This window comes from Gymnodraco acuticeps, unplaced genomic scaffold, assembly GCF_902827175.1.
Source record: "Gymnodraco acuticeps unplaced genomic scaffold, fGymAcu1.1, whole genome shotgun sequence".
Taxonomy (NCBI): Eukaryota; Metazoa; Chordata; class Actinopteri; order Perciformes; family Bathydraconidae; genus Gymnodraco; species Gymnodraco acuticeps.
In genome coordinates, this window is record NW_022990622.1 from 4,724 (window position 1) to 290,116 (window position 285,393).

General features: G+C 42.9%; 11 protein-coding genes across 16 annotated transcripts; 6 read left to right on the forward strand and 5 right to left on the reverse strand.

Moving 5' to 3' along the window:
* Positions 1 to 24,422: 24,422 nt before the first annotated feature.
* Positions 24,423 to 39,836, forward strand: bnc1 (basonuclin 1). 2 transcript variants are annotated; one of them, XM_034229121.1, is made up of 5 exons: positions 24,423 to 24,820; positions 32,080 to 32,182; positions 33,109 to 33,344; positions 34,810 to 36,866; positions 37,519 to 39,836. In XM_034229121.1, exons 1-5 carry the CDS (start codon positions 24,806 to 24,808, stop codon positions 38,285 to 38,287), a joined length of 3,180 nt encoding a protein of 1,059 aa, XP_034085012.1. In that variant the 5' UTR covers positions 24,423 to 24,805; the 3' UTR covers positions 38,288 to 39,836. The 2 variants fall into 2 exon arrangements, with proteins under 2 accessions (XP_034085012.1, XP_034085013.1); XM_034229122.1 differs by lacking the exon at positions 32,080 to 32,182.
* A 10,453-nt stretch (positions 39,837 to 50,289) lies between these two features.
* Positions 50,290 to 97,592, forward strand: sh3gl3a (SH3-domain GRB2-like 3a). 2 transcript variants are annotated; one of them, XM_034229144.1, is made up of 10 exons: positions 50,290 to 50,448; positions 83,948 to 84,016; positions 84,634 to 84,706; positions 84,798 to 84,941; positions 85,065 to 85,198; positions 86,055 to 86,213; positions 89,873 to 89,976; positions 90,323 to 90,423; positions 90,877 to 90,939; positions 94,395 to 97,592. In XM_034229144.1, exons 1-10 carry the CDS (start codon positions 50,404 to 50,406, stop codon positions 94,595 to 94,597), a joined length of 1,095 nt encoding a protein of 364 aa, XP_034085035.1. In that variant the 5' UTR covers positions 50,290 to 50,403; the 3' UTR covers positions 94,598 to 97,592. The 2 variants fall into 2 exon arrangements, with proteins under 2 accessions (XP_034085035.1, XP_034085033.1); XM_034229142.1 differs by lacking the exon at positions 50,290 to 50,448 and having other exon boundaries at positions 82,928 to 84,016.
* A 9,141-nt stretch (positions 97,593 to 106,733) lies between these two features.
* Positions 106,734 to 107,936, reverse strand: cx36.7 (connexin 36.7). The gene has a single exon (XM_034229141.1). The coding sequence runs from the start codon at positions 107,934 to 107,936 to the stop codon at positions 106,734 to 106,736; it is 1,203 nt and encodes a 400-aa protein (XP_034085032.1).
* Positions 107,937 to 109,382: 1,446 nt separating this feature from the next.
* On the reverse strand, positions 109,383 to 110,949 carry tssc4 (tumor suppressing subtransferable candidate 4). Its single transcript, XM_034229132.1, has 2 exons — positions 110,941 to 110,949; positions 109,383 to 110,845 (listed from the first exon to the last, which is right to left on the reverse strand). The coding sequence occupies exons 1-2, from the start codon at positions 110,947 to 110,949 to the stop codon at positions 109,859 to 109,861; spliced, it is 996 nt and encodes a 331-aa protein (XP_034085023.1). The 3' UTR covers positions 109,383 to 109,858.
* A 9,857-nt stretch (positions 110,950 to 120,806) lies between these two features.
* Positions 120,807 to 137,142, forward strand: LOC117554643 (SHC SH2 domain-binding protein 1 homolog B-like). Of its 2 annotated transcripts, none has more exons than XM_034229100.1 (13): positions 120,807 to 120,995; positions 123,066 to 123,266; positions 123,362 to 123,477; positions 123,856 to 124,064; positions 124,180 to 124,272; positions 124,353 to 124,583; positions 128,551 to 128,728; positions 129,142 to 129,262; positions 129,491 to 129,622; positions 129,838 to 129,956; positions 133,672 to 133,758; positions 135,671 to 135,809; positions 136,353 to 137,142. In XM_034229100.1, exons 1-13 carry the CDS (start codon positions 120,827 to 120,829, stop codon positions 136,646 to 136,648), a joined length of 2,091 nt encoding a protein of 696 aa, XP_034084991.1. In that variant the 5' UTR covers positions 120,807 to 120,826; the 3' UTR covers positions 136,649 to 137,142. The 2 variants fall into 2 exon arrangements, with proteins under 2 accessions (XP_034084991.1, XP_034084992.1); XM_034229101.1 differs by having other exon boundaries at positions 136,356 to 137,142.
* Positions 137,143 to 141,849: 4,707 nt separating this feature from the next.
* spg21 (SPG21 abhydrolase domain containing, maspardin) lies at positions 141,850 to 164,562 on the reverse strand. Its single transcript, XM_034229103.1, is given in 9 exon segments — positions 141,850 to 142,562; positions 144,780 to 144,920; positions 145,011 to 145,121; positions 148,184 to 148,292; positions 148,370 to 148,515; positions 149,157 to 149,237; positions 149,927 to 150,088; positions 152,070 to 152,132; positions 164,491 to 164,562. Coding segments are annotated over 8 exon segments (963 nt in total). The 5' UTR covers positions 164,491 to 164,562; the 3' UTR covers positions 141,850 to 142,412.
* A 6,321-nt stretch (positions 164,563 to 170,883) lies between these two features.
* Positions 170,884 to 191,407, forward strand: LOC117554645 (SHC SH2 domain-binding protein 1 homolog B-like). Of its 2 annotated transcripts, none has more exons than XM_034229105.1 (13): positions 170,884 to 171,292; positions 173,436 to 173,636; positions 173,732 to 173,847; positions 174,228 to 174,436; positions 174,552 to 174,644; positions 174,725 to 174,955; positions 177,822 to 177,999; positions 178,449 to 178,569; positions 178,798 to 178,929; positions 179,145 to 179,263; positions 188,701 to 188,787; positions 189,935 to 190,073; positions 190,620 to 191,407. In XM_034229105.1, the coding sequence occupies exons 1-13, from the start codon at positions 171,124 to 171,126 to the stop codon at positions 190,910 to 190,912; spliced, it is 2,088 nt and encodes a 695-aa protein (XP_034084996.1). In that variant the 5' UTR covers positions 170,884 to 171,123; the 3' UTR covers positions 190,913 to 191,407. The 2 variants fall into 2 exon arrangements, with proteins under 2 accessions (XP_034084996.1, XP_034084995.1); XM_034229104.1 differs by having other exon boundaries at positions 170,886 to 171,292; positions 190,617 to 191,407.
* A 2,734-nt stretch (positions 191,408 to 194,141) lies between these two features.
* pdcd7 (programmed cell death 7) lies at positions 194,142 to 199,993 on the forward strand. Its single transcript, XM_034229106.1, is given in 6 exon segments — positions 194,142 to 195,742; positions 197,013 to 197,151; positions 197,372 to 197,472; positions 197,474 to 197,603; positions 197,703 to 197,790; positions 199,658 to 199,993. Coding segments are annotated over 6 exon segments (1,599 nt in total). The 5' UTR covers positions 194,142 to 194,728; the 3' UTR covers positions 199,785 to 199,993.
* Positions 199,994 to 210,544: 10,551 nt separating this feature from the next.
* ubap1lb (ubiquitin associated protein 1-like b) lies at positions 210,545 to 222,369 on the forward strand. Of its 2 annotated transcripts, none has more exons than XM_034229140.1 (6): positions 210,545 to 210,588; positions 214,781 to 214,886; positions 215,408 to 215,959; positions 218,320 to 218,496; positions 221,758 to 221,859; positions 221,948 to 222,369. In XM_034229140.1, exons 2-6 carry the CDS (start codon positions 214,782 to 214,784, stop codon positions 222,080 to 222,082), a joined length of 1,071 nt encoding a protein of 356 aa, XP_034085031.1. In that variant the 5' UTR covers positions 210,545 to 210,588; position 214,781; the 3' UTR covers positions 222,083 to 222,369. The 2 variants fall into 2 exon arrangements, with proteins under 2 accessions (XP_034085031.1, XP_034085030.1); XM_034229139.1 differs by lacking the exon at positions 210,545 to 210,588 and adding an exon at positions 211,657 to 211,715.
* Positions 222,370 to 222,733: 364 nt separating this feature from the next.
* On the reverse strand, positions 222,734 to 224,194 carry kbtbd13 (kelch repeat and BTB (POZ) domain containing 13). Its single transcript, XM_034229133.1, has one exon. The coding sequence runs from the start codon at positions 224,192 to 224,194 to the stop codon at positions 222,734 to 222,736; it is 1,461 nt and encodes a 486-aa protein (XP_034085024.1).
* A 12,722-nt stretch (positions 224,195 to 236,916) lies between these two features.
* Positions 236,917 to 241,616, reverse strand: si:cabz01068815.1. Its single transcript, XM_034229099.1, has 7 exons — positions 241,526 to 241,616; positions 241,314 to 241,424; positions 240,077 to 240,118; positions 239,604 to 239,993; positions 238,822 to 238,938; positions 237,570 to 237,660; positions 236,917 to 237,456 (listed from the first exon to the last, which is right to left on the reverse strand). Exons 3-7 carry the CDS (start codon positions 240,114 to 240,116, stop codon positions 237,102 to 237,104), a joined length of 993 nt encoding a protein of 330 aa, XP_034084990.1. The 5' UTR covers positions 240,117 to 240,118; positions 241,314 to 241,424; positions 241,526 to 241,616; the 3' UTR covers positions 236,917 to 237,101.
* Positions 241,617 to 285,393: the final 43,777 nt, after the last annotated feature.

Genomic DNA, 285,393 nt, shown 5'->3' on the forward strand with positions numbered 1-285,393 from the left:
GACACAGTAACAAGTAAAATATCTGCTTCCAAATTGTAGTGAAGTAATAGTATCTAGAGCCAAGTCTGCTCTTATTAGCTAGGTGGCTGGCTCTGTTGTGATCGGTCAACCACTTAGAAGTGTCCTGCCTCTTAGCCTATCACACACAATGTGTTGGAGCCCTAGCCAATAGGATCACAAGTGATACATAGCTATGGCACAAAGACGTTGATCAAATATTTTGTCCCTGTCTGCCTCTACTACTGTCCCCATCAAGCCATGTGTAGGTCTCTTTCTGTAAAAGTACAAATATGTTCAAACAGCTTACACAGACCCACCTTCATAATATTCATGTTTATCCAGCAGTAAATATGGCGGACCCCTGGGCTTCCAGCTGTGCCTTAACCCCTCAACTTCCCTTACACATGAAATATTGTCATTACACACACCTTAGTTACTAGTGACTTCCCAATTCTAGTTTTCAGTTCAAATTGACTTCCTCTGTTTCTTATCTGAGGTGATTCAAGATTCAACAAATGTTTCTTAGTTAAGTCAGATTTTTGTATAGGCCACATGAACCTGAGGAGTGGGGGTCCTTTATTTATGTCTTTGTGTAAACTTCCATAAGGGGTAGAAAGGGAAATGCTGGAAACTGAGAGGATCAGTCCAATCTATTTGTGCTCTTTGCACATGTGTGCTCCTCTTGTTTTTCTCCTTGAAGAGGCACAGGTTGGGTCTTGCATGGTGGACCTGCGACCGTAAAGCACTATCCTTTATCCCTGACTTTTGGGCGGTGCAATATATCTGTGTCCCCCGTCCCCCTGCTGAGAGATTCCAGAGGCTCCTCTCTTGGCCTCTTAGGGCTCCTGGGTCACTCGTTTGTCATCACGACCTTTGACCCCTTCAGGCCAGTGTGCCGGGAGGAATGTGGGAGATGTTTACTTCGCTGAGACTGATGGTGTCCAGGTGGTGCTTCATTCTCTCTTTTTTTCTCGATCTTGTGTTTTTTCCCTGAACCAGGCATCTTGAAAGCCCTACCACTGCTGCATGCAGCCAGCATGGTGAATAATGCATCTGTAGAGCAATAGTGCTCACACTATTCCTGGTAGCACCAGTGCTTCCCAACACCAGAGTCCTACCTGGGTCTTTAGTTTCAGCTCTGTTTGTGTCAGTAAGGATCTGGACTGTTTTGACTGGAAGGTACTGAGAGAGAGAGTTATTGATTGGCCATCTGTCTGGGTCTGGTCAGAGAACACACTCATCCAGAGCTCCACTTCCCAGAGTGTGTCAGCCCTCAGCCTGGCTAGACAGAGAGGGCATTCAGTAATAGGTAATGGACCCCCACTTCAACATGGTGCCATCTATCACTCTCTCACCGGACCTTCCCAGTGGCTCCTCGCTGGGTCCTTCATCTACTGGAAACTCTTGGAAAGTTTCCTGCCCTCCTCGGCCCCCCTCCCCCTCGCCCCTCTAAAGAGCCCATTAAACAGTGTTGTAATGCAAACAGTAAGTCCAAAGAGAGCGAGGGCCAGGTGTCGGGTGCGGAGGGGATGAGCGTCTAATGCAGCCATTACGAGTGGCGGGGAGGGTGGGTGGATTATCATAAAAGCATCTCCCCTCCCTCTAATGTGGACATGTCTGATCAATACCAGACTCCAGGGAGGGGATGGAGGGATGCAGGATGGAGGCAGAGGGAACCGATTTATATTTCTCTCTGCCGTGAACGCAATGTCGCCTCGGCATGGCAGCGACACAAAGCCAAATGTTTTTGTTGTCCGATGCAATATATTAGTTATAATTAGTTATTATTTGACTTATTATTATTTTTGCTACATATTCTTCTTTCTGTGCACAACATATACCAAAGCAAATTCCTCGTATGTGTAAACCTACTTGGTAATAAAACCGATTCTGATTCTGACTTGGAATTTAATATGCTACCACACAGCTGCTCACAAAAGCAGTGTGTCTGTGTGTATGTGGGGGGGGGCTGTTTTTGTTTCTGTTAATGCCTTCCCCTGCAGGTGTGTTCAGCATGTCCTCTGAAGGGCAGATTGTATTCTCACCATCAGTGACAGGCAGCTGCTTCTCATCGGTTTCTGTCATATGCCCCCCTCTCACTCTGCTCTAGACTGAAAACAGTGAGATGACACATATTGGAGAACACCCTCATCACATGGGACACTCTGTTGACCCACAGAAAGTAAGTGTGACGGATAGATGGCAGTCACAGTTGAAGTGGGAGAGCAGTCTGTCTTCAGTGTGGCTGATATTGTCAGTATAGTTTTATAACAATACACTTATTACATTTCCCACAGAGGATCAATCCCAGATAGAGTTTAAAGCAGTCCTGTCTGCGACGCTCATTCTGTGTTTACCTTCAGGGATTTTATCTTTATACTGTAGTTCCCTGCACAGCTAAACACTGCTATCTAGCCAGTATGTATAAATGCTGAAATAACATTACTGTATGTTCTGTGATTTACTCCATACATGTATATAATACAATAAAACAAACCATTGTCTTGGAGGGGCGCTGCGCCCTGCCAACGGAGCCCCGCCCCCTCCCTGAAATTTAATAATTTTTTATATATATATATATAGCACCAACTTGCAGCTAATCTATATCTACTGTCACTTTTCACATTGAACATGTGCTCTTTTATTAAATAAACTAAACGCTTTCATTTTAAGTTGTAAGTTTAGTGTTTTTGACCCTAAGAAACACTGATCAATAACAATAATCCACAAATGGAATGGAACCACGGCAGACTCCCCCCCCCCCCCCCAGAACTACACATGCTGGCTATTGTGTGTTTCGCAACATGTTCTATGGCACGTCTCTTTATAAGACGTTTTAGTATTTCCCACAATTAGAAGTTGCCAGTATTAAAAGTATTAAACTGTGCACACCCTGGAGGTTTAGGGGATACGAAACACAGTGGTGTTATCACATTTAAAACATATAATTAATAAATGGGTGAATTAATATACCCACATGCCAGCTAAGGTCAGAAGAGCTTTATTTAACAGCTGGTCTTATGTCTGTGACTCCTCCTGCTGTTCATTGATAAGCCTGAAACATGTACTTGTCAAGGTTCAGAGGCACATTTTGCAAATATGGCAGTAGCCATCGATCATCTTAAGATAAGATATACTTTATTGATCCCAAGCTGGGAAATGTTTTTGTTACAGCAGCATACTACTTTGTTCTACTCCACTACAATTCAGAGGTTAACCTGGTCTTTTTACTCCACTACATTTATTTTAGTTACTTTGCAGATTCTGATTAATGATGTGAAATATAAACAACTCTTAAATCAGACTTTAGTTACACCTGACTCAAATTCAGGGAAGGTGATTGTCAAGTGCCAAAATAAACTATGCAATATATTGGACGTTAAGTACTTTGTCAGACTTCATATTTATCTGTGGATAACCCCAACGTTTTTTTCTTACTCAAAAGAAGACCTTAACTTAAAGTATTCTTTAATGTTTAAATAAAGCCTTATTAGTTTGTCTGTTTTGTACGGAGCCCCTAAAGGGACATAAAAAAACAGAGAGAGAAAAAAAAAAGTCAGGATAACGAGTTAGTATCTCGTGCGCACGAGAACGTTTCTCGTGCGCACGAGAACGTTTCTTGTGCGCACGAGATACTAACTCGTTATCCTGACTTTTTTTTTACTAACTCGTGCGCACTTTTTTTTGTTGAGAAAGTTACCGGTGCGCCAAGGAGGAAGTGAAGCGCACAGGAGACAACCATTTCATTGCAGACTGTTATGTTTACGTGGGGAAATTACAGTGCATACATTATTTGAGATATATATCGTACTTAGACGGCTAGTGACGGGCGGCCCACTTTGGTATCGGCCCAATGGGATTCGTCCCGAACGTCCCGATGGCCAGTCCGCCACTGGCTCTGTGTGTGTGTGTGTGTGTGTGTGTGTGTGTGTGTGTGTGTGTGTGTGTGTGTGTGTGTGTGTGTGTGTGGTGTGTGTGTGTGTGTGTGTGTGTGTGTGTGTGTGTGTGTGTGTGTGTGTGTGTGTGGTGTGTGTGTGTGTGTGTGTGTGTGTTCTGAGTGTGTGTGTTCTGAGTGTTTGTTTCCCTATAAAACAGCTGCGGGCAGCAGGTACTCTGAGAGTCACGGACATTAATTCATAGATCAAAGCAGACTGGTTTACAGACTCGCCAGTGTTTTGCCAATCCGGTGCTTAAACCAATAGCTCTACACCCCTGGCCGAAATGTCCATAAAATTAAGTCTGACTTCAAAATATATCTCAAATAATGTATGCACTGTCATTTCCCCACGTAAACATAACAGTCTGCAATGAAATGGGTTGTCTCGTGTTCCACTTCCTCCTTGGTGCATCGGTAACTTTCTAAAAAATAAATAAAGTCAGGAAAACGGATTTGTTTCTCGTGCGCACGAGAAACAAATCCGTTTTCCTGTTTTTTTTTTTTCTCTGTTTTTTTTTTTTTTTTTTCCATGTCCCTTTAGTGCATGGGTCGGCAACAGGCGGTCCGCGGGCCATTGTTGGCCCGCCAGCAATAATATTTGGCCCGTAATTTTGAGAATCACTAATAAAATATTATTTTGAGATTTTTTTTTTTTTTTTTTTTTTTCCAACATAAAAGCCGCTGATTGATCGGCCGCCGGTCACTATCGGCCGATATTCACTATTAATAGTTTGACTTTCGACTGATTTCGATAGAGCGGGTCACATATGGCAAATTGGGGGGAACCAGGTCAATTAAAGTACTTATTTAACTATATATTAAATACATTGAGTTTGAGTAAAATACTTGGTTACTGATTAATTTAGGTTATAATATATTAAATTGATTTATTTTGTCCTTTGGTATTTTTTAAAGGTTTTCAATCTGAAAGAATATAATGTGTCCTTGAAAAGTTTAAATAAAGAAAAGGAAAAAGGATTCCAGTTGTCCATGCGTCCTCTGTTGCCCCTCAAGCCTCTCAAATGTGCAAACACTCAAATAAATGCCAAAAACCCAGAGAACTTGACAATACTTATCAGAATAAAATGTTAAATAACACTGCTACCTAGTTAATAACTCTACTTTACTCAGTGGAGGCTCGTCCATTGAGGAAAGGGAGGACCATCCTCCCTAAAATTTCAGAGAAAAATAAACTTTGAAGAGAACAATAAATACACCTCAATTTAAAAGATAAGTCTGTTAAAATACAGATAATAGCCCTGGCTTTGGGGCTGAAATGGGGCTAGAGAGGACGAGCCTCCCTTTGGGCGGGTCTAGCCAGAGGCTCTGGATTGGGCGCTTATATCATCAGTGAACCAATCAGCGGATCTGACTGCGCATCAGAGTGTTGATGGGGAGGGTCATCAGCGATAGAGTTTTTTCTGAACCGGGGAACAGGGGCGCTGCGCCCTCTTACCAAAATCATTTCCTTGAATTAGGCTTTGATTATGTTCTGGCCCGCCATCTTGCGGCTCAGCAAAAAATGGGCCCACGGCCAAACTTACTTGCCTACCCCTGCTTTAGGGGCTCCGTAGTTTTGCACATCCTCCTGTTAATATCTTTGGACGTCCTGCACTAAACTGTTTTAGAGATCACTACAGTATCTTCTTGATCTTTTCTATTTTGTATGTAGGCTACTGTTAATATTTAAATGTTTTCATCAAATAAAACTTATTCAACAACAAAATTCAATAACGTGCTTTAACCACTAGGCGGTGCGGGTTAAAAAACCAGTGGTGTAGTTAATGAAACATAATAATATCAAACATAATATGACTATTAACTTTATTGTGAAATGAAAACAGAACGGTAAAGGAAAATACAGTTTCAGTCTCTCGATGTGAAGCTTATGCATTGTACCATGAACCTGTATATACCTGTAACAGTCAACTGCATGAGGAGTTGGAAAGGTAGTAAATAATATCTTTAAAAACTACAAAAAAGTCCCTTTCTATCAGCTGTGCACCGTTATGGGGTAAATATAACCAAGCCCGCCTTAACCTGCCATCAGGCCCTGGGGCTGATAGGTTTTGTAGGCCCCCTATTTAAACAACAAATCAAAGTCATTTATAGCCTCGGCAGGCTCTGTGATCGCACTTCTCCACTCAGCTCTACGCCCGCCTGGTCCTCTCCTCCAGATGAGTGACGTATCGGGCCTCCCTCATGTATTTGTCCAGTTGCCGCTGGCTCCCCTCCACGTAGCAAGTCCTCGTCGTCCTCTCCATCTCCTCCAACATCCCTCCTGTCTGTTTTTCCTCTCCCTACTCCATCGCTATCAGAACCAGGCGGCCTACTTGGCTCCGAGGCCCCGCGTCCGGCACCGCTGCCGCTCGGTACAGAACTCATCTGTCCTTCCTCCTCATCCTGGCCTACAGGTTTAAAATAACCTGTAAGCTTCGGCATGTTTTGTAATAGCTGCTTGTCTCAAACTCCTTTTCCCTCAACAATTTCCTTTTCCGAGCGCCACTCTCAAACTGTTTCTTCTCAAACTTTTTCTCCTAAACAACCTTCATATGTCACTCAATCACTCACAATTTGAATAAGTCACATGTGAAACATATTCTCATTCTGATTGGCTGTTAAGTGGTGCCCACTGACTGTTACGGAGTCATCATTTTTGAGAAAAATCTCTGGAATCCATCGATCTGATTGATTAGCGGAGCAAATGATCAAAATACTACGGAGGGAAGATATTTTCGTTTGGATTACTGGTCTGGGGGAAGCTCACGAGTGTGTGTGTATAGTATACGTGTGTGTTTGTGTATTTTTGCGTTTGTGTTTCTCGTGAGTGTTTCCCGGGGAAAACACTCACGAGAAACCCCGGCTGTTGTTACGCCTGCTGTGACGTCAAGTTACTCCGTTCTCCGCTTGTAATTATGCCGTCACAAGCTTCAACGTTGTATTTATCATCTGAATTTGCCGAAACAAGTTTAATATTCTGAAAGCCAAGACTTTGTTTATTTGAAACCAGATGAAAACAAACTGTAACGGACCCTGCCGTGTTATCTATGATTACTATACTCTTACATTCATAATTTCAGCGGAGGGAGGGGAACAGCAGAACAGCAGAGTGGCGAGGGGGAGTCTTCTTCCCTTTACAAGCTTCAAAAATGTATTTATCGTGTGATTTTGGAAATAAAAGTTTCATATTCTGAAAGCCAAGACTTTGTTTACTTAAAAAAAAATGTAAAACATCCGAAATAAAAAACTTTTTATTTTTTATTTTAATTAAAAAATAATAATAATAATTTTATTGGCTCATGATAGGCCCCTGATTTCCGTAGGCCCCTGGGCTTCAGCCCAGGTCAGCCCGTGCATTAAGGCGGCCCATATAACCTATCTACCAATTGGATCAAATATAAAAGTCAGCCGAATTAGTGTTGATACTGCAAGGAGACGTATTGTGTGAAAAGAAATGTAAGATGTTGTTTAATTGTTAATATATTTATGATCCACGTCACGTATTCAGTTTTGGCGGCATTTGTTACAGTTTGTACAAAGGTCTTCTGATCAGGGCTCTATAAATAAAGAACTACGGCAGATGTGTAATATTTAATGCAGCCGAACCGTGTATTACAATGCCGTTATGTGATGACTTCCAAAGAGAAAAGCAAGAACACTCGGAATAAAGTATTATTTTATTTAAAAAAAAAAAAAAATCCGATTTAATATCGCATAAACACCATATCCCGGCATGCATTGCGGCTAAAACAATCTATGTTTTAGCCTATCAAAACCTCTGAAAAAAGAAAGGTGTCTCTCAGAATCGAAAGAGAAAAACCTATGGGAAAAACACAAAAGCATTGTACACAATTTAAACCAATTAATGTCGTATAATTAACTAGGATAAACTGATGTTTTTTAGTTGATGAGTTCTGCAGATATCACTGTTAAATCCTTTGATCATTGGTTTTATTATGAAAACGTCGAGACCGGAAATACTGTTTTCAACCCGTAACTTTACATGGAGGCTGCCGCATACCTCAAATCATCTTCGTAATATCTATCAAACTATAGATCCTACATATCGACTGGACGTGGATTCTAAAAGTACAATATACACTTCTCGCTAGAAATCTAATCAAAAAGCGTTTTAATGGCCAAACTATCCTACAATTTAGGATTTTACAGAGAGGGTTATTTGTGAAAAAACGACCATCTGTAACGTTTGCATTCAACGGGAGCACTAGAGGGCGAAAACTTTAAAACGTAATTATAGGACGTATTAAGCACTTGAACAAACAACATATTTGGTTGTAATAAGGGCCTGAATAATCGGCCCATTTGGTCATATGACTTGGAGGACTTGTTGATATACAGAGTAGGTTTCAGTTATTTCATGAAAAAATGCTACTGCTCCTCAAGACCCACTGTGGTCACTGGGCAGCCCTTTAATGACAGGGGTCGGCAACAGGCGGACCGCGGTCCGGATCCGGGCCCAGACGCCGACCTATACGGACCCGGAGCTATAATCAATACATTAATAGGGGATTTTTCGGCACCTCCCGCTTTTTTTACGCTGATTTGGGTGACTTGTGTAATTCGTGGAGAACCGAAGAGTTTTCGTTTTGGGGGTGGGGAGTCCGTCCGTCAGTCCGACTGACGGACAACTTCTCACTTCAAAAAAGAAGAAGAAATCTAGACCGCAAAAATAATTAAACAAGCGAGTACCTGTTTTTCCTAGCCAAGGACAGGTTACTTGAACACAACACGAGCGTAACGTGTCTTCACGTGCTATACGTATGGGCATAGATATGTCTCATAATTATTTGTGTGAACATAAAAATAATTTGTGTGTAAATATGTGATTTGTAAATGTAAAACACCATCCACAAATGCATTTAAAAGATTTGCAAACTCACAAATAAATTTGAAAATGTAAAACGGATCTGCAAATACGCTGAATACACAACAAACAATGAAGAAAGAGTTGTATCTGGGCTGCTTCGCTGCCAGCTGCTCCCCCGGGACCCGAAAGTGGCGTATAGCCTGTACTTCAACATCAACGAAAGTGCTCGATATATGCTGTATTGAACCAATAAACTAACACAAACTAACTGTATCACTATAACATGATGATGATGATGATGATGATGATGATGATGATGATGATGATGATGATGATGATGATGATGATGATGATGATGATGATGATGATGATGATGATGATGATGATGATGATGATAAAGAATGCATCTAACGTTCCGCTGTTCATTCTTTCACACACACATACGGGTTTTGGGCCGAGGGCGACACCGTACTTCCGGTATCCGCCATTTCACACGAGGTGCAAGCAGAATATCATAGTCTATTGCCTTAATCAATATCTAGTCAACTCTAAAATACCACATATATGCAATGGCATGATAATATTATTGTGACAAGTGGGGTATTCACCTGGTGTTTCCAGAAGATAGACGTAGATGCTGCCAAAATCGACGAAGGCCACTTTCGAGAGTCGTTTTTCCATCCGTAAGGGCAATCGGACAACCCACACAGCTCTAGTTTACGCTGGTAACGACCTAGAGCACACCCCTCAAGTCCAGAGATGTAATCCGAAGACATCCAGCGATTTCTTCGGTCGTTAATTCAGAAAAAAAACCTAGTGCGCTCTGCCTGGCTACGTTACCTAGATGTTTATATTAGCACCTCCAGGATATTAGCACCTCCAGGAAAATGGCGTATTTATATATATATATATGGCGCGCGTTGCATTGTGGGTAGCTCGTGACGTCACTGTCTGTGAAAGAATTATAATAAAAAAACAGAGCATTAAACAAACCATCATGCTCTTACTTTGAAATCATGCGGAAATGTCGTCATCAGCGGGCCATCACGTGGTTTCCGAAAATCACCGAGTGACATGAGTAGATTTTAGAAAAGACCGGCGGAAAATATGTCTCAAAATTCCGTGTGTGTAAAAAGACGATCCACAAGCAGAAATGTGAGATCCACGAGCAGAAATTTGAGATCCGCAAGCGCATTTTTGGTCGACAAATACAAAATGGATTCACAAATGCCTGATCGAAAGTTGTCAATGTTAAAGAGATATTCACAGATCTTTTTTTTATTTGTGAAAAATATTTTGCGTATTTGCAGATCCGTTTTACACTTGCACATTTATTTGTGAGTTTGCAAATCTTTTAAATGCATTTGTGGATGGTGTTTTACATTTACAAATCACATATTTACACACAAATTATTTTTATGTTCACACAAATAATTATGAGACATATCTATGCCCATATATATGTCTCGTCTGAAAGGAGTGCTGACCTGGTGCTGACAGAGACCACCGGAATGCCGCTCCAGCCCTTCAAATATTGCAGTACCCATAAGGAGCCGTACACATGCCGCAGTGTTTGCGTGGCTGTGTCTTTAGTTGTAAGCACAGCCACAGTGTTGTTATTAGCATCTGGTTAGCTAGCTATGCTAACGAATTTAAAGAGCTTTTCTACAACTAGGTGGAAGAGAGCTCTCTCCTGAGAGGCTCAAATAACCTCAGCTCAGTGAGGTTAAGGCACACCTTGATATGATCAATATAGTTATTAATGAGACTAAATGAAAAACAGGTATAAAATACTATATGACAGTAACAAAAAAGTTGTTAAAAACAACAAGAATAGAGTTTAAAAGGGGAGTGATTTGTAAAATATCCAAAAAGAAAAATCTGCTTACAGTTCTGTTTCAAATGGGTGTTGAGAGATGTATCCATAGATCTCTTCATGTTGCTCTCAAAGTGCACCAGATTGATGCTTTTAACTTCAATATTTAAAAAAAAAATCTTCCCGGACCCCTATAGGAGGTTAGGTCTCCCCCCCCCCCCCACTTAAATCATGTTCACATGGATACTAAATACATTTGCACACATCTTGTGTCCATATCTTTCTGTTTTGGTGGTCATGCCACACCGTGCACATGCATGCATACGTGAGTCATGGTGAGATATCTGGATTGGTTGCTTTTTATTTGCACAGCATGAAAGAAAGGCCAAATGAATGGGCTGTGAGTTTAGTTTTTTTAAGCAGAGGTTGAGTTCAATAATTTGTACGACCCTCGGAGGATGTTGTAAAAATTGAAAGGAAAAAGGTTCCCACCCCTTTCTGTAAATAATAATAAAAACCCTTGATTTATAACTTAACATCTCTGTCTCCTATTGATCTGAGTATATTATAAAGAATAGCAGTTAATTGAAGCATTATAGCACAGGCCTTTGTCAGATGGTATATTACGCTGTTTTTTTTCTGCTTCGAATAGTTCTCTCTTTTTTCACCATACCTGTGTTTGCATCACTGTAACCAATGAGCACCTGCATGTGTGTGAGAATGGCCCTGACACCATGTCAGCCCAGATTTACAAACTCCTGGCAGGACAAGCTCCAGCTCGATTCTCACACTGAATTAAAAAAAAGTGAGTGAGGGACTGCAATATAAGAGGGAAAGAAAGAGAAACTTTAAAACTGTTCAATTGTTATGATGTGTAAAGACTGATATTGTTCTATAATCGTCTGAAACTGTTAAGTCATGATGTGAAACGGTTAACAAAGAAAAAGGGAAACTCAAGCTGCTGCTACACTTTATTTTATTTATCTAAAATTAAGCACTTTTAAGATGCACATATTTTCAAAAGCTATATATTTTCTCTATTTTATTTGTAAATGCAGCCCGAGAGGAACATTACACATATCCACAGAATTTACTGTATATCTGTATAGTTCAATGTTAATAGACAATAAATATTGTTGTTTTTGAATTGTACTTTCTTTATTTGATTGGCAGTCAGTTGTTGATTACATGCAGACGTTGATAAAGCTACAGCTACTTCAATATATATCACACTAATTCATAAAGCAAGTTAGACATTTTGAAGATCCGGACCTTTGCATGGGGAGATTCTCTCTAACTGGACCTCGCTGGATTTTAGTTGAATACCCCTAGTCTATGACAACACTGTGGTTGAAGCAGACATGTGGTTAACGTTGAGAATTCTAACAAAACAACGTTCATGAAAATACTGTCGTTTGACACGTCCTAAAACCCGGACGTAAGTTAGCATTTTACCACTTCCGGTTCATTCGACAAAAAGCAATGCAATCTCTCCATAGGGTTTTGGAAAATAGCTCCAAATAAGGTCTGTGTTTGACACAAATTAAAGAGACAGATCACGTTTTGTTCTACGACATTAAATACATCAGCAGTGACCCCACTAGTGATTTTTGAAGAGTTTACGTGTCTGAAAAACGATGGTTGTTAACATGTGGCTGAATAGGACTACAGAAGTTGTCGAGGCCGTTTTACGTCATTACGCCGAACACGTAAAACACTCCTCTAAGTTTGTTTTCCCCGTGTTCAGCTTGAAAGCAAGTACCTGCGCTCTGGCAAACTGTTCAAACAAACGCTTCAACTGGTACCATTTTGAATCTGTAGTTTTGAATATGGATCTTAAGTTGGCGTGACGTTGAAGCAGCGACCCTTATAACGTTAGCATTTTGCTTCTGGCGACTAGATTTATGATTCAAAAATGATAAAAGTAGGGTAGACCAGGGTTTCCGTTAGCCGGTAATTACCGGTTTTTAGCTGGTAAAAAGTATTAAAAACCGGTAAATTCAAAACCTGCCGGTCAAAATGTCCGGTAATAATTAGGGATGCTCCGATCGGCCGCCGATCATTATAGGCCGATATTCCCCTTTTAATAGTTGGATCGGTGCTCTCTATAAAGGCCGATCAGGAGAGCTGGATCTGATCGATATGGACACAAACGCGAGGGAATTATAACCGGACACGAGACAGAGATCAGAGATCAGCTGCTGAGTCTGACCGAGACACGGGCCGTTTCTCAATGTCGAGTATACCTGCTGCAGAGCCACTATTTCAAGTATACTACGTCATAGAGTGGCGCAGAATGCTGGGCATTTAACCAAGCCCCCAGGAAGTGCGCCGGAGTCTGATGAGAATATTCGTGCTGGTCAAACGGCGGTACTACACTTCCTTTAGGTTGCTGGGCCCGGAAACACTTTTTCCCATTGACTTACATGGGGAAAGAGTGGTCTGTAACTCGTTGGATAATTTTTTTTAAACTAAATAAACTACCCAGTATGAACGTTTGTATAGCCCTTATTAAAAACATTCGGTCCTCAAGTTGTAAAAATGTGCTAATAACGTTATTCTGAGAGTTATTTCCCTCGGCATTATGAACGCGCATCTAACCCACGGGACCGCGCCGCCCAGCACGTTCATGTTCATGTTTCTCTTTACCCATGGATGCACAATAACAACAGACCCATATCGCCTTACTGCCAGCCCACAGAGCTGTAATAATGGATATATTGCACATGTTTGCTGTAATTCATCATTTGTAAAATATTATACTACATGGGCTGTATGATGTAAATCTTGTACCATAAATGTTGTATTAAATAAAGTTAATATTACCGACGTAGATTAACGTTCCTGTAGCTTCTTATTGCACTTGCAATTGTTTTAGTTACTTGTGGGCTACTTAACATGAATAATCACAGTTACTATCCTTTTACTCCATCACATTTCAAAAAGAAATAGGCTATTGTTATTTTAACTCCACCACAGTAATCCATCATCAGCTTTACTTTTTAGATAAAGTTTTAACTCACAATTGATCATAACAGGCTTCAACATATACATTTTTATATATTACCAAGTGGTTTCATACAACCCACACAAGTATCATGCTAAATGAAGCTCTATTGCTTGGATATCACTAGATCCTGATGTCAGCGTAATATAAAAGTACATAACGATTGATGTGTAACTTAGCATAATTTACTAGCTAGCTGCTAACTGCCGCCTCGTTAATATAAATCCAGTACCATGCTGTCATGAACGTGCGGTGCTGTTACGTGTACGCAAATTCACGTGCTTAATGTGAACGAGCCTTTTGGGCGGCGTGGTTAAAGTTGCGCATGCTCTATGAGCAGTGTTGGGACTAACGCGTTACAAGTAACACGTTACTGTAACGCCGTTATTTTTGGCAGTAACTAGTACTCTAACGCATTACTTTTTAAATTCAGTAACTCAGTTACCGTTACTACATGGTGCGTTACTCCGTTAGTTTTATTTATATAGTCAACAGCCAGGCGAACAGAGATGAGAACTGTACTTAAGTACAGTACTTGAGTAAATGTACTTAGATACTTCCTGTGTCACATGCGGAGACGGGCTGTGGGCGTGTTTGTGTTGTTTACTAACAAGACTATCATGGCGGCGGCGGAGCTCAAGTCTAGTTTCTCCACCTGGAGATATTCTCACTATTTCACTTTTGTCGAGCACAAAGAAAAGAACGTTTTAGTTAAATGTAAGTTGTGTCTTGGCGGGTCAAAGATATTATCTACTGCCCAAACCAGTAATTCAAATCTCTTAAAACATCTGCAAAAACAACATGCTGGGACGAAGCTAGTAGCTAAGACCACAGAGACTCAGCCGACGCCACTCCACCTCCACCTAAGCAACAGCGGCTGGATTTTAACCGAGGGACTGCTAGCCAGGGAAAAGTCGATAAAGCCATTGCACGGTATGTTGTAGAACACATGCAGGCTATTGCTACAGTGGAGTCACCCGCTTTCAGGGAGCTAGTTAGCATGATAGCATATCCGGGCGGCACACGGCAGATGGGACGGAAAACTTTTTCCAACTACCTGGAGAAAGAATATACAAAAATGGAAAGCCAGCTAATATCGATGCAATCCAGATTGCATATAATGCATGTCAAGTTGATCAACAGATTGTATTATTCTCCAATGCAATAACAGTACTGAAATGAAGGCTATAAGGGCATTAATGGGAGCCCTTTTTTCAAGTAACTAAAACGTTACTTTTCACAGTAACGCATTACTTTTGGGTTTAAGTAACTAGTAAAGTAACTGAGTTACTTTTGAAATGAAGTAACTAGTAATGGTAACTAGTTACTGGTTTTCAGTAACTAGCACAACACTGTCATGCGCTAATGAGCAACTCTCATAGGAATGAATGAGGCCCCGCCTCCCACGCTGTATCCAGTTCTTATTATACATCCATGCATTTAACATGCATTTAAACAGTCCTTCGGCGCCACTCAATTACGTAGTATACTTGAAATAGTTGCTCTGCAGCAGTTTTACTCGCGATTGAGGCCCAATCCCAAACCGCCCCCTACCCCTACACACTCCCCCTCCGTTTGTGCGTTCGCACGGAGGGTCCGCCATATTAAGTGCTGTTCCAAACCAACGAGTGTGGAGCGGTGTGGAGGGGGAGTGGGCTATCAAGCCCTCAAACAGCAAGTCTGCATCGGTGCTGACTTGAGACCGGTCTCTACCTGACCGGAGTCACGCTGTGTGTGTCCGTCAGGAAACAAGCTGTTTACAATTAGTTCCAGCAAACACAATTAAAGATGTTTGGAGTTTTATTTGAGTTATTAATTTACATTTTTTGTCAAAGAGATGCTGATTTGTAACCGTTGTTACATACAGTTACGGCATTTCCTGTTTCTGCCGGAGAGAGGGGAGTTTGTCCAAAAGTTTGCCGCTGTATTTATACCCTTAACCCTTAATGGAGGGAACTTCATTGAGCTGCGAGTGTGGCTACAGACGGAGTTCACTCCGTCACGAAGGGGTAGGGTCGAGGGGGTGATTTGGGATTGGGCCTGAGAAACGACCACGCAGCTCTGCATGATCACCTGAAGCCCCGCCCACTGTTTAGCGAGCTGCATGAGAAACTGACGGGCTGTCAGGAGAGAGAGGGGGGGGAGAGGAAAAGATATGGAGTCAGATTTGGGTCAATATTCTCGCGCGTAAAACAAGCTACTCACGAGCGGAAAATGTGCTTTTACACGCGCATAAAATGACCCTCGCGCATAGATTAAACCCCCGCGAGCGGCTCTGCGCCCGCGAGCGGCTCTGCGCCCGCGAGCGGCTCTGCGCCCGCGATCGGCTCTGCGCTCGCTCGCGAGAGAGACAGCCCTCTTGCTTGCTCGCGGGAGTGTCAGCCTCGCGGAGTCTGTCTACGTGCGCGTGAAAAGTTTCTGGCACTTTGGGGCGGAGCCACTGGACTTTGATTGACAGCTGCCAGGAAACCCCGGGTTGCCAGGTTTGATAAATGCCTGAACTGCCAAGAGCCGAGCAGTGACGGCAGCAAAATCAGTTGGACGAGATTGAATGGTAAAGTTGTCCATAAAAAACTATTATATTCGTAAAGTGTACAGCTAATATATATTAGGGGTGCACCGAATGGGAAATTCTTGGCCGAAACCGATACCGAAAATAGGAAACAGTTGGCCGAAAACCGAATGCCGAAAGGCCGAAAATGATTAATAGAAATATATATATATAATGTATACATTTTTTACCAATGTTGTTCAGCTACCTGATTATGGAAATAAACATGATTATGGCAAAACTTAACTTAAATAATAATCACTATTATGGGTCCATAAAACATTTATTCAGCACTTTTGAATGCATACAGTACATTTATATATGTCATGTATTATTGCTAAAAAACATGATATCGCAGTCTTAGTGTCGCCAACTCGTTTCTAATATGCAAAGACAACAAATGCGTCTTTCGATCAGACCAGATCTCTCTCCCCCGTCTGTGTGCGAGGGGGCGGGGCAGTTTACACACACGCAGCTGCTACATGCAGCGGAGCACACTGCGGAGATGGCGAAGAGAACGCGCTCCGAGGTGTGGTTAAACTTTACCCGTCTCGATGTGGAGAATACTTGTTACCATAAGTGCAATAAGAGTTTAGCATGTAAGCACGAGCAATTTGTCTAAACATTTAGCAAAAGTGCACCGCATGCAGACGGAGGAATGCACCGGGTTCGACTGTCTTTCTAGCAGCTCTGTAGCCCCATCCACGAGTAACGTTTCCACGTCAGGTGTTATGTATGCTAGCAGCAACACACGGAGTTAACTACATGATACAAATATGGGTTAATGATTAGAGGTAACTGAGTTATTTAGTTTGTTAAAATTTCAGCTATTCTGTTTACAGTCTGTCATCAGATTATTTAATACGATTTGTTAAAAGCTCAGGGCAATCTCGATGACAAAGGTCAATGTTCCCCCCCCCCCTGTGAGCCAGCCGCGAGCATGGTCGCCGCGTCTTTATTACGTCATCACAACAACAAGTTAGATTACCAACGTAAGCCTGTTCTGACATTCGGTGATATTATCCGAAAGGGCCTTTTTAACCATTTTCGGCCGATAATTTTCGGTGGCCGAATATTCGGTGCATCCCTAATATATATATATATATATATATATATATATATATATATATATATATATATATATATATATATATATGATTCTGTTTTCTTCAAGGTTGTGTCTTCCTGGTCGAATGTACTTATTGTAAGTCGCTTTGGATAAAAGCGTCAGCTAAATGCAATGTAATGTAATGTAATATACATTAATTTGATATAAAACAATATATTTTTCAGTGGGCTGTGTCCGTCGAAAACTGCTAGCTACTGTCTGCTGTACGCACCTAGATTTTGCTGCCGTCACTGCTCGGCTCTTGGTAGTTCAGGCATTTATCAAACCTGGCAACCCCGGGTTTCCTGGCAGCTGTCAATCAAAGTCCAGTGGCTCCGCCCCAAAGTGCCAGAAACTTTTCACGCGCGCGTAGATAGACTCCGCGAGGCTGACACTCCCGCGAGCGCAGAGCTGCTCGCGGGGGTTTAATCTGCGCGCGAGGGTCATTTTATGCGCGTGTAAAAGCACATTTTCCGCTCGTGAGTAGCTTGTTTTACGTGCTAGAATATTGACCCAAATCTGACTCCATAAAAAGAGAGGATCCGTTTCTCCCGTGTTATTATCCAAACGTAAACTTTTGAATAATGTACTTTATCTACTACAATTAGTTTGTTTGAATGTAATAATGATGTTGTTTGTTGTTTGTGGAAGCGCATCATTTATTGAAAAATGAATCTGAACTTTTCGATTTGTTACGATTACGTTTTTTTCGACGGAAGAGGTGGGGGTAAGAGGGCCTAGGTATTGGACACATTGATATCAACATTGTAAACTATAAATATTCTGACGTAAGTTTACATTTAATTAACATTCTGGGTATTTGACACATTTAAAACCTACTTTTAAAATGATAAATATCGACTGAAATGAAATACCTCTCAAAAAGGTTCATTCACTTAATATCACCTAGCCCTGGTTTTTAAACGACATCATCCAATGTCATACTCCTGCTGAAGTGTGCCTTGTGCACTGGTCTTAGATGTCCAGGGTTGTGACAAAATGCCATGGTTTTTTGAAAGGTAATGCAAACCTGGGCCTGGTTTCTCTCAAGAGACATTAATAAACACTGCAACAGTGTGACATTTTTCTTTTTCCTATGCTTAGTATTTTGTATACATTCAGATGTATTGATCATATATTTGTGCATGCATTTGTTTGTATATACGCACATGTGTACCGTACCCTCCCACCCTCTAAACTAGGGATTCCCCAAATGCCACTGTGTAATTTGAACACTGGCTAGCACTGAATATTCTCAAGAGACAATTAAGAGCTTGATTCAGTCATCTCTTTAAAGTTGATGTCCACAATAACCACATGTTGCCTGTCTTTGTGCACTGTTTGCCACGTGTGCACTGAGCTTGCTACAATCAGAATCGCCCCATTTACTTCTATGTCCATTTCACTTTACCCACTGACTAAAGAGCGAAGAATATATTCATAGTAAGCACTAATATGCTGTGGTCTTCTTTTAACATTTGAAGTGCACTCAGTGGCCAGCTCTGCTTTCACTAACGCTGTTTTATATAAACCCAATCTCTATGAAAGCCCTGCGCCTCCCACACAGGAGCAGGCTGACCTCTCCTCATGCTGCATTGTGAAAGTGCTCTCCTCACTTTTTTCTTGTTACATCGTTTTCTATCTCCTTCAAACATAATCACATACATACTGTTGCATGATTGAAATACTTCGGCCCACATATCCGCATGGGCAGGAATGAACAAACTCTAGTCCTTACTGTTATAAAAACCCGGTCTATCATCCATATCTTTCACCAGCTCAGATTCCTCTCGTTTCAATTTAGAGCAGTCTTTTGTGCTCTCTGATTTTCAGTGACCAAATGACAGTGTCTGTATTGAGTAATACCTCAGTGCTGGAGCCTGGTACGGAGCGTGTGCACAACGGGAGGTGATAGCCCCCCTTTTTGCCTTTTTAACTGTCATCTAAAGTGAGAAAAGGCAGGCGGATACTTGGATGACACACGTGGCATGTACACACACTCACACACTCACACACACTCACACTCAACTACAATTTCAACTGGCCTTGGAGTTAGGCTTCGTTGGGGCAGGTTCTGCATGATACAGTAGTCAGCAGAGAGAAGTAATAGGCGGTATAAAAAAGTGTTTCAAGCTCACTTTAAAGTTGAACCACAAATGGATCGTAAGTAATTATATTTTGTATTTATGAGATGTATTTATATGGAAATACAAGCAAAGGCATTTTCTTTATATTGTTGAAAAATCACCAGTGGCAGTTTTTCCTTTTATGAAAATATGGCTGTCAACAAAATCTATTAGATAATTAACAATTTAATCTTTATGAAAAAACATGGTTCCAGCTTCTTGGTCGCTTGTCTTAGTTTGTTATCAATGTAATGTTTTAAGGTTTTAGACTGAAGGTTGGACAAAACTAATAATGTAAAGATATGAGCGTTGGCTTAGAGTAATAGCTATTCTTCACATTGCTGTTTTTTTAACATGATTTAGCAATTAATAAGTGATTGTGCAAATAAGCCATTAGGGGTTTTTGTATAAGGCTTTTAACAGCATAAAGGTTTAACAGCATTTTGACCATCATGGTAACAATCATGAAATATAAGCCACTAATTCTCTAACATGCGCCTTACATCATCTGATCTGACAGAGGCCCAGGCAGTCACTAAGCCAACAGTGACAGATGTGTGCAGGTGTAGAATGTTGCTCTGCTTCATCAAATAAAGGAAGGGTTGAGGAGTGTGTAATGCTCTCCCAAAGCTGCTCATCTGCTCCAGTAGTCCACTCTCTTCCCTGCAGGACAGCTAATGACAGACATGTAAGTAGGCAGCGTGACTGTTGTGCTGCACATGGAGGTTGTTGCCGTGGTTTCTCCGCTCAGCCTCGGGGCGCAGATACAGCCGAGCTCCAGCAATCTGACAGCAGCCCTAATCCAGGCCAGGTCTGCGGCTGTTTGCTATGCATCCCTCAGGTATGGAATAAATACAAGGCCGGTAAGCAGATCTGCTAGCCGGGCGGCCGCAGGGGGGTGGAGGGCTTTCCAACCGTTGCCTTACAAGCCTTGACGGGATGTCTCTCATCCATATATGAAACTTCATAACATTTAGGCTTTTCACAAATAAGAACAGCTTTGATCTCCTGTGGAAAGTAATGCAGTTTTAAGGTCCAACTTCAAGGGCCATTAGCTGCATTTTGATCAGTTAGCGAAGCAGCTTGGCAAATTTCTGAATGTCAAGTCAGGGTGTGAGGCTAGCCTGGAGATCAGAGACGTCGCTTTGTGATTGGAGGGTTGGCCCGTTGAGTTGGGAGAATGTGGTTGAGGGAAGAGGATGAGTAATACCCTCCCTCCCACTTCAGCTGAGTTACCTTTTAGCAAGGCACTGAACGTCCCACTGGGTAAAGTAGAAACATTAGATTATACGAAAAGCTGTTCAATTATACTGTTCTCTGGGCCTATAAGAAGAGCAAAACATGAAGGAAAGTTCATTTTGCACTTTCTAATTACGGAACCTTTTAAAGTGTGTCTCAACATGGTTGCACCCCCACTCCTTCCCTCCATTCCTCCCTGAAGCTGCCACAGGTAGAGCACCAGGTGTGCCTGTTTAAACCTGCTGTGTAATTTGTGGATTAGTAGAAACCTCTAATGGCTCAAATCTTCAGAGCTCAGCCACAGAGGGGAGAGAGGAGTGAGAAGAAGACAGGCAGAAAAGAGAAAGAACTGGGTAAGACAGCCATGATCGTAAACTGATCAATCTTGAATGGGCAATCCAGCTGTTTGAATGTACAATAGGTGATATATACAATATAATAATAAGACATAAGGAAATGAGTGGCAGTTCTCTTTTATTCTATTCACATTGCAGCCGTGTAAATGCTCACAGGGACTTTTACTTTGCATCAACATAAATAATGTGTGGTTATGAATGATATGGAAACATAGTATTATTAAATGATTATAACATTTAGAGCTGAGATGATTGGCTAATAAACTGGCAGAAAATAAATGGGTACTATCAATGAATCAGTAAATACAATCATATGTCATTTTTCAAGCAACAATCCCATCACAGGAACATGCCATATGCCATGGGTCGGCAACAGGCGGCCCGCGGGCCATTGTTGGCCCGCCAGCAATAATATTTGGCCCGTAATTTTGAGAATCACTAATAAAATATTATTTTGAGATTTTTTTTTTAAAATTTTTTTTTACAACATAAAAGCCGCTGATTGATCGGCCGCCGGTCACTATCGGCCGATATTCACTATTAAGAGTTTGACTTTCGACTGATTTCGATAGAGTCACATATGGCAAATTGGGGGGAACCAGGTCAATTAAAGTACTTATTTAACTATATATTAAATACATTGAGTTTGAGTAAAATACTTGGTTACTGATTAATTTAGGTTATAATATATTAAATTGATTTATTTTGTCTTTTGGTATTTTTTAAAGGTTTTCAACCTGAAAGAATATAATGTGTCCTTGAAACGTTTAAATAAAGAGAAGGAAAAAGGATTCCAGTTGCCCCTCAAGCCTCTCAAATGTGCAAACACTCAAATAAATGCCAAAAACCCAGAGAACTTGACAATACTTATCAGAATAAAATGTTAAATAACACTGCTCGTTAATAACTCTACTTTACTCAGTGGAGGCTCGTCCATTGAGGAAAGGGAGGACCATCCTCCCTACAATTTCAGAGAAAAATAAACTTTGAAGAGAACAATAAATACACCTCAATTTAAAAGATAAGTCTGTTAAAATACAGATAATAGCCCTGGCTTTGGGACTGAAATGGGGCTAGAGAGGACGAGCCTCCCTTTGGGCGGGTCTAGCCAGAGGCTCTGGATTGGGCGCTTATATCATCAGTGAACCAATCAGCGGATCTGACTGCGCATCAGAGTGTTGATGGGGAGGCTTATCAGTGATATCAGAGTTTTTTCTGAACCGGGGAACAGGGGCGCTGCGCCCTCTTACCAAAATCAATTCCTTGAATTAGGCTTTGATTATGTTCTGGCCCGCCATCTTGCGGCTCAGCAAAAAATTGGCCCACGGCCAAACTTACTTGCCTACCCCTGCCATATGCCCTTGTGTTTTGATATACTTTCGATAAGTTAAATATCTATATATTTATATTTCTTACTTCCTCTGCAGCAGTGACTATCAACTGGTGGCCTGCGGGCCACATTTGGCCCGCCAGACATGCTCATACGGCCCGCACGGCAGTGGTGACTGTGGCGTTGGCGGAGAGGTTAGTGCAGTGGTTCCCAAAGTGGGGGAGGCATTATTAAAAATAAAAAATCATAATTTGAAAAATTATTGATTCGAAAATAATGTGATACATATGTGTGTGTGGGGAGTGTTGCAGTAGAACATTCCACTGTAGCGCCAGTACCTTAATGGGAAACCCTACATGTTTGAGCACCCTCTATGAAACGTCAAGCTACCCCACAGCACCCCCAAAACAAATCTCTGGCGCCGCAGCTGAGCCTGACTATTTGTGTTGGGGGGGCCCAACTTTTTTTTTTCTCCAAAGAAAAGTTTGAGAACCACTGGGTTAGTGCGTTCGCCCCCCACTCATGTCACCTCGAGTTACACGGGTTCGAGCCCCACGCTCCTTGATCAAGACACTGCATTCCCAAAGGTGCTGTATAGGTGATATATATATATATATATATATATAAAGATGATGATTACTTTTATAAAAAAATGAGGAGAAGTTTATGTTTATGGTTCGTTCTTTGGTTTTTCCGTTTCAAAAGCGAATAGGACAAACTAAAGACTAAAAACCGGTGTTGTTTTTTTGTTTTTCTGTTTTAAAACCAAAACGGGTTAACAAGAAAGTTACCGATTCGATAAATATAATTATATATACAGATCTCTGGCCCCCGAAAGTGAAAGTGTTTTGGCCCTTGGACAGATGTAGTTGGTGACCCTGCTCTACAGGATTCTCTGGAGCTCAAACTGCCCACACATGCATGATGTCTTTATCCTCATCAGTGTCTCTGTATGTAACCTCAGACATTTCAACCACTGTTGTCTTTTTAATGTCTTCTGTTTTGCTCTTATCATTGCTGTTCTGATGACACCTGCATTTCCACACAGGGCTTAACAACAGGTTACCTTATGTTACTTGTTACTGTGTGTAATGTGGTTACCCCCCCCCCACACACACACACACACACACACACACACACACACACACCACACACACACACACACACACACACACACACACACACACACACACACACACACACACACCACACACACACATTATTTATTTTACTGACAAACCTTAAGTCTGAGAAACCTGTGATTCAAAACTAGAAGCATTTTATAAAAAGTAAACCGAGTTACAGATAAGAGCTGACCCATGATGTTTTCTGAATTGTTATTGCTGTGAACAGAACCTGAGGTGTAGAGGTTTGATACCCGACTCTTCAGGTACACATATTCCTAAAGATAACTAACTCAGATTCTTTTTTTGTCATGTGCGAAGTCCCTCTTCCCGAGAAGCACTCATACTGACACATTCCTGGCGGCACAAGGAATAACTTGTTATGGAGGGTAGTTCACAGAGCTGTGTTAAGGTGAACCCAGACACACACACTGGGCTGTGTGCACCGAGAGGGGCTACGTTGATTTAGGGCATTACTCAGACAGAGAGAGTGTTGGGGGGGGAGTCTCCCCTGACTGCATTAAGAGAGCCTCCAGCCTTTGTGATTCCTTTTGATCAAATCTCTGTGAAAGATGAGTGTCATGCCCTCTTCCAGCCAGCTGTGAGGGGACTGCCCTGTGACTCTGAGGGGGTAGCGTGTGTGTGTGTGTGTGTGTGTGTGTGTGTGTGTGTGTGTGTGTGTGTGTGTGTGTGTGTGTGTGTGTGTGTGTGTGTGTGTGTGTGTGTGTGTGTGTGCGTGAGAGAGCATGCACACCTCCATGCATACACCTGTGTGTGTGTGTGTGTGTGTGTGTGTGTGTGTGTGTGTGTGTGTGTGTGTGTGTGTGTGTGTGTGTGTGTGTGTGTGTGTGTGTGTTGTGTGTTTGTGTGTGTGTGTGGTGTGTGTGTGTGGTGTGTGTGTGTGTGTGTGTGGTGTTGTTGTGTGTGCAGGATGGGGAGGGAGCAGGCAGCTCCTGAGGTGAGAATGCCGAGTGGGAGGATCTCATTCCAATCCCCTGTGCCCAGTTTCAACACACACTCTGAACATCTTGAGTAGTTTAGAGCCACGGCAACATTAGAGGAGAGAAAGCAGAGGAGGAGTGTGTGTGTGTGTGAGTGAGAGTAAAAGCACAGTGACTTATCTTTTGTTGTAGTGTTCCGTGTGCGTGTGTGTGTGTGTGTGTGTGTGTTTGTGCGTGTGTGTGTGTGTGTGTGTGTGTGTTTGTGTGTGTGTGTGTGAAGACAGAGTACATGTGTGTGTGTGTGTGTGTTGAAGGAGATGCTGCTGGGTGTGATGGCTCTTTTGCGTTAGTATCTGTGTGGACAGGAGAGTTGGAGCCAGTTGTTTTGTTGGACTCGCGGGGAATGGCAAACTCCACGGTATCCTTGGAAACATCCGCCTAAATGACAATGGCCGAGGTAAGAGAGAGAGCTTTTCACTGCAGCGCTCACCTCCTCACACACACACACACACACACACACACACACACACACACACACACACACACACACACACATCAGCAGGACATGTTCAACAAAGACAAAGTGAAGGAGTTTGGATCAGAGTGACACGCGGGAGGACTTTGCTGAGAGCTAGATGTTTTATATTTGAGGATGAGTGCTTTGTAGTGACGTGAGGAACATGGCTGTGCTGTGCTGTGATTCCAGAGCTGATGGTACAAGTTGTGACACGGTGACTAAAGAGCGGGCAGCTTTGGAAATCTTCCGAGTGCCGAAACTAAGCTTGCGATTAGTTTCAGTATGATGACAAAGAGTTACTTTGTTAACACTTTACTTTTGACAAATACATTTCTTTTTATCATTTCACAAATGTTAAAACAAGCACAAGCTGCTCTTCAAAAACGTTCTCTAAATACAATTGTATGAAAAAGGCTGTTTTTGTTTCCATTAGGAACTGTTGAAAGTGAACATGATTCTACATCTGAGTGCTGTGGCAGCTTTTTGAAGCTCTCTTGAAAGGTTTCAAACTCATTGATTACATTTCTGTAGCTTTGAGTGGCTCTCGTGCTCCAGTCATTGTGACTGTCCTTACATGCCTTCTAAGACATCCACAAACCACTCGTCAACAACGTTGTGTGTGTGTGTGTGTGTGTGTGTGGTGTGTGTGTGTGTGTGTGTGTGTGTGTGTGTGTGTGGTGTGTGTGTGTGTGTGTGTGTGTGTGTGTGTGTGTGTGTGTGTGTGTGTGTGTGTGTGTGTGTGCATCAAGACGAGCTGGAGTCTAATTCATCACAAACATGTAAATATATGTATTGAACTTACAGCTGAGACAAAAACACATTTCAACCGTTTTATGTTTCTGCTAATTAGCTTAAAAGTATATATTTATTTTGCTTATGTTTGTTTTTATTTAACCAGTTTTTAAATATATATCTTGGAGACTTTTCTCGTCATTTATCATCTTAACTATTGAAAGCATAACAAATCAATAGAATATTAAAACTAAATGAAGTGTTATGATAATAAAATGTATCAGATCTTTATTTGTTATAAATGTGGGTGATCTGAATTCATTGTATTAGTTGTTAAATATCAAATAATAAAACATTAAAAAATGAAAATGTAAATACTAAAACAGGATTGTAAAGCAAAGAGAATCTTTAAAATGCACTTAAAATATGATGAAATCCAGCCGTCATGTTGGCATGTGGTGTGTGTTATTCCTCACACAGTTCATGTTCCTCTCACAGGTTGCCTTTTTCGTGTGTGTGTGTGTGTGTGTGTGTGTGTGTGTGTGTGTGTGTGTGTGTGTGTGAGTGTGTGTGTGTGTGTGTGTGTGTGTGTGTGTGTGTGTGTGTGTGTGTCTGTGTGTGTGTGTGTGTGTGTGCGTGCGTGCGTGCGTGCGTGCGTGAGTGTGTGTGTGTGTGTGTGTGTGTGTGTGTGTATATACTGGCCCTCAGTGGCTTTTCTGTGACACACTCATGTCCGTCTCTTTATTCAAGCTGCTCTCTCTCTCTCTTTCTTTACCGTGTTTCCTCATTCTACCTCCAACTCTGGGGCTCTCTGTTCTTCTTTAGTTCTGCATGGCCCCGGGGCACACACACACACACACACACATACACACACACACACACACACACACACACAAGCACACACACACACATGTTTGTAACAGAAAACAACTCATTGGGTCCTGCTTGTCTTAACAGAGTTGCACTTGGCTGTGTGTGCGTATATCGGTGTGTGTGTGTGTGTGTGTGTGTGTGTGTGTGTGTGTGTGTGTGTGTGTGTGTGTGTGTGTGTGTGTGTGTGTGTGTGTGTGTGTGTGTGTGTGTGTGTGCTCCAGCCTTGTACCCCCTTCAGCGTCTCCTCAAGCTGTGATCTGGTCCCGGCATACCCCCTTAACACCCCCAAACTCCACACACACACACACACACACACACACACACACACACACACACACACACACACACACAGCAGCCACCCCTTGCATCTGCCACAAAAAGGCTTGTGAGGATTTGTCAGCCAGATGTGACAAGATTGTCAGGAGGCAGCGAGTGGAGAGGCAGATCTGATATGAATCAGAGCGTAGCTGGGAGCCAAAGTCTCTCACACTCAGTGTACTAACATGTTCCCCTCAGTTACTCCCTCTCCGAGTCAAACACTCCCTGCGAGTTCCTAACGGGGAGCCTCACACACCAGGAAGCCAACTAAACTTTGCTTCGCCTCCTTCTCCCCCCACTTTGTCTTGACTTTTTTTCCTTTAAAGGAGCTTTCCTCATGGATACTCAGGTAACGATCTGCTACCTTTTTGTTTGCTGTAGTGTTGGAACATGTAGTGTGTGTGTGTGTGTGTGTGTGTGTGTGTGTGTGTGTGTGTGTGTGTGTGTGTGTGTGTGTGTGTGTGTGTGTGTGTGTGTGTGTGTGTGTGTGTGTGTGTGTGTGTGTGTGTGTGTGTGTGAGTGTGTGTGTGTGTGCTTTCTTGTGATTGACTGCTGGATGAGTATGAAATAATGAGTTGTTCACGCTGTCGTTGGGCTGTATGGACTCTTAATAGGCTCAAACTCAGCCTGTCACTACTTGCACTCGCTCAGCTCCTCCTGGGGTTGTCTTCACCTTTTCAGGACAATGTGGTGTTAAAGGAGCGCTCGCCTTATTACATTTAAATGTCTTTTTAAAGCTATTACTAACATGGAGTTGTATGAAGCAAACAGTAAAGCTGGATGGCTCTACAGCTGGTGGTTTCTGGATAAAACGAGTCACGCAGAACTCCATGTGTTTGTATCTGGTGTGTTTAAGTGCTTCCTCTCTCTCAACATTAAATCATAATGTGAGCAGGATCGTGTTGCCTGCTGAGCGGCTCATGTATCGTAACCTCACTTTAACTAACACTTGTCATCAATTCACATTTTACTGCCTCGCTGTCACATAGGCAGTGATTTATGCATGGCACTGTTCTTTACTACGGCACTCACCCGCAGAGAGAGTGGCGTGGAGGGGCCGGCCGGGGTCTCCATGCAGCCCAAAGTTTTGGTGCTGAGGTTCTTACGGAGCTGGGGTCTGCGCAGGATATCTGAGTGGTACCAGGAACACCGTCCTCCCACTCCATTCCTCAGGGTTTTCTGCGTGTTCTTGCCCAGATAACATATTTATTTTCTGTGTGAGTGTGTGTGAATGATCCGCTTCTCTTGATCGCTGTGCTGTAGTGTGTTTGTTTTTAAGCAGCCATAAAAACAAATAGTTTTTATCATACTTGTTCTGTCAGTTTCTCAACCTCCTGTTTGAACTGCTATCATATATAAAACCTTTAAGACTTGACATTTTAATGGATAAAAAGTGACTTTCATAAATATTTCATGCAACTTTCAAAGCAGAAACATTTGATGTCATGCTTGTGTTGGTTATGATGAATCTGTTGAAATTGAGGAAATGTCCATTGAACGTTTAATATTCCAAAACTAGTTTTTTCTGATCAGTGAGTGTTAAGCTAATCGATGAATGAACTTTCATAAAGGGTGTTCACTCATTGCTTGATTCAGGCTCAATAAATAATAGTTATGCTTCAATCATTTCAACCTGGAAATCTGAACGTTTTGTAGAAATGATTAAAGCATTAGTAAATCATTTGTTCATCTAAAATCCATGAGTTTTATTTTCTGAACTTTTGGCCTGCATAGGAATCTTATTTATGAATTGTACGTATATGTCATCCTCATCTCACGGCTGTTATACACACGAGTGAGAAAATGTTTTGCAGGGAGGAAAGATTGAGTCCAAAATACAGCCTTGAGTGTGTAACATGTGTGCTGTAAATCTATCAGGAAAACACTCACCTCCCTTAATCCCCTCGTGCCATTATTCTCTTGTGAACTGATTAATGTCCGATAGTAACCCCCCCCCCGTGTGGCAGTCAGTGTGTGCCAGGCTGTGCTAATTGATTAGCTTTGTAATGCATTAGGCCATAAAACCATCCAAACCGTCTTCATCTGAGCGCTGCTCACTGACGTACGGCAGGGTTTATTTTAACAGCCCGAAAGGACCATTTCAGTGTGTGTGTGTGTGTGTGTGTGTGTGTGTGTGTGTGTGTGTGTGTGTGTGTGTGTCTGACAGGTGGGATGATGAAGAACACGCTCCCTTACCAGACAGACCATAGCTTTTTTTTTTATTAAATGTATGCTTTTTTTTAAGTTGATATATATTTATTTTTTTGTATGGTTCAATTATTATTATTATTATTATTATTATTATTATTATTATTATTATTATTATTATTATTATTATTATAATAAATTCCAATCTAATCCATCAATATTTATTAAAGGCAAATTTGCTATTGAAATATTGTGTACGGAAAGGTTTAGCCATGGCACGATCTCTTATCCAAAGCGCCTTATCTGAAACGCACACACACTCTAGGTGCTAACACATACATGTACACAGGGAGAACTCATGTTTCAATTTACAGAAAAAGACAAGATCTATTTTCCTTACAAAATCAAGGTTAGGTTTTTCTCCAGATTATTGAAAATCCGTTTTTTTCCATTAGTCCTCAAATGAAACTCGATCATTCTAAGGCTTTCTGAGTCCATCTCGACAACAGCAGATAGAGCATCTGTATTCTCTGTTTCAAAAGGAGGAGGGCTGTTCTGCCCCGGGTCCTGCCTTTCAGGCTTAACGCAAGTTTCCCACTTCCATAGTTTCTACCAATTCATATGATATATTGTGCTCACAGTGGAAAAGAGGCAACATTTGTTATAGTTCAAAATGGAATTATGCAGAATAAAAAATACTTACAAAGCATTTGAACAAAAAAGGTTGGATAACGATTATTGCCAAAAGCATATTTTTATGTTTTACATGAAGGACCCCTGATTTAAATGTCCTTCTAAAAAAAAAAATGTATTTAAATAATTTATTCAACTACATGTAGGACAGAAATGCTCATTGAGGCGGCATGTGCAATGTATTCAGGGTGTGTGTATAGGTGGTTGGTTGGTGTTTCATTACACTGATGTAAAGGGAAACACTGACCCGGACATCATTCTGTGCAATTAGCCTCTCATCGTCGACTTCAGAGAGGCACCGAACAGCTGGGTCTCACTGGTGACACCAGAAAGGAAAAGCAAGGGTCACCAAAAGTCACTGTTTTAGTCTTCTTCTTCTTCTTCTTCTTCTTCTTCTTCTTCTTCTTCTTCTTCTTCTTCTTCTTCTTCTTCTTCTTCTTCTTCTTCTTCTTCTTCTTCTTCTTCTTCTTCTTCTTCTTCTTCTTCTTCTTCTTCTTCTTCTTCTTCTTCTTCTTCTTCTTCTTCTTCTTTAGAACTCATGATATGACTCTCTAATTGAGATAAACGACCTGGAGCACACTGTGCGATGGAATGTGTGTGTGGTGTGTGTGTGTGTGTGTGTGGTGTGTGTGTGTGTGTGTGTGTGTGTGTGTGTGTGTGTGTGTGTGTGTGTGTGTGTGTGAGCGTGTGTTACAGGCTGGTGAGCAGGCAGGGGGAACCTGATTGAGATGTATATTAGGGGGGGCAGCAGCAGGAGGTGTGTATGCCCCCACAGTGGGATGGGATTAGCCTAATTGGGCCGTGTTGGTTCTTGGTGCTCTGTAATGATGGGATTATGTCCCTGAGAGATGAGCAAAGGGCTTTTTGCACCTCACCACTGTCTGGGCCAGATAAAGAGAAAAGCAGAGCCAGCGGATGTCATGGGACCGAAGGCCGGAGCCACGCTGAGTTTCAGGGCCAGGTAGCTGCCGCCACCTTCATAGGGTCAGTGTATGCGCCTAATGATGAGAGGTTAGGGTAAGGGGAAATAACATGGTCTCCAATCTGAAGGACGAGTCCAGCCCGGAGCGGCTGACTAAAGGAGGGGGGGGGGAGCAGCGAGGAGCTCAGCATGCCGCTCATGTAGACTCAAACCCCGCTGATCATGCATTATAGATGCAGAGGAGAGAGGTGGCAGAGCTCTTCAGCATGTAGCGCTAACATCACAGCTTTGATCAGAAATCTGATGATGCTTTTCCCTCAGTTCCTGGTGGGTCAATCTTTTCTTTTCTTGGTCTAAGGCAGTGGGAAGCGATTTTTAGTGTGAGTCTTCTCCGGGTCGCTGCCAAGTCAGCAGCTACCCAGGAAACTTGACTCATTACTGCCGTCCACTCTCTCCACGAGTCTGTCCACTCAATACATGTTCAGCCTGAAAGATAAAACCCATTAGCAGATGATCTAATGGAGGTAGTACTCTGACCTGTGTGTGTGTGTGTGTGTGTGTGTGTGTGTGTGTGTGTGTGTGTGTGTGTGTGTGTGTGTGTGTGTGTGTGTGTGTGTGTGTGGTGTGTGTGTGTGTGTGTGTGTGTGTGTGTGTGTGTGTGTGGGTGTGTTGTGTGGGTGTGTGTGTGGGTGTGTGCGTGTGTGTGTGTGCCTCAGGCATTGATTGATTGAGATGGTTTAGGTGGTCCAGGTGTGTCCAAGACCTTTAGTTACTGTAGTTAGGACGTGCCCTGCAGTACCACTGACACACACACACACTCACACACACACACACACACACACACACACACACACACACACACACACACACACACACACACACACACACACTGCTCTCACAAGGGAAATGAGTGACACATAAAGATAACGTCAATCGACTTAAGGAAAGTGTGCTGTTTTCTTTTCTATTCCTTCCATGCATGATTGTCATGTGTAGCTTATGAGATGAGTTACGGACACATTTGAACATGCTGCTCAGTCAAAGAGCGACGGGATGACGGGCTATATTCTGTATAGCATTATTATGTTGCATTCCTGGTTATAAACAAATGTTATCAAATATTATACAATTGGAATGATACAAAATATAAAAAGTATTTGTCCGAACGGAACTCTAGCGTCTACGCTTTGCTCGAGACCTCAAGGTTTCCAGCAATAGCTAATACGTCTGGATGAATTTGGCCCACTGTGAACACATCCAGAAGATTTCCCTCTTATGAGCTGCTGCTGCTGAAACACAATTGGGTGTCTTGGGGTTTGAATCATTTGGTAATCCACTGCTGCTGAATATTTGTTTTAGACGAATGCAAATGTTATTTTTACACGAGAAACACGGGGTATTTTAAAGATGATAATCAAGTCCTGAGGAGGTCAGCAATTCCAAATGTATCGCGTACTATCTTGTTTTGAAAAAACAATCGTCATCAAAAGGCCAAATTGTGTGTTTTTCACAGGCTATCTGCTGCACTCTGGTGAACTGTAACTGTGACAGCTTCAAGCCGGGGAAGCTGAAGAGGAGGCAGTGTGAAAACTGCAAGCATGGCTGGGTAGCACATGGTGAGAGCACAATGCTAACACTTTAATGAGGCTTTATTTCAGAAAACCATAATTATAGTTAAAGATTCATTTGTACCCATTCCACTGAGAACAGTGCCTTCCAAATGAAAAAGCAACCTTTCTTTAGAAAAACGGAATTCCCATTAAACAGAAACACGTCACATTTTCTACGACTTTCCAAATGTAGTGTTTCCTTCCTGTAAGCACGAGAAGTGCATTCCCCTTTCTAGAGTTGTGGTGAGACATAAATGTTTCATCTGAAAATCTAAGAAAAACAAATGCACAATATCTGCGTGCAAAGACACGTATTTTAGAGAACCACCACGGTTTAAAATGTGCCGTTATAACTGCTGGTGTGTATTATATCATATTAAAATAGGCTTATTAGGTCTCTCGGCAACAGCTTCTATCTCATTGTTCTAAATTATGATTATCTTTATTTTTCTAACTACCTTCTAAAAACCTGAATGTCTTAAAATACTGAATCATGGACTTGTTTCTCCATACACTCAGACTCAAATGATCTTCTCTATTTTTCGTTTGCACTTAGGCAATACACCTGCATTTATAGTAGATATAATGATTGTTTGTGTTAAAAAAAGAGTTCATCTATTGATATAGAATGTGCCTGTAGAAAAAGTATTACACATTGTTTTTTATTTTAAATAATGTTATTATATTATTTCAACAATTTTGAGAGATATGATTTAATGCCATCTCTTACCTGCCAGCTTTTCAGCACACAACAAAACAGAGTTCTTTCTATTAAAGGAATTTGAGTTTTGCAAACAAACCATGACAATGGTGAAATATAGATTTCTCCATATACCGCTTCTTTTTACATGTGTTACTGTTGTTTCTCTTCACTCAGGTCCAGTGTAGTTTCACAAAATCTAATCCAGTCAATCTGATGTGATTTATTCCAGCCCTGAGTAAACTGAAGGTGCACCACATATACCAGAGCAGCCAGGTGGAGATCGTGCACTCCAACGTGGTGTTCGATATCTGCAGCCTGATGCTGTACGGCACCCAGGCCATCCCGATCCGTCTCAAGATCCTCCTGGACCGCCTGTTCTCCGTCCTCAAGCAGGAGGAGGTCGTCCAGATCCTCAATGCGCTGGACTGGACGCTGCAGGACTACATACGAGGATACGTGCTCCAGGTGGGATTTGTTTGGTGTCTGTGTGGTTTTGTAAAAAAAGCATTATGCCAGTATGGCTTTCTGAACAATCGTGACTTTTTGAAGCAAAAAGCGTCTGGGTGGCCCGACCGCTGTGCAGAGAAGAGAACCAAAGCTCTGTTTGCCAGCTGTGTCTGTAATGCAGCTGAAGATGCTGCTAAAACATGCTGAGACCCAGGGAGACTGAAAATCACTAATAGTTCTTTTCACATTTTTGTTTGTGTGCATGGATTTTGATATACACCATGTGGCCTGTTCGTGGACTGCAGAGGCTGCTTCCCCATGCCTCCGTACACCCGTCCTCATATTATGTTGTGAGATTATTTTCAGGCAGGAAGCTTCTAAAAACAGCCGAGACACTGACATGTAACTCTTACATTTAGTGAGCCAGAGTATGTTAAGAAAGAGACAGAGAGAATTTCTGAGGAGGACAAGGGAGGGTCAGGCAACATGATGACAGGGGAGAGAGCCATGAACTCTCCTGGTAGCCTGCTGATGCGGCCGGCTTGTTGCCGTGGTACCGCCAGCTCGGGGAGGTCTCCGAACTGTGCTGGGTAGATTTGTAAATATTATGTCTTTTGCTTCAGATTTCCTCTAAAGCCGGAGCCAAGCCGGAGCCAAGCCGGCCCCGGCTGCAGGCTCTCTGTCAGAGCAGGCTCTCACTTCGATTAGTACATCATCAAGTATTCAAGATGGGCTGCGTTTAATTCATGATAGCTCATCTAATGGCAAACGTAGAGTCAGAATCCTCGACAGGCGCCCAATGAATGCTCTGTGATGAAATATTAATCACAGTTACGGCACTAGGCCGCTCTTCACTTTCAAAGACACCCGAACTCACATGTGATTACTGCTGGGCTGAGCGAGAGCCGGCCTCTGATCACGCCTCCCTGACTCGTGTGTTGTTACATGTGTGTGTGTGTGGTACGTTGGTGCGTGTATTTGTTTGTGCATGCCTTTGGGAGTGTGTTTATAAGTATACATGTCTGATAGTATGTTCTTGGCAGGATGTGTGTGTGTGTGTGTGTATACGTGTGTGTGTGTGTGTGTGTGTGTGTGTATACGTGCGTGTGTGTGCGTGTGCGTGCGTGTGTGTGCGTGTGTGTGTGTGTGTGTGTGTGATGCAGAGTGAGTCAATCTTCTTGATTTAAATGAAGAGAAATGACCTGTAAGATGAAACAGTGTGTGTGTGTAATGAGGGTTCTCAGGGTTCTGCCCTGCCGCATGTATTAACACTCCATACGAGTCCTCTATTTAGCTGCCCTGCCACTCGGCTGTACAGGGTGTGTCGTCTACCCACTGTGCGAATATGTATGAGCAACCCAACAGACATTTATAATGCTAATGATCAAATTGCTCTCTTTTCTTCATTTCGCCTCCTTCTCGATCTACTTCATACCTCCTTCCTCTCCTGTACTGTACGCTCTGCCCTTCCTCCCGGCTGCAGGATGTAGCAGGGAAGGTGCTGGACCGCTGGGCCATCATGACGTTCGAGGAGGAGATCGCCACACTGCAGCAGTTCCTGCGTTTTGGCGAGACCAAGTCCATTGTGGAGCTGATGGCTCTGCAGGATAAGGAGGGCCAGGCCGTGTTGGTACCCAGCACCCGCACCAACTCAGATATCCGCACTTTCATCGAGCGCCACACCCCACGCACTGCTGCCAACCTCGCCACATCCAAAGCGGATAAGCTGAGCAGCAACAGCATGCACCACTTTGAAAACTTTGTCAACAGCATGGCCTTCATGCTGCCCTTCCAGCTGTTAGGATCTGTTCCCGCTCCGTTTCTGGGCTCACCCACAGGGGCACAGCCGCACCAGCAGCAACAGCAGCCAGGCCGAGGGTCGATGGAGCAGAGTCAGAGACAAGATGATCCAGGTCGGGACGGTCTAGGGAGGGACAACCCACTCCCTCTTCTACACCCTTCAGAGAGCAGCCTGCTCGGTTCCACCGCTGGCTCATTCAACGCTGATCTGGATCGAAGTGTAGACCAACACATGGAGGGGCTCTCCACCACTACAAAGATTGAGGCAGAGGATTTCTCAACTAGTGACAACTACTCAGACGGACCCTCCACACCATGCACGCCCTCCATGAGCTCTGATGTAACCCAGATGTCGCCCGAGGGCAAGCTGCGCTGCATGGACAGGAATGGGGCTAGCAGTGGAGCGGGGTCAGGAGGGGGAGGATGCTCTCTGAAGAAAGGTCGAGTGTATTGCAACGCCTGTGAGAAGACGTTCTACGACAAAGGCACACTAAAAATCCACTACAACGCAGTGCACCTGAAGATTAAGCACAAGTGTACCATTGATGGCTGCAACATGGTGTTCAGCTCCCTACGCAGTCGCAACCGCCATAGTGCCAACCCAAATCCACGACTGCACATGCCTATGAACCGTAACAACCGGGACAAAGACATACGGGGCAGCATGTCCGGTGATGAGAGCTCTCAAGGAGAGAATAGGCATGAATATGGAACCCCCATCCCGGTTTGCTCTGCAGAAAGCCATAAATCAGTGCCCAGCTACATGGTGAGCCATGTGGACGCTGGTTCTAAACTCCACAGCAGCTCGTTCCCCAGCATGGGCCAGAGTGGCATACTCTTCCCCAACTTAAAAACAGTACAGCCAGTCCTTCCTTTCTACCGCAGCCTGGTCACCCCGGCAGAGCTTGCCAACACCCCAGGAACACTGCCTTCCCTTCCTCTGTTCTCCTCTTCTGTACCCATGAAACCTATCTCAGTCCAAGAATCCTGCATAACAGACCCCATACCAAAGAAAAAGTCTAGGAAGTCAAGTATGCCAATAAAGATAGAGAAGGAGTTGGTGGAACGAGATGAGCAAATGGATAAGGCGAGCAGCTCCGAGGACGAGGCTCCGTCACAAAGCACGGAGAAACAAGAGTGTGACGAAAGTCAAGAAGAAGGTCACATGTGCACAACACAAGCTGGGAAGGAGAGAGAGGGGTGTGGGGTTTACATTGGTGAAGAGAAGGAAAGGGAGGGCACCAAGCATCTTCTGGACCAAACTTTAGGGAGAGAAATGACTGTGAGGGAGGACAAAGGTGATCGGACAAGGCAAGCTAAGACCGGAGCCATCACCTGTGCACCCTCCCCCTCTGAACATAAACTGATGGAGGATCAGTGTGACAACGACCTACACCGTCAGGAACCCAATGGCAATGAACAAATTGAGAATGGGGACCAAGTCAACTCAGAGCTGAAATGGGATGAGGGTGAGCACAGGCTGAGCAATGGAGGCGCTCTCCAGCTCTTAGACCACGAGAAGGGAGAATCCGACGGCTGTGTCGACGACTACGGTGACTCACGTTTCTCTCACCTCAACCACAACGCTGATCTGCCACACAACTGTGAGATCTGCAGGAAGACCTTCAAGAACCCCTACTCCGTGAAGATGCACTACCAAAATGTCCACCTGAAGGAGATGCACATGTGCACGGTGGACGGCTGCAACGCTGCCTTCCCCTCCCGCAGGAGCAGAGACCGGTGAGAGGCCATGCTTTGTCATTGCTAAAGAGCAGGTTATACATGCGCTTTACATTCTGCTGTTTCCCACCAATCAGAATCAGAAGTCCTTCACTTGTGTTGCAACGAGGAAATGAACGGTATTACAACAGCAAGAGTGCAGATTCATAAAAAAGTAGACTTACATATTATACAAAAAAGTAGGTACACAATAAAACCACAATAAGTAAACCATGGTAAAAATCAAACCAATAGGTAGCAGTATACAGTAGTTGAAGAAATGACCATAAAAACAGCTGATATCTCAACAGGTTTCTGTTTAGCTCATTCAGTTAGCAGTTTCCTTCCTTAGCAGACAGCCTGTGTATCCGCAGCATCAGATCAGTGGTTCTCTAATGTGCAGGCAGGGAGGATGTACTGAAATCAGCTGATCAATGTTCAGTTCAAACTACAGAATGCAGATGACAAATACAACTGTGGTCTCAATCATAATTAGGATGTCCAAAAACAAACATTATGCATTATACATACTTTGTCAGGTTTTCTGCTTTGGCTTATCAAGGTTTACACGCCAGTTATTATGGAACAAAGAATGGATCTTTGTGTGGCATTTGAAGGTTTAATGCAGAAAGTAGATTAACCATGTGGTGATATTTTCTTTTTTCATCTACAGACATAGTGCAAATTTGAATCTTCACAACAAGCTGCTGACCAAAGACTCCTTCAGCCCAGCCAACACCCTGTACCTGCCCTCCTCTCACTGCAGGGACAGAGACTCTGCTGACTTCTACCAGGACCAGCGGGACAGGGACCCGAGCAGCCAGAACTCCGTCATCTTCCGAGGGCACAATCGCATGGGCCTGGTTTTCCCCATGAGCAAAATGTCTACCGCACCAAACAGTGCTGAGGCGTCTCCCATAGGAGAGAGGGCGGAGGGAGGAGGAGTGGAGGAGGGGGCAGTCCTCGACCTGAGCACCTCCTCCTCTGCCCCACCTCGAGGCAGTGCTGGGGCTCCATCTACCTGGGACTCAGATGGTGCCGGTAGTGAGGCAGAGGAAGGGATTGAAGAGGATGAGGAGGCGCTCCCCATGGAGGACAGTGATGAAAGCTGCGATGGGATTGACGTGGGGAGGCCTGGGGGCGAGGAGTTGGCACTGGGGGGAGAGAGAACCCTGGGCTGCGTTGGGGGAGGGCAAGCCGGGCTTCAGGGGGGTGGGGGTGGATCTCCGATAACCTGCCACGTCTGCCAAAAGGTCTACAGCAACAAGGGCACGTTCAGAGCTCATTACAAAACTGTCCATCTGCGGCTGCTGCACAAGTGCAAAGTCCCCGGCTGCGACACGTCCTTCTCCTCGGTGCGGAGCAGGAACCGGCACAGCCAGAACCCAAACCTTCACAGGAACCTGGCTGTGAGCTCAGGGGCCCCCGTGGACCAGGAGTAGGGATCTGAGCTCTAATGCTAACATGACTGATTTCCTTGGTTCTTATTGTCTTTTTATTGTTGTATTGTTGTTGCTGTTGTTGTTGTTGTTGTTGTTGTTGTTGTTGTTGTTGTTTTGGGGCACTTAAAGAAGGCTCACCAATTAGCACTTTTTAAATTCCATACCGTGTCCATCCTGTCATCATTTGGCAAAAAGGAGAGAAAAAGTCCAATAAGGCGAATGCTTTCATTACCAATGGCTTTTTCAGACATTTTACACACAAATGTCAACATATCAAGAATATCAAAGCACATACTCTTCTTAGTGAATTCATTCCGAAGAATCATAAATGCCACCTTAATGAAGCTCAGTCGTTGTTGTAAAGCAGAGCTGATTGATTTGCATTGGTTTGCCTGACAGCCCAGTTTAGACCTCAAAATGTGTTTGTATGAACTGAATCTGTCCACGTGTTGAGCCGTGAAACTGTTTCATGCTAATTATTTGTCTGGTGTTTTTGTCGTCAGATGTTCACACTGCCCTGAGGGTGTGCATAATGTATTGATGGACGGCAGTAATGAACTAGATTTGAGTCATTTCTTTCATTTGGACAATGGTCTACAAAAATAGTCTTTGTTGAAAAGCTATCGTGTTGTGAGCTTGACAAATAAGTTATTCAATGGTGTTCAATATGATCTGTCTTTACTGTTCTGGTTGTTGCATAATGCTAATGTTGACCAAAGATTTTTTCAGTCCACAGGTGAGTATAGAAAGCCCTTCATCATGTGTGAGGGCTATGCAGTATTAAAGGCCCACCCAGGCTTCTCTCATCTACTTGGTGATTAACAGCAGTATTCAGGGGAGGGCTCTGTTGTACAATCCAATCAAATTCACCAAAACAAAAGACAAAGATGGCTTCTGACTGATGGAGGTGAAAAAGATCTTGACTTTGGTGTTATTGTAGAGAAGTGTGCTCATGGGACTAGACTTGATAAAGGCATTGCTCTTGTACTGTTGTGTGGTGTCTTGCAGTGTCCTGACTGACTGGACGATCTACAGGAATATATGCTGTGTCTGGAGGCTCGAAGCATGTACTGTGAATGAGTCAAACACTGAGAAATAAGAAGAAGAAATGCAATTTATAATAATGGCCCCACATGAGAGCACCCCTTAAAAAACAACTGGTAAACAAAATGTTTATTGTACTGTATATTCTGTGAATAGAGTAATTTGTTATCTGAAAGAAACCAAAAAAGATACCTTATAAAATAGGCTTATTTCACCACTAACATGTTTTTCTTTCTTTCTTTTTTATCAAAAAGAATGAACAAGAAAATGGTGTTGTATATGTTTAATTATTTCACCATGGTCTACTGTTCTGGTTTTGCTCTGCATTCTGCATATGTGTTCAGTTTGAATAGAATCGCAGTGGGCCACATTTAAGATCCCATTTCTGTGTTGTATGGATGTGTTCAAAAAAAGAGCAAAACCAATATGTTGATAGGTGTTCATGTTTCCTTTGATTTCATGTTAAAATATTCATTCCAATTCAATAAAAGCCATATCTTTGCAAGCCTCATTTCATTCAATGTTCTATCCATTAAACAAATACAAATCAGCACATTAGTTGTATCTTTGTGACTGAAATGTGTTTTTCTGTAATGTTAGCCAAGTTCCGCAGAAATGTGCAAATTGCGTATAGATACATATGAAAGGTTTTAGTAGACCATTGCAAACAAAGACATCAGCAGGTTGGTAGGCGCTCCTCTGCAGCGGTGTCATCTGATCCGACTCCCCTGAGATCTTGTAATACTCCGTGTTAGGCGGAGCAACACTGATGAGCCTCTGAAAGACACGAGGCCACGGGGCTGCTGGGAGGATAACATACAGGCTCCACTGCAGAACAGATATTTATAACAACGATTCTTTGAAATAAATATCATATTTTCTCAATGAACCTATTGCAGCACCTCAACCATCATAAACATTCAATCTTAGCTGTGCTATGTCTCACAGATTGCTGATATCCAGTTGAACGGAATTGAATGAAGTTTCCTGCAACACATCTCCTTCTGGAAAACGTGTCCTGACTCTTGAAGTGAATTTGTATTTAAATGATGTTCTTCTGAAGAAAACTGGCTACTGTGCACGGGTTGGCAGGGGTTAGTAAGAAAAGATGCTTTTATGTCATTTGGGGGAATTGACTCTGAAGTCATGAGCAAACCTGCTTTGAAAAATGGTTTGTGTCAATCATGGCTCATTGTCTTAGTTTAAATTGAGCGACTTGCCTTGTTTCAACTCCTTCAAAACACAATGACGGATTCACAAACTCAGAACAATACTTTCCCAGATTAAAATAACCAAAAAATAAAGATTTAATAGGAGGCCTAAAAGGGTCATTCAGCAGGACTCAGAGGTTATCTTGCCATCTAGCCTTGTTGCCCGGGGGGGGGGGGGGGGTCGGTCCACAGAATAACTGCGTTCAGGTAAACCTCAGTTTGAACCCTTCACTGCTCTCTGATAGGGAAAGCAAACAGAACAGTCTCATTGTGCCGGAGACACAGACACAAGCATGTGGTTTTCCTGTCAACAACACACACACACACACACACACACACACACACACACACACACACACACACACACACACACACACACACACACACACACACACACACACACACACACACACACACACACACACACACACACACACACACACAGTGTTACCGCGCTGAAACACTTCCACCTGCCAAAGGATGTTTTGTTGTAGCTTAATACTTGGTAAATAGTTTATTGATTGTATTTTGATTTTGCAATCCTTTCCTTTGGCACATCAAATGGAAGAGCAACTGAGATCGTAGTCACATTCAGCAGTCATTTCAATTTGCATTCCAGCAAAATGGCATACTCTACACTCACAGAAAAAGCTCTTACAGTTACTGAAGAGGTGAATTAATCGCTGTAATCCTGCTGTGCAAAGTTAAAGGGCACGGATGGAAATGGACCAGGGACAGTGGAAGTATCGTTGGGCTCTCTTTTAAAGAGCGAGGAGGACAAATCTGTTATGCAACGGGCCTAAGTATTGCACTATTACAGAGGGCTGAAAGCCTTGCATAACTCAACAACTCAACCCACCCATCACATCTACTGTACATTAGTGGGCCTGCAGAGCTGTTCCTCATCACTTCGGAGCTGAAAAACCCCGTTTCTGACAAGTGGCCCCCATCTTTTTTCTCTGGCACGTTGCAGAAATCTAGTAGCACTCAGAGATGGCACAGCGGTTATTTCCGTCCCTCCTGTGTGCTGTATGTAGGCGACAACATGCAGCACAGAACTTGGTTGATCTGTAGAGGTGGAGCACTTGCTCAGCTTCCTCCACAGAGCTGTATCCAGAACAACCTGCATCTTTATGGCTATTTTTAAGAAGCTGTGTATCATTTTCAGAAAGTGTTCAGTGGTAAATATGGAACATATTGAAACTGAGGCTGAGCCATCACACTGGAACATAGGGAGCTAACTTACAGGCTCTCCACAGAATTCACTGAAAGTGTTACACAGATAAACTGTACAACATGTATATATATAGCTGATAGAGGGGCACGATGAACAAAATGATGTTCTATGCTGAACATCTTTAGACCATCCCTCACAAACTTGTTTGGACCACATTTTAGGTAGGGTTAAATGAATCAAGAATGAATAAAAACATGTTGCCTTGGAAAAAGGGGAACATTTAGATAATACGATGTTCATACAAACACAACATGAACATATCTTCACCTCATATTATTGTGCTAGCAAACTATTAATTATTTACACATCCTGCACACATGGAGTCATGTTTCTCTCTCCTTTGGTCTGTGTAGGCCTCCACCAACTCCTGAGAAAGATATATTGCACTTCAGCTGCTAAATGTTTAACAATGTTCACCAGCTACTCACTACTTGGCGCGGAGTGTTGCCAGATCTCAGCTTCTGTGCAGTATTATGTATCATGACTGTTTACAATGGTGAATATAGGAAAGAGTTGAACATTAATAAATGATCCTTCTTACCAGTGTCACGCTGTTTAGTGTTATGTAAGCCATTCATCTTACACCAGAAAATGGCCATGCTTTCCTTGAAAAATCAGCTGATTTAAAAGTTACATTTTGTGTGAGCCAGCACCTGGGAGGCAGAGAATACGTGCAGGCCACTGTGAGAATCCCAAACAGTGAAACTGAGCCTTCTGAACAACACGGCTCCTGATCCCCCATGTGTTCCAGAGAGAGGGGTCTTTCTGGGGCACTGACACCGGATCCCACCTCTCCATCCTGGGATGTGGATCAGGGCTGGCGGGAGGGTTGGGGGTGGGAGAGAGAATGGATTGTCCACGGGTGCTTGGGAAGCAGAGGAATATGAGGGGGTATTACCGCCCAGCACAGCTTCCAGATGGACAGCAGATGACTTTTATTCTTCCAAATACTGTGCAGGCCAAGGGAGGAGGAGGAGGAGGGAGGAGGAGGAGGAGGAGGAGGAGGAGGAGGAGGAGGAGGAGGAGGAGGAGGAGGAGGAGGAGGAGGAGGAGGAGGAGGAGGAGGAGGAGGAGGAGGAGGAGGAGGAGGAGGAGGAGGAGGAGGAGGGACAGAGGAGACAAGTGAAAGTTTGAGTTTCACTGGTTGTTTTTTTACTGAGTGTATGTGCTCAAAGCCATTTGGGTCCAGGTCCCTATAATTAATCCACCACTATTTTAACTGTGAAGTTTTATGCAATAACGAAAGACAATCAGAACTCCCTTAGATTAAATAAAATCAATAACATTTCCAGTGACTCACAATCCTTGGGATAAGAACCAGAGTTAGGTTAACTGCCAAAAAGGTTTACACCACAAGGAATTAGCTTTTGGTGTATAATGTTGCATACACAAAGAGGAATTAAGGTGCCAAAAGGAGTACATTAAGAACTATTTTTTAAACTTTTATAGAATAAAATATATATATATATATATATATATATTTATACACATGTTACAATAAGGAAATTGCATTTACTCTGAGAATTGAATATGTGCAGTATATCAGAAGTTAAAGTGACAGAGTAATGTAATATACAGCCTAATTGAACTGTGTACAGAGATTAGAATCCAATCATGATCCAGCTTCACCAAAGTTTATATAGCACAGGAGAGGAAGCTGCAGCTGGTCTGACCTCTGACCTCTGACCTCTGACCTCTGACCCCTGCAGCTGGTCTGACCTCTGACCCCTGCTGCTGGTCTGACCTCTGACCCCTGCAGCTGGTCTGACCCCTGACCCCTGCTGCTGGTCTGACCCCTGAGCCCTGCTGCTGGTCTGACCCCTGAGCTCTGCTGCTGTGCATCCCTCCTCTAGGTTCTGATGTGTTCTCCTCTGCGGGCAGGTACTGCCCCCTGGTGGTGTGTAGAGAACCAGTCACAGCAACAGTCCCTGCACCACACCTCAAGAGATATTCATTACATGATGATCCTGGTCATCAACTTTGGAGTGAGGGAATGTCATGTACAAATTGAAGATAGCACTATGTGTCTATGTGTGCAAAATGTCTGCAAAAACATTTAAACACAATTTTGAATGAACAGGTTAGTCAAGAATGCACTGCTATGTTGAAACACATGCACCTGCAGACTGTCCTTATGTTCACTCTTCCATCCTGCCAGGGTTGGGAGGGTTAATTTAAAAATATATTTCGTTACAATTTCTAATTACCTGTAAAAAAAAAATGGTATAGTAAGCAGTAACCTAATCTTAGCATCACAATATTGAAGTAATGTACATTGGTTACTTACTTTTACTTTTGGATGAAATACAATGCAAATAAAAGAGAAAAAAAATAAACGTATCAAGCATTCATAGTTATTTTTGTTTGATAAATCAGGTGTCCACCTGCTGCATTTAGAAAAGGAAGGTGTTTTGAAAATAATGATAGTAGCCTGAATTAAAAACAAACAACATCCTCTGCTTGAGTCCAGCCCATGGATATATAATAAGAACTGGGTTGCGGTCCAATAGTCCATTTAGCTTAGGAACCTTCCTAACGGAGTGAAATGACCCGGAAGTCCCTCAGTGGCAGCCATGATAAGTGTTGTTCGAATTCTCTAGAATGATAGGAAAGGAGGTTTCAAACTTCCTTTATAACCTCCTTTAGCTTAGGAACCACTGGACCTCCCTTGACGAAAGGAGAGGAGAAAATGCTGCCCCACAATGCCTTGCGGTCACAGCATTTGGCGTCACACAACAGTCGGCCGTTCACGGAAACAACCGATTATGACGGAGAAATGATATCATGAAAGTTACGGTGCTTATTAAGCATTTTAAAACGTGTGTGTAAGTTGCCAAAGTGCTTTGTTCTGAACGTTCATCAGTATTATAATCAAAAAGAGAAATATGAACGTTAGTTTTTACTGAAATGATCAAATAAAGTCAACATTTTACAGTCTTTACTGAGCTGTGTGGAGTTTGTTCAACTTTTAAAAGATGTTTGAATGGTGATATACACAGTGATAGATGTTAAGGACTAACGTTTATAATAAATACATTTGTATTGATTTTAAGATCTTTTCATAGTTCATACAATCATACGTATTGGGATCATTTGTATTAATGTGGACCGGAGGGAGAGGGTGACGAGCATAAGTTTCACTTTCCTTTTTTATTTCAATTCCAACTTTGGTCATGAAGAATATGTTTCTCTGTTGTCCCCGTTCATAAAGCATAAAGCAACAGCATCAGAGCACGGTGCAGAGTCTCTAGATGAGTTTACAGTAGTCCCTCGTTCTTATTAAACATCCATGTTGTAGTCTAAATGGACTATTGGAATGCAACCCTGTAGTTTCCATAGTTTCCACACAGCAGCAGCAGACGCACATTTATGATGTCCACTGGCGCATCATAAACACGTCGGATAGTGGAAGTGCAGTCGGATTCTCTAAAGTACCGCAGTCTCTTCTCCTAAATCCTTTTGAATTATCCTATTGTAGTGCCGAGAGAAGGGAGTCGGAGGCGGTACATCGAAGGTGCAAAGTAGGTTTTATTGAGTAGAAGAAAACCACATGTTGCTGGCTTGAAGCCCGGGAAGCAAAGAGGAAGATGCAAGGAGGGCACCCAATAAGTACAGTCAACAACATATATGTCCGTGCGGAAACAATACCACCAACCTGTAGTTCCATGAGTGAATTATGTTAACTAGTTAATTAGTGATCACTACACAAGCCCCCCCAGAATTCAACCATAGACACAATCTTCGCGTCCGGGAGAAAGCACCACAGGGGCCGAGGAGGGTGGTACCGCAGGCGAGGGCCAGGCCACGGAACGGGGTAGGGGCCATAACGAGGGCGAGGGCATCCCCACCGGGGGGTGGGGGGCGGGCCAAGGAACGGGCCGTCGTAAGGGGGCAGGCGAACGAAGAAAACATCTGCCAGCCGCAGAAAGCTGGGTCGCTGTGCTGCGACGTGGGGACGGGCGTGAACGTCCCGGTGGTCCCCAGCAGGGAGGAGCGCAGCCCGGCCGTAGGCGAGCACGCAGCGGCGGCGGGCACGAAGTCCTCGGGAGGAATGAGCGGTATCCCCGGGAGGCAGGAGCCGTGGACAGGGGAGAGGCCAAACAGGGTCCAGAAGTGCGCCACCCATGCGTCGATGACAGCGTGGGCGACGTCCGAAGGCGCCGTCGAGGCGAACCGTGAGCCGCGGTTAGAGGAGAGGCCAGGCAGGGTCCAGAAGTGCGCCACCCACGGGCCGATGAAGGCGTGGGCGACGTCCGAAGCTGTTGCCGAGGCGAGGGAAGAGGCCAGACAGGGTCACGAAGCGCGGCACCCATGGGCCGATGAAAACGTGGGCGACGTCCGAAACCGCAGTCGAGGTGGTGAAAAAGCGAGTGTCCACACAAGGTCGACCGTCTAATCGAAACTCCTCTCAGGCACTGGAAAAAGCTCAAAAGGGTTGTCCTGTCCACGATCAAAAACAGATGGGCGAAATTGTGAGAGGATCCACATGAGGTCAACCAGGCTTGGTCGAACCTCCTCTCCGGCACCACTAAAAAGGGTTAACAGTCAGATGTTAACATATGGAAGCAGTCAGCCGTTAGCTGCTAGCCGTTAGCCATCAGTCGTGGTTAGCTGTTAGCCGTTAGCTGTTAGCCGTTGACGACGTCCGTTAGCTGCAAGCCGGTAGCCGTTATTCGATGTCGTCGGCCCCGGAGTCTCTGCTAGGCGGCGTGCCTCTGCCAGGGAAGGTGCCGCTGCGTGTAGGGGCCAGCACCTCAGGGGTAAATCGCCGGGTGGCCTAGCTTCTTCGGCTAGAGCGCGGGACTACACACTAGCCGTGTTAGCGAGTGCAGTCTGGACATGCAGCCGCATGTCCCGAAGAAACAGTCCCATGAAAAAGAAGTCAGGCTCTTCCGTACCTAGCAGGTCGTGTATCGTCTCCAGGCTTGCTGTCTCCCAGTGCCGAAACGATGTGGGAATGGCGAGCGACGTCCTCAGCCATTCCGCGGAGGGCGCACCGAGCCTCAGTCCGTGTGCACGAGGCAGCCACAGACGTCTCCAAAAATCTCCGGCAGTTTGCGAAAAACTGCGTTTCTAGCCATGTTCGGTCCAGTCTCGGAAACTTCTGCGAGACTTATGTCAGGGTCACCAGTGTAGTGCCGAGAGAAGGGAGTCGGAGGCGGTGCATCGAAGGTGCAAAGTAGGTTTTATTGAGCAGCAGAAAACCACATGTTGCTGGCTTGAAGCCCGGGAAGCAAAGAGGAAGATGCAAGGAGGGCAACCAATAAGTACAGTCAACAACATATATGTCCGTGCGGAAACAATACCACCAACCTGTAGTTCCATGAGTGAATTATGTTAACTAGTTAATTAATGATCACTACACTATCCACTATCCCTTTACCCTGTGACGTTTCACACAGAGGTCAAGGGATAGACGATAGGGATAGACGTTAGGAGATGATTTTTGGACTATTCGACGACTGCAACCCAGGTTTGCAGTCGTTGAATAGTCCAAAAAAGAACTATTCGACTGCAACCCCGGATACAGCGTGGGAGGTGGAGCCTCATTCATTCTTATGAGAGTTGCTAATTGGCGCATGAAGACAAAATGGCCCAACTTTTGAGAGATGCGCTCATAGAGCATGCGCAACTTTAACCACGTCCCCCAAAAGGCTCGTTCACACCAAGCATGTCAATTTGCGTACACGTAACAGCACCACTGCAAGGCTCCACTAGCACCCCCCCCCAGCGCGTCACAGTTTCGCCGCTGAGAGAAGCCGTTTCTCAAGGGCCCTTTCTCATTTCACTAATTTCCCCTCCTCGACTCCTCGAAGACTCGGTCCTCCGGTAGTGACCCGGAAATGAATTTCAGCACGCCATGTTGAAGGACATCTCATTTCTCTAAATGCACTTCGAGGATCGAGTGTCGAGGAGGCTCTCTGGAGGAGCTATAATCGAGGATACACTGATGGGTCCTCCACGGTCCTCCACGGCTCCTCCGCGGATGCATTTCCGGCAACAGAGATGTTTAAAAGAGTCGTGACGCACGGCCGGACTTATCTCAGCCAATGACAGCTCTGCATGTATCCCCTGGATATTATTTTATTAACTGCTTTCATCGCGATGCGATGTTTACAGAGAGAACAGCTGTGAGGTCCGAAAAGCAGAGCAGTGTGTATAATATATATCACTCAGTATAAGAGGCCTACATTACTCTCTTTATTTGCTTTAGTTAAGTAGATATCTACAAACAAAGAATCGATATTTTTCTAAGACCATTTAGTGCTTCACATAATAAAATACACAACGGCTGTATCCTGATATCATATGCTTTAGGAGCTGTAGGTGTGTGTGGTGTTAGTGTGTGTTGTACAGTGTGCGGTAGGCCTACAGTGTGTAGGTGCGTGTTGTCCAGTGTGTGTCTGTGTGTGTGTGCGTAGATGCGGCGGACAGACAAGTCTCAGTTGGTTTGGTGTCCTCTGCTTACTTTTAATACCTGTAAATAAAACTTTTGGCCCGTAATTTATTTTCCTCATTGTAGCGACCAGAGAGAGGGGGGGGGGATATATCTCTGACAGTGTTACGTTATTATGAGAGTGCTCTCATACTTGTATATTGTATATATTTATATATACAATATATATATACATATATATGTGTGTGTGTGTGTGTGTGTCCACATCTGTAGCCTGTTATTGTCTCATTATACCGCACTGTGAATGAATTCAAAGTAAATATATAAGTCGTCATGAACACAGTTCTGTCCATCAGACTGAGGGCTGCTGTGCCTCCTGTCATCATTAATGGACGTCTCTTTAAAATTACCGCTCAGAGGAGAGGAGTTCTCATTTCTCTAACCGCCTGCTGCTTCAACTCCTCTCTCCTCGGTTCTCCTCCTCGACTCCTCCGCTCGCATCTCCTGTGGCCGGGACTACGACACGAGGATAGGAGTCGAGGAGGGGAGTTAAGAGAAATGAGAAAGGGCCAATGTCGAGTACACATGCTGCAGAGCCACTATTTCAAGTAAACCACGTCATAGAGTGGCACAGAATGCTGGGCATTTAACATACATTTAAACAGTCCTTCGGCGCCACTCGATTACGTAGTATACTTGAAATAGTGGCTCTGCAGCAGGTTTACTCGACATTGAGAAACGGCCAGAGTGTGTGTGTGTGTGTGAGGAGCTCCACGGATTGGTCCATTTAGACCAATGGGTCCATTTGGGTATGGTCACATCACTGTACCCAGGAAGAAAAAGAGAAATGTCCAACGAGGCGTTCTGGGGCAGCATACACAGGTCTTTTCTGTGTTAGAGATTTACTCACTACAGGGTGTACTTTGAGGGTTTGTGACTCTGCAGACCGTTCACATGCAGAAAAAGCGACATAACACACAAGGGGACGGGTAATAACCGGAAAAGGGATGGGACCATGGGACCTTTAACATAACGTTACGCAGAATTGTTTTTTTCTAAATAGGAAGGGAAAGAAAATCAGTCTTTGTTCTGCAGTAGAACATATGTTTATAGGCCTACTACTGCAATTAAATCTGGCAAATTAGTTTTATTCTCACCACAAATAAGCAGAGGTGGTAAGTCTACACAGGTGTATTTAAGTAGCTACAATTTTGAGGTACTTCAACTTGTACTTTACTTGAGCATGTTCATTTTATGCTACTAAATTGTGTACTTCTACTCCACTACAGTTCAGAGGTAAATGGTGTACTTTTCCTCCACTACATGTATTTAATCCCTTTAGTTACTTCACAGATCTGGATGAATGATGTGAAATCTAATCAAGTGTTGAATCAGACTTTAGTTCCACCTGGAGTAAATCCACAAGCTACCCTGCAGTATACAAAGTCATTCAAACTAGCTGCACCTTTACCAGCTTTGAGAACACTTTCATGATCAATCATTATAAAACATATCATATATATTATTCTGAAATGGACCAATCTGCACAATGACTACTTTTACTGTCGCTACTTTAACTATATTCTGATAATATTTGTCTACTTTTACTTGAGAAACATTTTGAATGCAGGACTTTTACTGTAACAGAGTATTCCTACACTCTGGTACTTCTACTTTTAATCAAGGCAAACAGATTAAACCAGTGTACAGCAGAGGACTCAGGATATAGCCTATTTGACTTTGCAAAAAGGTGTCAAGAAATGTGTCTGTCATTTATGACAATTGTGACTGAGAACTGTAATTAAACCTCCCAAACATAGTTTGAGTATTCAACTTAATGAGATTAATGAAAAAAGTAGACAGGTCAAAACATTTATCACAATGTAAATTTACAACTGAAAACTGTTCTATTCTACCAAACTGACTAAAGTAACGTTGTTCCGGTTGTTGTGTAATACTGTACAAGTAAAGAAATGAGAGGCGTCGATTCTCAATATACAATGTGACGCTTAACATGTTGTGACCATAGACTGTATAAGGTTGTGACACTGATACTGTTTCCGGTTGTGGCGGCCCATCTTGCTGCCCTGCTGTGATGGAGGTGTAGTGACAGATGAGGGCGGTGTGAGGACTCGCGGGCTTTTTCTTCAGCAGACATTTCCCCGGGTTTATTCGGGGCTTCACGGAACACTTCCTCCAGGAGGGACGTCTCACACGGCTGGAGAAGATGTCTGTGGCCGGGCTTAAGAAGCAGTTCCACAAAGCCAGTCAGGTGAGCCGTCCTCCTCCAGAACACAACCACTGTTCAGTCCGGACCCAGTGTGCAGCTGCGGTAACGGAACCGTGATCAGACAGAATTACTGGTACCAAACTTCAGATTACTACAGGTAGCTGAGGGGGGTGTGACATGGTCCTCTGGAGGTAAAGCTGTCTGTGGAACGTCACTTTTCTATTTAGTTAAATCTGGTTGGTACGGAGACAACGCACCGAACTCTGTTAAAATAATAGAGAACGAAATGTATTCTTGAATAGGTAACACACATTGTTTGATTGAGTTTATTTGAGAGCGTTTACGAAACACTGATATCCATGAAACATCCGGCAGAGTTATTACCTCTCAACACACTAATTTAACACCATGTGCTGACGTTAGACACCGTCCACGAAAACATATTATACAATTCTTATGGAATATTTCTATTGAAACAATCTTTGTCTGTTTGATTATAACCAATAATTGATAAGTGTTACCTGACTAATTTACTTAATACTTAAAACTGTTGTAGAGGGTTCTTATTGACAGATGCAGTGTGCTATCCCTAACACCTGCTTACTTTTTAAGGCAGTGCAGCCCGCTGATTTGACCAGGGCCGGCCCTAGACTTTTGGGGGCCCTAAGCGAGCTTTGGCTTGGGGGCCCCCCTCACTCTAGCGCGTTCTCACTACACACAACACGGAACCAACTTTTCTCTTATGATGTTAGCATAAGCACACATATTGTATAAATAAGCATGTAAACCGCGTGGACCTAACCTCCTCTAGGGGGGTCCGGGGGTAGGCTCCCCGGTAAGATTTATTTTTAAAAGTTAAAAGCATCAATCTGGTGCACTTTGAGAGCAAAATTAAGAGATCTATGGATACATCTCTCAACACCCATATGAAACAGAACTGTAAACAGATTTTTCTTTATGGATATTTTACAAATCACTCTCCTTTTAAACTGTATTCTTGTTTTGTCATATAGTATTTCATAACTGTTTTTCATTTATTCTCTCTGGCTGTCCATCTCCTAATGTTCACATAGAAACTAGCTGTCAATAGGAATATCAATCATAAGAATTATAATTTAATGCAAAAATCTGTCACAAAAAGAGGTTGCACATTTAAATTCAGGTGTTGTTATGGCAACGTCAGTGGCCAAACAGCCACATTTACAAATACGCTCAAACATGCTGTCGACACGTAAAGTAGTGGCAACTATGCCACCATTTCAGCTGACTTTTTCTCAGAAATACTGTCACATAACATCCATATATTTCAGTGCTAGGTTGATGCTTAGCTAAGCTAACTATGAAACACTTTATCTGACAGGACTCAGGATCAACTGTGTACTGTACTGTAAGGTAGCTTCTAGCTTCATGTCGAACAGTAAGTCAACATTTCCCAGAGTGCTTTCTTTGAAATCACTAGGTAACGCTAAAAAACATAACATTTAGATTGTATGACAAAGTGTTTACTTGCTAACGGTTTAGCTTACCCCCGCGATTCAAATTAACATCAACGTAGCTGTAATTTATGCTTTGCTTACATGTTCGCATAACTTGGAAGTTTACTGACATTTACATACCTTGTTTACCTGGCGCAAGTGGTGGCTCTGGGGTTGTTGTGTGAGCCACCACTTGAGAATTGTCGTCTTTTTTAAGAAATGTTTTTCTTATGTCCATCTTCAAAAACTCAGTTTATTTTAGACATTGTCACAGCTCATAGGATAGGTACCTGTCAGCCAATAAGACAGATGTTAATGTCCATTCAACTCTCAGGTTGGTCTGGTGCAGGGCTTCTCAAACTCCGGACCAAGGTCCGGATCCGGACCGAACTGCAAATCAATCCGGACCAAACCCTGTGTCCCATTCTAAAAAAATTATTAAGAAAAAATCTGATTCTGATGTAAATTAAAGTGGACCTATTATGCTATATTGGAAAATATATATTGTAGGGCCATACCTATACAAATATAGGTCTGTGAAGTTTTTTGCTTAACATACCAAACAGTTCACCCATTGTAGCCATGCCTCATACTGCTCATACCCCTCTTGTGCAGCCCTGTTAGAGAAACGCGGATTTTGGGTCCTTAACTTGAAAAAAAAAAAAGAGGAGGCGGAGCTAATGCCTGATCAGAATTCTACCGGAGATAAAGTTAAATTCTGTTGTGATAAAACGCCATCCTGTTCTAAACCACATCAAGGATTATTTCTGAAACAGTATGGAGCTCAAATGCTTTTTCTCTTGCAGGTTTATCACAAGGTGAGTTCCTTTTTATTTCCTGCTTTTTAAACACATGTGCTCTACAGTACAGGTTAGCTCTGAGTGTTAGCGAGGCTTGCTAATGTAAACAAAGACGAGATTACGTCCAAAACACGTTCAAAACGCGTCAGGCATTGTTTCTGATAGCAATTTTCTGTGGGTCCGCTGCCGATTTGACGTCAGATTGGCAGCAAATCTGTATCCGCTCGTTGTACCCCCGTTTTTAAAAGATTTGGATACGAGGAAAAGAGAGCGGGTTTTATTTTCTGACGCTGCATGAGTTCCCTGACGCACCGGGGACACATATTTATGTATAAAAGACATCACAAAGTGCATTTTGCATGATAGGTCCCCTTTAATGTATATTGTCTTGTGTCTGACGCGTTCTGAGAATGAACGTGCATATATTTACTTGTGAGCGTGACACACATTTAAGTTAACCACAAGTTTACCTTGACTTTCTAATGCTTCTAATGCCATTTTTGCCGAGGTTTAAGGCATTGGCTACAGACAAACAGTGCCATTTCTCCCACTAGTTCAAGCCATGATACTGTATGTATGTATGTATGTATGTATGTATTGAATGTCTGTGTGTATACAGGGGCGCCGTTTACCGACAGGCAAGTGCTTGGACCAGAAGGGGGGCCCCCAAATAAGGTAGATTAATCCAATCCAATCCAATCCAACTTTATTTATATAGCACTTTAAAACCTCCTGACCAAAGTACATGCATCGCGTGCCGAAACTGCTTCTTAATTTCAGTTTCGTTGCTCCGCTCCGGGGGTGTGGGGGGGGGGGGGGGGGACTTTACTGGCATTGATCCGGACCATTGACCTTGTATAAAATTCACAAGTGGACCTCTAACAAAAAAGTTTGAGTACCCCTGGTCTGGTGTCTTGCCTCTGTTGCATTCACTGAACACGGGAAATTACAATCCTGCCGTCCTCTCATGATGAGGTTAAGGTAAAGCACGGTTAATGTATTATATTATTGACTCAATAATATAATACATGACTTTGAGAGTAGGCAATCTAGGCATATTAACAAAATTAATTAAACATACTTATCACGGTGACGGTGTACTGAGATTGTTATTATTATTTTTTCATTTTTTGGCTAACCCTTGGCTCTGGATTTGACCATTTTGCATATGTGACCTGCTCTATCGAGCAAATTATCAAAATACTACGGAGGGAAGATATTTTCGTTTGGAGGGGAAGCTCGCGAGTGTGTGTGTGTATACGTGTGTGTGTGTGTGTGTGTGTTTGTGTAATTTTGCGTTTGTGTGTATTGTGTTTGTTTCCCGGGGAAAACACTCACGAGAAACACCGGCTGTTGTTATGCCTGCTGTGACGTTAAGTTACTCCGTTCTCCGCTTGTAATTATGCCGTTACAAGCTTCAAAGTTGTATTTATCATCTGAATTTGCCGAAACAAGTTTAATATTCTGAAAGCCAAGACTTTGTTTAATTGAAATCAGATGAAAACAAACTAACGGACCCTGCCGTGTTATCTATGATTACTATACTCTTACATTCATAATTTCAGCCGGAGGGAGGGGGGGCGGCGCTGCGGAAGAGCAGATTGCCTGTCTTAGTCCCTTTTACAAGCTTCAAAAATGTATTTATCGTGTGATTTTGGAAATAAAAGTTTCATATTCTGAAAGCCAAGACTTTGTTTGTTTAAAATCAAACAAAACACCCGAACCCCGAAAAAATAGTTTTTTACGTAAATCCACGTTTATTTTGAAATGAGCCGTTGCGACTTCCGACTGATTTCGATAGAGCGGGTCACATATATGAATTATTCTACCAGACCAGAAAGAGCTGGGTTTGACAGTTGGGCCCACTTGTTTTGTAGAGCTTCAATCATTAGTATAAGTTTTGTTATTATCTTATTAAAATGTTCTATTTCTCTCTCTGTCAATAAGATGCATCTACATGTGACACGTGTCCCAATCAGACGCAATGCTCAGTGGGAATAGAAATAGGAAAAGGGCAGCCGACTGGTTGCATTAGCTCGGTGGATCTTTAGCTCTTGTGATGGCTTCATGGCTTCCAGCCTCACTGTTGGTTTTAAAGCCAGCTGCTTACTAGATGTTTGAGTAGATGAATGAAGCCAGAGTTTTCTGTATAACAAAGATAGCTCTCCTTTACCCTGACTAGTACATCACCATGACAACTTAAGCTGCAGACATAACCTAGTCCAGATTTATGTTAAAAGTTTTGTATTGAAATCCACTACAACACAACTTTCACCAACTAGTAATTTTGAAAAAAGTGTCACCTAATAATCAACAGTGGCTCTGTGAGAGATACAGATCGTCAGCGGAGGGAATACTATATAATACTTTAAACGGAAATCTTGTTGAGCTGTAACACTACCCTATGTTAGCAATACATTATTAGAGTCACATTAATGACACGGGACAAAGCCCTGGAGTTACAGAAGCACTGTGATGCAGAACATGTGAGGAAGTTGGACGTCACTGTTGTCCACTGTTTTCTCGTTGTCTCTGGTCATTTGCCTACTCCTGCTCTAAAATGAGCCTTCTATAAATGGGCAGGGTGTATACATTAATAGTTAGTTAGTTTTACACTTACTTGCATGTAATATCCAGTATATCCCTCAAATCATAACGTCAGCACTTTGGATTATGTTTTTATACTGGTCTGTTTTAAAATGAGCTAGTAAAGGTCCATAGACTTTGTATCTAAAGGAACATTGCATCTAATGGAACCGATAATATTCAATCAAAACACTTCATCTCAACTTTAGTTCGCCAAAAACTAAAGTGATTGACTCGTCTCTGTCATTATGGGACAGTGTCAGACCTAAGTGCAGTTCGTATTGTTTAAATCTGCTTCATCAAGTTCAAAATCTAAGAACTGCAGAATAGGCAGCTGTCCAGTAGAAAAATAGATGTATTACTTGTGCATTTACACAGTTAGTAATTCTCTGCCAGCACACCTCTCTTATTTGCAGCAAAAGGTTGCCGTAATCTTTTTTTAAATATTCGTATAATTAAAAAATAACCGGTAATCTATCGATTTTGTGGTTGTGTATCTATGGTTTTAGGCGTTTAGGTAATAAGGAGAGAAACCCGGCTCTGAAATAGTTGAATGCAGCAGGAGGGACTGACACTGGGCTGGCTCCGGCATATCAGAACTCCTCCATCGCTACACCCCAGCCAGAGCTTTAAGGTCGGCTGACCAGCTGCTGCTGGTAGTGCCCAAGACCAGGCTCAAAACCCGAGGGCACCGAGCCTTCGCAGCAGCTGGCCTGGCTCTGGAACACTCTGCCCCTCCATGTGAGATTGGCCCAGACACTAGGGGTTTTTAAATCCTCACTAAAGACTCACTTCTTCTCACTGGCCTTCTAGTCGGAGCGGAGTACGACTCCTGAAATTTCCCTGTGTTTGATTTTTATATTTGCTGTTGTAATTTATTGTCTTCTGTCTTCTTTGGCTCGAACAAAAATTGTTTTTAAAGTGTGCTATATAAATAAAACTTTATTTGATTTGACACGACCTCTCATTAACAGATAAATAGTTAATGGAACCAGGGAAAAAGGCATGTGCTGTATATTGTAAGAAATTAAAATCAATGTTTAATGATGTAATTTAGTTTAAACATACAGTAATCTTAAAACTGTTTTTATTGTGAAAACATTTCCGGTTAGCATTCACCTGTGGCTAACGTTGATGCTAAAGTTTATTTTGAAAAGCTATTCCGGAAAAAGTCTCCAGAATACCAACAGTAAGCTTGACTTCCGGTTTTACGTAAATAATTATTAGAGCCGTTAAAATGCATTAAATAAAAAGTCATGAGTGTATAAGGAGAAAAGGCGTGTGGAGTTATGCAATGAATATTCAACGTCTAAATCCTCTGTTATGTGCGATATCGGACATTGGTGAAAGGAGGGCGGAAGCGTCACAGCCCCCAGAGAGGAGGAGCGAAGGGGAGATGCAAGCGGGAAGAACTAACGTGCCTCAGCCTCTTCTCCACGGCCGCCACTGCGAGAGCACAGCTGCAGCTGCGCTCCCTCCACCACCTACTGTTTGTTTCATTACCGCGCCATTTAATTAAAGTAACCCACTTGAACCATTGAGAGACTCCATTAGTCTCTTTATTTGAAGCGTCTCTCCTGGGACGCGAGAACAACGAATACTTCTAATAATATGTAAAATAAAGAATCTAATAAATGGCGAAGTCACGCCCATTATTTATAGAGACAGTGGGTGAAACTGGTAGGTTTTCGCCTGTTTGGGGAGTTTATATCCAGTGTACTTCGTTTGAATGGACAGCTAGCAGACATACAGTATTTAGCCAGCATGGAATGTTGCGTAAAATAGCACCATAGGCATTAATGTCATAAATGTTCATCATATAAAGTGTGACATGTAAAACCTTTTATGCAATTGACAGGAGAGATTCATGTGATTGGTTGTTGGTCGCGTTGCTCGCGTAAACTCCCCAAACTCAAGACACGCCCACCGCCAAGCGGCAACGCACGCCGCCGTGTGTAGGGGCCGTTACAGTAATCAAGCCTGCTAAAAACAAAGGCGTGAACTAGTGAACTAGTCAAGGTCTTGTTGAGACTTGAATGTTCTAAGTCTGGCTATGTTTTTCAGGTGATAGTATGCTGATTTAGTAATTGTGTTGATATGGGATTTGAAATTGAGGTCGGGGTCCAGAACTACGCCTAGATTTCTCACCTTTTCCTATGTATTTAGCAGTAGGGCTTCTACACTGAACAAAAATATAAACGCAACACTTTTGTTTTTGCTCCCATTTTTCATGAGATGAACTCAAAGATCTAAAACATTTTTTTATACACAAAATAACCATTTCTCTCAAATATTGTTCACAAATCTGAAAGAATCTGTGATAGTGAGCACTTCTCCTTTGCCGAGATAATCCATCCCACCTCACAGGTGTGGCATATCAAGATGCTGATTAGACAGCATGATTATTGCACAGGTGTGCCTTAGGCTGGCCACAATAAAAGGCCACTCTAAAATGTGCATTTTTGCTTTATGGGGGGGGTCTGGGGGGGTCCGAAAACCTGTCAGTATCTGGTGTTAGGGTTAGGGTAATGTTGGGAATCGAGTGGCCCATGGTGGTGGTGGGGTTATGGTATGGGCAGGCGTATGTTATGGACGACGAACACAGGCCACTCGATTCACAACATTACCCTAACCCTAACCCTAACCCTAACTCATGAAAAATGGGAGCAAAAACAAAAGTGTTGCGTTTATATTTTTGTTCAGTGTAGTTTAGCGCTTACTTAAGCCTGTTGCTTCCTTTTGGCACCAAAGATAATTGTCTCCGTTTTGTTTTTGTTTAATTGTAGGAAATTGTTGCTCATCCAGCTACTGATTTGTTCCATGCAGTTGGTGAGGGATTGTAATGGTCCATAGTCACCAGGCTTTATTGTAATGTATAACTGAGTGTCATCTGCATAATTGTGGTACGGCATTTTGTTTACTTTTAGGATCTGGGCTAGGGGAAGCATGTATATGTTAAATAGAATTGGACCAAGAATCGACCCTTGGGGAACTCCACAAGTCATTGCAGTTTGTTGCGATTTAAAAGAACCAACAGACACAATGAAGTCCCTGTCCTGCAGATACGATTTGAACCAATTAAGTGCTTTGCCAGATAAACCAACACAGTTTTCTAGTCTGTCCAGTAATATTTTGTGGTCCACTGTATCAAAAGCAGCACTGAGGTCCAGCAGTACCAAAATAGTGATTTGTCCCTTGTCTGTGTTTAAATATATATCGTTTAAGACCCTTATAAGTGCGGTCTCAGTGCTGTGATGGGCTCTAAATCCAGACTGGAGAGCATCAAAGCAGTTATTTTGTGCCAAAAAAAAGTTGAGTTGATGGAAAACAGCTTTTTCTATCATTTTACCCAAGAAGGGTAGGTTTGAAATTGGCCTATAATTCTGCATGATTGAGCTGTCTAGGTTTTGTTTTTTTTAAAAGGCTTGATTACTGCTGTTTTTAGTGCTTTTGGGAACTGTCCCGAGCTGAGGGAGGTGTTGACTATCTCTAGTATCTCTGATGCCATGCAGTTAAAAAAAAAAATCAGGAAGCTTGTGGGAATACTATCTAAGCAGCAGGAGGAAGACATAGCAACACTATGTCTTCAAGGGCATTATGGCTGATGGGATCAAACTGTGTCTTGCGGATTAAGTGTATTTTAAGAGGATGAATGGTTGCCATAGACCCCTTTCCCGAACTGGAGGCACTCACCATTAATCTTATATTTTCAATTTTGGTTGTAAAAAATGATGCAAATTTGTTGCATGACTCAGTAGAGAGGAGTTCAGGGGCAATTGGTATGCGGGGGTTTGATAGCCGGTCAACAGTTGAAAATAACGCACAGGTGTTATTGCTGTTTTTGCTGATTATATCAGAGAAAAAGGAGCGTCTTGCGTTCTGTAGTTCATGATTATAACTATGAAGACTGTCCTTAAATATCTCAAAATGAATGAGAAGATGTGATTTGCGCCACCTGCGTTCCGCTTTTCTACAATGTTGTTTGCGCAGCCTCACTAGTGTGGCATTTCTGCATGGTGCTTTATTACCAGAGGTTGGTTTTGCTTTAGCAAGGGCAAGAGCATCAATCAGACATGTAGTTTTTGACCTGAAATTATCCACCATATCATCAACACTGTTGGATGGAAGTCTGATAGTGGAGGAGAAAGCCTCAATAAACAACTTGTTTGTGTCTTCAGTTATGTGTCGTTTTGTGAGAATCTGTGTTGTCCCTTTATTAGAAATGCTGATATTCATTTTGAAAAAGATGCAGGAGTGATCCGAGAGGCCAACATCAGTGACCATGAGGTTAGAAATATTGAGACCTTTGGATATAACTAGGTCAAGAGGAGGGTTGGGTATCGTTTGAATTTCCACGATTCTGATTCCGATTCTACTTTTCGATTCCGGTTCTTAACGGTTCTCAATCCCGATTCTTTGAGGGGCAGGGTAAAAAAATGATACATGCTTCTTCCACCAAAAAAATTACATTTATTCGAGAAACTTTTACACAGGTTAGTTTACAGTAATATTCACATTAATCAGTCTGTTTATATTCACTGCTATGTAACTGTAACCTGAGAACCACTGAAGCTACAACAGTGCCAACAGTCCAACTTTTAAAGGACCCCCCCCCCCCCCCCCATTTAAAAACAGTTCTTGTTGAGAAAAACAAGCATATCTGCCTTCTCAGGCATACCGGGAAGGAATGTTTGAACATTTTAAAGTAAAATGCTTCAATCTGGTGCACTTTAAGCAGAATTACTAGAGACTAGATCTAGGGGGTACAACTCCAAACACCCATATGAAAAAGATCGGTTTACATTTTAATAATTAAATAAGTATGTGAACATAACCAATAACCTACCATAGCCAATAACAAATACATGTAACGTATTCTATTTTTGTTGTTCATTCATATCTTATTTTATTAATGCATATTTTTTTATCTCTCCAGTTTAAAACGATATGTCTGGTTTACTGTCCTATAGTATACATTGGAATGATTTCAAACCTGTTTTATCCCAATAATTATAAAGGAGTGCCTTGGAAATATGTGTTTACATAAATTGTGATCAAACCGTTTGAGACCCACTGAGATAACTTAGACTAAAGTGAACTATCTAAACACTCAAGAGTCCTTTATCTCACTGAGCTGTAGTTATCAGCCACTCAGTCTGACTGGAGAGGACTCTCCCTCCACATCATTGTAGAAACATCTTCTTCTTCCGTTAGAGCAGCTAGCACCAGATTCTAATAACAACAGCGCTGGTACCGGTGCACCGTCCCTTTCTCCCTCGCTCGCTCCCACGCTCACTCGCACTTTGGCTGTGAGCTGCGGTTGCCAGATAAGCCAACATCCCCCATTTTCATCACTTACAGCGCCCATCGTACAGGGCAAATGAAAAGTGTAACCGGGATGAAAAGGGTGTTACATTTACTTAATTATGAATGTTGTTACATCAAGGCCGAACATTAGCATGAGCACCAACGGTCAAAACATTTTGTTTCCTCCCAGAGCTGTCAGCGCAGCGCCTCCACAGATCTGGCGCCCAAGGCGAACATCTATAACGCCAGTGCGACGGGCCGGCCCTGGTCTCAGGTTACGCTGTAGGAAGTGTAGGTACAACCATAGATATATATAGACATGTGTTTATATATATCTATGGGTACAACGCTACATTTCCCGCCCCTTCGCAGTCATACAGTAGGCTACGGAGAGCGGCGAGAAACATTTCCTCAGGCATCGAAAAGCGGAACCGAAATTCACATGTCTAAATGATGCCGTTGGAATCGAAATGTTGGAACCGGTTCTCGGTACCCAACCCTAGTCAATAGTGTGGCCCACTTTGTGAGTGGGCCCTGTCACATGCTGGGTTAGTACATAGCTGTCCAGAATATTATTAAATTCGATAGCTCTACTGTCCTTGGGGTTGTCAACATGAATGTTGAAGTCACCAACCATGAGTATACAGTCAAAATCTATGCAAATAATCAACAATAGTTCAGACAAATCATCACAAAATTGTACAGAATATTTTGGTGGTCTGTAGATAGTTACAAACAGTGCTCGACAGAAGGAATTACATTGAACGGCTAGGTATTCAAAAGAGGGAAATTATTGAATTGCTATTTTCTTGCATTGAAAAGCATTATTAAATATAGTAACAACACCTCCTCCTTTTCTGTGTGCTCTGTTTTCACCCAAAAAATAAAAATTTGGTGGGGCTGTTTCAATGAGAACAGCGCCACTGTTGTTCTCGTCTAGCCAGGTTTCTGTTAAAAACATGAAGTTAAGGCTATAATTGTTAATACAATCATTAATTAAAAGTGACTTTCCTGACAAGGACCTGACGTTTAAAACAGCCAAGTGCACTACATTCTCTTGAACTGAGTGGGGTGATATGGGGACAGTTATCAGGTGTGCACTGTTTCTTGTACGTAGAGGGCAAGGTGGGTACCTTTTGTTGATGCTTCTGAGCACAGGGATAGGGAGTTGTATAGGCTTTGAGTTCCCTGGCTCCTCATCATGTCCATCAGAGAAGACACATGAATAACCGGGTAGACAGTCTGTGTGAAACATCGTTGTGAAGAGAAGGTTTCCTTATGGGCCGCTGGGTGGCGTCAGTGAGCAGGATGGGGTGTGTATGTTGCAGTGAAAAAGAGTTACCATCAGTGACCGGTGTTGTGTGTCATGTGCGTTTGGCAGAGGAGACAACGTGAAAAATATGTGCAGCTATGACACGTGTGCCCCGTGGAGTGGGGTGAATGCCATCTCTAATGAGAAAGGAATCACGCTGCCAAAACAGATTGAAATTGTCAATGAATCCCAAGTTGTGTCAAGAGCATACTGGCTGTAGCCATGTATTAAGACTGAGCAGCCTACTAAAACGCTCCACCCCTCGACGAATAGAGGGGATCGGCCCGGAAATAAAAACAGATTTATTGCATTCCTTAAGTACTTTAAAGAGACTGGCAAAATCTTGCTTCAACACCTCAGACTGTCTGTATGCAGTGCCGATGTGGATGACAACGTTTCTGGCAAGAGGATGCTTACCTAGAAGTGACGGAACTTGTGCGACCAGGTCCAAAACTCTTGCACCCGGGAAACAATATGTTGCAGCAGTTTGTGATGAGATATTCCTGACAATGGAGTCACCAATAATCAGTGAAGCAGGAGGCAATGGCATGGGGGTCTTGGTCGGACGAGCAGATGAGGTTATGCAGTTGTATCGTGGTGAGGGGGCGTGTCGTATGGAGCCTTTTCTCTCCAGCCCGGATGTCTGGACCCGGTCGCCTGTTGTAGCGGGGCGAGGGGTAAACTGGACGGAGCCTGGACGTGAGAAGGGGGTGTGTCACCGAGAGCGGCGGTCAGCAGGACGCTCGGAGGCTCTGGACGCAGCCGTGCAGAGTGGGGACGGCATAGGAACACCGGACCTCGGCGACGTAGAAGGAGGGCGAAGACCGGCGAGTGGAGGGAAGTCCTCTTCATCAAGGATGGAGAATTGATTTGTCAGCTGGAGGGCCTGTGGTGGAGTGGGACGGCATGTGAGTTTCCCACGGTGTTTTCTCCGGCGGGCATCCTGGCTCGGAGTGGAGCTAACCGGGGCCTTGGGCTTAGCTCCCAGCACGGTCCAGTGGTCCGATCGGGCCGCGACGCCCATCCATGGGACAGTGGAGTCCAGTTCCCCGGCAGTTGTTGTGGCAATGGGGCCCATGGTGATCAGCGAGTCCAGCGAGGCAGTTGTTGTGGCAGCGGGGCCCATGGTGATCAGCGAGTCCAGCATCTCTTCGTCGTCTCGGATGTGGTGCAACACGGATATTCTACCCTCCAACTCAGAGATCTTCTGGCTTAGGCGGAGGCAGCCGTTGCATCCCGCGGTTGAGGTGAGTGGAGGCATGGTGGTAGCATGTAGCATGTAGCCTCAGGTACTGAACTATTGCTAATTGTTGCTTCAGTTAAAAAGAAAGTCAGATGTTTAGCTAAGAGTATGAAAGTCCGATGTTTAGCTAAGAGTATACTTTTACATTACATTACATTGCATTTAGCTGACGCTTTTATCCAAAGCGACTTACAATAAGTACATTCGACCAGGAAGACACAACCTTGAAGAAAACAGAATCATATAAGTACATCAGGTTTCATAGAGCCAAAACATTTCAAGTGCTACTCAACTGGCTTTAGATAAGCCAGTCCTTTATTAGTATAAAAGTGCTTTGTTAATAGTTCTATCGCTCGAAGTGGAGTCGAAAGAGATGAGTTTTCAGTCTGCGCCGGAAGATGTGCAAGCTATCTGCTGTCCTGATGTCAATGGGGAGCTCATTCCACCATCTTGGAGCCAGGATAGCAAACCCACGTGTTTTTGCCGATGGGAACTTGGGTCCCCCTCGCAGCGAGGGCGCAGCGAGTCGTTTGGCTGATGCAGAGCGTAGTGCACGCGCTGGGGTGTACGGTTTAACCATGTCCTGGATGTACGAAGAGCCAGATCCATTCGCAGCATGGTAAGCAAGTACCAGTGTCTTGAAGTGGATTCTAGCAGTTACCGGAATAACTTAAAGGTATCAGCTAGACATTTCTCCAGTTAATTACTTACAATAAGGCAATTGTTTTTTGTATTACAAGTTTTTCTGAAATAGCATGTTTAAATATGCAAATTATCCATTATCTCATTAAATATGCACATATTTTAACACATTTCCGGAATCGAAATCTGAACTTTGGATAAAGCCAGGTTCAAAATTCTCGTTTCATTTTGTAGTCATATTAGAATCTAAGGCTTTTACAGAAGGGATATTGGATATCTCTTTTTATCACTCCATAAATCAGAAAATACTGTCAACAGCCCTAAAATATCCATTTTCGCCATGTTTTTAGGTATACAATGTTGTATAATTCAGGCTATGAATGATATATGAACAAACCCTTCTGTAAAAGCCTTCAGAATATTGATAGGAATATAACTGGAAGGTTTGGTGTATGTACGTGCTACTGAAGTTGACATTTCGAACTCGGAGTAGGAGAAAAAACTCATTTTGAGAAAACGACCTTTAAAGATTGCAGTGAGGCGCTAGCTAAACCCTCCTGTTCTTTGGATGACAGCTTGCGCATCGACGCACTCCGTGGAGGCATTTCATGTTCGGGGTCATTTGTTTTTTGTATAACCTTGCTTGTGCAAGTGACAATTGTTGTCGTCTTCTCTGTGAACGTTTTTTTCGCCGTTCTTTTGCCATTTTGAGATTTCAATTTCTAGCGGAAAGCTAACCAGGAAGTGTTTTAGCACACCACGTGACGCATCTGAACAAATCACGTTGTCAAAAATTGACACCAGCCAATGAGATTTTGTTTCTTGGTTTAAGACCCCTTTGTGCTTTCACGATTGGTTGCTGATACAAAGGAAATGACCATATTTGGATCTGATGAGATTGTGCAGGAGAGACACAGCTTTCCAACGATATCTCTGTTGACATGGTGCACACAGCGGTCGCGGTACTTTATGTTACGTTAGAATGCTAACTTTTGGTGAATTTAGGAGAAATCTACAGACGCAAATAGACAAACTATAGTCAAATAAACACTTAAATGTGTATTTTGTACGTTTTCCTTCCAAAAGCCTGAAAGAAAACATGTTATGGAATCAAAATAGCACAAAATCTCAAAATTGACCAGTACTTGAAAAACGATGTTTTTGCCTGCCGTGTCTCGCCTTAACTTGTGAAACCAGCACAAGACGCAAAACTACTGCACCAAAGTCCTGCTCTTCCTACAGCAAACACAGGAGCAAACGCTGGACCACCAACTACACTGGTAGTAATAAGCTGTATAATAGTAATTGAATATTATTGTATTCTCTTTTTTCGGAGTTGCACTTTGCAGACGGTCCCTGAGCACTCGTTTCTTCTCCGGCTGCGAATAGAGACCAATGTAATGTGTCCAGCTCGGAGGACGGCGCGTATTGGCTTTTTTTGATCAAAATGTGATTGTAGTTCGTTGTCAACCTTACCACGGTACTTAGGAGACGTCATTTGTGTCTGAATAACGTTTTGTTCATGAATTATTGATCCGTGAAATCGGAATCTCCCAATATCGTTCCAACTTTACTGAACTAAGCCAGAAGACCGTCTCATTTCGTAGACCGCTCGGTTTGCTGTTCCTTCACTTTATTTTTATATACACATTTATTTTGGACGAAAACGTAGCGTGAGGAAAGGCAAGTGTGGCATGAGTGCGTGAGATATGGGTTAATTGCGTGACTCACGCTCAATGCGTGAGTGTTGGCAGCCCTGTGAAAGGACCAGGAGTGGCTGGATCAAGTTAGCTACCTAGCTAGTAGCAAGCACGTTAGTTAGCATTACAGTCTTAGCCTTGTCATTTTTATTAGCCTTAAGATGAAGTAACATGAAGTACCCAAAATGTTAAACAGTAAGAGTAGTAGTCATATTTCGTGAACCCTTTGAAGAGTACTGTCACACCGGTGTGATCATTCTATAAAACACCATTTAAGCCCGGGGAGAAATGCTAATGCTACATTAGCATCGGCGATCTTTTCTACTTCATGCTATCTGCACAAATGGTTGACATTAAACATTAAAAAGACCAGGCAGTTCAGAGAGCAAGGAAGGCAGGCAGGCAGGCAGCTTTGCATGACATTCTTCTGGACGTGTTTCATTGTGGTGATAGTGAGGGTAGTCAATCCCTTTTTTGACAAGACAGTAGTGACGGCTATCTTGGTGACGTGTGTTGTTGTGCGAGACCAGAGATGTAGTTCATTAAGCGTTTCACACACAAAAAATGTGTTACTTCACAGTTTTACGACACATTTTTATTTTTTTGACTTGCAAAATTATCTTTTAAATTGACAAACATCATAATTCGTGGCACAATTCAAACGGGATCAAAAGATAATCTTTCTCTCTCCATTGACTTCAATACATAATTTTTCCGAAATAAGGTCACATGGAGCTCCCCCGGAAGGGGAGGGACTTCGCCACTCTATAAACACATTCCTTCCACCCCATTAGATTAGAACTGACATCTTGTGTCTTGTGTGACATTGATAGATAACTGGATAGAGTGCTGACCTTGGACCAGCCTCTGTGGGGAAACTCACAGCTGGATGGGAATCTCAGGGTGGATATCTGGGCTCCATGCAGGGGATCCACCTGTGTACAAGCTGGTTGTGTGTTCACACTCTCACTTATTTTTATTACAAAAATAATCATATACAGAATTTCCGTTAGTGAGCAGTGATTTCACATGTCATTGTGTGAACCGTATTTTATACCAGATGTTCCATGCAACTTTAAGATCTCTGTTGTCCTGTGAGTCCTGCAGTGAGGAGCAGGGGCTTCCTGCTGATGAAACATAGGGAGAATTATTTTGGAAACCAGACTGTATCGATAAGAATGATCACCCACGGGGGGAAAAAAGCAAACAAAATATCATTTTTAGAGGTGTATGAGATGTCATGTACAAATATTGTGTGGAATTTCACCTGCTTCCTTAAGGTGAAATGCATAGGAGACTGAGAGCAGATGCATCAATCTCTCCAAATCAGCCAATGATAAGTGGACAGGAAACCACTCTCACTTCCTGTTTATTTCAACCATATCTGAAACTATTTCCACAATGAAGAACCGCTCAGTGGGCATTGTTCATTTCCTCTTCAGTCAATACTGATCACTGAGCTGTAGGAAGCAGAGCTGCTGTTTTCTGAGGCTTGGAAATATAACTAATAATGAAAAACTGTGTAGAAAATATCTGAAGTTTGAAAAACTTAAAAAGTATTAAGCATCAATAATCATTTAAGTACAGTAGAAGAAAATATGAGGCTCCAATCTCCCCTCCTCTATCAAAGCCTTGATAACAGCGCTGTTGTTTCAGTGTACTGCTCAGTGTTCTGTGCAAAGTCCATAGTACAGTTGGAGTTTCATGGCTAATAGACCTGACGTCTTATACACAGAAATTAGTCGACAAGACCTGCCGTACCTAGGGTTGGGTACAGAGAACAACATTTCGATTCCAACGGCATCATTTAGAAATGTGAATTTCGGTTCCGCTTTTTGATGCCTGAGGAAATGTTTCTCGCCGCTCTCAGTCTCCGTAGCCTACTGTATGACTGCGGCGGGGCGGGAAATGTAGCGTTGTACGGTACCTACACTTCCTACAGCGCTGCTACAGCGTAACCATGTTCGCCTAGGGCACCAGATCTGTGGAGGCGCTGCGCTGACAGCTCTGGGAGGGAGAAAAAAATGTTTTGACCGTTGGGGCTCATCCTAATTTTCGTCCTTGATGTAGCAACATTCATAATTAAGTAAATATAACACCCTTTTCTTCCCGGTTACACTTTTCATTTGCCCTGTACGATGGGCGCTGCAAGTGATGAAAATGGGGGATGTTGGCTTATCTGGCACCCGCAGCTCACAGCCAAAGTGCGAGTGAGCGTGGGAGCGAGCGAGGGAGAAAGGGAGGGTGCACCGGTACCAGCGCTGTTGTTATTAGAATCTGGTGCTAGCTGCTCTAACGGATATTAGAAGAAGATGTTTCTACAATAATGTGGAGGGAGAGGCCTCTCCAGTCAAACTGAGAGGCTGATAACTACAGCTCAGTGAGATAAAGGACTCTGAGTGTTTAGATAGTTCACTTTAGTCTAAGTTATCTCAGTGGGTCTCAAACGTTTTGATCACAATTTATGTAAACACATATTTCCTACACTTTACTCTAATGTGCTGTTTACACAAGAACGCAAACGTTTGTATCCGCTACTTTTCTCTTTCGTATAGCCCGTTCGTTCACACGAGGCCGTAACGGAAACGCAGAAACGGACCCCGCAAACGATAACAGGTCCCAAGGTGGATAGATCTGCAAACGGAACGCTCTGGGGGGGCAAACGGCTCCGTGTGTACGCCCTATACGATAATTTCCTGATAACGATGAAGCCATAGCCCACCTCCGCTGCTCACTGCTGTAGCATGGTCAGTAGCTACTGTCAGTAGCTACTGACCATGCTACAGATGTTAGTGCAAAATCTACAGCTCCTCTACCACAACCATCAGCAACAAGTGGACATGGAGAATTACATGAACTACATGTTGCTAAATCCACCACGGGGCATAAACAGAAGGGAAACCATGGCAACCATGCTCGGGGGTCTTCTTCGCTGCTTTTGGTGTATTTTGTGGCGGAAGTACAGCGCCACTTACAGGCCCGGCATATGTACTACAGCGTCTCCAGCGCTCCCGAGCGGTCTCGTGTGAACGGAATACTTTTTTGATATCGTATTTGGTTCGTTTGCGTTTCGTATGCCTTTTAGCGGCAGTGAGTGTCAGTACATTTTGAAAGGCCGATCCGTTTTGATCTGATCTGGGCTCCTCACAGTGGGTCTGATTGGTTGGTAACATGTGTTAGCAGTATTCTGATCTGACTGTTGTTTGAGGAGAATGGATTAACAATTCCATTTCATAACATTTATTTCTTTACAAAAACGTAGGTTTTTTGTTGTTGTTATTGGCATTTATCCTTCGAACAGCTGAAGGTAGAGGTGGGGAGAAAGAGGGTCCTCGGGTCAGATGGAACGGTGTCAGTGTTACAGCTACAGCAGAGGAGAGCAGTGGAATTTAAAAATCTCAAGTTGCACCAATCAGAATCAACATACGTATTTACTATATGCATTAGTGTAATTTACACGTTAACCTTATGAAGTGACTTGCATGTATTGCTCAGGGTTGGTGAGCCTCAGGGTCAGATCTGCATCACGTCTTCATCACAGGTCAGGGTACACACATTGTGTCATGCATGCCTGCAACTGTCTTTACTGTGCAGCAGCAACATGTTATCAGTATGACCTATGCACGGTAAACACACTTACTCCAGATAGAGATACAGCTGACACCTTGGTGAAAGGAATGCTGTTATTTCAACAACTTTTAATTGTAGCTGAACTTTATATCAGAAAAAATGCTGTCATTTGATTTTCAAGCTCTCAAATATTGATTTTGGTATTGTCCTCAGGGTTTGACAATGATGTCTCAAGGCCACCATTCTTCTTTCACAGTGGCAGTTTTTCCTGTTCTCTCTGAATGACTCTTAACAGAGAAACTTGGTAGGAAGAAAATGAAACATGAGTGGCGCTGTTAATATGATTTTCTGTTCCACATGTGGCCTGAGTGAAGGGAAAATAATGACGTTAGACTGACGGGGCTCTCCAGCTGACCTCACTGCTGACGCCAGCAGACAGATGTGTCCGGCCTCTAATGAGGACATTACAGGCATGACGAGGAGGAGTTGATCCAATAACGTGGCCCCTGTCTAATCGTGGGCCTTTTTCTCTAATAGTAGTTTCATAGCAACACAGTCTCACTCCCTAAACGTCCAGGAGCGACGCTTGGTCAGGGTCCCGTGGCGTGCAGTTGGGACGCGGCGAGGCTCCTTCAGCTTCATAAACGGACGCAAAGAGCTTTCAACTGATTGCAATGTATTCCCATCGGCGGCGGTATTTGACGCTCAGGGAAGCACCGCATCCATTTATGTCAGCAGCTCTTAAAGGCAATGTGAGCGTCCATTCCCATTGGATAACGGAGAATTGTACACCCGGAAGTAAGTATTCTCCTTACTGTCGATTGATTTTACAGTGATATCTCCACTACTCATCAACTCAAAAACACCAGATTATCCTTGTTAATTAAACGACATTGATAGGTTTAAATTGTGTACAATGCTTTTGTGTTTTTCCCCTTCAATTCTGAGAAACAACTTGTTTTCTCTGAAATGTGGAGCGCCAAAGAGACTACACTACCCACAATCCCCAGCTATTGTTGTGACAACGCCTGTCCGCTTTGACAAACCTCGTGATAAGTCAACAAGCTCTGTGATTGGATGAAACATAAATTCATACAAAAAAGTCCAACCCATGTCTCCTAAAAATTACGTTCCCACAGAACTAAACTGCATTCTCAATTACGTTCAGCTAGAAACATATTTTCTCCCACGTTACGTTTGTTATGTACGACGGAGTATTAGGGCCACACTTAGGAAAAAAACCCAGAGATTTCGAGAATAAAGTCGTAATAATACGAGAATAAAGTCATAGTTACGAGAATAAAGTCGTAATATTACGAGAATAAAGTCATAATTACGAGAATAAAGTCGTAATGTTACGAGAATAAAGTCATAATTACGAGAATAAAGTCGTAATATTACGAGAATAAAGTGGTAATGTTACGAGAATAAAGTAATAATTACGAGATTAAAGTTGTAGTTTCATAAGTGACTTGAGAAGCGGACTTGGAGAAGATTGTCTCCTTTCTGCAGGAGGAAATGGCTGGTTCTGGCCAACTACATTACATTGCATTTAGCTGACGCTTTTATCCAAAGCGACTTACAATAAGTGCGTTCGACCAACAAGATACAAACTTGAAGAAAACAGAATCATATAAGTACATCAGGTTTCATAGAGCTAAAACATTTCAAGTGCTACTCAACTGGCTTTAGGTAAGCCAGTCCTTTATTAGTATATGAGTGCTTTGTTAGCAATTCTTTGTTAGTAATTCTATCGCTCGAAGTGCAGTCGAAAGAGATGAGTTTTCAGTCTGCGCCGGAAGATGTGTAAGCTTTCTGCTGTCCTGATTTCAATGGGGAGCTCATTCCGATTCCACTACCAGGCTATCGTTCGACTCCTTCTGGATTCAAAGCCTTGATTACAAGTCTCATCGTTTCTTGTGAAACAACAAATCCCCTTTGAACAGCTCGTAGATGTAACCAACTATAGCCTTGTAGTCGGCCAGAACCAGCCATTTCCTCCTGCAGAAAGGAGACAATCTCCTCCAAGTCCGTTTGGTTCTTTCTTCCAAATAATAGACAGTTTCTTGCACAACCTTTTCAAAGTTCTAATACTTATGATAATCTGATGCTGATGTGCCAAAAGATTAAGTATTTCGTTATTTGAGAAACCTAAACTAAAGTTCACAAGATGCTCCACATTCCTCATTTTATTGCAGGACGCTGCTGTTGTCTCCTTCTCAAGTCACTTATGAAACTACGACTTTAATCTCGTAATTATGACTTTATTCTCGTAACATTACGACTTTATTCTCGTAATATTACGACTTTATTCTCGTAACTACGACTTTATTCTCGTAATATTACGACTTTATTCTCGTATCTATGACTTTATTCTCGTAATATTACGACTTTATTCTCGTAACTATGACTTTATTCTCGTATTATTACGACTTTATTCTCGAAATCTCTCTGTTTTTTTTTTCTAAGTGTGGCCCTAATACTCCGTCGTAGTTATGAACGTATCTTAAATACATTTATTTTCTACATATCTTTGCCATGTATTGTCTTGCTTATAATAATGATAATAGTCATTTATAAATATCATTTTAGAGCACACATTTGAAATCGAGAATTGGTCTCGATATATGGTTGAATTAAAATCAGTAGGCGAGGCTGTAATTTTGCCAGCTGTTACTCTCATGAGCGAGGCAGAAAATAATAGTTTAGACATGCCAAAAATCTGCTGTGCCGTTTATTGCACCTCAAACATTAAAACAAATTCAGAGTTACGTGTTTCTGTACTTACTCTAAGAAGAAAGGACAGTAACGGCCCGTCTACACTACAAGCATCGAAAAATGCTTTCAACGCTTCGCCCATTCACTTGAATGGGGTGACGTAGAAGATTTTGAATCTTCGCCGAACTGCATTGTGGGGAGCGGAGCATAGCTTTGCAAGCATCGTGAGCATCAAAAGTTGAGCAATGTTCAACTTTTGATGCTCCCGATGCTTTCGAAGCTGGCATCAGCCAATCAAATCCCGTTTATGCAAATCCCGCCAGTACAAGCGCTAGCCAATCAAACCGCGTGCAAGCTGGGAGAGCCAGACCGCAGTTAATTTCCTTATATTCCAAACGAGAAATTACGTTAGCAAATCACCCGGTTCTTTCCGACCATAACTATTTACTGGGATACAAACCGGAGGAACCAGGCATGGAGGGAGGTGGCAGAGACAGTGGGTGAAACTGGTAGGTTTTCGCCTGTTTGGGGAGTTTATATCCAGTTTACTTCGTTTTAACATTGCTATTGCTTTGTATGTCGGGGGCGGGAGATTCATGTGATTGGTTGTTGGTCGCGTTGCTCGCAAAAAATCGCTAAGCTTCAGACACGCCCAGCTTGAAGATTTGTTGATGCCTGTAGTGTAGACGGGCCGTAACAGAAGATCTCTGTGGCTTCAGGCTTGATCGCCGTTCAAAGGACAGCGTTGGTTTCCCCAAAAGTGGGCGGGGCTGTAAAGTGACGTAGATTTTACTCTCATCTATTATTCAAAACCATTCTATTTATTCTAACGTAAATTACATGCCAGTGTTTTATCTTTTTATTACTTATATTTTTATACTTTATTTGCTATGAGTTATATCTGAAGCAAATTATGTTTCTGAAGATGTGTAGTCAATTCCACCCTTCATTGTAGCATAAATGTGAACTCTCATTACAGGAACAATACCGGAAACAGACGTAGGAAAGGTCCTCAGCTCGCTGATTGGATGTTTTAGCAGCAATGCACGTTTTTAAAGATATTACTGATTTTCTTTGAATATAACAATGTAAATACTGAGTTGAGAGAATAGTCAGGGGGTTTGGGTGATGGGAAACATATCTATGGAATCACAATTTCAATAGCTTACCATTAAATGACGGATATACCTTTCTGTCTGTGATGTTTTACAAATCAGATATTAACAGTGTTGTGCTAGTTACTGAAAACCAGTAACTAGTTACCATTACTAGATACTTCATTTCAAAAGTAACTCAGTTACTTTACTAGTTACTTAAACCCAAAAGTAATGCGTTACTGTGAAAAGTAACGTTTTAGTTAGTTGAAAAAAGGGCTCCCATTAATGCCCTTATAGCCTTCATTTCAGTACTGTTATTGCATTGGAGAATAATACAATCTGTTGATCAACTTGACATGCATTATATGCAATCTGGATTGCATCGATATTAGCTGGCTTTCCATTTTTGTATATTCTTTCTCCAGGTAGTTGGAAAAAGTGTTCCGTCCCATATGCCGTGTGCCGCCCGGACATGCTATCATGCTAACTAGCTCCCTGAAAGCGGGTGACTCCACTGTAGCAATAGCCTGCATGTGTTCTACAACATACCGTGCAATGGCTTTATCGACTTTTCCCTGGCTAGCAGTCCCTTGGTTAAAATCCAGCCGCTGTTGCTTAGGTGGAGGTGGAGTGGCGTCGGCTGAGTCTCTGTGGTCTTAGCTACTAGCTTCGTCCCAGCATGTTGTTTTTGCATTTGTTTTAAGAGATTTGAATTACTGGTTTGGGCAGTAGATAAGATCTTTGACCCGCCAAGACACAACTTACATTTAACAGAAACTTTCTTTTCTTTGTGCTCGACAAAAGTGAAATAGTGAGAATATCTCCAGGTGGAGAAACTAGACTTGAGCTCCGCCGCCGCCATGATAGTCTTGTTAGTAAACAACACAAACACGCCCACAGCCCGTCTCCGCATGTTACACAGGAAGTATCTAAGTACATTTACTCAAGTACTGTACTTAAGTACAGTTATCATCTCTGTTCGCCTGGCTGTTGACTATATAAAAAAAACTAACGGAGTAACGCACCATGTAGTAACGGTAACTGAGTTACTGAATGTAAAAAGTAATGCGTTAGAGTACTAGTTACTGCCAAAAATAACGGCGTTACAGTAACGCGTTACTTGTAACGCGTTAGTCCCAACACTGGATATTAAAGTATAGAAGTAAAACATGAGAAATAGTATAGCAATATCCTGTAAAATTATGTAAAAACATGAATAAAACTAAATATCTTCAGATGTTGTACATACATAAGTGTCCTACACTAATAATACAACGTTATTATTAGTATGTTGTGTGTACCTTGTGTGCACCGCCTAATGGTTAAAGCACGTTATTGAATTATTGTTTTAATATGTTATATTTGATGAAAAAAATATTAAGAGTACATACTTTCATAGGGGGAAAGTAGAAGGTCAATGATAGAAATATAGAATATAAAAAATCAAGAAGATACTGTAAGTGATCTCTACAATAAAACAGTTTATTGCAGGATGTACAAAGATATTAATATGAGGATGTGCAAAACAGACAAACTAATTAACCTTTATTAAACATTAAAGAATACTTTAGGTTAAGGTCTTCTTTTAAATAAGAAAAAAGCTTTGGGGGTATCTATCTACAGATAAATATTAAGCCTGACAAAGTACTTAACGTCTAACATATTGCTTTCCTGCAATGTTAACTATGTTGAAGCACTTATTTTAACTGATATTATACATATGAATTATACTCTTATGTATGTAGATCGTATAAGAAATGTGCAGAATATGACAGTTTAATGCTGGAGGTATACACACATATTGATAGATGTCTTGTAATGCACTGTTGAGGAACCTGTGACCCAAGTTTTTCATGCATTGCATAACTACACCGTAGTTGTGTATATGATATGTCAATAAACCTTTGAAAATCTTGAAATCTTGAAAGGGATGTGCAAAACAGCCATTATACAGTCTTTAATGAACTATTAGTAGAGAATAACGAGTAATGAATTTACTTTATAGAGATCTGCAGATAAATGTTTAGTCTTCTCAAGCACCAACTATCAAATATCTCTCCTGATTGTTGGCACTTGACAATCACCTTCCCTGAATTTTACTCAGGTGTAACTAAAGTCTGATTTAAGGGCGGTTTATATTTCACATCATTAATCAGAATCTGCAAAGTAACTCAAATAAATGTAGTGGAGTAAAAATACCAGGTTAACCTCTGAATTGAAGTGGAGTAGAATTACAAAGTAACAATGAGCTATTATGTGGGTATATATTAATGCTGCCCATTATGGATACAAGCGATTTTCACCCATTTAGTAATTACATGTTTTAAATTAGTACACACCAATGTGTTTCCTATCGCCTAAACCTCCAGGGCTGTACACAGTTTAATACTGTCAACTTCTGATTTTTGGGAAAAACGAAAACGTCTTTTAAAACTACAATTCCCAGTAGAGACGTGCCATAGAGAACATGTTGCGAAACACAATAGCCAGCATGTGTAGTTCTGGGGGGGCATTGGAGTCCAGTTTTGAATAGACTGCCGTGGTTTCGTTCCATTTCAAAGAGCTTGACGCTCGGCGTAACCTTGGCGCACTGCCACTCCAACATCCAATCCCAGAGCTTGAAGATTAATCACGGGGTGTGTCGCAAAGCGGACAGGCGTCGTCACAACAATAGCTGGGGATTGTGGGTAGTATAGTTTCTTTGGCGCTCCACATTTCAGAGAAAATAAGTTGTTTCTCAGAATTGAAGGGGAAAAACACAAAAGCTATGTACACAATTTAAACCTATCAATGTCGTTTATTTAACAAAGGTAATCTGGTGTTTTTGAGTTGATGAGTAGTGGAGATATCACTGTCAAATCAATCGACATTAAGGAGAATACTTACTTCCGGGTGTACAATCCTCCGTTATCCAATGGGAATGGACGCTCACATTGCCTTTTTAAAGAGCTGCCGACATAAATGGATGCGGTGCTTCCATGAGCGTCAAATACCGCCGCCGATGGGAATACATTGCAATCAGTTGAAAGCTCTTTGTGTCCGTTTATGAAGCTGAAGGAGCCTCGCCGCGTCCCAACTGCACGCCACGGGACCCTGATCAAGCGTCGCTCCTGGACGCTTAGGGAGTGAGACTGTGTTGCTATGAAACTACTATTGTGTTGTTCATAGAGGTTCATGGAAATCTAGTGAGGGTCTATTTTCAGTTCACAACCTTGTTAACACAAGTACAGTTTATCAGGAGATGCTGTGATGATGTTAGGCTGCTGATATATCTGCCCGTCCGTCTGAAAGAAAACATGAACAATATGGCTGCTGCCTCTTCCTCCTCACACTGAAACTCGGACACGTTAACAGTTCCACCCACAGTCCAACAACCCTGATCCCCCTACACACACACACACACACACACGCACACGCGCACACACACACACACACACCTGTACACTGAAAAACAGAAATGCTGACTTTAAAGAAAAGGTATTATGTTAACAAATTTAACTGATTAGGTTAGTTGAAAGCAGTCATTTTTTAAAAATGGTTTAGGTTCAACTTAATATTATTGCTTTCTACTAACCTAATACAGTTATGTGAAATGTGTTGACATAGTAATATTTAATTAGGGTCAACGTTTCATTCACACACACACACACACACACACACACACACACACACACACACACACACACACACAGAACACTGAATAAAGGCTCTTTTCACTGTGTTATCTAGCCAAGGACATATCAAGCTTTTCAACCCACACACCTGACAAATGCACACACATGACACACTAAACACACAACAACACATGCCTGTATGGAGGCATACCTTATACCTTTGCTTTACATGGTTTGGTATTTGAGTATATCTGTAGACACGTAGACTCATAGTAATATTAACTTGGTGAAGGGGTTTATGGCAGCTTTGGAATGTGTTCCTGCATGGTGTAATCTGTGTGTGTCCTCCCCGGGGAGGTTTCTGCTACTCTAAAAATAAGTGCAATCTTCACCACTCATTGTTTAATCAAAGGTATGGCTTTCCAGGGATGAACACTACTGAGGTTTTACCTAGTTTAACTCATTCTGTGCAATTGGTTATTTCAATGTATGTATGTATTTATACACATAGTCAGTGGTGGAATTTAATTAAATTAGGTCAAGTACTGTACTTAAGTACAATTATTAGATACTTTCCTTGAGTATTTCCATGTTATGCAACTTTATACTTCTACTCTACTTCATTTGTTTGAGCGCTTGAGTTACTAGAATCTTTTCAGATTTCGATTATAAGCTAACACAAATCAACTAATTAATAAACATATTGATATATTAATATAGGTTAAGATATTTAGTAGCCGTATACAAAGTCATTTAAATAAGCTCTACATTTACGAGCTGTTATAAACACATTAATGCATCAATAATCAAAATCTGTTATTAAATGTATATGATTCTCAAATGGGCCACTATAGGTAAAACTACACTACTAAAGTGCTTTTCATTCTGGTACTTCACTATATTTCTCTTGTGTACTTTTACTTAAGTTACATTTTGAATTGAAAACGTTTACTTGTATCTGAGTAGTTTTACATTAAGTATTGCTACTTTTACTTAAGTAAAGAATATGAGTACTTTACCATCCATCACTGTATGTATGCTTGTAATCCCCTGTCACCATAGAATTGTGTAAATTGTAAAAATTGTCTAAAAAAGAACATTGCGAACAAAACGCTGTACAGTGGTTTGATCAGACTGACAGTGGATGGATGTTCTCTTTTTTGCTTGTTCCTGCTCTCATCATAGCTGCAGGCTCCAACTCACTCCCACACCATTGAACACACACTTTCCCTCAGCATTAGAACTCCTTTGGGAGACACAGTGAAACAATATGGTTCTGCTAACCAGGGCCGGCCCTGGCCAATTTGCTGCCCTAGGCAACATTTTAGCTAGCACCCCCCCCCCCCCCCCCCCCCCCGCCCCCCCACGTGCACGGTTGTGGCATGACCACCAAAACAGAAAGATATGGACACAAGATGTGTGCAAATGTATTTAGTATCCTATCCATTTGAACATGATTTAAGTGGGGGGTGGACCTAACATCCTCTAGGGCAGAGGTGCCCAGTATGTCGACCGCGGTCGACCGCGGGGGCAATGCTGGTAGATCGCGAGTCATTCATAAAAATAAAAAATCCAGCTCCGTTAAAATAGACAAAACAGGTTTTGATCCTATCGCTTTCCAGTCTGTTAACCCAGAATGCAAAGCGATACAAAATCAGTCAAGTGCCGGGAAAACTCAAATTAAGTTAAAGAGACAAACAACAAAATGAGTGCGGGACCGAGCAAGAAGCTAAAGACAAACCACTTCCACCCAGAATGGGAGGAAGAATATTTTGTTGTGATGTCACATTCAAAGGTTATTTGCCTTATTTGTAAAGCAAGCGTCGCTCTGCCAAAGAAAGGTAACGTGGAGAGGCATTATCGGAGTGTTCACAAGGCATAGCAGCGACTACCCTCCGAGTAGCGAGTTGAGAAAGAGAAAGGTCATGTATTATTGCTACACAAACATTATCTCACAGTCTTAGTGTCGCCAACTCGTTTCTAACATGCAAAAAGACAAACAAATGTCGGTGTATTTTCGACCTTTCCAATCGAGACGAGATCTCTCTCCCGTCTGTGCGCGAGGGGGCGGGGCAGTTTACACACACGCGGCTGCTACAAGCAGCAACACACGGAGGAGATGGCGGAGAGAAGCGCTCCAAGGTGTGGTTAAATGTTACCCGTCTTGAGGTGGACAATGCTCCTTGCCAAGAGAGTTTAGCATGTAAGGGCGGTAACACGAGCAGTGTGTCTAAACATTTAGCAAAAGTGCTCCACATCCAGACGGAGGAATGCACAGACTGTCTTTCTAGTAGCTCTGTAGCCCCATCCACGAGTAACGTTTCCACATCAGGTGTTATGTATGCTAGCAGCAACACACGGAGTTAACACAATTATACAAACATGGGTTAATGATTAGAGGAAACTGAGTTACTCTTTATTTTGTTAAAGTTTCAGCTATTCTCTTTACAGTTCTGTCATCAGATTATTTAATACGATTTTGACATTGTTGTTTCTTTTGATGTGAAATATTATTTATTTAATTTAAATAAAAAGCTATGTTAATTTAATAATATATGTATTTTTGAATCAAGTATTCATCTTTATTGTCTTCATTGTTAGTTTCCACATGCCTAAAACAACCTCAAGCTACATCTAAAAGTTGATGGCTAAATAAGAGCGTTTGAGAAATTGTGCAAGGCATAATAGTTCGAATAGTCGATTAATCGTTTCATTAATCGATAGATTAATCGATTATCAAATTAGTCGTTTGTTGCAGCCCTATTGTAGTTATCCCATGTATAAATAAAACGTGTTATTCAGCAACCCTTGCAATTTGGGATTTTATTTTTGGTTGGTAGACCTCGATGAGCTGGTCATTTCAAAAGTAGCTCACCAGCCAAAAAAGTGTGGGCACCCCTGCTCTAGGGGGGTCTGGGGGAATGCTCCCCCGGGAAGATTATTTCTTAATATTGAAGTTAAAAGCATCAATCTGGTGTACTTTGAGAGCAAAATTAAGATATTAAGATGATTAATTAAGATAATTGTAAGCAGATTTTCTTTTTCTTTTATATATTTTACAAATCACTCTCCTTTTAAATTGTATTCTTGTTTATTAATAACAACTTTTTTTTACTGTATTTTATACCTGTTTTTCATCTCTTATTTTTTTATAACTATAATGATGATATAAAGGTGTGCCTTTACCTCACTGAGCTGAGGTTATCAGAGCCTCTCAGTCTTTCAGGAGAGAGCTCTCTAAAGCTCTCCCCCCGCGGCCGCTTACACAGTAAATTCCAATGTTAATAAAAGCACACAGAAGCTGTGTACGTCTTTTGGGAGTTTGATTTATTTTGAATGAACACAAATACAAAATTAAAACCTATAAGTACACACTAAAACCATTATTTCAAAAAAAGAACTATTTCACACAAACCTCTGGGTTTTACTGGGGCTGGGGCAGTTCAACTTGATTTTGGGGGGGGGGGGGGTGCGCCATACAGTAGTTTATGGGCGCCGTACGCAGTATAGGTGTAGTTATGTTAGTGTAAGATAATAAGATGTACTTTGTTGATCCAAAATCGGGAAATTGTGTTATGACATTTTTAAAAATATATTTTTTAAATTTCTAACTTTAAAAAAAAAAAAAATCTCCCCAATTTTTGGCGCCCCCGGTGGGTTGATGCACCCTTAGCATTCGCCTATACTGCCTATGCCGAGAGCCAGCCCTGCTGCTAACACACACAAACAGATAAACCAACCAGATACGTTGGAGGCTGTGCGAGATTAACCTGACCAAGAACACTTCATGGTGAAGACAATAAAGTTGTAACAAGCAGTAGCGCTAAGCAAAGTGACTAGAGCACACACTTATATAAACACACAGCGTGCATTGGTGAACAAAGAGCCACAGCTCTCTGGAGAAGAGGACAGAGTTGGAGAAGTAGTTTTTTTATTTAATCTGGCTTCGTAGGATTAAAAGCAACACGAGCATCTACCCCACGCAGTCCGCCGTTGTTGTTGTTGTGAGCGACGTTGCCGAGAAAATGTGTGTCATTAACGATTATGTCATGATGTAGCACCACTTGGGCTCCGGGCGGTGGAAAACAAAACAAGTTCTCATTTAGTGCTGCAAGAACTGAGTTTCAGTGGAAAGGGGTATTAATAGTGAGAGAGTGAACAGAAAGAGCATAACACTCTGTTCTGACCTCCTGCTTTCTTCTCTCTGGCCGACCTGCAGACACACAGACTGATTTCCCTCAAGAACCCCCCCCCCTTGCTATGAGGCTGACGTAAAACAGTCTGTTCTGAATCTCAGTATTGCATTCATTAGTTTGAACCAATATTAATAGGCTTGGGAATCAGAATAATTCATTCAACCTTTCTGTTGAATCCAATCTCTCTTATTAGCCTTGTGATCTAAAATCAAATCTTTCCGAGAGGCTTAGACCACTTCACATTTTCCTGTGCGTGCTTAATGAGTTTGTTAGTGCAATTTATGGCTCACCAACCTTAAATGTTAACACAGAGAGAGATCAATAAAACACAAACACAGATATGGTTGAGATTCATTATTATTCAGTTGTGCAACAACAATAATCATTTGGAGTTAAGCGTCACCTTGCTTCAACAGCAACCACCAATCGCAGAAATGTCCCCCAGACTAGAAGGATCTTGTGTGCTTTATACACGTAAAACACACACGAACATACCCTTGAAACATACGTGGCAGAGATAGTTGATATGTTAATATGTTCCTGGTGTGGAAAGGTCATTATCTCATGACGTCTTTAGGAGTCTTGCAGGATATGAATGATCCAATTAACAAACTATATATATATGTTTGCACATGAACACATGTCATTTTCCACACACCAGCATCCTTATCGCTTCTTAGCTAATGCATGCTGGATATGAACCACTAACTAACAAGACTTTAACTGTATTATATCTGAGGAAGACCTCCCTTGGACTTCCTCTGACCTTGGCCAATTTACTTAACATGGGTACATCTTCTAACAATTGCGGAAGAGGCAATGGAGCCTCTCTGACCTGTGTTACCTTAATGAATAAGCCAGAAACACGCAGGGAACTTCTGATTGCATTTACGCTTCAACTATTATAAAAGCTGAATTTAATATGTTGAGATTATCCTGAAAATAAGGTCCAATATGTCCATAATGTCACAAATCCAATAGAAATGTCTTCTTGCTTTTTGGTCGGGGGAGCCCATGCCATGGTATTTTCCGGGTCGCCTGCAAAAAGACGTCATCACTACAACACTCTATTATGTTTGATATTATGCAGAATGAAAAACACTAAGAAACTGTGCTGCTGTGTGAGTGAGTGTGTGCTCTCTACAAAGGAAGGAAAGAGCTGGGTGTTTGTCCCCGGCCCACCTGTAAGAGTTCAGAGTGCAGGAAGAAGATCACACAGATCCAACAACACAGCCACACAATCAAAGCACCGACTGCTAACAAACCTGCAGCGCTTCAGCTGCTCTGATCTGTGTTTGAAAGATAAAAGGAACATCCTGGTGGTGTCGGTCGCAGCTCGCTGCAGTCCCTTCACCTCGAAGCATCTGTCTATCCAAACGTGTGTGTGTCTGCTGAGCCTAACAAACTCAGGCCTGCTCAGGATAGCTGCAGCTCTGTGTGTGTATTGAAAGCAGCATGTAGCTCCAGCTGTCCCTTCGTGCATCTGGCCCCGAGCATGTCTTTGGAAATTCATTTTTTCCTTCTAATTTGTTATTCTTTTCCAACCATACTCAATACAATAAGACCAAGTGCTACCGAGGTGTCACTGCTCCCCGGGCGCCGTGCAGAATGTACATTTCCCCTCTGGAAGGTTAAGGGATATCAAAAGAAAGAACACTTCAGGTTTCTTTCTTTCCAAAGCTCCCCCTCCCTGCATGGATCTGATCCAGCAGCGACACACTGATGGAAAGGCTGAGAGCATTCATATCAAAATGTATGTCATCAAAATAAATAGAAAAATGCAAAATCTGCAAAAAACATTCCCAAACATATCGGTTTCTTGTTTGTATTGAGACTGACAGAGAGATTTGCTGTTTTTAGCAGGTAGGGCTCATAGAGCTTCTTCTCAGTAAATATACTGAAGTACATTCAACTCTTGTGACAAGCTTGTATGTCTGACAGAATTTTAAAGAAATATCACAATTGTTGCTCATGTGTTTTCTTTCCAAGAGAGAGATGAGATGATAGATATGAGATTATCATAGGTATCATGTTAAGCATGGTCTGAATGATGTAACAGCTGGAGCAGACAGTAGAGATGTATACTGGACCTCCCAGTTCAATCCACTCTGCGCTACCCGCCTCTGACCCACTTGGTAACTACAACTGTCCGCTGCTGGCAGCACCTCAGACGGTCCACTGAATACACAACCCAAGCTTTTATACTGTATATCTAACTCCTATAACTCTTATCATCTAATAAGATGGGTTAGGTGGGAAAATGTTTGAACATTTGAAAAATCCCCTCAACTAAGAACTTCATAATCATCATATGCAGATTTGCTTTCAAAGGCCTGGTGCTTCTGTGTAGAACAACCAGAGATAGGGATTGTTCGAACATTGGAAAGACTAACAAAGACTGTTATAATGACTTTGATTAACAATAGATTCTATCAAGAAATGATATGCTTTGTTTGTTAAAGTATTTTAATTGTCCAAATCCCATGTATTAATTGATCACGGTCATAGATGATTTGTAAGATTGGGTCAGAGGTGCACGGATGTTGTTTGATGAAAGATAATCAGCTGAGATCCCATGAGATCCCATGAGATCCCATGAGATCCTCGGATCTGACGGACACTGCAGAGCGACGTCAGCACACTCTGCAGGGAGCTTCTGGAATCATGAGTAATGGGAGTTGTAAATGACCTGCTCGTTTCCAGGTGTGACTGAGGATCAGCAGACTGTGCCAGGTGATCAGGTCACATGATATCCTGGGGTCACACATTGTATGAACCGTTGTTACGGCAACAAGAGCCAGATTTATAGATGTAGAATAAGACACTTTATATCCCAGCTATTATTGCTACATGTTATTTTCAGGATCACTTTGGATTTTCAGCCATCACAATGATGTGTATCTGGCTCGTAGTATTCATCTGATGAAAGACGGCAAAGCCTTTCAGATCGTCTCATGGCAACAGGCTTTCCAATGATAGAAAACGGTATTCAACGTTTCATTTGGATCTCCTGGGCATTTGGTTTACATGTCTGCTGTTATGAAGGGTTTGGCTGCTTGCCCTGTTCCTAATATTGAACCAAGTTTGTGAAACATTATTTTCCTTGTAACACTAAGATGTAAAAGGGCTGAAAATGTAGGAATAAAACAGGTTATTACAAAAAAATGAGCCTTTTCAATTGTATAAAACAAAATAAATGGCATTCAGCCAGTGCACGACATACTGACAGAACTCATAAGCTTTTACACGACAGCTCTCTGTATTCTCTGTGCTGTGTGCAGCTGCTCAGTGAGAAGATCAGCGGGGCGGAGGGAACCAAGCTGCACCAGGACTTCGTGGAGATGGAGAGGGTGAGTCCAGAGAGTTGAAATTCAAGTTTAACAATCATCTCCTTTTTGAAGAGCATTTATCTGAGATGGTCTCGGAAAATAACTTTTTCAAAAAGACCTGATGGCGGATAATACTAACGTCTTCTTTTGGTCAGATTATTACTAAATGAGCTGCCAGCTGAAGACACATATCGGGGTGCAGAAAGGGAGTGAAAACACATATTTAAGATATAAGGATACAAAGATGTGAATAGACTTTTCTGTTATGTTTAGTTTGAGCTTTATTAACAACAATGAAGGTTTACGCAGGAAGATGGACATGTCGCTGAAACACCTTCCATCAATCTAACCAACGCTTTTACTCTGAAGGACATCAATAACACAACAAGCCTTACTGTAGCCTTCATCTGCTTTCAGTCCAGAATCAACTTAGTTGAGAAACTTCACAATCTTCATTCATGTTATAATGTATTGTATATGTATAACATATATACTAAAATATGGTCATTTTGAACCATGAACCCAGCTTAGACAAGTGAATGATTGACTGAAATGAGTGTTTAAATATCCTCCAGAACTGGAACATACTCATAACTGCAACATTTCTTCTTTTAATGTTCCTATTTGGCTCCCATTAGAAAATAGATGTGACCAACAAGTCTGTGTTTGACCTCTTGTCCAAAACAACAGAATACCTGCAGCCTAACCCAGGTAACAAATAAATATCGTATGTTATTTGTCATCTGCCACGACAACACTGCCTTGTAAAATGAATCGGGGATGAATTTGTCTCCCTCCGCAGCGTCTCGAGCCAAACTGAACATGCTGAACACCATGTCTAAGATCCGAGGGCAGGTGAAGACCACCGGGTACCCCCAGGCTGAGGGGCTGCTGGGAGACTGCATGCTGCGCCACGGACAGGATCTGGGAGAGGACTCCATCTTTGGTACCAATCATCATATTCCACAAACACCTAGATAGTGGCCGTGCTGCAGAAAGCACATCGATGGGTTTCTCATTCAAGTTCAGAGGATCTCTGTATCAGTGTCTGCTGGTTCTCCTCCTGCAGGCTGCGCTCTGACCGATATGGGGGAGGCCATGAGGCAGATGGCCCATGTGAAGGACTCCCTGGACATAAGTGTCAAACAAAACTTTATTGACCCCCTGCAGCATCTACAGGACAAGGACCTTAAAGAGATCACGGTACATAAAGACATACATGTTATTCCGTGCTTTAAAACCTTGCCCTCAAATTCTAATCCTTTTGACAGTGTTTAAAACACAGTGACTGACATCAGAATGAAACACAAAGGACTGAAGACTGTTGAAGAGCCAGCGAGGCAGTTATGTATGGACAAATGTTTATTTTGGCAAGACAGTTTTAATATTCTTCTCTAGATTTTGTTTGATTAAATGATTTATTATAATGATACAGTTTTTGTTTTGTATGTATTGATGTTTTTGGACTATGCTGAGGTTTGTGTTGGTTATTGTTTACGACAGATTTAACAGATTATAGTGCGTATGTCCAACAGTTGAAATGGCGTTGCGGCAGTAAGAGGAGCCTGCAGGGGAGGGTCGTTAAAGTTTTCGACGTGTTAGTGCACAACGTGTCAGCATGGTAGCTTGAGTCTCTTCACTAAAGGTTTGAACTTTTGGAAGTCAGAAAGAAATCTGGCCTAAGAATGTATGACTCTGGATTAACAGCCACTATAATGTGCTTCAAACTCTGATACACCTTTGGATCTTTGTTTTATGTGGGTTGGTATTTGTTTCTAGGGCTAGAGAACAATTAGGAGCCAGTTATGTATAAGACATTTGTTTGCTTGTTAACTCCTACTATTTGGATCTATACGTTTAAGTACAGTAATAACAGATAATATTAAAGGTCTTGTTATTTAAGAGCGCCCCCTACTGCATGTGTTTCAGTCCCGCTGTAGAACTGTGGAGTGGAAGCTCGCTGTTTCCAAACCATGTAACACATGTTATACATTTGGCAAAAGAAAAGGAATGGTCAAATCATTTAAATATTATTTAACCTAACCTCTTTGTGTTGCAGCACCACCTGAAGAAGCTGGAGGGCCGCCGGTTAGACTTCGACTATAAGAAGAAGCGTCAGGGGAAGATCCCAGACGAGGAGATCCGGCAGGCGGTGGAGAAGTTCGACGAGAGCAGAGAGCTGGCCGAAAGGAGCATGTTCCACTTCCTGGAGAACGACGTAAGAGAGGGGAAGCTTCTGATACATTATTATACAGTCCCAGATAATGCCATGTTCACACAAGAAGCCACAACGCATCAGTATTGTCAATTTCATCTACAAACATGAAGCTGGTCACAGCTGCAGACGAGCTACAAATCAGAGTTAACCTCATCGCTTTCAAACCGGCCCCTTACTTTCCCCCCATTGAAGAATTGAAGAGAAACGTAGGCCGGTTCTCAGAGCGAGTTAACAACAGCCTACGTCAACGAATGCTTGAGCAAAAATCCAACAGCAACTCTGCAGCGATACAGCTGATGCTGTTGTGATACTCTTAGTCACCTGTAAGAACATTACATATCACTTATACGCGGACGATATCCAGCTCCACATTTCGTTCAAACCTAGTGAGGCTTTTAGGATATCTAGGCTCTAATGGCGCATTTCCACTGCAGCACGTAGCACGGTTTAAGCGTGCCGTGCCAAACCCGGCCCGTTTTTTGTTGCGTTTCCACTAGGGGTAGCTCCGGCTAACGGGTACTTTTTCACAGTTTTTCTGGCCCTCCAAAATCGTGGTTCTTTCCGGGCCAACAACCGGGCTGAATATGCTAAACTAGTGAGAGAATCGCTGGCAACAAAATGAACATATTTGACCGTGATTTAATTGTAATACATGTTTCAAAATGATGCCGAAGTAACAACATACTGATACCGGTTAGTAAAAACCATGAATTAATGCTTTGACAAGTCTGCAGGCAGACGGCAGGCGAAAAACCTTTTAGAATGCTTGTTTTCTGAATGAAGATCGGCTAAGCAAACGCAGTATATGCTCCGACCGTCCACACTCACAACAACGGCCTATACAGACATAAATAAAGCAGCGACTGTATTCGCCATGACACAGGCAGTCTGTGGTTTGTACTTGTTTGGCTTTTGTCTAGTTTCTGAACAGATATGAGGACCTGTGAGCTCTGAGTGCTAAGAGCTAACGGCTGATGTTTTGGTTTTGTGATTCGCATTGAAGATGACGTCACGGCTCCGCCTACACTGCGTTATTATAGTTACTGCCTGTGAGACGTTGAGCGGCCCGACCAAGCAAGGAGGCAGAGGCAGAGAGTTCAAATATAACCCGGTGTGGGCATTTATTTCTCATGTGCACATAGTCACCAGCCTCAACATGACTGTCCTCCCTGAACACAGTCAGCAGCCACAAGGATCTCCCACACACTACTTGTCCACTGGCAGGGAAAACAGAGCCTAAATACACACACACTAATCAATCAACAAGACACAGGTGAGGGGGGAGGAGACAACACAGGGCCCCAGGTGAACACAATCAACAACAATGAAGCTATACAACCCGTAACGGAGGCCGAGATCTATGGGCCCAGAGATCACCTCCGTGACACTGCCCCAGTACTAAACTATAGTGGAAACGCAGCATAAAGTGAGCCTGGCCTAACAAGGCCTAACTATACCGTACTAAGCCGTGTGAGGCCCTGCAGTGAAAATGCGCCATTAGTCTGTCTTAGTGCTATTAAGGACTGGACGCCAGAAAACTTCTTACAGCTCAATGCTGATAAGACGGAGGTTCTGGTTGTTGCACCAGAAAAGGTTGTGCCCATGATTGTGCAATGTATTGGACCATATTCCTCTGCTGCCAACTCCAAACTACGTAACTTAAGGGTAATATTTGATCAATCCGTCCCGTTTGACAGCCATGTTAGGCAACTGACCAGATCTTGTTTCTTCCACCTACGAAACATTAGTAATCTGTAGTTTCAACGGCTGACCTAGAGATGATTATACATGTGTTTATTTTATCTCGCATTGACTACTGTAACGCACTTTTCACCTCTCTCAGCATGTCTGCTCTTGGTCGTCTGCAGGCAGTCCAGAATGCAGCTGCTAGACTTCTCACCCGGTCAAATAAACGGTCCCACATTACCCCAATACTCAGATCACTTCACTGGTAGCTTATAGGATCCAGTTCAAAATCCTCACTCTCACCTACAGAGCATTGCACAGTCAGACTCCTGCATATGTGTCAGGTAAGATATGCTCAGTCTACTGTCTGTCCTACTTACTCGCCTTAAGACCCGTGGTGATCGAGCATTCGAGGCCGCGACTCCTAAGCTATGGAACGCTCTGCCCACTCACCTACGGTCCGCAGACTCTGTTGAGTCCTTTAAAACTAATTTAAAGACATTCCTGTTTGGGCAGGCGTTTGGGTAACCTGTGTGCTTTTATTTTATTCTATTTTATCCAATGTTTTTATTGTGTTTTTGTGTTTTTAGCAGTTCTTAACACGTGGTTTGTGTGATCATTTATTATTTTATGATTCCTATGATGTTTTAATGTTTTGTCAAGCACTTTGTGACTTTGTCTGTGAAAAACGCTTTATAAATAAATGTTACTTACTTACTTGCTGTAGTGTGAGCACAATATTTAAGGAAAGTTAAAGGTCACCTATTATGCAAAATCCACTTTTTAATGTCTTTTCTACATGAATATGTCTCCCCTCTGTGTTAAGAGGGCTAAAAACCCTCTCTTTTCTTTTGTAACCAAATGTCTCTCAGAGGGGCGTGGGGAGGGGCTCCTTATTTTCATCTAAAGCAGGGGTAGCCAACACGGTGCCCGCGGGCACTCAGTCGCCCGCAGGGGCAACGTGAGGCGCCCGCCGGGCACGTTCTAAAAATAGCTCGCCAAGAAAATCCAAAATGTAAAAAATACACAAAACAAAAAACGAGATGTAATTAAAAGAATCTACCCCATGCAAACGAAACCTAAATCATAGCGAACTCTATCTATTTACTACAACTCTATATCTATCTAACGCCCCTCCTCCCCCCACCCCCACAATGAATATCGACCAATCACGTTCTTGCTTGATTTGTGGGACCAGCGTTGCAGTCGGGAAGAAAAGCAATGTGGCACCTCCCCGCTGATTTTCCTTCTGGCAGAATCTACACATCAGCCCCATTGAACAGCCTAGTCGTGCAGCCTATACAACACATGAGGGCCATAGTTTTACTGTGTGTGTTGTAACTTGCATATATTTATTCCACTTGACACGCACACACACGCATGGCGTCATCTCCAGGGGGGACATGTCCCCAGCACTTTTCAAAATCCCGTAACGGAGGAGCACACAGCGTGTGTGTGTGTGTGTGTGTGTGTGTGTGTGTGTGTGTGTGTGTGTGTGTGTGTGTGTGTGTGTGTGTGTGTGTGTGTGTGTGTGTGTGTGTGTGTGTGTGTGTGTGTGTGTGTGTGTGTGTGTGTGTGTGTGTGTGTGTGTGTGTGTGTGTGTGTGTGTGTGTGTGTGTGTGTGTGTGTGTGTGTGTGTGTGTGTGTGTGTGTGTGTGTGTGTGTGTGTGTGTGTGTGTGTGTGTGTGTGTGTGTGTGTATGTGTGGCCTAGCATTACTATACTTGTGGGGACCTAAATCTGTTTACACAGTCACGTGTGGGGACTCGCCTCCCTTATGGGGACAAATTGGAGGTCCCCATGAGGGGAGTCATTAATTTTAGGGTGAAGACTTGGTTAGGTTTAGGGTAAGGGTTAGGCATGTGTTGGTTATGGTTAAGGTTAGGATAAGTCTCCAGGAAATGCATGTAAGTCAATGTAATGTCCCCTGAAGTGATGTTTACATGGTGTGTGTGTGTGTGTGTGTGTGTGTAGGTGGAGCAGGTCAGTCAGCTGGCAGCTCTGGTGGAGGCGGCCCTGCAGTACCACAGGCGGTCGGAGGAGACCCTGCAGCAGCTCAGAGGGAGGCTGCAGGAGAGGTGAGAGCGATCACTCTTCACTCTGCTCTGTACTCACAGAGGTCGGGACAGTGAAAGCATCAAGTCAGCAGCACATTCACAAACTGCGGTGTAAATGAATGAATGTTCTAAATGTGGGAAAGGTTCACCATTGCCAAAGAGATACCTGCTGTTGTTGGTTTGTTGTTTTGCAAAATGCATGAGCTGGTCCACCAATCCAAAGCTGTGTAGAGTTGCTTCAAATCACAGTTATTTCAAAGTCAATATTATGTATAACAAAAAAAGCCTTTCATGTTCTTAATCCGTAATGCCTTTCTCTTCGCCTGATGAAACATTCTGCTTCCTGCCCCCCTCCCCCCCCCCAAAGAATATCCACAGCCAGCAGCCGCAGCAGGAGAGAGTTCAGGTGTAGGTCGATGAGGAGCAGCGTGGGGGTCAGCAGTCAGCAGGGCGGCCTGAAACCCACCGGTACACCCTCTCTCTTTAAGCCAATCACAAGGGAGGGGTTCCTTTAAACAGTATCAGGTGGTAGGGGTGCCATCCTTAGTTCTAGTTTTATTTTATTTATTTTTAGCTGTTATGCCTCATTGTGTGTGCTCTACTTCATTTCATATTGATCACTGTCCTATCCAGATATTTCTCTTCCATCACCAGAGGTGTGTGTGTGTGTGTGTGTGTGTGTGTGTGTGTGTGTGTGTGTGTGTGTGTGTGTGTGTGTGTGTGTGTGTGTGTGTGTGTGTGTGTGTGTGTGTGTGGTGTGTGTGTGTGTGTGTTGTGTGTGTGTGTGTGTGTGTGTGTGTGTGTGTGTGTGTGTGTGTGTGTGTGTGTGTGTGTGTGTGTGTGTGTGTGTGTGTGTGTGTGGGTGTGTCATTGTGGTCTGGTGCTCAACACCATCTCCATCTGTGTTTACATCTCACCCAGCTGACATCACCTCTGTTCCACTGTCATGGCCTGAGACCCCCACTGCCAATGGCTTTATTCACCGTGAGTAACACACACACACACACAAACACACACAGTTTTCTCCCTTCTTTAAATGAATCCTGCATCAACGTGTTTCAACTCCTCACATGTGAGGGAGGGGATCAATCCGGCCGTTTCACAGAGCCATAGTTCATTCATCATCTTACAAACCATAATTGACCATAGGGTAACTTCCTATCATTTTCCAGAGCTTTAATTCATGGAGTTTTCTCAGTTGTCGTGGAGATGTTTTAGTACTGATTAATGAGCCCTCCACTCACCTACTAGTTTTTCATTGACTTTTAAAAGTATGTAATGGTCTCCATCAGTGAGTTTGCTCAATTATCGTGCTGATTGCAAAACAAATCTTTAAAGAAAAATGTCAATAAAATCTAAGCAGCATTGGTTATCTGTGTTGAAGAACTCATAAGTTTGCACCGCTGCTTTTCTGAAAAGTTCAGTTATTTTCTACTGAAGGCGCTCGGAGCAGCTGTGCAAGAACGATGGAGCGCTCAGAAAAAGCTGCTGCGTGCAGGGCTTTTACTAAAGGTTGCCACAGACCAGAGTCCTGCATCGGGTCGGGTACCCGACGGGTAACCCGCAAAAAAGGTGATTCGCGGGTGGTATTTTTTCAAACGCTTTTTCCCGGGTTCGGTTCTGGGTAAAACAAAGATGATGCGGGTCGGGTCGCGGGTATTGCATAATAAATATATTAAAATAATAATAATAAATTAGTTTAATGTTTAAAATCCTCAGACCTCTCCCCCGCGGGACCGCGCATAATCATAACCTCTGCAGCGCATCAATCTGCTGCTGAGCACGCCACATTCGAAATGGCTGAGGTGAAGCTCTCTAGTGGAGAATACAGCATTTTCAATAACACTTCCTCAAGAGCGAAATCCAACGTCTGGGAGGCTTTGGTGTCATCCTAGATGGAGAAAATAACCAACATCCCACGCTTTTTGAGACAAATATGCAACTGCATGTGTTAATAATTGCACGTTTTCACTGCTCATATATATGCGGGTTCGGGTCGGGTTGCGGATCTTGTGCCGACGGGTCGGGTCGGGTTGCGGAACTAATTGGCAATATGTGCGGGTAGCGGGGCGGGTTCGGTATTGCACGTCGCGGGTGCGGGGCGGGAGCGGGTCTTGAAAATCAGACCCATGCTGGACTCTGCCACAGAGTATGATCCATCCGCTTTTAAACTATTTCAAAAAGACACTGGTGCTCAGAAAAAAGGTGCTATGTGGACACAGGCAATTAGGCACTATTTAAACGATAAAACGGCAACCATGCGAGAGCAACCCAGACCTGGGGCCTCATTTATAAAGCCTTGCGTAGGATACACGTGGGAAGGTTGCTTACGTAGGACAAAGCAAATAAATACGCAGACATTTTCAGATTTATAAAACACTGCGGCGTAGGACGTGTGTGCACGTCCTACGCCGGTTTCCCTTTATAAATCACAATCAACTCGAAATGCGGCGCAGCTTTTGCGGGCTTCACGTAACGCCCATATTTGCCTATAAATAGTAAAAACAAAAACAAATAGTCAAAGAAACGCCCCGTATTAATATTCATTCAGACTGACTGCAGGAAGAAGATCGCAGGAAATGAAGACAGAACAGCTAAAAAGCACTTCTCACACCGTGGTTGCGGTCCAATAGTCCATTTAGCTTAGGAACCTTCCTAACCAAGTGAAATGACCCGGAAGTCCCTCAGTGGCAGCCATGATAAGTGCCGTTCCAATTCTCCAAATGAAAGGAAAGGAGGTTTCAAACTTCCTTTATAACCTCCTTTAGCTTAGGAACCACTGGACCTCCCTTGACGAAAGGAGAGGAGAAAATGCTGCCCCACAATGCATTGCAGCCGCAGCATTTGCCGTCACTCAACAGTCGGCCGTTCACGGAAACAACCGATTATGACGGAGAAATGATATCATGAAAGTTACGGTGCTTATTAAGCATTTTAAAACGTATGTGGTAAGTTGCCAAAGTGCTTTGTTTTGAACGTTCATCAGTATTATAATCAAAAAGAGAAATATGAACGTTAGTTTTTACTGAAATGATCAAATAAAGTCAACATCTCTCAGTCTTTACTGAGCTGTGTGGAGTTTGTTCAACTTTTAAAAGATGTTTGAATGGTGATATACACAGTGATAGATGTTAAGGACTAACGTTTATAATAAATACATTTGTATTGATTTTAAGATCTTTTCATAGTTCATACAATCATACGTATTGGGATCATTTGTATTAATGTGGACCGGAGGGAGAGGGTGACGAGCAGAAGTTTCACTTTCCTTTTTTATTTCAATTCCAACTTTGGTCATGAAGAATATGTTTCTCTGTTGTCCACGTTCATAAAGCATAAAGCAACAGCATCAGAGCACGGTGCAGAGTCTCTAGATGAGTTTACAGTAGTCCCTCGTTCTTATTAAACATCCATGTTGTAGTCCGCTGTATAGAAAACTGTAGTTTCCATAGTTTCCCCACAGCAGCAGACGCACATTCATGACGTCCGCTGGCACATCATAAACACGTCGGATAGTGAAAGTGCATTCGTATTCTCTAAAGTACCGCGGTCTCTTCTCCTAAATCCTTTTGAATTCTCCTATCCACTATCCCTTAACCCCGTGACGTTTCACTCAGAGGTCAAGGAATATGAGATAGGGTTAGAATTTAGGAGCTGAGTTTTGGATTATTGGAACGCAACCCGTGTCAGATTTTGGTTCTTTTGGGAAGGTAGAGACGAATCATATTGTTTGGTGGATGCAGGTTGAACCAGAGTAGCAGCATGGAGGTCGGATCGTCACCAACATAAATAAATAAGTGGTCCGAAAAAAGTTAATGACAAAATACACTTAACCTTCCTCAGGCAGTGTGTCAGTGTGTTTGTGTCGGGGATGGCCAATGGTGTCGCAGCACGGGTCAGTGTCCGTGGAGGACCGCACATTTTCCCGTCAAGTTTGTTTTTTATAAATCACAAACATTGCTTAGAAAACGGCGTATGCCGAGCGTACGCACCGTTTATAAATGAGGCCCCTGGGGAGTAAAGTGGGGGGGCCTTCAACGCGTCTAGCCCGCTTACTTCCAGCAACCTTGCTTGAATCACACTGCTCTTTGAAACTAGGCCTTTATTTTGATCTCAAAAAACACCTGTAGAGTTGTGTCCCTTTATCTTGCAGGGTTGTAAAACGTTCATGTAGACGAATGGGACGCTGACAGATGGATAGACAATATGTTGTAATATAGACATATTACAACATCTTCTCCATTGCTTCCCCATACTGCAGGGGTCTCCAGAAGCACATTATTTATAATGACCCACACAGACCCACAGGTGAAATGGTGTAGCAGCTGCTATAGAATTTCTTGATAATGAAAGTAATCACTGCAGCCTTTAGCATTACTCCCTGCAGAAACAGCGTCTCTTCTCATGTGCATGAATGATTTTGTGTCTCTGTGGTGCAGAGTCGGAGCTGCTGGACCAGCCGTGCTGCCGCTCTCTCTACGGCTTTGAGCCGGAGAACCAGGGGGAGCTGGGCTTCAAGGAGGGCGACATCATCATCCTCGCCAACCAGATAGACGAGAACTGGTATGAGGGCATGATCCACGGCGAGTCAGGTTTTTTCCCCATCAGCTACGTGGAGGTCCTTGTCCCCCTGCCTCAGTGAGGGCTCCCCGTCCTCAGACTCCTACTATCACAGCGGCCTCGGCCCTCAACAGGACTCAGGCCGAAGGAAACAGGACCAGCTCAATCAGGGCTGAAAAGAAGGGGTAGCAGTTTTGTCCCAACATTGTGTTCTCTGTTTATATTTATGAACCTGAAGACAACTGAACTCTAAGACATGAGCGGGACACGACCTGGGTTTTGATCTGACCGAGAAGTCTAGTATCCCATCAGTCCTCTCTGATGACGCTGCTTCCCGTTGGTGCTGATCAGAGTTTATGTCGTGGCTGTGTGCCTCTCCTCTGCTGGATCTCTCCTCTAGTTAATGGTTGAGATCGGTAACACGGTGACGGTGCTAAAAGAAGTCAGACGGGTCCCGAAACCATTCACTTTGAATGGGGTGACGTCACACTTTGCCGAACTGCATTGTGGTTCCGTCGCATCGCTTTGCCTCCGTTGCTCGCTTCGAACGTTGAGAAAAGTAAAACTTTTCAAGCGTAGACGGAAGCGCCAGCCAATCAAATCATATGCCAGTACAAGCTCTAGCCAATCAAACCGCGTGCTTGTATGTCCGGGGCGGGAGATTAATGTGATTGGTTGTTGGTCGCACCCAGACACGCCCACCGGCAAGCTTCAACGCGACGCTGCCGTGTGGACGTACCGTAAGACGGCTGATGGGGCTTCACTAACCAATGTGGGTCATTCAGCCCAGAGTAGAATACCTGCATGTGTGAGGTGTGGTCTGTGGTGATGAACCCAGAGAATCATCACCAATCATCCTCTGCAGTTCCCCTCTGCTCTATATATAGATAGATACTTCATTCCTTCTGGAAGTATTCTTTTATTTATTCTACTAAAATCATACAAAAACAAAAACGTATAATTCATACACACAAATGAACAAAATTAGTAGAAGCGGGAGGGCTGAAGCATAGCTTATGGGGAGTAGCCCTCCCGTGCATCATCATTGGCATCAATATAACAATGGCATTTATTTCGTCAAAAACGTATAGAAATTAAGGAGTACAAAGAAATAAAGAAAACTAATGAAAACTGGAGAAAAATAAATAAATAAAATAGAAGTTAGGGTAAGAAAAAAGTAAATGCATATATAAATAATACTGGGAATATCCAATATTTGTTAGCTGGAGTAATCTGCAAATATAATTGTTTTTACTTTAGTTTTGAATTGTTGATGACTAGTAATACTTGAGAGGTCTGGGTGAAGTCCATTCCACGTTCTAACTCCGATTATGGATAAGCTGTGTGATGTGATGGTTGTTCTACAGGGCTTGCTACACAACCAGTTAGGATGCCTGGTTGGGTATTTCCTGACTGTGGTTTGGAACTGCTTTTGAATGTTAGTTGGCATTTTTTTATGTTGTGCATAATCAGTACTGTTTTAAGCTTAACTATATCAACACATTTGAATAGATTGAGTTTCTTTAAATATGGGAGTTGTGTGCTCATATTTACCAACACCACAGACTATTCGTAATACTTTTTTTTAGATGTTATTATTTTTTGTAGATTTGTTGAGTACGTGTTTCCCCATATTTCGGAGCAGTAGTAAAGGTAAGGGAGAAATAGACTGTTATAAAGAGTTCTGAGTATTTTTTCCTCGAGAATGTTCTTAGTATGATACAAAATACCTATTGTTTTTGACAGTTTTGTTTGTACATAATTTATATGGTGCTTCCAGTTGAGTTTTTCATCAACAATGAGTCCTAAAAATGTACATGCACCAACTTTTTATATCTCTGTATTGCAAATCCGTATAATGCAGTCATTTCTACTCTCAGACTTTGTATTGAATAACATGTCATTTGTTTTGGCCACATTAAGGGATAATTTATTAACTGCAAACCAGTTACATAGTATTTCTAATTCTGCATTAACAATTTTAACAAGATCACCAAGATTATGATGGGAGCAGAGAATGGTGGTATCATCGGCAAACAAAATGATTTTTAACATGTCGGAGGTGTTGATAATGTCATTAATATAAATCAGGAACAGTTTTGGACCTAAGATTGATCCTTGAGGGACTCCACATGATATAGGAAGATTGTTTGATTTCGCCTCGTCTATGTCCACATATTGTAGCCTATTTATCAGATAACTCTTGACCCATTCTTTGGCTTGACCCCTTATGCTATAATGTTCTAATTTGTGTAGCAGTATGGTATGGTTCACAGTATCTAAAGCCTTTTTAAGGTCAATGAATATACCAGCTGTAATCATTTTTTTCTCAATGTTGTTGGTAATTTCTTCAACCAGTTCAATTACTGCTGAAGAAGTAGGGTGATTTTTCTGAAATCCATATTGGCTGGGGCATAGTATATTAAATTTGCTGAGGAAAGACTCCAGACGGTTGTTAAAGAGTTTTTCCAGGATGTTTGAGAATTGTGGTAGTTAACAAATGGGTCTATAATTATTCAAACTTGATTTATCACCAGATTTGAAAACCGGAATCACCTTCGCGATTTTCATTTCATTGGGAAAATACCTTGTTGGAACGATTTATTGCATATATTTACTAGGAGGCAGGCTTGGATTTTTGTCATTTTAGGGGCAAGGCCATTTGGCCTTTGGTGTCACACATTTTTTCAGGGCGGAAAGGCCACATGCCAGGGCACAAAGGCCATTGAGGGAAAAATTAGGATTTGGAGCTTAAAAATAAATAACTTCACTTTCTAATGACAAAAAACAAATCACTTTTTTAATATCAATAATCGTATCATCATATACGCCTATGCCTCCTTAGTATTAACGTATCTACAATTAAATACTTTACTTTGAATAATTAGTGTTTGGTATGTTTTCCATCTATACTACTCCCATTCACAAATCCGAAATGAAATCTAAAAATCTAAAATTCTATTAATATGTAACAAATATATTCAATTTCAGAGCAGAAGAAACAGCCTTCAAGGATCAAACTCTGCACATACATCATTCAGCAGTGCACAGTGAAGCTCCAACATCCAACTGTATGAACAAGCAATACTTTGAAATGCAAAAGTGTGTGCGTGCGTGCGTGTGTCTCTTTAATCAGCTCCTCATATCTGTTCAGAAACTGGACAAAAGTTAAAGATGTACAAACCACAGACTGTCTGTGTCATGACGAATACAGTCGCTGCTTTAATTCTGTCTTTAGGACGTTGTTGTGAGTGTGGACGGAGCAGCTACAACGTTAGTTTAGCCTGATCGATCCAATCTCCATTCACAAAACACGCATTTTAAAAGGTTTTTCGCATGCCGTCTTGTCTGCACACTTGTCAAAGCATTAAAGCATGTTTTTTACTAATCGTTATCAGTATTTAGTTACTTCGGCATCATTTTGAAACGTGTATTACAATGAAATCACGGTAAAAATAGGTTCATTTGGTCGTAGTTGGTTTCCACCACAGTATTCACATGGATATAAGCCCCGCCCCCGCTCCAGCGCGTCCTGTTTGAATGACAGGAGTAAACACAGCTGACAGCCGCGGTGAAACTCCAGCGGTTAGAGCAATGCGAGTATTCGCATCCCGTCCATTGTGAACGCAGCATAATGCAGTTCAGAAACCACTGTTCTGACGCTTTTAAAGCAACTTTTAACAGTGTGAGGGGCCCAAAGGCCATGGTGGCCGTAGGACGTACAATTATTTGTGGGGAATAACGGCCAGACCGAGGGGCTACAACGGCCATGGCCGTCATGGCCGCCGTGAAAATCCCACCCTGCTAGGAGGGCTACAATGTTTGGTGCAACTTGTTTAACAATATTCATACTAAGTCCTAAATAATCTTTGGACTGTTTACTGTGTTGAGTATTAACAATATCAAGCAGTTCATTTTCTGTAATTGGGTTCAGGAACATACTCTGTTGGTTGCAGTTTTTCAGAAAATCATCCACTTTACATGAAGTTGGGCTGATTTTACTCGCCAGATTGGGGCCAATTTCAGTAAAGAACTCATTAAAGCTATTTGCAACATCCGTTAGGGTTTTTCCTGCGGTTTGGAATTTCTTGAATTCATTTCTGTTGTCAGTTATTTTCTTCTTAATTATGCTATTTATTACCTTCCAAGTGGTTTTCATATCTCCTATGGCATTTTCTAATTTTTCAGAGAAGTGTCGTTTTTCACAGTTTCTAAGGATTGTAGTCAATTTGTGGTAACACTTTATATTAAGGTACACAAATTAACCATCAACTTGTTAATTAACATGCATATTAGCAGTATATTGGCCCTTTATTAGTCATTATAAAACACTTATTAATGCCTTATTCTACATGACCATATTCTACAAGTAATAAGCCATTAGTTGAGAGTTTTTCCTCAATAACCCTCTAATTTTTTTTAAATATAAACGAAATTATACATAAGTTACACTAAATGTTAATATGTTAATTGACAGGCTAGGCCTGTGCAGGTGGTAACAGCTATGCCCAGCATGGGCTAAGTTCTGTAGGTGCAGCTGGTGCAGGTCCTCCTCCCTCAGGCCTGGTCCTCCTCCATCAGGCCTGGTCCTCCTCCATCAGGCCTTGTCCTCATCGCTGGGAAAGACCCTCAGCCCTCTCTGGCCAAACCAACAGACAGGACGTTCATAAAGCTGAGGTTTCCCCCAAAGTCTCTAATCATCCATCCTGTGAATATGAGAGGGGAACAAATAGTGTAATAGATGCTTTGGACAATAAGAAATATAAAGTTAACTGTTGAGTTGCTCAGTTTTTTAGATTGACAGGGTTTAATAACACAAACAAAAGGAGAGGCACCGTAACATAAAGATTGGTCTTTCAATAAATTGTGTTGATTTTGTCTTTTGAATTGTTTGTCTAAAGTCAAGTAGCTAGAACTGTTACTTATAGTTTGAATGATACAGTCTGGTTATAATGTTTGGAGGAGGCATCACAGGTCAGGTGTTGTTCCATCCACAACAAATGCACACAGATTGATGTGTGTGTATTTATGTATCTACTATTTCTTTAATCATTCCTGTCAGTCCAAAACAAGAGAATTTGTTTTATTAACATGTTTTTAAAACATTATCTCTTTTCCACTACACTATCTTGAATATTTTTGTTATTACATCTCTACATTTATCTAACAGCTTTAACATTGTAAAGGTGTCCCTTTGGACTCTGGGTAATTATGACAGCATGTCCTACTATTTTGAGAGTTTGAACAAACCAGACCTGCATCTATTAATGTAGAAAATAGTCAGCACATTAAACCATTATGAAAATAATCATTAGTTAGCTCATTGTTCAAAATGAGCTCCAACTACACACAGTTAAGTCAACTCTTGCATCGGTAATAACAATACAACAAATGATATAATAGTATAACTTGTGTCTACTTTAAATACTTTAACAACACTTTCCTAATTATACTAGCATACTTTTACTAAAGTAACATTAACATGTTTAAATGCAGGGCTTTTGTAAGAGAGTATTTGTATAGTGTAGCATGGTCTACTTGACTTATCTAACCGAAGTGATCGTAACGTTACTTTGCAAACCGTCACCCCCCCCCCCCCCCACACACACACACAAAAGGCAACCCAGTCTCATGGCATTTCGTGTTCACCAACACGATTTTTAATCTATTGATTCGTGTTCACCAACACGATTTCCCCCTTTTTTTCGTGTTGCACAGCACGATTTTAAAAGCAATGTATTTCTACTGGTAATGTGTTTCTTGCCTGCAGCACGTCTTTTTCTCTGGTCGGGTCGTGGAAGACCGGAAGCTGTGTGGTTTATAAAAACATGTTCTTACTCAATATCAAGCCACAATTATTGCTTTTATTTTAAATCGTATAATTTCTGACTTTTGTTGCCGTCTGTGAGGAAAATAAATGGGGCTCAGAGCCTCAGAATACTGAAATCTGTATTTTTTTAAATCTTTTTTTCCTTCAAATTTGTTATTCTTTTCAAAATAACACACTGTTATTTACTCACCAATAACACACAATTATCCTTACTTTTATTTATTGGTTTAATTCCATAATCTCTGGCTTTTTTGGCGTCTGTCAGGAACTGAATTTCAAAATGAAAATAACCGGAAACAGACGTAGGCATTTCGAGCGATTACCCAAGATCCTCAGCTATGGTTTAAGCTCGCTGATTGGATATTTTAGCCGCAATGCATGCTGGGATTTGGTGTTTATATGATATGAAATCCGGAAAACATTTTAAAATAATAAAATAAAACTTAATTCCGAGTGTTCTTGCTTTTCTCTTTGAAATTGAAGATTATTATCATCTGATATTTAAGAAGTGTGTTACATTTGAAATGGCAGAAAGTCTTGTTGCAAATTCCAGATAGATATTGAAAGAGGTCCTTTGGGTTTCTCTGGTGGTTATCAATAGTAGCAGTTAAGTGAATACTGTTCAAACAAATACCTGTGTTTGTGTTTTATATTGATTTCTCTGTTTTATCCTTTCATAAATGTAAGGACTAAAAATGGCTAAACATTCTGGGCTGGTTGGAGTAAACAGGGTTTTATTGCTCTGTGGGGGAGGTGTATGTATGCAGGACAGGGGGGGCTCGGTGGATGAGAGTATATTCTGCTTAAGATCTCTAGCATGTCATGTTTCAGGGAAGTCTACATGTCTTGAATAGTATATGTGTGGGTTTAATTAATAAGCAGTCTGTGTAACCAGAAGTTGGAGATATGAGGGATGAAATCTTTGTGTTATCTTTGTGAGAGAAATGTATGTGCTTTAATTTCAGGACTCCTAAAGGAGCAGGAGAATTGAGTCACACACAATTAGAGAAACAATGGTCCTTGTCATTCTGGGTGAGCTGATTATGGGTGAATGGAAGAGATGGCCTGGGGCTATGGAGACAGTTAGGCGTTGTTGGTGAGCTGGTCCTGAGGATGCCATGGGATGATGACTGTTACAGTTCCAACAAAGTATGGCTTTCATAAAGAAACACATGACTTGTGTGATAAGGTGTTTTGTTGCAAAGTGAGCCTGTTTGGTTTTCTGCTGACCAGCTGACCTAACCCCTCCTTCTTATTATGGTATATCTCCTGTCGATTCCTGGCGTTCGCTCTCTCTTCACATGCTGTCGGGACCGGAAGGATCTCCGCAGCACGCGAACCAGGGCAGGAGTGGGCCGGCATACTCCTTACACATTACAATATAATTGTAGTATATTATATTGTATTGTAATGTATTATATTGCATTGCATTATTGCCTTTGATAATTAAAACAGATTATTGTTTCAACTGGTATCCGGGTGTTCTCTGTCTGATTTCCTTCCTGTTATGATTTTAAGCAGGACTCGTCAAAACGACACGCGGAGCAGAGTGGGGTTGTAAAAACCTCAAAACTCCAACAAAAGTCATCACATAACGGCATTGTAATACACGGTTCGGCTGCATTACATATTACAGATCTGCCGTAGTTCTTTATTTATAGAGCCCTGATGAGAAGACCTTTGGACAAACTGGAAGAAATGCCGCCGAAACTGAATACTTGACGTGGATCATAAATATATCAACAATTAAAAAACATCTTCAATTTCTCTTCACACAATACGTCTCCTTGCAGTATCAACACTAATTCGGCTGACTTTTACATTGGATCTAATTCATAGATAGGTTATATTTAATTTACACCATAACGGTGCACAGCTGATATAAAAGGACTTGTAGTTTTTAAAGATATTACTGATTTTCTTTGAATATAAGAATGTAAATACTGAGTTTGAAATAGTATAGCAATATGCTGTAAAATTATGTGATGCATGAATAAAACTACACATCTTCAGATGTTGTACATACATAAGTTTCCTACACTAATAATACAAAGTTATTATGGCTGTGTGTACCTTGTGTGCACCGCCTAGTGGTTAAAGCACGTTATTGAATTATTGTTTTTATGTGTTATATTTGATTAAAATAATATTAAGAGTACATACTTTCATAGGAGGAAAGTAGAAGGTCTGTGATAGAAATATAGAATATAAAAAATCAAGAAGATACTATAAGTGATCTCTACAATAAAACAGTTTAGTGCAGGATGTACAAAGATATTAATAGGAGGAGGTGCAAAACAGAAAAACAAATTAACCTTTATTTAAACATTAAATAATACTTTAGATTAAGGTCTTCTTTTAAATAAGAAAAAAGCTTTGGGGGTATCTACAGATAAATATTAAGCCTGACAAAGTACTTAACGTCTAATATATTGTTTTCCTGCAATGTTAACTATGTTGAAGCACTTATTTTAACTGATATTATACATATGAATTATACTCTTATGTATGTAGATAGTATAAGAAATGTGCAGAATATGACAGTTTAATGGTGGAGGTATACACACATATTGATAGATGTCTTGTAATGCACTGTTGAGGAACCTGTGACCCAAGATTTTCATTCATTGCATACACCGTAGTTGTGTATATGATATGTCAATACACCTTTGAAAATCTTGAAATCTTGAAAGGGATGTGCAAAATAGCCATAATATACAGTCTTTAATTAACTATTAGTAGAGAATAACGAGTAATGAATATACTTTATTACTCGTTTCCATTCATGTCAATTGCAGATAAATGTTTGGTCTTCTCAAGCACCAACTATCAAATATCTCTCCTGATTGTTGGCACTTGACAATCACCTTCCCTGAATTTTACTCAGGTGTAACTAAAGTCTGATTTAAGGGTTGTTTATATTTCACATCATTAATCAGAATCTGCAAAGTAACTCAAATAAATGTAGTGGAGTAAAAATACCAGGTTAACCTCTGAATTGTAGTGGAGTAGAATTACAAAGTAACAATGAGCTGTCATATATATAGTGTCTGGGTGTGACCCTAGATAACAACCTGTCCTTCACTGCAAACATCGCTGCTACAACCCGTTGCTGCAGATACACGCTTTACAACATCAGGAAGATACGTCCCCAGCTGACTCAGAAAGCGACTCAGGTTCTGGTCCAGGCTCTCGTCATCTCACGCCTAGACTACTGCAACTCCCTCCTGGCTGGTCTACCTGCATGTGCCATCCGACCTCTGCAGCTCATCCAGAATGCAGCGGCTCGTCTGGTCTTCAACCTTCCTAAATTCTCCCACACCACTCCGCTCCTCCGCTCCCTTCACTGGCTTCCGGTAACTGCTAGAATCCACTTCAAGACACTGGTACTTGCTTACCATGCTGCGAATGGATCTGGCCCTTCCTACATCCAGGACATGGTTAAACCGTACACCCCAGCGCGTGCAATACGCTCTGCATCAGCCAAACGACTCGTTGCGCCCTCGCTGCGAGGCGGACCCAAGTTCCCATCGGCCAAAACACGTGGGTTTGCTGTCCTGGCTCCAAGATGGTGGAATGAGCTCCCCATTGACATCAGGACGGCAGATAGCTTGCACATCTTCCGGCGCAAACTGATAACTCATCTCTTTCGACTCCACTTCGAGCGTTAGAACTATTAACGAAGCACTTTTATACTAATAAAGGACTGGCTTACCTAAAGCCAGTTGAGTAGCACTTGAAATGTTTGGCTCTATGAAACCTGATGTACTTATATGATTCTGTTTTCTTCAAGGTTGTGTCTTCCTGGTCGAATGTACTTATTGTAAGTTGCTTTGGATAAAAGCGTCAGCTAAATGCAATGTAATGTAATATATTAATGCTGCGCATTATGGACACAAGCGATTTTCACCCATTTATTAATTATATGTTTTACATTTGATAACACCAATGTGTTTAATACTGGCAACTTCTAATTGTGGGAAAAACGAAAACGTTCAGTAGAGACGTCCCATAGAACATTTTGCGAAACACAATAGCCAGCATGTGTAGTTCTGGGGGGGCGTTCGATTCCAGTTTTGGATAGTCTGGCGTGGTTTCGTTCCATTTCAAACAGCTGTTTGACGCTCTACTCCAACATCCAATCCCAGAGCTTGAAGATTAATCACGGGGACTGTAGTCCTAAACGATAGCTGGGGATTATGGGTAGTGTAGTGTCTTTGGCCATCCTAAACTCCTACGTCTGTTTCCGGTTATTTTTATTTTGAAATTCAGTTCCTGACGGACGCCAAAAAAGCCCGAGATTATGAAATTAAACCAATACATAAAAGCAAGGATAATTGTGTGTTATTGGTGAGTAAATAACAGTGTGTTATTTTGAAAAGAATAACAAATTAGAAGGAAAAATAACTTGTTTTTATGAACCACACAGCTTCCGGTCTTCCAAGACCCGACCGGAGAAAAAGACGTGCTGCAGGCAGGAAACATATTACCAGTAGAAATACATTGCTTTTAAAATCGTGCTGTGCAACACGAAAAAAAAGGGGGAAATCGTGTTGGTGAACACGAATCAATAGATTAAAAATCGTGTTGGTGAACACGAAATGCCATGAGACTGGGTTGCAAAAGGACACGGTAACGTTGTGATTCACTTCAATTAATGATAACTACGGAGCTTGCTAACAGCAAGGCACAAGGCTACTTCACTCATTTAGCTAATGTAAGATACAAATGTTGTCGAGCCCTCGCTGCTTGTAAAATAAAGAGCACAAACTGACTACTTACCCAAGCCCCACTGTTCTCCGTCATTTTTCTCCCGGGTTGTTGTGATCACATGACTGACAAAGCCTTGCTCTGATAGGCCAGAAGTCGGTTTGATTGCATTCGGGCTCGATTGCTTATCCTGTCTGAGTAGCCCGGATGATGCTGCATCGCCATTTTGGAAGTCGAATTTTATACACCGACATTTTTTACGTCGAATTTTATACACCGAAATTGTGCATTCGAATTTGTTTCACTTGCATTTTTGGGTTCTGAATTTGAACATTCAAATGTTTTTAACTTCAATTTTTACATTTTTATTTCACAAAAAAAATTCAGATACATGATTTTCAAAGTAATTATTTTCAATGCTATAAATTCGGTGTCTAATAAAATTCAAATACTTCTGTCTCTTGTTTGCTTCCATAGGCGTGCCGTACGCACTTCCCTCGCCGGTACGCAATGTTTTGTGAATCGGAAAATGTCTGTACCTATTTTTTTGCTTTGTAAGCAACCTTCCCATGTGAATCCTACGCACAGCGTTATAAATGAGGCCCCAGGTCAGGGCATAAATCCAGCTTCATAAAGACATCATATTGATTTATTCTTATACATACATATACTGTATACACTCAGGTTAGCATATATTTGGTACACTAGGAGCAGCTAAAAACAGATAACTGCAATCAACTTCGTGTCATGAAGAGACTAATGTTCAGTTTTTGCTGGAAATGATTCACAGAGGTGTTAATTCAGCTGATGCTGAAGCTGCTGGTTCTGGAGAATTGTGTTGCAATATACTGAGAGCTGCTTCTGATATTTAGTTTGTTATTTTTGCCTACTTTTAAAGTATTAGTAGAGTTACAGACAGGAACCGAAAGATAGAGAGATGTATGACATTCAACAGGGTCCCCGGCCTGCAGTTATACAGTACGCGTCTTAACCAGCAGGCCATTGGATGACCCAGTCACCCTCACTGATATACACAGAGTGGACAACATATTAGAAAACTGTAATCGTGTAATGGCATAGTCCAGACTCAACAATCACCACAACATTGAACTAACACACTTCTCTTGAACAGTTTTAACCAAACATGAACCCTATTATCTCCATGAAGGCGGATATACTGCAGGGCCTGATAACACTGTATCTGACCTCAGAAGTCTAGCCACTCCGTTTATGTTATCCGTTACCTAGCAATGCACAACTCGTTGGTTCATGTTTTTTGTGGGCATCCAAACGTTTATTTCTAATAATCCACCAGAACCATATTTATTCTCGAAAGCAATGTGCTGGTTCTAGAAAATATAGACTAGGAAGGTTTTTATTTTAACATCTTTGTGTTAAAGAAAAAGCCTTTATAAAAGTGTTAAAACATGTCAGGAAATATCCTCAATAAATATTTTTTAAAGATGTTACTGAAATATACCACATCTCTATGCTGTGAACATCACAACTTTAATTTTGCATAGCTACTTTAACAAAAAGTAATTAAAGAAATGTGTTTCTTTGTTTTTCGGGTGAACCAATCCTTTAAACTTTTACATTTTGTTCGGTTCTCTAAATTCCAAAGTGAGATCCTCTGTAAAAGAAGTGAAGGCGGCAACATGTTCCCCATGTCCTCAGATCAGATCCAGACCTCGGCACTCATCTGTTTGGACTCTCTGATCACCCTCTTGCTCTTCAGTGGCTTCCTCCCCCCTTTCTTAGAATCTTGTCTCTTTGGGGGTTCCGGTCTGGTCTCTCTGACCCCCTCAGCCTCCCTCATCCTGCCACAGTTCACAGCACAGGTCCAGTCAGGCTGGTGACCCACCACCAAGTCCAAAGTGGGCAGAGAGGTGGTGCTGGTCACGTCTCTGAAGCCTAAAGAAGGTGTGAGAAAGGGGCTGTCAGGAGGGAAAGTTTCATAGCCTCTCTTCATACCGGGGCAGACCCCCCAGGACCCCCTCTCCCTCAGCTTCACAGCCTGCCGGATCTTTTTCCAGCCCAGGTGGTTGAGCTCTAACACGTTGAGAATTATACAGAAAACTCCCACACAAAACATAAAGAGCAAGAAGATGGTCTTCTCTGTGGGCCTGGACACGTAGCAGTCCACCGCCTGGCTGCAGGGGGGGGATTTACACAGGAAGTGGACAGGCACCTGGAAGCCAAACAGCTTCCACTGGGCCAGGACGAAGCCCACCTCCAGGACAGCCCGTAAACACACGTGGAAGATGTAACATTTGGACAGAACTCCTCCAGAGACCACTTGAGCCTCCGCACCCCCCTCTCTGAGGGCGCAAGCTTGGGCATGGCTCAAGGGCCCCCTGTTGTTTGGGCCCTCCCTTTGAAGGCTCTGGACGTTGATGCCCTCCAGCACATCTGCCAGGCTGTGACCCAGATGCTTATGAGAGCGGATGGAGCAGCTGTCGGAGTCGCAGCTCCGGTCGTACACTTCCTGTCCGCCACGGCACCCTAAGTCCGGGTCCTCCTGCCCTGGGACCCCGGCTTGTGCAGGCCCCTGCCTCTGGCTGGCGTGGGGCAACTTGGACAGGTTGTGCCAGGTGTAGATGATGAAGCAGAGGGATGGCGTGGACACACTGATGATGTGGAAGACCCAGAAGCGTGGTTGTGAGATGGGAGCGAAGGCGTCGTAGCAGACGGTGGAGCAGCCCGGCTGCAGCGTGTTGCACACGAACATCTCCTGCTCGTCAGTGTACACGTCCTCAGTCGCCACGGCAACGATGAGAAGCCGGAAGATGACCATGACCGTGAGCCACAGGCGACCAATCATGGTGGAGTGCTGGTGGACGGCATCCAGGAGACGTTTGAGCAGGGTCCACTCCGTCATGGTGGCCTGAAAGGAGCAGTTTGATGGGACCGATCCACCTCTGCTCCTCCTGAACCTCTACCCTGTTGGACTCAGAACTTAATCCACCTTGCAGTAAACCTGATCCGGGATACACTCATGATCTACACTGCCTTCTGTCTTACCCTTTCGTCTTACTTCTGATGTCTTAAATTATTCTAATATCTGAGGCCCTTGCGTTACCCTGCTTTCCGTCTGAATGTCCTCCAGCACTGCCTGGCTGCCTTCAGAGCCGTGGAGCCATGGCAAGAGGGAGCCAACCCATCTTTCACAGATAAGGATGTCCACTTGACATGAGTCACTTGGCACGCTCAGTTCCCTCTTGTCTTTAGGATCCATTTTAAAACCGTTAGACATCAGCCTTCCTCTGCTGGAGGACCTGCTGATAGTGCCAGCTGATAGAGCGCTCTTCACAAGGCTGTCCTCTGAAAGCACACGGGCTCTTCCTTTAATGGAGAGGCATGTTTTAAATGACGACTGGTACAGGAGAGCAAGTTCTCCTCAGATTCTGGATAGCACATACAGAACGCTGTTAAAGACAGCATGATGTTGGTGTCAGGATACACGGCTGAGCAAACTCATTAAGAAATCTGATTTGGAAACAATTTGACTTTGCAGACAGTCTGGTGAGGACTTCTGAACCGAGGCTTGTTTTGACTGCTCCTCTCCAGCCACTTGCCAATTCTCTTATCTGTGTTTTAAAAAAAGACCCTTGAAAGGTCTGTTAGCATCAAATCGTCCCCAGATAGAACACTGAGTGACCCCCCCCCTTACTTCAAACAGCCGGATGAGTCTCAGAGCTCTGCCCACCTTCTATTTATGACATGAACAGAATCATTTGGTGCAGCGTTAGTTTCAACCGTTAGACATTTAGAGAACAAAAGTAATAAACTGCTCACCCTGACCAATCACTGCCTGCCATTAGCAATCATGTTTTATATCCTAACACATGTTTCGGAGCTTTAACATCAACACTGTGTACTCTGTGTCAAACACAGCATGTTAATAAACCTCAGTATAAAAATATAACGTATTAAAGTGCTATGCAACTTTTGTTATCTGCGTAGTCCTTCGAAAAGGTAACACAAACGGAACTTTACGTGTCCCTCAGATAGATTTTACACCTACATAATAAATATGTATGTTCACTATCCATATTTTGTCAATGTTTGGTATTCTCACCCAAGACTTGTCGAGGAGATAAAGGACGTCACACTGCTGACTGGATGTACTTGATCTGCTTATCTAAAGAAACCTCAGTGACAGTGTCATCCACCGCAGGATTGAAACAAATTCTAGAGACATGTTCATTCAATATTTCATCTCTGAATTTGGGAATAAACATATTAGTTCTCATTTTCAATAAGCAATTTTTTTTTGTCAAAACAATAGCCTTGAATGTTTTTTGAAAGGATGACAGAAAATATATACAAATCAATATTTTTTATTTAAGACTATTCCAAAATACAGAACATGCAACAAGACATTTTAAGACAACACTGAATCTAATCCCCTCCCAGGTTCAGCCCTCCGTTTAAACCCAGCCCCTCTTCATGCTTGTTTTTATTTTCAGCACATATAACAGTTAATATGATAGTCACAATGGCATTTTGATGTCAGACAGAGGCAGCGTCTCACTGTTAGCGCTCCGCTGTGGCTCATTGAGCTGATGCTAACACCACGTCTGACTCTTGAACAGACAACACTTTACATTGGAACACAACAACATGAAGCCAGGAAATGAAAGAAACACTCCTCAGCCGTGGGTGTAAAACTAGCCTACTTTACTGAGTGGTAAGCCAGGCCTGATGACATGGAAACAGATAGTTCACTCCAGAGCTCAGTGTTGGCTGAAGCTGCTCTGAGAACAGTAATGTCAGCACATTGAAATGAACCATGAACAGTCAGTTGTCCTCCTGTCCTGCGCTCGTCCTGTAGTTCTTACGCTTGGTCTTCCTGAAGGAGGGGACGTCCTCCCCTTCCTGCACACCTTTCTGAACCTTCTTCTTCTCCTCCTCTGCCCCCCCCACAGCTGCCCTTGTGTCTTTTTCCTCAGCATTTCCTCCCCTCTGCTCGGTTCTCCTTGCTTCAGCCATTTCTTTCTCTTCTACGGCATCCTCTTCCTCCAGATGACTGAGGCGTGTGTCCTTCTTCCTGCACTCCTCTTCCTCCAGGAGCCGGAGGCGGGCCTCCTTATCTCTGCCTGTAGCAGCTGTGGGTGGATCTGCAGGTTGTTCCTTCAGCCCGCTGGGTCTGGAGAAGACCATCTTGTGTTGGAGGTTTGAGTCCCCAGCACTCTCCTGCGGCTCCTTGCTCTGCTGCAGGCTGGACAGGAAGTTGTGGGCGGCCCTGGTGTTGCCCTGCTCGCTGGTCTCCGTCACATCCTCCAGGCTGTAGCGGGTCCAGCGCTCAGGGTGCACCAGGTAGTCGGGGACTCCTCTCTTCTTCGCTGGTGTGGGGGAGCTGGGCGCAGGCTGACTCGTCTTCCTGCTGGGAGGTGGAGGCAGAGGACGGGCGAACACTCCGTCTGAAACGGGGCGGTGGTTCTGAGAGGAGGAGGAAGAGGAGGAGGAAGAAGAAGAGGCGGAGGAGGAGGCGAGGCGGGCCACACTGTCCAGACATTCAAAGATGCTGTGGCTGCGGTTTGAGAACGCCGAGCCCCCTCCTCTCAGACTGAATGGACTCTGAACGAGGCGTCCAGCAGGAGGAGCAGAGAGCACAACCTCCCCCCCATCATCATCATCATCATCATCGTCGTCCAGCTCGGGGTCAAACGGAGCACTGCTGAGTCCTCCTTCAGGCTCAGATTCATCACTGGCAGACAGCTCGTCTAAGTCATCCTCGTGGTCACCGCCATTTTTCTGATCACTCATCTCAACTGCAAGGCTCGACTACATCAAAGACCTGCGGAGAGGGAAAGAGGTCAAACTCGAGCAGCAACCATAGGTGAGGAGTGGTGCGTTCATAGTGAAGCAGGGTCACTAACAGCACACATCTAAGCTGACTCCGTTTCTAATATGCAAAAAGACTGCAAACGTGCGTCTATGATTCTTTTTAGTATTTTCGATCTTTCAAATCCAGACGAGAGATCTCTCTCTCCCGTCTGTGTGCGAAGGGGCGGGACAGTTTACACATACGCAGCTGCTACATGCAGCACACACACAGCTGCTACATGCAGCAACACACACAGCTGCTACATGCAGCAACACACACGGTGGAGAGAACGCGCTCCGAGGTGTGGTTAAACTTTACCCGTCTCGATGTGGAGAATGCTCGTTACCAAAAGACAGGCATAGCTCTGTGCCTTGTCTTTTTCTTTCTTAGTGTAGTGGAGCCTCACTTCAGAGCGTTTACCGCGACCCATCTTTGGTGTTATGAAGTGACTGAGCTCGTGAACTGTCTACTGGAGGGCGGGGGAGCCTCGCTGCGGGGCAACTGTGGACCTCTGTCGCCGCAACTTACATGATGCCGTTTAAAAAATTAAGGGCGGTGCCGGCCGTCAACGGCCCGCTGACGAACGGCCGTTCTGTGATTCTCCAGAACACACAGATGGCCAGTCCCTGTATTCCACCGGGTCACCGCGGCACAGACGGACCCGCTGGAATACAGGGTCTACCGCATTTAGGAACCGTTAAGCAGAACCAAAATTGTGTATTTTGTATGGGTACTAGGGGTGTAACGGTTCACAAACATTTCGGTTCGGTACGTACCTCGGTTTTTTGGTCACGGTTCGGTTCGGTACAGCAGAATTTTTTTTCACAAAACAAAACATATATATATATTTTTTTTTTAATTATTATTAAACTGTGAATAATGTATTCACTCAAATAAATACAAAATATAATAAAATACATATTAAGGTGCAGCATTTCGATGAACTGAAATAATCTGTATTTGAACTTTACTGTAGGCTACTAGTACTCACAAAACATAAACTATTAGTTTTGGGTTTTTTATTTTTTATTAAACTGTGAATCTTCACTCAAAAAAATATAAAATAAACATTAAGGTGCAGCTTTTCGATGAACTGAAATAATCTGTATTTGAACTGTACTGTACTAGTTCCTAAGCAGCCAGTTTGACATTAGGACTTGCTTGTCATTGTATTTTCATGTTTTTTTAAAGAAAAATTAACTTGTCCACATTGCAACTAACAATGTCTCCTGCTGTGGAGAACACCCTCTCTCTAGGGACAGAGGTAGCAGATACAGCCAGGTAGCGCTTTGCTAACATGGAAACATAAGGATATTTGGCGTTTGTAATAGCTTTGGCTCGGTCTGAACTCTCTGCGAGTGGTGGAGGCTTACATGCTAGTGGGAGTTGGGTTTGCACTTCAGTCTTTTTTCTTTTGGTACCGGTGATATTCACGTTCGGGTGATGCCTTTTCAAGAGTGTGCAAGTTTGATGTATTGCCAGCCACGTAACCAATTTTAGTTGAACAATGCCGACAAACAGCTTTGGTTCGGTCCACCTGTCTTTGTCCGTCATCCTTGTTCGTAACTGCGAAACCAAAATGTTCCCAAACCGGAGACTTCAATGATGCTGGAGGATTTTCGAGCTCAACTTTATCTGCGTTCGCCATTAATTTTCGACAGTTCCTCAAATTACTGACTACATTTGAACGCATCCCTCTGACCAGCTCTCATAGTATGCCTCTCATCCAATGAAATGACTTGCTCGCTCTATGACGCGTTGAACCCAATGTGAGCAAATTACTCTGAATGCTGCAACACAGCACCTGAGATTACTTCCAAAAAGTTGTTCACGTTCTCAATTTTTTACGTTTAACGTTATATTCGTTCGGTACACACCTGTACCGAACCGAAGGGCCCGTACCGAATTATTTCGGTACGGGTACGTGTACCGTTACATCCCTAATGGGTACCCGGCATTTTCTTATCGGTTCTCATCTGGAACCGAGTTTCGGTTCCCAACCGTAGCGGTAGCACGAGCAATTTGTCTAAACATTTAGCAAAAGTGCACCGCATGCAGACGGAGGAATGCACCGGGTTCCACTGTCTTTCTAGCAGCTCTGTAGCCCCATCCACGAGTAACGTTTCCACGTCAGGTGTTATGTATGCTAGCAGCAACACACGGAGTTAACTACATGATACAAACATGGGTTAATGATTAGAGGAAACTGAGTTATTTAGTTTGTTAAAGTTTCAGCTATTCTCTTTACAGTTCTGTCATCACATTATTTAATACGATTTGTTAAAACATTGTTGGTTCTTTTGATGTGAAATATTATGTATTTAATTTAAATAAAAAACAATGTTAATTTTGTTCACAATTTGTTTAGTTAGTTTACCTTATTATTCTCTCCAAAAGAACCGATAAGAGTACCGTTAAAAGACCGGATTGATAAGCGGTATCGATAAAAGTAGTAGAACCGTTAAAACCTTAACGATAGCCTGGTGTACTGTGAAGAGTGTGTGTGCATCATACCATGCTGGTGCTGCTGTTGTAGAGTCCATGTTGTCTCTGTGGTGTGCAGAATCACTGGCTCTTTATGAAACGCACTGCCACTCTGTGTCTGATCAATCTGAGATTCAAAGCAAGAACATGAGAAGCCTTCAATAAGCAACACACAATGAAATAAATATTTCCCCCCTCACACTGCATTATAGACAGGAAAACACCTGCAAATAAGTAAGTAGGGATCCACCACACCCCTCAACTTTTTTTAGCTGATTTGAAATGTTCTTCCAAGACATATTTGGATTATACATATACGATTCAAAGGTTGTATTGATACATGCACTACAGTGTAGTTATGGACATGAAAATCATCCCAGGCTCCTCCAACAATGCAACATACATATATATAAGAATAAACCATAGAAAAACACAAATACAATACAAACTGAAATAGAGTGGGTTTGTGTATCCTTCTGTGTGCATTCAGTAGGAGACGCATCTGACCCCATAGTGAATAGGCGTCCCTGCTTCTGATGACCTTACAGGACTTAAGATAAACAGGAAGCATCGTTCCTTTGTGTCGATGGCTGAACGAAATTCACCGATGCAAACAAGCCACACATGAAAACAGTTACGTACAAGACATTACGTGAGATGTATTTGTTTGGAAGTGTTTTCCATTCGTGTTTTACTTCAACCCGAGGAGAAACAGAAGTATGGAGACTGAGCTTCTGCAGCCGCGTGTGGTCCATCCGGAGAGACACGGGCTCTGGGGGCTAACGGTTAGCTTCAACATGTACACACGGTTTTAGTGCCACCATTAATGAAATGTATAAATGATGGGTGCAACATCCAAGAATACAAAGTGAAACTGGGAAACGGATATGGCTTATTTGATACGGCGTGTACCATTAACGTTGGTTGAACGAACAACGACTCGTTAGCATGCTAATGCTAACTGATGTGGTAGGTTCCCTTTAGGTGCGTGGCTTGGCAGCAACTCCACATATTGTTCTCACAGACTTATCCTTTACACCAACATACATCTGGGTTAATTTATAGATTTACCTCACTGCTGTTGTCACGAAAAACCGGTAGTGTTTCGTGCTTCTTATTTGTCTTCCTTTCTTCTTCTTCTTCTTTGGTGTTTAACGGCAGCCGGTATCCGGTATGTTGCACTGCTGCCACCTTCTGGAACAAATGTATGCTGCAACTGACTGCCAATCAAATAAAGAAAGTGCAATTCAAAAAGAACAATATGTATTGTCAATTAATTGAACTATACAGATATACAGTAAAATACCGTGGATGTGTAATGTTCCTCTCGGGCTGCATTTACAAATAAAATAGAGAAAATAAATAAAATAGCTTTTGAAAATATGTGCATCTTAAAAGTGCTTAATTTTAGATAAATAAAATAAAGTGTAGCAGCAGCTTGAGTTTCCATTTTTCTTTGTTAACCGTTTCACATCATTTCAGCCGATTATAGAACAATATCAGTCTTTACATCATAGCAATTGAACAGTTTTAAAGTTTCTCTTTCTTTCCCTCTTATATTGCAGTCCCTCACTCACTTTTTTTTAATTCAGTGCGAGAATTGAGCTTGAGCTTGTCCTGCCAGGAGTTTAAATCTGGGCTGAAATGCAGTCAGGGCCATTCTCATACACACATGCAGGTGCTCATTGGTTAGCCTGGACCGATATTTAGTTTTAATTTTGATCCTGGTGGACTGATCATATGAGACTCTGAGACTGCTTATTTGACCTCAGTTCTGACTTGAGAGGGAATGTTTGGACAAACACTTTGTGTTTTGTCTCATCGTGGTGTTTCACATTGGCACTTTTAATGAGCGCCACGGTCTCTGAACAAATGAGACACACTGGTGTTGTGAACATGAATGAGTCCGTCCATTAATTAATGTTAGCATCTGTGCTTAGCTGTAAACACAGTCGGATGGGTGACCAAAACGTCCCCGTTTTCGATGGCTGGGACCCGGTTGAAACTCCCATTTTTGAATGTGCGTTAAAAAACTTAGAGCAGGTGAAATCAAATGTTACATGTCAGTAAAAACAGAGTAACAGTGTTGTGCTTGTTTGTAGCGTTAGCGTATTTCTTCTTCTACTACTTCTTCTTCTACAGTACCTCTACTTCTTCTACTTCTAATTCAATGTAACTGTAACATTTATGTTCTCAATCGCTAAGTGCGGGATTGAATATTAAATTAGTTTAGATTAGATTGATTGTCCCCAGGGGGAAATTCATGTTCACAGCTCTGTGAAAACAATATGAAATCAACAACAAATAAGACAGACCACTACAGATAGCACCACACATGATGGTTACTTGTTATTATTTAAGGCTGCCTGTATGGATCAGGTTTTTGCCAAGGCGATAATAATATGTTATGTATTATATAAACCATATTGGTACAATGAGTGACATCTAGTGACGGATTCTGGAACATTGATTTGATTTTTCTCATGGCAGTTAGACTCCTATATATATTAGTCACTTTCTTATGAAATGCCAGGTTTCAGGCCTTGGTTTGAACATTCAATCCTGAAAATAAAAAATTAACCAGATTATTTCTTCTTTAAAGGGGACATATCATGCTATATTTGAACAATATATTGTAGGGCCATACCTATATAAAGTATATAAATATAGTTTTTTTTTCAAAATACCAAACAGATCCTGCATTTTAGCCATGCCTCATTTCGCTCTATTTGCTCTTTCCAGCACTGTTTTTGCAGGGGGCTGATTCTGTGAGCTGCAGCTGACCACGCCCCCCTGCAGGAGAGGGGAGTGTACTTTGAGATCAGCTGCTGGGCTGTCAGAAGAGGGGGAGAAAAAGAGATCTCCGTCCTCCGTGTTTTATTCTTATAGAAGTAAGAAGAGAAGTAATGGGGCAGAAATCCTCCTTTTACTCAGCGGTCCAGACATAGACATCAAACGGCGACACATATTCAGTTGCCAGTTACTTTGGCATTAGGGCAGGGATATCTAGATACTTTCCAAGGTTTGACATAATGAATTGTGCTACTTTTAAAGCAAGCAACGATGTTTTCAAATCTGTAATCAAAAAGCTCCTCAAAAACGCTATCGAAGCAGTTCCTGCCGTTGCTACGTTAGTTCAAACAGTAACAACGGACTATTTTTCTTAGCGGATGCATGTCAATTTAAATCAATAAAATCATTTTCTAAATCCATAAAAGCATTTCAATTAATATTGGGAGTCATATTGTTACTTTGTTGAGAATGTGGCCATGTAATAAGCGGGATAATGTGCAGCGACTTGGTCATTATGGGGAAAATAACACCTTCATGCTGATCTAGATCCCTCCGCGTCGGGCTCCTGATCAGCCTGTCGGTGTTCTTTTCCCCATAATGACCGCGTCGCTGCACATTATCCCTTACATATGATTATATAGAGTCATTATTCATTTGTTTTAAAGCAGGAGGCGCAAACGCTTGCCTCGGGGAGGGAGAAAAAAGAGCCACAGCGGAGAATAAACAGAAGGGCAACCATGGCAACCATGCAAGGAAAGTCTTCTTCGCTGCTTTTTGTGGCAGACTACAGCGCCACTTACAGGCCTGGCATACTGTATGTACTACAGGTCTCCAGCGCTTTCGAGCGGCAATGGCCGGCCGTGGCCCAACCTCTCATTCCCCTGATAGGTGGAGAATTGACCACTAAGCGGAGCACCACTTTTGTGACGTAGAAAATAAGAAGACGAGTTAAGGGATAGAGGAGAAAAGGTTATGGTATAATTACAGATCCTGTCAATTTATAAATTGAGGAAATCAATGTTAGTCTGTTAACCAAAGTGCAGGCATCTAATAATGTACTATATATTATTAAAGATCAGAGGAAAAGAACAGAATGAGAGGGGTAAATCCGGAATAAAAATAAAGAAGCAAAGAGATTATAGAGAAGTGATAAGGAAAAAGCTTGGTGTGTCAATTAATAACATTGCCAGTATTTTTCATTGTTGTGAAAAAAAAATCGCCCCCTCGGATTTTTTAACAGCCCCCTCAGTCATTTCATCCTGGAGCCGGGCCTGCCTCTCCGTCTTCTCTCACTGTATCGCAACTCTTTCCTCTCCACTTCTCTCTGCCGCTCTCTCGTCTCTTCTTCTGTGTTTCTCTCCCTGTATCGCTCACTAGTCTCTTTCGCCCCCTGTCGGCAGCGGTTAAAATAGAATCGGCCCGTCAAAATTGAAATCCCTAAAGGTGGGGTAGTTAAAGGTGGGGTGGGTAAGTTTGAGAAACCGGCTCGAGATACACTTTTTGTTATATTCCATGGAATGCTTTTAACATCCCGATAGCAATGAATATATGAAGTGCTTTGACAAAAAATCCATTAAAAAATGTCATCTGTGGAAGCCGTAGTACTATAAAAGCATGACCAATAATTTTAGCCGGCTCGGCTAAAATAACTGGATGGCCTACCTGCCTGTCAGCAGGCCCTGACCAATTTGCCGCCCTAGGCAACATTTTAGCTGGCGACCCCCCCCCCCCACGATACTCACTATGATTCGTGCGTGCACGGTTGTGGCATGACCATCAAAACAGAAAGATATTGACACAAGATGTGTGCAACTGTATTTCGTTTCCTATTCATTTGAACATGATTTAAGTGGGGGGGGACCTCACCACCTCTAGGGGGGTCCGGGGGCATGCACCCCCGGGAAGACTTTTTTTTTTATATTGAAGTTAAAAGCATCAATCTGGTGCACTTTGAGAGCAACATTAGGAGATCTATGGATACATCTCTCAACACCCATATGAAACAGAACTGTAAGCAGATTTTCTTTTTCTTTATGGATATTTTACAAATCACTCCCCCTCACTGTATTCTTGTTTATTAATAACAACTTTTTTGTACTGTCAGTATTTTATACCTGTTTTTCATCTATTCTCTTATTTTTTTATAACTATAATGATCATATAAAGGTGTGCCTTTACCTCACTGAGCTGAGGTTATCAGAGCCTCTCAGTCTTTCAGGAGAGAGCTCTCTAAAGCTCTCCCCCCGCGGCCGCTTACAATGTAAATTCCAATGTTAATCAAAGCACACTGAAGCTGTATACGTTTTTTAGGAGTTTTATTTATTTTAAATGAATACAAATACAAAATTAAACCCTATAATTGCACACTAAAATCATTATTTCAAAAAAAGAACAATTTCACATAAACCTCTGGTTTTTACTGGGACTGGGGCAGTTCAACTTGATTGGGGGGGGGGGGTGCCATAGTTTATGGGCGCTGTACGCAATATATGCGTAGTTCTGTTAGTATAAGATAATAAGATGTACTTTGTTGATCCAAAATCGGGAAATTGTGTTATGAAATTGAAAAAAATATATTTGTTTAATTTCTAACTTTTTTTTCTTTCTTTTTTTTTCGGCGCCCCCTATGGGTTGATGCGCCCTTAGTATTCGCCTATACTGCCTATGCCAAGGGCCGGCCCTGCCTGTCAGCCTTCCATATGTGCACAAACTTATCTCGTGCCCTCATTGGTCATGTGCACGTTCGTGTGTGTTGGAGGAGGGGCTCTGTAAGGAAGTGGCAGATTTTTTCCGGCTGTGTATTTTCAAATTCTAGCGCACTCGGGCTGGTTTCTCCAAAATTACCTACCCCACCTTTAATGTATTGATTATAGGTCCGGGTCCGTATAGGTCGGCGTCTGGGTCCGGATCCGGACCGCAGCCCGCCTGTTCCTGAACTATGGAGGGCGTGGTTTGGGATTGGGCCTTACTCTGCAGAGATGCATGTTGAGATTGTTTTACAATGTGATTCACAGATTGAAAATGTGACTTGCAAACTGTCATTGTTTTACAATATAATGCTGTGGTCAAAATGCAAAGTTCCACAACCCCCGCCAACAGATGTGCTATGTTATTGCAAATCTCACTGCTTTACAGACATACAAATGAATAAAAAAACGTATACTGGCATGCTCATGACTGCATAATAGTTTGCAACTTTGCACACATGCTTAGTTTTTATATAATTTCATCATACAACTACAGTCAGATATTACGGAGAAAAAGCAAGCAAAGTAATTTATCCTACGCCCCAAGAGAAAAAACAATTTCAAAATTCTGAATAATTTTGCACCAAACTGCTGGGACTGAGATGTAATGTTGTTAGCAATAAAGGCAGCATTTGTGAGATGAAAACTTCTGATAACTTTTTTGACAAACTAGCCTACATTATTCTGTGGTGTTCTGGATTGTTTTCCAAGTCTGTCCGTCAACCAAAATTCAAATACCTGGTCCTTTCACAAGAGAACATTTGTGTTTTGGTTTTAAGAAGGACATTAGGATTGACTAAATATTAAAAAATCTGATAAAATTGTTTAATTTTTTACATAAAACCCCCTTTTCTTAATACAGACCATGTGGACAATCATCTCACTGCATGCTTTGACACTAATGAACAGAATAAAACGTCTCTTCTTAGAGCTTGTGAAAGAACCAAGACATTATTATGATTACCCCTACTCTTGAAGAGTGTTCTCAATGTTTATAATATTTTTTTTATTATTATTTATGTAATACTATTTTAATACTATAAAAAATCCTTTTTTTTGGTGTTACTATTTTATAAAACGTGAATTATTTTCCTATGTAATGTGTTTAAAAAGTGTATTGTCGGCAAGGTACTTGCAAAAGAATCATCGGTGTCACTACCCGATCTGCAGCTCTGCAGTGCGCATGTGCGAGATGGTCCGCCATATTGGACAACTCCGGACGGCAACCCAAGATGGACACTTGACACAGTGGCTTTTGGCAAAGCTCAAAAATAAAACGAGAGAGATGAGTTATTGTTATTACGACGTGACTTCACTATTATTTAACAACTCTTTTTATTGGGTTCTTTTATTTGGGGTTAAGTACATTGTCAGAATAAGTGAGAAATGGATTTAACTTCTGTTAGACAGCTATCATACTGAATACATATTTACTGTGAATGTGTGCAAAAATGTATGGCATATGGCTGTCTAACAGAAGTTACATTCATTCCTCACTTATTCTGACAATGACAGTGACAGTGACAGTGACAATCTCCAAGGAAAACAAACAAATATATAAAATGGCCAAGGCATGATGACCCGCCTCACTCTGATGACCCGCCTCACTCTCACTCTCATTGGCCAGTAGTCGTTGCCTTGGTTTATTGGATTGGTTAGGCGGGTCCAGCGTCTATATGGCGCTGGGCGGGTCATACCAAATACGCCCCTGTCAGGCCTTTGTCGTCAAATTCTCTTAGGGGTGGGACATCCTGCAGTTGTACGATTCTGGATTGGCTGATGCTCTTCAGACCGGGAACATTTTAAAAGTAACTGGGTGTGTGCAGTTTATGGATGTGTTAATAGAACAGTGCGGTAACGTTTGTGCTAACGTTTGTCAAACTTCGAAGCCTCAGTAGTTCATTGTAATTCTTAATGGAGCAAGAAGCACTGGCAACTCACTCAGCTGGAACAAGCAACACTGGAAGCGACATGACGGACATCATGGTGGTGGATTTGGAGTCATTTGTTCACGTTGAACTCGACATGGAAAACAACAACGGGATTTCTGAAGTGGGAAATAATTTGTCTGGTTTGAATGAAGGTCAGTCAGTGTCATGGTGTGTTCCAATCATCGTTTAAAACACCAACGGTGGCTAATGTCCGTGTTTTAGCTAACTCTGTTGGCCTGGCTAGTTCTCCTGGTTGTTCTGAAACCTCCAGGTGGACGGTGGCTGCACTTCAGATGGGATGTCCTGATGTTACACTAACATCTACTATGACGGTTACTTTACTGGTCAATGTGCAATACAACCAGCCGCTGATCAGTCTGGTGTTTTTGTTAACCTTTGGCATAATGTAGTTAACATTCCATGAGACACTGCGTATGGTAACCAATTATCCATCCCACAACATCAAAACACCAACGTGAAAACAGCTGGTGCATCTTGGGAAAGTGAGGCTGATGAAACGAACATTGTCCGCCCCTATTTTAGGAGGTTTCGGTGAGGGCTAAAACTAATCATTTCATTATAGTAATCTACCAACTGTCGATTGACTAGTCGGTGGTTTTGGTTTATATCATGTACAGTAATAGCTCAGAGTCTCTGGTATTGTTCTCAATGGGTTTTGTATGATTGATATTTATTATTATTATTATATTATAAGTTATTCCTTGGAAAATGATATCAAACAGAAAACACAAACTCATCATGTGTATTGTGATTCTGATATATAATGGGGAAGCAATAACAAGCACATGTTTGCACTTTGTGCTGGAAAAACGACCTTAATAATAATAGATTTAATTTGTTAGCGCTTTTACAGGTGCTCAAAGACGCTTAATGAAAATAATAATAATAATAATATATAGGCTAATATAATAATAAATGATTGATATATCATCATATATACACACACACATGTACTCGAACCAATTATTCAATTCTGATTATATATCTATGGCTGAGGCCTCCGGTATTTAAGGCTGTAGTAATGTATATCATCTGGGATAAGGCAAGCTACTACAGCTGGAACTGGTTGCCCCTGTTAGCAGAACAACATTCTAATGCTGCTCGTGCATTTGAACTATGCAACTTCTGTTCCAAGTGCTCCTTTATAATAAGCTCCTAAAGGCCACACACACACACACACACACACACACACACACACACACACACACACACACACACACACATGGGACGTGTTGGTCGTGCAGAACTGATTCACTGAAAGCAATGCCGACTGGGTCGACCCAGTTCTGACCAAAACATCAGACACATGAATCTGGATAGTTGCTATGATTTAGCAACTGATTTGATTTGCTCTTACAAGAAACGCCTCTCCTGCCCCAGGAGGTGAGCGAACAAATAGAACGCGCATTTCCCTTTCAGAGGCACAAACCACACACTTTGATACTGTAAACAGGGGAGATGTTAGCATCGGGGCCACAGGATCTTTAATGTCTCACATATCTTATCTTTAGTACTCTCTACAGTGCACGGTTATGTTTGTTATATTTTAGACTGGTCTACTTCAAAAGGGCTTTTCTATTCTTCCCTGAGAAGGCAGTTCATCCAACAAGCGGAATTCAGCTTTCACATTAGCTTATGTTGGCTAGTGTGCAATTCATATTTTATTTATTTGAATAATGATTAATACTGTTGTGTAGTTGTGTCGATTTCCTTTTGTCACAGTAAGGGTATTATTTTTGCCTTTTTTTTTTTCTTAAAATGAATTAAAGGTGGGGTCGGTCATTTTGGAGAAAGCAGCTCGAGATCGCTAGAATTAGAAAATACACCACCGGAACAAATCTGCCACTTCCTTACAGAGCCCCTCCTCCAACACACACTAACGTGCACATGACCAATGAGGGCACGAGATAAGTGTGTGCCCAGATGGAAGGCTGACAGGCAGGTAGGCCATCCAGTTACTTTAGCCGGCTCAGATGATTGGTCGTGCTTTCTACAGTACTACGGCTTCCTTCATTGCTATCGGGATGTTAAGAGCATTCCATGGAATATAACAAGTGTATCTCGAGCCGGTTTCTCAAACATACCTACCCCACCTTTAAGTGTTACCTTAAAGAATTAGTAAATGACTTGACTAGCATGCATAGCTGGTTTATTCAGGGGATGTAAATATTACAAAATTGAACTAAGATATCGCCCCACAGCTCTGTTTTTGAATGAAGAGGAGGATGAAGATGAGAGTGGCGATGACAGCGGCACTGACCATTTTAACTCTGAGAAGTCGGGCACTCGGCTGCAGAGGAGTGAGCGTCCTGCAGGAGAGAACTCTAATGTGCCCGACACCTTCCAGACCAGCCACCTGCTGTTCTACGAGAGGTTCAGGGCCTACCAGGACTACATGCTGGGTAACCACACCCTCTGACACATCCCACTCAAACACAATACAAGAGTAGCTGTTCCTGATCTCAGTGCTCATTGATTTATACCTGTCTGTGTGTAGGAGACTGTAAGCCATCGGAGGTGAAGGCGTTCACAGCAGACTATCTGGAGAAGGTAGTGGAGCCGTGTGATTGGTTGGCTCTGTGGTCTACTGATGTCTTTGACGTCCTGGTGGAGGTGAGTCCCTCTTTCAGAAATGTATCTGTTAATATCATGAAATAATTGACCTATTTTTCACCCCATGTGACCTTAATGTCCCTTTTTGAGTGAGAGCAGAGATTTGGATGAGCTTGTGTAAGTTATATATAAGGCTGTTCCTAATGACTCGTTTCCTTTTAGTTTAAACTTAGTTTAGTTTTTCTAAATGTAAGAAAACCATTAGGACCGTAATGTGAAACTGCACCACTTAAACCTGTGAAGGCAGAGAGTATCATGAGGTGGTTCTAAATCGTTTCCAACATCTCATTGATTTGACACACAGTTGAGCAGCTGCCTGTACCCACAGAGAAAGTGGATCCAAACATGTTTACAGAGAACGGCTGGTCGTGGTTTCAGGTGTGTGACGTGGACTTCAAGGATCTGAAGGCCTGTGTGCGGCTGGTGCTGCCTCTGCAGTGCGACACCCGGGGCTGTGACCTCACTGAGGAGGCCATGAAGGTCCTGCTGGGTGCCTCCGGAGACAAAGTCCCCCTGCAGCAGCTGCAGGTGGTCTACGTGCTCTCTGGGGACTTTGATCAGACCGCCCTCGCTGTGGAGCACCTCAGGTGGGACTTCTGACTTCATCCTCGGTCCCAGTTCACATGTTATTCTTTGTCCAGTTCTAAATGGTTTGACACTTTACTGAGTAGTTGTGCAATCCTCTTCCTCTTCTTCCTGCAGGTTTTTCTACGACCACATCTGGAGGCAGTGGGATGAGGAAGACGAAGATGACTTTGACTACTTTGTTCGTTGTGTGGAGCCTCGTCTCAGGCTGTGAGTAAACTTTGTGTCTAGGTGATGATGTCCTATTTTATTCCCACAAATTGTTCTTTTGAAAATGTGTATACTTTCAGATATTACGACATCTTGGAGGACAGAGTGCCAGCCGGCCTGGTGGCAGAGTACCAGTCCTTACTGCAGAGCTGCTCCCAGTGCTTCCAGCAGTTCACCGTGCTGCGCAGCGGCCTCAGCACCGACTCGGACTCAGAGCTGGACAACGTGTCCATGGTGGAGGGCCTGCAGCTCTACGACCAGCTCGAGACGCTCAGGCGCAAGCTGCACATCTTCGAGAACCCCCTGCTGAGGTGAGACGTGGCGTCTCCAACTGTGTAAAAATCACACACAGTTTTTGTAACTCAACCAAAACATAATTGTTTTTATTGTACCAGGCTGTACACATGTTTATTTATGTAGTACAGTTGGGCGTGTTAACATGGGGGTCTTTTAAAGCGGTGCAGTGATGGAGTTCCGGCTGACCCAGAAGTTGGCTTTGCTCAGGCTCCCTCATAAAAAGTGTTGACGTATTGTTGTGGCCATTTAGCACTCACAACAGGAAAGAATGACACGGAGAGCAATCAATAAAGCACAGATATAGTTTATCAATTATTATTTCGTTGTACAACAATCAATAATAACCAGGAAACATTACCTTTGCTCTCAAGCAGTCCTACAGTAATGCTCCAACCCAGTAGAATTGTACAGAGACATTTCCTTTACATCAGGGGTTCTCAAAGTTTTGATGAGTGAGGGCCAATTTAGGTAAAATAATTCCAAAACAAATCCTTTCTTTATTGTACTAACCAATTACCGCAACTCGCGAGATGCCTAGTTGCCATGCAACCAGTAGTCTAGCAAACTTTCCACAAGCTGTCATTCATAATTTAGGAATGACAACCCAGGGGGCGCAGTTTTACCATTCTTAACCCTCTGGAGTCTAAGGGTATTTTCTCGATTTTTAAATGTTTTCTTAAATCACCTTTTAAATGTATTTCTTCTAACATGGCACCCCATGTGTTACATATCAAAATGTTCAGGACAATCTCTGGTCTTGCTATATATGCATATTGCTCACCTTAGAGCACTGTTTGATGAGATAAGTAGCTCAAAAGCTTAAAATGTGAAATCCGATTTTTGGAAAATCTTCAAAACTCTTGTGAAAACACAAATTTACTCATGTGATCGAATTGTTTTGGTGTTTTAGATTTGGTTACCAAAGTCCTAGGATCACAAAAGCAGTGAAATATTTGAATTACACTGTATATAAATGTGTTATTCATGTCTAAAATGAAAAACATTAAATTCGAATTTTGAGTAAAATAGGTGTTTATCACTCTACTTTCACCACAGCAGGGACTGAGATACATCAGGACTGAATAATGACTTCATATTACATACCAAGGTTCATGTGATGTGTACAAATACAAATTGAGCATTCAACCTTTTTTTTTCAACCAACAATTTATTATAAATGTTTTTTTCAACCAACTATTTATATAAATATAAGAAACTGGAAAATCTAACTATTTACAATATTGAACATCAGAACTTTCAACCAACTATTCATTATAAATGTCAAGACAGTGTCAAGGTCTTTGTCTGTCTTCCAAGACAGTGGGTCTGGCTGCTGTGTAGGTGGGGGTGATGGTGCATGGGCTGCTGTGTAGGTGGGGTGTCCAAGTGCTATACGAGACCTCCTTTCTGGCTGAGTTGAAGGTGATGGCTGTGGTGGAGCCTTTGTGCTGAGGTGTATCTTGACCTGGTGGCAGATGGAGGTGGAGGCAGCTGTAGTGATACACACACACACACACACACACACACATACACACACACAGGTATTTCCAGTTACTTTACATTCAGTATAAAATCACAGACACACATATACATAGGCTACATCTGATTACAAAGTCTCATCTGTACAGGACGGTAAAATAATAACAGGCACACATATAAATAAATCTATGACAAAGTCTCATCTGTACAGAACAGTATGATAAAATAATCGATGGCAAAAACATGTCACTGTAAATGTCTCCGTTGTGGGACGAATAAATGATTAATTTAATCATCTACACATGTAATCTCACTTTTACACACCAAAATAACATTAACACAGAGTAAACATTTGCTAATGGAGAGTCTATTTTGTTCCAATAAAAAGTTCATGACTATCGATAACAAATATATCAATAAACCTATTGTTCATTTTCGTGGTATTCCCCACACATTGCCAGTACACTATTACTGTAATATTTACACTTACCCAAGTCCAAATGGATCCTTGTTGTTGTCTTTGTATTCTTCTTCTTCAGAAGAGTCGAAGACTTCACGTTCTGAGGCTCTATCTTCACTGCTGCTAGCGAAAAAAATCTCTAGCGAAGTCGGCAACTGTAAAGTTTTTTTTAGCCATTTTCTCTGTCTCTCTCTCTCTCCTCACAGACGTAAACTGATGGGAGACACGTGGTTTATGTTATTTTTACTTGGTGGGTAGGTCCTTAGTGATTTCTCGATGTCCATTGGTCATTTCAGACCATGATGGCTGCCGGCCGAGATTTCCTTGACGGACACACAAATCCACCAATCCACAGTGTAAAGTCAAGCTGCTTTGAGCGGCCATATTGGCTGCTGTGCCCTGGTTACAGTCTCACAGGAGATACCGCTGGAAAGCTACTCATTCTAATTCTTACTAGATACAACCATGGAGGATTCAAATTAGGGCCGGGACCCGATTAAAAAAATTAATCTAATTAATTAGAGGCTTTGTAATTAATTAATCGAAATTAATCACATTTTTAATCACATATAAATATTTGACCTAAGAACAGTGAGAAGCAATTTTTTTCACATGGATTTTAGTATACCATTAGGCGCATTCACACCGCAGTACTTTTCCCACAAAGGTTCATGAGAACTTAGTTCATGAGAACTCTTTGAACCTGGGGGTGGATTAGGCAAATGAAGCCGCTGACGTCACTTCTTCTTCTTCTGCTTTGGGTTTACTGGCAGGCCGCAAACCACTTCACGGCGTATACTGCCGCGCAAAGTCCCCGGAGTTGGGGAAGGCTTCAGTAGAAGCTGCTGGGACTCCCAGCAGCTTCTACTGAAGCCTTCCGAGTAAATCGCCAGAACGCCGACACCTCCTCATCTCCACCGCTCCCATGTTTTATTTTGTGTTGCCATAAGTTAGTCTCTCTGCGTTTCTGCGCTGGGCTAATGCTAATAATGCTAATGCGAGGATAATAAAATGGCGGCTTCACAAAACTTTTTGGGAGTTTTACGGGGCGTGGTTTGCAATCCGCCCAGCCAATCAGAAATATAGCTCTTTTCTCACAAGAGAGCCGTACGAAAGTCCCTGCTCTCTAGCAGCTCTCTGCTCTCTAGCAGGGACTTTCGTGGGGGTAAAAAGGTTCTCATTAACTAATTTTAGTACCGGCTCTTGTTCGTGTGAACGCGATAAAAGAGGCTAACGTCCACGCTAGCTTCCACGCTAGCTGCTATATGTGTTGCATTGAGGTGATACTTGAGGCTTGATGTGCTGCGGTGATATGCGAATTCCTTTTTGCATAATTTGCACACAACCGTGCTCTTATCAACGCTTCCATCCGTCCGTTTTTTAAAACAACATTTCCCACTGTTGTTCACTGTGGTTTGTTGTTGTCTGAAGTCATGAACGTTAGTTGGTGCTCCAGTATAATCGGTACGCCTGAAACTCATCCAGTGAGAAACGTTCCGCGGTGCAAAAATAAGTGCGATTAAAATGCGTTAATTTTTTTAACGCGTTAATTTTTGTGTAATTAATTAATCTTAATTAACGCGTTAAAGTCCCGGCCCTAATTCAAATATAACACATGCATTTCAGCGTGTCACATTAACTATCGCGGGCCGCCAGAAACATTTCCGAGGGCCGCCATTGGCCCGCGGGCCGCACTTTGAGAACCCCTGCTTTACATGAACTAACACACGACATGGCATGTGTTTCCCTCTGAATGCCACACTAGTGTATCAGAAGGTCATCATCTCATGGCGTCTTTAGGAGTGATTCATTAACAAAGACTTAACTATATTATCATCTTTAGAGCCTCTTCGCACTTCCTCCAACCTCGGCATCAGCTCACTTGAATTGATATACATGTACTGATAATTAGTAAACTAATTGTGGAAACTTAACTCAATAACACATTTGTATAGCTTATCATGTGACCAGGCATAAGACTGATATAACAGTATTCACCTTTTGATCTAGCCTTCAACTAAAGCTCCACCCCTCCTCTCCAGGTACGTGCTGGGCTACAAAGGGAACGTCCCCCAGCAGTGTGTGCAAAGCCGGGGGCCGCGGGCCTCAGGAGTGAAGGGAGTGCATGTGGTCACAGCCTCCTGCAGCAGCATGCAGCTGCAGAGCCTCCTCTCTGACAGACTGCTGCCTCTGTGCTGCTCTGAGGACACAGAGATCCAGGTCAGTACACACACACACACACACACACACACACACACACACACACACACACTCTCATCAGTCTTTGTACTGGCACAGATTCACAATGCATTTAGATGACTGCTCTTAACTCTAAACCTAACCCGATCTTACCCAACTTTAAAAGACTTGTTAACTATATAATAAAAGTGAGCGCTGAAGAACCAGCTCAGTCTTTGGAACGGTTTTCAGATGCACTTGCAGTGTCCTTTTCTTATTCTTAACCAAAAGGGACGGCATTACACAGGGTTAGAACTTCACTTGGGTCAAATCTAGAGGTAGTCCTGGGTCTGATGCCACAGTCAGTGTGTACATTGACTCAGCTCTATCTGTGCTGTACCTATAAACACAGTGTGTGTGTTCAAGTGACTCTACTAAGCTGTCTGTGTGTTTAGTTCCATAGAGACCCCCTGTCAGCGGTGGAGGTGTGCCATGAGGGGGACGTGGTCATTGTTCTGCCAGGGGTGTACACTGTCAGCCGCTCCATCTTCCTGCCAGACTCCATCACTATAGAAGGTAAAAGTGAGCACCTCATCTTACACTAAAGAAATGATCATCTAAAAGACACAGATTGTCTTCATTAACATGTGCAGACTCATACACAGCCCCTTTATACATGGATGCATTTCATATTTAAGCTCATTATTCCATTCAGAGATTCCTCTGAATCTAACAACAACACAAACCCCCCCCCCCCCCCCCCCCCTCTTTGTGCTGACTGCCGGTTGTTGTGTGGTGTGCCAGGCTTCGGGCTCCCTGATGAGGTGGTGATTGAGAAGAAAAACAAGGGCGACTCCTTTGTGGAGTCCACAGGCGCTAACGTGAGCCTGTCCAACATCAAGTTCATCCAACACGACGCCATTGAGGGAATTCTGTGTGAGTACATGACAGGCCTCCCTGTAAATCTCTGTATCCCCTCCCCCCTCTAATTTGGCTACAGTCAGCAACAAGGTTTTTCAGATTAGAGCTGTCTGTCCCTTCTGAGTCACCCCACAATAACTATTCTCATCATAACCATCATTATTCCCATGTCTCCTTGCACTCATGTTGCTGTGAGGCTGCCTGCTGCTGACTCTCCTATTGTGTGTCAGGTGTGCGTCAGGGCACAGTTCACATGGAGAACTGTGTGCTGCAGTGTGAGACCACCGGAGTGATCGTGCGGAACTCTGCCCGCCTCACCATGAACATGTGTGACCTCTACGGCTCCAAGGTCAGTACCACGAATGCAATAAATGCACACATTGTTTGTTTATGAATCCTCCTAAAATATTCCATGCTTGCAAGAATGGCGTCCTCCTAGTGAGTGAGCATGTGACTAACATACCACTTTTTAAAGCACTACAAAAAAGAACTATAAGACATGTTGTCTGATGTAACATAGAATAACTTGGTCTCCAAATAAATCATATGTAAGGGATAATGTGCAGTTCAAGATCCCTCCGCTTCGCGTCGGGCTCCGCTTCGCGTCGGGCTCCGCTTCGCGTCGGGCTCCTAAACGGCCTGTCGGGTGTTCTTTTCCCCATAATGACCAAGTCGCTGCACATTATCCCGCTTATTACATGGCCACATTCTCAACAAAGTAACATGACTCCCAATATTAACTGAAATGCTTTTATAGATTTAGAATTTTTTTCTATATATAGTAGACTATTATTGATTAAAATTGACATGCATCCGCTAAGAAAAATAGTCCGTTGTTACCGTTTGAACTAACGTAGCAACAGCAGGAACTGCTTCCATAGCGTTTTTGAGGAGCTTTTTGATTACAGATTTGAAAACATCGTTGCTTGCTTTAAAAGTAGCACACTTCATGATGTCAAACCTTGGAAAGTATCTAGATATCCCTGCCCTAATTTCAAAGTAACTGCACACTGAATATGTGTCGCCGTCTGATGTCTATGTCTGGACCGCTGCGTAAAAAGGAGGGTTTCTGCCCCGTTACTTCTCCGCTGTTTTCTTGTCGCTCTTGTCTTGTCAGTTTCAGCCAAACTGTATACAGTTCAATCGAACGGACTTGTTAGTGCAGATGTGAGCGTCCTTAACAACGGTCAATAAGTCCTTGACAGCGGTCTGTCTGTTCTGGATTAACAACGTGTCACATGTTCTGAATTGACCAATCAGAATCGACTATTCAACTAAGCCATGTAATAAATTACTATTAATTATAACGTCTCCATGCTTGAACAATGAGGTGTGGGCTCATCAGAGGTTAAGTTGGTATATCAGTTTATCAAAGGATAACGCTGATCACCTCATTTTACAGTATAACAAAATACATGATGTATAAATATAAATGTGCTTGTAACACACACTTTCAAACGCACCAATGGTCTTTCTCTACTAGGGGTGCAACAACTAATCGACTTAATCGATTAAAATCGATGACCAAATTAGTTGCCAACTAATTCAGTCGTCGATTCGTTGGTGACGTCATCACGTGTGTTTTATGCGCCGTTAAGCTCCAACGTTATCAGTCTTTTTATCGGTACTGGAGACATTTAAAAAATATGTCATATGTATTATTGCTACATAAGCATTATATCGCAGTCTTAGTGTCGCCAACTCGTTTCTAATATGCAAAAAGACAAAGATATGCGTCTATGATCTATTTTCGGTCTTTCCAATCCAGACGAGATCTCTCTCTCCCCCGTCTGTGTGCGAGGGGGCGGGGCAGTTTACACACACGCAGCTGCTACATGCATCAACACACGGCGGGGATGGCGGAGAGAAGCGCTCCAAGGTGTGGTTAAATGTTACCCGTCTCGATGTGGACAATGTTCGTTACCAAAAGAGTTCAGCATGTGAGGGCGGTAACACGAGCAATGTGTCTAAACATTTATCAAAAGTGCTCCACATTCAGACGGAGGAATGCACCGGGTTCGACTGTCTTTCTAGCAGCTCTGTAGCCCCATCCACGAGTAACGTTTCCACGTCAGCAACACACGGAGCAGGGACGGGCACAGACATTTGGAGGGGCTATTGCTCTAAACTGAAAAAGGGCCTCCCCTCCCGAAAAAAAACAAGACCTTTTGAAAATTCTGACTTGTTTTTAATGGAAAAGGTTAATGAAATAAAAACACAACACTCATTGCAAGTGACACTCAGTTGCCTTTTATGTCCAACTGCTAAATTCGTTATTCAGCCTGTGTTCAGTTCAGCCTCTCAAATGTGCTCTGAACTGGAGGCTTGGGGTTAGCCCCCCAACAAAACATGAACTTCACTCAGCACAGATACAGGCTCTGCATTTATCACTGATTTGTTTTATTAGTGTACTCCAATGTATGTAGTTGCTTGACATAATCACAGGGCTTCACCTGCAGCTGCCATGCTGGCACCTTTTATCCAGCTCTGCAAAGTTGCAGTCCTTTTGCCTCCTTCAGATCTCTCTCTCTGCTTCAGTCTCCTCTTGAAGGCATTCTTAAGCACAGAAATCTAACATTAGGATATGCATAAAATAACCAAACGATTATTACATTAACTAATTTGAACAGCAATTCACATAATCATCTCACAACAAAATAAGCTAAGGCAACGACTTGCATTCAGTGACTTGATTTTTAAAATGAAAACCAGGGATATCTTTTGTTTTGCGGTCCATATCTCATTAAAAATATCTAATGTTAGTAACTATTAAAGAAAGAATGGGGACAGTTCTGTTTTAATGTAGTTTGACCATTGAAACTGCTGTGCAGACATACTGATAAAATAGGGCTTCTAACTAATTACCTTAAATAAACTCACTTAATTCTCACTTAATTGTATTTGTTGAAACCAGTTCAATACGCATTATTCTTATTCTTATCATTCTTTATGAGCGCAGTAACGGTAAGTGAACTGTTCACCTGTATGTGAGAGAGGGCGATCAAGAAAAGAGAGCGAGCGGTGAGGGAGTTTACAGATGAAAAGACACAGAAAGACAGAAGCACAATAACAAGTATATTTAGGTGTTTTTTTTGTACATAACCGACTGTGTCAAGAGGAAGTAAAGTCCCCTGGTCTAACTGCCGTGAGAAAACTCAAAATCAATTTTCCAAAATCCGACACTAGAGGTGGTCTTAAAAGCATATTTTAAAAACGGGGACAGATTGACCCGGGGATTAGCCACCAAAGCCAGGCGGACATTTGGTATGATCACCATAGCCATATGAGGCCGGACTCGGAGGGCTTTCCTTTGCTTCCAGCCGTCAGATTGTAAACAATATGTCACGTGACTGGGGCAGATGACAGCGCTGTTTCCCGCAGCGAGACGCTACAATACTAATTGTGGGCTTATCATGTTTATTAGGCCACAACAGAAAAGAAAAAAAACCTCTCACTCTCTCCAGAGGGGCAGGTCAGACAAAAATGGCAAACGGGCCGTTGCCCGGGCAACATTAGCCCGTACCTGTGCACGTCCCTGACACGGAGTTAACAAAATGATACAAACATGGGTTAATGATGAGAGGTAACGGAGTTATTTATTTTGTTAAAGTTTCAGCTATTCTGTTTACAGTTCTGTCATCACATTATTTAATACGATTTGTTAAAACATTGTTGTTTCTTTTGATGTGAAATATTATGTATTTAAATAAAAAGCAACGTTAATTCTGTTCACAATTTGTTTCGTTAATTTAATAATATATGTATTTTTGAATCAAGTATTCATCTTTATTGTCTTCATTGTTAGTTTCCACATGCCTAAAGCAACCTCAAGCTAAATCTAAAAGTTGATGGCTAAATAAGAGGCTTGAGAAATTGTGCAAGGCATAATAGTCGATTGATCGTTTCATTAATCGATTATCAAATGAGTCGTTTGTTGCAGCTCTATTCTCTACTAGGAATGATTGATTAGTACTTGAAGTGATCATGTACAGATCAGCAGATACTGTGTTGTCAGTTTACAGGAAGTGTTTATGTTAATATGACTTCCTGTGTGTTCTCTGCAGGGGGCTGGTGTGGAGATTTACCCCGGCAGTGTGTGCAGTCTGGTGGGTAACGGCATCCATCACTGTAAAGACGGGATCCTCATCAAGGTGACCAGCACTGTCCTGACATCCCCTCTTTAAGAGCCTTTATCCTCCTGATCAGTGTTTCTGCCAGACCAGGGCTGAGAGGGCGTCCACCCGAGAGCGACGTCACGTGACTTGAATTTTGAATTGAGTCGTCCCTTATAGATACTAAATCTTTTACGTATTACGGCCCGTCCACACAGCAGCTTTTGGCGATTTGTCCACCGCTTCCAGCGCGTCTCCGCCCATTGACTTTGAATGGGGATGACGTCACTTTCCCTCGCTTGTCGCCGAATTGCATTGTGGGGGGGCGAGGCGAAGATTTCCAGGATTCCAAAGTTGAACAATGTTCAACTTTTGAGGCTGAGCTGGAAGCGACAGCCAATCAGATCCGTTTATGCAAATCTGACAGTTCAAGCTCTAGCCAATCAAACCGCGTGTAAGCAGGGAGAACCAGACCGCAGTTCATTTCCTCATATTCCAAACGAGAAATTACGGTAGCAAATCACCCGGTTCTTTACGACCAGACTATTTACCGGGATACAAACCGGAGGAACCAGGCATGGAGGGAGGTGGCAGAGACAGTGGGTGAAACTGGTAGGTTTTCGCTTGTTTGGGGATTTTATATCCAGTTTACTTCGTTGCTAGTTTACTTCGTTGCTAGCAAGCATAGACAGTATCATTAGCCCGCATGGAATGTAGCATAAAATAGCACCATAAACATTAATCTCATAAATGTTCAAAATGTTAAAAAAAAAAAATGTTCATCATAGCCCTTCCTATTTGACAATAGTGTAGAAGAACCGGGTTGTTTTGCTTTGTATCTCGGGGGCGGGATATTTATGTGATATTCATGTGATTGGTTGTTGGTCGCGAAATCCTCAAGCTGTCAGACACGCCCAGCTCCAGGATTTTCAAGATTTGGTCAAAGCTGCTGTGTGGACGGGCCGTTAGTGATGGGAATTCCGGCTCTTTTTAGTGAGCCGGATCATTTGGCTCGGCTCACTAATGCCCCTTTCACACCAACGCGTTTTCAGCTCCGGCTCGGAGCCTCTTAGCTCCGGAATCCGGTTCACTTCCAGCTCCAAAAAAATGTCGGTCTAGAGGCAAGAGCTTCGGAGCTAAGAGGCGGCGTAGCTTACGTCTCTCTTACGTCGAGGCGGGGGCAGGGGGCTACGGATTCGTCGTTGAAGTAGATGCTGAAGACCACAAAGAAGTCTTGCATTTCGCATGTGATGTTTGTAAAGTTCCAAGTAAAGGCGTCCCTTGTAAAGTCGTCTGATGCCTTCCATATAGTTTCGTAAGAGGATAACCAAAGCGAACAGCGCTTCAAAACAATCGGCCATTGTTGTTGTTGTCGATGTGAAGGATTTCCGCGCGGTTTGGATTTTATGAAGCAGGCACGTAAACGGTGACGTCATGACGCAGCAGCGGCAGCTCTGGGCGGTGTGAACAGAGCGGGAGCAGAAAAGGGAAACCGGAGCTGAACCAGAAAAGCTCCCGCTCGGAGCTAGAAAGGGAAAAGCGCTGGTGTGAAAGCCGCATAAGAAGCGCCGGCTCTTTCGGCTCCCAAGCGGCTCTTCATGTTGCCACAGTTACCACGGAGCCTCAGTTTCGCCGCTGCGATGCTCCGGCGCTCGCACTCCACTAGCACCCCCGGTCAAGGCTCGCCGGCAGTACACTTTCCGTCACAGGAACACGCTTTGCTGGCGGCGAAAAGAATCCCACCACTCCTTTGCCCCTCCAACAGAGGGATGTCCTTGTCCTTTTTCCTTTTCCTCATTTCAAGCGATAAAAACTCTCGATCTTCTCTCAAATTATTTATTTTTTTGGACGTCCTCGGCTCGAGTTCAAAATGACGGCAAGACGCCCCCCTGGCGGAAACGCTGTTCCTGATTTTTGAACACATGTGACAATGTGTGTTTGGTGTGTGCAGGACTTTGCTGATGAGCTCGATGTGATGCCGTCCATCACCATGGAAAACAATGTGATCCACAACAACGAGGGCTACGGGGTGATTCTAGTGAAGGCCAACAGCGGAGAACAGCAGGGAGTCCCTGCGGACCGAAGTGAAGGTCTGTGGAGCTCTCACATGTTCCATGTTTTCCAAGACGGGAATAACAACACAAATGGCAACACGATAATTGTTTTCCTTGTACTGAGGGTGGCGGAGGGATTGCAGTGTCTATATATTTAATGCACTTGTTTCTATTTAACCCATATTGTAACATGCATGCAGTATGGCAACAGTACAGGGTTTATTTCAACATATAGAGATACTTTTGGAACATGGACGTAGCTGCCTCCACCCTGTCCTATCCAGAGAGGGGGGGTAAACAGGTTGCGGGTTACAGTAGGATCATCACCTAATTAAAGACATTATTGGACTCAGAATATTCTCTCTGGGCATCAATACCAACTCCTGGGGTGAGTTTTGTGAATCTAATATGGAGAATCCTACAGGAGTCGGAACAAATGAAGTGAAATCAATGATAATGAAAGTGTATACACTATATGTTTTGGGGTCAGTAGAACTTTAACAGACGAACATGTGAAGGCAGGTTGTTTGTAAGAAGCTCTCCGCAGCGCAGCTTCAATATCGACCATTTCTTCCCCAGAAGAACCCACTGGCCCTGCAGACTCTCAGCCGGGGGGGTCTGCTGCTCTCCTCTCCTCCAGCTCTTCAGCACAGAGCGAGTCCACTGAGGCTCGGCCCGACTCGGAGAGCAGCAGCACCGACGCAGCCTCCAGCTCCGGCAGGAAGTGGCACTTCAGCCGGCAGCTGAGCAGGAGCAAAGAGCCGTCGTGCAGCCGGGCCGTGCAGGACCTGATGCAGCACCAGATCTTCGTCTCCATCCAGGGGAACCAGTTCCGGCGCAACGGCATGGGCGACTTCGGAACTTTCTTCTACTGACGGACAGCTTTGTTTTTAAGATGATTTTTATTTTTTATTTTGTCATGAATGAAATACTGCTGACTCACTCTGCCCACGGAGGTGTTCTGCAGAGATGGAGATCATGCTCCTGTGATCCTTCGGAGTTTTTAAAAGCTCTCTGACTTCGGCCTGTTTGTAAATTGATCCCCATGTTTGCACAAATGCTTTTATCTTATTTATTCCTCGGACTAATGACGCCTAATATTTTTTACATTTTTAATGGAAGTTCACTTGTCACTTTGAATGCAGTTGTGTTGGTTTCACTTCAGATCTGATACATGTTGTTACCTTGAGGTGGTGGCTTGGTGAAGGGAGTGCACAGTTTGAGTTCACACAGGTTCCTTGTTTTCTTTTGTGCACATATGAGATTTCCACACAGTGCCTCAGTCTTTTTTTTAAACTTTGATGTATTTTATGGTTGTGTGAAGTCCAAAGGATTACAAGCTGTGGTATTAAAAAATCAAGTTTTAAAAGAGGCTCTTTATTTGTCTTGTTTTGCCATATTGAGCTTTTTTTTAAACGGGATGGACAAGTTTAATGACCATGACGGGTTCTCTGGGAGAACTTAAAACAATTCACTCACTGCATCTCAGCTCTGTTGAAGTAGACTCCTGTCTTTCTTTTTAAGTCCACATCTGAGTTTCAAGTGGTGGAAACATATGTGTGTGTGTATATGTGTATATATGTATATATATATATATCACCTCCTCTAGGGGGGTCCGGGAGCATGCTCCCCTGGGAAGATTTTGTTTTAAATATTGAAGTTAAATGCATCAACCTGGTGCATTTTGAGAGCAAAATGAATTTATGGATACATCTCTCAATACCCATATGAAACAGATTTTCTTTTTCTTTATGGATATTTTACAAATCACTCACCTTTTAAACTTTATCCTTGTTTTACTGTCATATAGTATTTCATCACTGTTTTTCATTTATTCTAATAAATGGTGACCAACACGTTTGAGACCCACTGAGATAACTAGACTAAAGTTAACTATCTAAACACTCAGAGTCCCTTACCTCACTGAGCTGTAGTTATCTCTCAGTCTGACAGGACACAGCTCTCCCTCTCCTTGTTTTAGAAACAGCTTCTAATATCCGTTAGCGCAGCTAGCTAACCAGATGCTAACAACAACAACAATGCAAATAGTGAGTTTGGTAGAAATATACTGTATAAAGTTATTTAAGACGATGCCATATTTATTGAAGATTTACATTATAAATATTCCCCAAAATTATTCAAAAGCATATTCTTCCAAACTCTCTGCTGTAGTATGACCACCATGAGACTATTGTGTGTGGTGAGTTTGGTAGTAATAAGCTGTATAATAGTGATTGAATATTATTGTATTCTCTTTTTTCGGAGTTGCACTTTGCAGACGGTCCCTGAGCACTCGTTTCTTCTCCGGCTGCAGATAGAGACCAATGTAATGTGTCCAGCTCGGAGGACGGCGCGTATTGGCTTTTTTTGATCAAAATGTGATTGTAGATCGTTGTTATTGATCCGTGAAATCAGAATCTCCCAATATCGTTCCAACTTTACGGAACTAAGCCAGAAGACCGTCTCATTTCGTAGACCGCTCGGTTTGCTGTTCCTTCACTTTATTTTTATATACATTTATTTTGGACGAAAACTTAGCGTGAGTGAGGAAAGGCAAGTGTGGCGTGAGTGCGTGAGATATGGGTTAATTGCGTGACTCTCACACTCAATGCGTGAGGGTTGGCAGCGCTATATGTATTTCACCTGCCCCTTTGGAGAGAGCATGAGTTTTTTTTGTTTTCTATTGTGGCCGAATCAACATGATAAGCCCACAATTAGTATTGTAGCGTCTCGCTGCGATAAAACACAACTTGTCAGCGCTGTCATCTGCCCCCAGTCACGTGACTTTGTTTACAATCTGACAGCTGGAAGCAAAGAAAAGCCCTCCGAGTCCGGCCTCATATGGCTATGGTGATCATACCAAATGCCTGCCTGGCGTTAGAGTATAGGGGACAAACCAGGGGACTTTAAGTTTGTGCACAGATGGAAGTCTGACAGGCAGGTAGGCCATCCAGTTACTTTAGCCGGATCGCGTCTATTGTTATTCCAACCCAGTTTAGATTTTTTTTCCGCATTACGCAAGAACGTAGCTCTACGCGATAGCGTCATAGCCTTCTTCTTCGGCTGTTATTCTTCGGCTGTTATAGCGGTCGCGGTAAAGCAGGATGAATAGTTGTTTTTTGTCTTTCCAAAGGATTTGTTGACTGAAAGTAAACGATCCTGTTTGTTTGTTGACTGAAAGTAAACGATCCTGTAATCAAAGCCATATCGAAGATTCCTGAGATTGTATTACTGGTGTTTTATCATCTATAAATTACGGTGGCCCTGAAGTACAAGACACCACAGCATTTCACAAAACGCCACAGCATTTCACAAAACACTACAGCATTTCACAAAACGCCACAGCATTTCAGAAAACGCCACAGCATTTCAGAAAACGCCACAGCATTTCAGAAAACGCCACAGCATTTCACAAAACACCACAGCATTTCACAAAACACAACAGCATTTCACAAAACACTACAGCATTTCACAAAACGCCACAGCATTTCACAAAACGCAACAGCATTTCAGAAAACACCACAGCATTTCACAAAACACAACAGCATTTCAGAAAACACCACAGCATTTCACATTGGACGGAAAGGGTATTCCTTAGGGAGAACACTTCTTGTTTGTGATTGGACAGAGCCAGCCATATAAGCACTGCTGTGATTGGTTGTTTTGCTGCCAGTCAAGAAATTACGCTTCGTGATTGGCCCAACACATCAGCCGTTAGCTGTTAGCACACACTCAGAGCTCACAGCTACTCATATCTGTTCAGAAACTGGACAAAAGTTCAACATATACAAAACACAGACTGTCTATGTCATGGTGAATACAGTCGCTGCTTTATTTATGTCTGTATGACGTTGTTGTGAGTGTGGACGGAGCAGCTACAGGTTAGTTTAGCCTGATCGATCCGATTCCGATAGGATTTACATGGAGATACGGCCCGCCCCCTCTCCAGCGTCTTGTTTGAATGACAGGAGTAAACACAGAATTAATGCTTTATTAATTCATGGTTTTTAAGGGGCTTATCTCCATGTAAATACTATGGTAGACCACCCAATATTCGCATCGCTCTAATCGCTCGAGTTTCACCGCGGCTGTCAGCTGTGTTTGGTCCTGTCATTCAAACAAGAGGCGCTGAGAGGGGGCGGGGCGTATCTCCATGTACATTCTATGGGAGATACCAACTACAACAAAATGAACATATTTGACCGTGATTTAATTATAATACACGTTTCAAAGTGATGCCGAAGTAACAACATACTGATACCGGTTAGTAAAAACCATGAATTAACGCTTTGACAAGTCTGCAGACAAGACGGCAGGTGAACAGCTTTTAAAATGCGTCTTTTCTGAATAGAATCGGATCCATCAGACTAAACTAACCTGTAGCTGCTCCGTCCACACTCACAACAACGTCATACAGACATAAATAAAGCAGCGACTGTATTCGCCATGACACAGACAGTCTGTGGTTTGTACATGTTTAACTTTTGTCCAGTTTCTGAACAGATATGAGGAGCTGTGAGCTCTGAGTGTGTGCTAACGGCTGATGTGTTGGGACATATTTCGCTGTCGGGTGTTGACCAATCACGAAGCGTCATTTCTTGACTGGCAGCAAAAACAACCAATCACAGCAGTGCTTCTCTGGCTGGCTCTGTCCAATCACAAACATCACTAAAGGAATACCCTTTCCGTCCAATGTGAAATGCTGTGGTGTTTTCTGAAATGCTGTTGTGTTTTGTGAAATGCTGTGGCGTTCTCTGAAATGCTGTGGCGTTTTGTGAAATGCTGTAGTGTTTTGTGAAATGCTGTTGTGTTTTGTGAAATGCTGTGGTGTTTTCTGAAATGCTGTTGTGTTTTCTGAAATGCTGTGGCGTTTTGTGAAATGCTGTGGCGTTTTGTGAAATGCTGTAGTGTTTTGTGAAATGCTGTGGTGTTTTCTGAAATGCTCTGGTGTTTTGTGAAATGCTGTGGCGTTTTGTGAAATGCTGTGGTGTTTTGTGAAATGCTGTGCTGTTTTGTGAAATTCTGTGGCGTTTTCTGAAATGCTGTGGTGTTTTGTGAAATGCTGTGGTGTTTTGTGAAATGCTGTGCTGTTTTGTGAAATTCTGTGCTGTTTTGTGAAATTCTGTGGCGTTTTCTGAAATGCTGTTGTGTTTTCTGAAATGCTGTGGCGTTTTCTGAAATGCTGTGGCAATTTGTGAAATGCTGTAGTGTTTTGTGAAATGCTGTGGTGTTTTCTGAAATGCTGTTGTGTTTTCTGAAATGCTGTGGCGTTTTCTGAAATGCTGTAGTGTTTTGTGAAATGCTGTTGTGTTTTGTGAAATGCTGTGGTGTTTTCTGAAATGCTGTAGGGTCTTGCACTTCAGGGCCACCGTAATAAATAGCCTGTGTGTATTCTCAAATGTCGTTTTCAGGACAAACAAAAGACGTTTTAAATATCTTATCTTATCAGCAGAATATTGAATATTACTATTACTGTGCACTTCATTTATTTGACAGCATTATTTAATGATACTATTTTATATATATATATTTAATGATACTATTTTATATATACATTTATTCATATACACACACTTATATGTACTCACACATGTATTTATTCATAAATATCATTATATTATTATAATTATGGGCGTTTAAAAGGACGGTATTTCGCTTGTCAGATTCATATTTGCCGCCCATAGAGATGTAACGCCAGGTTGCTATAACAGCCGAAGAAGAAGGCGTCATAGCCTCGCACCCTTTTTCCAGTTTAGAGCAAAAGCCCCTCCAAATGTCTGTGCACGTCCCTGTATATATGTGTATATATATATATATATATATGTATATATATATGTGTATATATATATATATATATATGTTTAGCACATTGTGTTGTGTGTGGATGGTTCTTCGTCACATGACATGATCATATTTTATTACATAAAGGTAAACTAAACAGTCAGAATGAAGTGTGTGCAGGGCTGAGGAGACGCTGGACAGATTGCTACACTGGAGGGAAGTTTACAGCACATTCTGAAATTCTTCCACAATCGAATGAACATCCACTTGTTAGAAAGTCACCAAAAGGAGAGAACATGTTTGATGGTGTGTAGAGAATGTATACATGATCTCTTATAGAATGCACAGCACATCATTTTATTTATTTTTCAAGTGTTCAGGAGCAGAGAAAGAGTGTAACAAGTCTGTAGTTCAGATTTGAATAAACATTGTGCATCTTTCTGAAGCTTCACATTTCAAAATCATCCAGTGACCTTCATGTTACAGTGGCTGAAGATTTGGTAGTTGAACACACTCCTGCTGCTCACACCGTGGAAACTCAGTCCATCAGCACGCTGTCCATCTCTGCTCACAGGGGACCAGTTCACCGCTGGCTGGTACTCAGTATTTATTTTACACAGACATTAACAGTTCAGGCAGAACAGTTCAGGCAGTTTATGAGTGCAACAATTATCATTTTCATTCCACGTAAGGCAAAGTGTTGTAGGTTTTTAAAGCAACGCGGCAGAGTATCATTTATATACAATTCATTATCAAAATATTGCTGCATCTGTTGAATAAAAATATTCTCAGTTGACTCGCTCCATAGAAAAGTGGAGAACGTCCTATGAAAGGATGGAGAGGGAACATCCTTCCCTCTCATTGGTCAGCTTGCAGGCAGGAATCCTCTGATTGGTCGTCATCCTCATGCTGAGAAAGCTGGCTCTCCTGCACCTGCAGCTCCTCTGCGCTCACCATAGACGGACTTATGGCGGCGTACCTCGTCCCGTGAAACTGACGCAGGTGGATCTGTGCAAACAAACAAGCAGCGTCATACAAAATAAACTAAAGACACAATCAAAACCAAACGGCACAGCAGACAACCACTGTGTCTGCAGGTGTGTGTGGTTGTAACCCTATGACTCCTATGATTGGATCACCACCATCCGATCACGCGACCAAAAACATCAGTCAGTCCACCTGAGGACTGCACACCACCAGTTCTTAGATTATTACTAGATTCTGATAGGTCAATTTGGACTTTCAGCAGTCTGCTATTTATCTATAGCAGACCATTGCTAAGGACGCTGGAGCTGGAGGACAGAGAAACCAAGAGAAGACAGACAGGAAGTAACACTGAAGGGAACAGCAGAAGAAGACAGACAGGAGGTAAACACTAATAGGAACAGCAGAAGGAGACAGACAGGAGGTAAACACTAATAGGAACAGCAGAAGGAGACAGACAGGAGGTAAACACTAATAGGAACAGCAGAAGAAGACAGACAGGAGGTAAACACTAATAGGAACAGCAGAAGGAGACAGACAGGAGGTAAACACTAATAGGAACAGCAGAAGGAGACAGACAGGAGGTAAACACTAATAGGAACAGCAGAAGAAGACAGACAGGAGGTAAACACTAATAGGAACAGCAGAAGAAGACAGACAGGAAGTAAACACTAATAGGAACAGCAGAAGGAGACAGACAGGAGGTAAACACTAATAGGAACAGCAGAAGGAGACAGACAGGAGGTAAACACTAATAGGAACAGCAGAAGAAGACAGACAGGAGGTAAACACTAATAGGAACAGCAGAAGGAGACAGACAGGAGGTAAACACTAATAGTAACAGCAGAAGAAGACAGACAGGAGGTAAACACTAATAGGAACAGCAGAAGAAGACAGACAGGAGGTAAACACTAATAGGAACAGCAGAAGGAGACAGACAGGAGGTAAACACTAATAGGAACAGCAGAAGAAGACAGACAGGAGGTAAACACTAATAGGAACAGCAGAAGGAGACAGACAGGAAGTAAACACTAATAGGAACAGCAGAAGAAGACAGACAGGAGGTAAACACTAATAGGAACAGCAGAAGGAGACAGACAGGAGGTAAACACTAATAGGAACAGCAGAAGAAGACAGACAGGAGGTAAACACTAATAGGAACAGCAGAAGGAGACAGACAGGAGGTAAACACTAATAGGAACAGCAGAAGGAGACAGACAGGAAGTAAACACTAATAGGAACAGCAGAAGGAGACAGACAGGAGGTAAACACTAATAGGAACAGCAGAAGAAGACAGACAGGAGGTAAACACTAATAGGAACAGCAGAAGGAGACAGACAGGAAGTAAACACTAATAGGAACAGCAGAAGAAGACAGACAGGAAGTAAACACTAATAGGAACAGCAGAAGGAGACAGACAGGAAGTAAACACTAATAGGAACAGCAGAAGAAGACAGACAGGAAGTAAACACTAATAGGAACAGCAGAAGGAGACAGACAGGAGGTAAACACTAATAGGAACAGCAGAAGAAGACAGACAGGAAGTAAACACTAATAGGAACAGCAGAAGGAGACAGACAGGAAGTAAACACTAATAGGAACAGCAGAAGAAGACAGACAGGAAGTAAACACTAATAGGAACAGCAGAAGGAGACAGACAGGAGGTAAACACTAATAGGAACAGCAGAAGGAGACAGACAGGAAGTAAACACTAATAGGAACAGCAGAAGGAGACAGACAGGAAGTAAACACTAATAGGAACAGCAGAAGGAGACAGACAGGAGGTAAACACTAATAGGAACAGCAGAAGGAGACAGACAGGAAGTAAACACTAATAGGAACAGCAGAAGGAGACAGACAGGAAGTAAACACTAATAGGAACAGCAGAAGGAGACAGACAGGAAGTAAACACTAATAGGAACACGGTATGGGCTCGGCCGTGTTTAAAGACTGGTTCATGGAAAAGAAACTGAACAGACTTTGACAGTTAAAGAAAAACTTGATCAGTGCTGCCGTCATTTTAAGTCACCTTGCTGTCGCCGCAGTTTAACCGTTGATGCACAATGGACTATTTTGTCTTAGGGGAAGCAATATGATCATGTTTAAATCAATGAGTTGTGTGAAATTACTGATTTATTTAGTAAGTAGCTGTGTAGTAAGCAGGCTAATGTGCAGCGAGCTGGTCATTATAGTGTAAAGAACCCTGCAGTGGATGGCGGAGGATTAAAGAGCAGAGCGTACCTGTATGTAGAGGTTGACCTCGGCGCTCCTGCACAGGTAGGGGAAGTTCCCTCCTGTTTTCAGGTGAGCTCTCCTCGCATTAGGGTACAGTTTATACATCTCCTCCTTGGCTTCCAGTGACAGAGCGCTCTGATCAAACACCTCGACATTCAGAGAGACACGCTTGTAGGTTATTGCAGTAGAAATATGCACGAATGGACAGTGTAAGAGTGAGACACGTTCAAAACTTACATCTATGATGGTCACAGCGACCTCTTTTATTTTGTGCGGCTCCACATAAGAGTTTTGACAGTTGAGTGTTAGCCGTGTGATGCTAACTCACTTTTGGTTCAGACTCTCCAACTAGAACACACACACACACACACACAACACAACACACAACACACACACACGCACACACACACAACACACACACACACACACACAACACACAACACACACAAACACACACCCACAAACACACACACACACACACCACCACACACACACACACCACACACACACACACCCACACACCACACACACACACACCACACACACAACACCACACACACACACACACACCACACACACACACAGGGAGGCAGAGGGAAACACACAGAGACGTTACACACTTCACAGGGACACAATGGTCGCCGTGCACACTGTTGTCACGTGACGAGGATTAACCAATCACAGCCGGCAGATATCTTTCCTAGATTCCCTGAATATCAGCCTTTGCTGAATATAAATCATTTGAACCTTTCAGTGCAGGGCTATCCTTGACCAGAGCTAAACATCTGCTCAGTTTTTCACCAAAACATTTTATGAGTGCAGCTATTAAAATGTCACATGATCTTTAAACAGGTTTCAAGTAATGTAGAGATGAGACAAAGAGCCCTTTCTAGGGAAAACACAGCTGTACTATGGGCTATATTTTAATACACACACAAAAAGGCCAGATCAGCTGGTCTGGTTAGCTGGTTATGGTTGCTCGGAGAAATGTGTTGCATGTGTATGTCCCCTCTCACAGTCTACACCAGGGATGGGCAACTAGCGGCACGCGGCCACCGCCCTCACTTTGTGTGAAAACATATATTGGTTTCACAGTTGTAAACAAGCAAATCATTTGAACCAGACCCCCACTTGTAATTCATAATATTCACCGCTAGAAGGCGCTCGACCCAAATTCAGGAGGCCTGCAGCCAAGTGTAGATTGTCTTCTTCTGTTTACCTCGCGGCCTTCCTCCTCTGGCGGGAAAAGAAACACGAGTGCCCAAAAAAGAAAACTGGACCAAGAAAACCGTGTCTTCCAACAAAATGGCAAACAGATGATCTGTTTACAGGATTCAAAGGCAAACGTATGTGTTTGGTGTGTCTTGAAACTAAATCGGCAATGATGGACTACAATTTAAGTCGCCACTACAACAGCACCCACAAAGACAAATATGACAAGTACACAGGAGCTGCCAGAGCCGCCGTCGTCAATGACCTAAAAAGGGAAAATATGCCAGCAGCAGACTTTTTTTTACCAGAGCCACGATTACACAGGAATCGTCTCTCAGGGCGTCTTATGCCGTTTCCTTTGAGCTTGCTAAAGCTAAGAAGCCCCTGTCTGACGGCGAAATGGTGAAGAGGTGTGCAGTCCAGATGGCTAAAGCATTCGGAGATGACAACATGGCTACTAAACGTTGAAACCGTCAATTTGTCCCGTCGGACAGTGACTCGAAGAATATTTGACATATAAAATAATGTCGAACAAAAGGTAAAACAAGTCATGCATGACTGCATACGTTTCCTTAGCGTTGGATGAGAGCACCGATGTGACTGATGTGAGCCAGCTTCTCATCTACACATGGGCCATTAACAGTTCATTTGAAGTGCACGAGGAGCTATTGAAACTGGTTTATTTGCATGGCGCTACCAAAGGACAAGATATTTTCGCCGCTGTTGAAAATGTTGTAAGTGCGCACGGAGGCTTTGACAAGCTCTCAGCTGTTGTCACAGATGGTGCGCCAGCAATGCAAGGAAAGCGCACTGGATTTGCCGGCCTCCTCCGCCAGAGTGGCTTTGACTCTCCAATACTGCACTGCATCATACATCAGGTGGGTAACGTTATTGTTAGCTATTCTAATGGTTTCGAATGTGGGTATTCTTCGTAAAAAAAATAAAGCTAAATCCAATTTCATTTTGATATTGCAGGAGGCTCTGTGTGCCAAATCAATGAACTTCAGCCATGTCATGGATCTAGTTACCAAGACTACTAATCTGATTCGAGGAGGGAACCGGTCTCTCAATCATAGGAAGTTTGTATCCTTTTTGGATGAAGAGAAGGTGATTTACAGATGCACACAGAGATAAGGGGGATGAGCCGTGGAAAATGCTTGGAGAGGTTTTTTGCGCTACGTGCTGAAATCCCCGTGTTCTTGGAGGACACCATCCAATGTGATACAAGTGCGTACTGCGCAAAACTCAGGAATACAGATTTTCTTCTTGACATGGCTTTCCTTGCGGACATTACCTCGCATCTTAATCACCTGAATATGCGGTTACACGAAATGAGCCAGGCCCTACAGGAGATATGCACATTTGTTACTAAACTGACTCTGTTTAAAGAGGTATTTTCAGCCGACCGTCCTAATCTGGCACACTTCCCCTCATGTGAAGAGATGCGCAAAACACTGCAGCAGCAGTTTAAGAAGCACTTTCAAGATTTCCACACCATGCATCGAGTTATTCACTGAGCCCCCTCTGCTGCTATCAGAGAGCAGCCCCCTGAGCTGCAGCTTGAAATGTGCGAACAGTCAGACCCCTTTCTAGCAAAGCGCCAGGAGAGGGGAATTTCTTTGGAGACTGCTACCCGAGTCCCGCTTTCCACTCCTCAGGGATTTTGCGCTCTCAATGGCCAGCATGTTTGGCAGCACTTACATCTGCGAGAGCAACTTCTCTACAATGAAGCACATCGAGTGAAGGGAGAGAAACAGACTGACACTGTTCAATCTCATGCAAATCGGATGTACACATGTTGATATTGACATTCAGTCTATTGTGCAGCAGCAGGAGAGGCCACACATATCTCATTAAGATGTACAGCTTACTGATCCAGCTGTGGGTGAAGGTCAGAACAATGCATATGTTCATGGTTTTATGTAATGGAATGTGAGGGAAGAGTAGAAACACAATACAAAGATGAATATTAGTTGTTAAACTCAGTGTTGGTGTTTGGTACAATAAACGTTTATTGCCAGTATATATTTAGTTCTCTTCATTAAATTAGCTAAAGTTGGCTATTCAAATGTTGTGGATATAGTATCCTGCCGATGGAAGTGCATGGTCACAAAGTGGTAGTGAGGAAAAAAATGTTTTGGCCCTCACTATCCTCAAAGTTGCCCATCCCTGGTCTACACACATACATGTCCTCTTACCCTGTCCACCATGAAGTCAATTGCATCTGCCATTTTGGGGTCCACAGGTCCTTTAGCAAAGTTCCCCAGAACAATCTTCTTCAACATGAAGCATGGCATCAACCAGAAACTGGAGGGACATGCAGACATTAATATGAATGAACTTAAACACGGAGAGGTAGGTGTGTGATGGAATCTTTAATGCACCTGTTTGCTGTCCACATCTGGTTAAAGATGGAGGTGTCACTGAATGAATTACACAGGATGAGAGAGTGCACTCTGGGAGACTTGTGTGTGCACTCTGCAAACTTCTGAGCCAAGAACCCCCCCAGGGACGCTCCGAACAGATGGACCTGCAGAGTCAGGGGACACACCATCATTAGATAAGAGGGGTGACTAACCTGCGTTATTTACAGTCCTATAGAGAGCTGCAAGAATGAGTCCTAAAGCTGGGAAATGAGTCAGCATTTTACCTGGTTGACATTTTCAATGGTGAATGTCTAAAGCCTTTATGTTTCTTATTAACAGCGGTTGCTATCAAATGTCTAAATAAGACTACTAAAGGTCATCATACTGAACTTTAGCCTCCTTGTGAAGTCATGTGACCTTGCTGTAGTTCCTTTATAGCCTTACGTTAGCTTTTTACTTCAGAAATCATAAAGTGGTTAATATGTGGAGATTATCCTGCTGAACTCAACTTGTAAGTATCATAAACGTGTGTTTGACACAGAGATTATGTACAGCAACTATCCAAAATCACATGGAGAAATCCTGTTGCCAATGGTTTGTATTGGCTTGTAAGCAGCGGGCAAACAAAGACCCCTCTGAGCAGTGTGGCCCCCCTGCATTTTTACATGTCCACTTTCAGTGTGTCCCTTCTGCTGTCCTGGTGTGAGTGTGTCTGTTTCTTTATCTGTGCTAGATCACACACACATTAACAATCATGGGTAAAGAAAATAATAATGCTCAGCTGTGAACGAAAACACAGACTTACTTTATCTAACTGCAGGTGATCGAGAAGCTTCCGGAAGCCGTCACAGAACTCCATGAGATCCCAGTACACAGGATACTGCAGCTGGAAGCACACACACAACATATCAACACCAGACATTTACACACATCTATCCAGGACAATATGATAACTAATAAGTCAAATAATCAATGCGTTTATAGAGTGGTGCAGTGATGATGTGTAGGCCAAACCGGAAAGTTAGCAACAAAAAGCAATGGGATTTTCAATTGGAGTTTGGAATATTGCAGAAGCTTTGGCAAAAATCACCACTGCTAAGCTAAAGGCGGATTATGTTCACTGTAATGACGTTTAGTAGTCTCATTTAGACACTCAATTTCAGAGATTTGACAGTGGGGTACTATCTGACAAATGTTATGTTGAAGAACAACATGTAAAGATCTTTAAAGCTTGTGCTAACCACAGATATTTGTTCAGGCATCTAACCAAACACACCTTCAAAAAAACATTCCTAAGACAAGGGAATCAGAAGTGAAATAATGCTGACTAATTTCCAGGTTTTACAACTCGTTGCTGCACCACTCTATTAACACAAAATGTATCAACTATTTTGATCTTCAGAATTGTTGGCATTTCTGCCCCATTAAGCTCTGCGAAACTTAAGATAGACAATCCTCATCAAATGTATGGACAAGACAACAATTCGGAGATGAATGGAGACTAATCCAGAAGGAAAATCAGCATACGTTTTATGAAGCTGTATAATTGGAAGATAGGTTTTGAGTGGCGCTCACCGAGATGACCCTGTAGCCCCACCCTGTCAGAGCCAGCACCTGCTGGAAGAACACCTCAGCTGTCCCGCTGACGGGGGGCAGCAGGATGATGGGACACCTGATGCTCTTGGGGCCGGCGTCATACAGCGACCACACCTTACTGTCATCATCATCCACAATGATCTGGTGGTAATACAAACACAAGGTGAGGAAAATAGATACTAATTTATGAAAACTAAACAAACTCTTAGCTTTTATTCACACACGATTTTTAAACCAGGCCACGGGGAACACACTGATGGAATTATTAGGAAATGGATGAATTTGAATACCTCTCACACACAGTTCAGTTTAGACTCTGCTATTAACCAATCCTGGTATTAGGAGCGGTGGGCAGCTACCGACTGGCTGACTACTTTACAGCACCAGAGGAGCAGTGTGGGGGACTGGTGTCTTGCTCAAGGGCCTACAGCAGGGCCCGGTAGGAGAACTGGAAACTCTCAAAGTTCTAGTTCACTTTCAGTCCTTGCTCCGTTCCAAAGCAACCTCCCTACAGACTATGCTATATCGCCATATTTGACTTGAAGTATAAAATATGAGACCATAGACGAAACAGAAGAAGTTTGTAATAATACACATATAATAATCTATGGTAGAGGTGTGTTTACCTCATGGTTACAAAATAAACGTTACAAAGACTCATTTTCACCCACTGGCCTTATGACTCGATTAACAATACTGAACATATTCAGACTGTACCTGATGCAAAACAATCAAAAGAGGAACTGGGGAGGTCTGGCTACAACATGAACAAACATGATCAACAAAAGCAGGTATTTCATGTCCTGAAATACCTGCTTTTGTTTGTTTTGTGATATCTCAGATACTTTGACCTGATTGGGCTCTAAAGTCATCACAGAGAATAAACACTGTGAGAATGTTGTGATGAAGCCATGATGCCAGAATAACCTGCACTGTGTCACAGTCAGCATGTGAGGATGACTGATGAACATGTGGGACAGAGACGTCTCTGGGTCCTCTGCAGTGTCAGTCTGTAACACCGGCTCAGTGAGGTCATCATGTGACAGTATCTTATTTTGTAATATGGGGTCATGTGAAAATCTGAATGTCAAGAATAAACAGGAAGAGCAGAGACGACCCAGACACAACAGAGTGTGATCCATGAGTTCAATAAAAAGAGTTTTCAATACTCTCAATGATCCCTCTCTCTCCCCTCAGGCAGGCGCTAAGAAGGAGGGAGTGAGGACAGAACGTCTGTCCGTTTGGAGGATTTGTACTTTTACACAGAAAGTCAGGTGGTATTCTTGGGATTAATTATTGGTATTTCTCAAGAATTTCCACCAAAACGTGCTCCCCTTTCCAAGGAAAGTACATAAAGGATCTTGGAGCCCAGCAATAGCAGGCTGAAGCCTATTCTATTTCTCATCAGAAATGTAGTCCCACCTTAAACTGTAATTATTGTGCTGGGGTTCCAATTGGATCAACTTCTTATTCTTCCAATGTATGTTATATGAGATTATCCTGTTTCTAAATATATATATATATATATATATATATATATATATATATATGGGAGGGTTCAGAGCACACAAATACCTAAGAACTGATGAGTGAGAAAAAGTAATTGTTCATAGTTGATATAAGTAATGATATGATGTGTTTATTATCTCACATTATTTTTCTTATTAAATGTTTATACCAGTAGCCGTGTTTTTAAAGAACCAACACTTTATAATGTTGTTAATCCTTCACAGCTCCGCAGGACAAATGCTATGGAGGTAAATGTCAAGTTGGTCCGGGTTAAGCTCTGTTTGGACTACTTACTGACGGTCAGATGGTGCAACACTGAACTCAACTCTCCTGGGACCGACACACAGTGTAATCAGGCACACATGCAAATGTCATCTTTCTGCAGGACAATGAGGACCAGCTCTGAGCAAACACATGTTTGATAAGTAGCTCAGCTTGTTATCACAGAGAGATCCCTAGTATAACACATCATGCCTAGTTTCATTCGAAATGCATACTGTTTTATTTCTGTTCCTGTCCATATGTCTATGCATCATGTCACATGCGCCTCTGTCCTGTACTAAGCACTGGGCCAGTGGTTATGAACCACCATCACACATCATCAGGTACTTACTCTTTTCAGGGGCACTGTGCTTCTGAACCAGTTATAGTCAGGGGACACTTTAATCTCCTCCATCTGAGGACACATTCAGAGACAAACAGTCAGGAATTATAAACAGCTATCTTAAAACCTCAACATCTATTCAACACCTGACTGTTATATTAGCTTAACAGCTAACTGTTAGTGTTAAGGATGAAGCACTCGTTACGGTGATAGTTCAATGACCGGATATAACGTTATTGCCTGTGTCTAAATAGGATTGTTGGATTAGGTTACCGTTTTCGTTGTGGTTGTTAATCACCGTGTCCCAGGAATGTTATCCATATCTAGGTAGCATTTTTTCTCTCCGGTGCTCGAGTCGCTAGTCATATGACTCCGCTTTCATACACTTCCGCAAAAGCCTCTGCCACCGCCTACCGACAACACAAGTCAGCCTGTCAGCCTGTCAGTCTGCCACTCTGCCTGGCGTGCCTGCCTGCTCATATGACTCCGCTTTCCCAGGCTAACGTTATCCAGAGACGTTTTAGAACATTCAGAACACAGAGGCGTTAGCCCCAGGGTCGGCGTCATGGGGGGTCATTCGCGGGCCATGCCCCCCCAAATGAGTCACTGTGCCCCCCCAACGCAGGGTTGGCAAGCCTTGCCACTTTGCGGTTTTTTTCTTTTTTTAATCATTTCAGTGAAAACGTTTCTACTAAAGGTTTTTTTTGTGAAATACATCAGAAATAAAGAATACAAATATAAAACACAGCCTGAGCTGTGCTCACTGCTGCTCTCTGATTGGTGTGTTGCTTGACCAATGACCCCCGACCTTTTGTTTGTTATCATTACGTGGCTGTGTGTTTAGATGAAAGCCCAGTGGCGATCTGTTCATCTGTTATACTGATTATACAGTAAAGCCATCGAAAATAATATGATATACAGTACAGTACAAGTACATGGGTCTCTGTGTTTCATTCAAGCTCGGCTCTGTGTGGCACGAGCACATTTTGTGAGTGCGCGAGTGGTAACGTGGAATGTTGTTAGCATCTGGTTAGCTAGCTATGCTAACGGATATAAAGGGCTGTTTCTACACCAAGGTGGAGGAGAGTCCTCTCCTGTCAGACTGAGAGGATCTTATAACGTCAGCTCAGTGAGGTAAGGACTCTCTCAGTGTTTAGATAGTTCACTTTAGTGTAAGTTATCTCAGTGGGTCTCAAACGGTTTGGTCACCATTTATGTAAGTATTTTCGAGGAATACCTTTATATGATCATTATAGTTGTTAAAGAGAGAATAAATGAAAAACGGGTATGAAATACTATAGGACAGTAACACAAGAATACAGTTTAAAAGGGGAATGATTAGTAAAATATCCATAAAGAAAAAGTAAATCTGTGTACAGTTCTGTTTCATATGGATGCTGAGAGATGTAGGCTATCCATAGATCTCTTCATTTTTCTCTCAAAGTGCACCAGATTGATGCATTTAACTTCAATATTTTAAAAATAATCTTCCCGGGGGAGCATGCCCCCAGACCCTCCTAGAGGAGGTTAGGTCCACCCCCCACCTAAAACATGTTCACATGGATAGGATACTAAATACATTTGCACACTTTTTATATGGTGGCCTATGTCCATATCAAATCAAATCAAGTTTGATTTATATAGCACATTTTTCAACGATTTTTGGTCGAGCCAAAGTGCTGTACATATAATAAAAAATAACCTACAGTAAAGACACTTTACAACAAATACAACAGCACAGTTTGTGCAGAATATCAGTATGAGAAAACGACACCCTCTGTCCTTATATGTTTCTGTTTTGGTGGTTGTGCCACAACCGTGCATGTATGCACAAGTCATAGGTGCGCTATACAATAGCACTACACCCTGCAATGTGTGTGAAAGACAATAGACTTTTCAGCATGTTTTTTTAAATTGAAGTTGCGTTGGTGTTTGTGTGTTGGTTGTTGACGGCAGTGTGTGCCCCCCCTTGGTAAATGATTGCCCCCCCATTTGATTTGTTCTAGAGCCGACCCTGGTTAGCCCATCTGGCCACAATGTTGACAGGATCTAGCGTTTTGTAGCACACCCCACTCCGCACGTCTTGTTCACGGTGCCCAAAGCCCATGTGAGGCTATAGGCCTATGTTGTTTGATTTAAAGGTATAACATTTCCCTTTGCAACCTAACAAACTATTTTACAAAGGAAAGCTGATTAAAATGTAATTATTTATAAAAGGTGCAACTCATAACGTTTAGCCACTAGATGGCGCACTCCCCTTCCTCTTCCATTGCTTTTACGTTAAAACCTTCAAAACCCAGTTGTTGCCAGTATGCAGCTGTTATAGAATCTTAGCTTTACAGCACATCTATCGATAAACATTGTAAACATGTTTATTCTGTCTGTCTGCCTCCTTGCCAGTATACAGCTGGTATAGAATCTAAGCTTTAGGTTACTGGGAAAGGAAACAAAGTGGCCACCTCAGGATTGATTCTCAGCCCCAAACTATTACAACTGATTCCAATGAGAATCACAAATCGTCATAATAAGCACTTTTCGGAGGAAAAAAATCAACCGTTGTGTGATCAACGATCACAAATTAAACAGCAAGTACAAAAGTTGGAGGGTCATGTTTAAGGTAGAAACGTAAATAGGTTTGTGTATGTTGTCTATCTAGGTTTATGTGATTTAAATAGGCCCCACTGGACTTCTTGGAAAGCATGAATAATACTAAATTATCCTTTGGAAATAAAGTCAATTGAATGTATTCAAGCAATGGTTAACTGTAATTATGTACTGTAGTATGTTTTATATAGGGGTAGTCAGTGCTTGAATTGGAATGAAAAAGGTGCCAGTACTCTAAAATCAGCAACTTTTTCAAGTCAATTTTATATATACAGCCCACAAACAAGAATTTGGCTACTATAATGCTGGTGGGTTTGTCTCTTTACTACTGTATATTTTAGAAAGGTTCACTGTACTTAACATTTTTTATGATAGGCAGCGGATATGGCTAAAGTAAGGTCAATATTAACTGAAAATATAGCAATCAAAGTCTAGATCTTCTGCTGAAGACACATGAAGCAGAGACCTTTCAGGTGGTGTTCAACATTAATGACAAGGAAACAAAGCTCTGGTCAGAAGCATTTTTTATAAAAAGCTTTAACAAAATTAAGTATTTCTGTACATTTTGAATGCAATCTAACTTTCCAACTCAGAAAAATGATAAAGAGCATGAACAAAGAACATGTAAAAACAAATGCAAAATTTGCACAATCTAAAATGAGAAACTGTAACTGCAAGTAACAACGTCTGAGCCATGGTAAAGAGTTACATTGAACACCAAGCTGATCAGATAACTCCCTGGTTGGTCTGAAGTCCTTCTATCTCCAGGATCTGTACAAATCGGCACATTATGCCAAAAGTCTTCTCACTGGGTGAGCTGCTTTGCAATATACTTCACATTGTTAGAAAAGGCTCCAGAAGGCCTTGGGGACATCAGTATCAGGGGCTGGAGCTGGACAGGCTCTTTCATCAGCACTTCTCCTTCCCTTTGCCAGCCAGGACCTCACATACTGTTCCGGATTGAACTGTCCTAGTGATGGTCCATTACATTTAATGAAAACCAGGCTGGACAGTCGGCTGACAGAGAGAGCATTCCTTTTTGCAGTAAGGATATCGTTCATGCAGCTGAATGCCCGCTCACACTCACTAGTGGAGACAGCGATGGTTCGGACTGCTTTCAGTAGAGGCTCCATGGCAGCAGGTGTACGGGATGCCCTGGTTTCCTTGTATTCGCGAAAGCCCTGAACAGTCTCTCTTCTGTCCACTTTCAGCACTTCGCACAAACGTAGCACCTCTACGTCCCCATACTGTACGTCTAACTCCTCTTCAGGCCAACTTCCAGGATGGATAACTTTCATGTCCTGGATTAGCTGATTGTCCCGGGCCTCCCGGCCATGTAATGGGATTTCTCTTGTGCTGACATGAGAGGAGGTTGTGGAAGTCATTCTGTGTCTCAGATTCTCTACCATACTGCGGAAAAAACTGACCTGCATGAATCTGTACAAGCCTGCCATTCTCACGCAGGGCAACACCCTTGAAGGACTTCTCAGCTAGAGCTGTATGAACTGTAGTCATGTGTGGGCCAGGCATGGTGACCATGGATTCAAAAACTCGTATTTCTCGAGTTAAGAGCCTATCTGCTGTAGGCAGTGTCATCTCTCTTTTTTGGAGTTGCCGAGAGAGGTCACTGAGCTCTGTGAGCGCATCGTACATCAGTCCCAGATTGCTGACAAACGTTGCAGATGTGAGCACATCATCCAGGCCCTTGTACTTTGCTCTGTCTCTGGAATCCCTGCTCGTGTCGTTTGCAGCATTTGTGAAGTGATCATGAAGCACTCGGTAGTTTTCCCAGACTGCTCTGACGCTCCTTTCACTTGAAGCCACCCAGCGGATGGACAAAACATGCCCTATCACCAGGAGACGCTGTCCGACTGCTTGCGCACACTGCGCTAACTGCCTCTGATTTTTGGGGGAGGCATGGAACAAGGAATAGAGTTTGTCAAAAAAGATCTGGAAATGATTGAGCCCTGAGACCTCCTTGACCACATCCCCAACTGCCAGCTCTAGACGATGATTGGAGCAGTGCCACACAAACAGGCTTGGGAATTTACTACACAACTGGGTAGCAACGCCTGTTCTCTTCCCTAGCATGACTGAAGCCCCATCACATGCAAAAGAAACGAAACACTGACCTAAAAAGTCCTCGTTAAAATCTCTTCCAAGACACTCCATTAACGCCTTTGTGATGTCATCAGCCGTTGTTCCATCCAACTCGATCAGCTCCCAAAAAAACGTTTCGGGCTCAGCATCAGCTAATGCTGAGCGTAGACACACAACAAGCACCGTTTCTACCACTATTAGTGGTAGATTCATCGACCAAAACACAGAGTTTTCTTTGGTTTTCTGTAATGTCTTTTGCCATTTTTTTCTTCAGCTCATGAGCTATGTGGTCGATGATTTCGCCACAGGTTTTATTGGAGTGCAAAACCCTGCCCACGTTCAGCCCATTCAGTTTCTGTACATTCAAATCAATTGGCATGTCTGTGAATGGCCGGCTATGTTTGCCAATTGTATATGCCGTTCGAAAAACTCTGATAGTGGTGTCTAATTCAGATTTATGCATAGACTGCACTTGATGTTGAATCCCATCCTCGTGGTCACCGCCATTTTTCTGATCACTCATCTCAACTGCAAGGCTCGACTACATCAAAGACCTGCGGAGAGGGGAAGAGGTCAAACTCGAGCAGCAACCATAGGTGAGGAGTGGTGCGTTCATAGTGAAGCAGGGTCACTAACAGCACACATCTAAGCTGACTCCGTTTCTAATATGCAAAAAGACTGCAAACGTGCGTCTATGATTCTTTTTAGTATTTTCGATCTTTCAAATCCAGACGAGAGATCTCTCTCTCCCGTCTGTGTGCGAAGGGGCGGGACAGTTTACACATACGCAGCTGCTACATGCAGCAACACACACAGCTGCTACATGCAGCAACACACACGGTGGAGAGAACGCGCTCCGAGGTGTGGTTAAACTTTACCCGTCTCGATGTGGAGAATGCTCGTTACCAAAAGACAGGCATAGCTCTGTGCCTTGTCTTTTTCTTTCTTAGTGTAGTGGAGCCTCACTTCAGAGCGTTTACCGCGACCCATCTTTGGTGTTATGAAGTGACTGAGCTCGTGAACTGTCTACTGGAGGGCGGGGGAGCCTCGCTGCGGGGCAACTGTGGACCTCTGTCGCCGCAACTTACATGATGCCGTTTAAAAAATTAAGGGCGGTGCCGGCCGTCAACGGCCCGCTGACGAACGGCCGTTCTGTGATTCTCCAGAACAGATGGCCAGTCCCTGTATTCCACCGGGTCACCGCGGCACAGACGGACCCGCTGGAATACAGGGTCTACCGCGTTTAGGAACCGTTAAGCAGAACCAAAATTGTGTATTTTGTATGGGTACTAGGGGTGTAACGGTTCACAAACATTTCGGTTCGGTACGTAGCTCGGTTTTTTGGTCACGGTTCGGTTCGGTACAGCAGAATTTTTTTTCACAAAACAAAACATATATATATATATATTTTTTAATTATTATTAAACTGTGAATAATGTATTCACTCAAATAAATACAAAATATAATAAAATACATATTAAGGTGCAGCATTTCGATGAACTGAAATAATCTGTATTTGAACTTTACTGTAGGCTACTAGTACTCACAAAACATAAACTATTAGTTTTGGGTTTTTTATTTTTTATTAAACTGTGAATCTTCACTCAAAAAAATATAAAATAAAATAAACATTAAGGTGCAGCTTTTCGATGAACTGAAATAATCTGTATTTGAACTGTACTGTACTAGTTCCTAAGCAGCCAGTTTGACATTAGGACTTGCTTGTCATTGTATTTTCATGTTTTTTTAAAGAAAAATTAACTTGTCCACATTGCTTGCTGAAAGGGCAGATCTGCTGGCACTAACAATGTCTCCTGCTGTGGAGAACACCCTCTCGCTAGGGACAGAGGTAGCAGATACAGCCAGGTAGCGCTTTGCTAACATGGCAACATAAGGATATTTGGCGTTTGTAATAGCTTTGGCTCGGTCTGAACTCTCTGCGAGTGGTGGAGGCTTAAATGCTAGTGGGAGTTGGGTTTGCACTTCAGTCTTTTTTCTTTTGGTACCGGTGATATTCACGTTCGGGTGATGCCTTTTCAAGAGTGTGCAAGTTTGATGTATTGCCAGCCACGTAACCAATATTAGTTGAACAATGCCGACAAACAGCTTTGGTTCGGTCCACCTGTCTTTGTCCTTCATCCTTGTACGTAACTGCGAAACCAAAATGTTCCCAGACCGGAGACTTCAGTGATGCTGGAGGATTTTCGAGCTCAACTTTATCTGCGTTCGCCATTAATTTTCGACAGTTCCTCAAATTACTGACTACATTTGAACGCATCCCTCTGACCAGCTCTCATAGTATGCCTCTCATCCAATGAAATGACTTGCTCGCTCTATGACGCGTTGAACCCAATGTGAGCAAATTACTCTGAATGCTGCGACGCAGCACCTGAGATTACTTCCAAAAAGTTGTTCACGTTCTCAATTTTTTACGTTTAACGTTATATTCGTTCGGTACACTTCGGTACACACCTGTACCGAACCGAAGGGCCCGTACCGAATTATTTCGGTACGGGTACGTGTACCGTTACATCCCTAATGGGTACCCGGCATTTTCTTATCGGTTCTCATCTGGAACCGAGTTTCGGTTCCCAACCGTAGCGGTAGCACGAGCAATTTGTCTAAACATTTAGCAAAAGTGCACCGCATGCAGACGGAGGAATGCACCGGGTTCCACTGTCTTTCTAGCAGCTCTGTAGCCCCATCCACGAGTAACGTTTCCACGTCAGGTCTTATGTATGCTAGCAGCACCACACGGAGTTAACTACATGATACAAACATGGGTTAATGATTAGAGGAAACTGAGTTATTTAGTTTGTTAAAGTTTCAGCTATTCTCTTTACAGTTCTGTCATCAGATTATTTAATACGATTTGTTAAAACATTGTTGGTTCTTTTGATGTGAAATATTATGTATTTAATTTAAATAAAAAGCAATGTTAATTTTGTTCACAATTTGTTTAGTTAGTTTACCTTATTATTCTCTCCAAAAGAACCGATAAGAGTACCGTTAAAAGACCGGATTGATAAGCGGTATCGATAAAAGTAGTAGAACCGTTAAAACCTTAACGATAGCCTGGTGTACTGTGAAGAGTGTGTGTGCATCATACCATGCTGGTGCTGCTGTTGTAGAGTCCATGTTGTCTCTGTGGTGTGCAGAATCACTGGCTCTTTATGAAACGCACTGCCACTCTGTGTCTGATCAATCTGAGATTCAAAGCAAGAACATGAGAAGCCTTCAATAAGCAACACACAATGAAATAAATATGTCCCCCCTCACACCAGAGTCCTGCATCGGGTCGGGTACCCGCGGGTACCTGACGGGTGACCCGCAAAAAAGGTGATTCGCGGGGTGGTATTTTTTCAAACGCTTTTTCGGGGTAAAACAAAGATGATGCGGGTCGGGTCACGGGTGTTGCATAATAAATATATTAAAATAATAATAATTGTGTTTAATGTTTAAATCCTCAGACCTCTCCCCCGCGGGACCGAGCATAATCATAACCTCTGCAGCGCATCAATCTGCTGCTGTGCGCGCCACATTCGAAATGGCTGAGGTGAAGCTCTCTAGCGGAGAATACAGCATTTTCAATAACACTTCCTCAAGAGCGAAATCCAACGTCTGGGAGGCTTTTGGTGTCATCCTAGATGGAAAAAATAACCAACATCCCACGCTTTTTGAGACAAATATGCAACTGCGTGTGTTAATAATTGCACGTTTTCACTGCTCATATATAGGCTATGCGGGTTCGGGTCGGGTTGCGGATCTTGTGCCGACGGGTCGGGTCGGGTTGCGGAACTAATTGGCAATATGTGCGGGTAGCGGGGCGGGTTCGGTATTGCACGTCGCGGGTGCGGGGCGGGAGCGGGTCTTGAAAATCAGACCCGTGCAGGACTCTGCCTCACACTGCATTATAGACAGGAAAACACCTGCAAATAAGTAAGTAGGGATCCACCACACCCCTCAACTTTTTTTAGGTGATTTGAAATGTTCTTCCAAGACATATTTGGATTATACATGTATATATACGATTCAAAGGTTGTATTGATACATGCACTACAGTGTAGTTATGGACATGAAAATCATCCCAGGCTCCTCCAACAATGCAACATACATATATATAAGAATAAACCATAGAAAAACACAAATACAATACAAACTGAAATAGAGTGGGTTTGTGTATCCTTCTGTGTGCATTCAGTAGGAGACGCATCTGACCCCATAGTGAATAGGCGTCCCTGCTTCTGATGACCTTACAGGACTTAAGATAAACAGGAAGCATCGTTCCTTTGTGTCGATGGCTGAACGAAATTCACCGATGCAAACAAGCCACACATGAAAACAGTTACGTGCAAGACATTACGTGAGATGTATTTGTTTGGAAGTGTTTTCCATTCGTGTTTTACTTCAACCCGAGGAGAAACTGAAGTATGGAGACTGAGCTTCTGCAGCCGCGTGTGGTCCATCCGGAGAGACACGGGCTCTGGGGGCTAACGGTTAGCTTCAACATGTACACACAGGGGCGGCGCCAGGGGGGAGCTAGGGGGTGCTGAAGCACCCCCCAGGATTGCCAAAGCACCCCCTAAGCACCCCCAAGAAATATGTGTTTTTTTTTTTTTTTTCGAAAATTATTATTATTATTAAATTAAATTAGAAATATTATTGATTACATCAATGCATATGTGAAACAAACACATTTTTGACCAAAAACATAAAGCCAACACAGGTGATATGATTAGGCCAATGGTCAGCACCCATTCGATTTTTGACCTACCCATAGGCTAAATTACTTTGTGACACTTGATTGACTTCCTGTTAGCTAGAGCGCCAAATGATTTGCTAACAGCAAAGTGAACAATTGATCGTTTTTTAGTCCTTAAACGACCACGTGTGGACACTCAATCAAAACCAACTGAAAGCGAGAGGGATTCTGCACATAATAGGCCTCGTGAGTACAAGTAGCTTACTTCTGGGTCTCTGTGTTTCATTCAAGCCCTGCTCTGTGTGTGTGTGTGTGTGTGTGTGTGTGTGTGTGTGTGGCACGAGCCATTTTGTGTGCGTGCGTGCGCGAGCGAGCGAGAGAGCTCGCCTCGCGCACCAGTGGGTATCTACCGGAGATCGTTGTGGTTAGCATCTGGTGCTAGCTATCCAAGCTAATGGATATAAGGAGCTTTTTCAACAACAAGGTGGAGGGAGAACTCTCTCCTGTCAGACGGAGAGTCTCAGGTAACCTCAACTCAGGTGAAGTAAAGGACTCTCTCAGTGTTTAGATAGTTAACTTTAGTCTAGTTATCTCAGTGGGTCTCAAACGGTTTGTTTTAAAAGGGGAGTGATTTGTAAAATATCTATAAAGAAATAGAAAATCTGTTGACAGTTCTGTTTCGTATGGGTGTTGAGATGTATCCATAGATCTCTTAATGTTGCTCTCAAAGTGCACCAGATTGATGCTTTTAACTTAAATATGTAACAACAAATCTTCCCGGGGGAGCTAGCCCCCGGACCCCCCTAGAGGAGGTGAGGACCCTCCTAGAGGAGGTGAGGTCCGCTCCCCACTTGTAAAAATAGCACTTTACCCCTGCCTATATGCCGTGAGCTGATTATCGAGCCTTCATTGTAACAGTCGCGGGTGCACTGTGTGTGTGTGCGTGGGGAGTGTTGCAGTAGAAAATTCAACTGTAGCGCTGGTGCATTAATGGGAAACCCTAAATCAGGGGTACTCAAATACAAATCTTAAAGGTCCAAAATAAATGTTTCAATAAGACAAAGGTCCGTTTATTACGGTCATTCAAACTTTTAAACAATTGTAACAAGATTCTTAACACGAGGTTGCAAAACCAAAAATAATCTGTATGCAGCAGTTTTCATTGTTATTGTGTCTGTGCTTGATCCCTCAGAGTCGCAGTGTAAGAGCTGCACAGTTATGAATAAAGGCAGCTGCACCCTCTTTCATTCAGCATTCCCATTATTGCTTTATAAATGTATTCCCCCTTGTGTGTCCACTGAGGTTCGTCAGGCCCAACACATCTTCAACAAACTCCCCCTTTGCCTCATCATAAAAACTCACAAACACCAGCAACTGAGCATTGTCAGTGGTATCAGTGGACTCACCCACAGCTAAGGAAATGCACTGTGCATTTTTTATTCCATCACAAAGCTGATGAATCAAATCACCAGCCAGTATTTATGTTCTTCTGGTTGCTGTGGAATCTGAGAGGGGGATTTGTTTGATTTGACCTGTTATTTCCTCTTTTTGTTTGCCTTCACATGGTCGCCATCACTTCAGTCATGCATTCTTTTATACTGCAGTTATTATCCAGTGGAAAGTCCTTACCTACTGGCCTAGTTCAATCAAAGTGGTGACTTTTTTTTGGCTGGGCAGTGTAGTTTTAAACACCGTCTTATTTGACTTTCTCAGGACTTAAAACAGTTTTTTGGGGGCAGACCCCCTCAAAGAAAACAATATTTTTACACACGTAAGGTCATCATCTTAATAGTTGTGTATGCTCATCCGTGAGCAGAGCATCAAGTTGACATGTCTATTACAGCTGAATGCGGCGATTACCATGTTGTTCAGCAAAACGCCTCACAAACTTATTAAGAACTTATTGATTCAATGCTGAGTACAGTTAAACTGACAGTCTCTTCTCTGTCAGTGTAGACCGCAAATACCTCATTCCTTCAGTGCTTGGGTCCGAATGCTTCTCGTTTTGCGCCGTCCAGTTCAAAATGAAATCGCCACCAATCGTATGTCCACGCTCGCGCCAGGACCGGGAGAGGGGTTACATGACGTGCATCTTGTGCTGCATTCACTTGCACTCGGACATTAGAGACTTTCTCTCATAAATGTCCGATGAGCCACAACTTTTCTTTCAAAACAAAGCTGCCAACTGGGGTGGCAGCTGGGGTGGCAAGGCCTATTTTTAGGGTGTCAGTTGCCACCCCGGTAGGTGAAACTAGGCTACTAGCTACAGTACAGATGGAACTAGATGAGCTGTTAACTCTTTTTTGTTTTAATTCTCGCTCTGACTTAGACAGGTTGAAAGAGACACACACATTTTTCCCACCCGCATTCCGCGAAGACCCGCCCTACTGTGCCTCTGATTCGCAGATTGTTTGGGGGGGAAAAACGCTGACTGGATGCTGAATGTGATTGGACCAAAGCGTTGACACACACAGGTGGAACACAGACATGCAGAGCGCTGTTTGCAGTGGACATAGCGGAGAATTTTGACTCGTTGCGAATGCGTTGTGGCGATGTCTCACATATAATACAGAGAGATAATACATATGAAAAGTATAATTTGCTCAGAGTCCGGAGACAGTGGTGGTTCGGTCCGGATCCGGACCAGAGTCCGTAGTTTGAGGATGCCTGCCCTAAATGTTTGAGCACCCTCTATGAAACGTCAAGCTACCCCACAGCACCCCCTAGAGAAAATCTCTGGCGCCGCCACTGTGTACACACGGTTTTAGTGCCACCATTAATGAAATGTATAAATGATGGGTGCAACATCCAAGAATACAAAGTGAAACTGGGAAACGGATATGGCTTATTTGATACGGCGTGTACCATTAACGTTGGTTGAACGAACAACGACTCGTTAGCATGCTAATGCTAACTGATGTGGTAGGTTCCCTTTAGGTGCGTGGCTTGGCAGCAACTCCACATATTGTTCTCACAGACTTATCCTTTACACCAACATACATCTGGGTTAATTTATAGATTTACCTCACTGCTGTTGTCACGAAAAACCGGTAGTGTTTCGTGCTTCTTATTTGTCTTCCTTTCTTCTTCTTCTTCTTCTTCTTTGGTGTTTAACGGCAGCCGGTATCCGGTATGTTGCACTGCTGCCACCTTCTGGAACAAATGTATGCTGCAACTGACTGCCAATCAAATAAAGAAAGTGCAATTCAAAAAGAACAATATGTATTGTCAATTAATTGAACTATACAGATATACAGTAAAATACCGTGGATGTGTAATGTTCCTCTCGGGCTGCATTTACAAATAAAATAGAGAAAATAAATAAAATAGCTTTTGAAAATATGTGCATCTTAAAAGTGCTTAATTTTAGATAAATAAAATAAAGTGTGGCAAAAGCTTGAGTTTCCATTTTTCTTTGTTAACCGTTTCACATCATTTCAGCCGATTATAGAACAATATCAGTCTTTACATCATAGCAATTGAACAGTTTTAAAGTTTCTCTTTCTTTCCCTCTTATATTGCAGTCCGCACTCACTTTTTTTTTAATTCAGTGCGAGAATTGAGCTTGAGCTTGTCCTGCCAGGAGTTTAAATCTGGGCTGAAATGCAGTCAGGGCCATTCTCATACACACATGCAGGTGCTCATTGGTTAGCCTGGACCGATATTTAGTTGTAATTTTGATCCTGGTGGACTGATCATATGAGACTCTGAGACTGCTTATTTGACCTCAGTTCTGACTTGAGAGGGAATGTTTGGACAAACACTTTGTGTTTTGTCTCATCGTGGTGTTTCACATTGGCACTTTTAATGAGCGCCACGGTCTCTGAACAAATGAGACACACTGGTGTTGTGAACATGAATGAGTCCGTCCATTAATTAATGTTAGCATCTGTGCTTAGCTGTAAACACAGTCGGATGGGTGACCAAAACGTCCCCGTTTTCGATGGCTGGGACCCGGTTGAAACTCCCATTTTTGAATGTGCGTTAAAAAACTTAGAGCAAGGTGAAATCAAATGTTACATGTCAGTAAAAACAGAGTAACAGTGTTGTGCTTGTTTGTAGCGTTAGCGTATTTCTTCTTCTACTACTTCTTCTTCTACAGTACCTCTACTTCTTCTACTTCTAATTCAATGTAACTGTAACATTTATGTTCTCAATCGCTAAGTGCGGGATTGAATATTAAATTAGTTTAGATTAGATTGATTGTCCCCAGGGGGAAATTCATGTTCACAGCTCTGTGAAAACAATATGAAATCAACAACAAATAAGACAGACCACTACAGATAGCACCACACATGATGGTTACTTGTTATTATTTAAGGCTGCCTGTATGGATCAGGTTTTTGCCAAGGCGATAATAATATGTTATGTATTATATAAACCATATTGGTACAATGAGTGACATCTAGTGACGGATTCTGGAACATTGATTTGATTTTTCTCATGGCAGTTAGACTCCTATATATATTAGTCACTTTCTTATGAAATGCCAGGTTTCAGGCCTTGGTTTGAACATTCAATCCTGAAAATAAAAAATTAACCAGATTATTTCTTCTTTAAAGGGGACATATCATGCTATGAACAATATATTGTAGGGCCATACCTATATAAAGTATATAAATATAGTTTTTTTTTCAAAATACCAAACAGATCCTGCATTTTAGCCATGCCTCATTTCGCTCTATTTGCTCTTTCCAGCACTGTTTTTGCAGGGGGCTGATTCTGTGAGCTGCAGCTGACCACGCCCCCCTGCAGGAGAGGGGAGTGTACTTTGAGATCAGCTGCAGGGCTGTCAGAAGAGGGGGAGAAAAAAAGATCTCCGTCCTCCGTGTTTTATTCTTATAGAAGTAAGAAGAGAAGTAATGGGGCAGAAACCCTCCTTTTTACGGAGCGGTCCAGACATAGACATCAAACGGCGACACATATTCAGTTGCCAGTTACTTTGGCATTAGGGCAGGGATATCTAGATACTTTCCAAGGTTTGACATAATGAATTGTGCTACTTTTAAAGCAAGCAACGATATTTTCAAATCTGTAATCAAAAAGCTCCTCAAAAACGCTATCGAAGCAGTTCCTGCCGTTGCTACGTTAGTTCAAACAGTAACAACGGACTATTTTTCTTAGCGGATGCATGTCAATTTAAATCAATAAAATCATTTTCTAAATCCATAAAAGCATTTCAATTAATATTGGGAGTCATATTGTTACTTTGTTGAGAATGTGGCCATGTAATAAGCGGGATAATGTGCAGCGACTTGGTCATTATGGGGAAAATAACACCTTCATGCTGATCTAGATCCCTCCGCGTCGGGCTCCTGATCAGCCTGTCGGTGTTCTTTTCCCCATAATGACCGCGTCGCTGCACATTATCCCTTACATATGATTATATAGAGTCATTATTCATTTGTTTTAAAGCAGGAGGCGCAAACGCTTGCCTCGGGGAGGGAGAAAAAGAGCCACAGCGGAGAATAAACAGAAGGGCAACCATGGCAACCATGCAAGGAAAGTCTTCTTCGCTGCTTTTGTGGCAGACTACAGCGCCACTTACAGGCCTGGCATACTGTATGTACTACAGGTCTCCAGCGCTTTTGAGCGGCAATGGCCGGCCGTGGCCCAACCTCTCATTCCCCTGATAGGTGGAGAATTGACCACTAAGCGGAGCACCACTTTTGTGACGTAGAAAATAAGAAGACGAGTTAAGGGATAGAGGAGAAAAGGTTATGGTATAATTACAGATCCTGTCAATTTATAAATTGAGGAAATCAATGTTAGTCTGTTAACCAAAGTGCAGGCATCTAATAATGTACTATATATTATTAAAGATCAGAGGAAAAGAACAGAATGAGAGGGGTAAATCCGGAATAAAAATAAAGAAGCAAAGAGATTATAGAGAAGTGATAAGGAAAAAGCTTGGTGTGTCAATTAATAACATTGCCAGTATTTTTCATTGTTGTGAAAAAAAAAATCGCCCCCCTCGGATTTTTTAACAGCCCCCTCAGTCATTTCATCCTGGAGCCGGGCCTGCCTCTCCGTCTTCTCTCACTGTATCGCAACTCTTTACTTACTTTCCTCTCCACTTCTCTCTGCCGCTCTCTCGTCTCTTCTTCTGTGTTTCTCTCCCTGTATCGCTCACTAGTCTCTTTCGCCCCCTGTCGGCAGCGGTTAAAATAGAATCGGCCCGTCAAAATTGAAATCCCTAAAGGTGGGGTAGTTAAAGGTGGGGTGGGTAAGTTTGAGAAACCGGCTCGAGATACACTTTTTGTTATATTCCATGGAATGCTCTTAACATCCCGATAGCAATGAATATATTAAGTGCTTTGACAAAAAATCCATTAAAAAATGTCATCTGTGGAAGCCGTAGTACTATAAAAGCATGACCAATCATTTTAGCCGGCTCGGCTAAAATAACTGGATGGCCTACCTGCCTGTCAGCAGGGCCGGCCCTGACCAATTGGCCGCCCTAGGCAACATTTTAGCTGGCGCCCCCCCCCCCACGATACTCACTATGATTCGCGCGTGCACGGTTGTGGCATGACCACCAAAACAGAAAGATATTGACACAAGATGTGTGCAACTGTATTTCGTTTCCTATTCATTTGAACATGATTTAAGTGGGGGGGGACCTCACCACCTCTAGGGGGGTCCGGGGGCATGCACCCCCGGGAAGACTTTTTTTTTTATATTGAAGTTAAAAGCATCAATCTGGTGCACTTTGAGAGCAACATTAGGAGATCTATGGATACATCTCTCAACACCCATATGAAACAGAACTGTAAGCAGATTTTCTTTTTCTTTATGGATATTTTACAAATCACTCCCCCTCACTGTATTCTTGTTTATTAATAACAACTTTTTTGTACTGTCAGTATTTTATACCTGTTTTTAATCTATTCTCTTATTTTTGTATAACTATAATGATCATATAAAGGTGTGCCTTTACCTCACTGAGCTGAGGTTATCAGAGCCTCTCAGTCTTTCAGGAGAGAGCTCTCTAAAGCTCTCCCCCCGCGGCCGCTTACAATGTAAATTCCAATGTTAATAAAAGCACACTGAAGCTGTGTACGTTTTTTGGGAGTTTTATTTATTTTAAATGAATACAAATACAAAATTAAACCCTATAATTGCACACTAAAATCATTATTTCAAAAAAAGAACAATTTCACATAAACCTCTGGTTTTTACTGGGACTGGGGCAGTTCAACTTGATTGGGGGGGGGTGCCATAGTTTATGGGCGCTGTACGCAATATATGCGTAGTTCTGTTAGTATAAGATAATAAGATGTACTTTGTTGATCCAAAATCGGGAAATTGTGTTATGAAATTGAAAAAAATATATTTGTTTAATTTCTAACTTTTTTTTCTTTCTTTTTTTTTCGGCGTCCCCTATGGGTTGATGCGCCCTTAGTATTCGCCTATACTGCCTATGCCGAGGGCCGGCCCTGCCTGTCAGCCTTCCATCTGTGCACAAACTTATCTCGTGCCCTCATTGGTCATGTGCGCGTTCGTGTGTGTTGGAGGAGGGGCTCTGTAAGGAAGTGGCAGATTTTTTCCGGCTGTGTATTTTCAAATTCTAGCGCACTCGGGCTGGTTTCTCCAAAATTACCTACCCCACCTTTAATGTATTGATTATAGGTCCGGGTCCGTATAGGTCGGCGTCTGGGTCCGGATCCGGACCGCAGCCCGCCTGTTCCTGAACTATGGAGGGCGTGGTTTGGGATTGGGCCTTACTCTGCAGAGATGCATGTTGAGATTGTTTTACAATGTGATTCACAGGTTGAAAATGTGACTTGCAAACTGTCATTGTTTTACAATATAATGCTGTGGTCAAAATGCAAAGTTCCACAACCCCCGCCAACAGATGTGCTATGTTATTGCAAATCTCACTGCTTTACAGACATACAAATGAATAAAAAAAACGTATACTGGCATGCTCATGACTGCATAATAGTTTGCAACTTTGCACACATGCTTAGTTTTTATATAATTTCATCATACAACTACAGTCAGATATTACGGAGAAAAAGCAAGCAAAGTAATTTATCCTACGCCCCAAGAGAAAAAACAATTTCAAAATTCTGAATAATTTTGCACCAAACTGCTGGGACTGAGATGTAATGTTGTTAGCAATAAAGGCAGCATTTGTGAGATGAAAACTTCTGATAACTTTTTTGACAAACTAGCCTACATTATTCTGTGGTGTTCTGGATTGTTTTCCAAGTCTGTCCGTCAACCAAAATTCAAATACCTGGTCCTTTCACAAGAGAACATTTGTGTTTTGGTTTTAAGAAGGACATTAGGATTGACTAAATATTAAAAAATCTGATAAAATTGTTTAATTTTTTACATAAAACCCCCTTTTCTTAATACAGACCATGTGGACAATCATCTCACTGCATGCTTTGACACTAATGAACAGAATAAAACGTCTCTTCTTAGAGCTTGTGAAAGAACCAAGACATTATTATGATTACCCCTACTCTTGAAGAGTGTTCTCAATGTTTATAATATTTTTTTTATTTTTTTTATTATTATTTATGTAATACTATTTTAATACTATAAAAAATCCTTTTTTTTGGTGTTACTATTTTATAAAACGTGAATTATTTTCCTATGTAATGTGTTTAAAAAGTGTATTGTCGGCAAGGTACTTGCAAAAGAATCATCGGTGTCACTACCCGATCTGCAGCTCTGCCCGATCTGCAGTGCGCATGTGCGAGATGGTCCGCCATATTGGACAACTCCGGACGGCAACCCAAGATGGACACTTGACACAGTGGCTTTTGGCAAAGCTCAAAAATAAAACGAGAGAGATGAGTTATTGTTATTACGACGTGACTTCACTATTATTTAACAACTCTTTTTATTGGGTTCTTTTATTTGGGGTTAAGTACATTGTCAGAATAAGTGAGAAATGGATTTAACTTCTGTTAGACAGCTATCATACTGAATACATATTTACTGTGAATGTGTGCAAAAATGTATGGCAACAGAAGTTACATTAATTCCTCACTTATTCTGACAATGTACTTAACCCCAAATAACAGAACCCAATAAAAAGAGTTGTTAAATAATAGTGAAGTCACGTCGTAATAACAATAACTCATCTCTCTCGAGTTTTCCTTTTGAGCTTTGCCCAAAGCCACTGTGTCAATGTTGTCCTACTTGGGTTGCCGTCCGGAGTTGTCCAATATGGCGGACCATCTCGCACATGCGCACTGCAGATCGGGTAGTGACAGTGACAATCTCCAAGGAAAACAAACAAATACATAAAATGGCCAAGGCATGATGACCCGCCTCACTCTGATGACCCGCCTTCACTCTCACTCTCATTGGCCAGTAGTCGTTGCCTTGGTTTATTGGATTGGTTAGGCGGGTCCAGCGTCTATATGGCGCTGGGCGGGTCATACCAAATACGCCCCTGTCAGGCCTTTGTCGTCAAATTCTCTTAGGGGTGGGACATCCTGCAGTTGTACGATTCTGGATTGGCTGATGCTCTTCAGACCGGGAACATTTTAAAAGTAACTGGGTGTGTGCAGTTTATGGATGTGTTAATAGAACAGTGCGGTAACGTTTGTGCTAACGTTTGTCAAACTTCGAAGCCCATTAAAAAACAAGTATTTACCTGGCAAAGTATCAGGTAGTTCATTGTAATTCTTAATGGAGCAAGAAGCACTGGCAACTCACTCAGCTGGAACAAGCAACACTGGAAGCGACATGACGGACATCATGGTGGTGGATTTGGAGTCATTTGTTCACGTTGAACTCGACATGGAAAACAACAACGGGATTTCTGAAGTGGGAAATAATTTGTCTGGTTTGAATGAAGGTCAGTCAGTGTCATGGTGTGTTCCAATCATCGTTTAAAACACCAACGGTGGCTAATGTCCGTGTTTTAGCTAACTCTGTTGGCCTGGCTAGTTCTCCTGGTTGTTCTGAAACCTCCAGGTGGACGGTGGCTGCACTTCAGATGGGATGTCCTGATGTTACACTAACATCTACTATGACGGTTACTTTACTGGTCAATGTGCAATACAACCAGCCGCTGATCAGTCTGGTGTTTTTGTTAACCTTTGGCATAATGTAGTTAACATTCCATGAGACACTGCGTATGGTAACCAATTATCCATCCCACAACATCAAAACACCAACGTGAAAACAGCTGGTGCATCTTGGGAAAGTGAGGCTGATGAAACGAACATTGTCCGCCCCTATTTTAGGAGGTTTCGGTGAGGGCTAAAACTAATCATTTCATTATAGTAATCTACCAACTGTCGATTGACTAGTCGGTGGTTTTGGTTTATATCATGTACAGTAATAGCTCAGAGTCTCTGGTATTGTTCTCAATGGGTTTTGTATGATTGATATTTATTATTATTATTATATTATAAGTTATTCCTTGGAAAATGATATCAAACAGAAAACACAAACTCATCATGTGTATTGTGATTCTGATATATAATGGGGAAGCAATAACAAGCACATGTTTGCACTTTGTGCTGGAAAAACGACCTTAATAATAATAGATTTAATTTGTTAGCGCTTTTACAGGTGCTCAAAGACGCTTAATGAAAATAATAATAATAATATATAAATAATAATAATATATAATATAATAATAAATGACTGATATATCATCATATATATATATATATATATATATATATATATATATATATATATATATATATACACACACACACACATGTACTCGAACCAATTATTCAATTCTGATTATATCTATGGCTGAGGCCTCCGATATTTAAGGCTGTAGTAATGTATATCATCTGGGATAAGGCAAGCTACTACAGCTGGAACTGGTTGCCCCTGTTAGCAGAACAACATTCTAATGCTGCTCGTGCATTTGAACTATGCAACTTCTGTTCCAAGTGCTCCTTTATAATAAGCTCCTAAAGGCCACACACACACACACACACACACACACACACACACACACACACACACACACACACACACACACACACACACATGGGACGTGTTGGTCGTGCAGAACTGATTCACTGAAAGCAATGCCGACTGGGTCGACCCAGTTCTGACCAAAACATCAGACACATGAATCTGTGGATAGTTGCTATGATTTAGCAACTGATTTGATTTGCTCTTACAAGAAACGCCTCTCCTGCCCCAGGAGGTGAGCGAGAACAAATAGAACGCGCATTTCCCTTTCAGAGGCACAAACCACACACTTTGATACTGTAAACAGGGGAGATGTTAGCATCGGGGCCACAGGATCTTTAATGTCTCACATATCTTATCTTTAGTACTCTCTACAGTGCACGGTTATGTTTGTTATATTTTAGACTGGTCTACTTCAAAAGGGCTTTTCTATTCTTCCCTGAGAAGGCAGTTCATCCAACAAGCGGAATTCAGCTTTCACATTAGCTTATGTTGGCTAGTGTGCAATTCATATTTTATTTATTTGAATAATGATTAATACTGTTGTGTAGTTGTGTAGATTTCCTTTTGTCACAGTAAGGGTATTATTTTTGCCTTTTTTTCTTTCTTAAAATGAATTAAAGGTGGGGTCGGTCATTTTGGAGAAAGCAGCTCGAGTGCGCTAGAATTAGAAAATACACCACCGGAACAAATCTGCCACTTCCTTCCAGAGCCCCTCCTCCAACACACACTAACGCACACATGACCAATGAGGGCACGAGATCAGTTTGTGCCCAGATGGAAGGCTGACAGGCAGGTAGGCCATCCAGTTACTTTAGCCGGCTCAGATGATTGGTCGTGCTTTCTACTGTACTACGGCTTCCTTCATTGCTATCGGGACGTTAAGAGCATTCCATGGAATATAACAAGTGTATCTCGAGCCGGTTTCTCAAACATACCTACCCCACCTTTAAGTGTTACCTTAAAGAATTAGTAAATGACTTGACTAGCATGCATAGCTGGTTTATTCAGGGGATGTAAATATTACAAAATTGAACTAAGATATCGCCCCACAGCTCTGTTTTTGAATGAAGAGGAGGATGAAGATGAGAGTGGCGATGACAGCGGCACTGACCATTTTAACTCTGAGAAGTCGGGCACTCGGCTGCAGAGGAGTGAGCGTCCTGCAGGAGAGAACTCTAATGTGCCCGACACCTTCCAGACCAGCCACCTGCTGTTCTACGAGAGGTTCAGGGCCTACCAGGACTACATGCTGGGTAACCACACCCTCTGACACATCCCACTCAAACACAATACAAGAGTAGCTGTTCCTAATCTCAGTGCTCATTGATTTATACCTGTCTGTGTGTAGGAGACTGTAAGCCATCGGAGGTGAAGGCGTTCACAGCAGACTATCTGGAGAAGGTAGTGGAGCCGTGTGATTGGTTGGCTCTGTGGTCTACTGATGTCTTTGACGTCCTGGTGGAGGTGAGTCCCTCTTTCAGAAATGTATCTGTTAATATCATGAAATAATTGACCTCTATTTTTCACCCCATGTGACCTTAATGTCCCTTTTTGAGTGAGAGCAGAGATTTGGATGAGCTTGTGTAAGTTATATATAAGGCTGTTCCTAATGACTCGTTTCCTTTTAGTTTAAACTTAGTTTAGTTTTTCTAAATGTAAGAAAACCATTAGGACCGTAACGTGAAACTGCACCACTTAAACCTGTGAAGGCAGAGAGTATCATGAGGTGGTTCTAAATCGTTTCCAACATCTCATTGATTTGACACACAGTTGAGCAGCTGCCTGTACCCACAGAGAAAGTGGATCCAAACATGTTTACAGAGAACGGCTGGTCGTGGTTTCAGGTGTGTGACGTGGACTTCAAGGATCTGAAGGCCTGTGTGCGGCTGGTGCTGCCTCTGCAGTGCGACACCCGGGGCTGTGACCTCACCGAGGAGGCCATGAAGGTCCTGCTGGGTGCCTCCGGAGACAAAGTCCCCCTGCAGCAGCTGCAGGTGGTCTACGTGCTCTCTGGGGACTTTGATCAGACCGCCCTCGCTGTGGAGCACCTCAGGTGGGACTTCTGACTTCATCCTCGGTCCCAGTTCACATGTTATTCTTTGTCCAGTTCTAAATGGTTTGACACTTTACTGAGTAGTTGTGCAATCCTCTTCCTCTTCTTCCTGCAGGTTTTTCTACGACCACATCTGGAGGCAGTGGGATGAGGAAGACGAAGATGACTTTGACTACTTTGTTCGTTGTGTGGAGCCTCGTCTCAGGCTGTGAGTAAACTTTGTGTCTAGGTGATGATGTCCTATTTTATTCCCACAAATTGTTCTTTTGAAAATGTGTATACTTTCAGATATTACGACATCTTGGAGGACAGAGTGCCAGCCGGCCTGGTGGCAGAGTACCAGTCCTTACTGCAGAGCTGCTCCCAGTGCTTCCAGCAGTTCACCGTGCTGCGCAGCGGCCTCAGCACCGACTCGGACTCAGAGCTGGACAACGTGTCCATGGTGGAGGGCCTGCAGCTCTACGACCAGCTCGAGACGCTCAGGCGCAAGCTGCACATCTTCGAGAACCCCCTGCTGAGGTGAGACGTGGCGTCTCCAACTGTGTAAAAATCACACACAGTTTTTGTAACTCAACCAAAACATAATTGTTTTTATTGTACCAGGCTGTACACATGTTTATTTATGTTGTACAGTTGGGCGTGTTAACATGGGGGTCTTTTAAAGCGGTGCAGTGATGGAGTTCCGGCTGACCCAGAAGTTGGCTTTGCTCAGGCTCCCTCATAAAAAGTGTTGACGTATTGTTGTGACCATTTAGCACTCACAACAGGAAAGAATGACACGGAGAGCAATCAATAAAGCACAGATATAGTTTATCAATTATTATTTCGTTGTACAACAATCAATAATAACCAGGAAACATTACCTTTGCTCTCAAGCAGTCCTACAGTAATGCTCCAACCCAGTAGAATTGTACAGAGACATTTCCTTTACATCAGGGGTTCTCAAAGTTTTGATGAGTGAGGGCCAATTTAGGTAAAATAATTCCAAAACAAATCCTTTCTTTATTGTACTAACCAATTACCGCAACTCGCGAGATGCCTAGTTGCCATGCAACCAGTAGTCTAGCAAACTTTCCACAAGCTGTCATTCATAATTTAGGAATGACAACCCAGGGGGCGCAGTTTTACCATTCTTAACCCTCTGGAGTCTAAGGGTATTTTCTCGATTTTTAAATGTTTTCTTAAATAACCTTTTAAATGTATTTCTTCTAACATGGCACCCCATGTGTTACATATCAAAATGTTCAGGACAATCTCTGGTCTTGCTATATATGCATATTGCTCACCTTAGAGCACTGTTTGATGAGATAAGTAGCTCAAAAGCTTAAAATATGAAATCTGATTTTTGGAAAATCTTCAAAACTCTTGTGAAAACACAAATCTACTCATGTGATCGAATTGTTTTGGTGTTTTAGATTTGGTTACCAAAGTCCTAGGATCACAAAAGCAGTGAAATATTTGAATTACACTGTATATAAATGTGTTATTCATGTCTAAAATGAAAAGCATTAAATTCAAATTTTGAGTAAAATAGGTGTTTATCACTCTACTTTCACCACAGCAGGGACTGAGATACACCAGGACTGAATAATGACTTCTTATTACATACCAAGGTTCATGTGATGTGTACAAATACAAATTGAGCATTCAACCTTTTTTTTCAACCAACAATTTATTATAAATATGTTTTTTTCAACCAACTATTTATATAAATATAAGAAACTGGAAAATCTCACTATTTACAATATTGAACATCAGAACTTTCAACCAACTATTCATTATAAATGTCAAGACAGTGTCAAGGTCTTTGTCTGTCTTCCAAGACAGTGGGTCTGGCTGCTGTGAAGATGGGGGTGATGGTGCATGGGCTGCTGTGTAGGTGGGGTGTACAAGTGCTATACGAGACCTCCACGAGACCTCCTTGCTGGCTGGGTTGAAGGTGATGGCTGTGGTGGAGCCTTTGTGCTGAGGTGTATCTTGACCTGGTGGCAGCCGCAGATGGAGGTGGAGGCAGCTGTAGTGATACACACACACACACACACACACACACACACACACACACACACACACAGGTATTTCCAGTTACTATACATTCAGTATAAAATCACAGACACACATATACATAGGCTACATCTGATTACAAAGTCTCATCTGTACAGGACGGTAAAATATTAACAGGCACACATATAAATAAATCTATGACAAAGTCTCATCCGGACAGAACAGTATGATAAAATAATCGATGGCAAAAACATGTCACTGTAAATGTCTCCGTTGTGGGACGAATAAATGATTAATTTAATCCTCTACACATGTAATCTCACTTTTACACACCAAAATAACGTTCACACAGAGTAAACATTTGCTAATGGAGAGTCTATTTTGTTCCAATAAAAAGTTCATGACTATCGATAACAGATATATATCAATAAACCTATTGTTCATTTTCGCGGTATTCCCCACACATTGCCAGTACACTATTACTGTAATATTTACACTTACCCATGTCCAAATGGATCCTTGTTGTTGTCTTTGTATTCTTCTTCTTCAGAAGAGTCGAAGACTTCACGTTCTGAGGCTCTATCTTCACTGCTGCTAGCGAAAAAAATCTCTAGCGAAGTCGGCAACTGTAAAGTTTTTTTTAGCCATTTTCTCTCTCTCTCTCTCCTCACAGGCGTAAACTGATTGGAGACACGTGGTTTATGTTATTTTTACTTGGTGGGTAGTTCCTTAGTGATTTCTCGATGTCCATTGGTCATTTCAGACCATGATGGCTGCCGGCTGAGATTTCCTTGACGGACACACAAATCCACCAATCCCACACAGTGTAAAGTCAAGCTGCTTTGAGCGGCCATATTGGCTGCTGTGCCCTGGTTACAGTCTCACAGGAGATACCGCTGGAAAGCTACTCATTCTAATTCTTACTAGATACAACCATGGAGGATTCAAATATAACACATGCATTTCAGCGTGTCACATTAACTATCGCGGGCCGCCAGAAACATTTCCGAGGGCCGCCATTGGCCCGCGGGCCGCACTTTGAGAACCCCTGCTTTACATGAACTAACACACGACATGGCATGTGTTTCCCTCTGAATGCCACACTAGTGTATCAGAAGGTCATCATCTCATGGCGTCTTTAGGAGTGATTCATTAACAAAGACTTAACTATATTATCATCTTTAGAGCCTCTTCGCACTTCCTCCAACCTCGGCATCAGCTCACTTGAATTGATATACATGTACTGATAATTAGCAAACTAATTGTGGAAACTTAACTCAATAACACATTTGTATAGCTTATCATGTGACCAGGCATAAGACTGATATAACAGTATTCACCTTTTGATCTAGCCTTCAACTAAAGCTCCACCCCTCCTCTCCAGGTACGTGCTGGGCTACAAAGGGAACGTCCCCCAGCAGTGTGTGCAGAGCCGGGGGCCGCGGGCCTCAGGAGTGAAGGGGGTGCATGTGGTCACAGCCTCCTGCAGCAGCATGCAGCTGCAGAGCCTCCTCTCTGACAGACTGCTGCCTCTGTGCTGCTCTGAGGACACAGAGATCCAGGTCAGTACACACACACACACACACACACACACACACACACACACACACACACACACACACACACACACACACACACACACACACACACTCTCATCAGTCTTTGTACTGGCACAGATTCACAATGCATTTAGATGACTGCTCTTAACTCTAAACCTAACCCGATCTTACCCAACTTTAAAAGACTTGTTAACTATATAATAAAAGTGAGCGCTGAAGAACCAGCTCAGTCTTTGGAACGGTTTTCAGATGCACTTGCAGTGTCCTTTTCTTATTCTTAACCAAAAGGGACGGCATTACACAGGGTTAGAACTTCACTTGGGTCAAATCTAGAGGTAGTCCTGGGTCTGATGCCACAGTCAGTGTGTACATTGACTCAGCTCTATCTGTGCTGTACCTATAAACACAGTGTGTGTGTTCAAGTGACTCTACTAAGCTGTCTGTGTGTTTAGTTCCATAGAGACCCCCTGTCAGCGGTGGAGGTGTGCCATGAGGGGGACGTGGTCATTGTTCTGCCAGGGGTGTACACTGTCAGCCGCTCCATCTTCCTGCCAGACTCCATCACTATAGAAGGTAAAAGTGAGCACCTCATCTTACACTAAAGAAATGATCATCTAAAAGACACAGATTGTCTTCATTAACATGTGCAGACTCATACACAGCCCCTTTATACATGGATGCATTTCATATTTAAGCTCATTATTCCATTCAGAGATTCCTCTGAATCTAACAACAACACAAACCCCCCCCCCCCCCCCCCCCCTCTTTGTGCTGACTGCCGGTTGTTGTGTGGTGTGCCAGGCTTCGGGCTCCCTGATGAGGTGGTGATTGAGAAGAAAAACAAGGGCGACTCCTTTGTGGAGTCCACAGGCGCTAACGTGAGCCTGTCCAACATCAAGTTCATCCAACACGACGCCATTGAGGGAATTCTGTGTGAGTACATGACAGGCCTCCCTGTAAATCTCTGTATCCCCTCCCCCCTCTAATTTGGCTACAGTCAGCAACAAGGTTTTTCAGATTAGAGCTGTCTGTCCCTTCTGAGTCACCCCACAATAACTATTCTCATCATAACCATCATTATTCCCATGTCTCCTTGCACTCATGTTGCTGTGAGGCTGCCTGCTGCTGACTCTCCTATTGTGTGTCAGGTGTGCGTCAGGGCACAGTTCACATGGAGAACTGTGTGCTGCAGTGTGAGACCACCGGAGTGATCGTGCGGAACTCTGCCCGCCTCACCATGAACATGTGTGACCTCTACGGCTCCAAGGTCAGTACCACGAATGCAATAAATGCACACATTGTTTGTTTATGAATCCTCCTAAGATATTCCATGCTTGCAAGAATGGCGTCCTCCTAGTGAGTGAGCATGTGACTAACATACCACTTTTTAAAGCACTACAAAAAAGAACTATAAGACATGTTGTCTGATGTAACATAGAATGACTTGGTCTCCAAATAAATCATATGTAAGGGATAATGTGCAGTGCAAGATCCCTCCGCTTCGCGTCGGGCTCCTAAACGGCCTGTCGGGTGTTCTTTTCCCCATAATGACCAAGTCGCTGCACATTATCCCGCTTATTACATGGCCACATTCTCAACAAAGTAACGACATGACTCCCAATATTAACTGAAATGCTTTTATAGATTTAGAATTTTTTTCTATATATAGTAGACTATTATTGATTTAAGTTGACATGCATCCGCTAAGAAAAATAGTCCGTTGTTACCGTTTGAACTAACGTAGCAACGGCAGGAACTGCTTCCATAGCGTTATTGAGGAGCTTTTTGATTACAGATTTGAAAACATCGTTGCTTGCTTTAAAAGTAGCACACTTCATGATGTCAGACATTGGGAAGTATCTAGATATCCCTGCCCTAATTTCAAAGTAACTGCACACTGAATATGTGTCGCCGTTTGATGTCTATGTCTGGACCGCTGCGTAAAAAGGAGGGTTTCTGCCCCATTACTTCTCCGCTGTTTTCTTGTCGCTCTTGTCTTGTCAGTTTCAGCCAAACTGTATACAGTTCAATCGAACGGACTTGTTAGTGCAGATGTGAGCGTCCTTAACAACGGTCAATAAGTCCTTGACAGCGGTCTGTCTGTTCTGGATTAACAACGTGTCACGTGTTCTGAATTGACCAATCAGAATCGACTATTCAACTAAGCCATGTAATAAATTACTATTAATTATAACGTCTCCATGCTTGAACAATGAGGTGTGGGCTCATCAGAGGTTAAGTTGGTATATCAGTTTATCAAAGGATAACACTGGACTTCCGGTGAGGCACGAGGCTGATGGCAGCAAGATACAGAGCGCTGAACAAAATCCCCCCTTTTTTCCTATTTATTGCAACTCATAGACAGTAATAACACACATTTGAGAAAAGAAATGTCTCCAGCAAAGAAGGAAAAGACTCCGACTAAAAAACAAGAATCTAACAGACAACAAGCTAGCGATTCACCCACCGATATAGCTATGCTAATCAAGCAAGCTATCGCGGATGAGATGGAAACTCTGCAGGGAACAATAGCAGACAGCTAAAGGGTGCGATTGAGAAGGCTCTCAATCCTATAGAAAAGCACTTGGTCGAAAACGGCAACATCCTCCGGTCATTAAAAGAACAAGCTGATGGTCACGCAAAAAAGTTTGACAACGTTTTCAATAAGATTGAGAGCATTCAGGTTGCCGTGCGCAAGAATGAGAAGGAAACTAGCACGTGTATCATGGAGGTGACAAAGATGCGAAGGAAGCTCAATGAATTGGAGGACAGGTCCAGAATGAACAATGTAAGGATTGTCAACTTACCAACAGGTGTTGAGGGCGATGATCCCAGGGGTTACCTTCAAAAGATGCTGCCTATCTGGATACCTTCAATCAAGAGCCCCAACAATAATCCACTGGAAATCGATAGGGCACATCGTATTTTCTCCAACAACACCTCAAGATCGCGGACCATGGTTCTCAAACTACTACGCTATACCGACAGACAGGCCATTCTTGAAGGCGAGAGGAAAGCTAGACCGACTCTCCAAGACGGGACACAGCTGTTGTTCTTCGCCGATTACAGCCCCGGTACGACACAGGAGCGACAGGAATACAAGGAGATCCGCACTAAACTTCGACAGAAGGGGATCGACTCGTTCATCATATACCCGGCAATTCTGAAAGTGAACAACAAGGGCACGAGGATGTCATTTAACTCGGCAGAAGAGGCGAGAGAAGCCCTTAAATCAACGGTGGACATGCGAGAAGATCCTGGACATTGAATACGCTACCTGTGCCAACGGAGGAGATGGATCTGCAATAAGGACAGAGAAAAGTCTGGCACCTATGGGCAGGTAGACGATATGTAGGTGATGTTCTATGCTTATTTTATATTGGCCAATGTTCGTTAAGCCTCGATACTTGAATATGTTGAAATAGGGGCCAGTTTATTTTCAAATTATTGCAGATAAGAGTTCTAATGTTATTGTTTAATTGCCATGTTTATATGGTGTTAAGGTAATATTCCGCCCATACTATATACTTTAAATTCGAGTTATATGCGGCATACATAATGTACATTATAACGGAATAGGCTTGGGAAGCTGGAGGCGTGTTTTGAAAACTTTTTCATGCATCCACTGTTTACATTCATGGGCGCGTGATATGTATGACGTCATCGGCAGGCAACGGTCTGTATATGGGCTATACCATTTCATGAGAACGAGAGGGGGATGGTTGTAATGATACAGGTTGATCGGTTTAAAAGGGGTTTTCTATTCCTCAGTTTTACTGTTTGTGAGATCTGCTATGCTTTATCTTTATGCAAGGGGGGGGGGGGGGGGGGAACAATCAGTGTTCAGTGTTAGCTAAGTGACGCTCACAGATGTTACCAAGAAGAGGGTCGAATGGGGGGGGAAAGGGGAGGGTTGTAACTCAGGGATCCACCACCAACTCACAACAGGTCCAGGGAATAAATACACATACAGATAAATTGGAACATTTGAATATTGTATCATTTAATGTAAGAGGACTTAACTCTCCGTATAAACGTTCAAAAATCTTAGATTTCTTGCGCAGAAAGAAGATAGATGTTGCAATGTTTCAGGAGACACACCTTAAACCTAATGACACTTCAAGGGTTCAAAACAGATTCTATAAACCTATTGTGGCATCAACTGATGGCACTCGCACTAAAGGAGCTATGATACTTATGAGGCGTAACATAAATGTATCAATTGAAAGGATTGGCTCTGACAATAAAGGACGTCTAGCCTATTGCTGCACATCTATTCAAGGTAAAAAAGTGGCTTTTGTTAGCATATATGCCCCGACAGTATTTGAAGCTGATTTTTTTCCCTCAGTTACTTCACAGTTACTGAAGTTAAATGACTACCAATTATATGTTGGGTCGGACATGAATGCTTTTGTAAACAATAACCTTGACAAATCTGCTGCAACTCTATCAAGTTCTCAAGAATCTGCTTCCAAAGCACTCTTTATAACAGACTTAAACTTAATTGATGTGTGGAGGGTGCATAATCCATCTGCGAGAGACTATACATTTTTTTCCACGAGACATAAAACCTTCTCTCGAATAGACTACATTCTTATATCTTCTGGGCTGATGCCTTCAATACAGTCAATTGAGTTCCTACCCAGACATCTCTCGGATCACAACCCAATTTTAGCTAATTTTAACTAAGGAAATATAAAAAATGGGGCTACTAGATGGAGGTTCAACACAACCCTTTTAAAGAACAACACATTTATATCGCAATTGAGATCAAAACTGACCGAATTTATAATCTTGAATAAGAATAGCGTCACAGATGTGACGGTGGTCTGGGCCACCATCAAGGGTTTTATACGAAATAATGCTATACGGTTCAGTTCCCACCTACATAAAAGCCGACTGCAAAATATTTCTCACCTAGAAGAAAAATGTAATATGTTGGAAAAAGTCCTAAAAGAGAGATACACAACAACAATAGAAAGTGAGCTCAAAACAAAGCAAGCAGAACTTAACGACCTGTTAAGACACAGGGCAGAATATATGATCCATATAACCAAACACAAGTATTATGCAGAAGGCAGCAGACCAAGCCACCTTTTGGCATTAACTTTAAAACAACAAGAGGCTAAAAGGACCATACCAGCAATCAGATGTAATAAACGCGGAACAGTATCTTCTACAGAGGAGATAAATGAAACATTTAAAAATTACTTTAAAGAACTGTATTCAAGTAGCTCAGTCCCTTCTGACGAAGACTTCGCCACATTTTTTAGCGGATTAGGCCTCACTACATTATCATTAGATGACACCAAAACACTGGAGTCACCTATCACGCTGGAGGAGCTATATAAAGCTGTCAAAGCTACAAATAAGGGCCGTACGCCGGGTATAGATGGCATACCTGTGGAACTCTATTTAACATTTTGGGATATTATTGGACCGGTATGGTTAGAAACACTTAATTATGCTACCAATAAGGGTATGTTCCACAAAGACTTAAATACGGCTCTGATTACGGTTATACCAAAACCTGGGAAGGACCCCTTTGAATGTTCTAACTATCGCCCAATATCACTGATAAATGCTGACCTCAAAATTTTTTCCAAGGTCTTAGCTATTAGACTTGAGACGGTGGTTGGGAAATTAATAAGCCCCGATCAAACAGGCTTTATTAAAGGGCGGCTCGCATCTGATAATATCCGCAGACTCCTGCACATTCTTGGCGCAACACATACAATTCCACCTGCCTGTGGCCTTTTGTTTTTAGATGCTGAAAAGGCGTTTGATCGCGTGGAATGGCCATATCTATGGAGGGTTCTGAAAGAATTTAAATTTGGAAATACATTTATTAACATGATTCAAACATTGTATGCGAATCCTACAGCTCGAGTATGCGTGGGAGGAAGCTTCTCCGACTTATTTGACATAAAACGGGGTACAAGGCAAGGAGACCCTCTGTCTCCTTTAATTTTCAATTTATCGATCGAACCACTGGCACAATTCATTAGGAATTGTCCTCAGATTTCCCCCATCACAATAGGTGGAACGTCACATTCTATATCACTATATGCAGACGATACATTAGTCTGTATGGCAGATGTTCAGCGAACCCTCCCCTGTGTCTTAGAAGTAGTGGAGCAGTTTGGGCAGCTTTCGGGATACAAGATTAACCTATCAAAATCAACACTGATGCTTCTTAACATAGGCCAAAGTGAAGTGTCCCTCCCACCCCAAATCAATGTTTCAAATGAGGTCCTCTATTTAGGTATTAAGGTTAGTACTTCCTTATCATCTATAGCTAAAACAAATTACTCTTTAGTTTTGAAGAAAATAGAAGAAGATATTACAAGATGGATGAAGATGAAGATGAGGATGAAGATTACAAGACCTTCCAGCATCAGTCCCAGCCTGTTTATCGGTTGTTAAAATGAACATATTGCCCCGCATACATTTCGTAAGCTCAATGATCCCTCTAGCACCTCCAACAGGATACTGGCAAAAACTAGATTCTTTACTTCGATGCTACATCTGGAATGGTAAACGACCCAGTATAAAATGGTCAGCTCTTCAGTATAGAAAATCAGATGGGGGATTGGCATGCCCAAATTTTAAACTATATCATTGGGCATTCATATTAAGATCTCTCAGCTATTGGGTAGATGAAGATAAAATGTCATCTTGGAAGAATATGGAACAAGATTTAATAGCGCCGATAAGATTAAGGGACTTTCTCCTTTCAGGTATATCTACCAAAAAATGTGATTTACTGTACGGTCCAATTTTAACTTATATGATTAAAGTGTTCGGAGCAGCAGGGAAATTCCTAAACTTTAAGAGTGTGTGGTGTAGGTCATCTCCATTATGGAACAATCATAACCTATTGACTGGGGGGAAACCATTTAACAACAAAGCTTGGGAGGATAAAGGTATTAAAACTCTTCAGGACATTAATGGGGAAAATTGTATTCATGACTTTCAAAAACTGGTCTCTCAATATAATATTGATCAACACTCTCTCTTCTTTTACTTTAGAATAAGGTCTGCCTGTAAAGCCTATGGGGTCCCCTGGGGGTCAGATTTGAAAGAACATCCTATTCTGAGTTGGGTGCAAAGTGCTCCCAAAAAAATAGTTTCGTTTATCTATAATAATCTTAACTCCCAGAACTATATTCCTACATCAGGCATGAGAGCATGGGACAGGGAAATATCTACTTTAGGACAAGAATTGGATTGGGATGCAATTTGGGCTAATGTTACGGGTGCTTCAAAAAACCCAAACCATCAGTATATACATCTGAAATGTTGTCATAGAGCATATCTAACACCAATAATTAGACACAGAATTTGATTGGTACCTGACCCGTATTGTTCATTTTGTCACCAGGGAACCATTGGCTCTTTCTTACATGTTGTATGGGAGTGTCCAGGAGTATTGCACTTTTGGGGGAAGGTTATTAGTACCCTTACAGATTTAATAGGGTTGAGATTACCAATGGAACCTGCTGTACATCTTCTAAATGATGAATCACACCTTTCCCTTACGGGGAAAACTCGCAAAATCTGGCTAACAGGCTTGACTGCAGCTAAAAAGATTATAGTCCAACGTTGGAAACCTCCTCACGATATTTCAAGTTCTCACTGGCTTCAGAGTTTTTTGAACATTTCTTACCTTGAACTGTCCTCTGCGAGAATCAACGATGCAAAACCTGATACAATTTTAATGTGGACAGATCTGATATCTAACTTAAAGGAGCTCCTGACCAAATAAGAATGCTATCCCTGAGGGGATATTTTTGCCCCGGTGGTTGGTGGTGGAGGGGGAGGGTGGGTGGGCGATGGAGTGGTTGGGGGGTGGGCTATGGAGTGGGTGGGTAGCTGGGTGGAATGTAGGATAGAGGGATGGGATTGAATTAATCCAAAATGTTGTGCAACCTGAATTGTCTTCTGTACTGTGTTGTAAATTGAAGATGTTGCAATAAAAAATGTATGATTTAAAAAAAAAAAAAAAAAAAAGGATAACACTGATCACCTCATTTTACAGTATAACAAAATACATGATGTATAAATATAAATTTGCTTGTAACACACACTTTCAAACGCACCAATGGTCTTTCTCTACTAGGGGTGTAACAACTAATCGACTTAATCGATTAAAATCGATGACCAAATTAGTTGCCAACTAATTCAGTCGTCGATTCGTTGGTGACGTCATCACGTGTGTTTTACACGCCGTTAAGCTCCAACGTTATCAGTCTTTTTATCGGTACTGGAGACATTTAAAAAATATGTCATATGTATTATTGCTACATAAGCATTATATCGCAGTCTTAGTGTCGCCAACTCGTTTCTAATATGCAAAAAGACAAAAATATGCGTCTATGATGTATTTTCGATCTTTCCAATCCAGACGAGATCTCTCTCTCCCCCGTCTGTGTGCGAGGGGGCGGGGCAGTTTACACACGCAGCTGCTACATACAGCAACACACGGCGGGGATGGCGGAGAGAATCGCTCCAAGGTGTGGTTAAATGTTACCCGTCTCGATGTGGACAATGTTCGTTACCAAAAGAGTTTAGCATGTGAGGGCGGTAACACGAGCAATTTGTCTAAACATTTAGCAAAAGTGCTCCACATTCAGACGGAGAAATGCACCGGGTTCGACTGTCTTTCTAGCAGCTCTGTGGCCCCATCCACGAGTAACGTTTCCACGTCAGCAACACACGGAGCAGGGACGGGCACAGACATTTGGAGGGGCTATTGCTCTAAACTGAAAAAGGGCCTCCCCTCCCGAAAAAAAACACAAGACCTTTTGAAAATTCTGACTTGTTTTTAATGTAAAAGGTTAATGAAATAAAAACACAACACTCATTGCAAGTGACACTCAGTTGCCTTTTATGTCCAACTGCTAAATTCGTTATTCAGCCTGTGTTCAGTTCAGCCTCTCAAATGTGCTCTGAACTGGAGGCTTGGGGTTAGCCCCCCAACAAAACATGAACTTCACTCAGCACAGATACAGGCTCTGCATTTATCACTGATTTGTTTTATTAGTGTACTCCAATGTATGTAGTTGCTTGACATAATCACAGGGCTTCACCTGCAGCTGCCATGCTGGCACCTTTTATCCAGCTCTGCAAAGTTGCAGTCCTTTTGCCTCCTTCAGATCTCTCTCTCTGCTTCAGTCTCCTCTTGAAGGCATTCTTAAGCACAGAAATCTAACATTAGGATATGCATAAAATAACCAAACGATTATTACATTAACTAATTTGAACAGCAATTCACATCATCATCTCACAACAAAATAAGCTAAGGCAACGACTTGCATTCAGTGACTTGATTTTTAAAATGAAAACCAGGGATATCTTTTGTTTTGCGGTCCATATCTCATTAAAAATATCTAATGTTAGTAACTATTAAAGAAAGAATGGGGACAGTTCTGTTTTAATGTAGTTTGACCATTGAAACTGCTGTGCAGACATACTGATAAAATAGGGCTTCTAACTAATTACCTTAAATAAACTCACTTAATTCTCACTTAATTGTATTTGTTGAAACCAGTTCAATACGCATTATTCTTATTCTTATCATTCTTTATGAGCGCAGTAACGGTAAGTGAACTGTTCACCCGTATGTGAGAGAGGGCGATCAAGAAAAGAGAGCGAGCGGTGAGGGAGTTTACAGATGAAAAGACACAGAAAGACAGAAGCACAATAACAAGTATATTTAGGTGTTTTTTTTGTACATAACCGACTGTGTCAAGAGGAAGTAAAGTCCCCTGGTCTAACTGCCGTGAGAAAACTCAAAATCAATTTTCCAAAATCCGACACTAGAGGTGGTCTTAAAAGCATATTTTAAAAACGGGGACAGATTGACCCGGGGATTAGCCACCAAAGCCAGGCGGACATTTGGTATGATCACCATAGCCATATGAGGCCGGACTCGGAGGGCTTTCCTTTGCTTCCAGCCGTCAGATTGTAAACAATATGTCACGTGACTGGGGGCAGATGACAGCGCTGTTTCCCGCAGCGAGACGCTACAATACTAATTGTGGGCTTATCATGTTTATTAGGCCACAACAGAAAAGAAAAAAAACCTCTCACTCTCTCCAGAGGGGCAGGTCAGACAAAAATGGCAAACGGGCCGTTGCCCGGGCAACATTAGCCCGTACCTGTGCACGTCCCTGACACGGAGTTAACAAAATGATACAAACATGGGTTAATGATGAGAGGTAACGGAGTTATTTATTTTGTTAAAGTTTCAGCTATTCTGTTTACAGTTCTGTCATCACATTATTTAATACGATTTGTTAAAACACTGTTGTTTCTTTTGATGTGAAATATTATGTATTTAAATAAAAAGCAACGTTAATTCTGTTCACAATTTGTTTCGTTAATTTAATAATATATGTATTTTTGAATCAAGTATTCATCTTTATTGTCTTCATTGTTAGTTTCCACATGCCTAAAACAACCTCAAGCTAAATCTAAAAGTTGATGGCTAAATAAGAGGCTTGAGAAATTGTGCAAGGCATAATAGTCGATTGATCGTTTCATTAATCGATTATCAATTGAGTCGTTTGTTGCAGCTCTATTCTCTACTAGGAATGATTGATTAGTACTTGAAGTGATCATGTACAGATCAGCAGATACTGTGTTGTCAGTTTACAGGAAGTGTTTATGTTAATATGACTTCTTGTGTGTTCTCTGCAGGGGGCTGGTGTGGAGATTTACCCCGGCAGTGTGTGCAGTCTGGTGGGTAACGGCATCCATCACTGTAAAGACGGGATCCTCATCAAGGTGACAAGCACTGTCCTGACATCCCCTCTTTAAGAGCCTTTATCCTCCTGATCAGTGTTTCTGCCAGACCAGGGCTGAGAGGGCGTCCACCCGAGAGCGACGTCACGTGACTTGAATTTTGAATTAAGCCGTCCCTTATAGATACTAAATCTTTTACGTATTAGTGATGGGAATTCCGGCTCTTTTTAGTGAGCCGGATCATTTGGCTCGGCTCACTAATGCCCCTTTCACACCAACGCGTTTTCAGCTCCGGCTCGGAGCCTCTTAGCTCCGGAATCCGGTTCACTTCCAGCTCCAAAAAATTGTCGGTCTAGAGGCAAGAGCTTCGGAGCTAAGAGGCGGCGTAGCTTACGTCTCTCTTACGTCGAGGCGGGGGCAGGGGGCTACGGATTCGTCGTTGAAGTAGATGCTGAAGACCACAAAGAAGTCTTGCATTTCGCATGTGATGTTTGTAAAGTTCCAAGTAAAGGCGTCCCTTGTAAAGTCGTCCGATGCCTTCCATTTAGTTTCGTAAGAGGATAACCAAAGCGAACAGCGCTTCAATACAATCGGCCATTGTTGTTGTTGTCGATGTGAAGGATTTCCGCGCGGTTTGGATTTTATGAAGCAGGCACGTAAACGGTGACGTCATGACGCAGCAGCGGCAGCTCTGGGCGGTGTGAACAGAGCGGGAGCAGAAAAGGGAAACCGGAGCTGAACCAGAAAAGCTCCCGCTCGAAGCTAGAAAGGGAAAAGCGCTGGTGTGAAAGCCGCATAAGAAGCGCCGGCTCTTTCGGCTCCCAAGCGGCTCTTCATGTTGCCACAGTTTACCACGGAGCCTCAGTTTCGCCGGTGCGATGCTCCGGCGCTCGCACTCCACTAGCACCCCCCGTCAAGGCTCGCCGGCAGTACACTTTCCGTCACAGGAACACGCTTTGCTGGCGGCGAAAAGAATCCCACCACTCCTTTGCCCCTCCAACAGAGGGATGTCCTTGTCCTTTTTCCTTTTCCTCATTTCAAGCGATAAAAACTCTCGATCTTCTCTCAAATTATCTATTTTTTTGGACGTCCTCGGCTCGAGTTCAAAATGACGGCAAGACGCCCCCCTGGCGGAAACGCTGTTCCTGATTTTTGAACACATGTGACAATGTGTGTTTGGTGTGTGCAGGACTTTGCTGATGAGCTCGATGTGATGCCGTCCATCACCATGGAAAACAATGTGATCCACAACAACGAGGGCTACGGGGTGATTCTAGTGAAGGCCAACAGCGGAGAACAGCAGGGAGTCCCTGCGGACCGAAGTGAAGGTCTGTGGAGCTCTCACATGTTCCATGTTTTCCAAGACGGGAATAACAACACAAATGGCAACACGATAATTGTTTTCCTTGTACTGAGGGTGGCGGAGGGATTGCAGTGTCTATATATTTAATGCACTTGTTTCTATTTAACCCATATTGTAACATGCATGCAGTATGGCAACAGTACAGGGTTTATTTCAACATATAGAGATACTTTTGGAACATGGACGTAGCTGCCTCCACCCTGTCCTATCCAGAGAGGGGGGGTAAACAGGTTGCGGGTTACAGTAGGATCATCACCTAATTAAAGACATTATTGGACTCAGAATATTCTCTCTGGGCATCAATACCAACTCCTGGGGTGAGTTTTGTGAATCTAATATGGAGAATCCTACAGGAGTCGGAACAAATGAAGTGAAATCAATGATAATGAAAGTGTATACACTATATGTTTTGGGGTCAGTAGAACTTTAACAGACGAACATGTGAAGGCAGGTTGTTTGTAAGAAGCTCTCCGCAGCACAGCTTCAATATCGACCATTTCTTCCCCAGAAGAACCCACTGGCCCTGCAGACTCTCAGCCGGGGGGGTCTGCTGCTCTCCTCTCCTCCAGCTCTTCAGCACAGAGCGAGTCCACTGAGGCTCGGCCCGACTCGGAGAGCAGCAGCACCGACGCAGCCTCCAGCTCCGGCAGGAAGTGGCACTTCAGCCGGCAGCTGAGCAGGAGCAAGGAGCCGTCGTGCAGCCGGGCCGTGCAGGACCTGATGCAGCACCAGATCTTCGTCTCCATCCAGGGGAACCAGTTCCGGCGCAACGGCATGGGCGACTTCGGAACTTTCTTCTACTGACGGACAGCTTTGTTTTTTAAGATGATTTTTATTTTTTATTTTGTCATGAATGAAATACTGCTGACTCACTCTGCCCACGGAGGTGTTCTGCAGAGATGGAGATCATGCTCCTGTAATCCTTCGGAGTTTTTAAAAGCTCTCTGACTTCGGCCTGTTTGTAAATTGATCCCCATGTTTGCACAAATGCTTTTATCTTATTTATTCCTCGGACTAATGACGCCTAATATTTTTTACATTTTTAATGGAAGTTCACTTGTCACTTTGAATGCAGTTGTGTTGGTTTCACTTCAGATCTGATACATGTTGTTACCTTGAGGTGGTGGCTTGGTGAAGGGAGTGCACAGTTTGAGTTCACACAGGTTCCTTGTTTTCTTTTGTGCACATATGAGATTTCCACACAGTGCCTCAGTCTTTTTTTTAAACTTTGATGTATGTTATGGTTGTGCGAAGTCCAAAGGATTACAAGCTGTGGTATTAAAAAATCAAGTTTTAAAAGAGGCTCTTTATTTGTCTTGTTTTGCCATATTGAGCTTTTTTTTAAACGGGATGGACAAGTTTAATGACCATGACGGGTTCTCTGGGAGAACTTAAAACAATTCACTCACTGCATCTCAGCTCTGTTGAAGTAGACTCCTGTCTTTCTTTTTAAGTCCACATCTGAGTTTCAAGTGGTGGAAACATATGTGTGTATATATATATCACCTCCTCTAGGGGGGTCCGGGAGCATGCTCCCCTGGGAAGATTTTGTTTTAAATATTGAAGTTAAATGCATCAACCTGGTGCATTTTGAGAGCAAAATGAATTTATGGATACATCTCTCAACACCCATATGAAACAGATTTTCTTTTTCTTTATGGATATTTTACAAATCACTCACCTTTTAAACTTTATCCTTGTTTTACTGTCATATAGTATTTCATCACTGTTTTTCATTTATTCTAATAAATGGTGACCAACACGTTTGAGACCCACTGAGATAACTAGACTAAAGTTAACTATCTAAACAGAGTCCCTTACCTCACTGAGCTGTAGTTATCTCTCAGTCTGACAGGACACAGCTCTCCCTCTCCTTGTTTTAGAAACAGCTTCTAATATCCGTTAAGCTAACTAGATGCTAACAACAACAACAACAATGCAAATAGTGAGTTTGGTAGAAATATACTGTATAAAGTTATTTAAGACGATGCCATATTTATTGAAGATTTACATTATAAATATTCCCCAAAATTATTCAAAAGCATATTCTTCCAAACTCTCTGCTGTAGTATGACCACCATGAGACTATTGTGTGTGGTGAGTTTGGTAGTAATAAGCTGTATAATAGTGATTGAATATTATTGTATTCTCTTTTTTCGGAGTTGCACTTTGCAGACGGTCCCTGAGCACTCGTTTCTTCTCCGGCTGCAGATAGAGACCAATGTAATGTGTCCAGCTCGGAGGACGGCGCGTATTGGCTTTTTTTGATCAAAATGTGATTGTAGATCGTTGTTATTGATCCGTGAAATCAGAATCTCCCAATATCGTTCCAACTTTACGGAACTAAGCCAGAAGACCGTCTCATTTCGTAGACCGCTCGGTTTGCTGTTCCTTCACTTTATTTTTATATACATTTATTTTGGACGAAAACTTAGCGTGAGGAAAGGCAAGTGTGGCGTGAGTGCGTGAGATATGGGTTAATTGCGTGACTCTCACACTCAATGCGTGAGGGTTGGCAGCGCTATATGTATTTCACCTGCCCCTTTGGAGAGAGCATGAGTTTTTTTTGTTTTCTATTGTGGCCGAATCAACATGATAAGCCCACAATTAGTATTGTAGCGTCTCGCTGCGATAAAACACAACTTGTCAGCGCTGTCATCTGCCCCCAGTCACGTGACTTTGTTTACAATCTGACAGCTGGAAGCAAAGGAAAGCCCTCCGAGTCCGGCCTCATATGGCTATGGTGATCATACCAAATGCCTGCCTGGCGTTAGAGTATAGGGGACAAACCAGGGGACTTTAAGTTTGTGCACAGATGGAAGTCTGACAGGCAGGTAGGCCATCCAGTTACTTTAGCCGGGCCGCGTCTATTGTTATTCCAACCCAGTTTAGATTTTGCTTCCGCATTACGCAAGAACGTAGCTCTACGCGATAGCGTCATAGCCTTCTTCTTCGGCTGTTATTCTTCGGCTGTTATAGCGGTCGCGGTAAAGCAGGATGAATAGTTGTTTTTTGTCTTTCCAAAGGATTTGTTGACTGAAAGTAAACGATCCTGTTTGTTTGTTGACTGAAAGTAAACGATCCTGTAATCAAAGCCATATCGAAGATTCCTGAGATTGTATTACTGGTGTTTTATTATCTATAAATAGCCTGTGTGTATTCTCAAATGTCGTTTTCAGGACAAACAAAAGACGTTTTAAATATCTTATCTTATCAGCAGAATATTGAATATAACCTTGACTATTACTGTGCACTTCATTTATTTGACAGCATTATTTAATGATACTATTTTATATATATATATATTTAATGATACTATTTTATATATACATTTATTCATATACACACACACTTATATGTACTCACACATGTATTTATTCATAAATATCATTATATTATTATAATTATAATTATGGCTAGTCATATGACTCCGCTTTCATACACTTCCGCAAAAGCCTCTGCCACCGCCTACCGACAACACAAGTCAGCCTGTCAGCCTGTCAGTCTGCCACTCTGCCTGGCGTGCCTGCCTGCTCATATGACTCCGCTTTCCCAGGCTAACGTTATCCAGAGACGTTTTAGAACATTCAGAACACAGAGGCGTTAGCCCATCTGGCCACAATGTTGACAGGATCTAGCGTTTTGTAGCACACCCCACTCCGCACGTCTTGTTCACGGTGCCCAAAGCCCATGTGAGGCTATAGGCCTATGTTGTTTGATTTAAAGGTATAACATTTCCCTTTGCACCCTAACAAACTATTTTACAAAGGAAAGCTGATTAAAATGTAATTATTTATAAAAGGTGCAACTCATAACGTTTAGCCACTAGATGGCGCACTCCCCTTCCTCTTCCATTGCTTTTACGTTAAAACCTTCAAAACCCAGTTGTTGCCAGTATGCAGCTGTTATAGAATCTTAGCTTTACAGCACATCTATCGATAAACATTGTAAACATGTTTATTATGTCTGTCTGCCTCCTTGCCAGTATACAGCTGGTATAGAATCTAAGCTTTAGGTTACTGGGAAAGGAAACAAAGTGGCCACCTCAGGATTGATTCTCAGCCCCAAACTATTACAACTGATTCCAATGAGAATCACAAATCGTCATAATAAGCACTTTTCGGAGGAAAAAAATCAACCGTTGTGTGATCAACGATCACAAATTAAACAGCAAGTACAAAAGTTGGAGGGTCATGTTTAAGGTAGAAACGTAAATAGGTTTGTGTATGTTGTCTATCTAGGTTTATGTGATTTAAATAGGCCCCACTGGACTTCTTGGAAAGCATGAATAATACTAAATTATCCTTTGGAAATAAAGTCAATTGAATGTATTCAAGCAATGGTTAACTGTAATTATGTACTGTAGTATGTTTTATATAGGGGTAGTAGTAGAACATCACAATTACATTTATTCTTCAGTCATTGTGAGTCGTTGTTGGCACTTGGCAGTACTCACTTTAGCCAGAGTAGCGCTGTAACATAAAAAAGATTTAAAGCTGCCGGAAAAAGGAATAATAACCGACGACGTCACGTAAACATGGCTCCTGTGAAGAGTTGAGATGAATGTGTAACTGTTTATTTCTGTAGATAACATACATTTAATGTACTATTGTTCACGGCATGGACAACATATATCACCACGCTTCATCAGAAACACCGCAGCCTCCTGCCTATAATGCCGGCTATCTGGAAACACCGTACACCGCCAGCTTTAACATACCTCCGCCGTGCAGCGCGACTCATCAACAGACACAGCCGGACCGCACTGCTCCACTGTGGCCACCGGGACCTGGGTATGACGGTAACCCGTACGGCTATAGGTGCGAATTCCCCCCGCCGTCTCCCGAAGGAGGAGTGGGTTTTGGGGGGCCTAGCATGCCTCTTCCTTATGGGTTCAATCCCTCCATTCCCCCGCCTCCTTTCGGTTGTCCACCCCCCGTACACTACCCCAACGCCCCGGTGAACACATACAGCAGCAGGGAAGCCTCAAGCTTTCAACCATTCACCGGTACCCAGCAGTATGGAGCCTTTCCTCAGACTGCCCGGCACGACTCAGGTCAGAAACAGCAGCGGTTTGAGGGTTTCTCTGAGAGGGCAGCTCGGTTTCCTACGCAGGGTAAGGACCATGACAGGACTTCGGGAGAAACAACACAGCCTGAGGATGAAGCAGCCCTCCAGAGAAGGCAGGACCAGCAGTGGCTCGGACGGTTCTTAAAAGGAAAAGAGAGAACGTCCAGGACCCAGCGGCACCCTTCACCCCGCAGCTGTGCCCCAGCTCCAGGGCTGAAGGAGGCTCTGTGTGCGGCCGCTCAGCTCGTCTCCCGGCTGGAACTGTCTTGCGAAACCCTGAGGAACCGTGTGGAGGAAGAGAGTGTTTGGACGGACTCGTATTTATTGGCTTTAAATGTGAAGAAAGAGCTACAGGACAGTCTCGAAGTCCTCAGTGACAGTGAGGGTTTAGCTAGCTGGAAATCTAAACTGTGCCGTGTTGCTAAGAGGAGGGCCCGGCGCCTGAGAGCCAGGAGCCGGCTCCAGGTGGAGGAGAGGGAGCGGGAGCAGCTCATCACTGAGAAGGAGGCGGCCATAGACAAATGGAGGATGCAGAAGATACACGAAGTGGAGGAGAAGAAGAAGGTACACATATTTGCCTGATGATTCAAAGCTGGATACAAATTGTCTCCACTTTGGGACAAAATAAGTTTAAAGAAAACATGAAAAATAAAGAAAAACACCTTTTTAAAGGTGTTATAAGTAAGTTATAAACACAGAGCAACATTGGTATTCAGCAGAGTTTTACTTTTGTGAAACATAGAAGTACCAGAGAGGAGGAATACTCTGTTACAAGTAAAAGTCCTGCAAAGTAAAGTGAAGTAAAAGTAGTCATTGTTTGATTGGTCCATTTCAGAATAATATATATGATATGTTTTATAATGATTGATCATGAAAGTGTTCTCAGAGCTGGTAAAGGTGCAGCTAGTCTGAATGACTTTGTATACTGCAGGGTAGCTGGTGGATTTACTCCAGGTGGAACTAAAGTCTGATTCAACACTTGATTATATTTCACATCATTCATCCACATCTGTGAAGTAACTAAAGGGATTAAATACATGTAGTGGAGTAGAAGTACACCATGTACCTCTGAACTGTAGTGGAGTAGAAGTACACCATGTACCTCTGAACTGTAGTGGAGTAGAAGTACACCATGTACCTCTGAACTGTAGTGGAGTTGAAGAACAAAGTGGCAAAATAATCAAGTACATCTCAAAATGGTACTGAATTACAGTACTTGAGTAAATGTACTTAGTTACTTTACACCACTTATATGTCCTCCTGACTAATGTCTAAATAAAGTCAAATATGAACTAGCGCTGATGACATGTCATTTAGCTGAGGCTTTTACCCAAAGCCCTTTCACACACTTTTCAATACTGTAGACACGCCTACTATCTGGCCTGTGACAGCGGGGGCTGGAGATCTGCCGCTGACCCTCTGACTGGTAGACACATTCATCCCCTGCACCAGGGTCTCCAATGAGAGATGTTGACAGGGAGGTTTCTTTTCTGGCATGTTAACATTTTCAATTATTTTATTCATTTCTATTCATCTCAACAATATCCTTAAACAAACCGCACATCTAGCCATAAACATTGTATTGTGTGTTAGTTTTCTGCCTCCTTTCAGGGCCGTGGAGGGAATGGAAGTAGATTTTCGATGTTCAATAAAGCATTAAATGTCCTTTATTATAAGGTGCGGCAGGGGCAGTCTTAGGATTGAATGAAATACATTACGGGCCCTAATTATACAAAACATAAGAAATGGCTGTGCACAGATCACCTCGTGCTGTGGCTGTGCGTTCATTCAGACACGATGAGCTGTTAACCACAGTGACATGTTTCTGTTGCAGGAGAGGGAGCTGAAGCTGGCTGCAGACTCTGTTCTCTGTGAGGTGAGGAAGAAGCAGGCAGACGTGAAGAGGATGCAGGACATTCTGAGATCTCTGGAGAAACTGCGCAAGCTAAGGAAAGAGGCCGCCTCGAGGAAAGGTGGGTTTCAGCCAGGCAGCTTAATCCCATAGCAGGCTACCCAGTGGGAGATATGGGAGTGACCCCTGGTTTTGAAGTAGCACACCTGTAGTAGAGTTGCTGTGTCAGTAAAATGCACTCACCCACAATCGACTGGGATAAAGAATGACATGGACTGACTTCCTGTCATCAGACTGATCGCTATCGGTGCGTCTCTCATTTGTCGCTGTGTTCTTGGCAGGGGTCTCCACTGAGCGAGAATGCGACGAGGCGTTCAGCAGCAGGCTGGAGCAGCTGAGGTGTGTGATGAAGAGGAGGACGGGCATTTACTCCTCCGAGGAGAAAAGCTCTGATGGTGATGCTGGAAGGAGAGCAGGAGGAGGAGAGGAGGAGGGAGCAGGAGAAGCAAGCGAAGAAGGAGAGGGAGAAGCAGCTGCAGAGGAAACGCAGAGTGGACGCCATGTTGTTCGGGGGTAACAGCTCCCTCCCTCCACCTCAGCACTTTAGTCCATACTGTAACAGTACGGCTGCTTTTATAATACTGTGACCCTTGTTTCCCCTGTGTGTCTCAGAGGAGCTTCCTGCTGGTTGTGTCCTGCAGCCCTTCAGAGATTACTACACCCAGGCGGAGCACTCCCTGCACGCTCTTCTGCAAATCAGGTATCTTCATCTGCCCTTCAGCCTGTCATAAACAAAATGGGGGTAGCCGAAATGGACACGTAAATAAATGTTTATGATGAATTACAGATATTTGTATGAGAAACCGCTCTCAGTGCATGACATTAAGGATTTTGGGAGATGGCCCTTTGGGCCGTCTAAGCTAATTTACAGATGGCCCTGAGCCCAATAGAGATTGCCCTGAAAAATGCAGTCGAGAGGAGCCGAGCACATCCGCGAAGCACACAAAATGGCGACGTCAGAGTTCCCGTTAGCCGGCAAATCTAAATCTCTTCGGTCAAAATAATTTCCCTTTAGTGCAATACCGCTTCAGTTGCGCCACTTATGTGACAGACAAGAAGAGTATGTGAAAGACAAGAATAGTCAACTCTAATATCTAACACTTAATGTGGAGAAAGAGATGTCCTGGATGGGTTGATTGTGCGTTGATCTGTTGGTAATGCCTCGGGGTTCCGGTGGGCATGTAAACAAATGCATAATGCTGCGCTATACTTTGCGGCCCTCAACCCGGTTGCATAGCGACGCTTATTGTTTAGGTGTCTTTTAATAAGCAGGTAGTCATATCATTAGCTAGAACTAGCTGGATCTGATCGATATGGACATAAACGCCAGTGAAGTCTAATCTGACGGGAGAGAGAGATCAGCTGCTGCTGACGAGTCGACACGCAGCTCTGCATGATCACATGCAGCGGTGAGCGGACAAAACACACACTTCAGGTTAGAATATCACACGTAGCTATTTTAATGACCTCTCAAACTACCGAAACTAGTTATAGATATGTTTAGTTTTACTGTCGGGTCACTCATTACTGGATCCGCGAGCTGCATGATACTGGCATAATAGATTGCCCGATCGGGCAACCAGCAGGTGAGGCTTCATTGCCCGAGCTAAATACTAGATGGCCCCGGGCCATCGGGCAGTCGTTAATGTCGAGCCCTGGCTCTATTCTACCTGTCTTTATGTCTGTGATGCTCTCCTTGTACTTACACAGTCATGGAGATGCTCAACAACAATAAACATGAAGTGATGTGTACATACAAGTAGACTCGCATTACTTCTCAAATCACTTTCTACCCAGAGTGAAATGTGGCTGATGGTAATGCCACTGCGGTTCCACAGCTTCTGTCAATGTCTGCAGTGCTCTGCCGCTCCAGAGTGGTTACGGCCTGAACTTGTTCATTTTCTTTGATATTTGCTTCTATCAGTAATGAAGTAGCCCTTCAGATACAAGATAAGTGACTGTAGTGATGTGATACGATCGGGGGTCTACAAGTGGTGTCTATAGAGTTATACACAGCTGTTGTTAATATATCCAGCTCTTACGGTGCAAATATATCCATTTTGATCAAATTACTTATGATTCAAATATAGCGAGTCATTTTTTCTAACACAGCCAAACAGGATGAAAGTGCAACAAAACAATCCATATCATCAGTGATGCCAACATCCTCCTAGCAGCAGCCCTAAGGTCCTTTGCTAGCGGAGGGAAACACGGAGTGTACGTGCTCAAAGCGCCCAGTCCTCAGCACTGTGCTAACAGCTAACTAACTGACGGCAGCTACTGTTAGTGGTTGTTACTCCAGCAACAAGTATCTCTCAGGAAACTGTCTATCCAAGAGGCAGAGCAGCCGGAGGTCATCAGAGGGGAAACATTACAAAAATCCAGTTTCACCAAAATCATTGTAGTGCCTTAAAGTCCTTTGGCAACTCGTATCAAATGACATGTCAAGTGAATTGAGTGAAAATGGATTGACAGACACTTTTTAGTCACGTGACAGTGAAGGCTCACATGCCCTGCTGTCATGTCATTGAAATGACATTGATTTGTGGGGCTGTGTTTTCTTTCAGGAGGGAGTGGGATGTTTTTGTGATTCCAACGGATCATCCCGATGGTTCTGCGGTCCCTCCCAGCTGGATCCTGCCTGACGGCCCGTGTGACGCAGCCTGGGCCTCGGCCCTGCAGAGCGCTGAGTGAACCCTGCAGCTGCCAGGATCAGCCCGGCAGAACACATGTAAATAACATGTACATGAGTACAGGTGTTAATAAAGGATTTTGAAGTGGTTTGTCTAAATCCTTCTGTTTACTGATGAGCTAAGGAACCAATTATATGTTTTCCATGTGAAGTGCACACTGTATAACTGTTTGTCAGATCAAATTAAAGTTGACACTGATCATGTTTTAAATTGTTGGAAGTTCCTCGAGCGTTACCAGAAAAAAAATATACTGTAAACATAATAAAATACAGATTTGAGCAATTTATTCAAACTCATTTGAAAAACGTGTAGTCATAAACCTAGTTATACATAATCTCTTTTTGATTTATATATTTTATGAAATCACACATGAACAGCATAGCTTTAGTTTCTTTCTTGTTGGGGTTATATTGTGTAAGGAGTGCACTAAGTGATACTGACAATGCTGCTTTTCATACCCACTGTTGTTCCTGGAAGTTATTTATTACGTTTATGTTCAGTGCAAGTTCCTTGGAAAGGAAGTCTGAAACTGTTGGGTTAATCCTTTCTGTCAGACCTGAGGGAGGTGTGCAGTCTTGGTTTGGATTGCAGTGTCAGACAGCTGTCGCCCTGCTGAGTGCCTCACACTCAGAATGTTTGGTTAATATAAAGGCAGTCAGGACATTTGTTATGTTTTCAAAATGTAGATTATTATACCATAGAACCTCACATTGGTTTAGGAATCCTGCATCGGTTTGGCCTCCACAGAGGAACGAGAGAAAATGGAGCTGGAGACAGGGAAGTGTTACATCACAGTGTTGACAGCAGGTTCCTGTAATCTGTGTGTGTACGGTACTGCTCCCTCTGATTAACCTGAGAGGACACTGCTGGGGACAGCAGCTCCAACACCACACAGGTAAGCACACATTTGTTTTATTACAACATCCAAATATCGTGTAGGTGGGCACATGCATTCTACAATGTACTGTGACAAAGATTCTTGAAGGATAAGTGCTGTTCATTTATTTTTCAGGGGGAAAACGTAGTACACAAATGACCAAAGCTGCCCTTCACTCCAACCATTTAACAAAAGTTACTTGTAAAATAGTTTAGCAAGAGTCGAATCTACAGATACTGACCATTCAAATCGGTTTGCAGCCTGAGAGCATTCAAAGTATCTGAAATAGCTGATAAAAACTAATCACAACTATTGTCTAGGTACTGTTTATTTAACATTGATGAATGTTTTTATTTATATACATACAGATAGATAGAGAACTATGGAATAACAAAGATCTGCACCATTTTTATATAAAAAAAATGACCAAAAGCGATTGTAGGAGCAGGAGGAGCTTACTGCTGTAAACCCTGCACCATGTGCCAGTTCCTGCAGAGATTACCAGGTTCACTGACGGTCAGAGCAGCATGTTGATGTGTCTGAGCCTGCCTGCACCACTCACTCCTCATTGCATAACACTTCTGCGAAAGTGCCTCTTATTTAGCTTTCAAGCCTTTCTCAGATGTAACTTTGTGCAAAGAGAATATACTGTTAAGTTCAAAGTTTGTAATGTCATATACACAGCAGTGTAAATAATCCTCTTGAGAGTCCAGGAGCCCTGACTGCAAATGCTTTATCTGCTCTGTATTTGTAACTGAAATCTGTAATTGTCCAGGAGCATCTGAGGATCTCAGGTTGTGGGGGGGGACATAGGGCAATGACAGGTCTGAATTCATCAGGCCGGGTCATTCTACAGAAAAGGTGGAAGTACTGTCACTTACTTTTGCAGACACCAAAATACATGACGTTGACCTAATACTCACATTCATTATATATGTTGAATAAATAGAGATTGTCTTTGCAATGGTACTAAATTCAAAAATTAAAACAATTGTTTTATACATAAATTGCAATTTATTTAAAATACCAAGTTCATTTTTTTCCCAATAAATAAATCTCATTCATATTTACATAACATACATTAAATATAACACTGAAATGGTAACAAAAAACGCAAATTATTATTAATAATGTCCAATAAATGTTAGTCACCCAAAATTACGTAATTGGTGTTACTGCTACACAAAACGCTTTTATTTTGAAGTAATGTACTGTCTCTGAAGTGCCTCCTGTAACAAGAGATCATTTGAGGCAGTGCACAAAGACATAAGGAAAGTCAGATACTTCTTACTTTGTTTGTTAAAGGCCAACCCATTAAGCGACATAAGCGGCCGCTTAGGGCCCCGCAGCCACTAAGGGACCCCTAGCAAAAAAGATTAGAGAGATTGCCTACTCTCAAAGTCATGTATTATATTATTGAGTCAATAATATAATACATTAACCGTGCTTTACCTGAACCTCATCATGACACTAGAGAGGACGGCAGGATTGTAATTTCCCGTGTTCAGTGAATGCAACAGAGGCAAGACACCAGACCAACCAGAGAGTTGAATGGAAATACACATCTGTCTTATTGGCTGACAGGTACCTTGTACTGTTCTCACTAGATGTTCCTGGAATCTAGCTATTCAGTCAGCATAAACATGAACTTCGAATAATTCCAGGAGAACGGGATTCTGAATTGGAGATTACTGAAGCTCTTGAATATTCTTATATTCTTTATTGTAAAAAGACAATGCGCTTAACGAGTCTCCAGAAGATGGATGAACCTATCAAGGGCGCCGGAAGCGGGGGGGGCCATTGGCCCCCCCACTTTTCAGCCTTGCCCCACATTTTCGCAGCAGCAGATTATTATTATTTTTTTTTTTTCAGTCTTTATTTCGAACAGATTAAAAAATAACAAATGTGAAAAACAGAATACCGTATTGTTATAATACAGTATTTATCCACATTCATGGTAATATTTGTATATTCAACAAAAAAAACAAAAAAAGTCTTCATATTAATAATAATAATAATAAATCATATGTGTCCGAAAGGGAGCAGGAGGAAGCAAATGCTTATTAATTCTCACCCCTTACTTGATCAATGATTGTCCTTTAAATCATTATGCAAGTTATTCCTACTTACATTTACATTTATACATATACAATCATTTCTCATCTTCAATCCCCTTTCTTCATTCTCATAGTTTTCCAAAAAAGTGTTTCTGTACATCCTTTTAAACTGAATTATGCTTGTGCTTTGTTTTAACTCCTGCTCCAAACCATTCCATAAAATCACCCCACAGATTGTTAAACTCATACTTCTCAGAGTTGTTCTGACCTTGAGTTGTTTAAAATGTAGATTTCCTCTCAAATGATACCCACCCTCTCTGTCTACGAACAATGTTTTTAATTTCCTAGGAAGTAGATTATGTCTGGCTCTGTACATGATTTGTGCCGTTTTAAATGTAACCAGATCAATGAACTTCAATATGTGTGACTTCAAAAATAATACATTAGTGTGTTCAAGATATCCAACATTATTGATAACTCTTATAGCCCTTTTTTGTAATGTGCATAACGGCTGTAGGTTGGTTTTGTACGTGTTTCCCCAAATCTCCACACAGTAAATCAGATATGGCAATATGAGTGTGTTATATAGAGTATACAATGAGTTATAGTCCAGAATGTATCTGGCTTTTCCCAATATTGCGATAGTTTTAGCCAGTTTTGCTTTTACATGAGTGATATGAGGTTTCCAGCTGATGTTGTGCTCTAAAACCACACCAAGGAACTTAATTTCATATACTCTTTCTATGTGTATGTTATCTAGTATTAATTGTATCTGTGGATTTGTTTTATGTTTTTCAAATAACATAATCTTTGTTTTGCTTATATTTAATGATAATTTGTTTGTGTCAAACCAATGTTTTACTTTAATCATTTCTGCTGTTATCACTTCCATTAGCTCTTTCAAATTGTCACCGGAACAACAAATATTAGTGTCATTTGCAAATAAAATAAATTTCAATATATTTGATACTCTGCAAATGTCGTTGATGTATATTATAAACGATAAAATTATATTATATGTGAAGCGGCTGGGATGAGGATCAGCACCTCCAAATCTGAGGCCATGGTTCTCAGCAGGAAACCGATGGACTGTCCACTTCAGGTAGGGAATGAGTCCTTACCCCAAGTGAAGGAGTTCAAGTATCTCGGGGTCTTGTTCTCGAGTGAGGGAACAATGGAGCGTGAGATGGGCCGGAGAATCGGAGCAGCGGGAGCGGTACTGCAGTCGCTTTACCGCACCGTTGTGACGAAAAGGGAGCTGAGCCAGAAGGCAAAGCTCTCGGTCTTCCGGGCCATTTTCGTTCCTACCCTCACCTATGGTCATGAAGGATGGGTCATGACCGAAAGAACGAGATCGCGGATACAAGCGGCCGAGATGGGTTTTCTCCGCAGGGTGGCTGGTGTCTCCCTTAGGGATAAGGTGAGAAGTTCGGTCATCAGGGAGGGACTCGGAGTTGAGCCGCTCCTCCTTCGCGTCGAAAGGAGCCAGTTGAGGTGGTTCGGGCACCTAGTTAGGATGCCACCTGGGCGCCTCCCTAGGGAGGTGTTCCAGGCACGTCCAGCTGGGAAGAGACCAAGGGGTAGACCTAGGACCAGGTGGAGGGATTATATCTCTTCGCTGGCCTGGGAGCGCCTTGGGATCCCCCAGTCAGAGCTGGTTGATGTCGCCAGGGAAAAGAAAGTTTGGGGCTCTCTGCTGGAACTGCTACCCCCGCGACCCGACCACGGATAAGCGGGAGAAGATGGATGGATGTATATTATAAACAGCTCTGGACCCAACACGGACCCCTGAGGTACTCCACAAGTTATGTTCATGTATTCTGATTTATGTTCACCAATTTCAACAAATTGTTGTCTGTTGCTTAAATAATCTCTCACCCAGTTTAATCCCACCCCTCTGATGCCATACCGTTCCAGTTTTATCAGTAAAATATTGTGATCTATGGTGTCAAATGCTTTTTGTAAGTCTATAAATATTCCCACTGCTTGTTTTTTATTGTCCATGCAGTTTGCTATTTCCTCACTTAATTCCATTAGTGCCATAGATGTTGATCTATCTTTCCTGAATCCATATTGACTGTCGTCCAAAACCTGATGTGTTTCCATGAAACTGTGCCGCGGAAAACTGTACAAATCCCGTTTCAATAATTCCCCTCTACTCTAAAGTCGCATCTAAAACGCCATCTGATCTAGCTGTGTATATTTTGTTATTTTTGATTGTTATATTCAATCTCATTAGCTACAGGCATGTTTGAAGCTTGTAAAGGGAAGATGACAGCTCTCGCCACTCTGCTGTTCCTCAGCGCCGCCCCCCCTCCCTCCCGCTGAAATTATGAATGTAAGGTGTATAGTAATCATAGATAACACGGCAGGGTCCGTTACAGTTTGTTTTTATCTGATTTCAAATAAGCAAAGTCTTGGCTTTCAGAATATTAAACTTGTTTCGGCAAATTCAGATGATAAATAAGCGTACAACCATAGGCGGCGCGTGAGGCTCAGGTTTGGGAAGGCTAAATAACGTTTTTTACCTGACGCTGCCCGCCTCCGGCGTCTATAGAAAAGAGATCAACTCAGTGTGCGGAGTTTAAATCTCTCAAGTCATATTACAGGATAAAGGAAATACAGTTTAAACTGCCGTATGCAGAGAAGACGTGTCGCACTTATCATTCATATTACATCATCAATCAGATCATCGATCATATAATATCATAATATTGTGGTGCTGTGAAAAGAGAGTCGGAGGCGGTGTATTAAGAATGGAGTTCCAATCTTTATTATCCATTACTTTCAGAGAGGTTAACACATGCACTGCTCTGCCTGATGAGCTAGCAGGAATGGCAGCTAAAGCTACAGGTGTTCCCCACTAAAGGGTCCGTGTGGCAACACAATAAGCAAGGTGAATTATGTCCAATAACGTGTCACCACACAAGCCCCCCCAGAATTCACACAGTTGTCACAACAAAATCAGCATGGCGGGGAGGAACGACACGCCGACCCCCACGACTCCTGAGCACGGGAGTCGGTAAAGTGACTCCCGCCTGTGCGGCCCCCGGAAGGGGAGGGACCGGAACAACAGGTCTTAAATCCGTGACAGGGGACGAGGCCGGGGGGCGGCCCCGTCGCGGAGGTCGAGCCAGCACCACAGGCTGGTCCAAGTCCAGGTGAGCAGCCTTCACCCGGTCCACCGAGACGTGCTCGGCCTTGCCACCCAGGTCGACCACCATGTGCTTGTCCCCGTGCTCCAAGACCCGGAAAGGCCCATCATAAGGGGGCTGCAGGGGGCCTCTGTGCGCATCGTGCCGGATGAACACGTGCTCCGCCGAGCGGAGCTCTGCGGGAACCTGGGACACCTGAGTACCGTGCTGAGTAGTAGGGAACGGAGCAAAGGCCTCAGCGGCGTCACGCAGGAAAGCCCGTTGGGCCGACGACGACCAGGGAGCCGATGCATTTGGGAGGAAATCCCCCGGAACTCTCAGCGGCTGACCGTAGACCATCTCCGCTGTAGAACACTGTAGATCTTCCTTAGGTGCGGTCCTCAGGCCCAGCATCACCCAGGGCAGCTTGTCGACCCAGTTACCGTCCGTAAGGCCGGCCTTGAGGGCCGCCGGCCTTGAGGGCCGCCTTCATGGAGCGATGAAAGCGCTCGCAGAGGCCGTTAGCCTGAGGGTGGTAAGCGGTAGTCCTGTGCAGCTTAACCCCCAAACCGCCTGCCACAGCGTTCCAGAGCTCGGACGTGAACTGAGAGCCCCTGTCTGAGGAAATGTCTGACGGGGTGCCAAAACGACACACCCACGTTGCAATGAAGGCCCGGGCAACGTCTGCGGCTGATGTCGGAACGAGCGGAACCGCCTCCGGCCAACGGGTCGTTCTGTCCACCATGGTGAGGAGGTAGGAAAACCCCTGAGAGGAAGGCAACGGACCAACCAGGTCAATGTTGACGTGATCAAACCTCCTCTCAGGCACCAGGAAACGCTCCAACGGGGCCTTCGTGTGGCGGTGCACCTTAGCGCGTTGACAAGTCACGCACTCCCTGGCCCAAGTCCTCACGTCCCTTTTCAGTCCTTGCCAAACGAACTTCGCCGCTACCAAACGCACCGAAGGTTTAACGCCGGGGTGTGACAGGCCGTGCACAGCCTCGAACACAGGACGCCTCCAGCTGGCAGGGACGACAGGCCGCGCCAGGCCCGTAGAGACGTCACACAGGAGAGTAATGCCCGCGTCGCCGAACACCACGTCCTCCAAGTGCAGCCCCGCGCTCTCCACCTTCAGGGCCTGGACGCCGGGATCTGTGACCTGGTCTGCCGCCATGCGAGTATAGTCCAGGCCCAACTGGACGGCACCGATGACGACCCTGGAGAGGCAATCAGCAACCAGGTTCGACTTGCCAGCCACGTGCTTAATGTCCGTAGTGAACTCCGATATGTAGGACAGCTGCCGCTGCTGACGTGCCGACCAAGGCTCCGCCACTTTTGACATGGCGAAGGTGAGCGGCTTGTGGTCGACAAACGCCGTAAATTCACGGCCTTACAGCATGAAACGGAAGTGCCGCACGGCCAAATAAAGTCCGAGGAGCTCCCGGTCAAAGGCGCTGTATTTGCGTTCTCTAGGCGTCAGCTGGCGGCTGAAAAAGGCGAGCGGCTGCCAAGCGCCCTCCACCCACTGCTCGTGCACTGCGCCGACCGCGTAGTCTGACGCGTCCGTGGTGATGGAGATGGGAGCCGTAGATGATGGGTGTGCCAGCAAAGCCGCCTGAGCCAACGCGGTCTTGACCTCAGCAAAAGCGCCGTCCGCCTCTGCTGTCCAGTCAATCTCCTGGACGGGGGTCTTGCCTTTCAACGCTTCATACAGCGGACGCATGATGTGTGCGGCCCGGGCGATGAAACGGTGGTAGAAAGTCACCATCCCCAGAAACTCACGGAGCGACCGGGCTGTGAGCGGGCGAGGAAACGCCGCAACAGCCTCCATCTTCGCTGGCAGAGGTGTCGCACCGCCCTTGGTGACGCGGTGCCCCAGGAAATCGATGTCCGACACCCCGAACTGGCACTTTGCAGGATTGATGATTAATCCGTGTTCGTTGAGCCGTGTGAAAAGGGCTCGGAGGTGGGACAGGTGCTCCTGCACTGAAGCGCTGGCGACGAGTATGTCGTCGAGGTAAACAAACACAAACGGCAGGTCCCGCAGCACCGAATCCATCAGGCGCTGGAACGTCTGAGCGGCATTCTTGAGTCCAAAAGGCATCCGCAGGAACTCAAAAAGTCCAAAAGGCGTTATCACTGCTGTCTTGGGAATGTCCAGGGGGTGCATGGGCACCTGGTGGTATCCACGCACCAGGTCCACCTTGGAAAACACCCCCGTACCGGCCAGATGCGCCGAAAAGTCCTGAATGTGCGGCACCGGATAGCGGTCAGGCGTAGTGGCGTCGTTGAGTTGGCGGTAATCCCCGCACGAGCGGAACCCGCCGTTCGATTTGGGAACGACGTGCAGGGGGGAAGCCCAAGGACTGTCGGAGTGGCGGACAATGCCCAGGCGCTCCATGGTTGCGAACTCCACCCTCGCTACAGCCAGCTTAGAAGGGTTCAACCGCCGGGCCCTGGCGTAGACAGGAGGCCCCCCGGTAGTGACGTGGTGTTCCACGCCATGCTTAGTGGTAAGCGCAGAGAAGGTGGGTAGCGACAGGTCTGGAAACTCGGCCAACAGTCTGAGAAACGTGTCTGCACCTGACAGCGAGCCTGACAGCCCGTCGTACGCTGCGCTGCCAAGTGTGCACACGAGGGAAGAAAACGTTAAGGCATCAACCAAACGCCTATTCTTAACGTCCACTAAGAGTCCATGAGCACACAAAAAATCCGCTCCGAGGAGGGGAAAATAAATGTCCGCTGTCACAAAATCCCAGCTGAAACGCTGTCCTCCGATGCACAAACACATAGGCCTCACGCCGTACGTGCGAATGGGACTGCCGTTAGCCGTCGTCAATCGCGGTCCGTGCCCCCCACGGGCGACGTCTTCACTCGACGCTGGAACTACGCTCCGTTGAGCGCCCGTGTCACACAGAAACAAGCTCCCCGAAACGCTGTCGCTGACGAAGAGGAGCCTGCGCGTTCCGCCGACGCTCAGAGCCACTACTGAGCGCCGGCCCCTCTGTTTCCCGGGGGTTTGTAGCTGCACGGAGCGACGCATCTCTTCGCCCTTGTCCAGAAACGTGCGTGGTAAACGCAGTCTCGGGCGTCTCCACGCCGGCTAGCCACAGCCGTGTCCGGCCTCCGCCACGCTTTCTTGACTGCCGGTGGGCCGCTGAGCGTCGCGGCTAACGTCTCTGCCCCAGGCTGTTGCGTAGCCAGGAAAAAACGATCCGCTTCCTCAGCCAAAGCACGGGGCTCCGTGACAGGCGTGTTGGCCAGCGCCGTCTGTACCCGGGGAGGCAAGTGACGCAGGAAAATCTCCGTGAATAAAATCCGGGGATCTTCCCCCCCTAGCAGATTTAGCATTTTCTCCATTAGCTGGGATGGCTTGCTGTCTCCTAGGCCTTGAATGTCAAGTATCTGGCGGGCCCTCTCCTTAGCAGATAAGCTAAATGTCTTAAGGAGAAGGGCCTTAATCGCCTCATATTTGCCATGATGTGGGGGGGCTGCGATGAATCCCACCAACCTGGACGACGTGGAGCTCCCCAGCGCTGCTACCACATGGTAGTATTTTAGGTCCCCGTCACGGACCTGTCGGCAGGCGAAATGTGCCTCCACGTGTGCGAACCATGCCTCCGCGGCGTGCTCTCAGAATTCCGGCAGCTTTATGAAAACATCGCGCTCAGCCATGTTCGTTAATTTTCCGGAAACTTTCTCGGAAAAGTCAGGGTCACCAGTGTGGTGCCGTGAAAAGAGAGTCGGAGGCGGTGTATTAAGAATGGAGTTCCAATCTTTATTATCCATTACTTTCAGAGAGGTTAACACATGCACTGCTCTGCCTGATGAGCTAGCAGGAATGGCAGCTAAATCTACAGGTGTTCCCCACTAAAGGGTCCGTGTGGCAACACAATAAGCAAGGTGAATTATGTCCAATAACGTGTCACCACAATATATCATATATTTCCTTATCTGAGTCAGCTTCTCCAGCCGTATCTGGCCGTGCAACACTCACAGTGTCACATACTGTATGCAGAAGTATTATTTTAAGCAACACATTATGTTGACGAAACACTCGAGTCAAATGTAATTAAAGTCAGATCCACTCGTGTCTTAGGGGCAGTGATATCATAAAATTATACGCTTTCAAACACTCGGTAGTTATTTTTTAACCAGTTCTATATTCACCTTGCAGGTGCAGCTATGTGGCTTGTATCCTGGATTATATGTTTAAATCATGGATGTTTAAAGCTCATATTTGTCTAATATTAGTTTACTTTTCATTAATGAAGTATGACGCTGCGCTGTCAGTAGGCTACACTTGTCCCTGTTTGTGATTGGTCAAATGTAGCTAACCCCGCCCCTTTCACGTGAACGTGCTCTCAGCTGGTGAGAGAAACCCTGGCTTGATTTACCGAGTTGATAACCAGCGTCGTAGGACCGCTTAGCGAGATCTCGTTTGTTAATTTGTTGTTGTTAGTTTGTTTGTTACTCAAACATATCCAGGGTATGTTGAACTGGCTTCGTAGTACAGGGCACAGGTGGCTAGCAGCGCTAATGTCAAAGACACAGACATTATACATTATATTTGTATTTTACCAGGATGCAGTGACCCAAATATTTGGGAAGGCTTAGCCTTCCCTAGCCTACAGCACCCGCCGCCCCTGCCTACAACTTTGAAGCTTCGGCATAATTACAAGCGGAGAACGGAGTAATTTAACGTCACAGCAGGCATAACAACAGCCGGTGTTTCTCGTGAGTGCAGTAATCCAAACGAAAATATCTTCATGTGACATATTTTGCTTAATATTTGGAGTACAAAAACAATCCTGATATCATTAGAAAGCTAGGAATCAAAACGTGTCTTCGGGTCAATGCGACTGATTTCGATGGAGCTTTGCATTAGGTCAAATAAAGCAGGCAGACATGACAGGAAGAATATGTACATTTTAACCCAATCAAATAGGACATTGTCACACCATTCAAATGTATCCATGTAAATTACAACCAATAAAAAAGCTTAGATTTGTTTATTTGTTACGTTGTTTACTTTATTTGTTACGTTGTTCTGTGTGTGTCAGCCGTTAACCTAAAAATAATATATACACTTGCAAACATGTCAGAAGAACCAGCGCAGAAGAAAACTAAATACAGTCAATCTAAACTTACATTTAAGAACTGGAAGGTCACATCCCTGACATCCACATCTCCGGAGCCTGGACCTTCTTCAATCATAGAAACAGCGAAGCCAGATGAACCCAAAAGCAGCACCTCTGCAGCCGCAGAAAATGTCAAAAAAGTATAAAGTTGTGTATATTTACAGACTATTGCAAAAACTAAGAAGCTTATAAACATCAGGTTTAAAACTAAAAGAGCTTTACAAAAAAGTAACACAATTAAAGATGTTTGGAGTTTTATTTGAGTTAGTCATTTACATTTTTTGTCAAAGAGATGTTGATTTGAAACTATTGTTAGGCCTACATACAGTTACGGCATTTCCTGTTTCTGCCGGAGAGAGGGGAGTTTGTCCCAAAGCTTGCTGCTGTATTTACTCCCTCCATCTGACAGGAGGGAGCCTCATGTGTCACTCCACGGAGTTCACTCCATCACGGAGGGGGAGTGTGTAGGTGTAGGGCGTGGTTTGGGATTGGGCCATACACACGCACTTTTGCAAAAAGTGGCCCCCCCACTTCTAAAATGAATCCGGCGCGCCTGGTACCTATCCTGTGAGCTGTGACAATGTTTAAAATAAACTGTCAGTCGGACTCAGAGTTTTTGAAGATGGACATAAGACGTTTTTTTCTTAAAAAAGACTAAAATTCTCAAAAAAGTGGTGGCTCACACAACAACCCCAGAGCCACCACTTGAGCCAGGTAAACAAGGTATGTAAATGTCAGTAAACTTCCAAGTTATGCGAACATGAAAGCAAAACATACATTACAGCTACGTTGATGTTACTTTGAATCGCGGGGGTAAGCTAAACCGTTAGCAAGTAGCTATAGCTAGCCAGATATATGAAATAAACACTTTGTCATACAATCTAAATGTAATGTTTTTTTAGCGTTACCTGGTGATTTCAAAGAAAGCTCTCTGGGAAATGTTGACTTACTGTTCGACATGAGGCTAGAAGCTACCTTACAGTACACAGTTGATCCTGAGTCCTGTCAGTTAAAGTGTTTCATAGTTAGCTTAGCTAAGCATCAACCTAGCACTGAAATATATGGATGTTATGTGACAGTATTTCTGAGAAAAAGTCAGCTGAAATGGTGGCATAGTTGCCACTGCTTTACGTCGACAGCATGTTTGAACGTATTTGCAGCAGTAAATGTGGCTGTTTGGCCACTGATGTTTCCATAACACCTGAATTGAAATGTGCAACCTCTTTTTGTGACAGATTTTTGCAAGAAATTATAATTCTTCTGATTGATATTCCTATTGACAGCTAGTTTCTATGTGAACATTATGAGATGGACAGCCAGAGAGAATAAATGAAAAACAGTTATGAAATACTATATGACAAAACAAGAATACAGTTTAAGTGATTTGTAAAATATCCATAAAGAAAAATCTGCTTACAGTTCTGTTTCATATGGCTGTTGAGAGATGTATCCATAGATCTCTTAATTTTGCTCTCAAAGTGCACCAGATTGATGCTTTTAACTTCAATATTTAAAAAAAAAATCTTCCCGGGTGAGCATGCCCCGGCCCGGACCCCGCGAGAGGAGGTGAGGACCCCTCCTAGAGGAGGTTAGGTCCACTGTGTTTACATGCTTATTTATGCAATATGTGTGCTTATGCTAACATCATAAGACAAAAGTTGGTTCCGTGTTGTGTGTAGTGAGAACGTGCGGGGGCCCCCCAAGCCAAAGCTTGCTTAGGGCTCCCAAAAGTCTAGGGCCGGCCCTGGTTAAAGGTGTCATTTTATCTTCAAATTTGTCATTAGTGTTACTCATTTCATAGCCCTAGGGATGAACATTTGAAAGGGAAAATGTATTGTATTGAAGAGTTCAACGATTTTGATATTGACTGAAGCCATATGTGGTCTGACCATGACAGCAATTTTGTTAAAATGGTAGTGTTTTCTCCAAATTGTCACTGGTGTTACTCTTCTTCCTGGTAACACGTAACACCAGTGACGTTCCTATATAAATAAGCTTTGTATAATGTATACAAATAATAAAAATACTTTAAGCTCTACTTGTTGTGGATTCATCAAGTTAAGAGTTAGTTATTGCTATTTAACAGGTTTTAGATGTGTTTAGAAGGAATATATTTCAGCAGATTTGTATCACCCAGATTCCACCTTTTCTGTAGAATGACTCGGCCCTGTAAGTTATTAATACAATCTTACAAACAATTCGAAAAGCAACAGGCAACCAGTGCAAGGAAGCCAGAGTTGGTGTGTGTGTGTGTGTGTGTGTGTGTGTGTGTGTGTGTGGTGTGTGTGTGTGTGTGTGTGTGTGTGTGTGTGTGTGTGTGTGTGTGTGTGTGTGTGTGTGTGTGTGTGTGTGTGTGTGTGTGTGTGTGTGTGTGTGTGTGTGTGTGTGTGTGTGTGCGTGTGCGTGTGCGTGTGTGTGTCCTGAACATCCCAGCAGCAGGGCTCTGGGTGAGCAGGGGGCGGGGTTCTTGTTGATACCAGGAAGTAAAGCATTATATTATATACAGTCTTCTTATCATGAAAGCAACAGTTTGGTTCAAGAACTCTTCCAAAATGATGAAAGCAGGATTGACCCATTGACCTAACATGTTTGTTTTTTAAGATAAGGCTGTGATCAGAAAGGACACCAATATTTCTGCAATGCTGAATTATGTACTGGGACACATAACTATGACCGTTACATATAATATATCATCTTATCAGACAGGGCTCGTCGAGCTGAAGGCTTGATTTTTATCTAGTTACTGAAAGTCTTTGTGGATTTTTATTTTACATAATCATATTACATTTATTTTAGTGTTCATCGAATGTGTTTGTTGAAAGATTCATGTATATTTAAATCGGAAATTAAATTATCAAATCCTTCTGTGTGCATTTATTAATATTGAAACATCTGATATAAAATCTCCATAAATATTTAAGGGTATAGTTAGTTGTATTAAATATGAAAAAGGGATAAAGATGTAAACAGTTATAACTTTAATAATTTGACCAGAATGTTAATCAGGTAACTGCAGTTTGAGTTTAGTTTTTTTATTAGTTTTAGAAAACATTGCTCATCATACGAGGCTGTATTGAATCCTCCATCACTTTGTTGTAACCAACCCTAACCTGATGTTAGTTCATCACACATGCTAATGGCTTAGGCTACCTTAATCAAATGCCAACTGATTAGCTAGCACCACAACTAGTTACAATGTTTCTATATCAAATCTACCAGGACTGTTTACATGCGTTTTTTCTTTAACCAAGCAAACTAGCCTTCTCCCTACCGGAACACCTTAAAATATCAAACCAATATTGATGTAAGACTAAAAAGCAGCTCGTATTGATGCAGCATTTCACTTAGTTAAGAGATTAAAGCTAGGCTGTTGAGGTGCTTTTGTCATCAAGTAGCAGACAAGTTGCATGAGGCAGGACAGTGAAGATGTTCTTTGTTTAATATAAACGGGCCCCAAACCCCCTACCTTGAATTATTTATTGGCGGAGGGCACATAAATACAATGACCTGACCCACAAACAATGTTGATGAAATAACTTTTAACTTTTAAAATGTGTAAAAACATTATTGAGTCAGAGTACTGGCGACACTGATTAAAAGAAGGAAAATAATGTGAAAACACAGTATTTCTGTGTGTGTGTGTGTGTGTGTGTGTGTGTGTGTGTGTGTGTGTGTGTGTGTGTGTGTGTGTGTGTGTGTGTGTGTGTGTGTGTGTGTGTGTGTGTGTGTGTGTGTGTGTGTGTGTGTGTGTGTGTGTGTGTGTGTGTGTGTATGTGTGTGTGTTTCAGGATGGACGGTGTCCCTCTGAGGATCCCACAGTGTGCCTCACAGGAAGTGGAAGACGACATGGAGGTTATTGTCCCTGATTATCTGAACACACTGCAGGACACAGAGGTGTGTTTTTACAGTGTGTGTATGTATGTACTGTATATAGTGTGTGTGTGTGTGTGTGTGTGTGTGTGTGTGCGTGTTATATGGGTACAGTGTGTGTGTGTGTGTACAATGTGTGTCGGAACAATGTAGGCTGCCATTGTGTGTGGGTGCATTATGTGTGTAGTGTTAGTGTGTGTGTGTTTAGTGTGTGTGTGCAGTACACGCTGTACACACACAAACACACACACCAATACACCAGCTTCCTCCCCACCAAATCACCTTGAAATATCAATACCAATATAATACATTTTAGACAAGCAGCTCATATTGATGCAGCATTTTCCTTAGTTCAGAGATTAAAGCTAGGCGGTTGAGAGGTAATACAATGTGTCTGTCTTCCTTCTGTCCACCACTTTGGTCCAGACAGAAACATCTCAGCCTTTATCGGAGGTATTATGATGATATGTGGTTGTTGATGAAGCTTCTGACAGTGAGCAGAGCAGCTTCAGAGCAGCAGGTCTAACTCGCTGTCTGTCTGTCAGTATGGGTTCAGTCTGGAGAACTGGGTTCTTGCCGGGCTGCAGAGCGGCTTCATTGGCCAGCAGAGTCCTCCACTCTGCTCCCCGTCCCGCCTGCAGCCGTCCTGCCCCCCCTACTGGATGATGTTCAGCAGCCCCCAGCAGAGCCGCCTGGCCAGCCGCCACTGCTCCGACTTCTGGGAGCCTACCCCTCGCCCGCGCTCCCACAGCCTCAACCCCGTCTTCCTGCGCAGCAAGATGGCTGTCTCAGACTCGGAGGATGATGAAGAGGGCGGTGCCTGCTCTGTTGGAGGGCGTCCTGCTGCTCCAGGTGGGAGGAGTCGGAGGAGAGCACAGGCCTTCGTCCCTGACCTGCTGAACCCCCCCTCCTGCCTCAGCAGCCTGCCGCACCAGCGCAGGAAGAACCTCCGGCAGTGCTCCCTGTCAGTGCTGGACACACCCAAACAGCACAATGCCAACACAGACAGCAGACCCCACAGCCACCGGACCCCCACCACCAGAGCCAACACAGTGGACCGCCTGCCCAGCTTCTACAGCCACAGGACCACATACACGGTAAGAGCCCATCAACATGTTCATGACTGCTGGAGCTCCAGCTTTAAGCATTTCTTTAAAGAAGATAGCTGAGTTCCAGGATGTGTTTCAGGTTCAGGATCATGGAAACATGATCTAATGGCAGCATGAGCACTGTAGGGATCTAGCTTGGCCACGGGAGGGTGGTTGGTGTAACGGTACGTCCACACGGCAGCGTGCGTTGAAGCTTGCCGGTGGGCGTGTCTGGCGTGCGACCAACAACCAATCACATTAATATCCAGCCCTGGACACACAAGCACGCGGTTTGATTGGCTAGAGCTTGTACGGGCAGTGGCGGCGCCAGGGTATGGCTGGGGTAGGCTACAGCCATACCAAGAAATGGCTTAGCCCCACCTTAGCCCAACAATGACAAATTATGTTAAAGTAAGCCAATTAAATTAAATAATAAGCAAAATGCTAAATGTTGAGAACAAGACTACAAGACAAATGTGCCGTTTTATTTCATACAGTTCCATTTTGATTGAGACAGGGAAATAATCTAAACCTCACGCGTGGCTTTTCACTGTCAAGGGGGCGATATAGCGTGTATGTGATTACATTGCAAATACTGACTTGAGCCCCACCACTGTATGGGTTAGCCCTGCCATAGATTACCCAACAAAAATACTCTGGCGCCGCCACTGTGTACTGGTATATGATTTGATGGGCTGGCGCTTCCGTCTACGCTTCAAAAGTTGAACTTTTCTCAACTTTCGAAGCGAGCAACAGAGGCAAAGCGACGCCACGGAATCACAATGCAGTTCGGCAAAGCGTGACGTCACCCCATTCAAAGTGAATGGGAAGCGTCTCCGTTGAAGCACGCGACGCTGCGTGTGGACGGGCCGTAAGTCCAAGACCGGACAAAATATAGAGTAGACATTTGCTTCCAGGTACCAGTTGCTTCCTGGGCCCTGCCGAGGTGCCATTGAGCAGGGCCCCAGACCCCCACGCTGCTCATAATAGGTTGGATACATGTTCAGACTAAATTTCAACATTTGAATCCATTTCTATTAAATCTGACATGTTGAGCATGTTAGAGAACCGCTCCTTCATCCAGCTGAGAGGAGGTGCAGTCCTGTTCTCTGTGTGTTCATCAGTGACACACATTACACATAGTTAATCATCCATTGGTAATAATTAATAAGGAATTACTGCAGCTTTGCCACTGAGGGCCAGCACAACATCATCTGTAGCTGACATCCTCGTGGATTCATCTTCTTATTACAGACACATGCATTTCCTAACATTCGGTCTATATGCTGTAAAATGTATTATCTCTTGGATTTACACACGGCATCTATTGCACGTCTGTCCGTCCTGGGAGAGGGATCCCTCCTCTGTTGCTCTCCCTGAGGTTTCTCCCATGTTCCCCTTTAAACTGTGGGTTTTCTCTGGAAGTTTTTCCTTGTACGATGTGAGGGTCTAAGGGTAGAGGGTGTCGTATTTCTCATACTGATATTCTGAACAATCTGTGCTGTTGTATTTGCTGTAAAGTGTCTCTACTGTAGGCTATTTTTATTATATTTACAGCACTTTGGCTCGACCAAAAATCGTTTATAAATGTGCTATATAAATAAAACTGGATTTGATCATCTCAGTTCACATTATTGCGCTGCACAATACAGAATAATATTCATGTCCTATCACTGTATAAAACAACAAGTATGAGCTAAACACACCTGTGTTTTAATGAGAATGCTGTTGCAACAAAACTATTTTATGAGAGAGCTAATGCTAATGTGCAGTATGGTTAGTCTGCAGGAGCACACTATAAATACAGCTTTACATCAGCACACACCCCTCTCTGCATAACACAGCACACGTAGTCTAACTATCTACATTCAAGTCCGTCTTTAAATGTACTTTATTCTTAGAGGAATGTCCACACTTGGAGGGGAAATCCATCCAATTCACATTTCCCAAATCTTTTTGGATCTTTAGTCTAAAAGTAGACTGTGTAAAGTCTGCTCCTAAATCCAGCCAGGTGTAAGGTTCATCAGGATTAGCAGGAGGAAGTCCTCTAAAAATGTCTTTCCCAGCAAAGCTGCATCTCATCTGTCAGCCTAACACAGAATCACATTTAATGAGAGTGAGTGAAGCTGCTGCAAACTGGTGCTTTCTTGATAAGATGACTGTATATAATATAATGCTTTACTTCCTGGTATCAACAAGAACCCCATCCCCTGCTGCTGGGATGTTCAGGAACACACACACACACACACACACACACACACAACACACACACACACACACACACACACACACACACACACACACACACACACACACACACACACACACACACTCACACACTGTCACTCACTACACAGTGTTGTTTTCAGCGGCTCAGTCCAGACTCCTGCAGAGAATCCTCTCCTGGCTGGGACTGGTCTGCAGACCTGCTGTCAGCTCTGAGCCCAGAGGAGAGGGAGCTGCTTGGGGCCGTCACTGCCCGGGGTTACCCCCTCCGTACCGCCATCATGGCCCTGCAGAGGACGGGCCGGCAGACCCCAGATCAGGTCAGTCACTGTTACATACACTAAGACCGCTGATACTGTATGCTATCACTCCTTCCCGGTCTGCCACAAACACACCTCATAAGCACACGATATGTCACAGAGACCAAAACAACAACGAAAACAGGCTAAGAGACGATTTAATCTTCTGTGCCCAGGGGACCAATCGTCTCATAGTCAACCCAAAAGTTGTCCCTTGGCTATACATATGTATTTATATATAACAGCTTTTGCTCTCGAGTGAAAGGAGCAACATCATTGAATCCAGCTCACAGTAATGTTTGATGTGTCAGTAGACTGCCATTAGCATTGAAACAGCTGCGAGTATAAAAAGCAACTCAGTGAGAGGCAATGACAAGCTGAATATGTTGTTAGTTAAAGTTACTTATATTTGAATCCTGCTCGCCTTTTGTGTAAATGTAATCATAGTGCAGCCACTTTGCATTTAGAGTGGGTTACATCATGGGTTTGGCTTCAGGGGTGGCTAACAATAACAGTTTGACCTGTGACCTCCGTATTAACTGTGTTAGTCCAATCAGACATGCAGAGCCTGCTATCACTGCACATACAATAACTTTGAGATTTTATCTATATTTATTTCTATATGTATACAGTATACACCTTCTACATACTGACCACTTTATTAGGTTCATCTTGCTGGTACCGGGTTGGACCCCCTTTGACTCAACAAGGTGCTGGAACATTCCTCAGAGATAGGGTTGAGATCTGGTGACTGGAGGCCATTTGAGGGAACTCATCGTCATGTTAAATAAACCAGTTGGAGATGATTTGAGCTTTGAGACACGGCGTGTTATCCTGCAGGAATAGCCATCAGAAGGTGGGTCCACTGTGGTCATAAAGGGATGGACATGGTCAGCAACAAATCTCAGGTAGGCTGTGGCGTTAAGACGAAGATCAATTGGTGCTAAGGAGCCCAAAGTAAGCCAAGAAACTATCCCCCAAACTATTAACCCCCACCAGCCTGAACCGTTGATACAAGGCAGGATGGATCCATGCTCTCATGTTTTTACGCCAAATTCTGACCCCACCTTCCGAATGTCGCAGCAATGTCGTGTTGTGGTTCAGAGGTGGTCTTCTGCATACCTTGGCTGTAACCAGTGGCTGTTTCCCTCCTCACCTCATACCTGAAAGACCGTACCTACAGGGTGACTTGGAGAGGGTCTGAGTCCGACCCTTGTCAATTAACTACGGGGGTCCCTCAGGGCTCTGTTCTTGGTCCCCTCCTCTTCTCCCTGTACACAAACTCGCTCGGATCAGTCATTAGCCCGCATGGTTTTTCTTACCACTGCTACGCTGACGACACCCAATTAATTCTGTCCTTTCCCCGCTCAGAGACCCAGGTCGTCGCACACATCTCTGCTTGTCTAGCTGACATCTCTCAGTGGATGTCTGCTCACCACCTCAAGCTCAACCTTGACAAGACTGAGCTGCTCTTCCTCCCGGGAAAAGATTGTCCAACTCTTGACCTGACAATCAACATCGGCACCTCAGTTGTTTCCCCGACTCAGACTGCAAGGAATCTGGGTGTGACCCTAGATAACAACCTGTCCTTCACTGCAAACATCGCTGCTACAACCCGTTGCTGCAGATACACGCTTTACAACATCAGGAAGATACGTCCCCAGCTGACTCAGAAAGCGACTCAGGTTCTGGTCCAGGCTCTCGTCATCTCACGCCTAGACTACTGCAACTCCCTCCTGGCTGGTCTACCTGCATGTGCCATCCGACCACTGCAGCTCATCCAGAATGCAGCGGCTCGTATGGTTTTCAACCTTCCTAAATTCTCCCACACCACTCCGCTCCTCCGCTCCCTTCACTGGCTTCCGGTAACTGCTAGAATCCACTTCAAGACACTGGTACTTGCTTACCATGCTGCGAATGGATCTGGCCCTTCCTACATCCAGGACATGGTTAAACCGTACACCCCAGCGCGTGCACTACGCTCTGCATCAGCCAAACGACTCGTTGTGCCCTCGCTGCGAGGGGGACCCAAGTTCCCATCGGCGAAAACACGTGGGTTTGCTGTCCTGGCTCCAAGATGGTGGAATGAGCTCCCCATTGACATCAGGACGGCAGATAGCTTGCACATCTTCCGGCGCAAACTGAAAATTCATCTCTTTCGACTCCACTTTGAGCGTTAGAACTATTAACGAAGCACTTTTATACTAATAAAGGACTGGCTTATCTAAAGCCAGTTGAGTAGCACTTGAAATGTTTGGCTCTATGAAACCTGATGTACTTATATGATTCTGTTTTCTTCAAGGTTGTGTCTTCCTGGTCGAATGTACTTATTGTAAGTCGCTTTGGATAAAAGCGTCAGCTAAATGCAATGTAATGTAATGTTATTTGAGTAACTGTTGCCTTTCTATCAACTTGAACCAGTCTGCCATTTCTCCTCTGACCTCTGGCACCAACAAGGCTTTTTCTCCCAGAGAGCTGCCGCTCACTTAGTGATTACCCTAATCGGACCATTCTCTGTAAACCCTAGAGATGATTTTGCGTGAAAATCAGCAGTTTCTGAAATGTGATTGGCTGATAATATATTTGTGTTAACGAGCAGTGGAACTGGTGTACCTAATAAAGTGGCCAGTGAGTGTAGATTCTCTTCAGTTATTTTGTATAGCTGAAAGAGTTACCAGTCGCCCATGGGAATGAAACCAAAACACAGTATACTAAGCCTTGTGAAGCAAGATACAAATAGCCGTCAGAGTTTCCACAGCGCTCTGTGTTTCGCATGACCCCGTCGTGCAGGATGGGAGGGGGCACACTCCTGGAGACACTTGCTGCCAACATATTGCTATATGCATTTTACAAAAAAAAACACATCATCAATAATACAATAGAATATCATTTAATAGTACAAAATAGTATATCATATAATAAAATATAATATAATATGTTAGATTTAATAATGATAATAATCACAATTATTTGATATGATAAAGCTTAACATTAATAGTTACATTACTTAATTTATTATTATTATCTAATGATAAATATATGTACTGTATAATAGTACAACTAACCCAATACTTACATATTTTTCTGACGTTTAAATTCAAATAGTTAATAGTTAAATCATTGTGTGTGTGTGTGTGGTGTGTGTGTGTGTGTGTGTGTGTGTGTGTGTGTGTGTGTGTGTGTGTGTGTGTGTGTGTGTGGGTGTGTGTGTGTGTGTGTGTGTGTGTGTGTGTGTGTGTGGTGTGTGTGTGTGTGTGTGTGTGTGTGTGTGTGTGTGCGCAGATCCTGAGCTACCTGCTGGCCTGTGACCACCTGTGTCAGCTGGGTTATGATAAGAGTCTGGTGGAAGAAGCTCTGGAGATGTTTCAAAACTCTGAGACAAAGGTAAGCCCTGCAGAGGATGACACCACACACACTGCAAGATGTATTGATGAAATGGTATAAAAAACCAAAATGTTGTCTCCCTCTGGAGGCCGAGGAGTTCCTTCACCTGCTGAGTCAGTTCAACGAGATGGGCTTCCAGCAGAACGCCATCAAAGAGGTGCTGCTGGTCCATGACAACCACCGGGAGCGCGCCCTGGAGGAGCTGATGATGCGCGTGGCCTGACAGAAGATCTACACACACTCCATATCTCAACTGAAACCAAAAATCCGCTGCAGGAATAAATATCAAGTCCAGTTGATAAGCACACAGAGAATAACCCACAGTATTATATCTGGACCTGGCCAAAAGTACATTCACTGCATTATACTGTGTACAATGATGATGATGATGATGATGATGATGATGATGATGATGATGATGAGGAAGATGATCCCATATTGCACCCTTTCAGTCCTGTGTTTATTATGTGAACATGTGAAAGTATTCTCATGCGACCTGAGTAGTTTGTATTTGGGATTACTTTATTAAAGACATTAGGCGAGGCAGTGTGTTTTTTTTCTTTTTGTAAATTGAAAACTTTATTTCCTTTCTACTCTCTCTCTCTGCTTCCCACAGATTGATAACAGCAGCACAACATGTCGTCATCGCTGGTTATTAAAGCATAACTCCAATCTCCTCAGCTTGTGTTAACCACAGATCTTATTTCAGGCATTTCAATATGCCAACTCATTTCCGGGTTTAGGACTCAAGAGTTAACCATCAGTGGATGAACACTGCGAAGGACAAAGCAGGAAATCCATCTATAACCTGTGATGGATGTCTTGCCTCTTTGGATTACTTTAGAACCAAAGCAGTGAAAATAAGACAGGTATATTAGTTATTGTCTGAGCATTGTGAGGAGATTCTGGGACAGGTTCTGAGGGTTTGGTTCACATCTGGAGAGTTTCCCACAGGGGAGACAGTGACTTTAGGAAGCTTCATCAGAAATGTATATATGGATCCAATCCTACCGAACCCTTTCATCTCCCGCGTCACTCTCCACCTGTGATCCTCCACTGTGTACTCTGTGGTGACGTGGCGGCTCAGAGTGAACACTGAGTCTCCTCTCACCACAGCGGTGAGCAGGGAGCCCTTACTGTTGCCGTAGTGACCGCACACAGCCGTCCACTGGCCGGAGCTCAGGCTGTAGCAGTCCATCACACACAGCAGGAAGTCATCACAGGGCCCATTGCGCACCACGTACAGATTATCCCTGTGGGCCACCATGTAAAGAGCGTAACTGTGCTCCCTGGTGAGCGTGGTGACCAGGAGCCACTGATCGTGCTCCGGCACGTACTCGTGTATATCTGTGGCACCCTTCCCTCTCCACAGACAGATGAAGATCCTGCTCATAGCTATAGCAGACACCACCAGGGCTGCCGGGCAAGGGAGGGGGGAGACAAACCCCCAGTTCCCTGTCTCCACCCTGAACCTCTCCACAGAGGACAGGGCCTTCCTGTTGTTCTCTCCTCCCAGGGCGTACAGGCAGCCCTGGTGTCCAATCAGAGTCAGGTTGTAGCGCAGCTTCTGGGGGCCGCAAAAGGTGGTCCAAGTGTTTGCTGCAGGGCTGTAACAGAAACCACTCTCCACCACCTTTTTGCTCACATCATGCACCCCCCCGATGATGTAAAGTTTGTTGTCTAGGACTGCCACGCCTGCCATGGTGGTGCTGGTGCTCACCGGGAGATGAGTCAGCACCTTCCACTCCTTGCTGTCCTCGTCCAGGAAGTTCACGGTCCTCTGGGGGTTCTGCAGCTGCTCTGTGCATGGGGAGTGGCTGCACACTGCCATGTAGCTGCTGGGGAGCAGGGACTGGATGTACTCCACCAGCGAGTCGGGTAAGGTGTGCACGTCCTCCTCCAGCTCGGAGTACATGTCTCTGATGAACAGGGCGGAGCAGTGGGCGAGCTCCCTCACCCCGAATGTGGCCGCTGTGTGGAACATGAGCAGGCAGTTCTCAGAGTTCACCGTGTTGATCAAGTGCTCGGTGAGAACCGGCACCTGCAGGAAAGCCGTACACTCGATGGCCTCCACGATCTGGTCGGCGCTCAGCAGGGGGCGCTCCCCCCTAAGGACCCTCAGCATGAGCAGGAAGCCTGGAGCGCCCACCCCCTGCAGCTGGAGGTGCTCCTGCTGGCACTCTCTCATTCCGGACTGGAACAAGGCTCTGAAATACTCACACTTCTCAGCCAGAAGGATCTTATCCACAATGAAGGAGCTGTCACAAACACTGACCCTCAGACAGTGAGCTGGACAGCTGCTGGACTCCATCTCCTCCCCGCTGTGGGTGTTCATCACATCCCAGCTGAACCACACACTCACTACAAGAAAGCTCTGACACAGATGAAAGCCTGCCTGTGGGTGGTGTTTCTGCACAGACTGCCAGAGAGGCTGAGCAGCTCCGACCCAGCGAGCTGACAGGCGGCTCTGGACAGACTATAGATAGCACACCTCAAGTACATAATGATGACACGCTGCCAGAGGAGAAAGAGGAGCAGGGAGCTGTGAATGTGCTGATGAGTCATATTGCTTTTTGTATGTGAGACAGCTGCACATTTGTCCTTGAGCAGCAGGAAGAGTCACAGCGTAACAATAGGCTGTTCTCTGGCACACATAGGGAGCATGCCACTGTTTCACTGAGCACGTGAGTGAAGGACACGCAGGATCGTACTGCTACTACAGTACAGTTCTGATGTGGCCCTGCAGCCTTTACTGGAGCACCAATGGGCTTAAAGCAGCAAACAGAAGAAAACTAATTAAAGTGAGAAAGCTATAAGTCATGTCCTCGCTGTATAGTACAGTGCTCCTTATACTACCATGGCTAAAATGCAGACTGTACACTCACTGTGACAATAAAAAGTTGAATTAATTCCAAATACTTGGTTTCAATTATTCCTACCAACTTAATATCTCAGTGTGTTTACATTATGTCCCTAAATGTTAAAGGTCTCCTATCATGCAAAATGCACTTTTTGATGTCTTGTATACATAGATAGACAGATTTGCTGCGGTCATGACGACATTACTAAAATGTGGGCTGGCATTACGCCCACGGCCCTATCAGAAACGTTGCTGTATCAGAAACAATGCGCGACGTGTTTTGGAAGTAATATGGTCTGTGTTTACATTAGCAAGCATCGCTAACACTCAGAGGAGCTAACACTGTTCTGGAGAGAGTATGTGTAAAAAAGCAACTCACCTTGTGGTAAACCTGTGAGAGAGAAAGCGTTTGACCTCCATACTGTTTCAGAAATAATCCTTGAAGTGGTTTGGAACATGATCGGGCATTTAATCAGCTGACAATCTGCTGGCAGAGCCAATAGTATGAAGCTGCAGCGTCGGAGACTGCAACCCACTGCACCACACGCCTCCCTTTATTAATTATTTATGTTAAACAAATAAAACTTTAAAAGCACTTCACATTACTCACACTCTGTGCGTTGTCGTTCATATTCATGTCTCCAATTCGCTAGGTGGCAGTGTCACGAAAAACTAGGGTCCTAGGAATGCGGTCCCAGGACTGCGATCCTGAAACTGCAGTTTCCGACGCTGCAGCTTAATGCTACTCGGCAGAGCAGACAATCTTCTGCTTGCCTTGCCGTGCTCCAAAGGGGGCGGGGCCAGCATCAGCCCAGTTCAAATTGAAGCTAAGGACCCGGAATCAGCACTTCTCTAACAGGGCTGAAACAGAGGGATATGAGGGATGTCTAAAATGCATGATCTGTTTGGTATTTTGAGCAAAACACGTCATAGACATGTTTTTATACATTTGTATATATCTGAGATCCATAATAGAGTGGTGCAGGGATGGCGTATTTACCCGGAAGTAAGCTGCACTCGGGTTCCCTCGACAAAAAAGCAATGGGATTTCTCCATAGGATTTTGGAAAATAGCTCGAAATAAGGTCAGTGGAAAACGAACCTGTTTGATAAATGTACGTTTTGTTCAACCCTAATATCCACATGTCTACCCTACTTTTATGATTTTCGAATCATAAATCTAATCGCTGGAAGCAAAATGTTATGCTATAAACGAACTACAGCCGAGTACAGCAAAGTTGCACAACTTCAACGTCACGCCAACTTAAGATCCATATTCAAAAATACAGATTCAAAATTGTACGAGTTGAAGTGTTTGAACAGTTTGCCAGAGCGCAGGTACTTGCTTTCAAGCTGAACAGGGCAAACAAACTTAGAGGAGTGTTTACGTGTTCGGCGTAATGACGTACAACGGCCTCAACAACTTCTGTAGTCCTATTCAGCCACATGTTAACAACCATCGTTTTTCAGACACGTAAACTCTTCAAAAATCACCAGTGGGGTCACTGCTGATGTATTTAATGTCGTAGAACAAAACGTGATCCGTCTCTTAAATGTGTGTCAACCACAGACCTGATTTGGAGCTATTTTCCAAAATCCTATGGAGAGATTGCATTGCTTTTTTGTCGAGGGAACTGGAAGGAATCCATGCCCAGCTTACTTTCCGGTTTTAGGATGCGTCACTGCACCACTTTATAGGCAAACATTATTTTATTTTTTTAAATGAAGTCATTTGATTCAGTTATTTTCAATAAAGTAGTGAAAGTTAATATCTGTTAAAAATATTACATGTCACTTTGTTGCCACAATTCTTTTGAGTAACCATTGGTCTTCTTTTGCCTATTATTAACTTACCTGGCATCAAAATATGCCTCTCCAGAGATACATATGATTAGGCCGACATTGTCCCATTCAGAGGAGCCTACATTTGGAATATTTTTGGTTATGGGAAGTATTCAAACACCAACCCAAGAAATTACGTTATTACGTTTGTGATGCCGACCGTTGAGCGGCCCAGACCAAGCAAGGAGGCAGAGGCAGAACGTCCAAAAATATAACCCGACGTGGGCATTTATTAAAATCATGTGCACAAAGTTCACAGCCTCAATCCTGCTGTTCTCCTTGCACACATTCTGCAGCCACAAGGATCTCACACACCCTACCAGCCTCTCAACAGACAGGGAAACAGAGCCTAAATACACACACTCTAATCAGCACAACAAGACACAGGTGAGGGGGGAGGAGACAACACAGGACACCAGGTGCACACAATCATCAGCCACAGACAACATATTATTTGCACCCCGATTACTCTCAACCGCTGTCATCCTTACACCAGCATAACTACTCTCTGCGCTCTCGCAAACTCCCCTATCTTTCCAGGCGGAGCCGAGGACCCGACCAGCACCTGCCAGACAACATTCCAATAAATACGGTTTAATCAGTTAAAAGATACTACCTCAATAATTAGTATGAATTATGTGCAAATATGTAATGTCAACTGTACTGTGCAATCACGCTAATAAAGTGCAATATTACCCGGCCTGAAGCCGTCAGTCCATAGTGACGACGTTACCTTCGTCACAACGTTATTTTGTATACAACCATTGGCTCCAAAAACAAGTTGTATAAAAGTAATGAAAAAACATAGTTGTGCTTTATTCTATCTTGGGTAGGGGTATCTCAAACTTAAAGGAGTCTTACGGCGCGTTTCCACTGCAGCGCGGAGCTCGCTTTAAGCGTGCCGAGCCGTGCGGGGCCCGTTTTTGGTTGCGTTTCCACTTGGCCTAGTACCGGCTAGCGGGTCCAAATTCACAGTTTTTCTGGCCCCATATAATCGTAGTTCTAGGGCCAGGAACAACCAGGCTGAGTCGGGCTGAATATGCTATATGAATAATAGAGAATCGCTGGCAAGGGGGCTACAACTACAACAAGATGAACATATTTGACCGTGATTTAATTGTAATACACATTTCAAAATGATGCCGAAGTAACTACATACTGATACCGGTTAGTAAAAACCATGAATTAATGCTTTGACAAGTCTGCAGACAGACGGCAGGCGAAAAACCTTTTAAAATTCATGTTTTCTGAATGGAGATCGGCTAAGCTAACGCAGTATATGCTCCGACCGTCCACACTCACAACAACGGCCATAGACTGTAAATATAAGGAAAACACAGACACTCATCACCGAGGTCACTATCAATCGATCCAGCAGAGCAATAGCCTATAGGCAAAACACAGAAGATCAACAAAATATATGACATAAAATGAACTTACCAAAGCAGTAGATGGTCAACTTCATTTTCTTTCAGCTCTCTCTCGTCTGCTCTTCATAACTACACTTTTCGCGGCACAGCAATGTACAGACGAATCAGACGACTAAACATGATCTTAAAATATATTTTAAGATATATATGTTTTGCATATTTTTGGAATTATTATTTTAATTACTTTCTGCTGACACTAGGTGGGGACTCCGGAGCAGGTTATGTTCCAGATAAGAGATCAACTCAGTGAAAGCACCGCCTGCTGACCAATCAGTGCGGAGTTTAAAGCTATCAAGTCGCTCTCAGCCGGACACCCTACCCCTACACCCTATCCCTCCGTTTGCACGTTCATGCGGAGGGTCCGCCATATTAAGTGCTATTCCAAACCAACGAGTGTGGAGCAGTGTGGAGGGTAAGTGGGCTATCAAGCCCTCAAACAGCGAGTCTGCATCTGTGATGACTGGAGACCGGTCTCTACCTGACCGGTCTCAACGCTGTGTGTGTCCGTCAGGAAACATCCACTGATAAACTGCGATATTAAAGGTCCCATGTCATACTTTTCTGGTTATTACCCGTCCCCTTGTGTGTTATGAAGGTTTTTCTGCATGTAAACGGTCTGCAGAGTCACAAACCCTCAAAGTACACCCTGTAGCGAGTAAAACTCTAACACAGAGAAGACCTGTTTATGCTGCCCCAGAACGCCTCGTTGGAGATTTCTCTTTTTCCATTGTTTTCTTCCTGGGTATAGTGACGTAACGTAACGGCTCCGCGGGACAGTGTGAGCTGGCTCACTGGTGTGGGGTCGGCCGACACTCCCAGCCAGGCTGCGGGTGTGTGTGTGTGTGTGTGTGTGTGTGTGTGTGTTTCGGGCTGGGTTTCGCTGTGTCTCGCTGTCTCGCAGACGGCCACTGGGCTCATAGGGAGGGGGGGGCAGGAGCTCCAACAAGCCGTTTAGGACAGAGAGTGAATGCACAGACTATACAGAGATTATGTATGAGAAACCAATGTGAGTTTGGAAAATTGCACAATTTAAATGTATTCTAGTAGACCTCAACAATGGAATTATGACCAGTAGAAATGGCCATGACATGGGACCTTTAACAACCTCATGATAACCTCATGTTTTAAACTTAGGATCGTACCTGTGTTTAGTCTAGAAAAAGGTAAATGTGTGCATTTTATTATAAAGTTGTGTATATTTACAGACTGTTGCAAAAACTAAGAAGCTTATAGAAATCAGGTTTAAAACTAAAAGAGCACAATTAAAGATGTTTGGAGTATTATTTTAGTTATTAATCTTAATGTTTTGTCCAAGAGATGCTGATCTCTCCGTCACGGAGGGGGAGTGTGTAGGGGTAGGGCGTGGTTTGGGATTGGGCCAGAATAAACCCTGGGTTGATTTACCGAGTTGATAACCAGCGTCGTAGGACCACTTAGCGAGATCTTGTTTGTTAGGGTTAATTAAGCCAGATAACTCATAACTCAGATATCCAGGGTCTGTTGAACTGGCTTCGTAGTACAGGGCACAGATCTCTATACACACTGTCTCAGTTTGTGCTGATGACTTCAGTAGCTCCTAGCTGTTAGTCAGCTGACTAATGGTGTCTTGTGTGTCACTGTCACAAATATTCTGTCCCACTTAACAACTCAATGAAAATGATGAGAATCATATGTGATGGCCTCACCGGACAATTCAACACAACTGAACAAATCATCAGAACAACAGAACGTTAGACAATATTGTTCCCCAGAAGTGTTGAACACACTGGAAGCTGCCATCACACGGTTCACACCTCTGAGACACTTTATTTTCCTGTGTCACATTTCTGTGAAGCCGTGTAATGCTGTTGTGGTCGAGGTATAAAGTGCTTATTCTATAGATCGCAGACCTCACCTCCACTCCAAATGAACCAAAAACTGTCCTTTAGAATTAAGTGACATAAAAATCTGAAAAATACATCAGACAAAAGAGAGGTTTTTTTGCATTCTGAGTTTTATTTTTCAGTGGATTAAAGGTAGGGTAGGTAATTCACTTCAGAAACACCTTTGTTTTCATTGAATGCTCTTAACATCCCGATAGCAATGAATACATTAAATGCTTTGACAATAAATACATACATATATTTCATCTGTGGAAGCCGTGGCGCTGTAAAAAGCAAGTCCAATCATCTGCCTCGGCAGATGATTGGATGGCCTACCTGCCTGTCAGCCTTCCATCTGTGCACAAACGTATTGCCCTCATTGGTCATGTACGCGTTCGTGTGTGTTGGAGGAGGGGCTCTGTAAGGAAGTCTGACTGAAGGGGCAGATTTTTTTCGGTTGTGTACTTTCAAATTCTAGCGCACTCGAGCTGGTTTCTCCGTTCTTACCTACCCCACCTTTAAGTGAAAACATAAATGTTCTGTGCTGATGTTCCCTTTACTGTTCAAATGTTGTTTTCAGTGCAACATTTGTTTTTATTGACGATTGTACTATCACTGACACTGTTTAAGCTCTATACCAACACAGATTTTTAACATGAAAATATATTAAAATCTGTAGAAACAGTATCATTCAGTTACATTATATCTGTGGAGAGTGGGAGGAACGTTTCGGCTTGTTAAAGCCGCCATAGGAAGCAACATGCACCAAAGATCTGCTGTCTTCACAGCAACATTGAATCAAGTCATCTGTCGCCATGGAGCCAATCAACACACAGCGGATCAGCTTATCGTCTATTACATCAGAGATAAGAAGCTACACATTCAATGAGTCATCAGAAACGCAGCACTTTAACCCACTAATGTATTGATGTATGAATGTGACACAATTCAATGTTGTATAGTCCTCTACACTGTTATAACCTAAACAGGGATTGTACTCATTTTCATCCACGTCAGTCGTTTTTACCTGGGGAAAAACTGCAAAAACGCCCTGTCAAATTTAAGACCAAACGTTCTAGATATAAGCATGCTTGCACTTAAAACAAGCACATTTGGCTGCCAGTGCAGTAAGCAAATTTCACTTGATAAGATGTCTTAAAACAAGTCAGGCTGTCCGACTATCATTATAGCACATACAATCTTAAAATAAGATTAAAAAGACTAATTTCAAGCAATCTAGTTAAGCCTATTTAATGCAAAAGAAGCCTATTATCACTCAAAACTAGGGTACTTTTAGCATCAAATGACTTAAAATGAGATTTAGGGAGACGTGTGGCGCAGTGGGTAGTGCGTTGGGATCAGGGGAGCATAGGTTCAAACCCCACTGCAGTCAGCATGTCGTTGTGTCCCTGAAGACACCACAGTATTGAGTATGTAAGTCGCTTTGGATAAAAGCGATAACAAGTTACATGTAATGAAATTCTTGTTTTTAGGGAGATAAATTAGAACACATGCTCTTAAAATAAGTAAACATGACAATTCTTTCAAAAAACACGTTTTTATTAAGTCAGTCCATAACAAACAGGATCATTTATTAAATGAACAAAGCTCTTCAACATATATACATCCTCATAGAACTTACAAACATTGGACACAGAATTCAAGTTCTCTACTTGTTTGTGAATTCTGCCCATTCAGTTATTGCTTTTTTGTATGAATGAGTAAGGTCACTCTCGTGAATACTGTCCTTCAGTACCTCAGTCTGGATGACGGATAGGAGAGTAGCAACACATTTGGGGTAGGTGAGGTGGAAGGTGTAAAAACACCCCATCAGGATGAGTGGAGCCTCGTGCATCATTTCCCTAGGTAGGGTCATCAGTGGGATTTTGCCAACAGCCAGGAGGAGGTTAGTAGAGTCTAGGATGACTGGACTGGTGATGGGCCGTTTCTGGAGAAACGTATTGGGGTCCTCGGATGGCTGAGAGCAACAAAGTAGAGACAAAAAGTAGAACAAAATTAAACCTCAAGGCATATCAAGTTTTATTTCAGTTTAACTGATACTGACTCAGACTCACCTCAAGAACATGGAACAGTGCCTCACTTGCTGACCCAAGCTTTTTGGGTGGGGCAGCTGGCGAAGGAAACATTGAGGGAAGTGCCTTCATCAAAGCAATCGCTTGTCCAGCTGAAAAACAACATGGATACATGATCAAATGCATTGTGCTTGTTTTTGTTAGGCAATTTGACTTTGACATTAAGTGTTGTGTAACTGAAAAGTAAGCACAAAAGCAAACAAATAGTTATGTGCAGAGCCCAAGGGAGTATAAGCTAATCATGGAAAAACTATGCTGTTGGTGAACGACAGTGTCCCTGAAGCGACATGAATCTTAATGTCACCTTGGGAAATTGTACATAAACTGGTGCTATTTTTTTTTTCAAAATTGGCCTGAATGTTGCGCTAACACAGAGAGCGTGGGATCACCAAAATCAAACGGCTCTCCTAGGGATATTGAATGTGCACAGCGAAATGAAAGAGTGAAATAAAAACGATTGCAGTTATTGGATCAGCAAACTGAAAGTTTGGCTGGATAGTGGGGGGGCAGCGGTCGGGGTGAATTTATAATATCCCTGACACTTTCACTGCAGGGGATATAAAAAGCACTTGTCAGTTGCACAAGGGAAAGCAAAACAATAAGGGTCACCTGTATGCATGACATAAGGTAGTAGTGTTTAAACCCTCTAGTGACCAGTACTACCTTATAACTACCATTTTGCCATCATTCAGTCATCAAAAAGGAGATCCTGTCCTATCAAAATAATGAAAATAATCTAATACAATCACATCCCATGCGGCCATGAAATGGTCACCCCCAACCTATAAGACATCAGTGTTATCTATACATTATGCTTACATGTATCCAGACCCATTGGTGGCTTCAACGACTTGTTCCACACTCCAAACAACAGCGCATTTTCGCAAAAGCTTTCCCATCTGGCTTTGATCTGGTCAGTGAAGTTCTTGGTGCCTGCCTCTAGAATTCGGCCCATCTCGTCCAAAACCTGAGGGTAAAAATCAATAGAACTTTGATACAGAGAAAACAGCAAACAGATGTTAGATGTCTAAATAATTAACAAGAGATTTACCTTTTAAGAGTGACACAGTTGTGTCATCAAATCTATCCATCTCACCATGAAGAAGGATTCTGTAATTTACAGGAAAAGACGGCCACTGTCATTTTAAAAGTCAACCCCAAAAAAAATCACATTAAAAAGGCATCAGACACTAAATTGTAAAATTGCTGTGATTCACTATGAACTAGCTAGGTCGACGTTAGCTAGTCTACCACCACCCTTTGCGTTTTTAACTAACTGCTAGCTTTTAACAGATACAATTACTGAATACCAAAAGAAAACGTATGATATTAAAGTCGGCTAATTTTGTGTTCCTTACAGACAGTTTATTTATCTGAGAGTAGTTAACGTTAGCTAGCTTAATTTGTACATACCCCATTAGTGAGGTTAAGGTTAGCTAGCAACACGTGCTTCGTAGTTAGCTAGCTATCTTAGCTAATTCAGCTAACAGTTAACCAATGAATGTACTAATACTTAATAAATTGAAAGCACTAATATGTTACATATGCCTATGGACTTTTATTCCTACGTTCAGTTACTAACGTTACCTTAACTGCACTTCTTGGTCGCTGTCCTGCCTCTCTGGTGAAGGTGAACTGAACAACGTGTTTACATTCCGCTGGCGCTTGGCTTGTGGTGCGTTCAGGTGATCCTCGTGAAATAGGAAATTCCCCGTTTGCCATCATTTGGACACAAACAGCCATCCACTTGTAAACACTGACGACTGAGGAAGATCTCTCGATGTAAATAATATAGTACTGGCATTCGTTGTTTACATCTTTTAGTGGATATTGTCATTGATCCAGCTTCTGACAAACACATGGTAATTAAAGTCACTAATTTTCCGACTTTATGAGAGATGAGACCAGAGACCCAGGTCGTTGCACGCATCTCTGCTTGTCTAGCTGACATCTCTCAGTGGATGTCTGCTCACCACCTCAAGCTCAACCTTGACAAGACTGAGCTGCTCTTCCTCCCGGGAAAAGATTGTCCCACTCTTGACCTAACAATCAACATCGGCACCTCAGTTGTTTCCCCGACTCAGACTGCAAGGAATCTGGGTGTGACCCTAGATAACAACCTGTCCTTCACTGCAAACATCGCTGCTACAACCCGTTGCTGCAGATACACGCTTTACAACATCAGGAAGATACGTCCCCAGCTGACTCAGAAAGCGACTCAGGTTCTGGTCCAGGCTCTCGTCATCTCACGCCTAGACTACTGCAACTCCCTCCTGGCTGGTCTACCTGCATGTGCCATCCGACCTCTGCAGCTCATCCAGAATGCAGCTGCTCGCCTGGTCTTCAACCTTCCTAAATTCTCCCACACCACTCCGCTCCTCCGCTCCCTTCACTGGCTTCCGGTAACTGCTAGAATCCACTTCAAGACACTGGTACTTGCTTACCATGCTGCGAATGGATCTGGCCCTTCCTACATCCAGGACATGGTTAAACCGTACACCCCAGCGCGTGCACTACGCTCTGCATCAGCCAAACGACTCGTTGCGCCCTCGCTGCGAGGGGGACCCAAGTTCCCATCGGCAAAAACACGTGGGTTTGCTATCCTGGCTCCAGGATGGTGGAATGAGCTCCCCATTGACATCAGGACGGCAGATAGCTTGCACATCTTCCGGCGCAAACTGAAAACTCATCTCTTTCGACTCCACTTCGAGCGTTAGAACTATTAACGAAGCACTTTTATACTAATAAAGGACTGGCTTACCTAAAGCCAGTTGAGTAGCACTTGAAATGTTTGGCTCTATGAAACCTGATGTACTTATATGATTCTGTTTTCTTCAAGGTTGTGTCTTCCTGGTCGAATGTACTTATTGTAAGTCGCTTTGGATAAAAGCGTCAGCTAAATGCAATGTAATGTAATGTAATGTAAGATGACAAACACCACATGGATGCACATTCCAGGTTTTTCTTCTTTCAGGGCCAATGAGAAGCAGAGTAGGGGCGGGTCTTCGCATAATTAAATAATGCAGCAAGCGCCAAATTCGCACACACCTCTGAGAGCAATCGTTATAGTCGTCCACATCTGATGAAGTGTGTGAAAATTCAAGTCAAAGATATTGTGATATTTTTTGTTGTTATCCATATCGCTCAGCCATACTTGGTGTGTTAAGCTGTTCATGTTTAAATGTGTAATGTGGCATGGATTGTTTGAACAAGTGTGGTGTGATAAATGCACCACAATCTCAGAAATTAAGATATTGTTCTTTGTCCAGTATTGCTTATAGATCAGTGATTCTCAAACTTCTTTCAATAATGTACCCCCTTTGAAAAAAAATGCAGCCATGTACCCCCTGATCAGCGCAAAAACAATTTGTTAGGGAAGAAATGCCTATATAAAGAGGTACAGCACAGCGCTGCACCATCGGTGTCTGATTTATTAAAACAACAACAGTAACTGAGAAACACTTAAATGCTACATTTCAAATGTTTACAATCCATCACTAAATTCATGGCAAACCAATTTTAACATCATGCAATAACACTAAGACGACATTAATTGCATTGCACTGATCTTTTTAATAAGTTATACTTACAATTTAGTGAGAAACATGGGCTTGTGCTTCACTGAGGATCTTTGTCATTCTGACAGGGAGGCCACTGCAGTTATTACACTTCGCGTTTTGAAATATGTGTAACTCTGTTCATATAAACCCACTCTGCTCAAACTTTCTTACTGTTCCTAAAATTGGTGTATTATTTATTTTTTCAATTAACATACAAATAAATCTCACGTACAGTACCCCCTGCAGTACTCCAACGTACCCCTAGGGGTCCGCGTACCCCCATTTGAGAACCACTGCCATAGATAATAAGAGACCAGATAACAGGGGAAAGAGACGTTGCTTGAAGGAAGAGGGAGGGGTACTGAGTAGCTGGCAGCCCCTCCCAACAGTGTTCTCACTGCTCAGGGACCCCCACCGTGTTACCAGTTCCAGGGCAGTAACAGAGTAGAGATTGCACACCTACCTCAAGAGTCAATGTCATGCATATTATCAGTTATTCTGGTCCATATCCTTTAGGAGAGTGTGTTATGATGATTATCAGTTCATTTTTTGATTATCATTAAAAGAGATGTTAATTCTTGTTTGAATTGTGTCTTTTACTGTCTTTACCAGCTGGGAAAATAACTTATGTTAACCACAGAGCTGATGCTTGAAATTAATTTGTTTTCTTCTTACCATACTAGTGCTTAAAAGAAGGCTTTTTAGCCTTGAAGTGGATGTTTTATAGACAGGTCCCTTGTTTCTAGTTAAACATAACTAAAATAAAGACAAAGTTGCTTATCAAGACAAGGCAAGTAACATTTACTTGAATTAAGTCAAAAAATCTTCCATAGAAAGCACTAGATAAGCTATTTAAACTCAAATCAAGACGAACTAGATTTAGAATCTAAATTTAAGATTATTACACTTGGTTAGATCTGCAGTTTTTGCAGTGATATAGAGAGAACCCAATTAAACCAGCTGTGAAAAAGGAGATATGAGCAGTGTTGCAGCTGTTCGTTAAATTCAGGAAGTTAGCTTAGCTTAGCATAGAGACTGAAAGCCCAATGAAGACTATTATCTGAATAGTTGAATCTGTATTCAAACAGAAGTGAAACACTTTGTGGTTGTATGTGGACAGAAGTTGTGAGCAGGCTCTACAGATCGGCTCTGTGACATCACTGCTGCTTGTGGGTTTAAAATGTATATTTGTCTACCGATTACACAAAAGCATTCATAAGTCTAATTTTGAAGAGCCTGACAGGTTAAACTACGCTAATCCTCTTTACTTTCCAACCCACTTTATGTTTGGATGCACACTAACCACTTAGCTACGATAATGCCTGTGGGCACTATCATTCTTCACGTTCACCACACAGACATCAGAGTGATATCAGAATGTTAGCAACAAAGAAAATGCGTGTTGAGACGATTACTGCTTTATGAGTTTTATTTGATGGAAACATATAATATATGATGTATAGAAAATGATAAATAAAAGATTATATTATCTTAGTATTGCTTTAACTTCAGAGTATTAGAGGTCTGTTAAAGTTAGCATGATGAAAGCTGTCTTTATAAACTCTCCTGAGCAGCATGGTAATCTCAAACACTGTCTCACACCTGCTTTTGGATCGTCATCACTGCCTCAGCAGCTGACACATCTTGTTTCTCCTCCTGACCCTCTTCCTGTTTCTCCTCCTGATCCACTTCCTGTTTCTCCTCCTGATCCACTTCCTGTTTCTCCTCCTGATCCACTTCCTGTTTCCCCTGCTCTGCTACAGGATCAGAGTACAAGGAGGAGATGTTCCCGTCTTTCCATGTGACCATGATGTGCCCTGCTTTGAGCTCGCTCACCTCCCCGTTGGGTGGGGGGGGCTGGTCCTCTCTGAGGGGGACGATGGTCTCCAGCTCCTCGCTCCTCTGAGTCCCAGCAGCTGCTGTCTTGTACTTCGCAATCTTCCTACGGCTCCTGAGGGGAAAAGAACAGGAGACTGACGATGAACAGCCTTTAAAACCATCAAAACTATTCATTTCCCTACATGCATTGCATTGGCAGTGTCATAGTGTAACTTCAGGTCCTACTTGTTGGCCATGGCCCCCATTCCCAGCAGCAGAAACCCAACAAGAAGGCAGACGAAGGCCAGTCCCAGCAGCACAAACGTCCATATGGTTGCTGCAACAGGAAGCAGACGACACTGATATAACACACAGCTCAACACGTTCTCCCTCCCAACTCGTGATCTGTTGACGTTTTTCTGCGACCTTTTCCTCACACTAGTTTTTTTAAGTTTCTACACGGCTAATACATTCTCTGTTTAAAGAGATGAAGTCTGATGACAGAATGCCTTCAGGAGCACTTTTTAAAGCATCGTGCTTCTAGTGATCTGTGTTATTGCGTTGCACTGTTGGAGGAGCCTGTGACCTAAGCATTTCATTGTCATAACTACACTGTAGCTATGTACAAATGACAATAAAAGCCTTGAACCTTAAAGGACAAGCACCATGTTCCTTTTGTCTGAACACTTTTTTGAGATGTAAGCGTTTAAAATGGTCTCTGATGTGAGATAATGGTCATTCCATGCTTTTGCTGTGCCCAATAGCAAATAAGGCTATTATTTGAAATAAGGCTCAACTATTGAAACTGTTCCTTTAAGATGTTTCCTAAATGTTGGGTTTTCCAACAAATGTTCAGCTTTACTACACTGTTGCTCTGCTGAACATTAGAGATCTACCGGACCAGTAATCAGGACTCAGTCAAAGAGTTCACTTTTTCCAGCGATGCCTAAGGTGTTAAAAAGTGCCATGTACATTTGAACAGAAGGAGAACTTAGTTTGGGTTTTTTGTGTTCAGATTGATCAAGACTGTGTATGGCCTCCAGCCACTATTAAGGAAGCATGTAACCAGCAAGATTTGTTTAACTTCATGTGTATCTGTTTATACGGCGACTGAAGCACATATATTCATAAAGGACTTATTTCCCCCTGTAGGAGGCCATCATGACATCTTATCAATGTTGTCTGATTAAACCTCCAGTGAGTGATTTATGTATTAAAAATGCAACACCTCTACCTCTACTAGTAAAGAAGCAATGCTAGCCATTAAAGATAACCATGAGCCAACCCAGTCTCTTTTCTAAGCCCTTCTCTTTACTCTAATTCACCTCTCTCTTATCATGGTGGAGCGGTTTGTGTGTCACCATGAACCTGGAGGCTGAGTTGTCAGGAACTTCAGATTCCCCATGGCAAATTGGCCTTATCTTTTTTCTGTGATGAGAGGGATTTCTGACAACATTTCTATAAGATGAAGTATTTGAGGAGCAGCAGCAGTACTTACGGTCCTGTGTGCGATAGAACCAGCGCAGGTAAGCTCTCTGTTCCTCCGTCATGTCGCTGCTCTGCTCCTCTGACGCTAACTCAAACTCTTCTGGATGTTTAGACGCCCTCTTGGATCCTGCAGAGACACATATCGTATGACACATAAAATACAAACCCATAATCAAACTTAAATGATAATAATGTTAAATAATGTCTCCAAAACAAGTCAATACACTACATATTTGTTGTAAAAGGTCACAGAGTATTATGTTTTACCAGTTGTCCAAATTCAATCTTACACCACATTTGTTTTTCAGCAATTCTAATCTTAAATGACCATTTTCATTTCCTATAACTAATTTACCAGATGTTTGTTTTAACTAATACATGGCAGGTACATTAGAAAAACGGCCATTGGCCACTTTTAAAGCTGCAACACCTAATGGTAGCCACATGGGGGCAGCAGCACAAGCTGTAAACACAACATTATCACAATATGAAGCACATGCAGCACATAACAGCTCACAACTTGACATGTGCACTTCCCCTACTGCTTAGCTCAGTTTCCAGCAGCAGCAAGATGTTTCAGTGAGAACGCTGTAAAAAGGCTCTGCTCTGCAGCACCAGACAGACTCAGAGAGAGACAGCTGCTGGACCTTGTGGAACATTTAGCAGCTAAAGCAGTAGGTAGAGACCAAAACACTCTAAACTCTAAAAGAGAGAGCATGATGGATATTGATGTACAAATGACTCCTGGATGTGGAATTCAGCACAGGCCTGCTTTAATCCTCGCTGACTCACTGAGTCTTTCGTGGCAGATGTCCCCCTCATCCAGAGATTTCCATTTTGAGTGTTTGCTGTCATGTGCGAGAGTCAGACGCCCGCCATCCACTGACAGCAGCATGGAGGTGTTCCTGCTGATCAACCTGCCCCTGTCACAGTCCCACATTAACCCCCTCACATCCACCCCCGGCCCCCAGCAGGGCCCCGTGTGGACGGGCTCCATCTGCAGGGCCGACAGACACCTGGATGATGGGACACACATCAGCAGGCCCTGGTCCACCCAGGCCCACTGCTGAGACTCTGAGTCCAGGCTGCAGCTCTTTAGCAGGACCTCCCCTGTGGCGGAGGTCTCCTCCAGACACAGGCTGCGCTGCATGTTGTGGACCATGAAGCCCCTCGCCCCTGCAGCTGTGTGACAATCACATGGTTAGATTCTTTGTTGTAAATATAACCATTTCATTTAAATGTGTCTGAATGTCGTATGAACTTACCTAACAGGGGAAGAAACAATAAGATCCAGGCCTCAAACATATCTACAGAGGAATAAGCATTGTTATCAGTTATCACACAAGATTCACTTTCACATTACTATCAGATCAGAGGGTGATTCAACAGGTATGAACCTGAGCATGATGTGTTCTCTATAACTGTTTGTTTTGTTAAACGTACAGTACATGACTTTATATTTAATAAAATCCACTTAATAAATCCATACTTGATGTTAGTGTCCTCTGTTTTTGGTCAATATCATACATTACACAGAACATGTTGTTGCAATGTTTACCTCTGCTAAGCACATTTCATATTCACTGATATAATTCACATAAATGTTCATAAACGGAACGTTCCAAAGCAAAAAACAATGTTGTTATGTGTCAAATATTAAAGATCCTTTACATTTTTGTAAAGAGTTTTGAAACTTGTACACTAGTAGTTGTAGTTGTACAGCAGTTGTTTTTTCAATCAAATATAATCTGAATAAAAACGAAGGAAACAAGATCAGATATGAATGTGCTATAACTATTGAGTGAGTGGTGACCATCTGTAAAGCTTCCTCTAGTGCAGTGTGACCACATGTTCATTTCCTACAGCATGTGATTAAAGCTCCGGCTTAAGTATAAAATTACTGGAGAGGTGTCAATCCACCTCCTGGGCACTGCCGAGATGCCCTGGAGCAAGGCATCAAACCGCCAACTGCTCCCTGGTGCTGACAGACCTGCAGCCTCTCCGATCTGGCACCTGTATGTGTACTGTACCGTGTGTATATTTAAAGATAAATATACTAAACTAAATATCCCCCAAGGGATCACTAAAGGTTCATCTTATCTTAATACAAATACCCCCATACAATTTACAATAATACATGTCTATTATTATATTCTAATATATAAGAACATACTGTGTACGCCTTGCGACCAGAATGCTGTCCTGATTCATACCATCCTCTACAGTGCAACAGCATAGCACACCACTAACTAGCATTATAAACTAGCAGAGCGCACACCATGGGGAGAGAGTGAAGCATTTGTCAGTAAACCACATGACCCCACACAGGTAGCACAAGTTTTACACGCTGTGACTAAAAGACCCTTACCCTCCCCGAAAATCTCCTGATTATACAAAAAAAGTACAAAAACATGAGTCAGAATGCCAAAGTTAATACTATTCAACTGTCTCATGTTGAACCATACATATACTAATAGAGGGGTTATTAGTGTGTGTACTCACTTCTAGGATGTTCTGTCTGGCTGAGATGTGGAGGGAATACCAGAGTGTTTAGAAAACACAACGATGAAGGACGACACTCTTTCCAAAGTTCACGGGGAGGGGCCTGCAACCCTGCACGTGACAAACTGCCTTTAAAAGCATATAGACTGTTCTTATTTATTGGTGGTGAAATGAAGCAAGGCAATAAAATGATCTTAGTTAGAAAACTCAACCATGTCTGTCCTCTGGATCAGCCTTTTTATGTATCTGTTCCGTCTGCACGTTACAATAAAGAGAGCTCAGGAACTGTGCAGCATTTAAAACAAAGTTCAGACTTTTCATTTCAGGTCTTTGACCTTGAGGCCTGCTTACTTTAGACAGTTACCTCTCTTCTGTTTGTGGGGGGGGGGGGCTCACTGGTTGAAGGATTTAACTTTTATAGCAGAGGTGCGGAGAGGTAAATGACCTCTGTGTCACTGATGTTTGCGTCTGTTCAGATAAGAGAACCAAATGCAGTTCAGCATCCAAACAGAAGCACAGAGTTCAGAATCACAGTAAATACTATTTAATGAATATAGAAGACATAGTAAGGGGAATATAAACAGCATAGTGTGTAATGAACAGTGTGACACTCAGCAGTCACAGTAGGCAGTGCAGATATTAGTAAATTACATACATAATTTAGTTACATAATATACAGTGCAGGCGTAATAAATACTAACAGTAAACAATTATGAAGAATCTTTATTATAGATCTGATGTGTACAATATAGACAAAACTTTATTCACAATTCATTTTACAATACATCATAAACACATCTTTAACACTGAACAGCTTCTAAGACACCTCCACTCCCCCAAAAAACCGTTTGAACCTTTTCAGTGAGAGAACAGAGCTATTCACTTTTGAAAATCTAATGTTCTCTTTCATAATGTCAAAACGTTCCTCTTGTCTTTACTGCACTCATCTGTCCACCATGGGACGGCTCTCCTGTGAATCTGTGACCAAAATAACATAATAATAATAATAATAATAATACATTTGACTTATATAGCACACTTTAAAGACAAACGTCATCTCAAGGTGCTTCACAAAGCTATAAGGAAAAATAAGTAAAAAGATATCTAAAGGAGCATATTGGATAAAATATGGCAATATAAAAAAATTTAAAAAAAGGTTAAGAGCATAAAAGGTTTAAAAATAAATAAATAAAGTAAAGGACAGTCAGTAAAATGCGGTGTGGAACAGGTGGGTCTTGAGGCATTTCCTAAAAACTGAGAGTGATGCCGAGGTCCGTATGTTGGAAGCTGATTCCACAGACGTGGACCCAGGGAGGAGAAAGCACGGTTTCCCATGGTGACCAGTTTTGTCTGCGGAACAGCCAGGAGGTTGGAGCTGTCTGAGGTATGGGAATGTTTTCTGGTTAGCAGTTCCTGTAGGTAGGTGGGGCCAGTGTGGTTGATGGCGTTGAAGACCATTATGAGGACTTTGTAGTTGATCCGGTGTGTTACAGGGAGCAAGTGGAGTGAGTGAAGGATGGGGGTGATGTGCTCTGATTTGCGTGTTTTTGTGAGTATCCGGGCGGCACAGTTTTGTACATATTGTAGTCTAGAATATTTTTTGCCGGAATGCCTGCAAGCAGAGAATTGCAGTAATCAATGCGGGAGGTGATGAAGGCATGGACCAGTTTTTCTGCGTCCGGTTTGGTGAGGGAGTGTCGCATTTTGGAGATGTTTCTCAGGTGGTAGTATGAGGCTTGGCAGACCGTCTTTATGTGTGCTTGGAATGAAAGGGATGAGTCCAGTTTCACACCTAGGCTCATTTCAAGTGGGGAGAGGGGAATGGAGTGGCCATTGATGCTGATATGAGGGATATCAGTTGTTTGTGTTTGATGTGGTGTTCCAATCAGAATGGCCTCTGATTTGCTGCTATTCAGTTGGAGGGAGTTGTTGCTCATCCAGTGGTGTATGTGTTCCAGACATCTTGAGACATTTGAAAGTGCCAGATGTTTATCCGGGGCAGTTTGGAAATAAATCTGTGTGTCATCAGCATATGTGTGGAAGCTGATGTTATGGTTCCTCAGTATTTGTCCCAGGGGCAACATGTAAATTAAAAAGAGCAGTGGCCCAAGGACTGACCCTTGGGGTACACCAGAGGTGACACAGTGTATGTCGGAGGTGCTTTTTCCAAGACGGACATATTCCTGTCTTCCTGTGAGGTACGAGTGGAAAAAGTCCAGAGCCTTGCCAGCGATTCTCACCTCCTAGAGTCGCCGACACATGATGGGTAGTGATTGGTCTAATGGATAGTGAGGTGGATAGTGAGGTGGGCTGAAGATCAGAAGGCTGTGAGTTCAAATCCCACCAGGAACACCACCACTAGTGTGCCCTTGAGTAAGGCACTTAGCCCTCAGTTACTCCAGGGAGAATGTCCCTGTAATCGGTCATTAAAAGTCGCTTTGGATAAAAGCGTCAGCTAAATGAAATGTAATGTAATGATGCGATGGTCAACAGTGTCAAATGCTGCACTTAAGTCCAGCAAGATGAGTAGGCTTGGAGAACCAGAGTCAGCCGCCATCAGCAGGTCATTTAGAACCCTGACCAGAGCTGTTTCAGTGCTGTGAGTGTTGGGTTCAGAATTCCAGAAAAGACAGATAACTTCTAAGTTTAACTATTTATTGTAAAGAGAGCAAAATATATATTTTACTTGGCCAAGGACTCATCACGTCTTTGGGAATCACAGGCAGCAAAGCTGTAATCTGTAACCACCAAATCCGTCAAGAGCCTCGAACCTCATGCGACAATACATTTTATTACACAGGGCGTTGCCCGTACATTTTTGATTGGTCAAGACTAGCTGAAGAGATATCATGGTTTAGACTTGGTTCTCTTTGGTTGGTGCGCAGACTCAGATAGAGTCTCTTGGCAACACGATCCTCCAATCAGCATTCGGCCGGCCTGTGGAAGTTCCTCCCTACTCTGGCACCATCATATGTAATTTGTTTTGATGAAGCTTCTACAGAAAAGTGGAATCTTGGTTATACTGATTCCCAGCTATGCGTGGGTGCAGAGCTAACCCAGGCGGCCAAGGCCTCAATAACTCAATTGTTTCTACAGTGCCTGCATCTGGCTTCTGCTACTTTCTAATGCAAGCTGAAAACTTTCTTCTGACTATTCCCCTCGTTGGTATCTAGCCCATCAGAACCTGGGATTAGTGATTGTGTCTATTTATTCTATAGTCATAGCAATCTCATGAGCACAATAAGCATATAATGTAATAATAAGAATCAGTCTTGTAATGTTATATAAAAATAGACTCCACATGAGCTGGTCTGAAACCAGACTGGAAGGTTTCATAGAGCTCATGGGTATGGAGATGTTCGTGAAGCTGAAGGGCAACAACTTTTTCCAGAACTTTTGCTAGAAAAGGCAGGTTTGAGATGGGGCAGTAGTTTGTGAGTACCTCAGGATCCAGATCGTGCTTCTTCAGGACAGGTCTGATGGCTGCTTGAGCAACCGATGTATTGTGGAGAATAGATGCTTGGGTTTGTTACGATTTGTCTCAATCAGATTGGAGTAGCAGGCTGACCTGGTTGCTCTCAATGCCGAGGAATAGGCCTTCTGGTGATCTCTAAAAGAGAGCAGGTGGACAGTTAGGCCAGTTTTCCTATATCTGCGCTCAAACTTCCGACCCTCTGATTTTTGCGCTCTGAGCTGGTCAGTATACCATGGGGCAGAGCGATGGAAAGACACCGCTCGGGTTATTTCAGGTGCCAGCCTGTCTAGGCACTCATGCAGGGTGTTATTACACATGCTCTTCAAGTGAGAGTGCAGCATGGGGCCTGGAGAGGGCAGATGTTAGCTGACTATGGTATATGTCCTTGGTCTTACGGAAGGTTATGGTACGTTTTTTGCCAGGATCCAATGGGTGGGACATGACATCCAGCAGCACCATCCGGTGGTCTGACATGCCAAGCTCAAGAGTGTGGGTTTTGGTAACCGTGACATCACCAGTGATGGCAAGATCAAGGGTGTGGCCATGTTTATGAGTAGACTCTTGTATATGTTGGGTAAGAGGGAGACAGTCCAGGAGGTTGAGGAAGTCTGTGGCCAGTGAGCACTTAGGGGCATCAACATGAATGTTAAAGTCCCCAAGGATAACCAGCCTGGTGAAAGTAGGGCATATAGTTGTGAGTAGGCTTGAGAAGTCTGAGATGAAGGTTTTATTTGCCTTTGGTGGTCTATAGATAGAGACGATTAGTAGGGGTTCTGGAGCTAGGCATTTAGCAGCTAGACACTCAAATGATGGGAGATCAGGAACCTGGATTTCAGCCATGCCAAAAGTTTCCCGATAAATAAGCGCTAGCCCCCCACCACGGCCGGAGTTGCGTGCTTTCTCAAAGTATTTATATCCTGGAGGTGTAGCCTCATTTAAGGAGAGATAGTCACCATTTTTATGCCAAGTTTCACTAAGACATAAAAAGTCAATGTTATTCTCTCCAACAAATTCATTTAAAACAAGTGATTTGTTTGTGAGAGACTGTATGTTTAGGGAGGCAAGTTTGACAGTGTTATGGTTTAGGTGTTTTGCTTTCTCCTCTCTCTCTCCTGTGCAGTGTGGTGATCGTTAGAAGGCTCAGCTAGTTCACAATGAGAAGCACCTGTACTTATCTAATCAACTCCTCCATAACACCCTGGTCATGTTCACACTCCAGTGCCAGATAATGCCGTCTCACTCGGTAGAGCTGAACGTTGTAGTATCCTAGCTTAGTGTGATTTTCTCTTGCTGTTTTTGTTGAAGAGTAACCTTGTTTTTTCCTCTGTTTTTCCAGTGTCTGCTCGAGCCAGCCTGAGTCCTGCCGCCGCCACCAGCGTGAACTAAATCCACCTTCATTTTGTGGATTGTTTTTTAGTTGCTCCTTTTTTCCTTTATTAAACTTTGTTAAAAGACTGAATCCATCTGGTCTCTGCCATTGTAGGTCCTGAACTTTTGACCCAGCCCTAACAGACAGGCTTCAGCTGTTGGGAGGCGAGTGTGTGTTTTTTGAGGAAGCAGAGATTTATATTAGTGGTATTGGCGGCATCACTCTGATGATGGAGTTGAGACGCGCCGGTGAGTCCTGCAGTCCACAGTGATGGAATGGCGCTCCCTGAGTAAACAAACCGGCGTCCGGAACCTCTGTGGATATAGCGTGGGCGTTGGACAGGGCCATGGACTTTATTGTCATACGAATATCCTGAAGTGTCCGTGGTGGTAGTATATTCCGTTTTTGATGCCGTGGCCAGTCGAGCACCGAAGGCTAGCAGGTTGTTGGTGACTGAGCTAGCTCGGTGGCTAGCAGCGCCCGGTATCATTTTACACACATTTGTATCACACAGATGCAGGACTTGCACACGCCTGTTATCTAACCGACAGGTCCGCACCAAGCGGCAAACTCTGGGGAAGAGCCGGGGCGCCAATACGGAAGTGCCACACACTGCAGTTCATATATTGGCCGATAGGCGATGACTGCAGACAGGAGCAATTTCCATAGACCCTCATGTTAAAATGCCCAACTTTACAGCAGAAAAAAACATGTTTCTACCCCTGGCTGCAATAAATATTATTATGAATATAGTTAGATTCCACCTTCATGATTATGGATCTGTGAGTGAATTGTTTTCTAACACGACCCTTTTATTTATATTAGGTCTTAACGTTTTTGCATAAATTAGGGCGTGGTCACATTGAGTGACGGCTCTGTCAAGTGACTGCTGCTGTTAGCTTCTCGTCTCTCTGCTAGCTGCTCCGTGAAGCTACAGGGACTCTGCCTCCTCAGTTCATCCTTGGAACACAACTTGACCCCGGCCGTGTTTGTTTGTTCTTCATGCTTATATATCGGACTATTGTGACTCGCTCTGCGGTTGAAACAGACGGTGCATGAATGTGGTTTTGCGGTAAGTGAAATTCGAGTACTTATTTATGTGTTAATGATTTTAATCAGCTACGTAATGAATGTTAAGGCTTGGGTTAGCGTGTAAGCGAGTGGTAGCTACATCGGTGCTAACGATGCTAATCGTAGCCTCCATATATCAAGGTTCAAACGAAATAGACAAGTGTTAAGCGGGATAATAGCCTACTGTAGAACAAACAGCTTCTGTTTGAGGTTGATAAAATAAGGTCATCCTTGTAACTTAGAGAGATATTTTATTATGTAGGTAGGAACTGTATGCATCGCTAAGGTTAATTTAAATTGGCTATGCTCAAGTATGTAGACAAGCTAATGTCGAAGTAGTGTATGTGAAATCAACCTCACAATAAGATGTGTGTATATTACAATTATTAATGTCATATTTCAAGATGATTACTTAGATATTACAATATGGTTGGTTGAGCTGGAGTTCATTATTGAGCTTACACGTTAACGTCACAGTCATCTGAAGAACGAACCCAAACCTTGTTGTTTTTATTAATTGCATTACCAAATGGGTATCAAATAAACAGTAAGCATTGGTAACACAACTTCCAAAGTTACAGTAAAATAAAAAGGACCCTGACTCGGACAATACACAATCCAACATGTTCAAGAGAAGAGAATCAGTTATATTGTTTGTACACATGGTTCTTTACATATATATGTTTGTTTAAGGTGTCCAGGTGATGCAGACAGGCTGGACCAGAGAGTGAAAGACATAACTGGACTCCTCACAGCAGTGAACTTCAGCTCAGGTACAAAGACTCTTTTTTCATACTATACAAAGAATCAAGAAAGATATTGGTTTAAATGAATGAAGTATTGACTTGAATACACTGATATACATTCCATTAAACAATACTAAATACTAGATCACCTACACATTAGTTAAGTTGAGGGGTTTTTCCATGCAAAAAGTTACATTTAGATGTTAACAAGCAATATAACTTTGTCAGCTTTCTAATTTAATGTATTGAAGGCAAAGATATTTAACACATAGTGAGAACTGCTGTTATTTATCTCTCAATATTGTCTGTAAAAAACGTGGTAAAAGTTATTCTTTCAGTGAGACAACAGAGCAAGCTTCTACAGTTGCACTACATTTTGATAACAGTTAAATATTATTTTGATAATAAAATGTATTTCAATGTTGATTAATTGGTCGAACTATTGTAAGTCGCTTTGGATAAAGTGTCAGCTAAATGTAATGTAATGTAATGAACTTCATACTGTTCATTCATAATCTGATTGTCTTTGTCGCTCACTGTTGAAAAAAAACCAAAAACATTACAATTACAAAATAATTATATCTACAGCCCCTAAACACACAAACACACCGCTTTCATAAATAACACACTTGTTCTGCAATAATATGTTTTATGTTTCCTGTAATTTTTGTTAGGAAAGGACATGCCTGAAAGACATGACATTTTCTCCTTCTCTGAGGGTCAAGAAGAACATCCAAGAGGAACATTAAAAGCTGATGTTATGAGATTTTAAGACCAGTACAGGACATTCACTAAGAAACTACTTTTATTGTGAAAACACAGTCAGCTGATCTAATGCACCTATTTCTACATCATCATTACATTACATTGCATTTAGCTGACGCTTTTATCCAAAGCGACTTACAGTAAGTACATTCGACCAGGAAGATACAACCTTGAAGAAAACAGAATCATATAAGTACATCAGGTTTCATAAAGCCAAACATTTCAAGTGCTACTCAACTGGCTTTAGATAAGCCAGTCCTTTATTAGTATATAAGTGCTCTGTTAGCAGTTCTTTGTTAGTAATCGCTCAAAGTGGAGTCGAAAGAGATGAGTTTTCAGTCTCCCCCGGAAGATGTGTAGGCTATCTGCTGTCCTGATTTCAATGGGGAGCTCATTCCACCATTTTGGAGCCAGGATAAACTCTTTTTGAGACAGGTGGCCATTACTCCAAGACTGAAGATAGAGGACAAAGGAAGAGAGGACAAAAGAAAATTGATGAGGAACGAGAGGCTGTTTTTGTTGAATTCTGTGATTGGTTAGACTCAGAACTCGAGCATGGGGTGATGACTCTTGACCAAGTCCACGAAAAGCTACAGCAGTTTGATCCGTCACCAGATAAGAGCCTCTCTTATTCAAAGTATTGGCTAAAGAAGAAACTCCAAGATAAATTCCATGACACCTTGTATTTCACATCACAGGAGAGAAGGGCAGATGTGCTCTGCCTCAAAGATGACACAGACAACATTCTGCGAGAGCATCATGCTAATCTTGAGCATGGAGATGAGAAGACTCAGATCCTAAAGACTGCACTAAAGTTCGTATGCAACGACATCGCCATGGTCGATCTAGACCCAAAGTCATACCCCACAGCACACAGTATGACTGACATCCAGAGTCAGCTGGCTCTTGTTCCTGAGAGTCTTCAGATGTTCCTGAGGCCAATAGTGAAGACCGACGAAGAGTAGCCATTTGGGGGCAGAACTTCATAAAGGCCTGTCGGCCACGATCAGGAGTTTTGCCATACCAGATGGGGCTTGCCATACAACTTGATCATAGATTTGGGTCAAAATGGATGCTGAACAAGTTACACCAGCTTGGATACACAGAGTCATATTCCGAGACACAAAACTACAAATACTGCTTCCTTAATAACAGGAATGGAGATGGCATCCAAGATACTTCTGATACTCTTTATACCATTGTGGAAGAAACTGATGAGCAGATCGATGATGAGGTTGCGGTTGACTCTGCACTTGAGGATCTATCATTTATGACAGCCAGTGGAAGTGAAACTAGCCATGACAATCGGGTGGTCATGGAGGCCATGGAGGTTGGGGAAACAACCAATGTATTCACTCAGTTTGTCGGAGACAATATAGATTTAAACATTGTCTCTATTCAGGGAAACACTCCTTTCCATTCAATGGGTTGGATCAAAGTCACCTCTCCGGCACCATCTTTGCCAGATCCCCAGACGACAGCAGCTGTCCACAGAGTGAAGTTGAAGGCACTTGACAAAGCTAAGATCCTCAGAGGAGCTGAAGTGAAGATTCTTCCATTCACCAACAGAACAAGGACAGGGATAAACACCATCACATTTCTTCCCATTACTGAGCTTGCCTCTTCTGTGACACAAGACCAGCTACTCCTCACTCCGGGCGATGCAGGGTGGGTGATCAAAGCCCAGGATCCTGAGTTCCCACACTCCAACTGGAATGGCTGGATGAAGAGTATCCATGCAGACGATGTCAAGCAGCGCACACAGATCGACTTCCTCCCAATCATTGAAGGTGACCCTAATGACCTCAACACCATCTTCACCACTCTCAAAGAGTGCACGCGGCTCTCTGCAGACAGAGTCACTATAGTGACATTCGATCTTCTGATCTGGCTGAAGGCTGTGGACATCATCAAACAGACAAATCTACCTATCATTCCGAGGTTGGGTGGATTTCACCTGCTGAAGTCCTACCTTGGATCCATTGGAAACATCATGGAGGATTCTGGACTACTGGAGCTGATCCAGCTGATCTATCCAGGGAGTACGACAGCCAACCACATCCTGGATGGAGGATGTTTTGACAAGGCAATCCGTGCTCACCTCCTCATCGATGCAGCCATCTATCAGCACATCTTGAAACATGCCTTCACCGAGGAGGAACTCGGTGAAATGAGGACTTTCATGGAGAAGGTAGCTGATGGGAAGATGGGAGCCAGACACACAGATCCAGTAATGGCACTGTTCGAACAGCGGTTTGAAGAAACCTTCAAAAGACTTGCTGAAGGAGGAAGAACGCCTGCTCTCTGGGTGCAGTACCACTACATGGTAGATGTGATCAAGGTCTTCATCAGAACTGAGCGGCTTGCAGATCACAACGGCCACCTGTGCTGCATTGTTAGCAGGATGCTGGACATCTTTGCGGCTAAAGGGCATCATCAATATGCCAAGGGTGCACGGTTGCACTGTCAACTCATGAAGCAACTTGAAACTTTGCCTGCTTACAAGGAGACATTCGAAAGTTTCACTGCCCATGGAAATCATGTCGTCCGTTACTCCAGCCATGATTGGTCCGGCACCTGGTGTGACATCTGTATCGAGCAGACATTGATGAAGTCAGCCAAGTCAGAAGGTGGACTGAGCAGAGGGAGGATGAGACACAGTGATTCTGGTCACAAGTGCTGGGTGCTCACCCTTAATCACTTCTCCAATGTCAACCAGCGCATGGAGGAAAGTGTCAAGAAACATGCTCCGCTCCACAGAGACCTTGGCAAAACACAGATGAAGAGAGATGCTGAAGCAATTGACCTTGCCCTCCAATGGTTTGAGGAGAACAACCCATTCGACCCCGATCGAGACAAGGAGTTGCTTGTGTCTTTCTCAACAGGATTCAGGAGCACAGGAGATGACCCAGTCAATGCTGAGAGAGCAGCAGAAATAGGGAGAGAGATGCAGATCAAGCTGGATGGACAGTCAGTGACATCGACCATGGAAGTGAAGTCAAAGGTACAAGCCCTGTCATCACTCAGAAAGATTCCCAAGATCAACGAGAAGAAGATACACCTTGACTCACTCAAGTTGTTCAACCGACTGATAATTGTTGCCCAACGGGATATGACAGTTGAGACAAGCTTGGCGTATGAGCTGACTCCCTTCCCATTGTTTCTTCTTCAGCAATAAAGATCAGAAAATGAACAAGGCGAACAAGGCAGGCTTTTCCAAGACTAGCCTGAAGGAGTTAACTGATCCGCTTGACCTCACTAACCAATCCTGCTCCACTCTTGTAGTTGATGGCGGATGGCTTCTCTACATGGTAAAGTGGGAACAAGGTCAGACTTGGCAGGAGATTGCCAACAGTTACTTGAGCTACGTACAGTGTCTTGGCCGCCGCTCTCAGAAGACCATTGTGGTCTTTGATGGCTACAGCCGATCACCAAAAGATCATGACCACATCCGGCGCACTAAGAAGTCATGCTGTGATCTCCAGATTCGACCGGATATGATACACTGGACACCAAGAGCAAAGTTCCTGGACAACACCAATAACAAGAGTGAGCTAATCCACCGCCTCTCTTCAACATTCAGAAAACACAACATCACAGTGGAGCAGTGTGACAATGATGCTGACACTTCGATTGTGAGAGAGGCATTGGCCACTGCTACAGATGACTCTGTTGAGGTTAGTAGCATTTGTGTAGGTAGCCTATTTTGGAAACAAAAGTATTCACTCTTGAGTATTCAAACTTGAATAGTTTTATCTGGTTTTGTATAGTGCAACACACTTTGCATATCTTGTTCTATTTTCAGGTGCGGGCAGAAGATGCAGATGTGCTGGTGATGCTAGTACACCATATTCCAAGCACCAACCATCCACTCTTCTTCACAACATCAAAGGGCTCTTATGATGTCAGAAGGATCCGCGAAGCTCTCTCTGAAAGAGAGAGATGCTACCTGCTCTTTTGTCACGCCTTCACTGGTTGTGATACGGTTTCTGCAATAGCTGGCCATGGGAAAACAACCTTATTTGACAGGTAATAATAATGATTTTTTTTTTCTATTTCACTTTATATTTGAAACAAATCTCAAAGTGCATTTTTTTTGCAGGTTCTGTGCAGGGGACATTGATGAACACATGGACATCTTCCTTGACACACAAGCTACTAAGCATTCAGTGATACAGGCTGGTACTACCATCTTCCAGTACATTTACCATGCACCAGGTACTGCTTTGGGTGAAATTCGACACATGTTCTCACGGAAGGCAGCGGCAGGGCTGATCAAACCAGAAACCCTACCTTCAACAGAGGGTGCAGCTGCACAGCATTCTCTCCGTGCCTACCTACAAACCCAGGACTGGATCCTTCTGCAGAGTATGTCTCTGAACCCCAGTGACTATGGATGGACATTAGGTGTACATGGCTATGAGCCAGTCCCAACACTAGACCCCATGGCTCCTGAGGAGCTACTGCAGTTCACAAGCTGCAACTGTAACGGAGATTGCAGCAACCGGCGGTGCAGCTGCAAGAGGAATGGCGTTAAGTGCATCTCAGCATGTGGAGTCTGTAAAGGAATTTCATGCAAGAATTGTGGTCATGATGGTGGTGAGTCTGGAGAAGACTCAGAGATTGACTCCTGAAGTGATCAGCACTTGTAACTACAAATAAAGCTACTTTTGAATTTAAATATAAGAGTGGGCGTGGCCTTTTTTCAACCAAGGAATGATTTTAGTGAAAAATACATGATTGCAATCAACTCAGAATCATGAAAAACCCCTAGTTTGACCCCTCACAAGTTACCCAAGGCCAAACAGAAATGTTTTGATTTTTCGAAAATCGGTATTCGGTACCTCAACTTTGAGCAGTTGTTACGAAAAAACATACAGGATTTGAACTTCAACTTTTTAATACACACCTTCACAAACACATTAGTGAAGAAATTGATTGGTAAGGATTTAGTTTGCAGATTCATATATTGCCCTTACTAATATGATGTCCTGATGAACAGAAACACAAGCAGCCCGCTGGACTCACATCTCTAGATACCTCATCACTCCTCCGCTGGACTCACATCTCTAGATACCTCATCACTCCTCTGCTGGACTCAGATCTCTAGATACCTCATCACTCCTTCGCTGCTCCGATACAAGTCCGGGCTGCGGAGGTTTGTTGATACATGTCGTCTTCTTCTGTTTGCTTTAATCGAGGCTGCGTAGTTATGCAGCGCCCCCATCGTCAGTAAATGGAAGTACTACAAAGAACCCAGTTTAGTGCAATTATTTCACAAGTTTTGTTATATACACAGCTTGAAAAATATTACCGAGGTCCGGACCTCGGTGACCTCAATGGTGGATACGGCCATGCATACAACAATTTTTTAAATCAATAAAAACATTTTATAAATCCATAAAAGCATTTCAATTAATATTGGGAGTCATGTCGTTACTTTGTTGAGAATGTGGCCATGTAATAAGCGGGATAATTTGCAGCGACGTGTTCCTTATGGGGAAAAAAACACCCTTCATCCAGATCAAGATCCCTCCGCTACGCGTCGGGATCATGATCTGCCGACGAGGCTCCATTAAAACATAAATATTTTTAGTGAATTACTGAGTTTAGGCACGTTAATAACGTTGAATACAGTATATTCATATGTGTCAGTCATTTCATGTCAATTCGGCGAACATAAACATAAATGATCGTGGTGAAGATGATGATTAAATTAGAATTAAAAATCGAGAGCCGGGCTGCATTTCCTCCCGTTTGTTTTTTTCGACTAAACAACATTATTTTTGTTAAATAACAACATGGTGATGTTTTGTAAATGATTACATGTCTCTTATTTTGCACAGAGTATGATATCTGTGACATATGGATCTGAACAAAGTTCCGCTGTACATCCAGCGTACTGTATCTGACTTTATTTCACATGAGCTCCAGTGTGGAACCCCACTGCACCCCCTGGTGGATCAATGATCCATTGCAGCTGGCTTCATAATAATTACATTTATTTATCACAGGGGAGGTCTCAAGTCAAGCTGGAGGTTTTCCCTTGAGCGAGGAAAGATCACGTACCAATCACGGCCCTCGCGTTTCACACTGTCTGAAATGAAGCGCTACATCTGTATGGGTGCTATCCGCAGTGCTGATTTTCGGATAGCACCCTGCTAATTAAACAACTGCAATAAAACAACTACTTCAGACTGACTAACACCTGCAGCTAAATCCAGGCAAGCAATGCACAATAACCAACAGAACCACATCAGAAATTGCACACATAGCTACACGGGCAGTTCAGGCAACAGGTATGCCACAGAGAGAAAGGGGTGTGCATTTCACTCACCCTATTTGAAGAGGAAGGCCATTCTCCTGTCTTTCATGGTGGCAAAGTGGTCAATAACAATGTCATAGAACTTCCCAGTGGCCTTTAGGTCCTCCACAACAACAGAGACAATGGATATTGTGGCTAGGTTGACAAGTCTGTCCTGTCCACACGTGTTCCTCAGATACGTTTTGATCCTTTTTAGACAGGAAAAGGACCGCTCTGCTGACGTGCTGGTGGCTGGTATCGTGAGCATGAGCTGGATTACCTTGTAGACCTTGGAGAGTGTGCCCTGTAGGTCATCCTCAATAAGAAGCTCTATCAGCTCTCCTGGTGGCTTGTGAAACAACCTGTTGTACAGCGTGTGCAGCTCATTCCTTAACTTCTGCTCATCAAAGAATGGAAACGTGTTGATCAGCTGAGCCAGCTCACTGCTGGGAAATGCAGCAGGCTTGCAGAACGATGTGAATGATGTGTGTTCCAGTATCCAAAAAAAGTTCAGGTGCTTCATATCTGCAAATCTTTGGGTCACGTGCAACACTATGCCGTCAACAATCTGGAAGTAAAGACGCCGGAAAGACACAACCGTTTCCTCGTCTCCTTCTTGGTGCTGGTTAAACCCATGCTCCAGGTCGTCCTAGCCGCGGCGACGTCGTTTACGTCGGGGCACAGGATCTCCGACTGCCTTGACTGTTTCATCGTAAATGTGACTGAATGTCTCATCTGTCCTTGTGGCTTTGAGAGCGCTGAGAGTGCTCATGATCCGATCCTGGCATTTTTTTATGTCCACCGTCTTACTTTGCAGAACCTAGAAGAATGGTTCTGTGAGGCCGAAAATGGACTGAAAGACCCCGAGCAGGAAGGTCAAGATCCTACATATCGACTGGACGTGGATTCTAAAAGTACAATATACACTTCTCGCTAGAAATCTAATCAAAAAGCGTTTTAATGGCCAAACTATCCTACAATTTAGGATTTTACAGAGAGGGTTATTTGTGAATAAACGACCATCTGTAACGTTTGCATTCAACGGGAGCACTAGAGGGCGAAAACTTTAAAACGTAATTATAGGACGTATTAAGCGCTTGAACAAACAACATATTTGGTTGTAATAAGGGCCTGAACAATCGGCCCATTTGGTCATATGAGTTGGAGGACTTGTTGAGATATTCTGCTTGGCGGCTGTGCAGCTGACACAGGGATGCAGCTCGTCAGGAGGCTCTGTATAGTTGATCATAGAAGTTTACCAGCAGTAGCCTGGCTTAGTTCAGTTTCCTGAGGAAGACGAGTCGTTGATGTGCCTTTGTAACCAGGTTTGAGGTTTTGGAGGTCCATGTCAGATGGTTGGACAGGTTGACTCCAAGCAATTTGAGGTTCAAGTATTATATCTTGCTAATGTGATGGCTTGTTAACGGTGTCGATTAGCTAACTCACTTCTAGCCTACATGTAAAGCTAACATTAGCACATACACTCGTTAACCAGTGAATTTCATAAGTTTAACACAAAACTATTGGTATACGTTTCCCTAATCCGGAAAAAGAGGCAGGGGGCTGCTCTCTGATAGTAGCAGAGGGCGGCGGGTGGGGGGTCAGTGAATAACTAGATGTGTGGCGTGGAAATCTTTAAAGCGCTTCTTAAACTGCTGCTGCAGTGTGAAGCTGACCGTTGAGCGGCCCGACCAAGCAAGGAGACAGAGGCAGAGATTTCAAATATAACCCGGTGTGGGCATTTAGTCATCGCTGTGGTTCATGATACAGCCTCAATATTGCTGTCTCATGTGAACACAGTCACCAGCAACACACTACCTGTCCACTGACAGGGAAAACAGAGCCTAAATACACACACACTAATCAGGCCAATAAGACACAGGTGGGGGGGGGGGAGGAGACAACACAGGGCACCAGGTGAACCCAATCACCAGCCACAGACAAAACTGGAGGGGAAACACTTTCAAACTAAACCACATGTGCAATATTACAAGGCCCGAAGCCGTCAGTCCACAGTGACGAAGTTACCTTTGTCACATGCAGTGTTTCTATGTCACTCTGTACTTGTGTGACCCTTTCTCACATTCGGGGGCATCTTTGCGCATCTCTTCACATGAGAGGAAGTGTGCCAGGTTAGGACGGTCGGATGAAAATTCTTCTTTAAACAGAGTCAGTTTAGTATGAAATGCGTTCATGTGCGCATATAGATCTGACATGGTTTGGCATCTTCCCTGTAACCGCATATTCAGGTGATTAGGATGCGAGCTAATGTCGACAAGGAAAGCCAGGTCAAAGAGAAAATCAGAGTTTTGTGCAGTACGCACTTGTATCACATTGGATGGTGTCCTCCAAGAACACAGGGATTTCAGCACATAGCGCAAAAAACCTCTCCAAGCTATTTCCCCGGCTTATCCACCTTATCTCTGTGTGCATCTGTAAATCACCGTACGCGACGTTCACTTCATCCAAAAAGGATACAAACTTCCTATGATTGAGAGACCGGTTCCCTTCTCTAAAGAGATTGGTAGTCTTGGTAACTAAATCCATGACACGGCTGAAGTTCAGAACCACACAGAGCCTCCTGCAAAATCAAAATGAAATGTTACTTAGCTTTGAATAAGAATACCCACGTTCAAAGTTTTATTTTGAGTCTCTCATTCTCAAAAGGCTGGAGGAACTTAACACCCCCTTTGAGGACTGCAGAGGAAAGTCCTATGGCAACGGTGCCAACATGAAAGGAAAGAATAAAGGTGTTTAGGCTAGGCTGCTTCAACTGAACCCGAGACCTTTTTTGTCCCATGTGTTGCCCACACTCTAAATCTGACTGTAGCTGATGCTATTTGTCTGCTTTGGTTTTTTAACAAAGTTGTTCAAACTTTTCCCGGCCTCTACCCATAAATGTAGATGGGACATCCATCTGAAACATGTCAAACCCACCCTGAAATCATGGTCAACCCTGCCTTGATTTCTACACGGACCCTCACTATTGCGGTAAGCGTGTTGTCACTTCCGGGCTATCCTGTGTGCTTCCTGTGTGCTTGCTCTGCTGCTGATAGCTTATATTATCTTAAATTAAATCGATCGTTTTTACAATTCTTGATCACGGCAGCTACCTGACATTATAATCACACGTTACTACAGCTTAAGCACTCACAACTCTCCTTCTCTTAGCGACTGTAACTCCACAGTTGCTTACACTTCTTTCGGTTTTGCTAACGGTAGCTACTTTAGCTTGATAGCTAACCATGGCTACTTCCCCACCCTCGGGTGCTATTTCCTGCTCTACCTGTCTTATGTTTGGCTATTTCCCTACCTCCTTTACTGGTACCGATAGGCCTGCGTGTGTTAAATGTAGTACAGTTGCTAGGTTGGAGGTGGGAATCATAGCCATAGAAGCCCGGCTCCACATTTTAGAAAGTAACTCAGCTACATTAAAACCCATGTTAGCCGGTATAGACCGGCAAGAGGTAGCTTGTACTAGCTGTCCCCCGGCAACTCCCGAGCAGCTAGGAGACTGCTCAGAAGGGGCATAAAGCGAGACTCGCAGGTCCCCACCAACCCGTTCACGTATCTAACAGATATTCCCCACTCAGCGAGACACCCGCTGAGAAGCCAACTCTGGTTATTGGTAGCTCTATTATGAGACACGTGAATTTAGAGACCAAAGCCTCCACAGTCACATGCATTCCGGGTCCAGAGCGAACAACGTTAAGGCGCATCTTAAACTGCTGACTAAGAATAAACGTAAATACAGTAGGATTGTTATTCACGTCGGTGGTAATGATGTTCGTTTACGCCAATCAGAATGCACCAAAGTTAATGTGGAGTTGGTGTGTAGTTATGCTAAAACAATGTCGGACACCGTAATCTTCTCTGGTCCCCTCCCCAATCTGATCAATGATGACATGTATAGCCCAGAGATGGGGACTCGAGTCTGTGACTCGGACTCGAGTTGCACTTAAGTCGCACACACAGAGACTTCAGACTTGACTTGGACTCCTGCTCAAAAGACTTCGGACTCGACTTGGACTCGTGTGTTGGGACTCGTGAACAATCATTGTGTTTTCTATTTTTGGCGTATTAAAGGTGGGGTAGGTAAGTTTGAGAAACCGTCTCGAGATCGCTAGAATTTGAAAATACACAACCGGAGAAAATCTGCCACTTCCTCACAGAGCCCCTCCTCCAACACACACGAACGCGCACATGACCAATGAGGGCACGAGATAAGTTTGTGCCCCGATGGAGGCTGACAGGCAGGTAGGCCATCCAGTTACTTTAGCCGGGCCGGCTATCGGGATGTTAAGAGCATTCCATGGAATATAACAAAAAGTGTATCTCGAGACGGTTTCTCAAACTTACCTACCCCACCTTTAACATTAATATTAACATCATGGTAACACCATGGCGACCGGCGGCACACCTGCAGCTGTACCGCTTGTAATTAGGTTCAACTATAAAAACTTTGAACAAAACGCCGGCGGCACCAACAAAAGGAGCGCACACTGCAAAGTCTGCAATATTAAAATCAAGGATGCTGGTGCAACAACGTCAAATTTCATCAGGCACTTGAAAACTCACCCGGAGAGGTCAGTCACATTAACGCATATGGACGGTTAGCAAACATGTTTAGCTCAGCATCAGCTATGTAATGTTAACTTAGCTTGCTACTAGCTTTGTAACTGAATATTTGAAAAGATGAGTGAATGTTTGCTTGTCACACTTGTTTGCGTTGAGTGGCGTTGACATCCAACTCTTGACATGACATAAAAAAGGTCGGTAACGTTAATCATTACGTTCCGCTGCTACCATCTACTGGCTAACGTTAAACGTAGAAAAATACATAGTTACATACATAAATACATCTGTCGGTTTATAGGCAGGTTACAGGTTTATTGTTGACCACGTAACGTTAATGTTACAGGTTTATCAGATTACCATTACACTGGGTTTGAGTGAGAGGATAGAGGAATATGTTTATTTATAGTAGACTTAAAAGATGTCATTAGAGACCCAGTGTAATTAAACAATACGGTTGCAGAGGTCAAATTTTAACATTTTTGTCCACTGGCCAAATGGCTAGCCTAGTGAATGTTGAAATGTTACCAGCCACTCAATAGATTGCCATTGTTATTTTTGGCTGGTGCGTGCAACATACAGTACCAGCCACTTGCATGATTTACCAGCATTTGGCTGGTAAATGGTAGATATCTCTTTTGGAACAGGTCATGTTTTAATATCACCAGTTCAGTATATTTCAGATAATATTGCAGCAATAGTTTTTTAGTTGCAAATGGCACAGAACAAATGTTTACTTTTAAGTACTTTTAACACAGTGTCCCTGCGGGGGATTAATAAAGTATTTGTGATACTGATTTCTGATTCTGAAGTGTTTTGCTTATAAGTTGTTTGCATTTAGCTAAAGTGTGATGTTTTTCCTCATATTGCATTGCAATAGCCTGTTTAAAGTGATCATATAACAAACAACTAATCAGTACTGATACTGTATGCTAATAGATATAGGAGTGATAATAATACAGTAAATGCTTTGAATTTCTTAGATATAGCTGTGCAGTATTCTTAACAGACTGGATAGCAGCAGACATAGAAGGCTTATTACAACCAGAAGAGACATGAGACTTTTATTTTTTAGAGACTTGAGACTTGACTTGGACTCGTGACCAAAGACTTGAGACTTGATCAAGTCTCACCCCACAAAGACTTGAGACTTGACTTGGACTCGTGACCAAAGACTTGAGACTTGACTTGGACTTGCAAAAAAAGACTTGTGAACATCTCTGGTATAGCCGCATGTCATCATTTCAGCGCTGGTTGTCTTGGTGGTGCCCAGCAAATAATGTGGGCTTGGTAAATAATTGGCCAGCCTTCTGGGGAAAACCTGGTCTGATTAAGAGAGACTTCCTACTTTGGAAGGTGCAGATCTCATTTCAGCAAACATTTCAGGGCTTTGTGGACTTAATCCATGACAAACTGGAGTTGAGACCAGGAGGTGGAGTCGCAGTTGTATATGTTTCTCTGCGCTCTCTCCAATAAAATACCCAATATTAACGGTGTGTGTGTCTGCCCAAGGACAATTTAAGGTAAAACCTAATAGAGGTGTCATACATAATAACCTAATAAAAGTAAATGTAACAACTACTACAGTGCAACAAAACAGGAAGATTAAATGTGGTCTCTTAAACATAAGATCTCTAGCATCTAAAGCAATATTGGTAAATGATTTAGTATCAGATTATAATATTGATATATGCTGTCTCATTGAAACTTGGTTGAGACATGAAGAATATGTCAGCATAAATGAGGCCACTCCACCCAGCCATATCAATACTCATATTGCCCGAGGCACGGGCCGAGGAGGTGGAGTTGCAGCAATCTTTGACTCAAGTTTACTTATCAATACTAAACCAAAATTAAATTATACCTCCTTTGAAAGTCTCGTTTTTAGTCTTACGCATCCGACCTGGAAAACTTTGCAGCCAATCTTATTTTTTACAGTGTACCGTGCACCAGGTCCTTATTCAGAATTCTCTGAGTGTTTATCAACTTTGGTACTTAAAACAGATAAAGTAATTATCGTAGGTGACTTTAATATTCATGTTGACGATGATAAAAATAGCCTTACTGTTGCATTTAACTCTATATTAGATTCTGTTGGTTTCTGTCAGAGTGTAAATAAACCAACCCACTGCTATAATCACACTCTCGACCTTGTTCTGACTTATGGTATTGAAATTGAGCAACTATTAGTCGAACCGCATAATCCTGCTTTATCCGACCATTTTTTGGTAACTTTTGAAGTACTATTACGAGACCACAAAGCATTAGTCAAAAGCTCTTGCAGCAGAAACCTATCTGTTAGTGCTATAGCCAAATGTAAGGAAGAGATTCCATCAATACTTAACTTGATAGCATGTCTGCATGTAGAGGAGGAAACTTATACAAAATGTACACCACCCTAAATTGATCATGTTGTTGATAGTGCTACAGATGCGCTGCGAATAAAATTAGACTCTGTTGCTCCTTTGAAAAAGAAGAAAATAAAACAACATAGATTAGCTCCATGGCATAATGCCGAAACCCGCAAAATAAAGCAAAAGTCGAGACAACTTGAAAGGATATGGCATTCCACTAAACTTGAAAAATCTCGTTTAATTTGGCATATTACTCTCAATGAATATAAGAAAGCACTGCGTAAAGCTAGAGCAGCCTACTACTCTTCATTAATAGATGAGAATAAGAATAATGCAAGATTTCTTTTCAGCACTGTAGCCAGGCTGACAGAAAGCCACAGCTCGATTGAGCCTTCTATTCCCATAGCACTCAGTAGCAATGATTTTATGTGCTTTTTTAATGATAAAATTGTTACTCAAAATCAATGGCCTTTGACCAGTATAGTGTTATCAACAGCTCCCGGAAATGTAAGCTCTAATATTACACTAGATAGTAAACTAGAATGCTTGTCAGCCATAAACCTTGAACAATTAAATTCAATGATTCTCTCTTCTAAACCATCAACGTGTATCTTAGACCCGATTTCAACTAAGCTGTTAAAGGAAGTTTTTCCATTAATTAGCTCTTCTTTATTAAATATTATGAATATGTCTTTATTATCAGGCTATGTTCCACAATCATTTAAAGTTGCAGTAATAAAACCTCTTCTTAAAAAGCACAACCTCGATCCAGAGGTTTTAGCCAATTATAGACCTATTTCTAATCTCCCATTCCTCTCAAAAATTCTTGAGGAAGCGGTCGCAAAACAGTTGTGTGATTACTTAAAAAACAATGATTTATTTGAAGATTTTCAGTCTGGCTTTAGAACACATCATAGCACAGAGACAGCTCTGGTTAAAGTCACAAATGACATTCTAATAGCCTCTGACAAGGGACGTGTCTCTATTCTTGTTTTGCTCGATCTCAGTGCTGCATTTGATACTATCGATCATGATATCCTATTGCAAAGACTAGAGCACTTAGTTGGCATAAAGGGAACTGCTTTAGGCTGGTTTAGGTCCCATCTATCTGAACGATCTCAGTTTGTACGTGTCAACGATGAATCTTCCATGCAAACCAAAGTTAGCCATGGAGTGCCACAGGGCTCAGTGCTTGGACCTATTTTGTTCACACTATACAGTATATGCTTCCGTTAGGCAATATTATAAGGAATCATTCTGTAAAGTTCCACTGTTATGCGGATGATACTCAACTATATTTATCAATCAAGCCTGATGAAACCAATCACCTAAATAAAATTCAAGACTGCCTCAAGGACTTAAAACCGTGGATGACCTTAAACTTTTTGATGTTAAACACGACCAAAACTGAAGTTATTGTACTCGGCCCAAATAATCTACGAAAACAAACTATCTAAAGATATACTAGTTATGGATGGCATTCATTTGGCCTCCAGTGAGACTGTAAGGAATCTTGGTGTTATATTTGATCAGGATTTATCCTTTAAACATTCTTAAAATGTTTTTGCTAACATTGTTAGAACATTATGCCCTACTGTTCTTAAAACATTTCAGCTGCAAGTTAGATTTTTTATGTTGCCAGAATGTTATTATTTTAGAGAAGGATAACATGGTTTATGTTAAAAAAAAGTATGCAAATGTTCTGTGGTAACAATTTACTAAAATATGTTTACATTATTAGAACATAAAGCCATAATATTCCTGTAATTGTTCAACTCAAAATTCCTGGGTAAGTGGACTGACCACTGTGGTCATTAGGATGATTATGATAGTTTACTTAACTATTGGAATTTTCTATTAACACATGTAAAAGGATGACTCGGAATCAGCTGGTGAGCGTAACATTTGTTTATTAGAAAAGGGGAGCTGGGAGTGGAGGTTGGTGATGGCGGCAGTGGGAAACAGTTGTTCCAGGGTGGGTAGAGAGGCCTGGCTGGTCTTGGGAGTGTGGAAGGCCTTGGATTCCTCCTGGGAGAGACACAAAAATGAGTGTGAGGCAAAAACAGGCAAAGTTGTCAAAGAATATGCTGGCAAAAAGGTAGAGCGGCACGCAACAAACCGTTCACGGCAACAATCCGGCAGGGAATCAGTGCAGGCTGCAGGCTTTCATAGTGTGACTGATGAGCAGGTTGCAGGTGTGGTTGATTGGAGATTGCTCCCAGCCGTGTAAAGCAGACCAGCAGGTGGGGGGGGGGGGCACTAACCCACTAACAGGGGTTTCAGGGACGGGCAGTGATAGTCGATCCATTCTTCTATATGTCTGTCTTTGGTCATCCATATGACCATAGAGATATGTGCATAAACAACAAAAGCACTTGGGGTATAATGTTCGAACAATGTTATCACCAAACATTTTAAGAATGTTTTTAGAGAACGTTATCATCACGTACATTCTAGGAACCAAAATAAAACTTCTCGATGAAACCATTCCTAGAACAATGAATGGTAACATTCTCAGAATGTTTTTAGAACCAACAATGTCTAGCTGGGAACTCAGACATGCCTACGCAAATGTGAAATATCATGAATTACGTGCTTGTTTTTTTCTAAAAACGAAAATGTGGTGATAGATTTCTTTTAAACATCCTTTTCAAACAAATGCAGCAAGTTTGTTTTTTATAGCGCACTACAAATAAATCTGACGTTGACCATGACCCTGTTAATATTTCGCATCACAGGAACGTTTTATAAAAAAAGAATAACATACTGAAAACATCCTCTGAATGTTGCTTGGAGAATGTTATTCATTTGTTATCATGACCGTTTTATAAAGAACATCTTTAATGTGTTACCCAACAACGTCCAAAACACATCCTTAGAATGTTGCAAGGAAAACGTTCCACCTTTGTTAACATATCACATTAAAGGAACGTTTTATAAATAAACTTTCTGTCATCTCAGGCCTCAATAACATCCTCTGAATGTTGCAGTTAAAACGATATGTCTTAGTTAACCTTAAACCTTATAGGAACATTATTTGAAAAAATAAACATCCTAAAAAGGTTCTTTGAACATCAGATTAAAACATTCCTTTAAAACCTTATTAGAACCAATAGGTAACGTTAGCCAAAGTTGTGAGAACGTTCCCCGCTAGCTGGGTCTTCACCTATACATTTGAGCTCTTACTCTTTCACTTAAATCCTAAAAACTTAGATCTTATATTTAAAACTTTATCCAAAACCTTTCCCCTCTCTGACCTCTCGAGGTTCTAATAAAGGGTAACAGGTTGTAGAGAAGGCCTAGCCCGGCCCGGGAGTGTGGAACATAGCCACAAACCTACTCCTTACCTCTAACCAATTCAGGTTCCAGTGGGGACCTCTCTCCCTGCGTGTGCCTCTCCACCTCTGTTTCCTACTTCTTACTTGCTACTGTGACGACCCCTCCCCCCTTCTGCCTGTCTGTGCTCCCTGCCTTGCTGTCCTCTGGCAGGTACTGGGAGTGTCGTCCTGTTTGTGCCCTCCCATCTAGAGGCGGAGCCTCAAGAAGGTATAAAGGCTTGCCCAGCTGGAAGGTTCAGTCTAGTGATGGCAAAATGAAGCTTTGAATGAAGCGTCGAACCACTTGGACAATTGTGTCGGAAATAGGTTCATTTCTCGAAGCTTCAGTTACAGCGACCTCTCCTGGCGAAGTGCAAGGCTGCAGTGGGTTTAACGTATCTTTGCCTTGAAAAATATTCGATGCACACACACACTAAGACTGAATATCATGTTCTATTTGCAATTAAAGATTGATAATTGTGTGTATTGGGTTATTGAGAAGAAACTAGAGAGTGCTAGACATGTTTTTGGGCGGTGAGGGCCTTTTATCAGTTATTAAAGTTGAAAAGCAATGATTAAAATACGTCCATTCCGGGCTTTGAACCAGCTGCGCGGAAGACATTGCCGCATTCGGGCCGCCGGCTCTATCCACTGGGCTATCTCCTTGAAATATTTAACTGTTTTTATATTACTGATAATTGTCTTTTTGTTCACAACTTCTCCACATTTCAAAGTGTTTCCCGAGCCAGAACGACCTATCTTACTTCCTGGCTTGCTCTATAATGATATCAAATGCAATAACAACAACAACTCAACAGCAACAACGCAAACTACGACAACAACCCACACATTGTGCATTGTTTAGAGCGGTCATAAAGTGTTGAAGCACTCAAGTTTGAAACTGTTTCAACCTGTCACCTGTCAGAATCGAGACGAGGCAGTGCATTGAATCGCGTGAATGGACCGTGAACCAGTCAGTTGATTCATTCAGGAAATGAAGCAGTTGCTGCTTCGGACGTCACATGTCACGTGATTTGAAGCAGTTGCTGCTTCGGACGTCATATGTCACGTTATTTGAAGCAAGCTTCGAAGCACTGCTTCTATGGAATAGGAAGTCCAGGGTTGAAGCTCCGTTCGAAGCTTCAGTGTCAAACTGCCATCACTAGTTCAGTCTCTGATTCTGATCCTGGCCTGCTGCAGCAACCTCAGCCTTCCACCTGTGTTTGGTTCGATGCACCATCCAACATGCCTACAGCACACTTCCACACACTGCTGACACTACTGACAGTCTTATTCTTACGTACACAATTACTCAGAGGTATTTTACGTTAACCTGTTAAATAAACATATGATTGGCATTTAACTCTGTGTGGCCTCCCTATTTGTTTCCAGCCTTAAGTAATGTTGTAACAAGTGGGGGATCGTCCGGGATCATTTATGGTGCTGGATAAAGGACATGGTGACCTATTTCAGTCAGGGAGTGTTCACACAGCTTTATGGTTGACTCTGAGTTTTGTAGGGGAAAATAGGTCAGGTTGATCTTACTCTGTCTAAGTAACTGGCTTTACTCACAGTTGTGTTTCTGTCCAAGGCAAGCTATGCTTTCCGGTATTGCTGTTTTGTGTTAAAGGCTGTCAAATGTTTGGAACCCTTATTCCTGTTAGGTATAAGCAATGAGAGACACAAGCTGTCTCCATCGAACCTTTTTTTGTTTTTGTTTGTTATTTTTGTGTAGTAAGTGGCGAGAGCATTTGCTCGGGTGCATTCCATGACTGCCTAGGTGATTTTCAATTGCTGAGAGTTAACCGGGATTTTGTGCTTAAAATGCTCCCACAATTCTACACGAAGACTAGGGTTGAGTGAGTCAGTAAGCATTTGGTAAGGTAGTTAGCCAGAGGAGTGGGGTTTCCATATGTAAAGCTGTCTTTCACTATCAGTTACTGCTGGAAAAACCTTGCCTTGGTCGGTAAACAGTTAAATGGCTTCTATTGAAGGTTTTGTTGAGTCCCCAAATGAGGATTTGTTGAGTACTTATAAAAAAGATCAGCATTTGAGAGTGGCTGACCATTACAGTCTTGAACTTCCCAAAAAGTTGAATAAAGAGGAGTTGTTGGTAGAAATAAAGGCACAGTTAGTGGAAAAAAGTGTTTTGTCTGTCTTTCTGGGGCCTGCCTCCCAACAGTCAATTGAGTCAGGTAATGTTTCAGGTGTGGTTCCAGTCCTGTCTGGACTTGGGGTTGGACTATCATTTAAAGAACAGAAAGAGCTTCTAATGCTACACTTAGAACGTGATGTGGAGGTAGAAAAGTTGAGACAAAATGCCCGTCTTCAGGAAGCGGAGATGGCTCAAGTTCAGGTCAGACAAAAACTAGACTTGGAGCGCTTTAGATTGGAGCTGATGAGTGAAGGTAAGCTTCCATCTGAGACTAGGAGAGCTGCAGAGACTGTAGGTCAGGTTCCTGCAAATCAAGCATTTGATATTGCTGTTAATTTGAGGATAGTTCCGAGGTTCAACGAAAAGGACCCAGACATTTTCTTTATGTTATTTGAGCGTCTAGCAGAGGCACGAGACTGGTCTGATGTTGAGCGCACCCTTCTGCTTCAGTGTGTCTTCACTGGAAAGGCCCAGGAGGCTTTCGCTGCCTTGACTGCTGAAGACAGTAGCAATTACCAGTTGGTGAAAGCTGCTGTACTTCAGGCATTTGAGTTAGTACCTGAAGCATATCGACAGCGCTTTAGGTTACTCAGAAAAGAGAAGCAGTCACACAGTTTGCTCGTGATTTAACCACTAGTTTGAACCGTTGGTGTGTTTCCTCACAGGTAAAAACTCTGGAAGATCTGCAGGAGCTTATCTTGCTTGAGCAATTCAAAAGTACCTTGCCTGACCGTGTTGTTACCTACATTAATGAGCAGAAAGTAAACAGAGTTTCAGAGGCAGCCAAGCTGGCAGATGAGTTTACTCTGACCCATAAAGTGTTTTTTGGCGACAGCCGTGGTCGTGGAGATGCGGGATACAAAGAGAGTAGTGAGGGGGCTCACTACAGTGAAGGTGTTTCAGAAGGAAAAGATAAGTTTCCAGTTAGGATTGACCGTGGGATTCGCGGTAAGTTTGACCCCAATCGTGTCTGTAATTACTGTTTTAATAAAGGACACTGGAGAAACGATTGTCCTGAGTGGAAGAGAAAGTCCAGGCCTGGGGCAGTGTCGGCAAAAGCGTCTGGGGCTGTGGCATCGTTACGTGCAGTGAAAAGGGAAAGTGTCATTGCGGCTGTGCGGAAACACACTCAGTCCTCTTTATCTGAAAGGCCAACACTCTTGAATACTTCAAAAAAATTCTCAACATTCACTTATTCACCCTCGCTTTCAAACTCTGATCAACAGCAGTTTACACAGATACAGCAACAGGTATCCATGATGAGAAGAACAGAAACCAGAGGGTGGTACTAAGGACGACAGTCAGTTCCAGGGAAGGAGTGAGTATCATGATTATGATGGTCCTGCTGGTGGTGACGATGATGATGACCCAATGGAGATGATCAACCAGAGGAGACACAGTTTCAGACAACAGAGGGAACCCTTGGCCCACAGGGAACCCAAATTGCTGCAGTTATCCCCAGAGGATGACATCAAACATTTCCTGACTATGTTTGAGAGAATAGCACATGTCTGCCGCTGGGCTAGAGATGGATGGGCTGTGTGCCTTGTTCCCTTGCTCACCGGTAAAGCTCAAAGTGCATATGTTATGATGTTCATGAAAGACTCTGAAAACTATTAAAAAGTTAAAAGGTCTCCTATTATGCTATTTTTAACCATATATTATGGGTCTCAGATATATACAAATATATAAAAACACATCTATGATGTGTTTTGCTCAAAATACCAAACAGATCAAAAAAAGAGGAGGGGGAGCTAATGCCTGCTCAGAATTACCCGGCAGATACAGTTAAATGCTGCCGTGATTAAACGCCATCATGTTCAAAACCACATCAAGGATTATTTCTGAAACAGTATGGAGCTCAAATGCTTTGTCTCTTGCGAGTTTACCACAAGGTGAGTTCCTTTTTCTTTTTTTTTCACTGCAGTTTTACACAGCGTTAGCTCTGAGTGTTAGCGATGCTTGCTAATGTAAACACAGACCATATTACTTCCAAAACACGTCAGGCATTGTTTCTGATAGCAACTTTCTGATAGTGCCGTGGGTCCGCATCTCGCATGACGAAAAATCTGGATCAGCTCCGTTGTTCCCCCGTTTTTTGGGTACGGAGGAAAAGAGAGAGGGTTTTATTTTCTGACACTTTGTGAGTTCCCTGACACACCGGGGACACATATTTATGCATAAAAGACATCAACAAGTGCATGATAGGTCCCCTTTAAAGCAGCAATTTTGACAAAATATTAAATCACACCTGATACTTACGAAAGACAATTCCGGTACCTGAAGATCGAGTCTGGCGGGACTCCACAAGAGCTGTATGTTCGTCTGAAGGATCTCTTCTCCAAATGGGTCAAGCCAGAGAAGTCAACTTTGAAAGAAATAACAGAGACTATTATCCTGGAGCAGTTCCTGAGGATGGTCCATCCTGAGCTGGAAGCTATCATTGTTTAGGTTAACAGAAGTACAGATATGCTGTTTTACCCATGGTGCATTTTCTATCCTAGCATTGAAAGGACTTACCTCATACGCACGTCATTTATTTGCAGATTTGAGTTGAGCATGTAATTCCATTCGGCCATATCTATTAATAAAGAAGCTAAATGACTTTTAAATTCCACTTTCTCATTAATAGATGATACCACTTTAACCAAGTGTTAAAAGTGGCTCCATCAGAACCTAGAACCTTGAGCTTGGGAGCCACCCAGGGCTGCATCACTACAACTGTTCTTCTAACCTTATACACCAACAAATGTAACATATAATAACATGTTAAGATGTTACTTATATCCAAGCTTTAATTAAAAAAGCAGAATGTAAGGAGAACATCTCTGGGCAAGTAAAGTTCACCTTTAAAACTGTTCATGTGATTTATTAGAGTGGGGAGGGCAGCTGGGGTTTAGGTAGGTGGCTGTGTTCAGTGTTACCTTGGAGTATGATTTTCAATGGCTTTTGTTGGAGTGGTGTTTCTTCAGTTAGAAGCCAAGCCCTCTACGTGGTTTTCACAACTAAATTGAAGTTGTAGAAGTTTGAATGTCCTGGTGGGATGTTGCACATCATCCTTAGTTTATAACTTATAAAGAGTACCCTCTGTTATATGTACCACTGTAAACCGTGATTATTTAAAGGCTTCTTTTAGATGAGATACATCCTCACATTTTATATTCATCAACCGTGTCTGACATTATGTCCTCATCAGTATTCTCTCTTATCTCTGAAGTTGCACATTGAAAACATTTACCTCAATGAGGAATGAGTCCATTATACTGTATGTGGTGCATCCTCTATCCCAGAGCCATTGAGGGTCATCACAGCTCTCATTAGAGCAGCCATGTGACAGACAGAGGGGGGGTTCATCCTTCTGCAATGGGCAGCAGGATGGAAGTTGGGTTCTAATGGTGTGTGGAATGGAGCTGTAATGCTTTTTTATTCAACTGGAGAACCTTCAGTTCAGATGGGAAGCTGTTATGTACAGTATGTTCTCAGTGTATATTAGTGTGGAACACCTGAACCAGGATTGATCATAGTTTTCTTTTGTCTAATTTGAAAGCCTGCTCATGCATTATGTATGATATGGCAATGGATGCACTTTGTGGAGCAATGTTCAATAATTGCAGTAACCTCCCAGCGTCCTTCACCCTCCTGTGAGGGCACGGGTCTTTTGCTCCGCCTCAGAGGAACACATGACTGAAATCAATGTTTGAATGAAATACACTGAATGTAAGTGAATGTTCTCCTGTGCGTGCTATAATTAATGTGCAACATTTCTGCAGAGGACTGTAATCAGGGCTATTCAGCTGAGTTGGTCCCCCTGGAATATCTAACAAATGTACATGCCAAATCTGACCAGTTCTATACAATCTGGCAGCCTTACTTACATTTCCTGATTTGTCGGCTATTATTGTTAAAGGAACCTCCTGAATCCCTGTAATCATAACAAATATCATCATCAATCATAAATGAGATTCTCCTGTAACCTTCTATGTATGTCTGAAACTGAGCTGTTTTCTTTTGTCTTTTGTCTGTTGGTTTTGCTTTGTAATTATGACTTTGTTATGTACTGTATGTGCCATGTCATTACTGAGTTTGTAGAAATTAAGAAAAATCAATAATCGTATTGTTAAAAACGAATACAATTCTCACTTGGCCAGTCTCAGCAGGGTCTGATGAATCCATTAAGGACAGCTGCACAGGTAGAATAACCTACTTGTTTTCTCATTTACTTTCATGGTTTGGTTTCTAAGCTCATTTTGAACTATTCTGATAACATTATACTGTCTGAACTTTGCGATGATGCTAAAATAAAAAAGAGGTAAAAAAGCCAAATAATAATCAGTTTACAACCTGACTTTCTGCTTAAACTTTGACCTTGCTCACCAGCTCTTCGCTGTCATGAATTTCCTGTCAGTTAGTGATTTGCAGCCATATAATGGGCGCGCTCACTCTTGGTTTTACCTCTTTAAGCAAAGCCGTAGAGATAATTTGACTGCTGACTTGTAAAAAAACATGTTTTATAGTTTAATTTGTCATGTTTGCAGTACCGTGTCTTTATTGCACATTTCTGCACCATGCATTTGACATCCAATACTGACTCCCATTGCCAATGCAGGAAGCCCTGAGCCCTGCATGTAGCCAGGAGCAAAGTTCAGGGACATGCAGGACACCGGAGTTTGTGTGTCTATTACCCATAACCACCATATTTCCTTGAACAATAAACCAAGTTTGTTAATAATACTGAAGTAAAGGTTTGCAGCCCTGTAGTTAAATATTCATGTTGCAATGAACTGTTGTATTCCAATAAAGATGAAAGACTGAAGACTTCCTGTAGTTCTTATGGTCTCTGGAGCAGTGCTTTTGGTTTTGGCTAACATGAATATGTTTTGTTATTTAGAAAACATGATCAAACTTTCTGAGATTTACCTTCTCACCATGCTGCCTTCTTTCAGAACACTGTCACATCAACACAAAGAATGTGGTATGATTCTTAATGTATACCCAGTATACCTAAATAATAACACTCCAGATTTCCACCTAAATGTAAAAAGAAAACGTTCCAAAAAATGAGGTTATATCTATCTCTCACAGGCTCCGCCCTCTACTGGACTCTATGGGTACTACCTTATCATGCAAGCATTCACCTACTGAGATTTCCATAGACGTAGCCGGCCCCGGGGCGGGCCTACCTGAATGCACGCGCATCTCACTTCCGTATAAAAGGAGGCCTCGCCTCCTGACCAGCATCCTTTACTCTTCAGCGAGCGGAAGTGACACTGAGAACTATCTGACGTATGAGAGAAAGCAGAAAGGAGGGACAGTGAGGTGGAATAGTGAGGTGGAACAGTGTGCTAGACCAGTGATTCTCAAACTTTTTTCAATAATGTACCCCCTTTGAAAAAAAAATTCAGCCAAGTACCCCCCTGATCAGCGCAAAAACAATTTGTTAGGGAAGAAATGCCTATATAAAGAGGTACAGCGCTGCACCATCGGTGTCTGATTTATTAAAACAACAACATTGTAACTGAGAAACACTTAAATGCTACATTTCAAATGTTTACAATCCATCACTAAATTCATGGCAAACCAATTTTAACATCATGCAATAACACTGAGACGACATTAGTTGCATTGAACTGATCTTTTTAATAAGTTGTACTTACAATTTAATGACAAACATGGGCTTGTGCTTCACTGAGGATCTTTGTTATTCTCAGTGACAGGAAGGCCACTGCAGTTATTACACTTCGCGTTTTGAAATATGTGTAACTCTGTTAATATAAAACCCATACTGGTTTTTTTTTTTTCATTAACATAAAATAAATCTCACGTACCCCCTGCAGTACTCCAACGTACCCCTAGGGGTCCGCGTACCCCCATTTGAGAACCACTGTGCTAGACGACAGTGTGTGTATACATCGGGGCTCCGCCCACTGTACCCATAGAGTCCAGTAGAGGGCGGAGCCTGTGAGAGATATAACGCCGGGTTACATATTGTAACCCTTGTTATATTAGCACAGGCGGAGCCCTCTACTCAGGGGCACTGTCTGTCCTATACCGCTCGCTGAAGAGTGGTGTAAGATGCTGGTCAGGAGGCGAGGCCTCCTTTTATACGGAAGTGAGATGCGCGCGCATTCAGGTAGGCCCGCCCCGGGGCCGGCTACGTCTATCAAAATCTCAGTAGGTAAATGCTTGCATGATAAGGTAGTACCCATAGAGTCCAGTAGAGGGCTCCGCCTGTGTTAATATAACAAGGGTTACAATACGTAACCTGGTGTTATTTCCCTGGCTATTTCTTGGCTCTTTTTTTTTATAACAGTCTTGGATATGTCAAAGATTAGCAACACAATTTATTTTTTTGCTATATTATTTTTTCAAAAGATTTGATTAAACAAAAAACTCACACATTAGTCATTCGGGACAAAAATGTCCACTTCCAAAAACTGCTATAAAATGATAACAGATGAATATGTTTTTAAACTTTTTGGGGTTAAATCTTTCAATCAACCTCAGTCCTGATAAAAAATATCAAATTATTTTCAGGATTTTAACCCTTTAACTGCCAGTTTGAAAACGTGAATTTGCGTTTTCTATGAAAAACATGCACAAAAATGCAATTATTTTCCATATAATAAATGTTGGGGGGGTCGGCTTTTTTTATCACAGTCTTGGATATGTCAAAGATTAGCAACAACATTTATTTTTGGTGGATTATTAGTTTTTGCACAGAATCAGATTAAACAAAAAAGTCACACATTAGCCCAGTGGTTCTCAAACTTTTTCTGTCAGGCCCCCCCTTTGGAGAAAAAAAAAGTCGGGCCCCCCCAACACAAATAGTCAGGCTCAGTGGCGGCGCCAGAGATTTATTTTGGGGGTACTGTGGGGTAGCTTGACGTTTCATAGAGGGTGCTCAAACATTCAGGATTTCCCATTAATGTACCGGGCGCTACAGTGGAATGTTCTACTGCGACACTCCCCACGCATATACAGTGTACCCGCGACTGTTACAATGAAGGCTCAATAATCAGCTCACGGCATATAGGTGTAAGCAGAAAGGGTAAAGCGCTATTTTTATAGGTGGTGTGTGGACCTCACATAGGGGGGTCCGGGGGCAAGCTCCCCCGGGAAGATTTATTTTTAAATATTGAAGTTAAAAGCATCAATCTGGTGCACTTTGAGAGCAAAATGAAGAGATCTATGGATACATCTCTCAACACAGAACTGTAAACAGATTTACTATTTCTTTATGGATATTTTACAAATCACTCCCCTTATAAACTTTATACATTTTTTAATGTCATATAGTATTTCATACCTGTTTTTAATTTATTTATATTAATGGTGACCAAAACGTTTGAGACCCACTGAGATAACACAGAGAGTCCTTTAGCTCACTGAGTCTCTCAGTCTGACAGGAGAGGACTCTCCTCCACTTTGTTGTTGAAAAAACTCCTTATATCTGTTAGCGTAGCTCGCTAGCACCAGAAGCTAACATCAACGATCTCCGGTACCGGTGCGCTCTCTCTCTCTCGCTCGCGCACGCACACAAAATGACTCGTTCCACACACACACAGAGCCGAGCTTTAATGAAACACAGACACCCAGAAGTAATAGTACTGTATCATATTATTTTCAAATCAATAATTTTTTTAATAACCATTTTTTCTCCTGGTCTCTCGCGCCCCCCCCTGTCATGCCTCTGCGCCCCCCTGGGGGGGTGCACCCCCCACTTTGAGAACCACTGCATTAGCCACTCGCGGACAAAAATGTCCCATCCACTCCCATTATAAACATATATTTTGATCTCTCCGGCATACCGGTATATAATCATGCATTTTGTAATGTCAGGGTTTTATTTTGGAGGAAAATAGTTCAATTTGTCCTTTTTACTGTATATCACCAGATGTGACATTTTACCATTGAATTACATGCTTGTCATTTCTTGGTTTCTTTGCCTGTTGTATAATGGGGCCCTGACAGCCATTGGAATACATGTATGCAACTAATATGATGTAGGTGTGTTGGTATGGATGTGGAAGAGTGGTATCAGCTGAGAAATGTGTGTGTGTGTGTGTGTGTGTGTGTGTGTGTGTGTGTGTGTGTGTCTGGATGTACAGTGTGTGTGTACAGAGACAACAATATACAGTAGATTTGGTTTACAGCAAGTCGCCGTTTTCGCCCCATATCTCTTTCTTTCTTTTTCTCTCACTCCCTCATTCCCAAACTCATATACACTCGTACATATTACATCTCCTTATACCTTGTATGTGTGTGAGTGATTGTGTGTGAGAATGAGACAGGACTAAGTGTGCTCTCATGGCGTTTTGTTTTTCATTTGTGCTGTTTCATGTGTCTTTGAGGTAAACAGATGTATGATCTTGACCCAGCTTGACCTCGATGTTTTGAATTGTTACAAACTTCAAAGTCCTTTCATAATGTCTCTTTAGCAAACAGACATACACAGCCATACATATACTCCTTGAAGTAAATAAAAACACCTGGCTGCAAAGCCAAAACTTCAAATATGTGTAGTTTGGCTGGCTGGTCATTTCATTCCTGTGATACGCAACAAGCAGTAAGATGAAGAGGAGCTTCTCTGTGGGACAAGAGGTCTCATGCAGCCCGTAGCTTCAGCTGCAGGACTCATTCTCTGAAACAGAAACACCCTGAGAAGGAGAATCTGGTGTGGATATGCCTGAACTGTGCTTGAAAGGAGTCAGCACAAAGATAAAACAATTTTTTGCCAAACAGTTAATTTGTCGGATGGGGGCAGAGAAGAAGGAACAATTCTCCCCCGAATCCCACGTTGATACAGAGGAATCAATGAGGTCCTTTGCTGAGGAGTTTGAGGAGCTGCTGAGGAACAACACGATGGTGATGAGGTTGAGATGTATGAAGGACTACAAAACCTTTTGGATGAAAAAAGCCTGATGTTCACTAAAGTGCTTAGTGATCTCCTCCTCAATCACACCACAAAGGGGACCAGATTGCCACAGGAGTAACAAGAATATTCGTTGCGCCGCCACGTGAAGCCATGCTTAGAGAAATGATCAGATGCTTGTGGTGGAGTCTGATCGTTCTTCGTCTGACCCTTCCCCTGAAAGTGGAGAGGACACAGAGGATCCCATCCCGTAGCTGCGCTACATTCCTCTGCACTATCCTATCCGATGTTTGCTCAAACATCTGTGGCATCAACATCCCTCCACTTTGCCACCGAACGTCCCCCATGCAGGTTTGTCATGTCGACAATACTGCTGATGATCTCAGGGGTAAAGAATAAATCAAAGAAGGATTCCACGTCATGAATTCTTATTTATGCCACTCGTAATGGCATAACGCGTGGGCCCTGAAACCAAACCTCTGGCAGCAGGAATGTAGCGTGGCGTTTCCTTGTGAGAGGGAAACCCGATTTCAAAATGTTTTGATGTCCACCCACTGCCACGATGGACACGATCCTCCGGATAGGATAGTGCAGAGGCATGTAGCGCAGCTACGGGATGGGATCCTCTGTGTCCTCTCCACTTTCAGGGGAAGAGTCAGACGAAGAAGGATCAGACTCCACTACAAACTCCACATCAGATTCTCCTTCTCATGTTTGGCAAAAAAGTGTTTTATCTTTGTGCCGACTCCTTTCAAGCACAGTTCAGGCAGATCCACACCAGATTCAAGTTACGGGCTGCATGAGACGTCTTGTCCCACAGAGAAGCTCCTCTTCATCTTACTGCTTGTTACGTATCACAGGAATTAAATGACCAGCCAGCCAAACTACACATATTTGAAGCTCAGACAGGCTGAAGGCTGCACGTCTTTAACCCTCTGAGACCCACTTTAACACCTTTTGGATTTAGCATACCTTTGTCATTATCTAATTATTATTATCAAGTTCTTTACATCCACAGATTTATCACACTCAATATTGTGTTTATCACTCAATAAATACGTTTGAACACTATTGTAGGGGATAATAGTCCATTAAAACTCAAATCTAATTTTTGATTATTTTATAAAAACCAACACAGTAAACCATTATCAAGAAAAAAGGAAAACATAGAGAGTTGCACACATTTGTTTTGATCCTGATATTAACTTATGCCCATTAGTTTGGGCCGTGTACATGCTTATCCTCAAAAAGCATGAAGCATCAGCAGAATTTTCCTCAACATTATTTGAAGTTTATTTTCTCCGGCCTCAGCTGTGGAAAAGGATTTCTGGGACATATTTCACCCTCTTTCTGTCACTACACTTAATGTGACCTTCTTATCTTCATTTCTTTCAGCTTGTGTTTGTCTTCTGTTCTCTCTGATGCCTGTGTATATCCACGACTCAAATCTGTGTGTCCGTGGCCACTGGAGCCAATAGGGCTGTTTGACTCTGAAACATCACCAACAAAGATGGTGTATGAAAAGTGATGATATACTTACAGATACAGAGAATCAGGAGGAGGAGTAAGGGTTCGTCTTTCAGCACCATTGTGGAGTTATTACAGTTTAAAGACAGCATAGTTTTTGCTATCATAAATAGGTGTCAGAGGGCTGAACACTACCAACATGGACTAAAATGATCTTCAGAAGACTGGAGAATAGCCAAAGAATTTCAGAAGCTTTCTTTATGCCTTCACATATTGTCTGCCATTGCTCGCAAATTATTTCATGATCTCTTTAGTTCTGCCTTCCTCCAGTCTCTATCGGAAGTCTGAGCTGCTCTCAGCAGGCCGATAAAGAAAGCAGTGTGTTGTTTGCTGATAGACCCTCAGTGAAGCCCGGCTAACAAAAGGCATGTTTCCCTCTGTATAGACAGCTGATTCTTCCAGTGGAGGCTGAAGGTGATGACAGATCCTCTGCTGCCTTACACTAACGAAATATGTCTTTATGTTGAAAAGACAAGGTACAACCTTAATCAGAGAATGTCGACTATATACTGTACTACTAAATATAATTGTTTCTATAACACGTTCCTGCAGCTGGATGATTTTATTTGGCATCTTATGTAACAGATGTGGAGTGGGGGAAGAGAGACAGAAATCATAGAGGCAGAGAAAAAAGCCGGCAGGATTGTACATTTCAGAAAAGTGTTATTCAAGAGGCAAATAACTGTCATACGCTCCCTGAAATCTTCCCCTCGTGTGGGGGTTTGCTCAGCACTAAAAATAAATTGGTTTTCTACCTTGGGATTGAAACTGTCACTGTGATCAAGATGGAGTTGAAGGGTTGCTGAGGTTCATTTAGGGCAACATACTTTACACAGTCATCTGTTCACCCATCAGTCAATGAGGCAGGATGAGAGCCGGGATGACTTCATCAGGACTGGGAGAAATGGTTTCATGCCACAGAAAACAATACACACATCACAGTGACATACCAACCCAGTCTCACAAAAAAACATGTAATAACTACGTTGGTCCACAACTTGGGACGTAGTATTTCTACAAAAACACCTCTGAAATTGTAAGATCCCTACGTTTTTTTTCACCATTCATTTCCAATGGCTGGCGTCTGTGTCACGTGATCTTCAAATTTCTCCCTGCAGAAAAAAAAAACATGGCCGACATTCGTTTTATTCTCGGTGGAAAATGCCTATTTTAAGGTTAGTTTGGCCATTAAAATGCGTTTTGATGTCATTTGATGCGAGAAATATGAGTTGTTATTTCAGATTATTTGGCATATCAAGATGCTGATTAGACAGCATGATTATTGCACAGGTGTGCCTTAGGCTGGCCACAATAAAAGGCCACTCTAAAATGTTCAGTTTTATCACAGCACAATGCCACAGATGTCGCAAGTTTTGAGGGAGCGTGCAATTGGCATGCTGACAGCAGGAATGTCCACCAGAGCTGTTGCCCGTGAATTGAATGTTCATTTCTCTACCATAAGCCGTCTCCAAAGGCGTTTCAGAGAACTTGGCAGTACATCCAACCGGCCTCACAACCGCAGACCACGTGTAACCACACCAGCCCAGGACCTCCACATCCAGCATGTTCACCTCCAAGATCGTCTGAGACCAGCCACTCTGACAGCTGCTGCAACAATCGGTTTGCATAACCAAAGAATTTCTGCACAAACTGTCAGAAACCATCTCAGGGAAGCTCATCTGCATGCTCGTCGTCCTCATCGGGGTCTCGACCTGACTCCGGTTCGTCGTCGTAATCGACTTGAGTGGGCAAATGCTCACATTCGATGGCGTCTGGCACATTGGAGAGGTGTTCTCTTCATGGATGAATCCCGGTTTTCACTGTTCAGGGCAGATGGCAGACAGCGTGTGTGGCGTCGTGTGGGTGAGCGGTTTTCTGATGTCAATGTTGTGAATCGAGTGGCCCATGGTGGTGGTGGGGTTATGGTATGGGCAGGCGTATGTTATGGACGACGAACACAGGTGCATTTTATTGATGGCATTGTGAATGCACAGAGATACCGTGACGAGATCCTGAGGCCCATTGTTGTGCCATTCATCCACGACCATCACCTCATGTTGCAGCATGATAATGAACGGCCCCATGTTGCAAGGATCTGTACACAATTCCTGGAGGCTGAAAACATCCCAGTTCTTGCATGGCCAGCATACTCACCGGACATGTCACCCATTGAGCATGTTTGGGATGCTCTGGATCGGCGTATACGACAGCGTGTTCTAGTTCCTGCCAATATCCAGCAACTTGGCACAGCCATTGAAGAGGAGTGGACCAACATTCCACAGGCCACAATCAACAACCTGATCAACTCTATGCGAAGGAGATGTGTTGCACTGCGTGAGGCAAATGGTGGTCACACCAGATACTGACTGGTTTTCGGACCCCCCCAATAAAGCAAAACTGCACGTTTCAGAGTGGCCTTTTATTGTGGCCAGCCTAAGGCACACCTGTGCAATAATCATGCTGTCTAATTAGCATCTTGATATGCCACACCTGTGAGGTGGGATGGATTATCTCGGCAAAGGAGAAGTGCTCACTATCACAGATTTTTTCAGATTTGTGAACAATATTTGAGAGAAATGGTTATTTTGTGTATATAGAAAATGTTTTAGATCTTTGAGTTCATCTCATGAAAAATGGGAGCAAAAACAAAAGTGTTGCCTTTATATTTTTGTTCAGTGTAGATAATACGGCCATCTGAGTGTGTGTGGTACTGTTTGTGGTTTGTTTTTTACTGTGTAATAAAGTTAATTATTCAAAATGTTAAAGTTCCTTATTTTTAAACTGAAACTTGCACTACAGTTCAAAATAAATAAAAAACAAACCTGGAATTATACTGTTATGACCTGGCTCAAAAGGCCACAACAAAGAGGAGACACAAGTTAAAGCAAGTAGTCCAAATCAGCCAAATTAATTAAGTGCAAAACAAATGAAGCATGAGGTGTGGATGTCAGTGGTATCAGTAGTGTAAGTGCAGGGTGAGGATTGCATGGTGTCCATGTATTAGTGTGAGAGTGTTGAAGTGCACAAAGTGAAGCAATTAAACATACTCAACCAAAACCGGGTGCCTGTAGGAGAAAGCAGAGCGCAGACAGAGAGGAGCAGAGGCTTTAAATAGCTGCAGGGCACCAGACCCAGGTGCCCTGAGTTACTGCACTCCAGGCAATCAAGACAGCACAGACAGCACAGCCACACCCTCTCTAGATGAACCCACAGGGTCATCACATATACATTTGGGACTTTTTTTTGCTTTTTCTTGTTGTACCGAACTCGTACCGAACCGTGACCCCCAAACCGAGGTACGTACCGAACCGTGAATTATGTGAACCGTTACACCCCTAGTGACATGTTAAACAGGTCTGATCATCCTGATCTTTTCTCGCACTCCCCAGGAGCATGTCCAGCACGTAAGGCTGGTACTACAGAGACTTCTTGAGAACAGACTGTATGTTAAGGTTGAGAAGTGCGAGTTTCATGCCTCTTGTGTGAGTTTCCTGGGTTTTGTCGTCGCCAAGGGACAAATAAGGACTGACCCCACCAAGGTCCAAGCGGTGACCGAGTGGCCCACTCCCTCTAACAGGAAGCAGTTGCAACGTTTTCTGGGCTTTGCCAACTTTTATAGGAGGTTTATTCGGGACTATAGTAGGGTAGCAGTACCTCTGACTAAACTTACCTCTGTCAAGTTGCCTTTTGTGTGGTCTCCTGCAGCTGAGGCTGCTTTTGTAAAACTGAAATGTATGTTTTCCACTGCTCCTGTTCTCTCTCATTCCGATCCAGAGGTCCAGTTTGTGGTGGAGACGGATGCCTCTGATTCTGGAGTGGGGGCAGGATTATCCCAGCGTTCCCCCTCAGACCAGAAGCTCCACCCTTGCGCTTTCTTCTCTCGCCGGCTGACCACTGCAGAGAAGAACTAGTGATTCTGGCCCTTTAAGAATGGAGGCACTGGCTGGAGGGAGCCAGCCATCCTTTTGTAGTATGCACTGACCATAATAATTTGTCTTACCTTCGCTCTGCGCGCAGGCTTGACTTGCACCTGGCTCGATGGGCTCTCTTCCTGGGACGGTTCAACTTTACCTTGACCTACCGGCCTGGCTCCAGGATTGTGAATGCCGGCGCCTTGTCCGGCAGTTCGTCCCCCCAGTGGAGAATTCAACAGATGAAACCATTTTGCCATCTTCCTGTGTCGTGGGAGCAGCTAGATGGGAGATTGAAAGGGTGGTCCAGGAGGCCCAGGAGGACCATCCGACTGCTCAGGATTGTCCACCTGTTCGTTCCTCCCGATGCTAGATCTCCAGTGCTCCAGTGGGGGCATGCTTCCAAAGTAGCCTGCCATCCAGGTTTTCATCAGACCCTGGCCCTACTTCAACAACGCTTCTGGTGGCCCACTATGTCCGCAGACAGGAGTATGTCTCAGCCTGCTCCGTCTGTGCCCGCAGCAAAGCTTCACATCAGGTCTCCGCTGGTCTTCTTCGCCCCCTTCCCACCAGCCCATGTCCCACATTGCGGTGGATTTTGTGACTGGTCTCCCTCCATCAGGCGGTAACGACACTATTCTGACCATCGTTGACCGTTTTTCTAAGGCTGTGCACTTTGTCCCCCTGCATAAACTACCTTCTGCCCTCGAGACTGCCACTCTTCGCACTCAGCATGTTTTTAGGCTCCATGGTATCCCTCAAGATATTGTATCAGACAGGGGTCCGCAGTTTTCCTCCCAAGTATGGAGGGCTTTTTGCCAGGCATTGGGGGCGTCGGCCAGCTTGTCCTCTGGATACCATCCCCAAACCAATGGCCAGACGGAGCGGGCAAATCAGGACCTGGGAGCGGCTCTTCGTTGTGTTGCTTCTCGAAACCCGGCCTCATGGTCATTTCATCTGTCATGGGTTGAGTACGCCCACAACTCCCTGGTGTTCTCTGCCACAGGTATGTCACCCTATAGCTTCTAACAGCTTACAACCCCCCCTTTTTCCGGTTCAGGAGACAGAGGTGGCGGTTCCCTTGGTGCAGGGGCATCTCCGGGCAGCTCTCACCCGCACCTCCGCCCGGAACCAGAGGCTGGCGGATCGTCACCACCGACCAGCTCCTGATTACCAACCGGGCCAGAAGGTTTGGCTTTCCTCCCGTGACCTCCCTCTAATAATAATAACTTGAATTTATATAGCGCCTTTCATAACCTCAAGGTCGCTTTACAAAGAAACATACAAGGACAAGACATAAAACATAAACATAAAACAGGGGGCAGAAATGGAAGTGTAAGTGGGGCGGGGAGAGTGAGTTATTGTTGGAAGGCGATGTTAAACAGATTCTATTCAGTTCTTGAGGGTGGGGGCAGCAACACTGAAGGCACAGTCCCCGAAGGTGCGGAGGCGTGAAGGTGGAATGGAGAGCAGGCCAGAGTCTGAGGATCGAAGGGTGCGGGACGGGATGTAAGGGTGGAGGAGATCCGTGAGGTACTGAGGGGAGAGGGCATGGAGGGATTTGTAGGTGAGGAGGAGGAGTTTGTAGGTGATGCGGGACTTGACCGGGAGCCAGTGGAGGTTGAAGAGAGTGGGGGTGATGTGCTGCCAGGGCTTGGTGTGTTTGAGAACCCTGGCAGCTGAATTCTGGAGCCTGTTCAGGGTTTTGCTGGGAACCCCGGTCAGGAGACCGTTACAATAGTCCAGGCGTGAGGTAATAAAACAATGAATCAGCTTCTCTGCAACAGAGTCAGACAGTGATGGCAAACTGAGTCTCGGAAACTCCCTCCCAGGTACATTGGACCTTCTGAAATTGAACGTGTCATCAATCCTAGTGTGGTTAGGCTGAAGTTGCCTCTTGCCTTGAAGGTGCACCCAACCTTTCATGTGTCAGTCCTCAAGAGAGTTTCCTGCAGTCCCCTTTGCCCTCCGACCGAACTGGACTCGAGTTCTGCACTCGGACTCAAGTGCCGATTTTCGGGACTCGGACTCGTGAATTCTCGCACACGATGACTTGGACTTGGGAATTTTCGCATACGATGACTTGGACTCGGATTCGTGAATTGTTCCCCCCACGATGACTCGGACTCAAACTCGAGCAAGTTTTCTCTGGAGTCTGATGTCGTCTATCCTGGCGTGTTCACCTGCGAGGCGAGTTCACGTACTGGGCCCCGCTATTCCAGTCTAAAGATGTCTAGAGACAAACCCCGCATCGTGCTGTATGCTTTCACACATTCTGCTTCCACATTGGAAAAGAGCAGCGCAAAATGCTCATTATGAGGAAACAATATTGAAGAGAAGGCTCCGTAACACATTACTCTAAGGATCGAGTTCAGACATATAGGCTGTCTTGAACACTATCATCAGAGTAACGTGATCTAATCAATAAATAAAGATTCAGCCATAACACGAAAGCACATGGCTACTTAACATGCAGAATGATGTCATTTTGCATGCTAAGTAGCCATGTGCTTTCTGGGGGGGGGGGGGGGGGACAGGAGCTCCAACAAGCCTAGGACAGAGTGAATACCTGGTGAATACACATGCTGTATGAGAAACCAATGTGAGTTTGGAAAATTGCACAATTTAAATCTATTCTAGTATACCTCAACAATGGAAATATGATCAGTAGAAATGGCCATTACATGTGACCTTTAAGTAAAAGCATTTTATTTATTTATTTTCTACTTGTTTTTATTTTCATTGGATTTGATATTGAGGTAATCCAAAAGTTAAAAAATAATCAGGTTACATGTGATATTCAGATTAGGTTTCTGATTACATTTTGACATGTAACTAGTTATTATAATGGATTACATTTTTAAAGTAACCCTCCCAACCCTGTGTTGGAGATAACTTACTTTGGGGGGCAGCTGTGAACTGAAGGTGAAGAAGTTGCTAGCAGTTGTGTTATTGTGTGACAGTCCAACACTCTGTGTTCAGAGCCTGCTAAGGGAACCCTCTGTTGTGTGTGTGTGTGTGTGTGTGTGTGTGTGTGTGTGTGTGTGTGTGTGTGTGTGTGTGTGTGTGTGTGTGTGTGTGTGTGTGTGTGTCATGTGCAGTGAATCAGCAGAGGTAAACCTGTAGATATAAATGATGAAGGACATGATTGCGTTTGCAGAGCCACGGTGCCTCCATCATGTGTGCTTCACTCTGGGGATGGTGCTGATCATGACTGGCAGCATTAGTAGGAGGACTACTTCACACATCAGCAGCTGCTTGTGTTGAGCATGAAAAGGGTCCCACTGCAGAGAAAGGCAGAGAGAAGAGAAACTTCTAGGCTTCATTGTGCTGTTGTGAAATATCTATTCCCACCTCAAAGCCATGCAGGCTCCTCCAACTGAGCTCTCCTTTTCATCTCAATGTGCAGCGCTGTGGGAGGCCCGGGCTCAGAACTGCAGCTGTCGTCTGAAAGGGACGCCTTCGATTAGCTGCTTCTAATCTGAGCGCTTCACATTACAAACATGTACAGCTCACGCACACACACAGATGTTGACATGATGCGGCAGTGGAAGTCAAACACTTCTCTCTCTGGAATCCCCTTATGTTCGTTTTCCGTACAGCTGCTTTTACATGGCGCTTTTATCCAAAGCAACTCAC

Excerpts from the sequence above, each read along its gene's own strand:
- LOC117554645 (XM_034229104.1), top strand. The coding sequence starts at position 171,124 with ATGGAGCAAGAAGCACTGGCAACTCACTCAGCTGGAACAAGCAACACT. Across the intron at positions 173,848-174,227 it reads TCTTTGACGTCCTGGTGGAG|GTGTGTGACGTGGACTTCAA; the intron begins GTGAGTCCCTCT and ends TCGTGGTTTCAG. Across the intron at positions 188,788-189,934 it reads AAGACGGGATCCTCATCAAG|GACTTTGCTGATGAGCTCGA; the intron begins GTGACAAGCACT and ends TGGTGTGTGCAG.
- ubap1lb (XM_034229140.1), top strand. The coding sequence starts at position 214,782 with ATGGACGGTGTCCCTCTGAGGATCCCACAGTGTGCCTCACAGGAAGTG. Across the intron at positions 215,960-218,319 it reads GCCACAGGACCACATACACG|CGGCTCAGTCCAGACTCCTG; the intron begins GTAAGAGCCCAT and ends TGTTGTTTTCAG. Across the intron at positions 218,497-221,757 it reads GCCGGCAGACCCCAGATCAG|ATCCTGAGCTACCTGCTGGC; the intron begins GTCAGTCACTGT and ends GTGTGTGCGCAG.
- LOC117554643 (XM_034229100.1), top strand. The coding sequence starts at position 120,827 with ATGGAGCAAGAAGCACTGGCAACTCACTCAGCTGGAACAAGCAACACT. Across the intron at positions 124,584-128,550 it reads TTCGAGAACCCCCTGCTGAG|GTACGTGCTGGGCTACAAAG; the intron begins GTGAGACGTGGC and ends CCTCCTCTCCAG. Across the intron at positions 135,810-136,352 it reads CCCTGCGGACCGAAGTGAAG|AAGAACCCACTGGCCCTGCA; the intron begins GTCTGTGGAGCT and ends TTTCTTCCCCAG.
- cx36.7 (XM_034229141.1), bottom strand. The coding sequence starts at position 107,936 with ATGACGGAGTGGACCCTGCTCAAACGTCTCCTGGATGCCGTCCACCAG.
- si:cabz01068815.1 (XM_034229099.1), bottom strand. The coding sequence starts at position 240,116 with ATGTTTGAGGCCTGGATCTTATTGTTTCTTCCCCTGTTAG. Across the intron at positions 239,994-240,076 it reads ATTGTTTCTTCCCCTGTTAG|CTGCAGGGGCGAGGGGCTTC; the intron begins GTAAGTTCATAC and ends ATTGTCACACAG. Across the intron at positions 238,939-239,603 it reads CATCTGCCACGAAAGACTCA|GATCCAAGAGGGCGTCTAAA; the intron begins GTGAGTCAGCGA and ends GTGTCTCTGCAG.
- sh3gl3a (XM_034229142.1), top strand. The coding sequence starts at position 83,831 with ATGAGCCTTTTCAATTGTATAAAACAAAATAAATGGCATTCAGCCAGT. Across the intron at positions 84,017-84,633 it reads ACTTCGTGGAGATGGAGAGG|AAAATAGATGTGACCAACAA; the intron begins GTGAGTCCAGAG and ends GGCTCCCATTAG. Across the intron at positions 89,977-90,322 it reads AGAGGGAGGCTGCAGGAGAG|AATATCCACAGCCAGCAGCC; the intron begins GTGAGAGCGATC and ends CCCCCCCCAAAG.
- kbtbd13 (XM_034229133.1), bottom strand. The coding sequence starts at position 224,194 with ATGAACACCCACAGCGGGGAGGAGATGGAGTCCAGCAGCTGTCCAGCT.
- bnc1 (XM_034229121.1), top strand. Across the intron at positions 32,183-33,108 it reads GCATGGCTGGGTAGCACATG|CCCTGAGTAAACTGAAGGTG; the intron begins GTGAGAGCACAA and ends GATTTATTCCAG. Across the intron at positions 36,867-37,518 it reads TCCCGCAGGAGCAGAGACCG|ACATAGTGCAAATTTGAATC; the intron begins GTGAGAGGCCAT and ends TTTCATCTACAG.